Genomic DNA, 246,825 nt, shown 5'->3' with positions numbered 1-246,825 from the left:
CCCCCAGGTAACCAGGCCCCCAGGTAACCAGGCCCCCAGGTAACCAAGCCCCCAGGTAACCAGGCCCCCAGGTAACCAGGCCCCCCAGTAACCAGACCCCAGGTAACCAGGCCCCCAGGTAACCAGGCCCCCCAGGTAACAAGGCCTCGGGGTAACTGGGCCCTGGGCCCCAGCACCTGCTCCTCCTCGAGTCACTCATGGGAGCTGCTGCCCCGAAGCTTCTCCACACGACTTCCACCCGGAGGGCAGAGAACGGAGCAGGAAGTAACGTTTGTTTAGATCCTCACCCAGGAGCGGTTTTCACTGGTGTTTTGAGGGAGGGAGGGAGGGAGGGAGGGAGGGAGGGAGGGAGTGGGGGGGGCATCAGTCGGTGCCCCCCATATGCACCCTGACCAGGGCTGAAACCGCACCCTAGCTATGTGCCCTGACCGTCGGAAATCGAACCCGCAACCTTTTGGTTGTACTGGACGACGCTCCTCCCGAGCCCCGGGCCAGAGCAAACTGATTCTCACGGCGTCGGCGTGCCCCCAGGGAGGGCGCTGTGCACTCGGGCCGCTCACCCCGCCCCCGCCCAGGCACCTTGGGAGCCAGGACGCCCTGCCAGGAGGTTCTCACCGCTCCCGGCGCTCAGACCCAGGCGGTTCACAACCTGGCAGGACGAGAAGCCGACGGGCACCATGACCGCCCTCCCATTGCCCCGGGGGGGGGGGGGTGCCCACCTCCTGCAGCGTCCGCTTCACGCAGAGCCTGGCAGATGGAGCCCAGACCCGTTCCCTGAAGATCCCTCTGCGTCACCTTGTTCCTCGATGACTGACCGCGGCTCAGAGAGGCCCGCGAGGCCGGGAGGGAGGGCAGAGGCCTGCCGCTCCCCACACCCCTCCCCACCCCACTCCCCACCCTCGCTGCCCCAGCCCTCGGGTGCAGGGCCCCCACCTCTCTGGTTCCGGAGCGTGACCAGGAGCCGGGCTCCGGGCACCGAGCTGACCTCTGCGGGTGACCCCGCAGCAGAGCCGGCAGCCAGCGGTCGCTCCGGGGCGTGGACACACCAGCGGCGGCGGCTCTCCTGCTCTGCGTCCCCTGGCTGCCGTCTGGGCGGGCAGACACCCAGCTCCGTGTTCTCTTAGCCCCGTGGTCAGCAAACTCATCAGTCCACAGAGCCAAACATCAACAGGACAGCGATTGGAATTTCTTTGGAGAGCCACATTTTTTAAACTTAAACTTCTTCTAACGCCACTTCTTCAAAATAGACTCGCCCAGGCTGTGGTATTTTGTGGAAGAGCCACACTCAAGGGCCAAAGAGCCACCTGTGGCTCGCGAGCTGCGGTTTGCCGACCACGGTCTTAGGAAAACATCCGACTTCACTCCCCCTTTTCCCGCCTGCACCCTCGTCACAGGCCCTTTCCTTCCGAGACCACAGTTTCCAACCTCAGTGCACGGACTGGGGGCCTGAGGGAGGGGCTCCAGATCGGGGTTCCGTGGGGTGCAGGGGAGGGATTCGGGGACACTAACAGCAGACACAACCAGACGGGAAAAACGGACGATGTTAAAATCTGACCAAGAAACTCGGACCTCGGGTCTGGGCAGGTTAACTGGGCTCCACCCCGAACCGGGTCCCGGGGAAGCTGGGGGGACCCAGCCTGTGCACGAGGCCCCGTCCCCCAGAAAGGAGAGTCCAGGAGAGGAAAGAAGGAAGCTCACCGAGAGGGAAGGACGGTGCAAAGGGGAAGCGGTGCTGCCCGGCTCAGGACGGCAGGGCCCGGCTCAGGACGGCAGGGCCCGGCTCAGGACGGCAGGGCCCGGCTCAGGACGGCAGGGCCCGGCTCAGGACGGCAGGGCCCGGCTCAGGACGGCAGGGCCCGGCTCAGGACGGCAGTGCCCGGCTCAGGACGGCAGGGCCCGGCTCAGGACGGCAGGGCCCGGCTCAGGACGGCAGAGCCCGGCTCAGGACGGCAGGGCCCGGCTCAGGACGGCAGGGCCCGGCTCAGGACGGCAGTGACCGGCTCAGGACGGCAGGGCCCGGCTCAGGACGGCAGTGCCCGGCTCAGGACGGCAGGGCCCGGCTCAGGACGGCAGGGCCCGGCTCAGGACACAGTGCCCAGCTTAGGATGCAGTGCCCAGCGCTCTGGGCAGAGCCTGTCCCGCCCCATTTATGGCCAAGGACCTGCCATATATAGACACATGGCTTCTCGCCCAAACTGACAGGGACGTAAATCACAGCCGGTCCTGGGAGGAGCCGGCCCGTTCTGGAGGGAAACCCACGGAAAGGGCCTCAGGGGGCTCCTCTCTCCCCGGGAACGGGCGGCTCTGCTGGCGGCCCACGGGGCGGGCGGGCTTCCACTCGTTTCCCACGTCAACGCGCAGCCTCGCGCCCATCCTGTCGAGGGGCGGCTCCCCAGGCACACAGAGGGACAGGCCCGAGGCGTCTCGGCCACCGGCCTCTGGGGCAGAGGCTCACGCGGTCACCATGGCGACCAGGGCGGGCCGGGACTCCAAGGGCTGGGAGGGGGCCCCCGTGGCTAATTTTTGTCTGTCTTCATTTCACCAGCCGCCCGGTTTCCCCCGGGTGGACTTAGCAAGGCCTGCCTGCGGGGGAGCCACGCCCGGGGCAGCTCCGTCTTATTTATAGTTATTGCCACAGATGGACGCTGCGCACCCCCTCACCCCCCCCCCCCCGTGGCGGGGCGTCCGTCCTGCCCAGCACATGTGCAAATATAAATAACAGCACTGGCACGGCACGGCTGGCACCGGGCGTGTGGCCGAGAGCAGGGCAGCTGGCCGCCCTCTGGGCCCCGTGATCCCACCTGTAAAGCCTCTGCAATAACCGCGACCTTGCACGTGTGTGGCAGAAACTGGAAGGAATAACGTGTGGAAAGTCCTGGGAGCCCTGGACCCCTCCGTGTGCCCGTAGAGCGAGCATCCGAAACACGGCCAGAGCCGGCAAGACGGGCCGACGAATGAATCGCTTAAACGTTACCAAGTCCAGGGTCAGAGGCGTGGGCTGGCCTCTGAGAGTCCCCTGCACGCGGACCCGGACTCCACGCCTTCACCGTGTGAGCCATTGCCCCGCACGCCCGAGGGCCCCGCATTGCATTCCAGATGCTGAGGGGGCAGCAAGCACACACCGCTGCTGACGGGGGAGTTGTCACCCCTGTCCCTTCGCTCGGGAAACCGGTCCTGCCTCTCCCGGGAGGTCACTCACCCGGGGACGGTCACCGCGCCCGCCGCCGCCCATCAGCCTCCGTCCTCGCGCCGGGTCCCAGCTCCCGAGCACACAGCCTCCCTCCCGGGAGGGACGTCTCCCAAGCCCCGGGGGTCCTGGGCGGCTCGGCACTGAGTCAGGACAGAGCTGCCGGCTGCCGGAACCTGTAAACCCGCAGGCACTCGGGGCTCAGCACCGCCCAGCCGAGCACGGTGAACTGGAACCGCACCGAGTCACGTCCTGATGGAATGGCCAGCAGCTAGGGATTCGGAGGAAAGAAGAGAAGAAAGTCACACTCTGCACAAACGACGTGGACTTTTTCATCAGAAACGATGCAAACCAGCGAACAACATCCCCAAACCATCCTATGGCCACAAAAATACCCTTTCAGAGATGAAGAGGACTCCCCAGCCAGGTGGTGCGTGGGGATGCGGGGGAGCCCAGCCCCCATGTCCCGGGGCAGTAGGAACGCAGGTCACAGCGGGCGGACACGGCCAGCCATGGGGTGCAGTGCCCACAGGGCCAGGTGGCGAGCCCATCGCTCCCTCCCGGCTGATGGGTTTTCTGCACATTCACTGCCATCCACCCCTTGGCCCATCACACTGATAGGGAGCACCTGAATTAATCTAAAAGTAATCATATTATTTTAGATCTTAGAACACATGTACTTAAGTGAACAGGGGGTTAAGTTTCTTAAATGTGAATAGGAGGTTACGTTTTTCTTAAGTTTCCTTTGCAAGGCTTGTAGAAAGCGTTTGAGGAGGTGACTCAGCTGTGAATCCAGCAAGCAGAACCCATAAGCAGGGTCAGACTGACCCACCAGGAGTCAAAACATCATCTCATCCACATCATCTCATCCACATCATCTCATCCACATCATCTCCTCACCATCATCTCATCCACATCATCTCCTCACCATCATCTCATCCACATCATCTCCTCACCATCATCTCATCCACATCATCTCATCCACATCATCTCCTCACCATCATCTCATCCACATCATCTCATCCACATCATCTCCTCACCATCATCTCCACACCATCATCTCATCCACATCATCTCCTCACCATCATCTCCTCACCATCATCTCATCCACATCATCTCCTCACCATCATCTCATCCACATCATCTCCTCACCATCATCTCATCCACATCATCTCCTCACCATCATCTCATCCACATCATATCCTCACCATCATCTCATCCACATCATCTCCTCACCATCATCTCCTCACCATCATCTCATCCACATCATCTCCTCACCATCATCCCATCCACATCATCTCCTCACCATCATCACCTCCACATCATCTCCTCACCATCATCACATCCACATCATTTCCTCACCATCATCTCCTCACCATCATCTCATCCACATCATCTCCTCACCATCATCACATCCACATCATCTCCTCACCATCATCACATCCACATAATCTCCTCACCATCATCACATCCACATCATCTCCTCACCATCATCACATCCACATCATCTCCTCACCATCATCACATCCACATCATCTCCTCACCATCATCTCATCCACATCATCTCCTCACCATCATCTCATCCACATCATCTCCTCACCATCATCTCATCCACATCATCTCCTCACCATCATCTCATCCACATCATCTCATCCACATCATCTCCTCACCATCATCTCATCCACATCATCTCCTCACCATCATCTCATCCACATCATCTCCTCACCATCATCTCATCCACATCATCTCCTCACCATCATCTCATCCACATCATCTCCTCACCATCATCTCATCCACATCATCTCATCCACATCATCTCCTCACCATCATCTCATCCACATCATCTCCTCACCATCATCGCATTGCCTGATGCCTGAGGACAGTAGCTGACGTCTGCAGACCCCGGGGCTGCCTCTCCTTCTCCCTTATAGTCCCATCCCCTGCCCCTGCTGGGAGACAGGATTTGAATGCTTGTCAGCGCCCAGCCTTCTTGTTTGGCTCAGTAAACGCCCATATGATTCAATCCTGCCTTCGTTATTGGACGCAGTGACAGGCAGCCTGAGCCCCCAACCCGAGAACAACACCCCACCTGCCAGGCCCTTCACGTCACCCTCCAAAGCATCCCTAAGGCCCCTGCTTACTGCTGAAGCTCCCGCCAGGCGCTCTTCTCATCTACACCCTGACTCCATCTCCCTCTCCCCCATGACATCACACCTGGGTAGGCCCAGTGCCGGGCAGACTCACAGCTAAGCTGGACTTCTGTGTCACGCTGCCTCGCCCCCTCTGCTGACCTTACACACTCAGCTAGCTCAGTGGTTGAGCATCAACCTATGAACCAGGAGGTCACAGTTCAATTTCCTGTCAGGGCACATGCCCGGGTTATGGGTTCGATCCCCAGTGTGGGGCATGGAGGAGGCAGCCGGTCAATGATTCTCTCTCATCATGGATGTGCCTCTCTCTCTCTCTCTCTCTCCCCTCTCTCTCTCTCTCTCTCTCTCTCTCTCTCTCCCCTTCCTCTCTGAAATCAATAAAAACACAATTTTAAAAAGAACTTTAAACTCAGCTGGTCAGACACAAGTTCAGTCTCTCCCACTGCTCCCCATCTGGTCTCTGCCCAGCGTCCCCACCCCATGAGCAGCACGAGCGAGCTGAGTCTTGGGCCCCAGGGATTCTGCCCTTCTTCTTCCCAGACACCCCGCCCCCCCCTGCTGCCTCCTCTCAGTCCCCTCGGCCCGAGCGGGGTGACCTCTGGCCAGGGCCGCACCTCTGCCCTCTGCGCTGCCTGGGACTCTCCAAGTCAACGTCTCCGAACCCCAATCTGCTCAGTCACCTCCACCCCTCACAGCTGCCTATGTCTTAAAACAAAGACATGCCTACTGTGTGCGCCTTTACCTCCACCAGGAGCCACCCCTCCAGTGAGCGTCGGGCCCGTCCATCCCACCAGCCAGACCGTGGGCCCTGGTGTCTGCCGGCCAGGAGGTCCCAGGACAACCTGCACACAAGCCCTGGCCGGGGGCTCAGCTGCTTGGAGCATCGTCCGAGCACCAAAAGGTGGCAGGTTCAATTCCCGGTGGGGGTGTGTATGGGAGGCAACCAATCGGTGTTTCTCTCTCCCATCAGTGCTACCCTCAGACCCTGACCGGTCTGCTCAGTGGTTAGAGCATCAGCCCATGGACCAAAGGGTTGCGGGTTTGATTCCCAGTCAAGGGCACGTACCTTGGTTGCAAACTCAACCCCTGGCCCCGGTCGGGTCATGTGCGGGAAGCAGCCAGTCGATGTTGTCTCTCACATCGATGTTTCTCTTTCTCCTCCCTCCTCCCTCCCTTCCACTCTCTAAAAATAAAAATAAAATCAATGGAAAAACATCCTCAGGAGAGGATTAAAATACCCCCAGGGGCTCACACCGCCCCCCAGCAGACATCTCTCCGAACCAATAAAGCAAAATCCTGAGCCGCACGCCTCCTTGAACGCCAGCGAGAACCCGGGTGGTGACGCTGTTATCCCCCAAACACCCGGGTAACCGGGTTACCCGGCGTGTCTGGAACGGAGCCCGGAGTTCTTCCAGGATCTGTGACTCCAAACACGTCCGGAGCCGGGCAGCCACAGCAGCCCTGCGCCGGGCAGGCTCCCGTGTGCCTGTGGACACGGCCACCGGGGACTCGTCAGCGAGGGGGTGTTGGGAGCTACGTGCCCGGGCCACGGGGCACGCAGAGGGGAGAGGGTCCTCTGGACCCGCAGGCTCATCGGGCCCGTGAGCGGCGCAGAGGTTCTGGGCCGAGAGGAAGCCCACGGAGCCGCGTGGGAGGAGGACGCCCGGGACGAGTCCTGCGGTGGAGAGGCCGAGGGGTTCCTCCACCTGATGACAAGGGGGGGCGATGTGCCCCCCGGTGCGCATCGTGTGTGTGGAACCTGAGACCTGCCCCCGGGCCGCGACCTGCTCTGCCCACGCCCTGCGGTGACCGTGATGCGCTCGGCATGGTGCTCGGTGCAGCCGGTGCCTCCGCCCGGTGCCTCCACCCTGCTGTCACCGAGCTCAGCAAAGGCCGTTTGTATCCAACGTGCCGGCGGCTTTGCCCTTGGCGCTATTTACAGCGCTGTGTTGACAGATCCGGCCCTCAGTCCGCGGGCAGTTTATCTCCGCGGTGTCCTCAAGCACTGGCCAGGCCTGGCTCCCGTCTGCTAATCTGGGGCGGAAGCTGCGTGACCCGGCACCGTTCCCCCCCCCCCCAGGCCCGGCCTCCCGGGCTGTAAAGTGAGGCTGGATTAGAGGATCCTCGCTTAAGCCCTGCTGCGCGGCGATCTCCCTCCCGGGTGGCCATGCCCGGGGAGGGATGAACGGCAGGTGGGTCTGCTGGCTGGGAACAGGCCCGACGCGCGTCCGGGCGCAGGCCGCCGTGCCGACAGGACTCCATCCGAAGTGCTTAAGGGCTTAGGATCCCGGAGGGGCCGTCGTCTGTGCTGACAAGAACATTACTGGTGCTCCAGCCTGTTTGGCTCAGTGGGTAGAGCTCCAGCCCTCGGACCGCAGGGTCACAGGTTCGATCCTGGTCAAGGGCACGTCCTCGGTGCCCGGCCCTGGTCGGGGGGCAGGCAGGAGGCAGCCCATCGATGGGCCTCTCTCACGTGGGTGCTTCTCTCTGCCTCTCTCTCCCCCACTCCCCTCAAAGCCAATGGGGAAATGTCCGCGGCGAGGGAGGATTAACAACCACAAACCCTCCGACCTGCCCCGCCCCGGGGGGCCTCACCCAGGCGGGACCCGTCACATCCGCCCTCCATCTGCAAAGTAACGTCGCTGAGGTACACAGAGCCCTCCGTGCCCTCAGACGACGGCGCACCTCGCGGTGTTAGCATGGCCACCGAGGCCGGACAGGTGCGGAGACCAGGTGGACCCCTAGACTCCCTGGGAGACGGGATGGTGGGACTCTGGACCACACGCTTCAGAAAGCCGGTCCCCAAAGGGAGCGTCCAGCTTATGCCCACTAGATGGCGCCCTGGCCCGCCGGCCCGTTGGAGGAAATCGGTGGGTGGCAGCAAGAAAGGCAAAAGCATGTTACGGGAGAGGGGAAACATTTAATGACGGTGCGGCCGATAACCGTTTCCATTTTGGGGAAAAAATTATATGGATCCGAACTTGGCTCTAGCTCATCACAGTAACAGTAATTTTATCTCCCCACAAACATCGTCGGAAAAACTCCAAGTTGAGTGATGGCGGTCTAGTTATTTGTAACAACTCTTACATCCAAAATAGACCCAGAGACAAAGAAGCATCCCACAGACCGTCACAGCTCAGAGGGGAGGCAGGGGAGGAGGGGTGAGGGGGTGAGAGATCAACCAAAGAACTCGTACGCGTACAGCATAACCAGCGGACACAGACCATGGGGGGCGGGGCTGGGGGGGGGCAGGGGCAGGCTGGGAGAGGTCAATGGGGGACAGGGGGGCATAGGTAACACTTCCAATAATAAGAATTATTTAAGTTCAGATTAGCAGGCACAGAATAGCTCTGGGATGTCGCGTACAGCATAGGAAACAGCCGATGATATTATGCTAACGAGGCCTGGGGTCAGATGGCACGAGACGTATCGGATGACCCTTTGTGTTACATCAACGTCCACTCACTGGGTTGTGCACCTGAAACTATACTGAACCTCAATTCTAATTGGAAAAATTTTTAAATATTTTTAATATGTTCAAAAATCAGGTGTGTGCATGCACATGCATGTGTGTGGTTAATTGTATGTGTCCCCGGCTGGGCGTGATGCCCAGGTGAGGAAGGCGTGTGGCTGGGGAGGCCTGCACCCACTCTTCAGGCCGCGCGTCTCCACTCAGTTACGCGGCCCCGGTCCTCCTGCTGAGAACACAGGGAGCAGGGAGGGGACCTTCCACTGCTCCCCGACATGGGAGGAAGGGGCCCGCGCCTCTGTCCGCTGCAGTGCCCTCGCTGGGCAGCAGAGGGCGCCGGAGGCTCCCGCTCCCTCCTGGACCCCCGCCAGCCGCCGGACCGCAGGGAACTGGCCGGGGCCAGGGCGAGGTCAGCGGGAGAAAGGGCCTTTGTCCGCCCGGCGCTCCCACTGCCCCGCGCGGCAGGGAGACAGCAGGCCCTGTCCCTCTGCCCGGTGACCAGCGGGACGGGACATCTGCGCACAGGCTCCGGGGAGGGGGTCACTGCCGGCGTCCTTCCCGGGACAGGAAGCAGGAACCGGGGACAAACAGCCGGAGGAAGCACGCACCCCCCGCCGGGCACGCCGCCAGCCGGCCAGGGCCCAGCCTCGGCCTCCGGGTGTTCAGGCGTGTCCGGGTCCGGGCCCTGGGGGAGCCGCTTCCCTGCCGGCTGCCCGAGGACCAGGATGCACTGGCCCGTGAGCCCGCCACTGCTCCCGGGTCCACCAGGCCTTCTTCCCTCCCCCCACACCCCTCCACTCCCCCACCCACCCCACTCCCCCGTGAGCCCGCCCACTGCTCCCTCGACCTGCAGGCCCTCGCTGTGCAGGCGGGGACCTGGCACACAGGACCCACTGACCTGTCCTGCAGGCCCTCTCCCCTCCCCCCCCACCCCCCCCCCCCCGTTATCAGGCCCTCACGTCCCACCCCCGAGCTCAGAGCACAGCGGTGGCCTCCCCATCGGTGGGGGGACCCCGGGACCACATCAACACAGGCCCCGTTTTCAGAGCAAACACTTGTAAATGCAGCAGCTGCTGGGCCGCCCGTCGCTGGAAGAGGAACCTGACCCCTGACCTCACTGTTCCCAGGAAAACCCGTGTCCAGCTCATCAGATGGGTGTCAGGCGCTGTCTCACCCACGGGGAGCGGGGCCCTGCATGGCTCACCCTGCGCTGAGGGTGGGCGGGGGACGGAGAAACTGTTTCCTAGGTTGTACTGAGCCCCAGGATGCCGTCCCTGCTCGGGTTTGGGGCGTCCCGCTGGGCCGGGCAGCGTTTTCCGGGTGCACTGGAGTCGCCCCGTGTGCACAGAGAAGCGGGCCGGGTTGCAGCTCACCAGCAGGTCCAGCGCAGCGCCGAGGCCTTTGTGGGGGCGGTGGGGGGGGGGGGCGGCAGGGGCCCCGGGCCGGGCTGGCCCGCAGCTGCAAGGCCCGGCGGGCAGGGAGAGGCCTCCGTGTCCAGCCGAGGGGTGGGGGGGGGGGGGTGCCCGGGGGCATGGCTGGCCCTGGGAGAGGGGGTGCGGGCGAGGGAAGGGAGCGAGATGGCGTCGTCCTGGGGGGAGGACGGGCCCGCCCGGCTCGGGGGAAGGCGGGACGGCCCCTGCCCGCGTCCTGCCCACGGGCACCGGGTGGCGGCACGTGGCTCCGTGTGAACAGAGGGCTGGCGCTGAGAAGACAGCGGTGGTTGTTGAGTGACTGAGTGACCACAGCAGCCTGACCCCGCCCGGCCGCACAGACAGGGACAGACGGGCACGCTCCCCGGCCCCCGGTCCCCCCAACGGCGAGGACCCCTCGTGAACTGCTTCTCAAGGGTCACCCCTCAGTCTCGCAGCCCGAGTCACGGGGAGACCCAGATCTCGCGAGTGTGGCCTTCCTTCACGGCCAGTGAGCGGCCCCGCCCGTGACAGCCCGCAGCACAGCGGGGCCCCCGCCATCCGCAGGAGGGGAACCGAGGCACCGGCTGCCTGGTCCGCAGGCCTGTGCTCACCGGGCCCCACGAGGGACCGGCCTCCGATTCTGGCTGATGCCTCTGTGTGTGAAGATCTCCTGCCACGAGTGGACGGGGACCCCAACCTCAGGGGTGGACGGGGGACCCCGACTTCAGGGATGGACAGGGGGCCCCGACTTCAGGGGGGACGATCAGCCCTGACCTCAGGGGGAGATGGGGGACCCCCTCGGGGGACAGGGGCCCCGACCTCAGGGGGAGATGGGGGGCCCCCTCAGGGGGGACAGGGGCCCCGACCTCAGGGGGAGATGGGGGGCCCCCTCAGGGAGGACGGGGGACCCGACCTCAGGGGGGACGGGCCCTGGGCCACATCGGGAAGGAGAGCAGTCACCGTTGGTGGTGACGGTGGGGTTTCCTCTCCATCGGGCAGGGGCTGCCCGAGGAGGACGGGGGTCAGCGCCCCCCCCCCGCCCCTGGGAGAGAACCTGGCACCCAGCAGGCACTCGGGTGCTCTGTGGAGTGGGTGCACCAGGGTCACCACGGAGAGGTTTCGGGGCCCTCGGGGGGGGTTGTCTCGCCCCCTCCCGGGTCCCGATGAAACCAGGTCCCCATGGGGGACGCACAGGGCTCGGGGCCACTCACCCCGGGAGGGACTCCGGGAGCCGCCGGGCGCGGGCAGGCTGTGCTGGGCAGGGCGCCTGGGGGGCCTGTGGAGAGAGCTGCTCCCCCTGCGCCCCGCAGCGCCCCCCTCCACTGACCTCAGCGCCCCAGGGGGACACGGGCTCAAAGGGTGGTCCCCAACCCGCCTCGCCCATGGGCTCTGCGGACTCTCACAGTGAGCTCCTCCTTATAAAATAAACTGTCCTCCCAGCCAGCCGGGGAGCCAGGAGGTCAGGGCACAGGCCCGGCTGCAGCTCCGTCCCCAGCGTGGGGCGGGCAGGAGGCAGCCGATCAAGGTTTCTCTCATCACTGAGGTTTCTCTCTCTCTCTCCCTCTTTCTCTAAAAATCAATGCAAACCCGTATTTAAAAAAGAATATTCTCTCAGCAACATCGCCCCAGGAATAAAGATTTCAGAGGAAAAAGATAAAGAGCCCTCACAACGCGAAAGGAACGCTGGGATCCGTGCTCATGTTGCGAGCCAACTGGGGAAGGAAATGTTTGGGTCTACAATGGTGACTCAGCCTTTCACTGGGAGGAGGCTGCGTGGGGACATGCGGGTGTGCTGGGTAGCGTGCTAGGATGGGCACCACCCACAGGCCAAGGGGACGGGGCAGGAGGGAGGGAGGGGGCAGGGGCAGGAGGGAGGGGGCAGGAGGGAGGGGGCAGGAGGGAGGGGGCAGGGGCAGGAGGGAGGGGGCAGGGGCAGGAGGGAGGGGGCAGGGGTAGGAGGCAGTGGGCAGGGGCAGGAGAGAGCTGCAGGGGCAGGAAGGAAAGGGCAGGGGTAGGAGGCAGTGGGCAGGAGGGAGCGGCAGGGGCAGGAGGGAGGAGGCAGGGGCAGGAGGGAGCTGCAGGGGCAGGAGGGAGGGGGCAGGGGCAGGAGGCAGTGGGCAGGGGCAGGAGGGAGCGGCCAGGGGCAGGAGGGAGGGGGCAGGGGTAGGAGGCAGTGGGCAGGGGCAGGAGGGAGCTGCAGGGGCAGGAGGCAGTGGGCAGGGGCAGGAGGGAGGGGGCAGGGGCAGGAGGGAGCTGCAGGGGCAGGAGGGAGGGGGCAGGGCAGGAGGGAGCTGGCAGGGGCAGGAGGCAGCGGGCAGGGGCAGGAGGGAGCTGCAGGGGCCTGGCTCACACCTCTTCGGCCTGCAGAGGCCCCTGACTTAGCAGTTGTCGCTGGAAGGACCCTCAGGGGTCAGCAAAGTCCTCCCTCGCCGACGGGGCCCCAGCCCTGCAGGGGGGCTGCCCAGGTGCCACGTCCCCAGGAGACGCCTCACCCAGGCCTGCGCCGCCCGCACAGACCCAGGAGCCCTGGCATCTTCCAACCATTTATTTCATCTCGCAGACACGGACACACGGGCGTCCCCGCGTGGGCCCGGGGGAACGACGAAGCGATGATAAACACTCGCTGCAGGCTCAGCGTCAGCCGCCCGACGGCGCCCTCACCGTGGGCTCGTCCAAGGAGCGGCGACCCTGCAGGCCGTGTGGTGCAGGCCGTGTGGGGCCCGGACCGCGTGGGAGACTTCAGCCCACGTGAGCGCACCGAGCCTTCCGTGTCCGGTCCCTGGTCCCTTCACAGCGAGTCCCGAAGCCCGGGGGAGGCGCCGGGGCCGGCTGGGCGCTGGGGCTGGCGGGGCCCAGCACGGCCTGGTTGGGTGGAGGGGACGCGGCCCCCCACAGTCAGAGGCAGCCACACACGGGCACTCCCCTGGCTCGGCTCCCACCAGCTCCTCTGAAGAACAGCAGCGAGGAGGAGGGGAGAAGTAGAGCATCCGCTCTTTAACCCCAAACACAGCGTCCTGAGCGCTGGGAAGGGTCTGAGACAAGACAGGACACGACGTAACACTTTCCCTTACATTCAGCCGCTCGGGGTTACCACAGGTCAGGTCCCGAAACCCACCCGCCAGGCAGAAGCCACAGGAGCGCCCGCAGGTCTCTCCCAGGAGGTCGGTGACCCCGCCAGCAGGTTAGCCCCTGCCCGGCTTTCCTGAGTGACGGCGGGTGCAGACACGGAGCAGACGGTGCGCGTTCTCACGTGTTCGTAGCAAAGCGAGTGCAGGTAACACAGGTGTTCACTCAGCCGCAAAGGGTTCCGACAGCGTCCACTCTCCTCACGGCCAAGAAGCGCGAGTGAAGCCGACAAGTTCCAAGCCCAGGGCTGGGCCCGGCCCACGTCCAGGGGCAAAACCAGGAAGAAAACGAAGACGCTTCCGGCCGGTCCCTCGGGTTCCACGTGAACCGTGGCTGACAACACGGTCACTGCTGGTCCACACGCGGCACCATCACGCCCGGTCCCCGGTCGCCCCGGTCGGGGGCGGGGGGGGGGGGCCGGGGTCATGCACGCATGAGCCTCATTGGACGACTGGTCCAGGATGGGGAATGGTTTTACACCAACTGCTGTTCAGAGTAGGGCTGGGTCTGGGCCGAGAACGTCACGGTGCTGGGACACGTCCTTCCTGGGCCATCCGTGCTCCGTGCCCAGCACCCCCCCACCCCCAGCATCTCCAATCCACACGCCAGGCCGGCGCTTTCCTGTCTCGTTGGCGCAAACCTGCGGCCTCACCCCCGGAACTGCCCCCAAAGCAAAATAAACTGGTCCCCGCGGCCTGTGACAGTCACCTTCCTCGGAACGACTCCCCGAGGAACCCTGTGTGGCCGCTATAGGATGCGAACAGCGGCCTGGTCCCCGTCACAGAAAGACGCTCGCACCGTCAGGAGATTCGAGACGGGTGCTGCGCTAGGAAAGGGGGTGTGTGAACAAACGCGATGTGTCCTCTCGCTGGGAGCTCCCGCCGGGGGTTCCCGTCGCCGTGATGAAGGCCAGGCAGCCAGGCCACACGACGCCGTGTCCCTCCTTCCGAAGACGAGAAACCGACTCGCCAGCATCGCCGCCTCGGGTCTGACTGAACTGTCAATCACGCCCTCCCTCTGGCACAAGCTTCCGATGCGATCAAGCCGATCATGTCCAAACACGTTAACTGCTCACTCTCCTAACCACAGACCTTCCAGAGCCCAGCCGTTCCCGCTGCCCACGGACTGACACAGTCGGCCACTGACCCCTCCACGGGGCGAACAGGTGAGCAATGCTGAGCTGGGCAGGAGGGCATCGTCGGAGCAAGTATTTCAACTCCAACTGCAACCGCCAGGCAGCCCTGTCTGTCCGTCTGAGACGTCAGGCGTTGTGTGACCGGGGAGGGAGAGCCGACGGCTCCCAGGCCCCGTGCTCTGCGAAGCCGTGGGGGCCGCGTGAACCATTAGGAAAAACGGGCGTGCACCGGCAGACCTGCCGTGCACAGGCATGTGACGGCCCCTCGTGGCCACGGGCTGGCTGTCACTCTGCCACGTGTTCTGAGGAGGATGTTTCTAAAAACCCACCCGCACCCCAGGATCACACCATCCGCCCCGAGCATCCCGGCCGGGTCCCCAGGGGCCGCGCTCGGCCTCAGCACGGCCAGCGGCCGTGGGTTTCAGCTTCTTCGGGGGGAACAATCCTTCCTTCGAGTCCATCACAAAACAGACGTGGCCCGGCCGGGGTGGCTCAGGGGTTGAGCGTCCACCTAGGAACCAGGAGGGCAGAGTTCGATTCCCCAGGTCAGGGCACAGGCCTGGATTGTGGGCTCGATCCCCGGGGGGGGGGGGGGGGGGTATGTGCAGGAGGCAGCCCATCAATGATTCTCTCTCATCACTGATGCTTCTATCTCGCTCTCTCTCCCCCTTCCTCTGAAACCTATAAAAAATATTTTAAAGAGAGAGAGAGAGAGCTCATAGCCCTCACCGAAGGCTCTTGCCGTAGGGGGAGCCCACCAAAACGCGAGCAGCGGTGGCAGGAACCTGACTTAGTGGGTGAGAAAGGGCTCAAGAGCTTCACTTAGCAGCGGCCACCCTAACCCTCCAGCCCAAACAGGTGTGGCTGCTCTGCGGCTGCGCGGAGAGTTCACCTGGGCCTACCTGACCTTCCAACTCCCCCACGCTGCTCACCAGGAAGCCAAGGAGCCCGTGGGCCCGTCCGTGTCCTGTGCACCGGGTGCCGGGTGCCCGCCCTGAGGCATCCCCTTTTGATCAAACCGCCCCCCCCCCACACCCTGTCTCTCCGGGAGGTGACCTGTCTGCACAGCCTACACCTGGCGCCAAGGGCAAAGCGAAGCGAAGCGAAGGGAAAGGCGATGCGCCATGGGGAGGCGGGCCTTAGCGCAGCAGCGCAGAGTCCTGGAGGCCGAGCTGCCAGCTCGCAACTCCAAAGCCTTAAAGGATGGTGGCAGCGCCCTACCCGCACTCTCTCCCTCCTCCACTCCTGGCGGGCACCTGGGCCCCGGAGGCCCTCCCCGCCCAGGGCTGCCCGGGGGGTGAGGGAGGAGACGCCCAGGGGACCCGGCCCGTCCTACGCAGCGCCCTCCTCGCCTCTGTCCAGCTTCTCCGGCAGGTTGAGCACGAAGGGGAAGAGCGCGCCCCGCACGTCCAGGGGGCCGCTCAGCGCCTCGGCCTCCACGCTGTCCTCCGCGCCCTCGTCCCCGCCGGGCTCGCCGTCCGGCGGGGGCACGAAGCGCCAGGTGCCGGCGCGGCTCACGCAGTAGATGCTGCCGCCCAGCGCGGCGCAGCGGAAGGGCTGCTGGCCCCACCCCGACGGCGCGCCCGGGAGCCGCAGGTGCGCGGCGCGGCAGCTCCACCGCTTGGCCAGGCAGTGGTAGCGCAGCACGCGCGCCCCGCCGGCCTGCGGCTGCCCCTGCCCGGCCGCCGGCGCCTCCCCGCGGGCCCCGCGCAGGTCGAAGCGGTAGATGCAGCCGCCCAGCGCGACCATGTCGGCCGAGCGCTCGCGGCCGCTGCTGCCCGGGCACTCCTGCCACTCGTCGCGCCGCGGGTCGTACTTGAGCAGCCGGTAGAAGAGCGAGCCCCCGGACACGTAGATCTCGCCGTTGCAGATGGCGGCCTCGTGCGCCACGGCGAAGGCGCCGCGGGGCAGCGGGGCCGCGGCGGCCCAGCGGTCGGCGCGCGGGTCGTAGCGCTCCACGCTCAGCAGGCACTCGCCGCCCACGGCGTACAGGTGGCCGTCCAGGGCCAGCAGCTGCAGCTGCGAGCGCGCCTGGCGCAGCGGCCGCACGGCGCTCCAGCGGTCGGTGGCCGGGTTGTAGCAGAAGACCCGGTCCGAGGGCCGCGCGCGGCCGTCGGGGCCCGCGGGCGCCACGCCGCCGGCCACGAAGAGGTAGTTGTAGAGCACGCACAGGCCGCAGCCCCGCGCCGGCGCGCCCTCGGGCAGCCGCGTCAGCTCCCGCCACTCGCGGGCCGCCTCGTGCCAGCAGTAGACGGCGGCGTCCCCGCGGCCCTCCGCGTCCCCCGACGGGCTCTGCGGCCGGCTGCCCGCGCGCTCCCCGGCCGGCCCCAGCGCGGCGGCCAGCAGGCGGGCCCGGCCGGCGCCCAGGCGGCGGCGCAGCAGCAGGTCCCGCTCGGCGCCCGACAGGCGCCCGAACACGGCGGGCTCGCGCAGCACCTCCAGGTAGTGGTCGCTCATGAAGCGGTAGGCGGCGTCGCGCAGCTCCGTCAGCCGCTGCCGCTTGGCCGCGCCCAGCACCTCCAGGCAGTTGGCGAGGCTCAGCTGCGGCGCCACGGCCTCGGTGGCGCGCTGCGCGGCGCAGGGCAGCTGCAGGCGGCGCGCGCCCGCCACCACCTCGGCCACGTTGTCGGGCCGCACGCCCGCCATGCGCCCGCTGTACGCGTAGGCCAGCAGCAGCCGCAGCGCCGCCCAGCCCACGCCGCTCACCCGCAGCACGTCGCGGGACGCGCGCGCGCGGAAGTAGTCGCTGCGCGCCGCCAGCACCGCCTTGTGCGCCCGCAGCCGGCGGCCGGACACCTCGATGACCAGGTCCGGCTCCCCGTGCGCGGTCCCGACGCCGGGGGGCACGGGCGCGGGGTCCCCGGCCTCCTCCGGGGATGCGGGCTCTGCCCAGGAAGCGGGCTCCTCCGGGGACGCGGCCTCCTCCGGGGACCAGGGCTCCTCCTGGGACGAGGGCTCCTCCGGCGACGCTGCGCCGCCGCCGACCTCCCACTGCCGCTCCACCACCCGCTGGCCGCTGCGGCACGGGGGCGGGGAGGCCGCTGCGCCCTCGGCGGCGGAAGCGCGGGACTGCAGCGGGGACTCGTCCCCGGAGCTGAAGCACAGGGAGGCGCCCAGGCTGCAGGGGGACTGCGCCGGGGACGGGGACGGGGACGCGGCGCCCTCCCCCCAGGCCGCGTCCGGCGGCTGCAGGCTGCCCTCTCCCGGAGCCTCGGGCGCGCTGCCGCCTCCCCCAGTCTGGCCGCGCGCTCCCTGCGTCCCGGGGCCCCTGGGATCCGGCCCTTGGCCCGGGTCATCCCCAGGGTAGAGGACACGGGGGGCCACCGGGTTCTCCATGGCAGCGCCCCTCCCCTCAGGAGCCCACCATGACCTTGGGCGGCTCAAGGTCGAGGGTTCCCCTGGGGCTCCCGGCCTCTCCTGGCGCGCGCTCAGGTCCCACGCCCGCGCCCACACTCTGGTGGTTGCTCCCGGAGGTTCTCCGGCCCCCGCCCCACCCTCCCCTCCTTCAAAGAGGGCGTGTCAGCCCCGTGCACCCGCTAAGCGGAGGTCTCTGCGGCTCAGCCCGGGCCGGTGGTGATGCCTCGGTGAGAGCCCAGGACGGTCCGGGCCGGCACCCCTGGGGCCCCCTCTGCAGAGCTGGGCTGTCAGGGGCACGTGACGAACCCGGGCGGGCCCCCGCCTCCGGTGTCCGGCGTCATTGCTTTACACTCCATCACCCCGAGGCCCCGGGGGTCGGAGACGGGGTGTCCTCTCAGAACGCGGCCTCTAACTCCGTCTTGTGTAAACAGGCCCCCGGGAGCTTCCTCTTCCTGGGGCTGCCATTTGTCATTGGGGGTCACGAAACATCAGCCCGGGAGCGTCGGCCTTGCGTCCGGCCCAGCAGCTCCGGTGACCGGCCTGTTCCGCCGCCCGGAGGCCAGCCCGCCCCTCACTGGCCAGGTGCGCGCTGGAGAAGCAGAAAGGGCTGCAGCTCACTCATCGGGCGGCGGGGCCTGCGCTTCCCTCGGACCCTCCGCATCCTGTCCGGCTCCTGTGGGGGGAGAGGAGGTGTTTGTGTCAGAGGGGTCGCCACACTCCCCGCATCACAGCTCAGGTGGCAGCTGTGCATTCCGGGGAGGGGAGGGACCCTGCCTTCCTCCTGCGGTCAGTGCTGACCGCGCAGAGTAACAGGGGTTTTAAAAATGCCCTCGCCCCCCCCCCCCCCCCATGTGGGGCCGTGAAGGGGAACTCGGTGCAGGAAGTGGGACCTGCAGCATGTGGGGGGCAGAGCGCTGAGCTGTCCGTCCCTTCTGTCCCCCTGACTGGGCTCCAGGGAAAGCGCCCACCTCGGGGGAGCTCGGCTGACCTTCCTCAGTTGTTCTGCTTTTCTGTTTCTCCTCACCTGGGCTGTTTCCCCGTTGATTTTTAGAGAAAAGTGGGAGAGAGGGGAAGACAGGAACATCGATGTCAGAGAAACGCATTAATGGGTTGCCTCCTGCACGCGCCCCAACCAGGGCCCGGGCGGGCAAGGAGCCTGCAACCCAGGTATGTGCCCTTGACCAGAATCGAACCCAGGACCCTTCTGAGTGTGTGCGGGGGGAGGGGGGTCTCTAACCACTGACCAACACTGGCCAGGGCACCTTATTCCATTTGTTGCGGGTGGCACTTCCTGCAGTCTCCCCAGGCCCTTACCTCACACGCAGCCCCAGCAGATGGGGCGCGGGGCGGGCACCTCCCTGCAGAGCCTCAGGCCCCTCCGAGCCTGCTGCGTGGCTCCCTCTCGGAATTGTGTGTCTGGGAACCTCAGGGAAGCTTCTCTCCCCAAAGCCCCGCAGCGAGAGGGAAGCAAAGGAAACCAGCCCGCTTCAAACCAATAACCCCCACGCCCTGAAGGCCCGCGGCAGAGGCCAGACGCTGCGGGCGAGTTACAAACACGCCAAGAAAAGGCCTTTCCCCAGCGGCACAGCCTTCCTGGGGCTCCGGAGCCGGGAGGGGGCGCAGCGGCCTGGGACGCAGGGTGCTCTGGCTTCCCAAGGAGGAGAGGGGCAAGAGGCAGCCCCACCCGGCTGGGGGGGGGGGGAGTCTCCCTGGATGCCTGTGCCTCAGGGGAGACAGCAGGACACTAGCCACCTTCCCCAGCATCTCCTGGTTCTCTGCTCAGCGTTCTGGGCCCTGGTGCTGAATGCCCAGGGCTGAGCGTGTGTGTGTGTGTGTGTGTGTGTGTGTGTGTGTGTCTGTCCTGCTCTTCCTGCTCCTGTTACTCACACACTCTCCGATTATTCTTAGAAATAAGTGTCTCCGAGCTGGGAAGGCGACATTCAATGCTCGCTCTCTCTCTCTCTCTCTCTCTCTCTCTCTCTCTCTCTCTCTCTCCCCCTCTCTCTCTCGCCCAGACTTCTTCAACAATAACCCGCTGGCGTAGCTGCGAGGTGGGAGGCACCGTCTGAGGTCACGGGAGCCGTGAGAAATGCTGAGCGTAACCGGAGCCCTGCCGCCCAGGTCGTGGGACGCTGAGCTCAGGGGACAGGCTGCTGTTTGCTCAGCTGTGCGGCCGCCAGGATGCTATCGCTCCCCCTTCTCGGGGGCCGTGGGCACCTGCCGGGGGAGAACACCGGCCCGCAGGGACCGAGGGATGACACACGGAACCGGCCAAGGTCGGAGCGGAGTTCCTGGCCTGGCCCCAGGCCTCGGCTGTCGTCAGGGGACCGGGCAGGGAAACGGAGTAAACTGGCTGTCTCCCCAAACGCACGCGAACCGGGATGAAGGCGGAGGCCAGCTCTCACTCCGCTCACCCTTTGCACATTTCTGTGCAAAACAGAGGGCCGTGGCCTCAGCCGACGGTGCTCCTTTCTTTACACTCTGGCCTGGAAGAGGGTCCCAGGCCGTCCCGGGGGGTCTTCCCGTCTTCCCAGCGCAAACTCAAGGCAGGGAGCGGGCACCCGTCAAGCGGGGAGCCTGTTTCCGGCCAGGGGCCCTGTGGACACGTCTCTCTCTCGGCCGGACTACACGACCCACTTAAAACCAGCTGCTCCACCCGGTCAGACACTCCATCAGCTCACCCCGAAGCCTCGGCGGGGCCCGGACAAATGATTGCCAGGGCCTGTGCGGCCCGGGGGCCGGATGTTCCCCACACCTGCGTACAGGCCTGTTCGGAGCTGTTTAAAGGCCCCGCCACGTGTGTAAGGCCTGAGAGGAGCGGGCGAGGACACACGGGGCGGGGGGAGGGGCAAGAGCAGGCTTACAGTTGTGCGCGTGGAAATAATACAAGAACACGGCAAGGACACATGCTTCACGTGCTCACTATGCACCCACTGTGCCTGCCCTCAGGCAGGGGCTCTGGCTCGTGATGAACGGACCTGAGGCCGCCCGTCACCCCGCCCGTCTCCCCTCTGTCCCGCCCCCATGCAGGTCCCTGCGTGGTCCCAACCGGGAGCCCCCTCCCACCCGCCCACGACACTCTCCCGCTGGTACCCTGGGCCTGCAGGCAGCCGGCGGGTGCCGGGCACACGGACGACGTCAGGGATGCTGTGACGGCCGGTGGCAGCCATGCCCAGGCCGCCACCCTCCGCCCCCGGGCAGCCGCCTGGAAGGGGGTCCCCCACCCCCTCAGAGCAGGCGGTCCCATTCCCAGGACACGTGGCCCCACGCGGCAGAGCCGGGTCCTGTCCAAATGGTGCTGGAGAAACTCCACGGTGGCCGCTCCGTCTCCCAGCCCCCACTCCTGCCCCGGAGGACCCACTACCCCATGTCCCCCGACAGCTGTCGGGAGGAGCCAGCCCACGGGCACCCCCTGTCCGCTGAGCCATGCGCCCCTCGGCCGAGGCGGGGTTCCAAAGGGACTCCTCAATCCTGGTCTGGCTCTGGGCCCCATGGGCGGGAGCCGTCCCAGTGACAGGAAGTGACCTCCGTCAGGGCCAGGTGGTATGGCTTAAGCATCGGCCCACGAACCAGGGGGTCCTGGTTCAATTCCCGGTCAGGGCACAGGCCCGGGTTGTGGGCTCGATCCCCAGTGGGGGGCGTGCAGAGGCAGCCGATCCATGATTCTCTCTCATCACTGATGTCTCTCTCTCCCTCTCTTCCTTCCTCTCCCTGAAATCAATAAAAACATATTTAAAAACATAACCCCCACTGGCTGAGGGGTCCTGCCGGGAGGGATGGGGCCCCCGGAGCAGCCCCCCAGGTCTGTCACCACCGCTGATGACAGAAGGAGCCGCCGGGGGAAGGGCTGTGTTGGGGGGAGGGGGGGCATTAGCAGGGTCCTTCTCCCTTGTCCTCAGGACGCATTTTAGGGGGAACAGGTTTGAGTTCAATCTAATGCAGGGAGCGTCTCCCCCTGACGAATATCCGTTTCTTCTCGGCCTTATAAATACCGAGACAGAACGCTTTTTACCGTTTCCCCTTGTTTCACTGTTCATGTGAAGCTTAAAAGGTAAGACTGTGGATCGTCCTAACGTGGACATTATTTATGTGTTTAATGAGGACATTCCTTCACTGAGAAGTAACCACGCTCCCCTGTACTGTCACACGTTGCTACAAGTATCCCCCACGCCAGTCACTCGCTGCCTTTAAAAGGTGCTTGTCCGAGGGCGCAGGAAGCTCACGCAAACCTCGCCGCGGGCGTCGCTTCCCAGGAATTCCTTCTCAGTGGTGCCCAGTCACACCCTCGTGGTTTTGTTTTGTTTTAATATGTTTTTATGTTTTTAGAGAGGAAGGGAGGGGGGAGAGAGAGACAGACATGGATGTGAAAGGGAAACATCCCTGTGAGAATCATCGATCGGCTGCCTCCTGCACCCCCTCCCCCTGCCCCACTGGGGATCAAGCCCACAACCCGGCATGTGCCCTGACCTGGAATCACACCAGTGTACGTTCTTTTTTCTAAATCCTCGCCCAAGGATATTTTCCCATCGGTTTTCGGAGAGTGGGAGAGGGAAAGACAGAGAAATACCGACGTGAGAGAAACACACCGATTGGTTGCCTCCTGCACGAGCCCGCCCCAACCAGAGCCCGGGCCAGGGAGGAGCCCGTCACCCAGGCACGTGCCCTCAACCAGAACAGAACCCAGGACCCTCCGGTCCGCAGGCCGGCACTCCATCCGCTGGGCCACACCGGCAGGGCCGGGCCAGGATACTTCTGGTGCCCGGAACCCTGCTCATCCCACAGGCAACCCCAGCCGGGACCCTCATGTTCTCACGTGCGTCTCCGGCCGCACCTGCGGGGCCGCACCTGTGCCCTCCCCTGCCCGCCGCCCAGGGCACCAGAAAAGGCGGGTCACCAGGCAGGGCCTCTGAGGGTGAGGTTAGTAAGGCCTTAAACCCCCGGAGGAGCAGCGTCCTAGAACCTGTGGGACCGGGATTTCTGGCTGATCACAGGACCTGCTGGGGCTGCCCGCACAGCCGTGGTGTCATTGTCTTCGGGCCCATTTAAAACGAGCAGGCAGTCGTGGGCCGGGGGGGGGGGGGGTGTAAGGGAGGGGGGAGCAGCGGGCAGCTGACTGAGCACCCCCAGGACACCCGGGGCCCCCCCTCCGGATTCACATTCCTCAGGGACAAGAGTTTCAGGCGCAGCAGCCCGAGGGGAGTGGACAGCACAGGCCAAAGCCGCCCCCAAAGCGTCCGCACCCAAGTCTTCCTCAGACCGCGTCCCGCTGACTCTGCGCCCGGCTCGGCTCAGCAGCGGGTGCCGTGTGGGGCTCGGGGTGCAAAGCCGGGGTCTGCAGGGCGCCCCCGTGCTTCCAGCGGGACGGAGCTGAGGGAAGAGGAGCTCACGGAGGCGCCCGGCCTGGGCTGAGCGTGAGCCGCGGACGCAGTTCCCGGTCGGGCAGCTCGATCCCCGCCCCATCGGTCCGTGCGGGAGGCAACCCATCCGTGTCTCTCACATCGATGCTTCCCTCTCTCTCTCTCCTCCCCTTTCCCCCTCTTCCTCTCTCAGAAAATCGATGGAAAATATCCTGGGCTGAGGATTAAAAATGAACCATCAGAAAGGGGGGGGGGGGCTCGGAGTGGGAGGGGGCAGGCGCCTGGTGGGAGCAGGTTGCTGGGTGTAAGAGACTGGGGGTGTCCGGGACAGGTCGGGGGGCCCTGGCGAGCCGTCCGGCAGCCCCCAGCCTGTGGTTTGTAGCTCTTTCTAGGGAGAAGGTTCCAGAAAGGCTAGCGTGGCCGCCCCTGACCCCCCGGGGAAGGAGCACCATGCTCCAGTCCCACCACGCTGACCCAGCCTCCGAGGCGCCGTGTGTATCAGCACCAACAGGCGTGACGTGGGCCTGACCGGGGGTCGCTCATCACGCCAGCCGCCCGCCGAGAACCCAGCCGGGACTGTTGTGTCGGACCAGAGCTGACCGGGGCCCCGAGTCCACACGTGGGGGTGACTCCCAGCAGGGGGCGCGCACAGGCTGTGTGGGCAGGCCCCCCCCCCAGCCGCCCCGCCAGCCGCCACTCGAAAACGGGCGCAACACCTCCACCCTCACTCTCGGACCCACGACCGACCGACCACGGGGGCACAGGGCTGGGCGGGCGGCAGACAGGGAGCCCTGGCAGCTGCCGGAGATGCGGCCTCAGGACCCAGGTCAGTGAGGCGGGAGGATGGGGGGGTCAGAGGGGGGCCCTCTGTGGAAACAGCCGGACAGCGGAGAAAACGAGGGCCGGGGAGGGGGGGGTCTGCCGGACCCGTGTGGCCCGGCTCGTTCTGGAAACGCCCGTGTCCTTCTGCGCGGAGAGCTGGCTCGGCTACACGCAGGCGGCTTCCGTCTCGGCGCCAAAGTGACCGCCAGGCTAACAGGGAGCAGACCCGCTCCAGGCTGGAGGTTGAGGGGGATGCTGACCGCCAGCCGCTGCATCCCAGGCCCACGGTCTCGGGCTGAGCAGGCCAGGCCGCCCCCTCCTCGTGCGTTCGTGCTGAGAGGCTGTGGGAGCCCAGCTCAACCCGCCCCCTCCCCACACGGGGAGCTGGGACCCGCGAGGTGAGCGGCGGCCCAGGGTCCCCGGCCACTGAGACCAGCCCTGCCCGCCGCCCCAGCGCCATTCCCAAGAGGAGTCTGAGCCCCACCGCTTCCAACGCCTTCTTCAGCCCGTGAGCGGGAGACGCCGCGCGGCCCACGTGGCGGCGGCCGGGGCTCCGTGGGCGGCCGAGAGACTGCCCGCAGCCTGGCACCCGCTCTGGCCGGGCCCTCGGGGACGGGGCGGAAGGGCAGCCCAGGACAGGCAGGGGCTGCCGCGTCCCTGCACCTCCCAACCCCAGTGCACTGGGGTCCGGCTTCCACACAGGGTTTGGGGGACGCAGGCCTGCAGGCTGGGCGGGTGCACTGCTGAACAACTGCCCACCAGACAGAGGCTCTGGCCACCACCTCAGGGCTGTGCGCCGTCTCCCATGACAACGGGGAGCCGCGGCGGCCGCCATGACGGGACTGGTGTCTGTGAAGGCCCCTCTGACGACGTACGAGGACCTGATCGAGGGACCGGACTGATGGCAGAGCCCCCACGGAGACTTGGGCAGCGGCAAAAGCAGCGATGACGTGGCGTGGACAAAGGTGGCAGGTCCGGGACCACACACTCAGCAGTCCCCCACGACTCTAAGACCTTCTGATGAAATAGTAACAGCAGCGTCGAAACACTGCATCTACCCCAGCCTGGGAGATGCTGTCCCTTTAAGACTCGGGCGATCTCCGTTCTGTAAAATTAATCCATGTCCCGCATCCTCCATCAAGCCCTACAGCACAGCGCTCCACTGACCTCCATACGAGAAACACCGGTCCATCAGGAGGAAGAGTTAGGGCGAGGGGTGCTGCCTGGCCGCCCCTCAGGGCTCCTGTGCGCCCGGTCCTCACCACAGGGCCTTTGCACTGCTCTCCCTTCTCATCCTCACCCTCAGACCTCAGCTCCAGGTGCCCCTGCCCGGGGCTCTCAGCCCTTGTCTCGGCTCATTGCACGTGAATTAGCTTGACTCTGTGTTAATGCCCCTCGCCTTAATTAGAATCCCAGCTGCAAGGGGTGGGCACCGGGTCTGCTCACTGGCCACTGGACCCCAGCACGCGGGCCTGCGCCTGCCCATGGTGGGCACTCAATAAATACTTGTGACAGGAGGTTAATGTTTCACCCGCACACGGAGCGGGGCTTCGGGTCCCAGGCCCCCCCACTAGCAGGAGCTGGGGCGTTGTAAATGGTTAAGCTCCTCAAAGTTTCGATTTTATTCCAGACGCGACTGCTCGTTGCTAATGATTTCGCAAACAGGGGCTGGGCACCAAGACTATGACTTCAGCACAATCACAGTCATTTCACTAGAAAAGCCCGAATCACGGCCGCGGTGGAGACAGGGGTCCCTGAACTCCAGAGCGGCAGCTGCCAGCCACCCCGAGTCACTGGGGGCGGGGGGGGGGGGGGGGGACTGGGCCGGCTCCTGATCCGAAGCCCACCCCGGCCACAGCCAGGAGCCTCAGGGGCCGTGGGCTCCGCAGCCTCCCAGCTGCCTGTGCCGCCAGCTTCCCACACAGCGATTATCACCCAGCAACGGATGCCAGATGCCGCTGGCATTCAGCACACAGCGGGCCCCGCCAGCCGGAGGCGGTCGCCGCGGGCAGCCTCTCGGGTGGGCGGAGGGACAGAGGCGCCAATCACAGCAGGCCCGCTTTCCTGTGGACGAGGCTGCTTCTCACACCCAAAGGAGGGGACCAGGCCAGCGGCCCTGGGGACGGGTTACAACGGGAGCGATGGCCTTGCCCCTCACCCCGGCCCTCACCTGCTCCCCACACAGGCAGAGTGCTGTGCGTGGGGGCAGGACTCCCACCGTGTGACCGGAACCAGAGCCACCACAGTCCCCCCAGGACCGCCTCCAGCTCAACTCTCCCGGCAGACAGCCGCTCGCTCTGTCCCCTGCAGCCACGCCTGCCCTCTGTGTCTCTGCACCAGCGTTCCTCCCGGGCCTCCCAGCAACGGCCTGCGCTGCCCAGTGGGAGCTCAAAGCCTCTCTGTCCCATTCAGGTCTCTGCTTGGTTACGAGCTGAATGCCAAGGGCCATGCCGGGCAGACCTGGGCCGGCCCTGGCGCGAATCCGAGGGCGTCCGGGGCTCCGTCGTGGAGACGGGGGTTCTAGTCAGGAAACCACCACTTGGGAGACCAGGCCCAGGGCGCCTGGCCCCCATCCGGCTTCCTAAACGCCCCAATCTCCAGCGAGTGGCTGCTGCTGGGGGGGGGGGGGAATGGAGGAGCTGAGGGTCACCCGCCTGCAGTGGCTGCTGCTGGGGGGGGGGGGAGTGGAGGAGCTGAGGGTCACCCGCCTGCAGTGGGTGCTGCTGCGGGGGGGAGGAGTGGAGGAGCTGAGGGTCACCCGCCTGCAGTGGGTGCTGCTGGGGGGGGGAGAGGAGTGGAGGAGCTGAGGGTCACCCGCCTGCAGTGGGTGAGAGACGCAGGCCCCTCATGGCCTCGGCTTGTCCTTTCCCTCAGAGCGGACCCGGGGGGAGGCGCTCACGGGGAGGAGGCTGTGTGGGACCTGAGAGGTGGTGAACTTTTAAAATTGGTTTTAGAGGGGGAGGGGGGGAGGGAGGAGGGAAGAGGGGAGAGGGGGGAGGGGGAGGGGAGGGATGTGTGGTTCCACTTGGTCATGCATTCATTCATTGGTTGACTCTGTACAAGTGCCCGGACCGGGGATCAAACCCACAGCCTTGGCCCCGGCTGGACTCTGCTCTAACCACTGAGCCTCCGGCTGGGGCCAGTTTCAAACCCTCCCCGTTTACCGTCCCAGGGGCTGGGGGCGGTGAGGGGGGGTGGGGGGTGAGCCCCGCCCACACCTGCTCAGGAGGCCGGCGCCCAGCACTGGGGGCGGGGCGGGGAGCGGGGGGCGGGGGTAAACTCACTGCAGAGCCCGCGGGGTGCAGCTGGGACCACGGGGAGGGGTGAGAGGCACCTCCGGCCTGGGCCCCACGCGGGCTCCCTTCCCCACCCCGTCCCCTCCGCACGGGCCGCGCGGTCAGGGGGGCAAAGGGTCCGCGAAAACAAAGCGTCCAGTTTTCGGGGGGCCCAGAACCCGGGGGGCGGGGGACGCAGGAGGAGCGGGGACCGGAGGTTCCGGGGCGAGAGCCACCCCGGGGCCCGCGGGCGCGGAGCCTGGCTCCCTCCAGCTCCAGCTCGCTCCTCCCGCCCCCGGGTCCCAGCCGGGGGACCTCTCACCCCGCTCCCCGGGTCCCAACCGGGGGACCTCTCCCCCCGCTCCCCGGGTCCCAGCCGGGGGACCTCTCACCCCCGCCCCCGGGTCCCAGCCGGGGGACCTCTCCCCCCGCTCCCCGGGTCCCAGCCGGGGGACCTCTCACCCCGCTCCCCGGGTCCCAGCCGGGGGACCTCTCACCCCGGGTCCCAGCCGGGGGACCTCTCACCCCGCTCCCCGGGTCCCAGCCGGGGGACCTCTCACCCCCGCCCCCGGGGTCCCAGCCGGGGGACCTCTCACCCCCGCTCCCCGGGCCCCCCAGGAACGCCGCCCGGCAGCGGGGAGCGAGCGGCTCAGCCCGACCCGCCAGCCAAGAGCGAGGCTGGGCGCCCGGCCGCCTCCCCGGGGCGCGCGGCGGGGGCGGCTCCGAGCGGGGGCCGCGCAATCGGTGGCGGGACCCGCTGTGTCCTCCGAGCCTGAGCCTTCCCGCTTCCAACGCCCGGGGGCCGGCGGACCCTTCCTGCAGGAGCGCACTGGGGTGGGGTCCCCGCGGGGGGCCCTCTCCACGCAGACGTCCGGGACGGAGCCGCCCACCCCTCACCGCCCCCCACGCGAGGCTGCCACCCCGCCGCCCCCGCACCTCCTCCCGCCCCTGCTCCCCGCCTTGCGCGTCCGGGGCGTCCGGCCGAGGCCTTGTCCCCGTCCCCACCCGCCACCCCTACCTCGCCGCTCGGCGCCGCGCCCTCTGCCCGGCGCTCACCGAGCCGGGACGGCCCCGCGGGGTCTCCGACGCGCGGTGCGCGGTGCGCGTGCGCAGGGCCTCCTCCCGGCACCTGTGCGAGTGCCCGCCGCCCGCACCCGGGAGCGCCCCGCGCCCAGCACCGCCCGCGCCCCACCGCCCACCTCCCGCCCTGGAGGCGACCGCCCGGCCCCGCACTCACCCGCGACCGAGGAGGCCCAGCCGCTGGGAGGAGCGCGGGGCTGCGCGGGAGTGGGGGCGGGGGCGGCTCCGTGTGGAGCGCGCCGGCGCGGGCGGGGGGCGGGCCGGGGGCGGGGGGCGGGCCGGGGAGGGGTGGCCGCGCTCTGAGCCTCCTGGGCGCCGGCTCCCGCGGGAAGGGGGCTCCAGGCAGGAGCGCGCGCACGGGAGGCGCGTCCCCTGCGCCCAGGACCCTCTCCCCTGGGGAATGGCGCGTATGAACCCCCACGCGGAGGAGCGGAAGGCCTTGCCCACGGCCTCTCTCTTCCAAGTCCACCCACCTCCCCTAGGAACCCCGAAACTGTGGGATTCCGTGTTCCTACCATTTCGTCTAACTGGCAGGGAAGAGGCGTTGTGGACAAATTCGTGGTTCAGAGCCTCTTCCCAGGGCCCCTCTGGGTTGCGGGTTGGATCTCTGGCCCGCAGGGCGCATGCCAGGGTCGCAGCCTCCCTCCCCAGGAGGGGCCTGCAGGAGGCAGCTGATCACCGTTCTCTCTCATCATTGATGCTTCTCTCCCTCCTCCTCCCTTCCTCTCTGAAATCAATAAAAATGTATTCAAAAGTAAATAAAGTCATTTCCACAGCCAGGCTTCTCCCCTCCCTCCCCCCATGTTTTTGAAGAGCAACCTTGGGGGGACCCACAGCCTCAGGCTCCCTCCCGCCCCCTCACCTGCCTCTGCAGGGAAGCCCCAGGCCACGGGGCTGTCCCCCTCCTGGTGCTGGCCGGCCTGGCCTGACCTCTGTACCTCTCTGCGTGCCTCCGGCGATCGGGGGATCGGGCACATTTAACTCTTCCTCCCCCTGGGTTACCATGCTTGGCACACACTAGGCTCTCAGTAACTGCTATGGTCAGAAAGAACACACTAAGCGGGTTAACTTAAACCCCTGCACCAACCGAGCCGTCAGTCCGGCATGTGGGGACCCCGCCTGCCGTTAGACTGCGGGCGTTTCCCTGTTGAAGTGCGCTGTGCCCGGCACCGTCAGCGGAAACGCAGAGGGGCGTTCCATGGCTTCATTAGCCCCGGGGCCTACAGCGGCCTCTGGAGCCCCCCAAACAGAACGGGGGATCACGTGAAGGAGGAGGAGGGCCCACCCTAAAGGTCAGATAACCCGCTTCACGAGCATTTCAGCAGAAACGACACGTCACTATGTCGAGTCTCCGCCTGCAGACGGCAGACTTGAAGACGTGCACAAATGTATCGCCGAGCAACCTGTTCCGGCCACGAAACCGCTCCCGGGCTGTCCTGGGTGGGATGTGTGCGCCCCAAACACCACAGTCCAGTGCCGGGTTCTGGGCCCGCGAACCCGGGCTGCGGGGAGGAGTGGGGAGAGCCGCGTTGGGACTCCACAGGGCGGGTGTCAAACCCCAGGATCACCATGTGCAAGTCTGTGACTTGAGGACAGTTATCCTCTCTGTGCCCCACCATTCTCTTCTGAAAATGGGGGGGGGGGGGGGAACCTCCCGTGGGGACCGAGGTGGTGCGTGCACTGCACGTACAGCGTGGGGGCCCCACCCGAGAGCAGGACTCCCCGACTCAGGTCTGACCCCGTCACTGCCCCTCGGGGGACGTACCTCCGCAGGCAGATTCCACGGCCCGCCCAGCGCCCAGGCGCCCCAGGGGAGGCGGCTGTCGGCCCCAGGCCGGTTTTGGGCCTGCAGGGACAGACACGAAGCAGTGTGTCCTGATGCCAAAGCCCAGATGCCTCCCCGAAGCCTTCAATGGCCCACGGAGTTCCCGGCCCCTCCCCCCCCTCCCCCACCCCACGCCACCCGCCTTCCAAAAAGCAGCGGGTGAATCCCAGTAGCTGTCGGGAGTGGACGCTGAGCCTCCCGGCATGAAACATGCATGACAACGTCTGTGCGCTGCGTGGACACGAGAGCCGCCGTTGCCTTTAAAGCTGTCCCTGTCTGAGGAAGGAGAGCTGCCTTCCCCCGGCTCACTCCTGCGTGGAGGAACGGGGGTGCACTTGCCTCTTCTGCGAGCTGCTCCCAATACCCTGAGGGTCTCCCCTCACCCGGAGCTGTCCCAAATGCCCTGCAGGCCGGGGGCTGCGAGCCTCATGCAGGGACAGCCTGCGCCCCCCGCCGCGCTCCGGGACGTGGCTGGCCCTGTGTGCCCGTGGGTCCCTGCCAAGTCCCCGGGGCCGCCCTGGGCGCGGACCAGGCCCCGGGGTCCTATCTGAAGATGCGAAAGGGACCTCCTGCAGCCGGAGCCCCGCCCCGCGCTGCGATGCGGCACGGGTGCTCAGTGGTTTCGGACTCGGTGGACCGCGTGGCGCCTCCCGTGGTCCCTTCTCGCATCCCCCGTGGGCGCCTGGTGCTGAGCACTGGCCTTCGTGGCCCGAAGCTACCGGGAGCCAACACCTGCTTGTCAATGGGGCAAACTCACAACCACCACGTGGCCGTTAGGGTTATGAGTGTTGGTTCTAACAAACCTTCTTTGAAAAGGAATAAAAACGAGCACGTGATGGTTTTTAAACTATTTCCATCGCCGGTTCTCAATAGCAAACCCTCAGCCGTGTGAACACAGAAGGGCCTTTTTCACAGAGCCGCTCCAGTTCCAGGTCCTGTGAGTGTGGACGTGTACCCCGACCACAGGGTGAGCCCTGGTGGAGACGGGTCTGCATCACGCGGAGTCGGCAGGGGCCCTGGTTCTGTGGGGCCGTGTCCTCCTAAGAGGAGGAGAGTCAGGCACAGACACGCACAGGATGAGCCACGTGATGACGGAGCCGGGCCACGGACGGGGCCACAAGCCAAGGATAGCGAGGAGCCAGCCAACAGCAGAGCCGGAGTCTCTGCCCACACCCTGACCTCTGACCCACGGCCTCCAACTGTGAGAGGGGATGTCCTGCTGTCTGAATCGCCCCGTGGCCTCAGTCATGGCCGCCCCTCCCCCATGGCCTCGGTCACGGCCGCTCCAGCAAATCCCTGTGAATCTTTTCCGCGTGAGTGGTCCTTCCCAAACCACCTGCCGTGATCAGTGAACTGTTTTCTTATTTTCAGTCCATGAAAGCGACTTGCTGGCCAAATGAAAAGCTTAAACAAACAGAAGACACAGCCCTGGCCGTGGCGTTACGTTTCACAGCCTTACACTCCCTCCGTGGTCTCAGGGCAGGCCTGGCCAGGTGGCAGGGCCTCAGGGAGCTGGCTCCACGGACGCCCGTCCCACCAGGACACACAGCAGCTGCTCATCCTTGAGAAATCCCTGTGGCATGGCCACGCAGGGACACGGCCATGCAGGGACATGGCCACACAGGGACATGGCCACACAGGGACATGGCCACACAGGGACACGGCCACGCAGGGACACGGCACACGGTGGTGCTGTTGGAACACCCACCCTCGGTCTTTCCAGTGTGTCACTGTGGAGTTAGGGATGCACTTCAGAAAAATTAGGGGTTTTGTGGGGGGAAATGTTTGTGAACGGGCTGAGCTGCGTCTGGCCTGCTGGCTGCCTCCACGTTCTCCCCGACAAGGTGGCTCGCTCTCTGGCTCGACGCCGACATCACCCCTGGGTGGACGCTCCGTCGGGGTGGCCCAGCCTCGGGGACCCTGCTCCTGACCCTGTACCCCTGTTCTCCGGGGCAGACATCCCCCTCGGCTCAGGACCCAGGGGCCCCCGGCCGCCCCGATAGTCCAGGACCCTCGTCTCAGCTCAAGCCCCTTAGTTTGGGGCCACGTGCAGACCACTTCCGGTCCGCGGGCCGCCGCTGTCCCGGAGCCCCAGCCAGGCCGCCGTTTCCACAGTCAGTCCGCCTGTTGGTCCCTGGAATCCGAGAACCACGCGCGCAGGTGTTCTGGGGCCTCGCACTTTGCATGACCCCAGGACGCCCGGGAGGAACAGGGACCCCTGGCTCCACCCGGCAGGGCCAGCAGCTGGATCTCCCGGGGTGGAGGGGAGGAGGGGGCCCCGATGACAAGGAGCGGGGTTCCTGCCTCGGCTGACACCTGGGGCTGCCCTGTGCGCTCCGGGCACCTGCCAGCATCCCCGGCCACCCTCCATGCTCCTGGACTCACCGGCAGCGACACCGGCCATGTCCCCGGCATCGGAAGTGTCCCCTCCATCCCCGGCCACCCTCCATGCTCCTGGACTCACCGGCAGCGACACCGGCCATGTCCCCGGCATCAGAAGTGTCCCCTCCATCCCCGGCCACCCTCCAGGCTCCTGGACTCACCGGCAGCGACACCGGCCATGTCCCCGGCATCGGAAGTGTTCCCTCCCGGAGTGACAACTGCCCGGGTGACAACCACCGCTAGACAGAGCAGGATCCCATACGTCAGCACCAAAACCCCAAACAAGAAATGAAAGAGCAGTGACTGGGGTGCGTCCTCATTGCTTACCTGACCGCCCCGCGCAGTGTGTCCGCGGCCTCACTCCTCGCCCAGGTCCCCTCACGGCTGTCCGGGAACAGGGACAGCAGGAGGCGGGACGGAGCGGGCACATGGCCCTCCATCTCCGCTCACCACCCCGCCTCCCACACACGCCGCACACTGTGGGGGGGGGCCCTCCGGCCTTCAGCCACCACATGGCCTCCTGGGCAGGAGGTGGATCTCCGGTGCCCTCAGGAGGCGGCAGCCAGGCTCGGGTGCAGGCCATCTGGTGCGGCTTTTCCTGCCAGCACCCCGCCCCCCCCCCCGCCCGCGTTGTCCCTGCTGCTTAAACGGAGCCGCAGGAGCAGCGTGAGGGGCCGTGAGGTCCCCATGTCTGTGTGTTCGCTTTGGCCCCGGCCAAGCCCCCAGCTGCCGGCAAAGGGTCCCCGTCTCAGCCCTCCTCCCCGGGGATCCCAGCCTGTCCCCCTGATTCTGGCAGGTTCTGCCGATGGACGCGGGCTGCCCCAGGTCCCCGCCGGCTCGGTCACAGACGGTCCGCACCCCTGACCAGAGGCTCAGCCGCGGCACCTGCCTCAGTGCCTCCCAGGGACACCCCAACTCTCAGCGTCTGCCACTCCCTGGCGCTCACCGTGGGCAAGACCCCCCGACTCGGAGCCTCATCTGTGACTTGGGGAGCTGCTGCCCTGAGAAGCCTGCGGAGGCGCCTTCCCGTCCTTCCCAGGCGGCTGTGGGGCCGCTCCGACCACTGTCCCCCGCCCGCGCTCAGTCCCCTTCGGTCACAGGGACAAGGACCGGGAGCCGTGTCCTGCCCACTGCACACCCTCATTAGGGGCAGGCGGAAGGGCCCGGGTCCAGGCCTGGGCAGCGGGGAGGCCTGTGACCCCACCTCAGGGTCCGGGTGGCATTCTCAGCCCCATCAGGAGGCTGCAGAGATACGCCGGGGCCTTCACCCAACAAAGCCGTCAGGTACCAGGAGCTCGGACCTGCATCTCCAGGGTTAATTCTGCCCGCGCTCACTGGAGAGAGTCCCGGGAGCAGCCAGCCAGCCCGGGCCCTGCCAGCTGTCTCCTGCCTTTCCACCCAGTAAACAGCGTCCCAACAGGCCTGCAGGGAGGGCAGGGAGCCTGGGGGCATGTGCGTGTGTGTGGGACACGTGCATGTGTGTACGTATGTGAGTGTGTGTGTGTGCTGCTCATGTGTGTAGTTGTGTGTGCATATGTGTACGTACCATGTGTGGGCGTGCGTGTGCATGTGTGGGGCGTGGAACACCTCTCCTCATGCTATCTGGTTAACTCCTTACATTGCAAGCCTCAGCTCAGACATGACCTGCCCCCCTCAAGGCCAGGGGGACCCTCCTGCCTGGGCCCAGGTGCCCTAGACCAGAGGTCACCAACCTTTCAGACCTCATGGACCCTGTTGGCAACCGCTGCTAGACAGGGGCCTGGGCAGAGCCTCAGGTGCTCCCTTTCTGCAGAAGTGCAGACCCGGTGGCCAGGGAGGGAGGGAGGGGGAAGGGAGGAGGGAGGGAGTGGAGAGGGAGGGGGAGGGGGAGGGAGGGGGGAGGGAGAGAGAAAGACAGTTCAGAGCAGGGAAGCACCCATCCGGCGGGGAGCTGGGGACAGTCGGTGGCAGCCTCCCTTCGCCCTTGGAGGCCGGAAGCCTGGACCCCGGCAGCAGACGGGGGGGGGGGGGGGGGGGGTGGTGGTGAGGGTGACCTGTGACCTCACCTGGCAGAGGTGGAGCTCCGGGTTTGTAAGGACACTGATGGGATTCATGCTCCTCACGCCCACAGGCCCCGCCTCCTGACACCGTGCCCTTGGGGTTAAGATTGAACACCTGAGTCTGGGGGCACATTCAGTCCGCGCTCTGCTCACACTCACCGCGCCTGTGGCTTTGCCGTCACCTGTGCAGGCTGCTGCCCGGGCGCCGGGCCGGCCCACGGAACGCCCTCCGGAGCCTGAAGGGGAGGAAAGCAGGGCCCGCGCGGACCCGCTGCTCGGACCTGGGTGCGCGGTGTGAGGGCAGAGCGGGCCTGGCCTTGCCCAGCACAGACCGGAGCCCGCGACCAGGTCACGGCGACGGGCCTCCTCGGTGGACGGTCAGGTCTGGGAGCCGCCGGGCAGAGGCGTGAACGAGGCCCCGGCCGGCCCCTGTGGCTCTCACTGCCCCGGGGGAGCCCGGCTCTGCGAGGCGGCGGGTGATGGTGGGACTGCTGGTGGCGCGGAGCGGGCGGGACTCCCGGCCCCTGTGCGCGGGGACCATCGGCGGCTCCTGAATGCAGGCCGCTGCGCCTGGCAGGGAGGTTCCTGGTTCTCACCCACTTAGCGTGAGAAACCTGGTGCTTGAAACAAAACGAACTGAGGAGCAGAGTGGATCCAAGGAAGCAAGGAAGAGAGCTCAGAACCTCGAGGGAGGCTGGGAGGGAGGCCGGGAGGGAGGCTGGGAGGGAGGCCGGGAGGGAGGCCTGGAGGCAGGTGATCAGCCGAGGACCTTGGAGCAGAGATGCAGGCCAGGGACACACACAGGGGCTGGTGAGGGCCTGGGGCGGGGGAGCGGGCTGGAGGGGGTCAATGGGGGAAAAGGGACATGTGTAATACTTTCAACAACGAAGATTTATTTACAAAGAAAATAAGGAATTTGTTACTGAGGCATCGATGCCGCCAGCACGCCTTCCGAGCCCCGCACTGACTGAAGGCGTCTGTGAGGCTGCAGGCCCACCCGGGGCCCCCGGAAACGCCCCATCTCATCGGGGCTCAGGCCTCCGGAGACCTCGCCCTGTTTGACACGCAGCCCGCGCTTCTCGAGGCGGCTCGGAACAAAGCTGCCGCGGACACGGCCTCCCCACGGCCCGGCTCCTGCTTCCGATTCCGAGCACGTGTGCCCGCGACCGCCTGCATTTCCCCGACTCCCGGCCGGCGAGGGAGGCTGACTGAAAGGACCCGACCCCCTCCGCTCCAGTGGAATCGGCCCTCTGTGTGTGACGGGGGAAAGGCAACGCACAACGTTGTGTTTTTAAATAAAAAAACTTTATTTATGAAATGAGCTAGCAGCCAACCGGGTAAGACAGCCCGCGGCGAGTTACCGTCCGGGGCGAGGCAAGCCCCTTGGGAACACGTGGCTGAGTCACAACATTGGCGTTCGGTCCCTGTAGGTGCTGAGGGAGCTGTTTGGGGGGGCAGGGGGGGCCTCCGTGTTTTCACCATCCGGTGCGTGGAGCGCGTGCTGATGCGCGAGTTCACCCCGAGCACAGCGGCTGCACCTGCTCCTCACACCGCTCCCCGCTGGCTGCAGGCGGCCGGGCGAACCTGAGGAGGGGAACCTGAGGGACGCCAGGCCCTGGGATCGGGGTGGGGGTCCCCCTCAGGGCCCGTCCGCCCCGGCAATGGCGCAGCCGCATCGCCAGCACCAGGAGTGGCTCAGAGCGCGCCCCCAGAGCAACAGCGTGTCGGGCCGACGGGCGCGGACACAGCTTCAAGGAGCCCAGGAGCTTTGTTTGCGCGTCTCCTGCGGGACGGAGGGCGCCCTCCAGCGTGGGGGGAGGGGGGGGGTCCCCACTCCTGCCTGTGAGACGGGCCGCGGGCGCTGGACTCTGAATGGGGACAGGCATCGCGCATTCTGGTCCAAAGCAAACATTATCTATGCAGCGTTTCAGGTAATACATTCACTAAGACTTAGCTGTTAATTTTAATGGAAAAAATGCAATATAAAAATACGACTTTGTTAAAACATACAACGGGCACGTGATGCCCCTTCGGGAAACCCAGCTCACGTCGGAAAGCCAGTGACACCCCCCCCGCCCCCCGGCTTTCGTCACCGTCACAGGTCCCGCCCGGGCACGGACACACGATATAAATAAACAGCGGCTCTGGCCGGAAGGCGTGGTGAGGCTGTGCGTCAGTCCCCGCTCCGCGGACCCGCGCATTCCCGGCGCTCAGCTCGCACGGCCCCTGAGCCACGGGATGGGAAGGGGTGGAGGGTGGCGCTGGCGGGCGGGTGGTGGCGGTGGAGCGCGGGGAGCCCCCAGAGTCTCCTCCTTCCCGCGTTGGTCTGGTTCTCCGCAGGAAGGAGGCCGGGGACGCCGCCCCCCACGATATTGCACATTTCTCCCCGAAGCTGTTGTGCGTGGTCCCGGGGTGCAGATGCGGCCGTCCCGTGTCACACGTGCAGCAGGGGGATCTGCCAGACCATGACGGAGGAGGCCAGCTCCTCGGGCCGCTGCTGCCGGGGCCGCCTGCCCACCCGCCGGTGGCCCTGGCCCCCGCACGCCACCAGCACCGAGCTGACCCTGGCCCTCCGGGCGCGGCGCCCTCCGCCCGGCAGGGTGCTGGGGTGCCGCAGGAGGTCCTGGAGGGTGCTGTCCTCGGGCCGGGGCTCCAGGGACCCCGACGACCCCGACAGCTCGCTCCTGTGCGTCCCGGAGCCCAGCGAACCCCCCAGCCACACGGCGGCGTCCGGGCCGCCCGGGCTGGGGCTGGGGCAGGGCCCGGCGCGCTCGCTGGGGGCGGCGTCCTTCCGGTCTTCCTCCTGCGGCTCCGGGCCGGGCGGCGGGCTGTCCCCGGGCTTGTCCCTGTCGGCGCTGGGCGCGGCGGCCATGACCAGGAACTTGACGGGCCCGTGGTGTGCGTGGTAGGAGACCATGCCCCGCCCTGCGGGGAGAGGGCTCAGCTGTGGCCGGGGCGGAAGCCGGGGCCCACCCCACCGTCTCGGGGGCCCACCCCACCGTCTCCGCGTCCCCCTGACAACGTCCTGCACAGACGCCTGCGGCCTGAGCGACAGTTAAAGTTAAAATGGCTCCGAGGTGATGTCCTCGAGGGCTTTTAGTCAATACCAAGAAAGCCTTCAAAATGGTGGCCGGGGACACGGCGTTGGGTTTTGTCAACAGTATTCAGTTCTAGTATCTCGTGCTTTTACTTTTTTATTTCAGAGAGAGAGAGCAAGGGAGAGGGAGAAAGAGAGAAACATCGATGATGAGAGAGAATCGTCAATCAGCTGCCTCCTGCACACCCCCTATGGGGATCGAGCCCACAACCCGGGCATGTGCCCTGGCCGGGAATCAAACCTCTGACCTGTTGGTTCATGGGTCGGTGCTCAACCACTGAGCCACACTGGCCGGGCCGGGCCGAGATGGCGCTTTTAAAGCAATAAAATAGTCATTTCCCCGTGCTCTAAGGAAACATAACTTCCCTAAGTCCTGATGGGAAAATTATGCATCTGAACTGTGTCAGCGTTAGGAACTAGACGCCCAAACTGCCTGCCGGTTTTCATTACAGAAAGGCTTTGAGGTGGAGGGCAGGCTAACTCTATGGCTTTAATTCTGGGAGGACTTTTCACTTAACACGTGATGAGATTCACGTTTCAGGCCTTTCCCTGAAACCCGGGGCCTGCACGCCGACTCCCCCAGGCCAGTCCGGGAGGGCCTCCCGGGGGAGGAGGCCTGGCCCAGGACGCGCGTCCCTGCCCACCACGTGCCTCTGGCTGAGACGGGTCTGCAGCCCCCCCCCCCCCCCCCCCCCCCCCCCCGGCCCCCGTGTCCCACGTTGGCCAAGCTGACGACTAATTACAGGTCCTTGGCCGTGGTCAGCTGCCTCTCCTGGAGGACCAGCTGGGAAATTCAGAGCCCGCAGCCGCAGGGCCGTGGAGGGGGGCCGGGGAGGGACCTGACCACCGGGAGGCACCTGAGCCTCACCTGGTGACGGAGCGAGCGTCTTGTTCCCTCCTCACCGCGACGCCACGCCCGACACCCCCTCCCCCCCGGGGAGCTGTGCCCACGCCGCAGAGGCACCGCACCTGACCCAGGACCCGGGGACGACCGAGCAGCCACCATGAGGCGTGGAGCCCAGGCCACTGCCCAGCACTGGGCGTGGACCAGTCACACGCGGGACAAGGACGCAGCTCAGAAACCAGGCCGCCAGGGAAACATGTAACGTGGGAACACAGGCACACTGTGTAACAACCCTGCATGTTCTAAACACGGCACATTACAGCACGTGCTCCTTAGCACGGCAGGACGGAGAGACAAAAGGTTTTGGAATGCACGCACAGCCTCCACGCACACTAAACCCCGCACGTGACGTGGTGCAGCAGCGGCCGGACGAGGAGGCGGCCGGCCAGCGCGGTGAGCCTGCAGGAGGAGGAGGCGTGTCTGCTCACCTGTCACTTTGGGGATGCCCTGCAGACGAGGGACGGGCAGGGCCACCACGAGCCCCAGGCTGGTGCCCACCATCAGCAAGCCGTGGCCGACGAGCAGGCTGGTCACGGACAGCCGCTGGTGCCCTGCGGGGACGGAGAGGGGCGGCCGGGCGGCCGGGCGTGCTGTCTGAGCTGGGACGACCTGGCCGCAGAGCCACGTCCACAGCAAGCCTCCAGGGAGCGCCGTGAGGGAGCTCTCACCACCCTGCACCCCGTCCCCGGGACGAGAAAGACAGGCCCGACCCTGGGAGCGTGTCCGGGCAGCCCCTCCGCAGAGCCCGCTGGGACCCCGTCTGCTCCGCCTCGCTCGGGCGGGCACCCTCCGAGGCGAAGCAAATGCCACAGGTCATCTCTGCACCCATTGACTGTTAGTAAAGCAAGGAGTCCTGAGGCGTGCACACACACGCACACATGTATGTGCACTTGTACAAGGCACACATGCATACCCCTGTGTACACACATATGCATGTAGATGTGCACACACACACACACATGCACTCAGACACATATGAACGCATACCCGCATGTGGGCTCACACGCATGCACGTTCACGCATGCCCAGGGAGGGAGGTGCTGCCTGTGACCCCGAGGACCCGCCCAGGGAGTCTCCCTCCCTGGCTCCAGCTGCAGGCCCTGCCCGGGGCCCAGCCCGTGGAGCTAATGCTGAGAGTCGGCCCTCTGGATCGGTGGCTACGCAGTCCGCGCTGGAATCGGGTTCTCACCGATCCAGAGAGCCGCTGGCAAACGCAGGGTCCTTGCCCTGACAGAGCGGGCACACGCGAAACCGAGACAGGCTGAGCCCAGCTCCGCACCCCCCCTCCTCTCCACACCGCTCCCATCTCCACGCACGCCCCGGCCCCGGCCCCCGACCGCCCCACCCCGTCTCCATCACCCCTCCGCCTGCGGGACCCGCCTCCCCCGCACCTGGTAACAGGTGGTGGACCGGGGTGGCGATGTTGATGTCCTGGAGGTGTCTGAGGGTCTCCGTGTGGAACAGGCGCAGCGTGGACCCGGCGGTGAAGGCGATCCAAATGCCCACGCCGGCGACGGCCATGTGCGAGACCACCATGCCCTCCTCCTGGTGCGCCTCCAGCCGGCTCTGCGGGGCAGGGAGAGGGTGGGCGGGCATCGCGGGCGGGGCCAGGCGGAAACCCGCCTCCGCCCCCCGTGGAGCTCCGGGTCCTGCAGCCGACCTGCCTGCGGCGTGTCCACACGTGTCGGAGGGGCTGCGGCTGCGTCTTCAGGTTTGTAAAACCTGCTGAGCGCGGGGCTTGGGAGTTTCCCACCCACCCCTTGGGCTCGGATAACCCGAGGGCCCAGCACCTGGGGTGGCGCGCTCAGTGCTGCCGTGATGGGGACTGAGCCGGCCGCACCTGCACCCCCACCTGTGATCACCAACCCCTTCGGCGCAGGCAAGTCACGTGAAGACCTTTAAGCCTCCGGCTCCTTCCAACAGCACCTGGCCCCTCGCACCCGCTCAGCCCACGCCCACTCTGCTCCCACCCCACAGAGCACATTCCGGAACGTTCCTCTAGCGCCCCCGCCCCCCCCCTCCCCGCCATCCCAGGTGGAGACGCATCTGGAGGGGAGGTCTGCGGAGCTGTGCCAACCTCTCACTGCTTTTCCTGCACAGAAGGGACTCAACCCCTCCCTCCCTTCCTTCCCCCCTCCCCCCGCTTCCTCCCTCCCTTCCTTCCCTTCTTTTGTAAGAAAGCAGATTTCTACTTCTCTCTCTCTAAACGCACTTACTCATTTTGGAGCTAAAAATGCACAGAAAGGGGACTTTTATTTACATCAAATATATTACTTCTGAGTCTCCCGGATGCACGGCCAGGTCGCCTTTGGAACACTGGAAATGATGTCTGACTATAACGAGGCCACACTAACGTTACGTCGGCCCGGGAACGCGTGCTGGGCGCTATGGAAACCCTCGTTCGGCGGTTTGGTATAAATTGTGGAAAAAAATCAACACTCTGTTTCTGCAGAAATGTTTTAAAGGAAGATTGTTGTGTTGTTATTCCTTCTCTGTGAGATGAAACCCACGTTCAGACTGAAAATGTTCTCTCTGGCTCTTGTAAATTATATTTCTTCAAATAATAACTTACTGCACTAATAAATGACGGCCACACCAGGGGGCTGCCTGAAAATCTCCCTTAACCCACAAAACAGCCTGGGAAGGCAGGCTTATCCCCATTGGACAGACCTGATCACTGAGGCCCAGCTGAACGCCTCAGCCAAGGTCACTGGGCCTCGGTGATCAGGTCTGTTAACGTGTTTCTCTCTCTACCGCTCAGTAAGACGTCTGTACTGCGAACACTCGCTCCCAGCCCCAGAGGCAGCACACGGGCATGTATTTCCCCGATCTTTAAATTATAAAAATGCTGATGCACACACACAGCAGATGTGGAAAAGCTTCCAAAACTACCCGGCGAATTGCTCCCTTTCTTCTGGCAGCTCCTCGGCACGGGCTGTCCCTGGGACGCCTCCCCGATTCCCGGGGGTAACACCCTTCTCCCACTCTGACACTGGAATGCTCCGTTTCTGTCTCAACACCACGTCCACCGGGCGTGTTTAGGAGAACGGGGCTGGGGCCCGGCACGACGCCCTTCCCACACGGCGACCGTGTCCCCGTCCTTGGCTGAAGAACCCATTCACCCCACAGCTCGGAACGCCACTTCCGCCCTGGCCAGTTTGCTCAGTGGTTAGAGCGTCGGCCCATGGAGCATGGGGTCTCCGGTTATGCCCAGTCAAGGGCATGTACCTCCGTTGTGGGCCGGATCCCCGGTCCCCGGTTGGGGAATGGGCAGGAAGCAACCAGTTGATGTGTCTCTCTCAAATCGATGTGTTTCACTGTCTCTCCCTCTCCTCTCTCCAAAAATCACTGGGAAAATATCCTTAGCTGAGGGTTTAAAAAGCACCACCACCACTTCCATCGAAAGCTAACCTCCCACAGGACCCTGAAGACTATTATGTTCACACTGAACGCAGTCTTCACAGGAAACGGCGAGCGACTGCTCAGGGTGAGCGGCCGGACCAGGGCTGTGGAACTTCCTGGGCAATCCTCCTCCTGAGGAATCGGGAGGAGTTTTCTCCGAGCTTCCGGCAGGGCGAGGGCGCTGCTGCGGGAGGGAGGCCCGACCTCCAGCCCTGGGAGGTGATGGGGACCCGGACCCTGGGGGCACCGCCCCCCCTCGGCACCGCCACGCCCAACCACTCACCTCCACGGCGTGCGTCTCCGCGCTGATGACGGAGACCTGGCCTCCCGAGGCGGCCCACAGCGTGTCCTCCGCCATCAGCAGACTCCGGACCGGCAGCACGCCCAGTTTTATCACCTTCCGGGGCTCCGCGTCCCAGGATCCGTCTGCAAAGGAAGCACTTCTGTTAACTTCACTCGTGGGCAGCGAGCCGTGCGCAGGGCTGGGGGAAGGGGCCGGACGGTCCCAAAGAGCAGACAGCCTACGTGCCCGCTGCGGCCCGCGGCTCAGGTGGGCTCTGGGGGTCTCGAGTTCCCCGGTGGGCACCGTTGTCACGGCAACCTGGGCAGCAGGCCGTGCCCACCCCCGCACAGCCGCTTGGTGTGTGCCGGACACGTTATTCACCCTAAGCCTCAGTTTCCTCCTCAGCAAAAGGGGGACGTTAGTGCCACGTGCCTGACAGGCTGTGGTGAGAATCGGCAATGATGCGATGAAAAGCCCAGCACGGCGCCTGGCAGACAGGCGTTCCATAAAGACCATCATCCGTGTATATAAAAGCCTAACACACAAAGTGTCCCCTTGGGAGTTTGACCGCGAGAACGGGAGTTCGATCACTCGCTATGACCTGCGCAGAACATGGTGGGTGACCAGCGATGGCGAGGGGAGGAGGAGGCAGGGAGGTGGGAACCTGATCGACCCTGATCGGCCCTGATCGCCGGCCAGGCCGAGGGACCCCACCCGTGCATGAATGTTGTGCACCGGGCCTCTAGTTTACAATAATCACATATATATGACGTGACTCAGTCACCATAAAGGGAATTGCACCCAAAATAATTCAGCAAATGTTTAAACACCCCCATTCCTGCTCTTATTTAAAAACATGCCTTGATGTGGACTGTATTATGGGGAGAAAACACATCTCCACGGAAAATGAAGAATTGCTTCAGTGCTGAAACCCAGGAAAGAGTAAGTGTTCTGGCTTCTAAATACTGCCAGACACCCACCCGGCGTGCGTGGTGAGAGCCAACAGACAACGTGAGGAACAATAAAAAGTCCCTTCGGCCTGGCTGGTGTGGCTCTAGGGTTCAGGGTCGACCTAAGAACCAGGAGGTCAGGGTTCGATTCCCCGTCAGGGCACATGCCCAGGTTGTGGGCTCGATCCCCAGTCGGGGGCGTGCAGGAGGCAGCCCATCAAGTCTCACTCATCATTGATGCTTCTCTCTCTCGCTCCCTCTCCCATCCTCAATAAAATATATTTTATTGATTTCAGAGAGGAACGGAGAGGGAGCAAGGGACAGAAACAGCAATGATGAAAGAGTATCATGGATTGGCTGCCTCCTGCTGGGGATGGAGCCCAAAACTGGGGCATGACCGACCTGGAATCGAACTGTGACCTCCTGGTTCCTAGGTCGACACTCAACCACTGAGCCACACTGGCCGGGCGGGGGGGAACCTTTGTTCTGCCAAGGGCCATGTGGATATTTATAACATCATTCACAGGCCGTACAAAGTGACCCACTTAAAAATGAGGTGCTCTGTGTGGTCAAACCTTTAATTAACTCACCCCAATGCCTCAGGAGGGCCAGACCAAGGGATTTCACGGGCCTTACGTGGCCCGCAGGCCAGACGTTCCCCCGCTGCCTTACAGGAACAGGAGACCGGAGCCCCGGCGGCCGTGAGTCACGGCGAGAGGGCGCCCTCTGCAGGCAGCAGCAGCCCGACCTCGGACTCCCAGCCCCCGAACCCTGTGCGCGTCTGCGGCATTGGCCGTGGCAGCCACCTGCCCGCGTGACCCCGTCACCTTGCGCCTTCGCGTAGACGGCCACGGCCCCATCGACCAGGCCCGCGTACAGGCTGCGCGGCGTGCAGGCCAGGCTCAGGACCGCGGCCTTGTCGGGGGTGAAGAACTGCTGCAGCCGCACCTTCTTGGCGCCTGGGCTGCTTTTGTAGACGGAGATGCTGGAAGAGAAGGGCGAGCCGTGAGCCCGCCCGCCCGCCGCGCGGACAGGGCCCATGCCGGGGCCGCTGCCCGGGCCCAGCTTTCCACGGAACGCCCACCCTCCCTCCTTCCAGAAACGCGAGCTGTGTCTTAGACTCTACCACTTTGGCCTCTTTCTGGCACTTTAAAGGAGAAATTTAGCCCGGCCGGTGTGGCTCAGTGGTTGAGAGTAAACCTATGAACCAGGAGGTCACAGGTTCGATTCCCGGTCAGGGCACAGGCCCGGGTGGTGGGCTCCATCCCCAGTGTGGGGCGTGCAGGAGGCAGCTGATCAGTTATTCTCTCTCTTCATTAATGTTTCTGTCTCTCTATCTCTCTCTTCCTCTCTGAAATCAATAAAAATATCTTTCAAAAAATTAGGTAGAGGAGAAATATTGGGCTACAAAGAAACGAGTCCCCCCGATGTCGGTTGGGAATTCGCATCAGGAGCCACGTTAGCTTTCCCCGAGGCGTGTCCGTGGGCGTCCATGACAACGCAGACTGGGGCTGTTTGTCCCCAACACACGCGGGGCCTGCACCACCTCCGCTTCCCCGCACACGCCTCCCAGACGGGCGTGACCGCTGCCTCACACTGGCCCGGCGATGGGACTATGGCCAGCAGTGAAACTGTGATCGGGGCCGGGACTGGGACCGGGGGGGACCCACCTTCCTTCCTCGGTCCCCAGGCAGACGGTGGGGACGCCCGGCGCGCTCCCGGCCGCGGCCCCGGGCTCCGGGGCGGGGCTGGGCTGGGGGCCCCGCTCCGCGGGCGTGTGCACCATGCAGAGAATGCGTGACTCCACGTTGAAGCACTCGATGACTTTGGGGTTGGAGTTGTGGAAGGAGACGATGGCGATCTGGCCCATCTGGCCCGTACAGCTTCCGATCTGAGCGGGGGAGGGGGGAACAGGAGGGGAGAAACGGGCCTGAAGCACCCGCAGCCCACGGAGACCGGCCCTGAGCCACAGGGACCAGGGCCAGTGTCCCGGGAGCCGCCACGCTTGTATTGAAAGGGCCTGCTAACAGAGCCCCCTTTTCCACGTGTTAATTCGGTGGCTTTTCAACAAGCGGCTGGGAAGGCCTGGGCTGGGGCGGGCTGGAGGGGCTCAGTGGGGAAAGGGGGACATACCTAATACTTTCAACAATAGAGATTTATTTTTTAAAAAGGATATTTTTCTTTTAATTTGGATAACAAGAAAAGAGTTTGATTTTTTAAATCATATTTCATATGCTTTGAGAACCATACACCTCACTCTACACAAGGACGTTCACACACCATGTAAAGTCTCAGGAAGCAGATTGATATCAACGTTAGGAAATCTCAGTGGAGTTTACCCGCTGTTTACCAGGAAAACTGCTCAAAAGAGAGGGAAACACCCGGCCGGCGTGGCTCGGGGGCTGAGCATCGACCTATGAACCAGGAGGTCACGGTTCGATTCTGGGTCAGGGCACAGGCCCGGGTTGTGGGCTCCATCCCCAGTGGGGGGCGTGCAGGAGGCAGCCGATCCATGATTCTCTCTCCTCATGGATGTTTCTCTCTCTCTCTCTCTCTCTCCCCCCCACTCCCTCTCTGACATCAATAAAAGGACTTTTTAAGAGAGAGAGGGAAGCGGTAAGCAGACCCCAGGTGGCCCGCAGCGTCTACCTGGCAGGTGCCGCGGCCTTGCCCACGCCGGCCTGATGCCCTGTCCCCGTGGCCCCTCCTCCCGCCCGCTAGAGCCCTCGGGGACACCCGCAAGGCCCTCCCCGACGTAAACCTAAGTGCCACTGCTTTTCAGTGGGCAGAGTCAGGCCTCGCGAGGACGAGAGCGGACGGAAAGGGAGCCGGCCTCCTGAGGGCTGCGGGGGGGGGGGGGGGGGGACTGTGCTGCACGGACGGCTGTCTCTGTCTGAGAGTCTGTGTCAGTGAAGCCGGCTGTCTCTGTCTGAGAGAGTCTGTGACCGTGAAGCCGGCTGTCTCTGTCTGAGAGAGTCTGTGTCAGTGAAGCCGGCTGTCTCTGTCTGAGTGAGTCTGTGAGTGAAGCCGGCTGTCTCTGTCTGAGAGAGTCTGTGTGAGTGAAGCCGGCTGTCTCTGTCTGAGAGAGTCTGTGAGTGAAGCCGGCTGTCTCTGTCTGAGAGAGTCTGTCAGTGAAGCCGGCTGTCTCTGTCTGAGAGTCTGTGTCAGTGAAGCCGGCTGTCTCTGTCTGAGAGAGTCTGTGTGAGTGAAGCCGGCTGTCTCTGTCTGAGAGTCTGTGTGAGTGAAGCCGGCTGTCTCTGTCTGAGAGAGTCTGTGTGTGTGAAGCCGGCTGTCTCTGTCTGAGAGTCTGTGAGTGGAGCCGGCTGTCTCTGTCTGAGAGAGTCTGTGAGTGAAGCCGGCTGTCTCTGTCTGAGAGAGTCTGTGAGTGAAGCCGGCTGTCTCTGTCTGAGAGAGTCTGTGTCAGTGAAGCCGGCTGTCTCTGTCTGAGAGAGTCTCTGAGTGAAGCCGGCTGTCTCTGTCTGAGAGTCTGTGTGAGTGAAGCCGGCTGTCTCTGTCTGAGAGTCTGTGTGAGTGAAGCCGGCTGTCTCTGTCTGAGAGAGTCTGTGTCAGTGAAGCCGGCTGTCTCTGTCTGAGAGAGTCTGTGTGAGTGAAGCCGGCTGTATCTGTCTGAGAGAGTCTGTGTGAGTGAAGCCGGCTGTCTCTGTCTGAGAGAGTCTGTGAGTGAAGGCGGCTGTCTCTGTCTGAGAGTCTGTGAGTGAAGCCGGCTGTCTCTGTCTGAGAGAGTCTGTGTGAGTGAAGCCGGCTGTCTCTGTCTGAGAGTCTGTGAGTGAAGCCGGCTGTCTCTGTCTGAGAGAGTCTGTGAGTGAAGCCGGCTGTCTCTGTCTGAGAGAGTCTGTGAGTGAAGCCGGCTGTCTCTGTCTGAGAGAGTCTGTGAGTGAAGCCGGCTGTCTCTGTCTGAGAGAGTCTGTGTCAGTGAAGCCGGCTGTCTCTGTCTGAGAGAGTCTCTGAGTGAAGCCGGCTGTCTCTGTCTGAGAGTCTGTGTCAGTGAAGCCGGCTGTCTCTGTCTGAGAGTCTGTGTGAGTGAAGCCGGCTGTCTCTGTCTGAGAGAGTCTGTGTGAGTGAAGCCGGCTGTCTCTGTCTGAGAGAGTCTGTGTCAGTGAAGCCGGCTGTCTCTGTCTGAGAGAGTCTGTGAGTGAAGCCGGCTGTCTCTGTCTGAGAGTCTGTGAGTGAAGCCGGCTGTCTCTGTCTGAGAGAGTCTGTGTCAGTGAAGCCGGCTGTCTCTGTCTGAGAGAGTCTGTGTCAGTGAAGCCGGCTGTCTCTGTCTGAGAGAGTCTGTGTGAGTGAAGCCGGCTGTCTCTGTCTGAGAGTCTGTGAGTGAAGCCGGCTGTCTCTGTCTGAGAGAGTCTGTGTCAGTGAAGCCGGCTGTCTCTGTCTGAGAGAGTCTGTGTCAGTGAAGCCGGCTGTCTCTGTCTGAGAGAGTCTGTGTCAGTGAAGCCGGCTGTCTCTGTCTGAGAGAGTCTGTGAGTGAAGCCGGCTGTCTCTGTCTGAGAGAGTCTGTGTGAGTGAAGCCGGCTGTCTCTGTCTGAGAGTCTGTGTCAGTGAAGCCGGCTGTCTCTGTCTGAGAGAGTCTGTGAGTGAAGCCGGCTGTCTCTGTCTGAGAGAGTCTGTGTCAGTGAAGCCGGCTGTCTCTGTCTGAGAGAGTCTGTGTGAGTGAAGCCGGCTGTCTCTGTCTGAGAGAGTCTGTCAGTGAAGCCGGCTGTCTCTGTCTGAGAGAGTCTGTGTGAGTGAAGCCGGCTGTCTCTGTCTGAGAGAGTCTGTGAGTGAAGCCGGCTGTCTCTGTCTGAGAGAGTCTGTGTGAGTGAAGCCGGCTGTCTCTGTCTGAGAGAGTCTGTGAGTGAAGCCGGCTGTCTCTGTCTGAGAGTCTGTGTGAGTGAAGCCGGCTGTCTCTGTCTGAGAGAGTCTGTGTGAGTGAAGCCGGCTGTCTCTGTCTGAGAGTCTGTGAGTGAAGCCGGCTGTCTCTGTCTGAGAGAGTCTGTGAGTGAAGCCGGCTGTCTCTGTCTGAGAGAGTCTGTGTGAGTGAAGCCGGCTGTCTCTGTCTGAGAGAGTCTGTGAGTGAAGCCGGCTGTCTCTGTCTGAGAGAGTCTGTGAGTGAAGCCGGCTGTCTCTGTCTGAGAGAGTCTGTGTGAGTGAAGCCGGCTGTCTCTGTCTGAGAGTCTGTGTGTGAAGCCGGCTGTCTCTGTCTGAGAGAGTCTGTGAGTGAAGCCGGCTGTCTCTGTCTGAGAGAGTCTGTGAGTGAAGCCGGCTGTCTCTGTCTGAGAGTCTGTGTGAGTGAAGCCGGCTGTCTCTGTCTGAGAGAGTCTGTGTGAGTGAAGCCGGCTGTCTCTGTCTGAGAGAGTCTGTGTGAGTGAAGCCGGCTGTCTCTGTCTGAGAGAGTCTGTGTCAGTGAAGCCGGCTGTCTCTGTCTGAGAGAGTCTGTGAGTGAAGCCGGCTGTCTCTGTCTGAGAGTCTGTGAGTGAAGCCGGCTGTCTCTGTCTGAGAGAGTCTGTGTCAGTGAAGCCGGCTGTCTCTGTCTGAGAGAGTCTGTGTCAGTGAAGCCGGCTGTCTCTGTCTGAGAGAGTCTGTGTGAGTGAAGCCGGCTGTCTCTGTCTGAGAGAGTCTGTGTCAGTGAAGCCGGCTGTCTCTGTCTGAGAGAGTCTGTGTGAGTGAAGCCGGCTGTCTCTGTCTGAGAGAGTCTGTGTGAGTGAAGCCGGCTGTCTCTGTCTGAGAGAGTCTGTGAGTGAAGCCGGCAGTCTCTGTCTGAGAGAGTCTGTGTCAGTGAAGCCGGCTGTCTCTGTCTGAGAGAGTCTGTGTGAGTGAAGCCGGCTGTCTCTGTCTGAGAGAGTCTGTGTCAGTGAAGCCGGCTGTCTCTGTCTGAGAGAGTCTGTGAGTGAAGCCGGCTGTCTCTGTCTGAGAGAGTCTGTGTGAGTGAAGCCGGCTGTCTCTGTCTGAGAGTCTGTGAGTGAAGCCGGCTGTCTCTGTCTGAGAGAGTCTGTGAGTGAAGCCGGCTGTCTCTGTCTGAGAGAGTCTGTGAGTGAAGCCGGCTGTCTCTGTCTGAGAGTCTGTGTCAGTGAAGCCGGCTGTCTCTGTCTGAGAGTCTGTGTGAGTGAAGCCGGCTGTCTCTGTCTGAGAGTCTGTGTGAGTGAAGCCGGCTGTCTCTGTCTGAGAGAGTCTGTGAGTGAAGCCGGCTGTCTCTGTCTGAGAGAGTCTGTGTGAGTGAAGCCGGCTGTCTCTGTCTGAGAGAGTCTGTGAGTGAAGGCGGCTGTCTCTGTCTGAGAGAGTCTGTGTGAGTGAAGCCGGCTGTCTCTGTCTGAGAGAGTCTGTGTGAGTGAAGCCGGCTGTCTCTGTCTGAGAGAGTCTGTGTCAGTGAAGCCGGCTGTCTCTGTCTGAGAGAGTCTGTGAGTGAAGCCGGCTGTCTCTGTCTGAGAGTCTGTGAGTGAAGCCGGCTGTCTCTGTCTGAGAGAGTCTGTGTCAGTGAAGCCGGCTGTCTCTGTCTGAGAGAGTCTGTGTCAGTGAAGCCGGCTGTCTCTGTCTGAGAGAGTCTGTGTGAGTGAAGCCGGCTGTCTCTGTCTGAGAGTCTGTGAGTGAAGCCGGCTGTCTCTGTCTGAGAGAGTCTGTGTCAGTGAAGCCGGCTGTCTCTGTCTGAGAGAGTCTGTGTGAGTGAAGCCGGCTGTCTCTGTCTGAGAGAGTCTGTGTGTGAAGCCGGCTGTCTCTGTCTGAGAGTCTGTGTCAGTGAAGCCGGCTGTCTCTGTCTGAGAGAGTCTGTGAGTGAAGCCGGCTGTCTCTGTCTGAGAGAGTCTGTGTGAGTGAAGCCGGCTGTCTCTGTCTGAGAGAGTCTGTGTCAGTGAAGCCGGCTGTCTCTGTCTGAGAGAGTCTGTGAGTGAAGCCGGCTGTCTCTGTCTGAGAGAGTCTGTGTGAGTGAAGCCGGCTGTCTCTGTCTGAGAGTCTGTGAGTGAAGCCGGCTGTCTCTGTCTGAGAGAGTCTGTGAGTGAAGCCGGCTGTCTCTGTCTGAGAGAGTCTGTGTGAGTGAAGCCGGCTGTCTCTGTCTGAGAGTCTGTGTGTGAAGCCGGCTGTCTCTGTCTGAGAGTCTGTGAGTGAAGCCGGCTGTCTCTGTCTGAGAGAGTCTGTGTGAGTGAAGCCGGCTGTCTCTGTCTGAGAGTCTGTGTGAGTGAAGCCGGCTGTCTCTGTCTGAGAGAGTCTGTGTGAGTGAAGCCGGCTGTCTCTGTCTGAGAGAGTCTGTGAGTGAAGCCGGCTGTCTCTGTCTGAGAGAGTCTGTGTGTGAAGCCGGCTGTCTCTGTCTGAGAGTCTGTGTGTGAAGCCGGCTGTCTCTGTCTGAGAGAGTCTGTGAGTGAAGCCGGCTGTCTCTGTCTGAGAGAGTCTGTGAGTGAAGCCGGCTGTCTCTGTCTGAGAGAGTCTGTGAGTGAAGCCGGCTGTCTCTGTCTGAGAGAGTCTGTGTGAGTGAAGCCGGCTGTCTCTGTCTGAGAGTCTGTGTGTGAAGCCGGCTGTCTCTGTCTGAGAGTCTGTGTGAGTGAAGCCGGCTGTCTCTGTCTGAGAGAGTCTGTGTGAGTGAAGCCGGCTGTCTCTGTCTGAGAGTCTGTGTGAGTGAAGCCGGCTGTCTCTGTCTGAGAGAGTCTGTGTGAGTGAAGCCGGCTGTCTCTGTCTGAGAGAGTCTGTGAGTGAAGCCGGCTGTCTCTGTCTGAGAGAGTCTGTGTGTGAAGCCGGCTGTCTCTGTCTGAGAGTCTGTGTGTGAAGCCGGCTGTCTCTGTCTGAGAGAGTCTGTGTGAGTGAAGCCGGCTGTCTCTGTCTGAGAGAGTCTGTGTGTGAAGCCGGCTGTCTCTGTCTGAGAGTCTGTGTGTGAAGCCGGCTGTCTCTGTCTGAGAGAGTCTGTGAGTGAAGCCGGCTGTCTCTGTCTGAGAGAGTCTGTGAGTGAAGCCGGCTGTCTCTGTCTGAGAGTCTGTGAGTGAAGCCGGCTGTCTCTGTCTGAGAGTCTGTGAGTGAAGCCGGCTGTCTCTGTCTGAGAGAGTCTGTGTGAGTGAAGCCGGCTGTCTCTGTCTGAGAGAGTCTGTGTGAGTGAAGCCGGCTGTCTCTGTCTGAGAGTCTGTGTGTGAAGCCGGCTGTCTCTGTCTGAGAGTCTGTCAGTGAAGCCGGCTGTCTCTGTCTGAGAGAGTCTGTCAGTGAAGCCGGCTGTCTCTGTCTGAGAGTCTGTGTGAGTGAAGCCGGCTGTCTCTGTCTGAGAGAGTCTGTGAGTGAAGCCGGCTGTCTCTGTCTGAGAGAGTCTGTGTGAGTGAAGCCGGCTGTCTCTGTCTGAGAGTCTGTGTGTGAAGCCGGCTGTCTCTGTCTGAGAGTCTGTGAGTGAAGCCGGCTGTCTCTGTCTGAGAGAGTCTGTGTCAGTGAAGCCGGCTGTCTCTGTCTGAGAGAGTCTGTGAGTGAAGCCGGCTGTCTCTGTCTGAGAGAGTCTCTGAGTGAAGCCGGCTGTCTCTGGCGGAGTGTAACCGGCAGCTTTAGGGAAGGACAAGAGGAAGCATCTTACTCCTGAGAACCCACAGCGTCCCCGAAGCCAGGAGAGCCCCCGCCAGGTCCCGCGATGACGCCCACGTTTAGACACGGGCCCGGGACAGTGGCAGCCATCGCTCCAGGTTGCATGTCCAGGTCTGCGGTTTCATGTCCCTCCCACCGCACACCTGCCCGCCTAGTGCGTGGACGCGGGCGGCATCTTACCCACAGGAAGCCCTGGGCTGCGCCTGTGGGGTCCGGCCGGCCGGCGCGGCCCGGGTGGGGCTCGGGGTTGTAGACAGCGCACTCGATCTGCGGGGAGAGGCGGCGGTGAAGCGGGGCGGAGGCAGCGCGGTGCGTCTTCAGCGAAGGCAGGCTCCACGCTGAGCCAGAGACCCAGGCCGCGCGATCCCACGTGGCGGCGGGAGGGGGAGCGCAGGCCGGGAGCGGACACCGACGTGCGCGCTCCGGTCTTGCGTGTCTCATCGTGGACCCAGGGCCGCTGGGATGGGCCGCGGCCTGGCGCCAGGGGGGCTCAGCTCCTGCGTGGAGGCCGGAGGCCCTGCCCCCTCCCCGCCCGCCCGCCTCTCCCTGGGGAAGGGACCCCTCCGCCTCGGGTGTGGGTGTCCCAGAGACCAGCGTGAGAAATCAGGTCTCCCGTTTCCCGCAGACATCCGCACGCCTGAGCCCACGCGGGGGACGTGAACAGAACGGCACCGGCAGCGCGGCCCACGTGGACTCTGGATGCTGCCGTGCGTGGCACAGCGTCCACGGGTGGGGTGCACCCTTGGACACCCCATGCCACGACACGGCGGGCACAGCTTCAGACCAGGGGATCCCCGTGGGCCCTAATGCTGACCCCAGAGCAGGAGTGGCCGCGCTGACCAGGGACCCAGCACTCAGCGCTGGACTCTGCCCCCCGCTCGTCCCTCACCCCCCGAGCGGGGCGGGGACCCAAGCGGCTCGCAGACCCTCCGGCACCTTGAACTCCTGCTGCTTGGCCACGGTCACCGGCATGTGTCCCACGAGGAGCGGGTGTCTGTCCTTTGTGACCTGGTTCCCGTCGTCCTCCACGCAGAACCAGCCCATGTGGTTGTCCTCCTCTGTGGCGTTGGGGAGGGGCGAGGACGGCGTGAGGGGGCTCCCCGCGTGGGGGACGGGGAGCCCCCTGCCTCATTCCCGGAGCGGGACCCCCCTCTCCTCCAGGGGCGCCCCCGCCCCCCCACTTCACACAGGGTGGCAGGTGAGTGATGGGTGGGGGCGCGCGCCCAGGGGGAGGGGCGTGACCTCGCCGCGGGAGCACGCGGGGCTGCGTTTTCTGATCTTTGCTCATTTTTTTTTTAAGCAGCTGAGCCGTTTCAGTTCGGAGACAGAGCGAGAAGTGAGATTTCCCCACCAAAGCCTTCCCTGCGGGTGAGCGCGGGATCCGTGCAGAGGACAAAGCGGCTCAGCTTCCTGTTTGCGAGTCACCCTGCGCCGGGCTGGGGACCGCCCCCCCCATGTGCAGGGGAAGGAGCCGCGTTGCCGTCCGTGCCCACGCACGCCCGACACAGGCCGTCCACGGCCACGGCTCCCGGCAGCCGAGCGCCGCCCCACGGCTCCACGGCCACGGCTCTGCTGTCCTGTATTTTCCGTTCATTGTTCACTATCGGGGTGTGGCTGCATCTGACAGAATTCCACACCTGCACCCCCGCCTCCCCAGTGCTCTGAGCAGCAGACGCCTGCCCTGCGTGTGAATTACATGAGAATACACGTCGACACATCTCGGCCGCCCGTTTCATACGCAGGGCGGGCAGAGGCCGGCTGGCTGCTGTTCGCGTGGGAAGATGCAGTAACGCTTCAACAACAGCACCGAGCCCTGTATCCACGCTCACGGCAGTGACTGCTGTGCCCGCCCCGTGCGGGTCCAAAACGGGCCAGGCTGGCGGCCGCGGCCAGAGGAGCACCCTGCGAGGCCAGTCCCACCCGCGTCCCAGCTCACAGGGGAGGGCGACAGAGCAGTGGCGAGCCACACCCTGGGTCCTGCCACGGGACCCAGACTCGGCGGGACCCAGACCCAACGGGACCCAGGGCCGGGCTCCGGGCTCGGGGCTGGAACACGTGTGAACAGTCTCAGCTGACATGACCATGACCGCTGCGTTAGAGCAGGAGGGCTTTCTCCCTACGCTCCCTCCATCACAGGCCCCATCAGTGCCCCCTGCGGGGTGACCCTCCTGCTGGGTGTCCCTCCTGCTGGGTGACCCTCCTGCTGGATGTCCCTCCTGCTGGGTGTCCCTCCTGCTGGGTGACCCTCCTGCTGGATGTCCCTCCTGCTGGGTGTCCCTCCTGCTGGGTGACCCTCCTGCTGGATGTCCCTCCTGCTGGGTGTCCCTCCTGCTGGATGTCCCTCCTGCTGGATGTCCCTCCTGCTGGGTGACCCTCCTGCTGGGTGACCCTCCTGCTGGGTGTCCCTCCTGCTGGGTGACCCTCCTGCTGGGTGTCCCTCCTGCTGGGTGTCCCTCCTGCTGGATGTCCCTCCTGCAGGGTGACCCTCCTGCTGGGTGACCCTCCTGCTGGATGTCCCTCCTGCTGGATGAACCTCCTGCTGGGTGACCCTCCTGCTGGGTGACACTCCTGCTGGGTGACCCTCCTGCTGGATGTCCCTCCTGCTGGGTGTCCCTCCTGCTGGGTGACCCTCCTGCTGGGTGTCCCTCCTGCTGGGTGACCCTCCTGCTGGGTGTCCCTCCTGCTGGGTGACCCTCCTGCTGGGTGTCCCTCCTGCTGGGTGTCCCTCCTGCTGGGTGACCCTCCTGCTGGGTGTCCCTCCTGCTGGGTGACCCTCCTGCTGGGTGTCCCTCCTGCTGGGTGTCCCTCCTGCTGGGTGAACCTCCGCTTAAACACATGCTTAGGGGACCCGGCCAGCATGGCTCAGGGGTTGAGCGTTGACCTATGAACCAAGAGGTCAGGGTTCGATTCCTGGTCAAGGGCATATGCCCAGGTTGTGGGCTCCATCTCCAGTGGGGGGCGAGCAGGAGGCAGCTGATGCATGCTTCTCTCATCATTGATGTTTCTCTCTCTCTCTCTCTCTCTCTCTCTCTCTCTCTCTCTCTCTCCCTTCCTCTCTGAAATCAGTAAGAACATATCTTTAAAAAACAAAACAAAAGCCATTCTTAGGGGGATGTATGGCCACAGTCAGGGCCTCCTCCCCCACCCGACTGTCTCTCAGGCACCTACTTCATCTGAAGCAGGGAGCTTGGATCCGCTTTGTCTAGGGGACACGCCTCGCCTAGGGGACACGCCTGGTCTAGGGACACGCCTCGTAGAGGACATGCCTTGTCTAGGGACATGCCTCGTCTGGGGACACGCCTGGTCTAGGGGGACACGCCTCATCTGGGGACATGCCTTGTCTAGGGGACACGCCTAGTCTAGAGACACGCCTTGTCTAGGGGACACGCCTTGTCTAGGGGACACGCCTGGTCTAGGGGACACGCCTAGTCTAGAGACACGCCTTGTCTAGGGGACACGCCTCGTCTGGGGAGCCCGCCCTTACCCAGCGCGAGCTTGGCCATCTGCAGGCTGCTGAGCCAGGACTCCTTGCAGGCGGGCGTGAAGGTGCTGAACACGGCCGTGAAGAAGGTGGGCCGCCCGGACCTGCGGGGATGGAGGGCTCAGGTCTCGGGGGCCTCGGCGCCGCGGGTCCCGTGTGCCCGCCGTCCCCGTGACCGGGCGGCGACGGGGACACTCACTTGTCCTGCTTGCCCGGGAGCTGCAGCTGGAGCCGGCAGCAGTCGGCGGCGCGGATCTCCTCCTCCTTCCGCAGGACCAGCCGCTGCAGCCCGGACGCCCAGTCGTGGGCCACGGCCTGGTTCAGGTTCTACGGCGGACACGTGGGCATTTCCCTTTCCATTTTCCTTTACTTATCTCTGCCCCCCACTGGCCCGCTCCAGCCCCCGCCCCCCCGCAGGCCCTCACCCCGTCCCTGAGCCTGTGGGCTGTGCACATGTGCACACGAGGTCTTCGATGCTCTCTCCCACCCCCCACCCTCCCTGCCTTTCCTCGGAGATTCGCAGCCTGTTCCATGCATCTCTGAATATTTTTTAAAAATATGTTTTTATTGAATTCAGAGAGGAAGGGAGTGGGGGAGAGAGAGAAAAATATCAGCGATGAGAGAGAATCATGGATCTGCTGCCTCCTGCACGCCCCACACTGGGGATGGAGCCCACAACCCAAGCATGTGCCCTTGACGGAATCGAACCTGGGACCCTTCAGTCCGCAGGCTGACGCTCTATCCACTGAGCCACACCAGCCAGGGCGTGGATATTTTCTGTTCACCAGTTTATTTGGTTCATTAGACTCCGCGTACGAGTGAGATCATGTGACACTGTCTTTCTCTGACCGGCTTATTTCCCTTAGCTGAGGAGCGGCCGGGGTGGGGAGCGTTGGGGGAGACGCAACGCATTTTAGAGTGAGATGGGACCAGGCGGGGGCGGCGGGGGGAGCAGGACTGTCACACAAGAAAGAGAGCCTGGGAGGTGCCTGCGCCGCGGTGCTGAGGTTTCCATGACAACTCACCCCTGGGGTCTGCGAAGGGACGTAGTCTCCCCACCCCCCCGCCCACCCCGTCCAAACCAGGGCAGACACGACCGCTCGGGTCTCACCGCAACCTCGTCTGGTACCACCCGCGACCCCAGGCCGACTCCGGCCGGAGGCAGACGGAGCGCCACGGCGGGCGGCCGGGCCCTCACCTGGTAGTGCCCCCGCAGGTCCCCGATGAGCTGCGCGATCTGCCCCACCACGTTGAGGTCGTGCAGCAGGTTCTGCAGGTCCTGGTACAGCTGCCCGGGCCCCACGTGGACTCTGTCTGAAAACACGCACAGAGGCGGGGCTGGGCCACGCCGCCGCTGCCCGGGAGGAAGACTGCGGATGAACGCCGCTCGCTTCCGGTTTAAACAGTGAGCACTTCCAGGCATTTGGAAATGCTGACTTTTCTTTTTATTTTGAAACTAGAGGCCCGGTGCATGACATTCATGCACTGAGGGGGGGTCCCTCAGCCGGGCCAGTGCCCTCTCGCAGTCCGGGACCCCTCAGCGGACATCCCCCGAGGGGTCCTTAGCGCTGCCTCGGAGGCGGGAGAGGCTCCCGCCACCACCGCTGCGCTCGCCAGCCGTGAGCCCGGCTTCTGGCTGAGCGGCGCTCCCCCTGTGGGAGCGCACTGACCACCAGGGGGCAGCTCCTGCATTAGCGTCTGCCCCTGGTGGTCAGTGCGCATCATAGCAACCAGTCGTTCCCCCGTTTGGTTGATTTGCATATTCGCCTTTTATTATATAGGCTAATTTCAGATTTACAGAGGACTTGCACTCCTGAGGTTAAAACCTCTCAGAACCTCAGCACCTCCATCACCACGGAAACCACCCCATGGGACCGGACGGGGGCACCTGAGCTCAGAGCCGCTGTGCACACAGACGGCCTCCTCCTGTCCACTTTCCGTGGAAATGCACAGCCCGGGCACATGCCAGGATTGCAGGCTCGATCCCCAGTGTGGCACATGCAGGAGGCAGCTGATCAATGATTCTCTCTCATCATTGATGTTTGTCTCTCTCTCCCCTCTCTCTCTCTAAAATCAATAAAAATATATATTAAAAAATAAATTTAAAAAATCTACAGTCTGAAGACTATCCTATATAATAAAGAGGTAATATGCAAATTGACCCTCATGCCCTTGCACAAGATGGCCGCCCCCATGTGGTCAAAGATGGCCACCACAAGATGGTCGGCACAGAAGGGTAGTTGTGGGCGATCAGGCCAGCAGAGGAGAGCAGTTGGGGTGACCAGGCCTGCAGGGGAGGGCAGTTAGGGGTGACCAGGCCTGCAGGGGAGGGCAGTTAGGGGTGACCAGGCCAGCAGGGGAGGGCAGTTAGGGGTGACCAGGCCTGCAGGGGAGGGCAGTTAGGGGTAACCAGGCCTGCAGAGGAGGGCAGTTAGGGGTGACCGGGCCTGCAGGGGAGGGCAGTGAGGGGCAACCAGACCTGCAGGGGAGGGCAGTTGGGGGCGACCAGGCCAGCAAGGGAGGGCAGTTGGGGGTGACCAGGCTGGCAGGCAGGTGAGCAGTTGGGAACCAGCAGTCCCGGATTGTGAGAGGGATGTCCGACTGCTGATTTAGGTCCGATCCCACCCCCAAGGGGTCCCAGTTTGGAGAGGGTGCAGGCTGGGCTGAAGGACGCCCCCACCCCCCGTGCACAAATTTCGTGCATCGGGCCTCTAGTTCTATATAATAAAAACCTAATATGCAAATCAACCAAACGGTGGAACGCCCGGTCGCTATGACACACACTGACCACCAGGGGGCAGACACTCAGCGCAGGAGCTGCCCCCAGCCCACAAGCCCCAGGCCAGCCAAGGCGGGTGCCAGCGGGGGCCCCCCTGATCACCCCACCGGTTGCTCCACAGAACGGCCCTGATCGCCAGCCTGGTCTAGGGACCCTACCCATGCATGAATTTCATGCACCGGGCCTCTAGTCCTACCTAATAATAGACAAATATGCAAATAGACCATACCTCTGACATGCCCACAAGCCACACCCACAAGCCACGCCCACCATCCAATCAGAGCGAGCATGCAAATTAACCCAAACCAAGATGGCTACAGCCACAGAGAGCAAGGTTTCCTAGGAAACAGAGGAAGCCAAGCTTTCCACCTGCCCTTGCCAGGCCTAAGCCTCCACTCAAGCTACAAAGTTTCAATTATAAAAGGTAAACAAATTCAAACAAATGGTGGCAGAATGGAGCTTGAGAGAGCAGGCCAGGGTTGCCGCCGGCAACAGGGGAAGCAAAGCTTTCCGCACACCCTGGCCGGGCCCACCCGCTTAAGGCAACAAAGTTTCAATTATAACCCCAACACAAATGGCTGCCGGCCTCGGAGGGAGCCCCAGGCTTGGCTCCGCTCCAGGCTACAAAGTTTCAATTGCAGAAGGAAAATAAATTCCAGATACCAGGGCCTCTGCTTCGGTTGCCAGGGAGCGTGGCCAGCCTGCAAACCACCACAGGCCCCTCGCTTAGGCCGCCCCACACCCCAAGGGAACCTCCACCTGATCCGAGACACCCTTCAGGGCAAACCAGCTGGCCCCCACCCCTGTACCAGGCCTCTATCCTATCTAATAAAAGAATAATATACAGATTGATCATCACTGCAACACACAATATAGCTGCCCCCATGTGGACACAAGATGGCCACCACAAGATGGCCAGCAGGAGAGGGCAGTTGGGAGGCACCTGGCCTGCAAGGGAGGGCAGTTGAGAGGGACCAAGCCTGTAAGGGAGGGCAGTTGGAGGTGATCAACCCTGCAGGAGAGGGCAGTTAGGGGTGACCAGGCCGGCAGAGGAGGGAAGTTGGGGGCAAACAGGCTGGCAGCAGAGTGTTTAGGGGGTGATCAGGCTGGCAGGCAGAAGCGGATAGGGGCAATCAGGAAGGCAGGCAGGCAAGCAGTTGGGAGCCAGCAGTCCTGGATTGTGAGAGGGATGTCCGACTGCCCCCGGGCAGTCGGACATCCCTTGAGGGGTCCCATATTGGAGAGGGTACAGGCTGGGCTGAGGGACAACCCCCCTCCGTGCACGAATTTCGTGCACCGGGCCTCTAGTTCACAAATAATAACTGTAAATATGATGCAACAGCTGAAGCGTTTCCAAAGTATGTGATGCCTTCCTCTCACTTTCCCTGTGAAGTTCACAGCCCAGGGCCCCTCCGTGGCCGGGGAGGCGCCGGGCGCTGGCCCGCAGCAGAGCCAGCCCCAGACCAGGGCTCGCTGTCCATCGAGTCGGTGCACACGAGGGCGGGAGCCTGCGTCCTAACTGCCACGGGACACGCAGCACAGAACCGGGCCTGGGGGAGGAGCTTCGCCAGGAACCCGGAGTGCCCACTGCCCGCCCCAGAGACAAGCCCAAGGTCAGCACCCAATCCGGCAGGTCAGCCTGTCCACCCGCCAACGCTGACGACAGTGTCACCCACACAGTTCCCACATCTCTGCCCACGCCGCCCACGCCAACAGCAAGCGGGTCACTTACGTGGCTTGGCGTTGGCCACCACGGCCAGGCTCTCGGGGGGGTGTTCGGCGGCGCCCTCAGGGTGACCATACTCGACGACCGCCACGTGGCCCAGCGGCACGCTCCACTTCAGCAGGTGCCTCTGGCCGGCCGGCAGCAGCGCGTGGCTGTCCTGGCCCGTCCTGCAACGACAACCGCGAGCCACGGCGTGACGTCGCGACACTTCCCACCCGCAGCTTCCCCAGCGGGAGGCCCGGAGCTGTGCCCCCCGAGCCTCTGGTGCTCTCGGGAGCCGGCACCACCTGCTGCACGACAAGGCTTCCCATCAGGTGAGCGGGAGGGCTTCGTCCACGGTCTGCCCCGCAGAGCCCGGGGGAGGGACGGACGACCTCCCGCAGAGCCCGGGGGAGGGACGGACGACCTCCCGCAGAGCCCGGGGGAGGGACGGGACGACCTCGCACAGAGCCCGGCGCCGAGGGCTCCCCGAACACTGCCAACGGGACACTCCTGTGGGGGAGCCCTCCTCTCATCGCCGCCCCGGGGCTAACGCTCACATTCCTTCTTTCCTCTTGGGCACAGCACAACCATGTTAGTGACATCAAATCACCCCATAGTCTCCGTGACCAAAAGACGCCTCGAGGCCCTGGCTGTGTGCTCAGCGGTCAGAGCGTTGGCCCCGCACCGAAGGGTCGCAGGTTCCATGCCTGGGCCCCGTTGGGGCACGTGTGAGAGGCAACCAATGGATGTGTCTCCCTCACATCGATGTTTCTCTCTCTCCTCCTGTCACTCTCTCTAAAAAACCAAGGAAAAAATATCCTCAGGCGACGATTAACAGCAACAAGAGAACCTTATCGCACACGCAGCAACTAACCGTTTAAAACATCTCACGAACCACACAGATCACTTTCTTCTTCGTCACACAAGGAGCAAACATGCAGAAATGCACAGAACACATGTGTGGCCGGGAGGACACCGGAGAAAGCATGTATGAAAATGTGTGTGTGTGTTTGCGTGTGTGTGCATGTGTGCGTGTGTGCGTGTGTGTGCGTGTAAGGAGAAGTGACCCCGTCCGCCCTAATTTCCACCAGCGCGGCCTTGGCGGCTCCCACGGGACCGCCCGGAAGTAAGCGGTTCGTGGTTGGTTCGAAGCGTGTCCCCCGCCTCACGGGGGGCGGTCCCTGCGCGTGGCACCCCGGTGGCCGGGACGGAGGGGCACCAGCAGGCGCCCGCTCCGGGGACGGCCGGTCCTTACCGGGCGCTGACGGTGACGCACATGAGCACGTCGGTCAGCATGAGCAGCCGCCGCTCCTTGGTCTTGAGGACCTCCCCGCGGTCGCTGTACACGGTCTCGATCACGTCGTCGGACCGGATGAGGTGCCGGCTCCCGCTGCTGAGAAGCTGGACATTCACGTCACGCTCGACACGGTCGCCACGCTCGCGGTGATCAGAGAAGGGAGAGGCGCGCCGCGGAGCACGGACAGCGCGGGGTCTCGGCCGCGTCTTCAGGGAGGACCCGCCGGCGCACGCAGCCAGCGCGGGGAGCTCAGAGCGCGGCTGTTCCCCCAGAGCTCCACAGACGGGTTTCAGGTCCTCTCCACGCGAGAGGCCCGCACCCCTGTGACACGCCTCTGAGGCTGAGACACTGACACGCCCGGCCATGGCTCAGGGGCTGAGCGTTGACCCGTGAACCAGGAGGTCACGGTTCGATTCCCGCTCAGGGCACATGCCTGGGTTCCGGGCTCGTCCCCAGCAGGGGGCGTGCAGGAGGCAGCTGACCAGTGATTCTCTCTCCTCATGGATGTTTCTCTCTCTCTCCCTCTCCCTTTCTCTCTCTCTGAAATCAACACATATATCTTTAAAATACGTAAAATATAAATAAACTGCACACACAGGGCTTTAACTCAGCATCTAAAATAACACCCCGCGTCTGAAAGCAGAATTCGGCGGGAAGAGCGGCTCTTCACCTTTCCGGGGTCCTGGGTCCCCTTGAGGGCGCGATGAACCCGTGCACCCCTTTCCTGAGGACGCCCAGACTCTGAAGCGTAGGCAGCCTCCGGTGTCGGCGGCTGGCCGGGAGCTGCCGGAGGCCCCGGGGGTTAGTGGCAGGGCGGCGACAGCGGCGGGTTAGTGAGAGCAGAGGGCACCCCGGGAGGCGGGGCGTCTCCGTCCACCTTGTTCAGGTATCGCTCGTTCACGGCTTTCGCGATCTGCTTCATTTCGCAGCGCTGATCCGCGTCTCGCTTTCTCTCGTTCAGTTTCTCTGCCAGCGTCTCCAGCTCCGTCAGCGCCATCTGGAGGGGCAGCCGGTCGGGGTGTCCGCGGGGCGTGTTCCTCAGCATGTCCTTTTGGGGAAACGAGTAAACGTGTGTGTGTGTGTGTGTGTGTGTGTGTGTGTGTGTGACTGCCCGTGTGGGGGCCGAGGGCCGTGGTCACCCGCAGACGCCCCGCCCAGGGCCCCATCGCCCACGCGGCCGCAGAGGGAAGAATAAAAACCCGCCGGGAAGGACGCAAACCAGGTGAGTCACAGCCTGACGGACGCTTCGACAGGGCCTTTCCCAAAAACAAGGTTAGCTCACTCCACGGCCTTGCTCACGGAAAGGCCCTGGCCCGGCCGCGTGGCTCAGGGGTTGAGCATCGACCTATGAACCAGGAGGTCACGGCTCACTCCCTGTCAGGGCACTTGCCCGGTTTGGGGGCTCGATCCCCAGTGTGGGGCGTGCAGGAGGCAGCCGGTCCATGATTCTCTCTCATCATGGATGTTTCTCTCTCTCCCTCTCCCTTCCTCTCTGGAATCAATAAAGATAAATTTTAACACCCAGACACACCAACACCACACTCGGTCCTGCCCCAGGCCAGGCTGCAGGCACGGAGCCCGACACTCGGGGTTCTGAGTGACGGGGAGGAGCCTGTCCAGCGCGGCTGAGCCGAGGCCAGTGGTGGCTCCCGTGGCCGTGGCTCCAGGTGGATTGGAGGCTGGCCCTCCAGGGAGGGGCCTGAGGGATGAGGGGGTCCCCACTGGCCAGTGAGGCCATCCGTCTGCCTCCACAGGGAACCGCCCCGGAAACCCACCGGCAGGGCTGGAGAGGTTCGGGGTCGGGGACGTGGTGCAGGAGGGTGGTGAGCGCCTGGCAGCCCCAGGCCCCCCCGCCTGCCCCTCCCCCCGGGCGTCCATCTGGCGGCCGAGTTATAAACCGAGAACGCCAGTGCCTTCCTGAGGTCCGGGAGCCCCGCCAGCCCGTTCCTGAACCTGCGGGCGTGGGGACCCCAGCTGGGGAGCCGAGTGCGACACAACCGGGTGGCTGTGGCCGGCTACTGCACTTGGCGTCTGAAGTGGACGGGCCCTGGGCCTGAGGCTGACGCTCGGGGGTCAGTGTCAGCTGAGCCGCACGCAGGACGCAGGCTGGTGGGGGCCCCCTCGGAGGAGAGGAGGGGCTGAGGCTCCAGGGAGGACTGGTCCCAGGGGTCCCTGGGGTCAGCAGGGGTCAGCAGGGGTCATGGGGTCGCGGTACCTGGAGCAGCAGGATGAACTGCGGGAACCTCTGGATGGGCCTGGTCATCAGGCTGTAGAGCGTGACGCGGTCTGGACTGGACTCCTGGCTCTGCTGCGAGGAGAGGGGTCTCACTCACCTCGGGCAGCGGGACGCCAAGGCCGTCCACGCCCAGCACGCGGCCTCGGGGCGGAGTCAAGGCCACTCAGGGCCTGCGTCCGCGTCTGCAGACACTTCCCCCACTGCCTGCCCCCCCACCCCTCCTGTCCCTCAGGTCCACCTCTCGGCCCCTGGCCTGCCCCTCCCTCCTGTCCCTCACGTCCGCCTCTCGGCCCCTGGCCTGCAGCGCGCGGGGCTGGCTTCTGAGTCAAGCCTTCGAGCCCTGGCTGGTGGCTCAGTGGTTAGAGCACCGGCCTGCACACCAAAGGGTCCCAGGTTCAGTTCCTGGTCAAGGGCACGGACCTGCTTTGCAGGTTTGATCCCCAGCCCTGGTTGGGGCGCGAGGGGGAGGCCACCAATGGATGTGTCTGTCTCACATCGATGTTCCTCTCTCTCTCTCCCCCTGTCCCTTCCACTCTCTCTAAAAATCAATGGAGCCCTGACCGGTTTGGCTCAATGGATAGAGCGTCGACCTGCGGACTGAAGGGTCCCAGGTTCGATTCCGGTCAAGGGCATGTACCTTGGTTGCGGGCACATCCCCCAGTAGGAGGTGTGCAGGAGGCAGCTGATCGATGTTTCTCTCTCACCAATGTTTCTAACTCTCTATCCCTCTCCCTTCCTCTCTGTAAAAAATCAATAAAGTATATTTTTAAATAAAAAAAATATATATATCTTCAGGTGAGGATTAACAAAATACCGTATTTTCCGGTGTATAAGACGACTGGGCATATAGAAGATTTTCCTGGGTTAAAAAGTCGTCTTATACGCTGGAAAATACGGTAATAATAATAAAATAAATTATAAAAAATAAAAGCTATGTTACCCCTGAAAATGCATCTTTCTTTCTTGCATTGATCCAACACCCAGGGCGCTATTGGTTCTAAAGCCGTTACAGTGAGCGGCACGGCACACTGAGCGGCACGGCACACTGAGCGGCACGGCACACTGAGCGGCATGGCACACTGAGCGGCACGGCACACGGAGCGGCACGGCACACTGAGCGGCACAGTACACGGAGCGGCACGGCACACTGAGCGGCACGGCACACTGAGCGGCACGGCACACTGAGCGGCACGGCACACTGAGCGGCACGGCACACTGAGCGGCATGGCACACTGAGCAGGGTACACTGGGAGGCGAGGGTGTGTCGTTTCATTATCAGGTATCCCACGTGGAGCCTGTTATCAGAGGCGTTAAAACCCAAAATGGGCCCTGACCGGTTTGGCTCAGTGGATAGAGCCTCGGCCTGCAGACTGAAGGGTCCCAGGTTCGATTCCGGTCAAGGGCATGTACCTTGGTTGCGGGCACATCCCCGGTAGGAGGTGTGCAGGAGGCAGCTGATCGATGTTTCTCTCTCATCGATGTTTCTAACTCTTTATCCCTCTCTCTTCCTCTCTGTAAAAAATCAATAAAATAAAAAAACCCGGAATGGGGAAAGGCTGCCTACCTTCAAAAACTCCAGGAAGGCGGGCTTCGTGGAGCAGGCCTTCCTGAGGACGGCCACGGCCGCGCTGAAGTTGTTCACGTACTCGCTGTAGGCGTCCAGCACCATGGACTTGGAGAACTGAAATCGGACGCGAGACACGTGAGGAACGTGGCACCCAGGGGCCTCCCAACCTCAAGTGACCCTCGTCACGGCCACGCCACATGAAACAAACTCCATTTCCACAACGTGTGACTTTCTGGGTCCATTTCTGGGGACTCTGTTCCGTTCCATTGGTCTACGTGCCTGCTCTTGTGCCGGGACCGGGCTGTTCTGAGCGCAGTGGCTTTGTAGTATAACTTAGTACCTGGTATTGTGATCCCTCCCATTTTTTGCTCGACTTTCCCAAGATGCTGCGGCTATTCGGGGTCTTTTTTGGTTCCATATGCATTTTTGGAGAGTTTGTTCTAGATCTGTGAAATACGCCGTTGGTATTTTAATAGGGGTTGCGTTGAATCTGGAGCTTGCTTTGGGTAATATGGACATTTTAATGATGTTGATGCTACCAATCCATGAACATGGTATACTCTTCCACTAGTTTATGTCTTCCTCTATCTCTTTTTTCAACATCCTGTGGTTTTCTGAGTACAGGTCTTTTACCTCCTTGGTTAAGTGTATTCCTAAGTATCTTAATTATTTTGGGTGCAATGGTAAATGGGATTATTTAGTTTCTCTTTCTGAGAATTCATTATCGGTGTATAAAAATGCCATCGATTTCTGAGTATTCATTTTGTATCCTGTTACATCGCCGAATTCATTTATTAAATCTAGTTGTTTTTTTTGGTGGAGTCTTTAGGGTTTTCTATGTACGATATCATGTCATCTGCGAATAATGAGAGTTTTATTTCCTCCTTTCCAATTTGGATGCCTTTTATTTCTTCTTCTTGTCTGATCGCTGTGGCTAGGACTTCCGGTACGATGTTGAACAGGAGTGGTGAAAGCGGGCATCCCTGTCTTGTTCCTGTTCTGGGGGAAACGGTTTTAGCTTTTGCCCACTGAGCAGGATGTTTTTAAGCCAACGCGTCGGCGTTGTTTGAACGGCGGGGTCCTTGCTCAGGGCCGTGGCAGCCTGGGTTTCCGCACACGTCCCTGGCCGTCCACGTGCAGAGATGACACTACAGCCGCCCTTCCTTACGCTCCGGCCGGCCCGCCCTCACGCCTGGTTCCACCTCCAGGACAGGGCGGCACGCGGGGCAGCGCGAGGTCCCGGCTCCTGCAATGCCCTGCGCCGAGGGCCGTGCACGTAGGTCCTCGGTCCTATTTTCCGAGAAGCACAGAGGCTCCGGGAGGCAGAGACGTTGCCTCGCTCTGTGTTTCTCTCGAGTCCGCACGTCCGTCCGCCAGGATGGAAGCCACGGCCTCGGGCGACACCTGGTGGGGCCTCGCTCACCTGCGTCACGCTTAAAACAGAGAGGACTGTTTCCGCCCGTGGGCGTGGCTCAGTGACGACCTATGACCCAGGAGGTCAGGGTTCAGTGCCCAGTCAGGGCGCAGGAGCAGGCGGGATGCTCCCACACCAGCATTCTCGGGCGGAGCCTCCAGCAGGGGGCGTGCAGGAGGCCGCCCAGCAATGACGCGCTCCTCACTGACGCTTCCCTCGCTCTGTCCCTTCTCCTCTGAGATCAGTAAGAACATGTGTTTCCTGAAAGGGCTGCTCCCATTCAAAAGCTGGTCCCAGGAAAATACTGTGAGAAGGGGATGGAGGGAAAGCGGAGGTGACGACAGAGGAAATGACCCAGATTTCCGTTTCCCTGACAACGGCCGCAGGGGTGTGCGCAGACCCCACGGCGAGCTCGGTTCCTCCTGCTGCCCCAGAGGAAGGAGGCGTCACACGGCGGTCACGGCGCCCACGCAGGTCCACGGGCACGGGACCCGCAGCTGCGCCTTCGCCGGCGCCCTCGGTCAGCGCCATCCACCCATCGCGTGCTGCTCTGTTCCCACGGGCTCCTGCGTCCTGAAGCGAAGCTCGTGGGTCACAAGGCGCCTGAGCCGTGGACGGACCGAGGGCGGACGGACGGCCCAAAGGGCCCGACGCTTCCTCCAGGAGCCCGTGCCCAGGAGCGGCCGCAGCCCCTCCCCCGCCCCCCGCCGGCCTGGGAGCCAGCGTCTGGCCAGCGTCTGCACAGGAGCTCCGGCGCGGAGCACGGGCTGAGGGGCCGGGCATGTGCTCGGCCAGCTCCCCACGGGCCCAGGAGGGGACGGGCTACAGAGGGACGGCCTCACGCAGGCTCCCCGCCCCCGCCCGCACGGTGACGGGCACAGCCGGGCTCGGCCACGCGGCCTGTCAGACTCTCAGACCCCCGTCCCCGGGCCTCCGCGGACTGTCTCCCGGCGACGCACCAAGCCCGCCTGGAGGTGCGGGCGTGGCCCGTCCTGCCGGGCCCGCCCTGGGCAGCGGGCGGCTGACCGTGGGGACAGCGCCGTCCCCGCTGGAACGGCAGGGAGGGCCGGGCGGCCGGCACTCACCGAAGCCACGAAGACGTCGCCGATCATCTCCACGGCGTCCCACTCGGCCACGCGGCTGGCCAGCGCCATCTGGAACAGGCGGTGGCACTGCAGCACCTCCCGGAGGCGGTGGAACACCACCCGCAGCTTCCGCTCGCTCAGCACCCGCGGCTCCATCTCCGCCAGCGGCCGCTCGTACTGCTGGGGACAGAGGGGAGGACGGGGCGGGCCAAGTGTGGAGGGACGTGTCGTGTCCGTACAGGGACTCCACAACACAGCACTCCGCGCATTTTTATTTGTTTATTACTTATTTATGTTTAATCCTCACCCAAGGATATTTCCACTGATGTTTAGAGAGAGTGGAAGAGAGAGGGAAAGACAGAGAGAAACATCGATGCGAGAGAAACACATCAATTGGTTGCCTCCTGCACGGGCCCCGACCAGGGCCCAGCCGGGGAGGAGCCTGCAACCCAGGTACGTGCCCTTGACCAGAATCGAACCCGGGACCCTTTGGACCACAGGCCGGTGCTCTACCCACTGGGCCACACTGGCCAGGGCTCAGCTTGTTTCTATCTTAGAAGACGTCTGTTAACCGTCCCTGCAGGGGAGCCACCGCCGCAGCGGCCAGCGTTCCCTTTCCCAGGGCGTTCGGCGGCGGCTGCGGCGGAGCGAAAGGCAGACGTGAAGGGCCCTGTAGCCAGGTGGACGGTGAGGGACACGCACCTCCAGGATCCGCGTGAGGGCGTCCACGTAGTTCTTCTCGCTGTCGACAATCGAGCCCAGAATATACCTCCTGACCACCTGGAGGGGGCGGGACATACAGCGGAGACGTTACCTCCCGCAGAGCCACGTCACTTCCGCGGGCGCTGCTGACAGAGGCGCTGGGGGTCCGGTTTCCACAGCCGTCGGTAAGGAAACCCCGGGGCCTCACCGCATTGTAAACAGCGGCTCGCGAGCTGGCGTCCGGACAAGCGCGCTGCCCCCGAGCCTCAGCGTGTCCGTCTCTAACCCTCACGGATTCGCTGTAACCGCAGGCGGACACGCGGAGCCACAGCACCAACGCATGCCACCATGACGCACGGCGGTGACTGTCAGGCATGCACGAGCCCGACTCTGAGTGACACGTTCCATGTAACGTGCCCGACTCTGAGTGACACGTTCCATGTAACGTGCCCGACTCTGAGTGACACGTTCCATGTAACGTGCCCGACTCCGAGTGACACGTTCCATGTAACGTGCCCGACTCTGAGTGACACGTTCCATGTAACGTGCCCGACTCTGAGTGACACGTTCCATGTAACGTGCCCGACTCTGAGTGACACGTTCCATGTAACGTGCCCGACTCTGAGTGACACGTTTCACGTGGAAACGACTGTGAGGAGCAGCTCATCCTGACGCGGAGGAGCTACTGGCCACCTGCCCAATACCCTGCTCCGGACGACAGAGGCCCGGAGCCCGGGAAGGCGGCGGACGCTTGTCTGCGAAGATCTGAGCGCCAGCAGGCCCCGCGGGCGGGAACACGGCAGCATCGCCCGCCTGCTCCAGGCGCGGAGCTCGCTGCGGCCTGAGCCGCCTGCCTTCGGAACGCTGACACCATCGTTGGGTCCAGGTTCACACGGCGGTGCGTCTGAGCACACGGCAGGCTCTGCGACGCCTGTGACGGCCCGTGACCGCCTCGGCGCTGCAGCAGCCTCAACACTTTTCGGCAAGTTATTTTTGCCAATAAATGGAAACCAGCGTAAGTCACAATCAGGCTGGTTTTAAACCACACGCACATGCACATGCACACACATGCACACGCGTACAGGCACACACATGCACACGCACACAGGCACACATGGGCACAGGCACACACACATGCACACACAATCACATGCCCACCCCCAGCCAACCCAGGGAGTGCACGCCCCTCGCACCTGGCGGCCGGGACAGCGTCTCCCACAGGAAGTAGCTCAGCTAACAGACGGGGCCGCTAGGACAACAGACCTTTATTGACAAGGGAGTGGATTGTCCTTCACAGAAAAGACTGTTCGATTCACAAAATTAAGACCAAAATCAACCCCTCGGGATAGTTAAGGAAGAAAGTGACGCAGTGAAGACAGGACGGCTGTGCCCGGGATTAAACCCAAGCACACAAGCCGGCCAGCCCCGGCCCTCCCCGGGGGCCCATCAGCCGGCTGGGCCACAGCCGACCCTCAGAATGGGAGTTAGGGCCCAGGTCCGAGTCCCCCCTCCCCCTCCATCAGCCTGGCTGGGTCACGGGCTGACCCTCAGAATGGGAGTTAGGGCCCAGGTCCGAGTCCCCCCTCCTCCCCGATCAGCCTGGCTGGGCCACAGCCGACCCTCAGAATGGGAGTTAGGCCCAGGTCCGAGTCCCCCCTCCCCCGCCATCAGCCTGGCTGGGTCACAGCCGACCCTCAGAATGGGAGTTAGGGCCCAGGTCCGAGTCCCCCCTCCCCGCCATCAGCCTGGCTGGGTCACGGGCTGACCCTCAGAATGGGAGTTAGGGCCCAGGTCCGAGTCACCCCCCACCTCAAACGGGCAGAGGGTCAAACCGAGGCCAGCTTCCCCACCATTCACATCACAGACGCGGCCTCCCCTCGGAGGGAGGCTCCTCGGGGTCTGACCTAGGAACTCTATTTCTTTTTCTAAAGTCCTGAGACAATCCTCACGTATCGGACAAAGGACCTGGCATTGGTCCAAGACAAGTTAATAAAAACAAGAATAAAACCACAGAAACCTCCGCAGACGTGACAGCCACACGCTGCCTCCCGGTGAACCCGCCGTCCTCCCGCACCAGAAGTAACTCCCCGTGTGCACTCTGCACCTGCAGGCCCTCAGAGTCACCCGGGGAGACTCAAAATACTCAGGAACCGGCATGTCCGAGCCCGGGTCCCGGCCGCCCGGGTCCCGGCCGCCCTGCTGGGGAACCCTCCGCCTGCCCAGCGTCCTACCTGCTGCTGGGTCAGCCCCTCAGGCATCGGGGTGAGCACGGCGTCGGGGTGCTGGCAGTCCACGTCGATGAACACGCTCTGCTCCTCCTCGAGGCCCGGCCTGGGATCTAAGGAGTCGGGACGCGCGGGTGTGACACGGAGACCACGTCCCCCCACGTCGCGGAGCAGCCAGTCGCTGTCGACCGAGACCGAGCATGGTCTCCCGTTCCCGCCCCCCCCGCCCCCCCCCCCCCCCGCGATGACCCAGGCGACCCGCCCACACCGCGGACACACCCCGCCCACGGGGAGCTGCTGGAGCGCGGAATGGTCAGTGTCTGGAGTTCACCTTCCAGGGCAGAGGGGGCGTTTGAGTGCCTGACGGTGAACTGGAAATGGCTATGCTATATAATCCTATCTAATAAAAGGCTAATATGCAGATCGAGCACCCGGCAGAACGACCGGTCGCTATGACACACACTAAGGCACACACATGCACCAGGGGGCAGACACGCAACGCAGGAGCTGCCCCCTGGTGGTCAGTGCGCTCCCACAGGGGGAACTCTGCTCAGCCAGAAGCCGGGCTCTCGGCTGGCGAGGGCAGTGGTGGTGGCGGGAGCCTCTCCCACCTCCGCAGCAGCGCTAAGGGTGTCCGTGGGACGGAGAGGGCGCCGCAGGCCTGAGGACCCCCCCTCCCCCCGAGTGCACGAATATCATGCACCAGGCCTCTAGTTTAATCTATAAAATATCACTGCCATCCCTGGCACATGCCCAACCTGTCGATGTTTCTCTCTCTCTCCCTTTCCCTTCCCCTCTCTCTAAAATAAAATAAATAAAAGCAGATCCTTGGATGAGGATTTAAAAAGTAATAAAAATGAAGTCTCACACCCAGAAACAGAGAACGGCTGCGGAGACGCCCGAGAGCCAGCACTGCTGGCCAGGACGCTCGGGGGACGCCCTGGGCTTCCTGACCGCCTGCCTGTCCCACCACACGTCTGAAAAAGCACAGGCTCCCAAGTCAGAAAGTTTACACCAAAACTACATTCTCCTTCACAAACGCAGTAAAGCTAAACACACGAAGATTCCCCCAAAGGGCTGGAAACCAGAAAAGCACGGGACGTGGCCCACGTCCCAGACTGAGCTCTGGGCCTCCACGGGGCACCCTCCCTGGGCCCGGGGCCCAGCCTGAGCTCTGGGCCTCCACGGGGCACCCTCCCTGGGCCCGGGGCCCAGCCTGAGCTCTGGGCCTCCACGGGGGAGCAGGCCCTGGGGTGGGGGGAGCAGGCCCCAGGGTGGGGGGAGCAGGCCCCGAGCACAGCCAGGGGGAACTGCCCACCAGCTTCCCGGCCCGGGGACCGCGGCGCCGACCTTGGGCAATGAAGGACTTGGTCCTGATGAAGGAGCGGCCCCGCTTCACGGCGGCCTTGGTCTTCTCCAGCCCGTCCCGCGTGCCCTCCTTGGCAGCCTTCATCAGCTTCTGCACCTGCGGGCGAGGCGGGGCCGTGAGGGCGGGCGGCCCGTACAAACCCACCTGCAATTTCCACCTCTTGTCAAAGAGCACAGTCGGAGTCTGATCTGGAAACGTCCCGGGAACGGCTGTGGGACCGGGGAGCGCGCTCCTGTGGCCTGAGTGCGTGTGTGGTGCGGGGCCGTCTGTCTTTTTAAAAAACAGGGAAAAACAGCCCAGCTGGCGTGGCTCCGTGGCTGAGCGTCGACCTATGAACCAGGAGGTCACGGCTCGATTCCCGGTCAGGGCACAGGCCCGGGTTGCAGGCTCGATCCCCAGTGTGGGGCGTGCAGGAGGCAGCCAATCAAAGATTCTCATCACTGATGTTTCTCTCTCTCCCTCTCCTTTCCTCTCTGAAAGCAATAAAAAAAAAACATTTTTTTTTAAAGGGAGGAACAAACTTTAACTACAAAGCCCTCCTTTGATTGACATGGTTACAGAGTGCCCTGATGTTTAAATCTTTATTGGAATCACTGGCCACACAAGCAGCTTTGCAGACCGGGCAGGCGGGACGAGCCCGCAGGCGGTGAAGGCCTCAGCCCCGGAGAGGGCACACCTGCCCGCACACCTGCCCGCCCGCCAGCCCGGGCCTCCGCAGCCCGCCCAGCCTCGGGCAGCCACGTCCACGGCCCACGGCCCCGCCCACTGCACAGAGCGCTGCACCCACGCGATGGTAAGACGCAGCAAAGTGACTGCAGACAGACAGAGGGACAGACAGAGGGGAGGGGGCAGGACCAGGCCGACCTCCACGCCTCTGCGGACACCTGAGGCCACAGGCACGCCCCGGCCGTGGGCCTCACTGACCGCGTTCCCCGCGAGCGTCTCAGAGCGGCCGGCAGAGCGTGTCTGGTTCCTTAGAGGGCTCACGTCTGAGGGCTGGCCTTGGGGACCCGGGCTTCTTCCGGAGAAACTCGACGGCCTCTGACGGGAGACCCAGCGCCTTCCCGAGCGGCCCTCCGACCCGCCTCCCTGGTCCCGGTGGAGAGGCTCAGGTACCGCCCAGGGCTCCCGCCCGCCTGCCTCCCGCCAGCACCCCGCAGGCCTCAGGCCCCGCTGTGCACCGAGCGAAGAGGCGCTGGCCCGGGCCCCGCTGCCAGCTCAGGTGCGAGCGGCTGGCGTTCCAGACCGGCCGGGGCTGCCCCCGTGTCTGCGGATTGGGGCTCCGGTGTGAGCAGGCTGCCCCCCGCCGCCCCCCGGGGAGCGGCTTCCGGGTGAGGTCACCCATTGCACCTCCAGCCCCACCGTCCCCGCAGCCCTTCCCCCCACACACACCCCCGCCCCCCGAGCCTCAGGCGCCTTCCCAAAACTGTCCAGCAAGACCACGCTCACCCCCGAAACTGAACCACGTCAGCGCCCAACAGGGCCCCACTTCCGGCAGCCGGAGGACCCCTCTGCCACCGCGTCCACCCTGCGAGCAGCTGGGCGTCCCTAACCACGGCGTCCACAGTGCGCCCGACACCCCCAAGGCTTCCCTTCGCCATGGCCCCGAACCCCACTCTCTTCCCCCAACCCGGCCGCTATGCCTCGTCTCAGCCCATTCCTGTCTTGGCTCCGTCCGTCCGAGGCTGACCCGCTCCCTTAGCCCCCCCTCCCCACCCCATCCCCCTGCCACCACCCTGCATGTGCAGGGACAAGGAGGCCTGGCCCGGAGCTGGGGAGGCACCGCAGGTGAGGAGAGCCTCCGTGTCCGGCCAGAGGGAGGAGCCAGCCGGCCCTCAGGTACCCACACACCCACCGCCAAGGCTGCCCATGTGCCCGGCTCCCCTAGGCCCTGCCGCTCCCGACCGACCGTCCACCGTTCCGTGGACCCGGCCACCTTCACACGCTCCCGCTGGCTAAGTGGGCGGCCCGGAAACCCGCCGGACCCTGGATTCGCCCAGGACGGCCCTGCCCAGACCGGCCACCCGCGGGACCTGCCTGACCCTAAGCGAGCCTCCTGACTCCGGGCCCTGGTCCTGCTCCCGGCCCCCGGCACAGACACACTGGGCACAGAGCGCGGGGGAGGAGGGGGCGATGCTAAGCAGACGTCTACTTCCAGGTAAGCGCACTCAGCACACGGCCACGGCCACAGGACAGGGGAGGAGGCCGGACTGAAGGAAGCTGCATGAGACAAGGGCCTTTAAAACAGCGCAAGGGCCCGGCGGCGTGGCGCAGGGGGTGAGCGATGATCCATGACCCAGGAGGTCACGGTTCGATTTCCGGTCAGGGCACAGGCCCGGGTTGTGGGCTCCATCCCCCGTGGGGGGCGTGCAGGAGGCAGCTGATCCATGAATCTCTCTCATCATTGATGCTTCTCTCTCTCTCCCGCTCCCTTCCTCTCTGACATCAATTTAAAAATATATTTTTAAAAATAAATAAACAAATAAAAAAATAAATAAGACACATCTCAAGGAACTGGTGGCCGTCACACGTCCAAACCCAGCCCCTCACACCCGGGTCTCCGGACGCCGCTCCGCTCGGGACAAGGATGGAGCCGCGGGCCGCCGTCCACCGGGGCTGTGTACCTGTATTCACTGCAGGACTCGGGGACGCTGAGGGGACTGAACGTTTTCCATTAATAGTCACTGAAAAGTAATCATAACCCCACTCCTGTGTCTTCGCCGACAGGTTTATGGAAAAGCCACTGTCTTTCCCCACTGCCGGGGGCACCTGCAGGGGGCTGGGCCCTGCCTTCCGGGGCTGGGATGGCCCACCTGCGGGGCCTCTAGGAACCCCTCCGCCCGCGGTGAGGGGGAGAGGGAGAGAGAGGGAGGCAAATGGCCCCCCAGCTGGACCGGAAGCTGCTGAGCGTCTGGGCGGCCCGGGGGACCCCAGCGGGTGGGGAGGGGCCCACGCTACCTTCAGCTCCTGCTTCTGCTTTAGCTGCTGAATCTCCCCCGCGCCCACTGTGCTGGCCACCAACTCTCTCATCTTTCTCTCATAGCGCGCCTTCACCCGGGCCAGGTCGTGGGACAGCTGAGCACAGAGAGACACATCCTTTCACAAGGCGCTCCTCTGGGAACGGCGACACTCTGACCCCGAGGGGCTCCCGGAACCCACACCACGCCGCCAGCCCCGAGGGCCCACAACGCTCAGAAATAAACACCAGTGAGTGCAGCCCTGCCGGCGTGGCTCCGTGGCTGAGTGCTGACCTAGGACCCAGGAGGTCAGGGTTGGATTCCCGGTCAGGGCACAGGCCCGGGTTGCGGGCTCCATCCCCAGTGGGGGGCGTGCAGGAGGCAGCCGATCCGTGATTCTCTCCCATCACTGGTGTTTCCATCCCCCCTCCCTGCCCCTTCCTCCCTGAAATCAATAAAAATACATTTTAAAAAAATAAAAATAAGCTGCGTCTGTCCCACCCACCAGGTCACACCCGGGCTGTGTCTGTCCCACCCACCAGGTCACACCCGGACTGCGTCTGTCCCACCCACCAGGTCACACACAGGCTGCGTCTGTCCCACCCACCAGGTCACACCCGGGCTGTGTCTGTCCCACCCACCAGGTCACACACGGGCTGCGTCTGTCCCACCCACCAGCTCACACCCAGACTGCGTCTGTCCCACCCACCAGGTCACACCCGGGCTGTGTCTGTCCCACCCACCAGGTCACACCCGGGCTGTGTCTGTCCCACCCACCAGGTCACACCCGGACTGCGTCTGTCCCACCCACCAGCTCACACCCAGACTGCGTCTGTCCCACCCACCAGGTCACACCCAGGCTGCGTCTGTCCCACCCACCAGGTCACACACGGGCTGCGTCTGTCCCACCCACCAGGTCACACACGGGCTGCGTCTGTCCCACCCACCAGGTCACACATGGGCTGCGTCCCAACCTCCACAGAAAGTACACGAGGACACTAACATCACTGCAGACGTCAGAACAAAGCACCCCTTTTGAAAACAGCCCAAACCCCAACAACCAGAGTGGACGTGGCACAGCCAGTCACCACGGCAACCCGGGACCTCACACACCAGACCTGCCTCCGCCCCGTCCCAGACTCCACGCCTCAATCCCTGCATCCCCTGTTGGACCCTGAGGTCAGAGTCACACACACACTCCCCTCCAGCGTGGTCGTGGGCAGCTCGGGGCCTGTCCTGTCACGTGGTCTGTGTTACGTCTTCCTGCTCGTGGTGGGCTCCGGACTCACACCGCCCCTGAGGGACAGCGGGTCGCACTGTCTGGCAGGCCCGGCTCCATCTCAGCGTGCAGGGCAGGTCACTGTGCACACCCGATCGTCCAGAGGACGGCGATGTGCTTTCTGAAACACGCAGGAGAGCAGCTCTCCCAGGCCTCTGAGGGGCTGCGTTCCACATGTGCGTTCCCCGCTGCCGTGATGTCGGCCCCTTCTCCTCTGCCAATACCTGTGCTCGCCTCGAGCCGCCTACCGGCACCCTAAAACACTCGTTTACTCGTCCCGTGAGCTGGCACCGCACGGGCTGGCCCGGGTACGTGTCGTAAACCGACGGCCGCACACACACCTGCTTCCTGTGGCTGCTGCGCAGGAAGGAGCGGGGGACCCCGTTCCTGCCCTCGGAGTCGCTCTGCTCCCCGTAACTTTCAAACTCACTGGAACTCCATCCGTACTCCAGGGAGCTGTTTCCGCCCTCGTCTCCGTTCTCGACGTCGTCGTAGATCATCTCATCTGAGGCGCAAGCACAGGATGAAGTTAGGAGCGCACACCTCACCCACTACCGATTCCTGCAGGTGCCTCACTTCACCACGTGGCAGGGGGAGCGCTTCAGAAAGGCAGCGGGCGGGGCAGGCTCGGGGCTGCCCCTCCGGGAGGCATCAGGTGGGACCTGGGGGGCTGGAGATGCCTGGGCTTCCCAAAGCTCTGACACCTCAGCCCCGTCTGTATCCTGAGGCCCCTGGTGCTGCACAGAATCCACAACGACCCCAACACGAAATCCACAGTCACACCAACACGGAATCCAGTCACACCGACACGAAATCCACAGTCACACCAACACGAAATCCACAGTCACACCAACACAGAATCCACAGTCACACCAACACGGAATCCACAGTCACACCAACACGAAATCCACAGTCACACCAACACGGAATCCACAGTCACACCAACACAGAATCCACAGTCACACCAACACGAAATCCAGTCACACCAACACGAAATCCACAGTCACACCAACACGAAATCCACAGTCACACCAACACAGAATCCACAGTCACACCAACACGAAATCCAGTCACACCGACACGGAATCCACAGTCACACCAACACAGAATCCACAGTCACACCAACACGAAATCCAGTCACACCGACACGGAATCCACAGTCACACCAACACAGAATCCACAGTCACACCGACACGAAATCCAGTCACACCGACATGGAATCCACAGTCACACCAACATGAAATCCAGTCACACCGACACGGAATCCACAGTCACACCAACACGGAATCCACAGTCACACCAACACGAAATCCAGTCACACCGACACGGAATCCACAGTCACACCAACACGGAATCCACAGTCACACCAACACAGAATCCACAGTCACACCAACACGAAATCCAGTCACACCGACACGGAATCCACAGTCACACCAACACAGAATCCACAGTCACACCAACACGAAATCCAGTCACACCGACACGGAATCCACAGTCACACCAACACAGAATCCACAGTCACACCGACACGAAATCCAGTCACACCGACATGGAATCCACAGTCACACCAACATGAAATCCAGTCACACCGACACGGAATCCAGTCACACCGACACGGAATCCACAGTCACACCAACACGAAATCCAGTCACACCAACATGAAATCGACAGTCACACCAACACACGAAATCCAGTCACACCAACACGAAATCCAGTCACACCAACATGGAATCCACAGTCACACCAACACACGAAATCCACAGTCACACCAACACGAAATCCAGTCACACCAACACGGAATCCACAGTCACACCAACACGAAATCCACAGTCACACCAACACAGAATCCACAGTCACACCAACACGAAATCCAGTCACACCAACACACGAAATCCAGTCACACCAACACACGAAATCCAGTCACACCAACACGAAATCCACAGTCACACCAACACGAAATCCACAGTCACACCAACACGAAATCCAGTCACACCAACACGAAATCCACAGTCACACCAACACGAAATCCATAGTCACACCAATGACTGTTGGTCAGAGACCTTCCCATGAGGAAATTTTTTGTTTAGATAAATGTAAGGGATAGAAATGTTTTGGGTGGATGGATGGATAGTAGATGGGTAGATGGATGGATGGGTGGGTGGGTGGGTGGATGGATGGGTGGGTGGGTGGATGGGTGGGTGGGTGGATGGATAGTGAATGGTGGATGGGTGGTTAGATGGATGGATGGATGGGTGGATGGATGGATGGATGGACGGTTAGATGGATGGATGGTTAGATGGGTGAATGGATAGGCAGATGGATGGAAGGGTGGATGGATGGATGGATGGATGGATGGATGGATGGATGGATGGATGGATGGATATGGATGGGTGGATGGATGAATGGATGGATGGATGGGATGGATGGATGGTTAGATGAGTGGATGGATGGATGGATGGATGGATGGATGGATGGATGGGTGGATGGATGGATAAATGGATAGATAGTGGATGGGTGGTTAGATGGATTAATGTGTGGATGGATGGATGGATGGATGGATGGTTAGATGAGTGGATGGATGGATGGATGGATGGATGGATGGATGGATGGTTGGATGGATAGATGGTTGGATGGATGGATGGATGGATGGATAGATGGATGGAAGGGTGGGTGGATGGATGGATGGATGAATGAATGGATGGACAGTGGATGGGTGGAGAGTTAGATGGATGGATATGTGGATGGATGGACGTTTAGATGGATGGATGTTTAGATGAGTGGGTGGGTGGATGGATGGATGGATGGGTAGATGGATGGAAGGGTGGGTGGGTGGATGGATGGATGGATGGATGGATAGTGGATGGGTGGAGAGTTAGATGGATGGATGTGTGGATGGATGGACGTTTAGATGGATGGATGTTTAGATGAGTGGGTGGGTGGATGGATGGATGGATGGATGGATGGATGGATGGATGGATGGAAGGGTGGGTGGATGGAAGGGTAGATGAATAGTTAGATGGGTGGGTGGATGGATGGATGGATGGATGGATGGATGGTTGGATGGTTGGATGGATGGATGGATGGATGAGTGTTTGGATGAGTGGATGGATGGATGGATGGATGGATGGATGGAAGGGTGGGTGGATGGAAGGGTAGATGAATAGTTAGATGGGTGGGTGGGTGGGTGGATGGATGGATGGATGGTTAGATGGGTGGATGGATGGAAGGGTGGGTAGATGGATGAAAGGGTAGATGGATAGAAGGGTAGGTAGATAGATGGATGGGTCAATGGCTTAATAAGACTATAAATAATCTGCTCCCGGATTGAAAGGACTCTATCACCTCGGCCCCTCTGACTTGGGAAGGACACGCCACGGCAATGACACACGTGTCCTCACAGGGGACTCCTGCTCTGCATTCTCAGAGAATCACGCTTGTGTTTGGTGGGTCCTCTCTTCTGTTTTCTGTCTCCTGGTTCCAGTGTGTGTGTCATTTTTACTTCTTCCCTCCCCTCCTCTGACTCTGCCGAGTCGGATGCTGAGCTCATTATTTTTCATTCTTTTTGTTTTTTTAGCAGATGCCATAATCTCTTTAATTTCTAACTATTCTAAATCCACTCTATAAATTCTTATATAATATTTTCATTATTATTCAAGTTAAAACATCTCCTAACTTCCACTCTAACTTCATCTTTGGCCATGGGGTGTGTGTGGTCATGTGACTTTTTAAAAATTTATTTCAGAGAGGGAGAGAGAGAGAGAAAAAACATCAATGATGAAAGAGAATCATTGGCTGCCTCCTGCACACCTCCTAATGGGGATGGAGCCCACAGCCCGGCCATATGCCCTTGACTGGAACGAACTGGGGACCATTCAGTCCGCAGACCGATGCGCTATCCCAGTGGTCAGCAAACTGCGGCTCGCGAGCCACATGCGGCTCTTTGGCCCCTTGAGTTTTTAGCAAAGGCCAGCTTAGGAGGAACCTAATTAAGTTAATAACAATGTACCTACCTATATAGTTTAAGTTTAAAAAATTTGGCTCTCCAAAGAAATTTCAATCCTTGTACTGTTGATATTTGGCTCTATTGACTAATGAGTTTGCCTATCTACTGCTCTATCTACTGAGCCAAACTGGCCAGGTCATGTGACTTTTGATGTTCAAATGTGCGTGCTTATTTTTTCCTTGCTCTATCAGGCTTTCAGCGAGCAATGAGGCCTGAACACCAATTCTCTGGCGTTTGTTAACATCTGCTTTGGGGCATACGACTACGCAGTCAGTTTTCAGAAGCGCCCAGGTGTTTGAAAAGCTGTGCGTTCTGAACCTATTCGCTTCAGGATTCCATGTGTGTCTTTCGAGTCATCGGTACACAATTATGTACTGATCTGTCACATTTTGCTTTACATATATTTTTGGTTTTTTAAAATATGTTTTTATTGATTTCAGAGAGGAAGGGAGAGGGAGAGAGATAGAAACATCAATGATGAGAGAGAATTGATTGGCTGCCTCCTGCACGACCCCCACTGGGAATCGAGCCCACAACCCTGGGCATGTGCCCTGACCGGAAATTGACCTCCTGGTTCATAAGTCGACACTCAACCACTGAGCCACACCGGCCAGGCTGTTTTACATGCTTTAGGCCATGTTGCTGGATGCACACACATTCAGAACTGTGACATCGTTCTCTTGTAGAGGAATCTCTATCTAGTCGTGTTGTATAGCTAACACACCATATATTATCCAGTTGTACTGGCTATGTAGTGGTTAGCATTGTCTTACATTCCTTTTTACGTACAAATGCTTACATACCAATGTCCTGTGTCCTTACATAGTTCTCATAATACATGTCTGGCTTTGCTATGTTATTCAACCTGGGAACCTCTGTTCCTGGTGACTGGAGCCCAATCATCTATAATAATAAAAGTGTAATATGCTAATTAGATCAGACGTCCTTCTGGATGACCTTCCAGACACGCCGGGGCGGAGGGAAGCCCAGGTCCTGGGTCCCGGAGGGAAGCTGGTACTGGCAGCTGGGGGAAGGAAGGCGTACTCTTGCACAAATTTTGTGCACCGGGCCTCTAGTATCTGCTGTGAGTAGCAATACACCAGGCTCACTCTGCCATCTTCCTGCCACGCCGTTCGCCGTGCTCTCACTTTACTCTGTCTTGCTGGCTGCCAGTGTGGGCGTCGCTCCACTAATCCTGAAGTTAACTCCTCTCTTTCTGGCCTTTCAGCGGGAACCCATGAACTGCAGGCCTGGCCTGTCACAGAAAAGCCAGCGTCTACACGCTTCTCCTGAACACCGCACGGACGGTCGGCCTCGCTGCCGGCTCCGCTCGCTGCCGACTCGTGCCGTTCCGACGACGCACTGACCTGTCGGTTTATTTGCTCACTGTTCTCTCCGCTCCCCATTATGTTCCGCATCCTTCTCCTTGAAACAGGAACGACACTGTTTCTTCAGAGTCTGTGCGTGGGAGAGCTCCGTCTCCATCTCTTCTTTAAGAGGTTGCTTTGGCCGGCGGTGGAAAGCCGGGTAGAGACGGCGGGTTTTCCTCGGCGCTCTGCGCGTACCACCCTGCCGCCCCCCAGCCAGAGACGTCGCCCCTCCTCCCGAATCACGGCTCCTCGTGGGCACCGGGCCGGCCTGCGGCCTGTCGGGGGCTCTCCGGGACGCGGTGCCGCAGCGTCACCTGCACGGGCCCAGGGTGGCCTGGGCGATGCGTGGCCCACTCCGAAGCCGCACTTCTGCCATCTGGGAACTTGTGTCTTCCTTTAATTCTAGAACATTCTTAGTCCTTTCTTCTATTTTCTCATTTATTAGATGTGCGCTGGAGCATCTCACCTACATGTTCCCGACCTTTTCATTCATACTTTTCATATTTCAACTCTTTCTGCTTCTTTAGGGAAATTAAGGTAACAACCCTCTGGTCCTAGCCGGTGTGGCTCAGTGGATAGAGCGTCGGCCTGTGGGCTGAAGGGTCCCAGGTTCGATTCCAGTCAAGGGCACATGCCCGGGTTGCAGGCTTGATCCCCAGTGCAGGGCGTGCAGGAGGCACCTGATCAATGATTCTCGATTCTCTCATCATTGATGTTTCTCACTCTCTCCCTCTCCCTTCCTCTCAGAAATCAATAAAAATATATTAAAAAAAAAAAAAGATACCGACCCTCTATGAAGTGCTGTGATGTAAACGCACACAGGTGCGCCCACCACATGGATCCAGCGAGACACTGTGAGACACAGAGAACATGGACGTGACACACCCAGCACACGCAGAGGAGTGTGTACAGGCGGCATCTGCACGCCCGGGAGAGACGGCCCACCGTCTCCCGACACGCAGCGCCGGACGGAGTCCCACCTGGCTCGGAGTCCGACTCCTCTCTCGGGACGTCGTCATAAATGGCTTCCTCGGGGTCTGCAAAGAGAGGGGGACCGGTGAGGACAGCCAGACCCGCCGAGCGCACTTCCCGGGGCAGGGCCCGGTCCCCAGGGAGCCGGCCATCCCGCGGCCGTCGGCGCGGGCACACGGCACCTGCCAAGCGTGAGCACTATGGTGAGGGCCGGGCGTGTTCCTGGGGGTGAAGGAAATCCCTCTAAAGCAAGCGTGTCAAACCCCAAGGCTAACACGGGCCGGATAAGCGAGGCATGTGGCCCGTGGGCCGCGAGTTTGACACGCTTCCTCCAAACGGACCGGCTGGCGGCATCCCCACAGGAGCTTTGTGGGGAGCTCCGTGGGGAAGTCCCGAGGGTGCGCTGTGGAGGGTCGTGGAGGACACGCGACGTGGGAGAGTCATCGGCTGTCGGAAAGGGCGGTGTGACGTGGACTTCGCCACACGTCACTGCTCCCACGTGGAAACCAACCACCAGGCCACAGGCCACAAAGCAACACCGGGAAGAAAAGGAGGGGGGTCCCGGGTCAGTCCCTGACCTGGAGCCACGTGGCGGATGCCATCACCTTTAGCCCCGACGCAGGGCACGAGGCTAACGGGCTGAGCCGGCACCAGCGCGGGCGCGGCGAGGACCCGGGCGGGGCAGCCCTGGCGGGCGGGCGGCGGCTTACTGTCCATCCAGGCGGTGTTGGCGGGATCGGCCACCCAGCGGGCGAGGGCGCTGTCCCCGGCCTGGGCCCGGTCCTCACTGCGGAGAGCAAACGGCACGTCACCCACAGACCGTCCTGCCCGCCCTCGCTGCCGCGGTCCCCGAAGCACACGGGCCCCCACGCGTGCCCGCGGCGCGTTCCCCCCACGGGCCCGGGTTCTCCCAGGCTCCGCGTGCTCTGCCTACCGCTGAACGCCCAGCTCGAGGGGCGAGGGGAGACTGCCCAGGAGGGGTTCCCCTGGGCACCCCGAGCAGAGGAAAGGCCAGTCAGTAGACCAGCTGGGAGGACTCCGGTGAAATCGGGCTTAAACAAAGTTCAATCTTTTCCTTCCCACCCAAGGGTCCTAAGAGCCTTTGTCACACCACCGCACACGGCGCGCCTCCCCGAGGGAGGCTGGGCCGGCCCGGCTCCTTCCGTTCGGCTGCGGCCTCATCGCTCGTCTCCCACACGGAACAGCACGAGCGTCTTGCCGTCCTGTGTTCAGGGGACCCGCGTGGGGGCCCTGACGAGAGGGCAGAGGCTGACGGACAGCGGTGAGCAGCCGCGGGGGCCCGGCAGCCGGCACCTCCGCGCACCGGCCCCCCGGCCCTCGGCGCCAGGGGCCAGTCGTGGCTCAGGACGCCCTGGAAAAGCCACTCGGTACCTGTTTGCTGGGTCCTCGGAACTCAGACAGTTGCACTGGCCGTCTTCCCCCACCTCGGGCGTCTCTGCCAAGAGAGAAAAGAACGCGTGTTGCTCGAGGCCGATAAACATGCAGGTTGATCTTCACCCCTAAAATGATTTCCTCCTTTCCTTGTTTCTGACCAACGATCGCGTATCTTAGCAGGAAGGTGGGTGAGTGATGGATTCGAGGTGTTTTAGGGTTCAGATAGAATATCTTCCACGTGGGGTCACACTACAGAGCGATGTCCCAGGGCCGTCGGAAACAGCCAGAAATAAAAGGGCACCCCAACAAGTCCCGATCCTGGGACACAAGGACCCTCGGTCCCAGCGGCTCTCCCGGGAGGGAGTTCACAGGGAACGTGAGGCCCCGCCGCTCCGTACGTCTCCCCGGAAATGGGATGGGATGCGTTTGGAAGTGTCTGCAGGGCGTCCTCGGGGAGTTGCAGGCGAAATGCTAACACGCTGCGGACGGGTCACGAGCGTTCTCGTGTTTTCACATCACACAGTGCTTACGAAGTCTCGTACTTCAGAGATATGAGCTTGTAAGAACACGTAATAAATAACTTCAAATGCAACGGGTATTTAATTTAAAGCGTGCCTTTAACATGCATGTAAAACGTTTTCTGTACTCGTTCGAGAGAAACTTACCTGGCCGCTGGGTAAAGCGAGCGATAAAACCACTGGTCCGCGGGGTGTTAGGTTGGTGATAGTGGACAACCAAACCTGCCCTGCTCTCACACATGCACACACTCACACATACACACACACTCACACATACACTCATGCACACGTGCACACACTCATGCACACACATTCCCACACATCATATGTAGTCATGCACACACATATACACATTCATGCATACATACACTTATGAGCACACACATTCCCATGCACACACTCATCTACACACGCATTCCTACACACACACACTCGTGCACACACTCATTTCCACATGTATACACTCATGCACACACTCACACATACACAGCCACACGCACATATACACTCTCATGCACACGTGTACACACTCATGCACACATATTCCCACACACCATATGTAGTCATGCACACACATATACACATTCATGCACACATACACTCATGAGCACACACATTCCCATGCACACACTCATCTACACACGCATTCCTACACACACACACTCCACACTCGTGCACACACATTCCCACACACCATATGTAGTCATGCACACACATATACACATTCATGCACACATACACTTATGAGCACACACATTCCCATGCACACACTCACCTACACACGCATTCTTACACACACACACTCGTGTACACACACATTTCCACACATGTATACACTCATGTGCACACTCACACAGACAGCCACACCTCCGTGCTTGCACACACACATACACACACACACACGCACACTCACGCGCGTGCGCACACGAAGTCCGTCTCGCACGGGGCGGCGGTGCAGGGAGAGGGCCCACCTTCCTCGTCCAGGGACACGGCGCGCACGATGACGGGGCTGGCGTAGGCGGGCAGGAGCGCGGGCAGGCTGGAGGGCACGGCGTAGCCGCAGGGCACGGGCACCGAGTACCCGCTGGGCACGTGCAGGCTCACGCCCTCCTCCTCGGCCTCGGGGTCTGGGGGCGCGGGCTGCTCTTCCTGGAAGGGCGTGATGTCGATGACGGAGTAGGGGTTCACTCTCGCTGGGGCCCCAAGCTTGGTCGGTTCCACCGGCGCGCCCAGGTCGGTCCCCGTCCCGTCTTCCCCTCCTGGAGGCAAACCCAGCGTCAGGCCCACGCGCTCAGGCAGCAGTGCGCCCCCCCCCCCCCCCCCCCTGCCCCGCCCCCCCCCGCCCCTGCCCCGCCCCCCCAGCGCCAGGGCTCCTGGAGGGCCCCTCTCTGGGCAGACAGACGGCGTGCAGGGTGCACCCCCCGACCTCGGGGAGGGTGAACTTTGGGGCAGGAGGGCCCGTGGCCTGGTGAGAGGCTCTGTTACAGGAAAAGCAAGGCTGGCCGACCCGTGCACGGGCAGCGGTAAGCAGCCGGCCCCGCCTGGCGCCGACAGGTCAAGTCCTGCGTCGGGTTCCCGAGCAGCAGCCTGACCGCTCCCCGCCGGCAGCGGCACCTGACGAGGCCGTGCCCATCGGACACCAGGAGCACCTGTCCCGCCCCGTGACGAGGTGAAGAGCGGGCATCGGGTGAGACTGACAGTCTGGAAGCGGCGTGGGTTCCAATGCACGCGGCCCGGGTTCCATGCCGTCGTTCCACCTCCCGCCACATCACAGAGGCACACCTCCCTCAGGGCCCCGGCCCAGCGGGCCCTTCCTGCCGTGGGGGGGGGGGGGGGGGGGGGGCGGGGGTGGTGGCCTGGGTCCGAGGGGCCACCGGGCACTCACCGGAGCTGGTGGGGGCGGCGGCTCCCACGTGCCCGGCCTCGGGGGCGCCCGGGGCTCCTCTGTCGGCTTCTGGAACCTCATCTCCGCTGTCAAACTCGAACTGCTCTCCCTCCTCCTCCTCCTCCTCATTATTGTTCGTATCGTATTTCACTTCATTTCCTGCAGTTTAACAGAGATGACGTGGTCACAGGCATGACCAGAGAGATGACGTGGTCACAGGCATGACCAGCAAAGCCACTTCCACGTTCCGGACAGAGACGGCTGGGTTCGAGGTGCCGGCCGCCCCTGTGCTGGGGGAGACCTTCGGGGCTGGGCTTGGGGGTCGGCGGCTCTGACTTCCTCTCATGGGACCCACAGCTCCCCCTGGGAAAGGAAGACGAAGGACGGGCACTTTCCTCACCGGAGTCCTTCCCCCGCGGACCCTGAGAGCCAGTGGGCACTCTCTCCACCCCCCCCCCACCCCCCCACCCCCGGACCCTGAGAGCCAGGGGAGCTCCCATCCCAGCGGGCGCTGGACCACAGGGGGCGGGGCATTTAAGTCCCTGGTTCCTGTCCCTGGGACACAAGGACCCTCGGGTGGAACCTGGGCCTCAAGATTCACCACCCCCTGCAGCTCTGTCCAGGCTGCTCTTCCGGGAAGCCTGGAGGCCGGGAGGCTGGGGGGCTGGGAGGCCGGGAGGCTGGGAGGCTGGGGGGCTGGGAGGCCGGGAGGCTGGGAGGCTGGGAGGCTGGGAGGCAGGGAGGGCAAAGTCCTGCGGACGTGCCGGCTTTTACAGCACAAACCACAGGTCCCGCGGACTATGTGGCCGCAATCCCAAATCACAGAGCGGGCTCTCTTTAAAAGTTTGTAGGGAAAATACATTCCTGGAATTGAAAGGGTGCACAATGGCACTGCAAGCCTCCATGCTGGCCTGTGTCCTGTGTGTGTTACATATAAAAACACTTAAAGATTAAATGTATAAATATTTTCTTTAAAAAGAAATGGGTGAAGGGATCAAAAGGTACGAACTTCCAGCCCGGCTGGTGTGGCTCAGTGGTTGAGCATCGACCTAGGAACCAGGAGGTGACGGTTCGATTCCCGGTCAGGGCACAGGCCCAGGTTGTGGGCTCGATCCCCAGTGTGGGGCGTGCAGGAGGCAGCTGACCAGTGATTCTCTCTCATCATGGACGTTTCTCTCTCCCTCCCTCTCCCTCCCTCTCCCTGACGTCAATAAAAATAAACAAAACACAAACAGTGACAACCAGAGCAGCCCCTCCGGAGGCCGCTTCCTGCTCCGCCAGCCCTGGGGGGAGGGCGCATCCCAGCGCGTCTCCTCTCCAGGAGGAAGCAGACGCTTCCTTTCCCCAGGGCGTGAGGAGGGAGGTCCAGGCCGGGAAAGGGGGGCAGAGTCCCGCCCTCCCCTGCCTTCGGCAGTCGGTGGCGGGGACCCAGGGCAGCCTCACCCCACTGTCCGTGGCACACGGGACCCGCGGGACATTCGAGAACACGTCCCCCAGCTTCCCGTGCTTTAAAACGGTGACAAACACTGAACGGGGATCCAGAAAGGCTCCCGGAGGGTACCCTGAGCACGTTACTCTGAGCAGCGTGTGCGTGCGGCCGTTCCCGCGGCAGCTGCCACCCGAGAGCCCTGCGCCCGGCGTCCTCCGGATCCCTCGCTGAGCATTGTCTTCAGGAAACAACTGGAAGGCGTTACGAGACTCGAGTGTCAGGACAGTTTTAAGAAACAACCGGAGGTTCTCATGACGAAAGATCGTCTTTCAGATTAGGACCGTGGTCGGCAAACTGCGGCTCGGAGCCACATGCGGCTCTTTGGTCCCCTGAGTGTGGCTCTTCCACAAAATACCACGGCCTGGGCGAGTCTGTTTTGAAGAAGGGGCATTAGAAGAAGTTTAAGTTTAAAAAATGTGGCTCTCAAAAGAAATTTCAGTCGTTGTGCTGTTGGTATTTGGCTCTGTGGACTGATGAGTTTGCCGACCACGGGGCTAGGACACCCTGCAATGAGCCGCTACGGGCGATGAAGCTGCGGCTGAAGGTTCTCGACACCATGGAGGGCGCTCCTGACCAGTTACATGAACGCAGTTTTTAATGTGTCTCTTCGCGCTCATGTACTAGAAGATAAGGGGTACGGGGACGGAGTGGGGGCTGGGCCCGGGGTGCCGCCATGGAAACCAGTCTGGTGATGACACGCGATCACCCTTGGACCCGCAGTCCCACTGCCGAAAGCCAGCACTCAGACGGCCTGCGTGCCCCGCGCTCACAGGACGCCGAGGGGGGGCGCACCCGCGGGTCCGGGCCGGCCAACGGGTAAACAGAAGGTGCCCGTCGCCCACGGGGGGAGGGGCCTCAGTCCTGCAGCGGAAGGTGGCGCTGCCGCGGGCGGCCACACGATGGGCCCGGGGACACTGCCCAGCGCGAGGGCAGCGCAGAGACCGACACGGAGCCCACTCGGGGCCCTGGAGCCGGGATTCGGAGACAGAGGGGATGGCGGTGCTGGGGCGGGGCGGGGGGGGGGCCGTGTTTAATGGGACGGAGTTTCAGGGCGGGAAGACGAGCGTATGGAGGTGGGGGTGACGTGGCCCCTGACCCACCGGGCGACCCACCGGGCGGCGCCGCGCACTGTACCACCAGAGGAGGACCGAACCTCCCTCCTCGCCCCCTGAAGTGACTGCCACAGCGGCCGCCTCTGCCGAGCTGCAGACACAGCGGGACCTCGGTTCTCGGACTTAATTCGTCCCGGAAGGCTGTTCGAAATGAAATCATTTTCCCCATCAGAGATCACGGGAATGGAATTAGTCCATTCCGGACCCCCACCTGACCCCGTGTTAACCTTCCTTATTGTCAGCACACGTCTCCTGCACTGATTCATCTATAGATAAACACTTCAAAACAAAAAGGGCAGGAGAGCCCTAGTCGGTGTGGTTCAGTGGCTAGAGCGTCGGCCTGCGGACCAAAGGGCCCTGGGTTCGATTCTGGTCCAGGGCACGTACCTTGGATGCAGGCTCCTCCCTGGCCCGGGCCCAGGTCAGGGCGTGTGCAGGAGGCAACCAATCGATGTGTTTCTCTCACATCCATGTTTCTCTCTGTCTCTCCCTCTCTCTCCCAGTCTCCCTAAGAATCATGGGAAAATATCCTCAGGTGAGGATTAAGCCAAAAAACAAACAAAAGGGACATGAGCTATAAATGAAAACTTAATCAAAGGAGCGGAAATGTACGGTAAAAAATGAAAAATCCTACCTAATAAAAGGGTAATATGCTAATTGACCGTACCTTCGCTATGCCCACAGCCAATCAGGGTGCTATGCAAACTAACCCATTAAAGATGGCAGCCCCCACGCACTGCCCCACCCCCCTTCGCTGAGCGGCTGACAGACCCTGGCCGGCGGGAGGGGCGGGGCCTCCCACCGCTCCAATCGCTGAGCGGCTGACCCCAGCCAGCAGTGGGAGCCCAGATCGCTGCTGGCGGCACCGCCCTGGGCCAAGCCCTGACCCTGAAAGAAGGCGGAAGGTGGTGGCCAGAGTCAAGGCCTGGGTCCCTGGTGCTGGCGGAAAACTGGTGCAGGCAGCCAGGTGAATGAAGGTCTATTGCACGAATCTTCGTGCAAACGGGCTTCTAGTTAATAATAAGAAGCAACAAGAGTCAAAACCCACGCAAACATTCACAGCTCACACTCCTGGGATATCAACCACGCGAGGCAGGCCGTAAGCTGGCTCCACTCCCGCGTCCCTCCTTTGTCGCCCGAGGGACGCGTGACCGATCACACGGGTGCGGCAGGAAAGGGCGTCGGGCTGAGAGGCGAACTGGCCGAGATGGGAGACGTTCGAGACCCGAGGGCTGACTGTCACGGGCATTTTCTCTGTGTTTTCCTGCGTTTTCCCAAGTTCCCGCCACAAGCCCGCGCTCGCCCCTGGTGCTCCTGCGTCGCTAAAACACAAGGCCGCCGCCCCCAGAGGTGGCCAGAGCGTGTCAGTCCCGTGACTCAGCCGGGCGAGGGGCCCTGCCCCGCGTGGTCGCCCCTCGCGCCCTTTCCCACCAGCCCGCGTCCCGCCGCCGGAGAGCAGCGTGCAGCGGGGAAGGCTTTGGGCTCCGAGACGAAGGAGTCGCCTTATTCACCAAAGAAGCTGCGAAGGCGTGTCAGCGCCATCCGTCTCCTTCTCGGAACACAGACGTGTCCAGGCCACTCCCCAGATCCCTCGCCATCTCCTAAGCTCTCGGTGCCCACAGGGAAACGATGCCGCCCAGCACCCTGGCGCAGGCCTGTCTGAGGGACGGCGGGCACGGGCCCAGACCGCGGGCCTGCCCCCGAGCCACACGCGGCTCCTTCTGCCGGCACCTGCCTCCCCACGTCACAGCTCACGCTCTGAGCTTTAACGATTAGGTCACCCCCCCAAGTGATGTCTAGGAAACTGTTTCTTAGACAAATAGAGCTTCGAAAGGTGTGGCCCAAAACCAGCTCCTAAATACTTGTGACGGGACGAAGCCAAGAGTGAGCTTTGGGCCCTAAAACGCACGCCCCCCCGCCCCATGAAGGGGACAGCGGGGTGCCCAGTGTCCTCAGGTCTACGTGGGCACTCTCACCCCCACCCCCCAAACAGGAGGCAGCGCCTCTGTAGGTCACACCTGGGAAGGCACGAGCTGCTGAGGACAGCTGCCCTGTTCACCACGTGCCTCGCATCTCCTGGGTGAGGCTGGCCTGCCAACTGCTCACTCCCCAGGCACTTGTGCAAAGAATGAATGAGTGAGTGAGTGAATGAGTGAATGAATGAGTGAATGAATGAGTGAGTGAATGAGTGAGTGAATGAGTGAGTGAGTGAATGAATGAGTGAATGAGTGAGTGAGTGAATGAGTGAGTGAATGAGTGAATGAATGAGTGAGTGAGTGAATGAGTGAGTGAGTGAATGAGTGAATGAATGAGTGAATGAGTGAATGAGTGAATGAGTGGAATGAGTGAGTGAGTGAATGAGTGAATGAGTGAATGAGTGAATGAGTGAATGAGTGAATGAGTGAATGAGTGAATGAGTGAGTGAGTGAATGAGTGAATGAGTGAATGAGTGAATGAGTGAATGAGTGAGTGAATGAGTGAATGAGTGAGTGAATGAATGAGTGAGTGAATGAGTGAGTGAGTGAATGAGTGAATGAATGAGTGAGTGAATGAGTGAATGAGTGGAATGAGTGAGTGAGTGAATGAGTGAGTGAATGAGTGAATGAGTGAATGAGTGGAATGAGTGAGTGAGTGAATGAGTGAATGAGTGAGTGAGTGAATGAATGAGTGAGTGAATGAGTGAATGAGTGAATGAGTGAGTGAGTGAATGAGTGAATGAGTGAATGAGTGGAATGAGTGAGTGAATGAGTGAGTGAATGAATGAGTGAGTGAGTGAGTGAGTGAATGAGTGAGTGAATGAGTGAATGTGTGAATGAGTGAATGAGTGCATGAGTGAGTGAGCGAGAGAGTGAACAAGTGAACAAGTGCGTGAATGAGTGAGTAAATGAGTGAGTGAATAAATGATGAGCAGATGAGTGGTTTCAAATATTTTCCCGCCACGAACATTAATTTCCCCCCCAATAGAACTGCAAGTAGAACCCCAGTCAGCAGAATGGAATAAAAGTAATACAGAAATCCCTCCGAAGGTTTAAGTCTTCCGTTAAACCACGGTGCCTCACGCAGCGCCTCTGAGGGGCCAGGGGCCTGGACGCCCGGATGCTGTCCCTGCACACGGACGCCGGCCCCGGAGCTGTGGGAGCGGCCGCTGCACCCTCCCAGCTGGGTCCGTCCCCCGGAGCACGGAGCGCACCACGGCTGCCTCAGAGAGCACGCTGCCGTCCGCATCCCTGTCCCGAGGGCAGGACCCCAGGCGCCAGGCTGGGCCTCGCTCGCGGTGACCTCATGTGCCCTGACCGGCAATTGAACGGTGACCTCTTGGTGAGGGGGCGACGCTCAATCCACTGAGCCACACCGGCCGGCCCCCGTGGCACATTTCAGTGGCAAAGAGGTTTCTGCTTCCCACGGTGAGTCACACACGTGAAAATGCTACGGTTCCGATCCCACGGATGCTAGTCCGTTAGGGTTCTGGGCGGCCCACACAGGGGAGGGGGCCCAGCTGCCCGTGCCTGAGCCAGCCAGACCTGCAGCCACCGTTCCAGCGTCCCCTCTGGCCCTGGTGACACAGGCCTGGCCCCCAGCGAGCGCCCGCTGCAGGGCTCGGGGCAGGGACCGGCCACCCCGCTGCGCCCACAGCCCTCCCGGCGGCTCCGCCCACTCACAGCCTTAGCGCCCACCCAGGCCAGCACCCAGGCCAGCACCCAGGCCAGCACGCGAGGACCAGTGAGAGAACACGGCTTTTCAGCCCAGAGAGAAACGTCATCCACTTTGTTCCGAGGCCCAAAGAGCAGAGTTAATTACAATATGAAAGTTTTATCTAAGATGCAATGTTTCTCTTATGTCTGATGAAGGCTGTTCTGTTTTTAAATCTTTTATTGTTTAAAACAAAGGAGTGTTGTAAGGGGCAGCTGCCCTGGGCCTCCAACAAGGGGCTGCTCACAGGCCGCCGCCTCCTCCTGGCCCTGGGTGGCCCTGGGTGGCACAGCCTGTGCTGAAGGGGAGGTCCCCCAGATCCAGGCCAGCCCCCCCCCCCCCAGGTGTTCTCCTCCCAGGTCTGAGCTCCCTGCCCAGGCACCCACATCCCGTGCAGTGCAGCACCCTCACCAGCACAGACACACAGACCCCCTGACAGAAGTGGGAGCCAGAAATGAACCCCTCAGTATGACACCTCCCGGGTACCCCCCCCCAGGGCAGGAACAGCTGGGGCAGGTGTGAATGCGGTTCACCGCCCGCCCCACCCACCCCCGGGCTCCCCGCAGGGCTGGGAGCTCAGCATCCTCGGGTCGCACCCGGAGCTGCGGTTTGGGGAAGGGCCCCGCCTGGTGAGGCCGCAGGAGGGCACACTCGGGGTGGTGGCCGTCCTGTTTGTGAGGGCGGTGGAGCAGCGCTGGTCTCCCGCATTCTCCGTTAAACCAGCCACAGTCAGACCCGGCCCAGAAGCCCGAACAGCAGGACGCCCACAAGGAGGAGCCCCGCAGCGATGAACCCGCAGCGAGAGCGCACCGTCTGGAAGCCTCCAGCGAGGCGCAGCCTTACCTTCCGCAGCGGCAGTGGGGGCAGGCGGCTCCGGCTCCGGCTCCGGCTCCGGGGGGTCCATGCTGTGCAGCTCCGGGAGCCTGGCCCTGGCCCTGGGCAGCCCTGTGGGAGGAGAGAGGCCGTCAGGGCAGGTGCGAGCTGCCCTCAGCCCACAGGCGCCCCAGCGCCAGCGCCAGGGGGGACGCTGGGTCTCAGTCACAGCCACACGAGAGAGCTCACCCCTGCCAGTCAGTCACAGGGCCACAGGACGGAACCTCCGGAAATAACCAAAGGAACCCAGGGTCCCATTCCTGCCTCGCCCAGCGGCAGCCAGGGCTCCCCACCGGCACGGGGTCACCCCCAGAGCCCCTCTTCCTCCGGACTCAGGCCAAGGGGAGACGGGACACACGGGTACATGTGTGGCTTCCTCTTCCTCCAACCAGCACTGAAATATATTTTTACTAGAGGCCCGGTGCACGAATTCATGCATCAGTGGGGTCCCTCGGCCTGGCCTGTGGGATGGGGCTGAAACCGGCTCTCCGACATCCCCTGAGGGATCCCAGATTGCGAGAGGGTGCAGGCCAGATTAAGGAACCCGACCAGTGCATGATCGGGGCTTAGGCGGGACGTGGGAGGTTGGCCAGCTGGGAGGGACCGCGGGAGGGCTCCAGGGCGTGTCTGGCCTGTCTCACTCAGTCCCTATCGGCCGGACCCCAGCAGCAAGCTAACCTACCAGTTGGAGCGTCTGCCCCCTGGTGGTCAGTGCACATCATAGCGAGTGGTTGAGCGGCCTTAGCATATCATTAGCATATGTCATTTTGGTTGGTTGAATGGATGACCAGACAACCAGACACTTAGCATATTAGGCTTTTATTATATAGGATTGATTTCAGTGAGGAAGGAAGCGGGGGAGAGAGAGAGAGAGAGAGAGAGAGAAGCATCAATGATGAGAGAGAACCATGGATCGGCTGACTCTTGCATGCCCCCTACTGGGAATCGAGCCTGCAAGCCGGGCATGTGCCCTTGACCGGAATCAAACCCGGGACCCTTCAGTCTGCAGGCGGACGCTCTATCCACTGAGCCACACCAGCCAGGGCCACTGCGGGTTCTGAGTGAAGAACCGTTGCCCTGGACTGAGACCGAGGCTGCCGCTCTCCTAACGCGGTCTCTGCAGGCGGCTTCAGTTTCTCTTTCTGCGTCTCTCGCTGCCCCACGGGCCGCGGAGAAGGAGTCTGAGCAGGCATGTGGCAGCGGCTCCATCAGAAGGCGGGTCCCTCGCGGCCCCATGGAGACAGCGGTTCCCTGTGGCTGGCGGCACCTGCCCGGCTCCCAGCACAGTCTGCTCCGGAGGCCGCTCCCTGCAGGGCGACCTGCATGGGTCCCAGGAGCCGGGCGGGGGGATGAGGGAGGGGGGAAGCACAGAGGGCGTGGGGACGGCACTGACTCCCCAGCCTCACCTCTGGTCCCTCCGCGCGGCAGGGCGGGCTCTCAGTCCCGCAGCCCCTGGTGCCAGCCCGGAGCTGGGGAGGCCCCTTAGGAATCGCCCATCGAGGGCAGAGCAGTTCCCGTAAGGCCGCCCGCCTCTCTCTGGCCCCTCCCCCAGCCGCTGCCTGACCGCCGGGGCCAGGCTCAGACCCGCAGGACGAGTAGGAGGACAGGGCACCGGTTCCTCTGCGGAGCTTGCCCCGGACGCCAAGGCCCTGCGGCCTCCAGAACATGATCAGCGCCTTCCCCACCCTGGCCGCGTCCTCACTGACCCCGGGACTCGGGTCCTGACAGCTCACAGGTCCTCACTGACCCCGGGACTCCCATCCTGACAGCTCACAGGCCCTCACTGACCCCGGGCTCCCATCCTGACAGCTCACAGGTCCTCACTGACCCCGGGACTCGGGTCCTGACAGCTCACAGGGCCTCCCTGACCCCGGGACTCGGGTCCTGACAGCTCACAGGTCCTCACTGACCCCGGGACTCGGGTCCTGACAGCTCACAGGTCCTCACTGACCCCGGGACTCGGGTCCTGACAGCTCACAGGTCCTCACTGACCCCGGGACTCGGGTCCTGACAGCTCACAGGTCCTCACTGACCCCGGGACTCGGGTCCTGACAGCTCACAGGTCCTCACTGACCCCGGGACTCGGGTCCTGACAGCTCACAGGCCCTCACTGACCCCGGGACACGGGTCCTGACAGCTCACAGGCCCTCACTGACCCCGGGACTCGGGTCCTGACAGCTCACAGGCCCTCACTGACCCCGGGACACGGGTCCTGACAGCTCACAGGGCCTCACTGACCCCCGGGACTCGGGTCCTGACAGCTCACAGGTCCTCACTGATCCCCTGGCCTCGGAACCTGACAGCCCGGCAGGTGCCCTACGCGCTCAGGCCACTGGGACACCAGGCGTAAGGAAGGCAGAGGATGGCGGACTGGGGTCCCACCAAGCGCCCCCAGAGACAGAGCCGCCCAACCAGCCGGGAGGCTCCTCTCCAATGGGCTTGAGTCCCGCGTGAGCGTAGACACCCCTTTCCAGCCACTGCCTCGGGTCCTGACCCGGAACCCGGCTGAAGCCACCCCGCTTCCCCATCCGAGACGGAAGGCAGTGACAGGCTGAAACAGCAGCGGCACTGGCGCTTCCCTCCGGACGCCCTTCCGGCCGCTCCTGTCTGGCCGGCTCCTGTCCAGCCCAGCGAGGGATTAGAGCGCAAAACTCACGCATACATCTGACTTTGGGGTCTGACCGTCCACGCTGCTTTCTTTAAAATAACAATGACGTCCACCTGTGAAGGTCCGGTCCCCACGGCCAGACAGCAAGCCTCCCGCCCGTCAGAAGCACAGCCTGCCGGGCCGGCCAGCGTGGCTCCGTGGTTGAGCATCGACCTATGAACCAGGAGGTCACGGTTTAATTCCAGGTCAGGGCACAGGCCCGGGTTGTGGGCTCCATCCCCAGTAGGGGGTGTGCAGGAGGCAGCCGATCCATGATTCTCATCACGGATGTTGCCGTCTCTCTCCCGCTCCCTTCCTCTCTGAAATCAATAAAAATGTATTTAAATAAACTTTTTAAAAGCACAGCCTGTGCCTGGGAGCCCGGAGGCCTCGCTGCATGGGGATGGGGGGCAGCGTGGTCAGTCCTTCTGTTTTCTGCACGAATTCCCAGGCGACTCACTGAGCGGAGGGGCTGAGGCTGAGGCTGTGCCGCCAGGGGGCAGCCCCTGGGAGGGAGCCGCGGGCTCGGCTCCCAGCGGCGTCGCTCTGAGCGGGACTGAATGTGCGGCCTTCCCACGCCCCCTTCACCACGGCCACGGCACAGCGTGACAGCGGGGACACTGTATTTTACTTTAAAAAGCCACGTCTAGTCCTGACCGGTGTGGCTCAGTTGATAGAGCGTCGGCCTGTGGACTGAAGGGTCCCGGGTTCGATTCCGGTCAAGGGCATGTACCTTGGTTGCAGGCACATCCCCAGTAGGGGGTGTGCAGGAGGCAGCTGATCGATGTTTCTCTCTCATTGATGTTTCTAACTCTCTATCCCTCTCTCTTCCTCTCTGTAAAAAATCAATAAAATATATTTTAAAAAATAAAAAGCCATGTCTAGTATCAGAAGTGGTTCATGGAATAGGAATGCTTCAAACCTAAAAGAAGCATTTTGAATATTTTAAAAAGTCCTTTCACTATTGTTTACTAAAAGTGTAAAACATGGGCGGCCGCCGGAAGATGAAAGAGGAGCGGGCAGGGGAGCTATGGGGGGGGGGGGGGGGGGGGGAGGAACAATTGTAATAATCTGAACAATAAATATTTATTAAATTAAAAAAGAGAGAGAGAGGGAAAAAAAAAAGAGGAGCGGGCAGTAGGAGAACCACATGCCTGGGCGTTTTTATGAAGCGACTGGTCATCTGAAAGCCCTCACACAAAAGCAAATAAAGAAGCGAACACAGACTTCGAGGCTCCGCCAGGCTGGGGAGGCTGACCCGGGGTCAGGAAGAGGCGGCAGTGCGGGGTGGGGGGCAGGTGAGAGGGTCCCCCGGCTCTGCACCCGCCTCCCCTGCTCGCAGGCAGGGCCCCTGCGACCATGACCTAGGACAGGACCTGGCCCTGCCCCTCACCCTGCAGGACGCAGCCCTGGCCTCCTCCGGGACCTCGCCACGCTTCCTTAGACCCGTGGTCGGCAAACCGCGGCTCGCGAGCCACATGCGGCTCTTTGGCCCCCTGAGTGTGGCTCTTCCACAAAATACCACGGCCTGGGCGAGTCTATGTTGAAGAAGTGGCGTTAGAAGAAGTTTAAGTTTAAAAAATTTGGCTCTCAAAGAAATTTCAATCGTTGTCCTGTTGATATTTGGCTCTGCTGACTAATGAGTTTGCCGACCCCTGCCCTAGACCCAGATTTCCCTCCACGGCCGGCCGAGCTCCCAGGACGCCCCTCATTCCGCCACCACCCGCTTCCAGGAGGCTTCGCTGAGCGCTCTCCCCGTCCCCAACGCTTCACAGCCACGCCCCCCTGTGTCCTAGTCCACTCCACGCCCCTCTCTCGTGGGAACTGTGACGTCTGAACCCAGCAGCCACGTGCTGGACGTGGCGCGACCGAGCACTCCATGGCGGCAGCCCCACGCCGCCTTGTGCAATAACGAACCGCGTCGCACACAGCAGGCCTCAGTGCCGGTGAGCACGTGTTCAGACCATCACTGACAGAGGAGTAAGCCGAAATCACGGCATTCCCCCTCCCCTCTAGCTGATGCGCAACCCGCTCCGTGCAAAGAGCATTTCACACACCGGCCTTCCCGCACTGTGGTGAGTAAGCGAAGTCTGTGAGACGGCCGGGCGCGAGGGGAGCAGTCCACCGCCCCACCAGGGCGCCTCTACCCACAATTCCCACAGCGTGTCCCTCTAACCTCACCACAAAAATAACTCCGGAGGAAATGTGCCTCTCAAAATAGCAACGCGGTGAAGTTGGGCAAACTAGAAAGTCAGCCTTCACTTTGACAGATAAAAAGCCGTCCTGACATAACGGAGTTTTACCTCTTCCCCCGCTGTCTACCCGCCCTGGACGGGGCACTGATCGATTATGCACAGCACCTGCCACGACCACCTTCCAACTGACAAGCGATCGGGACGTCTGTACTGACCAGAGGCGGCCACTCGGCCACGTCCCAGGGCCCAGCCAGCCACGGTCAGAGCTCAGCGGCCATCACATTGCATAGTACACACCGGTTCCTCTCACCGGTCTTTCCCAATAAGAGTTCTCTCCCAGCCCTGGCCAGTGTGGCTCAGTGGATAGAGCGTCGGCCTGTGGACAGAAGGGTCCCGGGTTCGATTCCGGTCAAGGGCATGTGCCTTGGTTGTGGGCACATCCCCAGTGGGGGGCGTGCAGGAGGCATCTGATGGATGTTTCTCTCTCATTGATGTTTCTCTCTCATTGATGTTTCTAGCTCTCTCTCCCTCTCCCTTCCTCTGTAAAAAATCAATAAAATATATTTTTTAGAAAACAGAGTTATCTCCCATGAAAGAGACGCCCGCGCATTTAAGCATTTTTTTTAATATTTTATTGATTTTTTTACAGAGAGGAAGTGAGAGGGATAGAAAGCTAGAAACATCGATGCGGAGAAACCGACCAGCTGCCTCCTGCACACCCCCTACTGGATGTGCCCGCAACCAATGTACATGCTCCTGACCAGAATTGAACCTGGGACCTTTCAGTCCGCGGGCTGACGCTCTATCCACTGAGCCAAACCGGTTTCGGCCGCATTTAAGCATTTAAGCGCTGTGTGGACAGTGGCCGGGGCGCCCGCGGGCCTTCCTGGAGGGACCTGAGTGGCTCCTGCAGGAAACGCAGGCTGCGGGCTGGGGCAGCCGCCAACCGGGTGGCCCCAGCGCAGGGAAGCAGGAAGCCCTTTGCACGACCTGGGAGAGCCTTCTGCTCCAGCAGGAGCCCTGCACCCCGCCTGCAGCTTTCCCGGGCACCGACCTCCTGTAAGAAGCCAGGACTCCGCTCAGCCGCCCCGCCCAGCGCTCAGGCCCCGCGGAGGGAGGGGCGGCAGGTGGGCAGGGCACCTAAGGACGGGGCGCCGCTGCAGCTTCAGCCGGGCCGCAGGGCCGTTACCGGCGGGGAGCCCGCACCGGGGCTGTTTATAGTGACGTCGCCATCCTACGGCCAAGGATCAGCCTCCACGGAAACACAGAGGATGCTCCCCAAACGCCTCCACTCACCCCCTCGCAGCTTCACCGCGGGCGGGCTTTCTCCCCGCACCCCACACCCCACCCCGCCCCGCCCAGGGGTCCCTCCAGCAGGTTCCTGGCTGTCCCTGAGTCTCGGCCCCATCACCACCCGGGGAGATGGGCACCCCGCCGAAAACGGGGTCCGCTCCCAGGGCCTGACCCGTCCCCTGCACTGCGCCCACCAGTCAGGGGCCACCAGCTGAAGTTGGGGGGCTGCTCGCGGCCCCGTTAACCGCACTGTCTGTGGTGGGAACAGAGGGCACCACGCCAAAGTTGGGGGGATGCCCCAGGCCCGCGATCACCAAGCACAGACCCCCGCCCCCGGGGGCCCGCAACTCACCCCGCCGGGACCCCCGCTGCCGTCCCTCCGAGCGCCCCTCTCCCTGCCCCGCGTCCGCCGCCGGGATGCGCTTCGGCCCCGCCCACGGGAAGACAGCTCCACCCCCACATCGTGATTGGCTGGTCCGGACGGTGCCGGGAGCCTATTGGCTGAAGTGCCTGCCCATTCTTCAGCCGCGCCCCGCCCTCGCGCCAGCGCATTCCTGAGAGGCCACGTGGCCGCCCGCACCCCGGCCCGCGGCCCAAAGCCCCGATGCCCCGCCCGGCTGCGCCCGCGTGGGCGGGGGGCGCGGGACGGACCCCGGAGCACCCGCCCCTCCCTCCGAGCCCCGCCCTGCCCCGACGGCCCTGGCCCCTGAGCAGGTCCGCTGCCCTCAGGCCCGCCCGTCCTGGCTGGGAAATGCAGGTTTCACACGTCTCCCGGGGATTGCTCAGGCTCGCCCAGCCAGAAGCTGTTTGCCGGGACCTTCCAGTGAGCATGGTGGCCGCATTCCGTGGCTGGGAGAGCCTGCTGGTGACGTGTAGGAGGCATGCACCTTCCAGCTGCCTCCCCCTCTTGCCCTCCCCCATTGCGCATGGCCACCTGGGGCCTGAAAACCTTGTGCCGCCCCAGGTGTGGGACCCTGAACAGGTGCAGGCACGGAGCAGCGGTCCAGGAGGAAGCTCCAGGAGGCCGCTCGGCTGAGCCCAGAGCCTTTATTCGTTTACAATTAAAAAGGAAACAAAACCCGGCCAGTGTGGCTCAGTGCTTGAGCACCCACCTATGAGCCAGGAGGTCACAGTTCTATTCCCCGTCAGGGCACGTGCCCAGGTTGTGGGCTGGATCCCCAGTGTGGTGCGTGCAGGAGGCAGCTGGTCAATGATTCTCTCTCATCATGGACGAGAGGCCCAGTGCATGAAATTCATAAACGGGTAGGGTCCCTAGGCCTGGTGGGTGATCAGAGCTGATCAGGGCCTTCCAGCTGCTGGCTGGGACCTTCCTTCATTCCGTGCCGCCCCCTGGTGGTCAGCACACATCATAGCAAGCAATGGAACTCCCAGTCTCCAGGTGGAACTCCCACGGGGACATTTTGCATATTAGCCTTTTATATATATAGAAGATGTTTCTATCTCTCCCTTTCCCTTCCTCTCTGAAATCAATACAAAAAATATATATATTAAAATAAATAAATAGAAAAAGGAAACAAAATATCATTATAATTATTACTAAAGCATCTTTAACAAGAATACAAAGAGACCAAAATGACGACTAAAGGACGTGGCCATTGCCCGTTCCCTGGTCAGCACAGCAGATGCTACCCCTCCTCCTGCCCACATCCCTGCATCTACAAGGAACGTGAAGTCAGAGCCGCCTGACCTTCACTCGGTTTATGGGATAAATACAAAATAGCTAAGTGTCCCAAAGCCAACGCCCGCCCACGTTCAGCGCTCCGAAAGCTCATGCTCAGAAGTTCTTCCCTGCACGTTGTGGTTACTGTAGCTCACAGCTGACACATAAAGACTACGGAGTACAAGGAAGGCAACAATTTGGCAACTATTAACCGTTCACTGTTAGCATGGGCTCCGTGTCTTTTAAGTGGGCTGAGCCACTGCTAAGCACTATTTTAGGCCTATCCTAGAGCTCGAATGGGTTAGGAAAGATCTTCCCTCTCCGCGACTTCGATATCAGAAAAGCAGTCTGAGTCTCTATTCCACGGGTTCTGTGAGCGTCTCGTTCGGTCTGCCCGGTTATCTGAATGGCCCGGGCAGAGAGGGGAAGAAGCAGGCGGCCCTCGGCCTGCACGCCTCATAGGAACAGCCTGGCATTTGCTGGTTTCCGGCCGGGGCAGCAGAAACGAGAAGGGAACATGTAGCACCATGTATGGGTGAAGCAGTGGGTCCGGGCCCAATCTGGGGATCCTTTTTTGGTGTCGGGGACTGATAAACACTGTGTAACTTACAGGAGCCTCTGAGCTTCCGTCTAACCATGTAGATCACGTGACTACGCACATGTAGGTCATAGGTGAGTCTGAAAGGGAGACCCACAACCCCCCCTCACTGCGGTGTCTGAAAGCATGGGTGACCCTGGGCCCCATAATAATGTGGGCCCATCTGTTTATCTTCTCAGAACAAAGAAAACATATTGAGTCAACTTTCCTCCGAGCTGGCTCCCAAGTTTGTTTTCAGAAACTTAAAATCGAGAAGCTGCTATTGGGTCATTATTGTGTAAAAGAAGCCGTGTTGTTCTTGGCCCGAGGGGACAGGCAGTGGCCCCGTCATAACCAGAAGTACAGGCGGCAGCGTCCACTTGTCCACGGGGCCTATGACCCCGAAGCTCGGGGCCACCAGCAGGGACAGTGGGTGGCACCGCACGGCAATGCCGCCAGGTGGGGCTGGGCACGAAGAACTCTCACCCAGGACTCGGACCACCATGACCTCCCCACCATGACCTCCCCTCATTGCCCTCCCCTCCATGGCCTCCCCTCCTGACAGCCCTCCTCCTGCCTGCCTCCTGGTGAGCCCTGACACCCCACAGCCAATCCGTTGCAATGAGTCTCGAGGTCTCCTAGGGGTTGCATTTCTCTGTGCCCCTGGCTGGTGGCCACACCACAGCCTTGTCACTAGAACCAGGTAACAGCAGGAGAGAGTGCTCAGAGTGCAGACTCAGTCACCGAGGGGAGTACCTGCAGGAAGGGAATGCGGAAGACAGGGAACAGGCAGGCAGGTAAACACCCGTCACCCAGTCAGCTCGCCCCCTTCACTCCCCGGGCCGTGGTCCCCGCCAGGACAAGGGCTCCTGGGAAACCCCAGCACCCCATCTCTCCCCAGTGCTGGTGACCCGCGTGTCTGTGCAGGCACCCCCAGCCCAGGTCCCGGGCTGAACCAGAGGCCCGGTGGGAGAGGGTCACCGGGGAGCAGGGACAGGGGCGGGCGGGGCTCACCCAGGTCCTCGCACAGAGGCGCTCTGCTCACTGAGCATTCCTGTTCCCGGCAACAAAGGGGAGAGAGCAGGCCAACAGGGGAGGGGAGGAACAGCGAGAGCGATAGGGGGAGGAGGGCCTGGCCCTGGGCAGCCGCCCAGTGTCCAGTGGGGGCAGGGTTGTCCCCGCCCCACACAGCGTCCCTTTTGTTCCGGGCACTGGGACAACAATGGACCTGTTTTCTCCTTTCCTCCTTCTCTGTGGGCGGAGAGGGGGGGGGAGGGCTCTCAGAGGGGAGGCAGCCCCCTCCAGGAGACCAGGCCCAGCAGGGAGCGGCGGGAGGAACGAAAGGCCTTGAGCTAAATGATGGGCGTGTGGGCTCCTCTGGGGCCCGGCGGGCTGAGCGCGGGGGACGGAGGGCGACCGGAAGGGCTGTCTGTCTTCACACAGACTGGACCACGGGGACCCCTCCCTCCCTCCCTCCCTCCCTCCCTCCCTGTCCCTCCCTCCCTCCCTCCCTCCCTCCCTGTCCTTCCCTCCCTCCCTGTCCCTTCTTCCCTCCCTCCCTCCCTGTCCCTCCTTCCCTCCCTCCCTCCCTGTCCCTTCTTCCCAGACCCTCCCTTCCTCCCTCCTTCCCTGTCCCTCCCTCCCTCCCTCCCTCCCTCCCACCTCCTCCCCTGGTACCAAGCCTCTGGCAGAACAAAGTCTTGCCATTTGAAGAAATGTCAAAGGGACAGAGAACCAGGACTCGTGGGTGACCTAGAAGGTCCTTTCCTGCTTGGGCCACAAGCTCTAATTTCCGTGCCTTCTGGTGCGGAGCCTCCTGCCACTGACCGCAGGGGGTGCTGTGACTCCAGGGCCCAGCCCGTGGGGTGCGCCCGCGGCGCCCCTGAGTGAGCAGCATGGGGAGCCCTGCGTGAGGAGCTCAGCGTGGCCTGTGGCCTGTGGTCTGTGGCCCGTGTCCAGCCACGGCCTCCTCTAAGGACACTCAGGAGGGCGCGGGAGCCGGGGCAGGGGAGCGCGGTGTGGGCACGGGGCAGGTGCTGAGCAGCAGGGATAGAGTCTGAGACCGAGGGGGCTGCAGCACCTGGCCTCGAGCCGCTAACCCCCATGGCAGTGTGTTCTCTGTGGTCCAGTCCTGGCCCCTCGGTAGTTATTCCCACCTTGGCCCACCCCCTCCTCCCCCCGGCTGACCATCCCCTTCCTTCTCTCAGCGGGCGCGGACTCCCTCCCGCTTCACCTGTGAGCACCCAGGCCCGGTGACCCCGGCCACGCCACCTGTCTACCCCACGGAGCACGCAGGCCGGGCCCTTATCTCAGGGACACCGTGCCGTCCTGGCTGCTGCGTGGCAGACATTTCACCCTCTGTCACTTAAACCCCAACGCCGCACGCCTCCCCCGCCCAGGAATGCACTTCATCTTCACTAAGGAGATGGGAACGGCTGTGACTTAGTCTGCCCTCTGTGGTCCGCGTGTTTGAACGAGTTGAGGCAAACAGCAAAGATGTGGAGGTCCCACCGCAAACCAGCGGCTCTGAGATCCTGAAGCCCTGATTCCCCATCAGCCGTTCATGTGCGCTGCGGAAAGTACTCCAATTGGGCCTGACTCTGAATGTGCTGGGCCCCTGGGTGCCCATGGCCTTGGGGTTGCTGTTGTCTTCCCTAGAGAGCTGCCCAGCCCAGCATCAGCCCCGCAGTCAGCCCCACAGTTAGTCCCACAGTCAGCCCTATAGTCAGCCCGATAGTCAGCCCCATAGTCAGCCCTACAGTCAGCCCCATAGTCAGCCCTATAGTCAGCCCTACAGTCAGCCCTATAGTCAGCCCTGCAGTCAGCCCTATAGTCAGCCCTGCAGTCAGCCCTGCAGTCAGCCCTACAGTCAGCCCTATAGTCAGCCCTACAGTCAGCCCCATAGTCAGCCCTGCAGTCAGCCCCACAGTCAGCCCTGCAGTCAGCCTTATAGTCAGCCCTGCAGTCAGCCCTGCAGTCAGCCCTGCAGTCAGCCCTACAGTCAGCCCTATAGTCAGCCCTGCAGTCAGCCCTGCAGTCAGCCCTACAGTCAGCCCTACAGTCAGCCCTATAGTCAGCCCTGCAGTCAGCCCTGTAGTCAGACCTACAGTCAGCCCTGCAGTCAGCCCTGTAGTCAGACCTACAGTCAGCCCTGCAGTCAGCCCTGTAGTCAGCTCCATAGTCAGCCCCATAGTCAGCCCTGCAGTCAGCCCCATAGTCAGCCCTATAGTCAGCCCTACAGTCAGCCCTATGGTCAGCCCTGCAGTCAGCCCCATAGTCAGCCCTATAGTCAGCCCTATAGCCCTACAGTCAGCCCTACAGTCAGCCCTGCAGTCAGCCCCATAGTCAGCCCTGCAGTCAGCCCTGCAGTCAGCCCCATAGTCAGCCCTACAGTCAGCCCTGCAGTCAGCCCTGCAGTCAGCCCTATAGCCCTGCAGTCAGCCCTACAGTCAGCCCCATAGTCAGCCCTATAGTCAGCTCCATAGTCAGCCCTGCAGTCAGCCCTGTAGTCAGCCCTACAGTCAGCCCTGCAGTCACCCCTGTGGTCAGCCCTGCGGTCGCCCCGCGGTCAGTCCGCTGGCAGCGCTCCGGGGAGCCGGGCGGTCCCCAGCTCGGGCAGGCCAGCACCGTCTCCACCCCAGGGCGGCCGCATGGCTGCCGGAAGCTCACTGCCAACTAGCGCTCTGCCCGCCTCTCCACGGAGCCCGCAGGCATCTGCTGGGTGTGCAGGGGGAGGCGCCAGAACTGACCTGGGGGACGGTGTGGGAACCGAGCCAAGTGGGGCGCCCAGCGGCTGGGACCCCGCTGCGGAGGTGGCGTGGGCGCGGCGGGTCCAGCCTGGAGCTTAGGGGATGGGGTAGGTCAGGACAGATCCGTGCCCGCCTCCCCTCCCGCCGGGCCGCCGCGGGGTACACCCCGCCCGGCAGAGTCGGGACCCGGGCCGGCAGCCGAGCCCGGCCTGCAGCGGGGACGCCGTCCAAGACAGACCGGCCTCCGCGCGGGGCTGCGGGGACTGAGCGGGTCTGGGCGCTGAGCTCAGACTGGGTGGGCCGGGGTCCTCGCGGCTGTCCTGGTCCCTAAGGTCTTCCCTGGGGTTGCCGGGGGGCGCGGTGGCGGCTCCGGGGCTGCAGGGGACCGGCCTGGCCCCGCCCGCCCCGCCCTCCTCCAGCTCCGCCTCTGCTCTCTTAGAAAGGGCGGGGCTTAGGCCCTCGGCTCTTTCCGTACACGCTCGGCCCCCCTCCAGCCCCGCCCTCCACCGGCCCCGCCTCTGCCCTCCCAGGCCTTCGGCTCTTTCCTAAACCTTCGGCTCTTTCCGTACGCACTCGGCCGCCCCTTCCGCCCCGCCCGCCTCTGCCCCTCTCGGGCCCTCGGCTCTTTCCGTACACGCTCGGCTCCCCTCCAGCCCCGCCCTCTCCTCCCGCCCCGCCCGCCCCGCCCGCCCCGCCCGCCCCGCCCTCCACCGGCCCCGCCTCCGCCCTCCCAGGCCCTCGGCCCTTTCCTAAACCTTCGGCCATTTCCGTACACGCTCGGCCCGCCCCGCCCCGCCCCACGGGGCTCTCCGGCAGCCTCCGCGCCCCGCTGCGGTGGTGACTCGGGGGCCGTCCCGTCTGCTGGGCACGACTGACTCCCGTGGAGGGACCGGGTGGAGCAGCGCACGCGGAGTGCTAACCGCAGGGCCACAAGCAGGCGGAGAGGCTGAGGACTCACGAGCCTTTAAGGGCGAAGTCACCGTGTGTTAGCCTGGGATCTGGGCAGACGTGCGGTTCAGACGTGTGGACGGTCGTGACTCTGTGGGCACGTGGCCGTGAGGCCTGCCAGGCTGCTCCCCGGGGAGAGGAACGGAGAGCCCTTGGCTCACTGCGTGACCCGCGCGATATTAAGAAACAGGAATAATAAAAAATACTTTTCAAAAGATAATAACTTTCTGCTGGCCAACATAAAAGAATTATGAAAATCGCCCTGCACTGCTCTGACCTTGGCTTTGGCTTTTTATCGAGAGGTAAGATCCGTGCACAGAAACATTAACGCACAAATCAGCGGCCGGAGCAGAAGCCAGAGCACTGGGCCCCACCACAGCCACCGCACTGGGCCCGTCCCCACCCAGACCCCCTCTCCCCGCGGGGAAATGAGGCCCCAGACTTACCTCTTGTTCCCAGAACGTCCCAGAGTGGGAAGAGGCTGATCGAGAGCTATTTTTACAGGAAATTCTTTACAGGCCGAGCCCAGAAAACTTCCCGCGTCTGGGGCCTGCTTCTAGGCCTGTCTGGACGGCACACCCAGCAGCTCCCTCCGGAGCCCGCCATCCAGCTGCCAGGAACCTGTGTTTCACTGACGGGCCGGCTCACACGGAAGACCGAGTGCTGAGCTGGGCCCAGCGCGGGGCTCAGGGGTTGAGCATCCACCCATGAACCAGGAGGTTAGGGTTTGGTTCCGGTGCTGTGGGCTCCATCCCCAGTAGGGGGCGTGCAGGAGGCAGCCGATCAATGATTCTCTCTCATCATGGATGCTTCTCTCTCTCTCCCTCTCCCTTCTCTCTGAAATCAATGAAAATAAATTTTGTGAAAAACTCTGGAGTGGAGATGCAGTTTGGTCGATGACATCAAGTACAGCAGCACCACCAGCAGGGCCCGGGGCCCTGGGTAAAGGCGGGCTGAGCAGTGACTTCCACTCCCTGAGACCTGGCTGAAAGGGTTTGTGAGAACTGGGGGAGAGGATGGACCCCCAGAACCAAGAGCCCGAAGGGACGGATGGAGGCGACAGCCCGGCCTGGGAGCTGGACGAGCGTGGTGGGCAGGCGGCGAGGCGACCCGAGGAAGGTGATGGGCAGACACGTGGGAAAGTGACAGAAAGTGGGGGCAGGACCCGGGGAGCTCAGGGCACGGGACACCCCCAGGGTCCGGGACCAGAGGCCCCCGGTCGCTGGGAGGGGCTGGCGAGGCGGAGACAGGTGGGCTGTGGACAGCACATCCAGTCCTGGGCCAGCCCGGGCCCCTCTGCACCCAGGAGAGAGGCCACGCCCACCCTGGGGCGGGGGGGGGGGGGGGGGGGGTGGGGGCTGGAGGGTTGGGGGGGCGGAGCAGGTGAAAGATGGAGACGGGCCTCCTGGGGACCAGGGCCCAGGCCTCAGGGAGAACGTCCTTCAGGCGCAGCAGGGCCACCGGCCGGGAGACAGCAGATGAGCCGAGTGGCCATTCCAGGGAGCGGCGGGGGGCGGGGGCGGCAGGGTCCCCGCTTTCTGGTTGAGCCCACAGAATGACTTGACTTGGAAAGGTCATTGAGGGGGGCCTTGGAAAGAAATGCACATTTAAGGAACCAGAAAGCCATAGGATAGGCCCAACCCTCAAACCGCGGCGACGGTGACTGCGGGTGCAGGGCCTTCAGGCCTTCCCCGAATTCCGTCACCTGCGGACTCGGAGCTGGGGCCATCCCTGCCAGACGCCGCCCAGGGCGTTTGTAACGCTGTAGTTAGTGACATCATGGCATCTCGTTAACGAGTGCGTCTCCTCTTTCTGCTCTGGCGACCCTCCGCGGAGGTGACGGGTGCGAGTGGCACCCTTGGGGAAGAAGGCACCATTACCACCGGTCACAGCGAAGTCTCAGTTGGAAAGGTGAGCGGACGCGGGAGAGTCGGAGCTGGGCTGGGGGTGAGGGTCGTCTCAGGGAAAACATCCCCCACGGCTCTGAGCCACACTGACCGGAAACAGCGGGACCTGAGCTGGGGCATTCGGCGTCCACCCTGAGGCCGACGGAGCCCCGTTGTCACTGTAGAGTGTGCACCAGACCCAGGGGGGGCACCGGTTCTTACACGACGCCACCCCGTTTCCCTGGCCCCAAGCTGCTGTGGGGACCAGGAAGTGGGCGTGAGAATGGCTCTCACAGCGGCTCCTGGGCAGTTAGCACCAGGTGTCCCCAGGGACAGGGCACACTGGTGGTCGCCTGGCTTCCTGCCCTGGTCAGTCTCACCTTTGTGTGTGTGTGTGTGTGTGTGTGTGTGTGTATATATATATATATATATATATATATATATATATATTAGAGGCCCGGTGCACGAAATTCGTGCACAGGGGCGGGGGTGTGTCCCTCAGCCCAGCCTGCACCCTCTCCAATCTGGGACCCCTCTCACCATCCAGGACTGCTGGCTCCCAACAGCTTGCCTGATTGCCCCTAACCACTTCTGCCTGCCAGCCTAATCACCCCCTAACCACTCCCCTGCCAGCCCGATTGCCCCTAACTGCCCTCCCCTGCAGGCCTGGTCACTCCCAACTGCTCTCCCCTGCAGGACTGGGTCCCCCCCCAACTGCCTTTCCCTGCAGGCCCAGTCGCCCCCAAGTTCCCTCCTTTGCTGGACTGGTCACCCCTAACTGTCCTCCCCTCCAGGCTTGATCGCCCCCAACTGCCCTCCCTTGCAGGCCTGGTCCCTCCTAACTGCCCTCTCCTGCTGGCCATCTTGTGGTGGCCATCTTGTGTCCACATGGGGGCAGCCATCTTTGACCACATGGGGGCAGCCATCTTGTGTGTTGGAGTGATGGTCAATTTGCATATTACTCTTTTATTAGATAGGATGTATTTTTAATAATATATTTTATTGATTCTTTACAGAGAGGAAGGGAGAGGGAGAGAGAGTCAGAAACATTGATGAGAGAGAAGCATCCATCAGCTGCCTCCTGCACTCTTCCTACTGGGGATGTGCCCGCAACCAAATCGAACCCGGGACCCTTCAGTCCACAGGCCGACGCTCTATCCACTGAGCCAAACCGGTTAGGACTGTTTTATATTTTTATTGATGTCAGAGAGGAAGGGAGAGGGAGAGAGACATCAGGGATGAGAGAGAATCATGGATGGCTGCCTCCTGCACGCCCCACACTGGGGATGGAGCCCGCAACCCAGACATGTGCCCTGACCGAGCATTGGACCCTGACCCCCTGGTTCACAGGTTGATGCTCAACCACTGAGCCACGCCAGCCGGACAAGGTCAGTCTCATCTGAAACCTTCTCTGGGTGACAGGCAGCAGGCTCCCCCTCTGGGAGGGGCACCCCAGCACTCCCCGTGAGAAAACCTCTGAGAAAACTCGGTCTCGGGGCTGGACATGCTGGCGTCCAGTCAGGCCTGAGGTAGGACACAGGTGACCCCTTACCCCAAATGACTGTTTCCCAGCTGTCTAGTTTTCCAAACTCCCCCCTCCCCCTCCCTCCTTCACCGACACTTCCCAGGAGACACGCCTGTGGCCAGAGTCCGAGCAGGCAGAATCTGGTGGGTGCCTGGCCTCCCGTCCCCTCCCTCCTTCCCTCCCTCCTGTCGGCAGCACCTCCTGAGTGGAGGGGACGGGAGGCCAGGCACCCACCAGATTCTGCCTGCTCGGACTCTGGCCACAGGCGTGTCTCCTGGGAGTGTCGGTGCCCACGGCAGGGCCGACACGGGAGCCCAGTGACCCGCCAGGCCTCGCATGTCACAGGGAGGAACGGAAAGCCTGAGCGATGAGGTGACTGAAAACTTAACCAACTGGGGGGCAGAGATGGGACCAGTGCAGACGTCGGGTGTTGGGGCAGCAGGACCAGGACGGCACCGCTATGGGGCCAGTGGGTCAGACCCGACCTGGGTTCAGCCACCTCAGTACTCGCGTTCCGGCAAGGAAAGAACTCAGAGCCAAGACCCAAACTATAAGAGAGCATCCTATAGAATAAAAGGCTAATATGCACATTGTCCCCTCCGCCAGGAGTTCAACCAGGGGGTGGGGCCGGCAGCCAACCTCCCACGTCCCCTCCCCCTGGCTGGCCCTGCCTGAGTGGGCAGGCCAGACCCCACCGGTGCACAAGTTCGTGCACTGGGCCTCTAGTTTATAAAATCACAGAGGTGGGAGAGGAAATGGGCTTAGGAGACAAGTGAGAGACCAAGGCAGGGCCCTTGGAGCTGAGAAGTGAGTGAGGTGAAGGAGATGTGCCTGGGGGTGGGGGTGGGGGTGGGGGTGGGAGTGTGAGGGAGCTGGCCCTCGGTCCTGAGGGCGTTCCGGGTGGAGGGCTTAGGGGGGTCCCAGGGGAGGGTCTCAGGAGAACAGTCGGCAGCTGCCAGGTGTGTCCTGCCAGGGCGGGGTCTCCATGGACGGGCTGGCCGATGCCCGGGCAGGGGTCACTGGCCCATGCAGCTGGTCCTGAGGCCGCCATGGGGTCCCTGTCTGGTTTTGCTGCTTTTCTGGGCCTGGAGCTGGGACAACTGAGGCCTGGATGCTGTCTCAGGGAGGAAAGGCAGGGGGTGCAAACCACATGACAGGGATGTGCTGGGGAGGAGAGGTCACCCTGGGGGCGAGCCCCCCAAAGTCCTTTGCTAGACGCCTGGGCTTTCCGTCCTGCTGACCCCGGCCCCTGTCTACCTGCCCACCACAGTCACTGCGAACTTGCCGGTGGGGGAAGCCGAGGCGCAGACGAGGAGGGGGGCAGGGACCGCAGTGTCGGCGGGAATGGGAGGGCCCTGGGCTGGGCCTGGGGGCTGCGGTGGGCAGAGGGCAGCGCCTCACTGACGGGGGTGCTGTCGGGGGCGGGGCGCTGTGAGGAGGTGTGTGACTGTCACACAATCAGCCCTGGAAGCAAACACGCCTCTCCGAGGGGCGGTGTGTGCAGGAGGCGGGCTTCCTGAGCCTGCCCGACCCAGTGGGACCAGGAGCTTGGATCCAGGGAGCAGGACTGGGGGTTGGGGACCCGCCCCCCTTCGGTCAGGAGAAGGGCAGTCTCCCCCGGACCAGGCTCCCCAATACTCCACCCACGGGGCCCTCCCACTGGAGCCACACCCCCCACCACCACCCGAGGCTGAGCCTGCTCCTCCCTCTGCCCCAGGTGAGGCCTGACCCCGCTGCCCAGCCAGAACCCTGTTGGGTCTGTCCCCCCACATTCATACCTTGACTCCTAACCCAAGGTGAGGGGCCGGCCCCACCCCTGCACCCGTCCTGGGAGCAGCCCGGCCTTGCTGCTGATCAGTGGGGTGGGGGAGGGGCTCGTGTGCACCTGGGAGCATCTCTAACCCCACAACCGTCCTGGGCAGGAGGCTGCAGCTGACCCGACCACGTGACAGGCGGGGGAGGCGTCGGGCCTCAGGGTGCACCCCTCGAATGAGAGGAACAGGAACGCTCAGAATCCGCAGCAGGAAGGGGGACACGGCCCGATCCCCCGATCTTCAGGAGACCCAGCGCTTCTGATCGTTAGCGGAACCCTCCGTGTAGCCTCTGCTCTCCACGTGAGTCACACAAGCAGTGTCCGCGGGCAGGCGCCATGGGGATGGCGGGTGCCTCCCAGCCCAGCTCTGCCCAGCGGCGGCTCCGGCACCTGGACTTGTGTCTCCTGTCACCTGCAGCCCCCGCCAGGCGGAACCTGGGCCGGGGTAGGGGCCCAGATACTGGGGTACCACCTGGGAGCCTGCAAGTCCTGGCAACGCAGACCAGGAGGGAGGGGGTCCTCACGACAGAAGTGGGGTCAGGACGGAGCCCCACGAGTGGAGGGCGCCACCCCTCACCTGCTCTGGGCCCTGCCCTCCTGCGCCCCAACACCTTCACTGAGACAGGGAGTCCTGGCGAAGGTCAGATAAACACGGAGCCGTGAACACGAAGGTCCCCATCACGCGTGTCTGACAGAGCACTCAGGGCGAGAGCGGCGCTGAGGAAGGACCCACACCGCGGGCTCGGCAAACACCGGCTGCTTTATTTACCGTTAGACGTGAGGCTGCCGGACCCTGTGCTTCCGCAGGCACGGGAGCGCAGGCCACGGCGCAGGCCACGGTTAGCTGTGGGCATGATTCGTGGGTAGTTAAGATTTAACTCACTTCTTAAGGGGCGATAAATAGGGGTGACATGATCAATAAAATCAGAGCGCCGTAATCAAACGCTCCCTCTGAGGTCCCGCACGGAACGGCCCGGTCCCACGTGATCTCACCAGTAAACGTGCTTCCATACAATCCCTTTGGTGGAACCGCACACTCGTGACAAGAACAGATGCCGGGGCCTCTCTGGGGAGCCGCAGGGCCTGGCAGCCCAGCACCCCGGGCCGAGGCCGGTCTGCCCACAGCTTGCAGGGAGCCGTCACCACCTCTTCGTGAAATCCAGAGAAAACCACCAAGGAACCGGGGTCTCACTCGGGCACCTGCTGGCAACGCAGTCAATGGGAATGTCTCTGAAATCTAGGCAGTTCTGGTTATTAAATACCCTCCTTATTTCATCAACTGAGCGATTCCACGTGAACACATAATGCTGGTTTCGTGTGGCTTCCTTGATAAAAAGTCTGCGAGACTCCTGCACGTGCCGCTGCAGCGTGGCCCCCAGAGGGCACTGTTGCTCCCGGAACTTGTAACAAGGCTTCCACCTCAGGGCGGTTCCTCCCAGGGAACAGGCAGGGCTGGAACAGCAGGTGCAGGCTGCGCAGACCCAGTGCGTGCATTTCCCGTACGACTGTCAGCCAGGCAGCCTCACAGACGGGCTGGGCTCGACCACAGCAACCGGTGAGCAGGAAGCACCGTGGCTCCCACCTTCCTGCCGGTGGAGACCGGTGGAGACCGGCCCTCGGTTGTAGAAAACGCCACGTCTGTGCGGCCCAGCAAGGCGAGGGCAAGAAAGCCGCCGGCCTGCACTGGAACCCAGCCCCGCCTCCCCGGAACCTTCCATGGCCAGCGCCCCCCAGGCTGGGCCCCCAGGAAGGAACCAGGACAGACAGCGGGACAGGAGGCGGAGTTCGGCCACCACCAAGCAGTCTCAGGAGCGGCGCCGGGGCGTCGGGAGGCGGGGCTCCCAGCGGCTACAGCCCCTTCTTCAGGGGCACCTGGCCGTTGGCCCTGGGCGGGGCGGGGCCCCGGGGCGGCGGCGGGGGCGATGCGAAGTTCCAGTCCACGGGGCTGAGGAGCTGCTGGGTCTTCTTGTGGGTCCAGTAGGGGTTGAGCACCAGCGTCAGGAGGCTCAGGCCCAGGAGGAAGAGCGCCAGGTGCGGCGGGTGCAGGGTGTCCCGCAGGCCCGCCCAGTGCTGCGCGCACACCCACCACATGTGGTAGGTGAGCACCATGCGGCAGTGGAACATGTGGACCATCAGCCACTGGTTCGCCTTCCAGAGCAGGGAGTCGGCCCAGCCAGCCTGCGGGGACACAACACGTCAGCACGGCAGCCTCCTCCCACCGGCGCCGGCACGGCCGCCCCTGTGCCCAGCACAGAGCGACAGCGGCGCTGGCCGGGCCTGGCCGGGCGCCGGGCCTGCTGACCAGCCCTCCTCTGCGGGCAGCCCAGGAGTCGCTCAGGGCAAGGCCAGTCCCCGGTCCACGGGCTTTTGTGTGTTTTATCCCGGGACCCTGGGGCGCGGCCCCCGTGACCCTGCCTGAGGTCATTCTAACTCACAGGACACCTCGCTCCCAGGGTGCAGCTAAACCACAGAGCCAGCCCGCCAGGGTCCCGTCTCGGCTGGTCTCAGCGAGGACTTCAGGCCTGACCCCAGACTGTGGGCAACGGCAGCAGAAGTCAAAGGGGGGCTTGTGCCTCGTGGCTACAGAGAAAGCAGATGGGTCCCCACAACTCTGCGGGAGCCCCCGAGGACACTCAGCCAGGGCGCTCCTGGCGCGGCTGCTCAGCCCACCGCGGTCTGACCGGGAAGCGCGGCCCCCACATGTGCGCCAGCGTTCCCGTCAGCACGAGGACATGGGCTTCGCCAAGTCACACTCAGTGAGCTTCCAAGGAGGGGCATTCGAGACCCCCATCTACCTTCTGACAGAGGCTGGCTCTGTACATAAAACTAAGAACGTCAGATATAAAAGTCACAGGCAGGCTGCGTGCGGCTGAGCCCCGCACAGAGACAGACGCCCGGACAGGAGGCCGGAGGTGGCGGCACCCGTCTGTCGGCCATGGACCTGGTGAGAGCCATCTCCGGTGACGTAAGAGCCACCCAGCCAACAGGCTAAAAGCAAGGAGTCCGGGTAAAGAGCGGGCTCCGGGCAGAACAGTTTTCCACAGACAGACAGCGACAGCGCTCTGAGCGCGCTGACGCCGCTGGCCGTCAGGAAAGTCCTCAGACAGCGAGACCGGCCGCCCGCCCGCCAGAGGCACCAGGGAGAGGACGGGCAGCGCTGGGGGGCGTGGGAAAGAGCATCGTGCCGCCGCAGCGGGAACGTGTGGGGTTTCATCTTCTAAAAGCAGAACTAGGGTCCGACCCGGCACCCCATCTGTGGCCTCCAGGGGAAGCGGGCTCCACGGCTCCTGCTCAGGCCTCACCCGCCGCCACCTGGGCTGCGCCGACGCGTGTGCACAGGGAGGCTGTGCACAGGGAGGGAGGCGTGTGCACAGGGAGGCTGTGCACAGGGAGGGAGGGGTGTGCACAGGGAGGCGTGTGCACAGGGAGGATGTGCACAGGGAGGATGTGCACAGGGAGGGAGGCGTGTGTACAGGGAGGCGTGTGCACAGGGAGGCGGTGTACAGGGAGGCTGCACAGGGAGGATGTGCACAGGGAGGATGTGCACAGGGAGGCATGTGCACAGGGAGGCGTGTGCACAGGGAGGGAGGGGTATGCACAGGGAGGCGTGTGCACAGGGAGGCATGTGCACAGGGAGGCTGTGTACAGGGAGGCGTGTGAACAGGGAGGCGGTGTACAGGGAGGCTGCACAGGGAGGATGTGCACAGGGAGGCATGTGCACAGGGAGGCATGTGCACAGGGAGGGAGGGGTGTGCACAGGGAGGCGTGTGTACAGGGAGGGAGGCGTGTGCACAGGGAGGCATGTGCACAGGGAGGCGTGTGCACAGGGAGGGAGGCGTGTGCACAGGGAGGGAGGCGTGTACACAGGGAGGATGTGCACAGGGAGGCGGCACTCCCAGGCCCCGCAGGTGGGACTGTCACATGATGGTCAGCCCGTGTCCGTCACACAGCGTCGGACATCTCCGTGTCCAGGTACCTGTGCACCAGCAGGATGCAGTGAAGCCCGCCCTGCACCTGAGGGTCCGACTCGGTCAAGGGCTGCACCTCAGCTGCAGGTTCCCCAGCCCCGTTTAAACCATTTCTTTAACGTGGATAACGTCAGCCCTGGCTGGTGTGGCTCAGTGGACAGAACGTCGGCCTGCAGACTGAAAAGTCCCGGGTTCGATCCTGCTCAGGGCACATGCCCGGTTGTGGGCCCGATCCCCAGTAGGAGGCGTGCAGGAGGCAGCCGACCCATGATTCTCTCTCATCATTGATGTTTCTCTCTCTCTCCCTTCCTCTCTGAAATCAATAAACATATCCTACCTAATAATAGACAAATATGCAAATTGACCATACCTTCGCTATGCCCGCGATTGGCCAGGAGGCGCGGGGGGCGGGACTCGGGGTGGCTGGGGTGGCCGATTGGACCAGCGGGACGCTGAGCTCGCGTCGCCAGCGGCGGCTCGAGCTCAGCGTCTGCGCCATGGCTGTGCTGCGGCACAGAAGGGGCCTCTGGGGCAGCGAGCTCACGTCCCACCGCGGACCATCAAAAGCGGGGGAGCTGGGTGCCTGTCCACTCAGGCACCAGGCCTTTCAGAAGCCTCCGCCGCGCCGGAGGCTTCTGAAAGGCCTGGTGCACCAGTGGACAGGCACCCAGCTCCCCCGTGATCGAAAGCGAAAGTGTGTAGGGGACCCTACACGTGCATGAGTCAATCATGCACTGGGCCTCTAGTTTAAAAATAAAATAAAATAATAAAATTAAATTCAACCAGAAAGAGCTTGCTGCTGATGCCGTCTGCAGTCGCTCAGTCTGCTGACGACCCCACGGCCCCCGCGAGCCAGACACGGCGCTCGGCTTCGGGGCGGGGAGGGCTCACCTTTAGCAGCATCCAGGACACGCAGGTGAAGGGCGTGCTGGCCTCCAGCAGCAGCGTGGCCATGGCCAGGTAGTGGCCGGCCCGCAGGTTCGCCACGAGCCCCAGGAAGCCCAGGAAGGCGAAGAGGTGGTGCAGCACCAGGAAGGGGTCGAAGGTGCGGAAGCGGGCGTTGGACAGGTGCAGGGCCGCGTTCTCGAAGCAGAAGAAGCCGGTGGCCGTGGCCACGTGGAACCAGGACCAGCTCTGCTGGGCGTGCGCCTTGTCGGCCGTCAGCACCGGGTCCACCAGCAGCGTCCACAGGCCCGCGGCCGTGCTCTGCACGCCGAACACGGCCCGCGTGGCGGCCAGGTTCCAGAAGACCTTCTCCTTGGCCACCAGGGAGCGGTACGTGGCGTTCAGGGAGGAGGACAGCTGGTGGCACACGACGAAGACGCCCAGGTAGAAGGCAAAGCCGGCGGCCACCAGCGTGGCGCGGATCCGCCAGGAGGCGTAGTCCAGGTCAAAGATGCTCTCCGATGCGCCTTGGTCGCCCGTGAGACTCATCGTCCCGAGTCCTAGGTCACGGCGCGCCGCGCTCAGCACAGGGCCGCGGGGCCCCACGCGGAGTCTCGTCCGAGACAAAGGGCCGCGGTCGCTGGGGCCTTCATGCGTCCGCCCTCAGCCTGAGGAAGAAAAGACAACTGCCTGACATGGGCTGAGCTGAAGCGGGACAGCACGGCGCCAGGTCCACAGTACCGCCCGCTCTGCCTGTCTGCGGCACCGGCACAGCAAGGAGACGCTCCCTGGTCACGTATGAGAAAGAAAGGCACGTGAAGGACGGGAGGCCCAGCGGGAACAGGAGGTGCAACCGCTGACAGGCCCCCCCCCCCCCCCCTCGGAGGTCATCCCAGGTCAGATGCCAGTAATTACACTGGACGCAGCCCTTCGCCTCCAGACCCCAGGCGAGGCCTCCGCAGGCGCCCGTCTGCGGCCCCCATTCCCAGCACAGGCCGCGGGCGGACAGCGCCGGCTCGCCTGGGGTCAGCCCCAGCCGCCCAGGTCCTGGCGCCGCCGCCTCAGCGGGCAGCTCTGCGGTGAGCACACGGAGGCGCTGTGCGTCCAGGGACCCACCAGGTCTGGCGCACAGTAGGTGTGGGTGCCCCCGTGTCCCCAGGGACGGAGGAAAAGCAGGCCCTCCTTCTAACCGGGAGACACCCCTAAACCAAGCACATCAAAGTGGCTTCACCGAAGGCCGAGGGGAGAGTTCAGGACCCACTTCCTCCTGCGGCCGCGGCCGTGCGGCGGGGAGTGCTGTGCGCAGGCCTCCCTCTCACCAGCTGCTCCCTCCACAGCACAAACAGGAGGCCGCCCTGCACGGCCCGCGGTGCTGCTGCTCACACCATCGCTTCTCAGTGGACGTGGGTTTGACAGATCACGTGAGCCGGGCTCCACGTTTTACTCCGAGGCACCGAGGTCCCTGCCGCCTGAGGCCGCCTGGCCTGTGTCACGACAGGTGAGTCCCCCCGGGACAGAAGGTCAGAGCCTGACCGCGTGACCTCGGAGCCCCCAGGACCCCGGCCTCCTGCACCTCCCCCGCTACCGCCCAGTGAACCTCTAGTTTCTGAAAACACCGGCTCTCCTGGCCCCCCGCCTGGACCTAGCGGGCCCCCCTCCCCGCTCCCCTCAGGCCCAGCTCCCACCTCCCTCCCCCCAGGCCCTCCCAGGCCAGGGCTGCCTCGGGCGGGGAAGGGCCTTCCTACAAGCTCCCACTCGCCACCCTCCCCCGCGGAGGCTCCGCGTGCTCGCGCTGCCCTGTGCTGACCCCGCGGGCCGGCCAGCGCTGGAGGCCCCGGCACGGCTGGAGGGCGGACAGGCTCCAGCTCTGCGTGTGTCCGCGGCTACCGACGCGCGACCGTCTGTGACACTGAAGGGGCCTGCTCAGGGGGACCCGGCCCGCAGGACCCCCCAGGAGGCAGGCGGTCCTGGCGAAGCAGCCGGGGAGCAGTTGGGTAGAGTGGACACATGTCCGAGGACGTGACCTCCGTGTAATAAAACGTGTTTGACGTAAAAAAAAGTTGTTCTGTACACGGACCAGGTCCAACACCGGGTTAAGAGGCGGCAAGAGCACTTGGCTCTGGGTGTGGGCGGGGGGGGGGGGTTCCCCGCTGGTTCTGATGTTTGCACACTCCTCCTCCCCCCCCCCTCCCCGTCCCCCAGTGCAGCCGGGAGCACGCCTGGGCAGCCTGGGACCCCACCAGACATCCAGGGCCTGAGACCAGGGCCCACGCGGACAGCCCCAGGCCCCCGTTGTTCAATCCCGCCACCCGGTCCCCTGCCCGCCTGCCCCTCCCGGGGAAAGCCCGAAAGGGCCTGGCCTCGACCTTCCCCTCTCCTGCCACCTCCCCCCCGCCCCCCGCCCCCCGAGTCTCCACATGTGGTGCTTGTCTGGGACCCGCGTGTAATGACCGGCTCTCCGTGGCTGCCCTGGCGGACCTCAGAGCACAGCTGCTTGTGCAACACGCCACCGCCCCCCCTCCCTCTCCCCGCCCCAGGCAGGGCTCTGAGTGCTGGGTGGGGAGGAGCCCCCTCCCAGAGGACCCCTCGTAGCCGAGGGGCTGCCTGCTCGCACCCAGAGCTCCACCACAGCTTCTTCTCGGGCTTTCTGTGGTCAGAGGGGCTGGTTCCCGTTTTGCGCGATCGCGTGAACATGCCCTTGGCCGAGCCCTGGCTCCCAGGAGCCTCTGCATTCTGCACGGGAGAGGCCGGCCCTGGAGGCTGACCGCGACCCCGTCCCCTCGGAAGTGCCCAGAGCAGGGCTGTTGGCGGGGGGGGGGGGGAAGGGGGGGCGCCAGGGCACTGGGACCAAGGAACCAAGAGCAGCCGGCTGGTGGGCTCGGATCTTGGTTCTGCTCTCCAGGAGCTAAGAAAACCACCTCCTCCCACCCTGGACCCCAGGCCCGCCCACGGAAACGAGGAACAGGTAAATGCAGGCCGGCGGGGTCCGTTACTGATATGCAGCACCTGCTGTGCGCCAGGCGTGTCCAACTGGCACCTTCTCAACACGGATCTCAACACGGATCTCAACACGGATCTCAACACGGGGCACCAGGTTCCCAACTCTGACGCGCAGGCTGGTTCCGGCCCGAGTCACAGCTCCGCAGGGGCCGGGCCAGGGATGAGGCCGACTGCCTGGTGCCGCTGAGGCCGGGCGCGGCTGCGGGCTTTCCGGTGCCCCGTGCCTGTGGAACGTGCCCGAGCCTGCCCCCCCCCCCCCCCCCCACAGGCTCTGCCTTCGTTCCTGCAGTGCCCCAGGCTCGGGCAATTTGGGGTGCCCGGGTGCCCACAGGCAGGTGTAAGACCACGGAGCTGGCACGATCTCCAGCGTCGCCTGGGGTGAAACCCTACGACTGCGAGGGGGACAGTTCAGTGTCTCCCTTCCTCCGGGCGAGACAACCGAACGACAGCGTGCGGCAGTGATGGCGAACCTCGGACACGCGTGTCAGTGCCATTTCTGATGACACATGCCGAGGATGAAACATTTATGTTATTTAAACTATAAATATCGCGAAATAATGTTTTTTCCTCAAAGGGACACACTACCCGAGTTATGCTCAGTGTTTTGGCGAAGTCTGACACACCGAGCTCAAAGGTTGCCCATCCCTGGCGTACGGTCTCCTGCTGGGGCGGCTCTCGCTGTGAGCTCGGCACCAAGCCTGGCCGTGCTGGAGCTCTGGACAGACCTCCACGAGTCCCTCTCCCGCCTCCCTCCTGCCCCTCCTCCGACCCCCAGCCCCATCCACTCCCCAGGGCAGTGGGGCCCTGAGACCAGAGCAGAGGGCCAGGGGAGGTGCCCAAGTGGACGGCCGGGCGAGAGGCTGCAAGACAAGGGACCACTGACCAGCCGCCCCGAACCCCCGGGACGCGGGAGGGGCCAGCACACGGGCCCTCGTGTTTCTGAACCACAAGCTCAACTGTCTGACGGTGCGATGCCTGCGACAGGATGGGGGGGCCGGGTGCAGTGCGAGGCCCACACCGAGGGCAGGGAGGGCAGGCGGCGGTGCCAGCACCCCAGCGGGGAGCGGAGCTGGCTCCAAGGACTGGGCACCCAGGAAAACACCGTCCTTCCAGGTTACACCCCGAGAAACCCAGACTGGCGTCTAGCCTGTAGGGTGCCCCTTTGAAGATGGTGCTCATTACCTACACACAGCTCCCCCCACACACAGCTCCCCCCACACACAGCTCCCCCCACACACAGCTCCCCCCCCCACAGCTCCCCCCACACACAGCTCCCCCCTACACAGCTCATTACCTACACACAGCTCCCCCCACACACAGCTCCCCACACACAGCTCCCCCACACACAGCTCCCCCCCACACAGCTCCCCCCCACACACAGCTCCCCCCACACACAGCTCATTACCTACACACAGCTCCCCACACACACAGCTCCCCCTACACACATAGCTCCCCCCCACACACATAGCTCATTACCTACACACAGCTCCCCCCCCACACAGCTCCCTCCCCACACACATAGCTCCCCCCGACACACACACACAGCTCCCCCCCACACAGCTCCCCACACACACAGCTCCCTCCCCACACACAGCTCCCTCCCCACACACATAGCTCCCCCCACACACACAGCTCCCTCCACACACACAGCTCCCTCCCCACACACAGCTCATTACCTACACACAGCTCCCCCCACACACAGCTCCCCCCACACACAGCTCCCCCTCCCAACACACAACCAGTACAACTTGCTACAGACACAACTCGTTACACAACTCGCTACAGACACACTCGCTACAAACCCCGTTGCCCTTCCAGCCCTAACCGCTCCTCGCTAACCCTGGCTCAGGACCTCCCCGGTCTCTGCACAGCTGCGCGCACTGGTTTCTGGGCAGTGGGTGCTGTGCTGTGTCTCAGGGCTGTGAGCACCCGCGGGGTGCCCAGCCCAGGGAAGCACGGAGCCACGGGACGAGGCCAGGCTGTGGGGATCTGCAGGGACCCAGCCGGCCTCCGAGCCTGCGGAGCCGCCGCTGCCCCGCTGGACCCGCCCGGCCATCCTGGAGCCGCAGAGCTCCCGAGCGTCCTCTCAGGCTGCTCCCCCGACCACAGCCCTCTCACCTTAGGTGGCGCAGGGGACAGGGCCCCGCATGCCCACCTCACCCCAGGACCCGGATGTAGGGGTTCTCCATGTCCCCCAAAGCCTAAGGGTAACGTGCGGCTGGGAGTCACTATTCCCCTCCCAGGGGACACTGGGGACTCACCCCTCTTTGGATCCCAGGACTTCAAAGCCCAGCCCCTCCATAGCAGCAGCTTTGGGACTGACCGACCAACTGACCGACCGACCGTAGAGGAACCGCAGCCCAGAGGGAAGTGAAGACGCGAAAGCCCGGGACTCTGCAGCTTCACCTCTGTGGGAAAGTGTCTGCAGCCATCGCCTCCTTTCTGCTGCAGGACCTGCGGCCGGGCTGCCGGGCTGCACTGGCGGGCATTTTAATCAATAAGATGGGACAGGCCCCGTGGGTCCGGGACAGCACGCGCCAGGGGACCCTTCAGCTCGGACACACCTGTGGGTGCACAGGGCGCCCGATCGCTATGGAGACCGACCGGCATTGTGTATGGTGAGCACAAGGGACCCCAAACTCGGAAATGGAGTAAAAAACAGGACAAGGTCCGTGTTACGTCCTGCTGGACTATTGAGTAACAAGCCCCGAGGGTCACTGGACTGGCCAGGCCCTCCAGACCTCGGCCTGCGAGTCAGAGGTTGACCTGCAGGACACGACCAGGGGCGAGGCGTTCCTGCCCCGGAGACAACCCGGTGGCTCCCCCTGAGGCGAGGCTGCTCCCCCAGGTGCCCTCCCCCAGCACGTCACTGCCCGGCCTCCCAGCGCCCGGGGAAGGCGGGCTCGGTCCTCCCGCCAGGAGCTCCCTGTGGCCACAGGAATTGTTTGCAACATCCCGAGCCTTAAACGTTAACAGATGCAACAGCACTTCCTCCCTGGCCGAGACCCCTGCTCCAGGAACGAAACTCCGACAACCAGACCAGGCGTGACCCCGGTGCCCCCCAGCTCCAAGCTGCCCCCGGGCTGGGTGCCTGCCGGGCCACTGCGGGCTAAAGGTCAGCTCTGACTTGTTTCCTGAAAGGGCCCCGGGAGGGGGGCTGCCTTGATCCGGGGGCCAGCTCCCGGGAGCCCCCTGGGAAGTGACCCTCGCGGGCCCGCGGCGCCCCTGGCCCGGCCGGACCCCGCGCCCCGCCACCCCGACCCCAGGCCCGCATTGTACCCCCAACTGTCCGGACGCGGTGCTCAGCGAGGACCCCCGCCAGCACCGGGGCCTTTCCGGGCCGCCGCCCCCCGGCACCCCGACCCCGGAACCACCGGACTCGCCGCCCGAGATCCCGGGGCCCGGACCCCAGCAGAACCCGGACCCAGACCCAGTGCCACTGGACCTCCCGCCCACGGCCCTGATGCCCGCGGCCCGGACCCCGCGCCCACCCCGCCGGCCTCGCCTGCCCCGCGCCCTCACCTGCGCGCGCCTCCCCGCGCGGACCCCGCGCGCACAGCTGCGCTCCCGGCGCCTGTCACCCGCGCGCGCCGCCGCCCCGCCCGCACCGACGGCCGCCATCGCGACCCCGCGGCGGACGCGGACGCGCATGCGCACGGCCGGTAGGCGGGGCCTGAGCGGCGGCCGGGCGGAACCACAGGCCGGGCGGCGGGGGGGCCCTGCGGGGCGGAGCGGGGCGGCTCGCGGCGGTGCCGGCCTGCCCTGTGCGCTGACCCGGGGCGCACAGCCACGCCGCGGGCTGGCCAGCGCGAGCACCGGGCTCTGCGCGGAGGCTCCTCCGGGCGGCCCCCGCCAACACCCAGTCACACCCCCCAGAGCCCCCCTGAGCTCCCGGGGAGCCCCCAGTGACCCCCTGAGCTCCCGGGGCGCCCCCAGTGACCCCCCTGAGCTCCCGGGGAGCCCCCAGTGACCCCCTGAGCTCCCGGGGAGCCCCCAGTGACCCCCCTGAGCTCCCGGGGAGCCCCCAGTGACCCCCTGAGCTCCCGGGCGCCCCACACGGGCACACCCACTGAAGCCACCCCCGCTGCCCCCGCTGCCCCCGCTGCCCGCCCCGGACCCAGTCCCCCAGGGCCAGCCCGCCGCAGGTCCTGGAAGGGCCTGACCACTGCAGTTTCACTTCCCCCCGGACCCGTGACCTCGCAAAGGCCCGGTCCTCCCTCCGGTTCTGCTCCGCGGGGAGGAAACCCGCCCAGCCCAGCACGGCGGCTCCCCGAAGAGTCCCAGGACCCACAACCCACGGGTCCCTGCTGTGTCCCTCCCAGGCAGGGCCCTGGGGAACGCGGTTAACCCGTGTATGCCTGCCTGTGGTCTCTGGGCCTGTGCATCACCTCATCCCGCACACAGGTGTCTGCAGCAGCGCCCCCCTGTCAGCCCTGCCCCCCCCCCCCCCCCCCACCTCTCAGAGTGCAGGTCCCGCGCAGAGCACTGCCCTGGGGGGACAGCAGCCGCCCTCCTGTTGGAATTCAGCGCCTATCACTTAATTTAAAGAGTAATTAATTGTGAGATACGGTGGTGAGCCAGGTTCTCCCACCCCCCCATGAGCTGAGCTCTGTGCACGGAGCAGAGTTTTACTGGCCTGCACCCCCTTCCAGCGCCAAGGCAGCCCCCCAGCCCCCTGGCAGCCCCCCGGCCCCCTGGCAGCCCCCCAGCCCCCTGGCAGCCCTCCAGCCCCCTGGCAGCCCCCCAGCCCCCTGGCAGCGGGCCACAGCGGGGGACGGCCTGGCGGCCTGGTGGCCTGGAGCCGGGCTGATGGCAGCGTGCATGGCAGGCCTTGGGGAGCCGGGAGCCTCACCTTCTTGCAGAGAAAACGTGGCTCTGGAGTCAGACCTGGCTCAGCCCTGAGGCGGGAGCTGCGCTGGGACCGTGGCCCCGCACTGGATCCGTGCTGACCCGGGGCCTCCCGGGGGCTGGGGCACGGACGGCCCGCTGGCCGGAGGGACCAGGGACTCTCGGTGTCCTGAGCAGAGCCCTGGCGGGAATGTCACCCCCAAGCCTCTCGTCTTTAAGGCCGTCACCACCCAGTGAAGGTGGGCCAGACCCCGAGGCCAGGGCCGCGCTCCCTCCCTGGGGCTGGTGATAGCCTGGCTCTCAGGCCCCTGAGGGGACAGATAAGAGGCTCACACGACGACCCCGCCCTTCCGGAGTGGCATCGGGGAACAGTGTCCCTGCAGCCCCCGGGGAGGCCCATTCTCACGGGAGCCGCTGCTCTCTGGCCACTGGGTCCGGCTGGCACCCCGACCCTAGGGGTGTGGAGACATAAGCTGGGAAAATCCTCGGGCAAGTGGAATGGGGAACTGGGATGGACGGGGCCCCAGGGGGCCTGTCCTCCCCTGCATGTCACCGGTCATGTGGTTTGACCTTCTCCTGACCTTTCCTCCCTGGGGGTAACTGTTAGGCCTGTAGGGCAATTCAACCCTCCAGGGCCACGTGCAAGCTCCCCCCACAGGAGGACAAGGACCGGAAAAGCTCGCTGGACACCAGGCCTCAGACCACACGAGGAACTGAACCGCCCTGAAGGCACCTGAGCGCACCCCCGTTCCCGTTCCCCCCGCAGCCCAGCTCGGCCCCAGGCCCACCCTGGTGAGCTTCCGCCCGGGACTGCACAGGAGGATGGAGCCCCAGCTCCCGGGGCTGCCCCATCGCTCCCCCTCTTCCCCCCTCTCCCCCGCACCCCGTCCCCATGGCTGGTGCTGGACAGCCCTTCCTTTGCATATCCCACCCCCCACCCCTTCCCTTAAATAAGTTTCGTTTTTCTTAAGCCACCATCTGAGAGGGCTGCTGAGCCTGCCTGCCCACCCCGCGCTGACCTTCCACTAACAACACCCCAATAACAACACCGAGCCTGCCCTGCATTTCTGCTCCAGGCCCAGAAGAGCCACAAGACGGGGGAGGGGGTGCGGGGGGGGTGACCCCTGCCCCAGCTGCAATGACTGGCGCTGGCCAATCCGTGGAGACAGGGCCCTCCTGGGCCTCCTCCCCGAAGAGCGCCCCCTAATGGCCCTGAGAAGGCTAACCCCTGTTTTGTAAAACCACTGTTTGAAATTCTCTATTTTTTTTAGACAGCCTCTTATTCTAAAAAAAAATAAACAAACAAACAAATAACTTTGCTTCCCAGCCGGCTTTAGCCTGAACCACGAGGAAGATAAACGGAGCCGTCTGACCTTGTAGGCCAGAGACCAGACACGCCCATACTCTCAGGCCACGCCAGGTGCGTTGTTTAGTTGGATGGGACTGTGTGGTTTTCAGGGCCAGCAGCGGGATGACCAGTAAGCGCACACGGGCTGGCTCTTCAATAAAGAGGGGAGTTCTGCTTGTAGCTCGGCTTGGAATTTGAATTCATTTTCTCTGAGCCCACCGGTGAGTGAAGTGTGACTCCACGCTCCCCGAGCATGGCTTGATTTATTCCGGTTTCCTGTAACAGCCCCAGCCTTCCCGCTTTCTCCCTCCTGGGGGCGCCCCATGCCTCCCCGCTTCTGGCATCTCCTGAACACTGAGGGACCCCAGGAGCCAGCCACCGGGGGAGCAACAGGCAGGGCAGTGGCAGCTCCTCCAGGCTCTCCCCCTGAGCCCATCCCCCAGCCCCCCTTTCTCTGACGCTCCAGTGAGCGGACAGCAGCCGCCTGGCTCTGCTGCTGCTTCTGTCCTAGGCCTTCCTGTCGCGCTGACCCAGCTGTCACACACGTACCCTCACGTCACCTGGACTCGAACCGCGGGGATCGCTCCTGCACAAAGTCAGGAGCCCACACGGGACCGGCCGCCGCGGCAGACCCGCTCTGGCGCGCGCGCACACACACACACACACACACACACACGCACGCAGGATGCCACGGTGCCCGCTCCGTGCGGGCCGCGGGCAGGTTCCCGCTGCCTCTCCCCTCTGTGCGGGGTGCGGGAGGTCGGCCCAGACAGGAGCTGAGCGGAGAGCCAGGAGCCGGCTCAGTCGGACACGGGGTGGCTCCCTCGCCCGGAGTAACCGCGCAGGCTGTCTTTGCACGCTGCCGTGCTTACAGCACAGCAATGGAAACCGTCACTGCCTAAACACACAGCTGTCACCGGTGACGAAGGCCCAGGTGCAGCGAGAGGCCTGGCTCCTGCCCACACCTCACCTTCCCTCCCGTGAGCACCAGGTGTGTGACCGGCCGGCCTCCTCCATCCTCCATCCTCCATCCTCCATCCTCCATCATGCCTCAGTGCTTGAGCGTCAACCTCTGAACCAGGAGGCCACAGTTCGATTCCCGGTCAGGGCACAGGCCCTGGTTGCAGGCTCGATCCCCAGTGGGGGGTGTGCAGGAGGCAGCCGATCCACGACTCTCTCAGCATTGATGTTTCTCTCTCTCTCTCCCTCTCCCTTCCTCTCTGAAATCAATAAAAATATTTTTTTAAAGAAAAAAGAAAAAGACACATTTTTAAAAGACACAGAGGGGTGGTGAGATTTCTGCTCTTCTGCTGGTTCTTTCTAAGAACAAGGCAGAGGACGGGTCGCAGAGGCGGAGGGAGGGAGGAAGAGGGAGGAGGGAGGGAGGGGAGAGCCTCAGTGGGCAGCACCCTTCCCTGGAGAGTGCTCCTCACACTGGGCTTCCAGAAAACGGGGGCAGGGCACCCCGTCCACTCAGCGGACAGGGCAGCAGGAACGGGGATTCTCGGGACCAAGGCAGGTCCTGTGGTCCGGCTCCCGCCAGCCCGGCCGAAGAGCCTCCCAGCCGCCCCTCGGCCGCCAGGCCCACCTGGCCCAGTGCTGACGGATCAGTCCCCTGGGCTGGACTCTGGTCCGATCCCGAACCCCTCACCAGTGCCATTCCCCTTGATGGCCGCCCAGGAATGCTGCCCGGTTGGCCTGCAGCTTCCTGGTGCCTGGTAATTAGCCTCCCACCCCGCCACCAGCCAGCTGCCTGGCTGTGGGTCCCGACTGCTCACCACGGTGTGTGTGTGGGGTGTGTGTGTGGGAGCTGAGGGGGGTGAGGGGGGTGAGGGTGTGTGTGTGGGTGTGGGGGGGTGAGGGGGGTAGGGGGTGAGGGTGTGTGTGGGGGGGTGAGGGGGGTAGGGGGTGAGGGTGTGTGTGTGGGGGTGAGGGAGGTAGGGGGTGAGGGGGGTGAAGGGGGTGAGGGTGTGTGTGGGGGGGTGAGGGGGGTAGGTGGTGAGGGTGTGTGTGTGGGGGTGAGGGAGGTAGGGGGTGAGGGGGGTGAAGGGGGTGAGGGTGTGTGTGTGTGGGGGGGCGTGCCTTGAATCCAGTCCGGCTGTAGCTCGTTGACATGTGTCGGGAATAACCTTTGCTTCAGCCGCTGGCGAGGAGGGTGCTCAGGAAGAAACACGCTGAGGAGAATGCATCTCCTTGAGCCGCTCCTGCTCCGGGGGCTCGGGGTCCAGGCTGACTGACAGCCCCTTTGGGGCGCGGGGAGGGCTCCGGGCTGGGGTCGGCACTGGCCTGTGGGTCTTACAGTTCCTGCTCGGTGACCTCACAAGGCTAATGAACTCTGAGCACACACCTGAAATGGAGAATTGGTCTCTAACGCCTCTTCCCGCATCAACGCTCTGGTCAGAGGTCAGCTGCACCCTGAGGGCAGGGCCCCCGTGACCCTGGGAACTCAGGGCTGCAATGATCTGGGAGCAAAGGGTCCCTCCAGGGCGTCCCGACCAGCCCCCCCTGGTGCCCAGTCCGGCCCCCACAGCCCTGGGGTGGGGGTGGGGCCGGAGACGCCGCCGCTCTGACGCCAGGCTGTGCCCACAACAAAGGAGGTCAGCCCACTGGTGGCGGCGTGGCTCCGTGGGTGAGCGTCGGCCTGTGAACAGGAGGGCACAGTCCCCTTCCCGGTCAGGGCGTCCTGCCCCAGAGGGGGCGTGCAGGAGGCAGCCGACCTGTGATTCTCTCTCATCACGATGTTTTCATCTCTCTCCCTCTCCCTTCCTCTCTGACATCAATTAAAAAGTAACTCTATAAAAGAAAGGCCAGCCCGGGGGGCGGAGAACCCTCTGGAGGAAAAGGACTCCCCGCCCCCCACCCCCCCCAGTACAGCCTGAATCTCTGGGAGAGGCTGAGCCGCGAGAGGGCTTCCCGCCCCAACAGGCCCGTCCGGCTCCGGCTCCGGCTCCGGCCTGGGCCAGCTTTCGGGTGACCTGCGGGGCAACTTTGAGAACCGCCTGACTGGCTTGCTCAGAAGCAGCGCCTTGGTCTGTGCCTCAGCCCAGCGCCCATTTCGGGAGACAGCCCTCCGCCCAGCACAGGCAGGTGGGACCCCCACACCACACCCACGCGTGGCAGTGCCGGGGCGCAGGGGCAGGCCCGGGGACACCCCGGGGCAGACTTGGGACAATGCCCAGGAAGCTCACCTGAGTCCCCCTCCGGCTCCCGGGCAGCCAGCGCCGAGCAGACGAGGATGTGAAACTCCAGATCAGGCCCCACAGCGGCAGCCAGGACCCGGCCGCCCTTCAGTGTCACCCCTTCCAACAGCCCGAGGGCAGCTCAGCTCCGAGGTGGGCTGGATCGGGCGCCAGCGCCCCCTCCTCCCGCTGACCTGACGGCTCCGGAAGGGCCGGCGCTCACTGACTGTAGCCATCGCCCGTGGGCGTCCGGGGCGGCGCGAGGCTGACTCACTCAGCACGAGGAGGGTGTCGCCACGTCCCGGAGACGCCCACGGTCTGCTGTGAGGCGGGACAGGCCCCCAGCGAGCACCCGGCACGCCTGAGACTGTGAGCCGTCCAGGCAGAGAGACCACGCGAGACAGGACTGTGGGGACCCGGGGAGCAGGCAGGTCACGTGGGGTCACGGGCACGCTGCTCTCCAGGGGAAGGGCCCATTTCCAGAACAAATGTGCCAACGGTCGCTTTATCTCTATGCACAGGCCATGGGCTGTGCCTTCATGTCACCAGTAACACCGGCCACAGGCCAATTCCCTCTGATCCTGCCTGTAGGCACCGGACCCTCCTCCCCCTCCCCCACCCTCCCCTCCCCCTCCTGCTCCTCTTCCTTCTCTTCCTCCTCCCCCTCCTCTTCCTTCTCTTCCTCATCCTTCTTCTTCTGCAAATATATATATATATATATATATATATATATATATATATATATATATTAATATATTTTATTGATTTTTTACAGAGAGGAAGAGAGAGGGATAGAGAGCTAGAAACATCGATGAGAGAGAAACATCGATCAGCTGCCTCCTGCACACCCCCCACTGGGGATGTGCCCGAAACCAAGGTACATGCCCTTGACCGGACTCGAACCCGGGACCTTTGAGTCCGCAGGCCAACGCTCTATCCACTGAGCCAAACCAGTCTCGGCTGCAAATATATTTTTATTGATTTCAGAGAGGAAGGAAAGGGAGAGAGACAGAAACTTCAATGATGAGAATCGTGCATCGGCTGCCTCCCGCACGCCCCCTCCTGGGGATCGAGCCACAACCAGGACGGTGCCTTGGCCGGGAATCGAACCCTGACCTCCTGGCTTGTAGGTCAGAGCTCCACCCGAGCGACGCCCGGGGCTGGGAGCAGAACTCCTGAGAGGACACAGTGTACTGAAGACAATGAGCCGCCTGCGGTGTCCGAACCCCGAACCCCGGCCTCGGAGACAGCGGGTCTCAGCTGAGACTGTGTCTTGGAGACCTGACGCCGGGCGGGACGGTCCGCTCACCTGGTGTTGCCTAGACACCGAGGCGCTGCCGCTGTGCCAGCTGGGCCCCGAGCGCAGCCCGTGTTCTCGGGCCTCGTTTTCTGAAACAGAATGAAGTCCGCAGGCCCGCCGCCCAGGGACTTACTGCGAGACTGGACGGCCACCGAGGGGACGGCCGCCTGCCCGCGGCCCCGCCCGGTGCCGGGAGGCTGGGCCTGGCCCTCCTCAGCCCTCCGAGGCCCTCCGAGGCCTGGTGGTTTCGGGGCCTGGTGGGCGCAGCCTGGCCCCGAGTCCCTTCCCGGAGCCGACCGGCCTCCCAGGTCCGGGGCAGGGGCTCCTCTCCAGCGGGAGGCGGGGGCCTCTGCTCTCCCTGGGCCTGAGGCAGCCGCCTGCGACTCTGGGCGGGAGCCTGGGTGGGTGGGGGAGGTGGGGGCGGGCGGAGAATGGGCTGGCGGGGGCCTCAGGAGCGCACTGCACACTGTGTGTGTGTGGGGGGTCCCCCAGGTTCAGGCAGAAAGCACTTTGCGGCGCGTCACAGAAATCAGGTCTCCCCGTGACGGCGGCCCGGTCCGCCTTTCCTCCAGATTTGCCCCGGTGCCTCCTGTTCCTGAGATTTCTCCTCAGGCGGGGACGCTCCTGTGGGGAGGAAGTGGGACTGAGAAGAGAAAGGACATGGGTAGGACTTTGAGGAGAGCAGTGGTGTTTTTTGTGTGTGTAAGTATGTTTTTATTGATGTCAGAGAGGAGGGGAGAGGGAGAGAAACATCAGTGATGAGAGAGAATAATAGACCAGCTGCCTCCTGCACGCCCCCCACTGGGGATGGAGCCGCAACCCGGGCCTGTGCCCTGACTGGGAATCAAACCGAGACCTCCTGGTTCACAGGTCGATGCTCAGCCCCTGAGCCACACGGGCCAGGGCGAGAGCGGTGTTTTCAGGAACTCGGCCCCAGGACACGGAGTTCAGTCATGGCTGGGACTGAGGTTGGAGGGTGTCCGGGCCGGGGTGGGTCAGGCCTACATTCCAGGGCGGAGGAATCTGGGTCGGTGTAGGCACGCCCCACCCCATCACGGGATCTCCGGGCGCTGTACCCACAGCCAGACTGGAAATTCCCTGGGATCCCAGCTGTGCCGGCCAGCTGTGCACGGGCAGGGCGGGAGGGGAACAGGGAGGGAGGAGGGAGGGGGGAGGAGGGGAGGGAGTCGGGGCCCAGGTGGGAGGCCCCGCACTCTGTGACGGCAGCTGAGGCCACAACCCGGACGCCGTCACCGGGGAAAAATGTTTGGAGCCGCCGAGGTCAGGCGTGCGGCCTGGCCTTTGTCTGGCAGGGAGCGTTGGGCGGGGCGGCCCCTGTCACGTTACGTGACTAACAGGAGTGAAAAGACCCCAGTCTTAGCCACTCCAGGGACACGCGGTCGGTCGCTAGCAACACCGTATGGAGGTCGGACAGCTGCTCGGAGAGCAGACCTTAAAGTCTCGCCGTCACTGTGGGGACCCACGTGCACCCGGCTGGTTGTGGGAGCATTTCCCAACGGACACAGCCTCTGACTACGCCCGAGCCTGATGCAATGTCCACTGCACCTCAGCAAAGACAAACAAATAAATGAAGAGAATCCAGGCCATGGGCCTGCCGCCCACCCCTCGCCAGGGCGTGTGTGCGGCTCTGCCTGAGGGTTGGCTTCCTGGCCGCACTGACGGAAGGCTGGAATCTGACCCGCGCTCCACGGCCTGCTCACGGCTACATGGGAAACACTTCTCACCCGGAGAGAGGAGCACAGGGCCCGCCGGTGTGGCTCAGTGCTTACAGCGCCGGCCTGTGGACTGAAGGGTCCCGGGTTCCATCCCAGTCAGGGCACAGGCCCGGGTTGTGGGCTCCATCCCCAGGGGGAGGGCGCAGGAGGCAAGGGATCAATCATTCTCTCTCATCGTTGATGTTTCTCTCCCTCTCCCTTCCTCTCTGAAATCAATAAAAACACATTTAAAAAGGAAAGACTCGTCACTTCCTTCTCGTGCGTCCTGTTTGTTTGTTTTTGTGCCGCGGAGCCGTCTTCCTGAGTCAGCCTGTGAGCTCAGAGGGGAGTGTGTCCTCACAGCCTCACGGTCCATGGCTGGCCGGGCCGCGGGCTGGGACGGCTCGTCTCTTTAAACCACTATCGCTTTCCCCGTCCCCTCCCAACCTCCCGGAGCGGAGCGGGTGTAGAATCACACTGAGGCTGTGTCCCAGGCTCACACAGGAGGGTAAGGCCTGTGGGCGGTGTGCGTGCTGCCCCCTGGGGGCCGGTCTTCGCGCTGCAACGCTCAATGCTCTCGTCCTGCCTCTGCTTGGTGAACCCCATGTCCTTTGCGGGAAGGAAGCCACCCGTATCCCTGGGCAACTCGGATCCGTTTCCCTCTACAGACAGGCTGTTTCTGAAGCCCCTCGGCCCCTCGCAGCCCCTTTTAACCATAAACCCCCAAACGGACCTGCTGGGCGCCCTCTGCTTAATTCAAAGGCGGGCTCCCTCTCCGACGTCGCGGTGGCGGACGGCAGGTGGCCCTCGGAGCGTGTGTGCGGGGGCTGCGGCTCCGGCTCCAGCCCGCTCAGCAGAGCCGCCATCGCCCCTTCGAGATGCGGTGCGCCAGCCTCCGCCTGGCCCATTTGGGTCCTCTGATAAAACCCCTTCCCCGCCACAGCTGGGCAGTCCTCATTGGAGCGACTCATTTGAAACAGCTCATGGGCCTTTACAAAACCGCAGGCCAAACATCCTTATCGAGCACAGACCCCCCCCCCCCCCCCCCCCCAAGGCTGGGCCTGGAGAATGCGGGGAGCCCCGGCGAAGGTCACAGGTTCGTCAGCATCAGCCGCGCCCCACCCCTCCCCCAGTTAAGGAGAGCGTCGCCTGCCGATGGCGCAGCTCCGAGCGGGGAGCCCCTCTGGTCCTGTGGTGATGGTGGCCCTGGGCCAGCCACCCGCGGGCCTGCTGGGTACGGCCTCCCTCCGCGAGGCTCAGGCCCCGTGGCCCCGACTGGACGCACCTTGACGGCCAGGGGACGCTGGCTCGGGAGTCCCGGGGGACGCGGCTTGGAACAGGAAAGCAGCTCCGAGAGGAGCCTGATAACCCCCAGTGGGCCCTCAGTGGGGCCCCCGTCGCTCCAGTTTCTGCACAGAAACCCCCGCTGGGGGAGACGTGCTCAGGCTCAGCAGCCCCCCCATACCTGCCTTTCTAAAAACAGGTTTTCACGGATTTGTTTAGAGAGAGAGGAAGGGAGAGGGAGAGAGAGAGAAGCACCAATTATGAGAATCATGGACTGGCTGCACTGGGGCTCGAGCCTGCACCCCAGGCCTGTGCCCTGACCCGGAATCGGACCCGGGACCTTCTGGTTCCTGTCGATGCTCAGCCACTGAGCCGCCGGCCGGGCTGTCCTGCCTGTGGCTCTGCTGACCCACGGCGGGCGGTGCCCTGACCCTGCTGCCCGCCGGTCCCAGGGCCGCGCCCACTGTCAGAGCCCTGAGGGCCGGCGACGTCTGCCCGGGGCCGAGAGCTCCCTCCCCACTGTCTCCGGTGGCAGCGGGTGCCAGGGGGGCTGCGCCTCACAGAGCGGAACCTGGGCGCCCGCATCCGCCCGCTCCCACGGCCCTGGGGTCAGGGCTCCACGTGGGGGCGTCCACGCAACCCCACGGGCAGCTTGTGGTTGTCTGGAAAGTGACCGCAGACACACCTCCCTGGCCCTTCCCGGGCCTGACCCGACGTGGGGGGTGACCTTCTGTGGGGGCTGAACCCAGTGTGGGGCGCCTGCCCCTCCTGTCCGGCCCGGGGGACCCCAGCACGCAATGCTGCCCAGTGACCGGCTGGTGACCAGGGGAGACGCCCAGGGCTCGGATCCATCCCTCCCCCAGCGGGTCCCCCAGGCCTGGGAGGATGTGGGGTCCATGCTCACGGGGAGCCGGGGTAGGAGGAGGGATGCACGTGATTTCCCCGCTCAGGAAGCTCACAGCCGACCCACCCAGTGGACACATACGTGCTGCTCCGTGTGACGGGGGGCGGGGACAGGCTGAGCGTCGTCTGGGGAGGAGAAAGGAGACACGGACCAGCTCTCTCGGGAAGGACAGGGAGACCCCGGGATGGAGACTCGGAGGGTCGGCGGGACTTGGAGAGTCCACGGAGGCGAGGCCCGGGGCGGGATTCACCGGAGGGAAGGCCCGGGGCCCGGAGCTGAGTGGCGCCTGTGGGTGGGGCTGCGTCTCCCCCTCCAGCGGGAGGACGGCGGCTGGAGGGGCCACGGGCTCAGAGGACACGGAGCCTTGTGAGGCGGTGAGCAGCCGAGTGGGATCTGCCTGGAGGGCCGGCGCCCCGCGGCCACGGGAGCAGCCGGGCGGGGGAGGGGCTGGGGGCGGTGGTCTGTGGGCACAAGGGCAGAGGCTCCTGTGGGTGTGACCAACGAGGGAGGTGAACGGAGAGAGAGGCTTGGACACCGGCCGCCCACGAGGAGACGGGTGGGGAGAGGGTGGGGGCCTGGGAAAGGGCAGGAAGGACGGAGGGGCTCAGAGAGAGAAGGCTCTCCCAGCCCCGGCCCCGGCCCCGGGGCTTCCGGGAAGGGGTGCCCGGCGCAGGGGGAGGGCCGGCTCCCGCCGGGACAGGGTGTGTGCGGGGGCACCTGGTCTGACCTCCGCCGCCGGGATGCTGGTGAGATGAGGTTCTCACTCAGGCGCGTGGCCGGCCGTTTGGAAGTGGGTGTGGTCTCCGGGGAAACCCTCCTGTGCGTGGAAACCGCGGCGACCGTGGGCGGGGCACCCACGCATGGGGTCTGCGCCCGGATGGACCCCGAGCTCGCGGCCGGCCTCCCTCCGCGCTCTCCTTGCTCTCTGCTCTGCCTGCCCTTGGCGGTTTCACTCCCACGCCACAGCAGAAGCGCCCCAGGCCGCGCTCCCACGGAGCCCATTTAAGGCGGCGAACAGCGAGAAGCGAGCTGTGAGCGCCCGTTGCTGCTCCGGCCGCTTCCGGGGGAAGTGGTCGTTGTTTGTAATTCACAGCCGACCCGGGAGCGTTTGGGTTCACGGACAAGTGGGGAGGCCGGGCCAGAGCCCTCGCCTCCCTCTCCCCCTCCCCCTCCCCCTCCCCCGATGGCGGCCATGTCCTCGTGACCACGATGCACACGAACGCCCCGGACGGTCGGGGCTCTCACTGACCTGACCACAGTGTCCCGTGACGAGGCCACGCCAGGCCGGTGCAGTCTCACTGAGGGAGCAGGACCCCTCGGGCTGGGTGTCCGCGCTCCGGAGGAACCGCGTCCGTGGACGCCTGGGAGCTGGCCACGCCTCCTCCTCGCTGAGCCCTGCGCCTCCTGGCTGGAAAGCCAGCCACGGGGAGGGATCCTGCGTGGACTCGGCCCCGAGCGGCCCTGACGCCGTGTCTGTGAGCCGCGGCGGGAACTCCCAGCACCCGTGTGTGACGCCCTGGGGAGGGTCAGACACAGACACTTCCGGAGACTTTTCTTCTGCTCCTTGTCCACTCCCCTCCCGCCTCCCAGGCCGGAGCCGGTGGAGGGAAGTGCAGGGAGCTCACCTTGATGGCCACGGGCTGTGATGGCCACGGGCAGTGATGGCCACGGGCAGGGATGGCCACGGGCAGGGATGGCCACGGGCTGTGATGGCCACGGGCAGGGATGGCCACGGGCAGGGATGGCCACGGGCTGTGATGGCCACGGGCAGGGATGGCCACAAACAGTGATGGCCACGGGCAGGGATGGCCACGGGCTATGATGGCCACGGGCAGGGATGGCCACGGGCTGTGATGGCCACGGGCAGTGATGGCCACGGGCAGGAGAAGGCGGCGCGGGCTCAGGGAGCACGTTGACGGGAGGGACAGCTGCCCGAGGGCGGTGAGCAGCGGGGCCACCCGGAGATGGCGGGCCCCCGGCGCTCGAGGCCGCCCCTGAGCTGGGTGTGCGGACGCACCCACGGACCGCCCGACACGTCTCTTCTCGTTGCTGCTCAGAGCCTAGGACAGCCCGTGGCTGAAGACCAGGTTACTGAGCCCCCGTGGCCGGTGCCGTCTGCACACACGGGAGATGGCAGCGAGGTGAAGGGCCGTGGCTTCTGAGTGCAGACGCGGGGGCTGTTCGACGATGAACAGGCGATGAGGGCGGTGCCCTGTTCCCCGGTAAAGCTCTTTGGTCTGCACGGGGGTGTTTTCCGAGTTTAAAGCGACACGAGAGTTCACGCCAATAAAGAGTGAACATTGCTTCCCGACATTTAATGGCAGAACCACTTACAGGAGTGGAACGTGAGTGCGAGGTACCGAGGCCCGGGGGGCAGGGGGGGAGAATTGGGGGGGGGGACGACGGGGGAGGGGAACGCCTGAGCCGCTGTCCCTGTGACCGGACTGCAGGGAGAGCCGGCCAGGAGGGACAGGAGCCCCAAGAACGCAGCCCTTCACGGCCCTAATGGAACGACCGCGCCCGATGAGAGCGGAGCCAGGGTGGCGGGGGTGGGGGCGGGGCACTCACCCTGAGGGGGACCCGCAGGCGGAACTCACCCACAGAACCGAGAACGCGTGAGCAGAAGGACAGGGCGCCGCTCCACGCGCCCAGGGGACTCCGGCACGCGTCGCCCTCCTTGCTGAGAGGGTCTCATAGGTCTATATATTTATATATTTACATATTTATATTTATATTTACATATTTATATATTTATATATTTATATTTATATATCTACTTACTCATAGACTTTTGTAAAAACTCTGACTACGCAGCTAGTGTCCGGTCTCACTCGCCTTCAGATCCTCACGGAGGCTTCTCGGGGCGCCCTCAGGCGGCACCTGGGCGCCTGGCACGGGCCATGGGGGGCGGGCTGAGCTGGTCCCCGCGTGGCCGTGGGAAGTGAGAGGTCGAAGGTGGCGCGGGACCCGCCACTCGAGTGCGGGGCGACGTTTCTGAATGGAGCCAGCGAGCCGAGCCGCGGAGGGAGAGCCGGCTGAGCCCTTTAGAGTGGAATGAGCACGGTGTGGGGGGCCGGGGTGGGGGGGCCCGGTGGCGAGTCCGGGGTGATGCGTGGGCGGCGGGCGGCCCTGGGGCTCTCCTGGGCGTGCCTTCCTCTGCGTGGGGACCGCGCTCTGCTCCTCGAAAGCGGGGCCTTTGTGCCGACGTTTGCACCGAAGCCTGGCACGGTCTCTCCTCCGTCGGACGCCCCTCCGTGGGGCCGGGCGAGCCGGGCGGAGACGCTGGGGTCGGAGGCAGCACCCATGAGGAAGTCGCATGGCGCCTAAGGAAGGAGGGAGGGGCCCCGGGCCCCCGTCCGAGTCCCTACAAAACCTCGTGCCAGCAGCTCCGTGTGGGTGCCTGACGCTCCTCTGCAGCCACCTGTCCGGGGTTTGGACGGAGCCTGGACATCACTGCGTTGAGCGCTGGGTGCCAACCCCAGGGTCAGGGCCGCCGGGCAGACGGTCCAGGTGTTTGTCGGCGGCAGTGGGAAGGGTCGGTGGCTTCCTGGCGCGTCCCCAGGACCCTCCGCGGTCTCCCCGGGGGCAATGGGCCGGGCTTAGCATCCTGCTTCCACATGAACCCCCCTTCATCACTTTAAATTAAAAAACGTGTATCTATTTACTGATGTCAGAGAGGAAGGGAGAGGGAGAGAGAGAAGCATCCATGACGAGAATCACGGATCGGCTGCCTCCTGCACGCCCCCTGCTGGTCACGGAGCCCGCAACCCGGGCCTGTGCCCTGACCGGGAATCGAACGTGCCTCCTGCACGCCCCCTGCTGGTCACGGAGCCCGCAACCCGGGCCTGTGCCCTGACCGGGAATTGAACGGTGACCTCCTGGTTCGCAGGTCGAGGCTCCACCACGGAGCCACGCCGCCGGGCCCTTCGTCACGCTAACGTGCGGGGCACTAGCTCTTCATTTCGTCTCCGACGCAGCTGAGCTCGAGCCACGGCGGGCACATCGCTTCATCGCCGGTGGCGCCTGCTTCTTGCTCATGGAAACATCTGGAACGTTGAGATCTGAGCCAGGAGAAGCGGAAAATGCCCCGAGGTTGTTTCTCCACCTCCACACGGTCAGGACCCTCGTCTGCGGTCGGCGGGGGCCGGGACCCGGCTGGTCCTGCCCTGGAGAGGCCGTGTCCTGCCCTGCCCCCGCCCCCGCCCCGCACGCCCGTGGAGGATGCATTGAGAATGGGACCACGTCACCTTCAGCCACCGCCTGCCCCTGGGTGCTCACGGGCCTGGAGAGCCGGGGGCCACTGACCTTCACGCCACGTGACAGAGTCGAGGGCGGGACACCCCACGACGTGGGGTCCCCTGGCCGCTGTAGGACCAGAAGCAGGCGGTCCGACGGCTGTCTGGGGGTTCTGGGCGTCGCGTGCGATCCCAAGTCCTCTGTGGCCGCAGTGCCGACGGGCGTTCCGCCTGAACTGAGAAGGCCGGCCCCGTCTGTCCCCGCCATCCCGACCGCGGCGGTCAGCGCCCTCACAGGCCGGGCCGAGCCCCGCTGGGAAGGCTCACGTCTGGTCCGACCTCGGGCGCCGGGTCAGGACAGGGCGCCCAGGGGGCACACAGCTCAGGCCGCCCACGCTGTGGTTTTCTGCCTCGAAGTCTGGAACCCTGTGCTCCACCCAAACTCTCAGACAGCAGCGCAGACAGACAGGCAGACACGACAGCAAAGCCCTCGGCCAGGCCCCGGGCGGGCGGGCTCACGCCTCGGGGAGGAAGGACGCGCTGGGACAGCCGCGTGGCCAATGGAGGACGGCGCCATGCAGGCCGTGTCTGGGGGCCGACTCTACGCTCCCGGGCTGGGCTGGCCCGCTTTTCGGGGGGCGGGGGGGGGGGTGCAGAGCAGGACCCGGCACACGTCCACGTCCGCGGGGACCGGTCAGCGCATGCTCGTGGGGGTCCTGCTGCCCCACCGAGACCACGGACCTGGCACCACAGGTGGCTGGGCGCACGCAGACGTGGCGGGCGGGACCTCTGACCTTTCGCGTTCTGGGAGCCGGTCCGCCCTGAGCGCACTGCCGCCCCCTGCCGTGCGCATCCCAGCCCGCGCCTCCCTGACGGTGGGCGCCGCCCTCCTGCCCCCGCCACCGGCCTCTGACTAGACCCTCTCCCTGTCCCTCCCGACGCTCCACCGAGTGGTGGCCCGGCCCTGGCCCGTGTGGCTCGGTGGAGAGAGCGCCGGCCTGCGGACTGAAGGGTCCCGGGTTCAACTCCGGCCTAGGGCACGTACCTCGGTGCAGGCTCCTCCCCGGCGGGGCGCAGGCGGGAGGCAACGGTCAATGTGTCTACGTCCCATGGGTGTTTCTCTCTCCGCCTCTCCCCCTCCCTCCCACGCTCCAAAAGTCAGCTAACCCTCGGCTGAGGGTTAACGGAACCGTGTAAAGGGTGACGTGACCCCGGGGCTCCGTCTCGGTGGGGATAAACGAGCGGGACTGACCAGCAAGTATTCTAAACGGTTTTATTTCTCTTTACATGTAAGTACGTAAACATGGCTTCTCTCTGCATTCATGAGGGGCTGTCACGGGGGAGAACGGGGTCTGTGGCACTTGGTCGGGCCACGGGAGCGGTGGGCGTTCCGTGGGGCCCGGCGTCCGCTCCGCTGCCCCACAGCCGTCTTTGGGACTCGGGGGGCCAAGCAGGTCCCTCCAGGTTCCCCGCTGCGAGGCAGTGGCCTCCCACATTCGGGGGTCGGTTAGGGTGTTCACCTCGGAGCGGTTTAGGCCAACACTGTGTGTGTGTGTGGTGTGGGGGGGGTGGTTTCCGGATAAAAATGAGTCTACAAAACATAAAAAAAATGAAACTAAATCCAGTGAATACGTTCCTTCGAGTCAGGATCAGAGTCTGGGATCCAAAATAAATACGTATTCTCTAATTTCAGAATCTGTCGTTGTATGCTTTGCACAAGGTCAAGGACGGGAGAGAAGGCCCCGGGGCTGCCGGCGGGCACGCGTGTGCGGCTGGCGGGCCCGGAGTCCCGGCTCCCCGAGAGCAGCCCCCGCCAGCCCCTGCGGGTGCTCCTGCTGTGACTCCCACGGGGCACAGACCAGGCCTCGCGACGGCACACGCTCGGTGTAGGTGTTTATTTAGGTAGAAAAACGCTTTGAACACTCTGGGGAAACAGGGCTCATGATAGAAGAATATTCCAGGGAAATATTATTATTATTTTTTTGCATTTTCAAGGATATACATTCGTACTGATTTTTGCTTCCAAATATATTTTAAGGCTGTTTGGTAAACTATATACCGGATATGAGGTTCAATTTACAGGGTGCTGTTCTTACAGGGAGTTCTTAACGACTCAGCTTTAGAAAAGGAAAACGGAAGCGAGACAGACATGCGTGAGTGTCCACTGCGCTCCGAGGCGCCCATGCTCGGTGCGGTGGGGGGGGGGGGCCTGCAGGCTGCGGGGGCGGGGGGGGGGCGCCCCTCACTGCGCCCGGGCAGGCGCCAGGGGCAGAGAGCTGAGCGCGGCCTAAAGTGCGAGTCACAGGGCGGGACAAAGTGCTACGTGGGGACCGGACGCGGCTCTGCGAGGGGAGCCCTGCCCGGAGCGGCCGGCGGAAGACGCGGTGTGGGGCGCGGACACCTGTCCTCGGGGAGCCGAGTGGGGTGGGGGGTTCCATTTCTCCTCTGCGCAGCGGCCCGCCGTCCTTCCGGCATGACGGTCCCCGTGGAGAAGGTGACGCAGAGCGGAGCCTTCGAGTCCCTCCTGCTGCGCGGAGCGCCCGTCGGAGCCGCGGAGCCCTCAGCGTCCCGGCTGAGGGGGCCACGCGGGACCTTCCCCAGCGCGACGACGGCAGGCGGCCCGGGCCGGGTCTGCACCTCTCCTCGCCGCGCACGCGAGCCGGGCCGTTCCTAGTCCTTAACCTTTCCCCCCACCACGGTCCTTCACTCTCTGTTGGTTTGTTTTCCTTGGGGCGCCCTGCGGGGTCCCCCGACAGCCGGGGCCACGCACACATCTATGTCTGAACCCCACGCTGCGTGAGGGGGAAGCTGGCCGACGGGCCGTGTCTGGACGGCGTCGGCTCCCCGCCCGCCCGCCACGGGAGCGCCCGCCGCCGGGACACCCACCTTGACCGATGCCTCACACCGCCCCCCCCCCCCCGCCCCCGTGGAGGGAACTCCTCACGTGTCGATGGTGCTGGGCCTTCCCGGGTCAGACCGGGCCTCCGGGGCGTGGAGACACACGTGGGGAGGGCGGTGGCTGTGGGGTGCCTTCTCGCTCGTCACCACACACTTGGCACACGGAACATGGGGCTGGTGGGCGGGGACAGGAGCGGCGCCCGGGGGCTCCCTGCACGCCAGGGGGGAGTGCCTGCATGGGGGGGGGGGGCAGTGCCTCCAGGGAGTGGGGAGATGCACCCGTTTGAACGTGTTTGTTGTTCTTGCCTCTGATTATCTCACGATTTATAAAAATAGAAATAACAAAATGTGAGCGGGTCCCTCTCCAGAGGCGTGTCCTGCTCTCCCGAGAGGCCCCGCGCCTGCCCGTCACGGCCACCTGGGAGCCAGGCCGTCCCGTCCGACCGGGAGATAGAAAAGCCGCGTCTGCGGGCGGGCGGGGCCCTGTGCGGTCCGTGGCGGGAGCCCGGCAGAGACGGTGGCCTGTCGCCGTCCTAGAGCCGCGTCTGGGCCTCGGGGATGTAGATCTCGATGCTGTCGGCGCGCTCGCCGGCCGAGTTCTGGCGGAAGGACGCCGCCCGCTTGGCGGCCAGCAGGCGCCTCCGGGCCTCTTGCCGCTGTCTGTCCGGCAGGTCCAGGGACTTCTCCCTCGTGATGGGGAGCTTCCCTTTGGGGGGCTTCTTTGGTATCGGAGGGGGGACCTTCCGCTCTTCCTGAAAAGCACCACACAGTCGAGGGCGTCAGGGATCCCCTGGCCGCACGGACAGCACCGCCCCGCCCGCCTCCCCGCGCCTCCCCGCACCGTGCACGCCGTGCCCCCTCACATGCTCGGGCCGGCGGGGGCCGGGGGGGTGCTGGCAGAGAGCTTTCAGATGAAGAAACCAGTTCTGCACACCAGCAGCGGCGTCTCCTGGTCCCCCGTCTATTTCATTCCTGCCTGAGCTCGGGCCACGGCCGCCGCCCCCCCTCCTTCTGCGGTTGGCTCTGGGACACGGGACCGCGGGAAACACACGGACCGGTCCCGTGAGGGTGTCCCTCGCACAGGGTCTCCTGGGCCTCGGGGCAGAGACCTGCCCCTCTCTGGGTGCTGTGTCCTGGGCCGGAAGCCGCCCTCAGGCGGGGTTCCCTCCCGTCAGGTCAGTCCCCGAGGAAGGAAAGCCAGGCAGGCTCCGCCGTCTTCAGACCGGCCGAGCAGGTCCCGCACTCAGCGCCTCATTGTAACCCTTCCTCAGCCTTCACACCACCCGGCGCGGCGGGACCAGCCCCCGGCGCTGGACGCCGAGGTCCACTGTGGCTTCTGTCCAACCTGCGCGTCTGCACCCCGTCCCCTGGGAGAGGAGCCTGGGGTCTCTGGGGGGGCCTGTGTCCAGCCTGGAGGCCACGAGGCAGCAGGGCCCTGGGGCAGCGGGCGGCGATGACTGTGCCTTTCACTCTAATTACCTGGCTGTGCACCCCAGCTCTGCACCCAGCTGTGCACCCCCAGCTCTACACCCCCCAGCTGTGCACCCCAGCTGTGCACCCAGCTGTGCACCCCCAGCTCTACACCCCCCAGCTGTGCACCCCAGCTCTGCACCCCAGCTCTGCACCCCCAGCTCTACACCCCCCAGCTCTGCACCCCAGCTCTGCACCCAGCTCTGTACCCCAGCTCTGCCCCCCAGCTCTGCACCCAGCTCTGCACCCCCAGCTCTGCACCCCAGCTCTGCACCCAGCTCTGCACCCCCAGCTGTGCACCCCAGCTCTGCACCCAGCTGTGTACCCCAGCTCTGCACCCCCAGCTCTGCACCCCAGCTCTGCACCCCCCAGCTCTGCACCCCAGCTCTGCCCCCAGCTCTGCACCCCAGCTCTGCACCCAGCTGTGTCCCCCAGCTCTGCACTCAGCTGTGCACCCCAGCTCTGCACCCAGCTGTGTACCCCAGCTCTGCACTCACCTGTGTACCCCAGCTCTACACCACTCAGCTCTGCACCCCAGCTCTGCCCCCAGCTCTGCACCCCAGCTCTACACCCCAGCTCTACACCCCAGCTCTGCCCCCCAGCTCTACCCCCCAGCTCTGCACCCAGCTCTGCACCCCAGCTCTGCACCCCAGCTCTGCCCCCAGCTCTGTACCCCAGCTCTGCATTCCAGCTCTGCCCCAGCTCTGCCCCCAGCTCTGCACCCCCAGCTGTGCACCCCAGCTCTGCACCCCAGCTCTGCCCCCAGCTCTGTACCCCAGCTCTGCCCCCAGCTGTGCACCCCAGCTCTTCACCCCAGCTCTGCCCCCAGCTCTGTACCCCAGCTCTGCCACCCAGCTCTGCCCCCCAGCTCTGCACCCCAGCTCTGCCCCCAGCTCTGTACCCCAGCTCTGCATTCCAGTTCTGCCCCAGCTCTGCCCCCAGCTCTGCACCCCCAGCTGTGCACCCCAGCTCTGCCCCCAGCTCTGCCCCCCAGCTCTGCCCCCAGCTGTGCACCCCAGCTGTGCACCCCAGCTCTGCATTAATCACCACTGCCCCGTGTCTGCTGCACTGATTCTCCGTCATCGCGTTTGAATAACGTTGGTCTAGAAAATCCGGTTATGATTAGAACTCCTCTGACATGTGCTGGGGACCCTGCGCTTGTTGCTAAGTCACGCCCACTCGGGAGCCCTACGACAGACAGACGGCTCTCAGGGAAGAAATCGCTGCCAGGCTCAGGTGTAACGGGAACGCCGGCCTCTCTCAGGGCCACGCTGCCAGCTGCCAGGACGGTCCTGTCGCCCAGCTGTCAGTCAGGTTCACAGGTCTTGTCCTGAAGTGCAGACGTGCCACCAGGAGGCTCATCTGGGAGGAGACGGCCTGGCAGCCCGTGGGAGCCTCTCAGCGTGACCCCCGGGGAGTTGGATGAAATAACTCCGAGGACAGACCGTGTAGGGAGCGGGCGAGACGGACGTGGGAGCTTTGGTTAGCGACTTCTCTGAATTGTTCCTGACCGGGAGATTCCTGCCACTACATACGGTCAGTGATTTGAACTGCATCCCAGCGTATATGTGCACATGCACATGTGAACACGTGTGCACCTGCACACACACATATGTACACACACACACACGTGTGCACACACTTGGTCCTGCATGACCAACCAAACACCCGGTGCAATGCCGTGCGTGGGCAGCCGCTTCTGCGCGGGCTCGGGGGGCCTGCGGGCGGCGTGGGCCCCGCTCACTCACCTTCCTCTCCGGAGACGCCGTCAGCTTCCAGTCGCCGAGCTTCAGCTGCTGCAGCTCATCGAACTTCATGCTCACGTCCTCCACCGAGAGCTGCAGCATGTCCCAGTAGCCCGCCAGGTCCTGCGAGGTGGGCCTGGGCATGGCGCTGGGGTCCTGGAACACACAGCGGGGTTAGGGCCGGGACGGCGGGAGCCGGCAGAGGGCGGGGGCCTTCCCGGGGGCGGATTAGGGAGCAGCCAAATCCCAGTTCGGATGCAAACATTCACCAGGGCCCGGTTTGCACGCCGTTGAAAACAGGAAAAGGCTCTCGAAGGGGGCACCCGGATTCGAACCGGGGACCTCTTGATCTGCAGTCAAATGCTCTACCCCTGAGCTATACCCCCTCCTGCCGACCATGGCGTGTGGTTAATAAAGCCCTTTACGCGTCCACTCACACGCGGGCTGTCGGTTCTGACTCAGCAGAGCCGCTCGGCCTGCTCAGCTGCACTTGCAACTCTGACGCCGTGACCGCTCTCCCTTCCCCAAACGGCAGCGCGCCCGGTCGCACCGGCTCGGCAGGCCCTGCCGGTCCCACCTGCGCACGGAGGCCGCACATGGGGCGGGAGGAAGGCGAGGGCCGGCCGGCGCTTCGGAGCGGGACCGGCCGCTCTTCCCTGCTCCCGGGTGCGATTGCTCAGCCCCGCAGTGTGGGCCCGAGAGGGCCCCCCCCTCCCCCCGTGTCCGCATCTCTTCAAGGCCTGTGACCTCGGCGTTCATCTCGTGTGTCCGCTCTCACAGCTCACCACTGCGTCCGTCTTTCCTTTCGCCATCCCTCCCGTCCGTGATAACGTACATTTTCTAAACTTTCTGTTTCTGTGCATTTCTCAAAAAAATTATGAAAAGGCTACACATGGTGTGACTCTAGCTCTGTGACCTCCTGGAAGAGGCGGAACTACGGGGCAGGGACAGGTCAGGGGTGCCGTGGGGAGGGGGGAGGGGAAGGGGGAGCCCCGAGGGTGTGGGGCAGGGGAGCTGCTCTGTGTGACGCTGAGGTGATGGACACACGTCATCACACGTCTGCCCCAGCCCCCGGGGTGCACAGCACAGAGCGACCCCGACGCCCACGGCGGACTCCGTGACGATGGCGTGTCCGTGCGGGCTGCTCCGCGGTGACAGGTGTCCCCCTGGAGGGGTGGGTGGTGGGGCCGTGCGGTGGGGCGGGGCAGAGGGGGAATCTCTGGCCTTTACCTCGGTTTAGCTGCGAACCTAAAACGGCTCTAAAAATGAAGCCTATTGAAAATGTGCAGATACTGCGTCGGTCACCATCTCACCCCGAACCCGTCATAGGACCCGAGGACGGTGGCGAATGGACAAGTGTTCCCGGGCTCCACACGTCCTGGGAGCTGCAGGGCCGGCTGGGTCGGGGGCCGGTGCCTGCCCAGGACCGCGGTCTGCGCTGAGGTGGGGACGGGGCCAGCCCGGCCTCTCCGCTCTGCCTCCCACGGCAGCGACCTGACAATGTGCCATTCGCTCCTCTGCAGGGAGGGCCGGGGCTAGATCCCCGAGGGAACAAGCCGGCTCTGGCTGGGCCCTCGCTCAGGAGGGCCGGTGGGGTGGGCCCCGGTGCTGCTTCCTCTCCCAGGCCTGCTGGACGGGTGGGCGGGCGGGGAGCTGTGCTCTGCATTAACGCTGGCCCTTCCCTTCCCAGAGGGCTGGCCGCCGGGCCACTCCGCCCGCACAGGCCTGGCCCCTAGCCCGCAGCTTCCTCCCGCACTCGGCCTGCGGAGGCGCCTGAGTCTGCAGCCCCCGGCGAAGGGTTCGGGGCGATTCGCACACGGTTCCGATTCGGCGAGGGCCCCTCTCGGTACACAGCAGGACTTTCTGTGGGTCAACATGCGTCTGAGCTGGCTTAACCGGTGCGGTCTTCGGCCTCCTCTCCATCGCCGACGGAAGCATGAAGAGCCTTCGGTCTGGTTTGGTTTGAGCTGCCTCTAACAGCTCTGGGCCCGTGTGGGCTCTGGGTCCGTGGGGGCGGCTGGGCCAGAAGCAGCAGGGCCAGGCCCACGGGCCACAGACGGATTCTCCCTGGAGGCCGAGCCCGAGGGCAAGGTGCCGGCGGCGTCCCGTCCGTGAGCTCTCTCTTCCCGTTCACACACGGCGCTCCCCCTTCCTGCCGGCCTCACGTGGGGGAGGGGAGGGAGCTCTGGGTCCATTTAATGAAGACACTGACCCTGTCCCTGGGCTCCCCCCTCACGACCTGATGACCCCCAAAGCCCCGCCTCATGACCCCATCCCACTGGGGTCGGGATTCCCACGCGTGAGTTTGGGGACATTCGGTCTATATCCATGTCAAAGTGATCACTTTTTTGTTTGTTTGTTTTTACAGAGAGAAAGGGAGAGAGATAGAAGCATCAATGACGAGAGAATCACTGATCAGCTGCCTCCTGCACGCCCCCTACAAGGGATCGAGCCCACAATCCAGGCATGTGCCCTGACCGGGAATTGAACCCTGACCTCCTGGTTCATAGGTCGGTGCCCAACCACTCAGCAACACTAGCCAGGCATAAAAAAGGTCATTATTTAAAAAATATATATTTTTATTGATTTCAGAGAGGAAGGGAGAGGGAGAGAGATAGACACATCGAAGAGAGCGAATCATTGACCAGCTGCCTCCTGCACGCCCCCCACTGGGGATCGAACCCGCAACCCGGGCCTGTGCTCTGACCGGAATCGAACCTGGGACCCTTCAGTCCACAGGCCGGCGCTCTATCCACTGAGCCACACCAGCCAGGGCTGCTCACCTTTTTTTGTTGTTAATCCTCACCTGAGGACACGTTTCTATTGCTTTTCAGGGAGAGTAAGGGAGGGAGGGAGGGAGGTAAGAAGAGAGGGAGGGAGGGAGGGAGGGAGAGAAACACTGATGTGAGAGACATCGACTGGTTGCCTCTTGCATGTGCCCCGACTGAGGGTGGGGAGTGAACCCACAACTCAAGTACGTGCCCGTGACTGGGAATCGAACCCGTGACCCTTGGGTGCGTGAGCCGACGCTTTAACTACTGAGCAACACTGGCCACGGTCCAAAATGATCACGTGGGACCCCAGCCCCTTTCGGTGGGAAGCAGCCAGGTGGCAGCTGCGGAGGGACCTGCCCGCCGCCCTCCCCTTCTCTTGTCTTGTTTTCCGTGTGAGGCGGTTCTTGTCCTGCGCCACCAGGGGGCGCCCGCGCCCTTCGAAGCCCTGACCACAGGCTGCAGCAGCAGCAGCTGGCACCGGGCCCTCACTCCTGTGTGTCCGCTCAGCCAGCCCTGGCCGTCTCCGCGGTGGCCGTGCGGCCACCTGGTCCCAGGGAGGCTCAGGCTGGGACACGCTCGGGCCTCATCGGAGTCCCCGGGAGCTTGCTGTGCGCCCCCCTCTGACTTCAGGGCGCGGGCACGTCCCGGCATCCACGGCCGGCATCCCGGTGCCCGCGGTCCAGGTGCCCATCCGCCGAGGGCAGACACCGACCTCACCGTCGCTGCTCTGGGCCCCGGGAGCAGAGGCGGTGCTGCGTGGTCACCGGCACAGCCAGGCCCGGGCCACGGGGGGGGGGCGGTGCACATTCGGGTCCCCGTGTGCTTACGGATTTTTATAAACGTCACGGGGCCAGGCCAGGCCCTGCCCGGCACAGCCCACCCCGCCGAGCGTCCCCGTGGCACTGCAGCCACGGTGGAGGTCCCCACGACGGGGACGCCGCTGCCCGGCTCCCCATCTCCCTGTGCCGGCGTGCGGAGGGGCTGCCGGCTCCCCATCTCCCTGTGCCGGCGTGCGGAGGGGCTGCCGGCTCCCCATCTCTCTGTGCCGGCGTGCGGAGGGGCTGCCGGCTCCCCATCTCTGTGCCGGCGTGCGGAGGGGCTGCCGGCTCCCCATCTCTGTGCCGGCGTGCGGAGGGGCTGGCCGCCGGGCACACACCGGCCTGCGGCAGCTCCGGACGCAGCGTCAGATCCTTGGGGCTGAGGCACTTCCCGTCTCTACCAGGCGAGCCGGGCCCGGCGCCGCGGGTCCGAGCACACGGCGGCCCGCGGGTCGCCCGCAGGGTGAGCCGCACTGGCGGGCGCAAGCATGACCGTTCTCTAAGCGAGAGCAGTTTACCCTGAGACGGGGAGGGCCCAGGCCCCGGCTCTCTCACCGACGCCACTCCTTTACGAAGGGTCACTGAGGAGCTCTGGCAGGGAGGCGAGAACACGCCTGTAGACACGGTGAGTACACGCTCCCACCGCGTCACGTGTCTTCCCATCGCCACCCCGTGTCACAGCAAGGCGGTGGCGTTTCACGGTGAACTCTCACGGGGTTAATTGGAAAATATTAGAGAAAACATACTTTCAACGATCCCAATTAGAAGGGCTGGATCGCCGACGCGGGCGCTCTGCCGCTGTGATGTCTCGGAACGCCCTGTAAATTCACCGTCTCCGTGCAAATTAAAGCGAAACCCATCACACCACCCCCGCCCCCCGCGGCAGGAGGCCTCCGAGAGCGATTTGCATGTTAATGGGAATGTCTGGTCTGAGAAATCAATGTCTGGATCCTGAGATGGCCACACGCTAACGTGAATGCCGTCAGCTATTCCTCCAGCTGCACTCAGCGAGCGCGTCTTCGGTCGGATAAGAAATGTGCGCAGGTGCCCAGACACACTCGCATGCACTCACACATGGATGTGTAACATTTATGTGTGTATGTGTAACACGTTTAGACATAGAAATATTTACATGAAAGTAAGCATATGTAAATATGTATATAACTAAGTATACACAAACATAGCCTATATAATAAAAGCGTAATATGCAAATCGACCGAAGGGCAGACTAGTCGCTATGATGCGCACTGACCACCAGGGGGCAGACGCTCAGCGCAGGAGCTGCTCCCTGGTGGTCCGTGCGCTCCCACAGGGGGAGCGCCGCTCAGCCAGACGGCTGGCTAGCCCAGCGACGGTGGTGGGACCCTCTCCTGTCTCCGCTGCAGGCGGGCAGTAAGGAGCGAGGGGTCCCGGACTGCGAGAGGGATGTCTGCCTGCCAGCTTAGGGGGCTTAGGGATCGGGCCCAAGCTGGCAGGCAGACATCCCCTGAGGGGTCCCAGACTGCGAGAAGGTGCAGGCCGGGCTGAGGGCCCCCCCGCCCCCCAGTGCACGAATCTCATGCACCGGGCCTCTAGTATATTAATATGCATATACAGGGTGTCCCACAAAATGTATACACACTTTAACAGCTGATAGCTGAATTTTGAAAATGAAACATATATTATTTTATTTTTTTAAAATACATTATTGATTTCAGAGAGGAAGGGAGAGGTAGAGAGAGATAGAAACATCAGCGATGAGAATCTTTGATCAGCTGCCTCCTGCACGCCCCCTACTGGGGATCAAGCCCGAAACCTGGGCATGTGCCCTGACTGGGAATCAAACCATGACCTCCTGGCTCGTAGGTCGATACCCAACCACTGTGCCACACTGGCCACGCTGAAATGTATTTCAATGAACACTGCCTACAATTATTCATAGTGTGTGTATACGGTTTGGAGGACACTACACATAAATATATGGCTTTTCTTTCCTTCTGACTTTCAGGAAGATCAGAACCAAGTTTAGTGCCAACCGTATTAATTATCAAGTTCAATGCTATATTCATTTCACTCCTGACTATCTATAATAATAAAAGCATAATATGCTAATTAGACCAGGCATCCTTCCGGACAACCTTCCGGACGAAGCCGGGGCTGCGAGGGAAGCCCGGGTCACGGGTGCCAGAGGGAAGCCGGTGCCAGCAGCCGGGGGAAGGAAGGCCTGCTCTTGCATGAATTTCGTGCATCGGGCCTCTAGTGAAATATAAAGCCCAAGTTATTTCTAAAACCTCTTCTTAGTCTCTTTAAAGGAGGTTGTTTGTGTGTTTCATTGAAGCCACCTCCTGTCCTTGTCTGTGCCTGTGACAGGCCCTTCTCCTCCCCCAGGGCCCGGGGGACAGCCCGGGGCAAAGGCCCCACCTCACACCCTCCAGGCGCACCCATCTCCTGCAGGCCCCGCCCCTCCCACCCACGCCCAGTCTCCCAGCCTCTGGGCCTGGGGTGCCCATCGGAACCCTCCAAAGCTGGGCAGTGCCCTCCCTTCACTCAGTCTGCGGAGTGACGGCGTCTCTGACGAACCAGACCCAGGGAGCGCGGGAAGGGGCACGCAGCCCGGTGTCCGCGGGGCGGGCGGCTACTCACCAGGTTCTGTTGGCAGAGCCAGTAAAACTGCTGGAACTTCTGGGACATCAGGAGCTGGGCGCTGCCGACGGCACTCCGGATCTTGCCGAGGACTGCGGGGCACAAACACAGACAGCGCTGAGAAGCCGCGACCGGGACCCGAAGCGAGCGCGGCACCCAGGGAGCAGCGCCCCTCCGCCACGGGGTGAAAACGCCGCGTTTACCGCCCGGAGGCCGTCCGCCCGCTCCATGCTTTTCATTCCCAAAGCGCACGGAGGGAGACTCACAGGCGACCACGTGTCAGCCGTCCCGATACCGTTCGTCGGGGTCGGGAGGAGCTGGGTTTACGAAGGTGGTGCAGCCTGGCTGGTGTGGCTCAGTGGATAGAGCGTCGGACCGGGGACTGAAGGGTCCCGGGTTCGATTCCCGGTCAGGGCACAGGCCCGGGTTGCAGCTCCATCCCCAGTGCGGGGCGTGCAGGAGGCAGCCGATCCCTGATTCTGTCTCGTCAGGGGTGTTTCTCTCTCCCTCTCCCTTCCTCTCTGGAATCAGTAACTACAGGCTGTGACACCAACACGTGTGTAAAAGGGCAGGAATCCTTCCTTATCCCGGGCCCGGAGGCGTTGAGCTGTCGGGGGGTGCAGTGGTTGTGGGGAGCAGTCGGCAGAGTGGGAGCTGCATCAGGGGGGGCAGTGGTCGTGGGGAGCAGTCGGCAGAGTGGGAGCTGCATCAGGGGGTGCAGAGGTCGTGGGGAGCAGCCGAGGCTGCTGGGGACGTGGTGGCCTCCAGGAGGGTGGCCAGGCCGGGCAGCGCACGGCGGGAACGACGCTCTGAACCTATGTCCCGGCTCTAATCGCCGAGAACTTGCAGTGAGAATCCTATTGATTCTCCCCACGATGCTCCCCATGTTGTCGGCAAAGCGGAGACGTTCCCTTTGGAGCCCGGACGAGCCCGGACGCCCGTTAGACGCGAACGTGCGGGACCCGGTCCAGCCTGGCCTGGGACGTGTCGGAAGTGCTGGCTCCTTCAGGTGACTTCTCACGCGACCCCCCACCCCCGTTCTGTCTAAATGCGCCCTGACGCCATGGCCGGCGTGGCGCAGTGGGTAGAGCGCCGGCCTGCGGACTCAAGGGTCCCGGGTTCGATTCCGGCCAAGGGCACGAACCTCAGTTGCAGGCTCCTCCCTGGCCCGGGCCCTGGTCGGGCGTGTGCAGGAGGCAGCCCATCGGTGTGTTTCTCTCACGTCGATGCTTCTCTCTGTCTTCCCTCTCCCTTCCTCTCTCCCTGAAAACCAGGGGACACACAGCCTCCGGAGAGGAGGAAAAATGAAAGTGAATAAACAAACGCCCCTGAGGTTCAGGACAGCGTCACACGCCTTTCCCCTCCGATTCGGAGTGGGCTCTGCAGACTCTGCAGATGGTGTGACGGGAGCGTTGGAATGTTTATGGCCCGTCTGCTCGGGGGTCCTGGGTGTGGACATCACAGAGCAGGTGTGGGGCCCTGCCTCCCCGAATCTCCTCTGAGACTCGAGCTGACGCGCACCCCGGTGCTCATGCTCGGCCTCCCCACGGCGCTGGGAAGCGGTGCGTCCCCGTCAGGAGCCGGAGGCGGTGGCTGAGCCCCCGGCTGCAGTGGCCACTGTGTACACGGCCCTGACCAGCTCCATCCGCCGTCACTGTTACCTTGTCTGCTGCTCTGGGACGTCGGGCCAACTTCCTGTCCACGTGCCAACCTACGGTCCCCGACGGGGCCAGCCCTGCTCACACCCACACTTAGCACGCGGCCCACGCATTTAGCTGCGTGTCCTCTGCTCTCCCGATGGCCAAGGCACAGCCTGCGAGCGGGCCCCGCCTCCCACAGAGATGGCTATGCCCCACGCAGAGCTGCCCCGCCTCCACAGAGCTGGCCCCACACCCATGCAGAGATGCCCTGCCCCCCACAAAGATGGCCCTGCCCACAAAGAACTGGCCACGCCCCCACAGAGCTGCCCTGCCCACACAGAGCTGGCCACGCCCCTGTACAGAGATGACCACGCCCCACACAGAGCTGTCCACGCCCCCATTCAGAGCTGGCCCCACACCCATGCAGAGATGCCCTGCCCCCCACAAAGATGGCCCTGCCCACAAAGAGCTGGCCACGCCCCCACAGAGATGGCCACGCCCCCACAGAGATGGCCACGCCCCCACAGAGATGGCCCTGCCCCACACAGAGGTCATGCTACTCCACAAGGGGGTAGAGATCCCAGCCCCTGTGAGTGTGACCAGGGAGCCCCGTGGCGACATCACTGCAGCCCTCAGCTCTGGAGTCCGAGGTCACTGAGGTCATTGACTCTTTGGGGCAAGAGAACTTCCAACGCCTTTGGCGAGACCCACCGTGGAGCTCCTTGGGGGAGCTCTCTCTTCATGGACCTCAAGTAAGATCTATGGCTCTGCCCTGGACGGCGTGGCTCAGGGGTTACAGCGTCGGCCCGAGCACTCAAGGGTCATGGGTTCGATTCCTGGTCAAGGGCACATACCTGGGTTGTGGGTTTGCTCCCCGCCTTTGGTCAGGGTGAGTGCGGGAGGCAACCAGTCTTGCTCGCTTCGATGCCTCTCTCTCTCTCTCTCTCTCTCTCTCTCTCTCTCTCCCTCCCTCCCTCCCTGAAAAGCAATGGGGGAAAAAATCCTCATATGGGGATTAACAACAAAAAGATCACTGTCGCTTTGGAACAAATTCTTTTATCCCAGGAAACATTCTATTGGGGGCGGTCACTTTACGTCCTCACCCACTGGGTTTACCATAATTAACACGAAAGGCCCCACGCACTGTGCAGTGACGTTTGCTCGGTAGTGTGCCCGCCTTTGCACGCACACGGGAGCCTGCGGCACCACGCCGCCCCTCGCACCAGCATTCGTCCGGGCACCGCCGTCCGTTAACCACCGAGGACGAGTGGGTCTGAATGCACTCATCAGTCCAGGGAGCCCTGATTATAAAACTGCGTTTGGGGAAAACTGTCCCGTGGAATGCAGATTTCAACAGCCAGGCCTGGAGTTCGGTTTCACAAGGCATTTCGTTTCATCTCCACTTTCTAAACGTTCCATGACCAATAACCGTGTATCTGTTCTTAAAATTAAGACGAGAATCCAAGGTTATCTCACCTCTTAAAGATCCCTAGGGAAATATCTGAGCCTGACGACTAAGCATGCGGAAGAGGTGCTTAATACGAGGAGATCCAGAGAGCGGGCAACTTCAGAAATTCAGGAAACCCTGCCCGGCGGGCGTGGCTCGGGCTGAGCATCGACCTATGAACCAGGAGGTCACGGCTGGATTCCCGGTCAGGGCACATGCGTGGGTTGCAGGCTCGATCCCCAGTGTGGGGCGTGCAGGAGGCAGCCGGTCAAGGATTCTCTCTCATCATGGATGTTTCTATATCTCTCTCTCCCTTCCTTTCTGAAATGAGTAAAAACATATTTTTTAAAAAATCATTCTTAAAAAAAAATAAGAAATTATGGAAATCCCCAAAGCTAGCAAAGCTGGCAAGCAGTCTCTCCTCTGTCCCGTGTGTCCAGGGTAAGAGCCACACCCCCCCCCACACTTAGTTACTGACTGTGTACACGGCCCTGACCCATCAACATGGAAATTGTCCAGCAGGTGTCTGCGTTCCAGGACACAGGCCACGCCAGCCCCAGCGGCGGGCAGGAGGGCGCGGGGCGCAGGGGCGACGCTTCAGGAGGCGTGAGTAGCCGGGGATGCCCTTCCCCCCTCACTGCTCGTAGGATCCCCCACTCGCTGTGAACAACTGTGCCCTGGCCGACGCCGTCCAGGTTATTGCGGCCACTTCCTGTCCACGTGCCGACCTACGGCCACCCCCGCCCCCGTGACTGCCTCGTGCCACGCACTCCGCGCGTCTCTGTGGGAGGTTTACGTGAACACAGGGTCCGGGAGATCCCGGAGGCTCAGGGACGGCGTTACACGTCTCGTCCAGGGGCTACAGCCGCGGGGCCGCGGGAACTCACTTCCCGCCTCTTCCCGAAGGAGAACAAGTCCTCCCACACCCGTACCCAGGCCGTGCGGCTCCCTCCCTCACTGATCTTGTCAGTCCTCACCCAGGGCATTCCCGGGTGTTTGTAGGGCGAGGGGAAGGGAAGGGAACAGACAGAGAGAAACATCCATGTGAGAGAGACACATCGACTGGTTGCCTCCCGCGTGCGCCCTCACTGGGGCGGGGATCCAGCCTGCAGCCGAGGTGCGTGCCCTTGACCAGAATCGAACCCGCGCTGCGACACTTTGGGGCCTGGGCGGATGCAGTGGCCGATAAGCTCATTCGTCAACAGAGCCAAATATCAACAGGACAACGACTGAAATTTCTTTTGAGAGCCAAATTTTTTAAACTTAAACTTCTTCTAACGCCACTTCTTCAAAATAGACTCGCCCAGGCCGTGGTATTTTGTGGAAGAGCCACACTCAGGGGCCAAAGAGCCGCATGTGGCTTGAGAGCTGCAGTTTGCCGACCATTGCTCTAACCCGAGCCAACCCGGCCAGGCTCGGCTCTGACTTGGCTTGGCATGAAGCCAAAGCTATTTCTTATCAACCCAGGACAGCAACGAACTAGCGAACGGCGGGGAGCCCCCTGCTGCCCGGACTCGGGGGCCGGCCCGTGGCTGTGGGACCGAGGACGCCCCACCGGCCGTGGCACCTGACCACGCAGGACTCGGGCCTTCGACGTTTCAGCCACACGTCCCTGTCCACTGACCAGCCGCGTCCCGGGGACTGGCGGGCGATGCAGGGAGCCCGGTTCCCCCTGGTTACACACGTCAGGGCACGCGCCTCCCGCCCTGGCCCGGCTCCCCTCGGAGCCCGCCCGCAGGGGCCCGCCCGCCGCCCGAGCGCTTACTTTCCTCGGCCAGGTCGTTGTCCTCGGCCTCCCGCTCCATCTCCTTGCACCAGCCCTCCATCCGCTGCGTCTCCGTGTGCAGCAGCTTCAGGAACCAGGAGCCGTCCCGGCGGCAGGGCGACACGCGCCCGCTCTCGGCCGCGTCCAGGGCCGGCTCCAGCCAGGGCTCGGGCGGGGGCAGGGGCGCGGTGTCCGCGGGCGCCCGGTAGTCCTCCCGGTAGCTGAAGAGGCCCTGCGTGCGCACGGTCCGCAGGGCGCCGTACTGCGTGGGCGTGCTGGGCTCCGAGTGCCGCTGGAACGAGTTGCCGAACTGCAGGCCCTTGTCCTCCGTGGCCACCTGCCCCGGAAAGCCCTCCAGCTCCAGGTCCGCCTGCACGGCCGCCGTCACGCTGTTGGACCGCTTGAAGCGCCCGTGCCTGCGCGGGAGCGGGGAGGGGAGGGGGGAGAGGGGAGGCCTCTGAGACCGGCCCGAGCACACCCCGGCCCTCGGCGCCGGGGCCTCGGGGGACCCTGAGCTCCCCGCCGTCTGCTCCTCCACCCACGACCCTGGACTCTGCTGACTGGCCTCCGACACCTCCCTGCGTCCCAGTGTCCGCTCCACAGGTGGGGACGCCCGGCCCGCGGGCCGTGGAAGGCCCACAGATCCTTCGGTCTGGCCCAGCCGAGGCAGCAGCCGTGAGCCGGTTCAATGTTCGCCCGGACGGAGCAGGCCCGTCTTTAAGTGGCTAATTGTGTGTGGCCTGCGAGTGACGTTATAAACACCCACGCGGCCCTCGCAGAACAAGGTTCCCGCCCCCGGTCTAGACAATGCCCCAGGGATGTGAGTACCTCCGGCACCAGGAGGGCCCTGCACGGGGAGCCGCCCCTGGGCCCGGTGTGCACCAGCCCGCACAGCCCCCAGCGGCGTGTCTCGCGTGGGGAAACCTGTGGCCACGCCCGGTCTCGCCCTGTCACGCGTCAGGGCACAGGCGTCTTCTCCCGCCCGACAGCCAAGCGCCCTGCCCTCCGAGTCCGTCACACACAGTCCCGCAGGAGGGCTCGGGCCTCAGCTGGGGCGTCACCATCTCCACAAACTCGGGTTGTGGGCTCGATCCCCAGTGGGGGGCGTGCAGGAGGCAGCCGATCCATGATTCTCTCTCATCATGGATATTTCTACCTCCCTCCCTTTCTCTCTCTCTCTCTCTCTGTTTCCCTTCCTCTCTCTCTGAAATCAATGAAAACAGACTTTAAAAAATTGGGTTGACGGCAGGACCAGGCTCCGAGTCGGAGCCCGGATGTGGTGGGTGAGAGCTGGGTGCGTCTCCTGCAAATGGCACCCCAGCCACACAGCTGGCTCCCCACCACCGGGACCGCAGCGGCACAGCTGGGACCGCCGCCGGGCGTGACCGTGCCGCTTACCGCGCTCGCGGCAAGGACATGAGGACCAGCAGCTGCTGCTGGGGACGGAGGCCGCGGGCGGGGCCCCTGGGGCAGACGACGCCCAGGTGCCAGAGGCCTCCTGGGAGCCGGGGAGGCCGTTACTTTGTGGCCTGAACGTCTTTTCCATCACCCTACTGTGTGTGACGGGCCGGCAGGGATTCACCAACGAGATGCAGACTGACGATTAAAATGGTTTCATAAGATTGACAAGATGTACTATTCTAAATATAAAACAAAACAACCCTGGTCTTGTTTCAAAAATAACACCAGAGCCCTAGCCAGTGTGGCTCAGTGGATAGAGCGTCGGCCTGTGGACCAAAGGGTCCCGGGTTCGATTCCGGTCAAGGGCATGCACCTTGGTTGTAGGCTCCTCCCTGGCCGGGACCCTGGTTGGGGCTCATTCGGGAGGCAACCAACCGATGTGTTTCTCTCACATCGGTGTTTCTCTCTGCCTTTTCCTCTCTCTTCCACTCTCCCTGAAAATCAATAAAAAAAATATCCTCGGGTAGGGATTACCAATGACAACAAAAAAACAACAACAAAACACACACCAGAGGTCCTGGCCAGTGTGGCTCCGTGGCTGAGCATCGACCTGTGAACCAGGAGGTCACCGTCGTATTTCCCGGTCAGGGCACATCATGTGCTCGGGTTGCGGGCTCCATCCCCAGTGGGGGGCGTGCAGGAGACAGCTGATCCATGATTCTCTCTCATCATGGATGTTTCTCCCTCCCTCTCTCTCTCTCTGTCCCTTCCTCTCTCTCTGAAATCAATGAAAACAGACCTTAGAAAACTGAATTAAAAGGTAGTAGCAGCCGCGTGAGGGACGCTCTGTCCTCTGCCGTGGAGGCAGCTCCTCGGAGAGGACGCGTCCCGCGTGTCGGCCCGTCTGCGCGCACAGCTGCCGATGGCTCCGGGGAGCCATTCCCTGCCTCCTGCACAAACAAGACCCGGGCGGACGCTGGCGCACACTCGGGCGGCGGGAACGGACAGGTACGGATGGGTGACCCGGTTTCCACCAACGGCACGAAGGACCGGCCGTCGGCCTGACCGAGACGCCGGCCACCAGGCTCCTGACCCGCAGCTCGGGTTCGGCCACGCCGCGGCTCGCGAGGGGCTGTTACCTCTTCTCGTCCTCCACCTGCACGCCGACCGAGTGGTACTCCCGCAGGCCGCGGCTCTCCGTGTCCGAGTCCGTGGCGGTCTCCACCTAATTCAACACAGAACGTGGCGCTTCAGAACAGGGGCGCGGGACCCGGGCCGGGACTGTCGCTGTGCGTGCTCACGGGCTGCGATTAACTCGCGTTTGTTCAGTGAACGCAGAGCTGCACGCGGCCGGGAGAGCCACAGAGAGGGCCACGCGCTCCTCGGCGACCGTGCCGCCGCCGAGTGTCACCGGATGCCACACCCCCGCTCACACCTGGGCTCTGCTGGGCTGCGCCGCTGCCGCCACCACCGCCACCACCGCCACCACCACCACCACCGCCACCACCACCACCACCGGGCCACGCGGCGGCTGCACCGCCACCACCACCACCAGCACCAGCACCTCCAGGCCTCGCGGCTCGCCCACACCCTCCGGGAGGAAGCAGCACAGCGCGGACCAGAGAGGGAACGACAGGAAGCGGTTCCCTGGAGCCGGACGGGCGTCGCATCCACACCGCACACACGGAGGGGTCGGGCCGGTGCAGGGGGCGGGCAGGCACCGCCTAGACACGCAGCCGCCACGGGCGCCAGGAGGGCCGCGCCCGCAGGGTGACGCCAGCACAGGACGAGACCTGACCCACGCGGGCTCCTCCTGGCGGCCGCCTTGGCGGGAAGTCTCCCCCGACCCACACGGCGCCGTCAGCGGGTGACACCGCACGGGGACTCCCGTGAAAACGAACAGCCGCCGCACGCGGCCGGACGGGCTGCGGAACCAAAGCTCGTTTATCTGAACATCAGCCCCTTCGCACGAGGAATGGGACCCGGCGGACCGAGGGCACTTTGACCCCCACCCAACACGTGGGCACGAAGCTGTCAACGCGTCTTTTCTTAAACACACCGGCCACGCTGCCCTGCGCACAGAGCGGCGACACGCTCCCACGCTCCTGTGAGCCACGAGGGCAACCAGCGTGAGCGTGACCTGTGGCTGTTCGCAGGTGGGGCCGCGGCCTCAGCCGGGGTCGGGGGCCGCTCAGCGGGCGGCTCACAGAGGTGGCAGCACTAGCAGCGGGCACTGACTTCACGCTCGCCACGTGCCAGGCACTGGGCTGAGCGTGTATTGAACACGCGGTCCACACGGCACCTGCCTTCGTGTCTCGCCGCACTGACGGCTGGGGCATCAGGGACGGTGAGTAACCTGCCCACGGGTGCCCAGCTCGCGGGGGCGGCGGGAGGGCTCACACCGGACCTCTCCGATCGCAGAGCCGCTCTGCACGCACCTGCTCCTGCCAGACTCAACGCCGGGCACTCGCCGGCGCCTGGGCCCCGGGGGACGGCCGGGCACGCCCCGTGTTGGTTGGTGTGATTCTGAAGAGGCCTGGGAGTCACGCCTGGCCGGCGGCGTGCCCCGAGGGCTGGGAGGAAGCGGCTGGGAGGAGGGGGATCCCGGGGGAACCCCACCTGCTGTTGGTACCCTCGCTCCCCCGTGTCAGGCGGGCCGTGGCTTTGAGGATTTCTGTCCTCACTCTGCTGGCTGTGGAGATTGTGTCTGATGTGGCTCCACACGAGGGGATCGCGGGGAAAGCCGGGGCACGTGGGATGCGGCCCCGGCCCCGTGGGAACATCCCGTGGGAACGTGGCTGCGTGGGACGGCGTTTCGTGACCAGAGCCCATTGGCCCACTCCTCTTCGCGCAGGGATGACGGTGACCTCTGGTGACACCGATGCCGCTGTGAGCACGCGCCTCCGCGTGGCGTGCACGCAACTCCCATGAGTACATTCCTGGCCTGCGGGGGCCGGTCAGAGGCCTAACACGGCGCAATGTTGGTGGCCGTTGTCCAGCTGGGTCGCTGCAAGGGGACTCGGTCCACGGGGGTGCGCGCGGAGGTTTCTGTCCGGGGGGCGAGGGGGGGCGCTCTGACTGCCCTCCGACCAGTAAGTGCCGGCAGCGCGCCTCCCCACGTCCACGTGTAGGGCTCTGTCTAAGGAATGGCGTGCGTCCTGCATGTGGGAGGCCGTCACCGCGGCACATTTACACGGGGTGGGACGGGGACGACCGGGGGCAGCAAGGGGCACGCGGGGTGACATGTGGGACGTGACGGTGACTCACGGCGCAGCATGTGCCTCCGAAGTGGCCGTGGCCACGGCTGGACCACCCGTGGTGCTCAGGACACGACGTGGATGGACACTGAGCCGCAGACGCACACTCAGAGGCTCACACACGCCGTAACTGCAGCCACACCCCACAGGGCTTTCTTCTCCTCCGGTCGGCTCGGCTCTCCCTGCGGATCCACCGTTTTTACAGAGAAAACGGTCGGGGGACGGTCGGGGGACCCAGGCTCGGGCTCAGTGCCGTCGGGCCGTTCCCTCTGATCTCAGACACGAGGGCCTGGACCGGCTCGCTGGAGGGGCGTGAGGCCTGCCCGCGGAGCCAGCCCGCGTGTGTCCGCAGAGACGGTCCCCTGGCCTCGGGGGCGCCGACGGCCGGCGGCAATGCCGTGGCGCTGGGTCAGGGAGGACAGCTCGGAAGAGGAAGGAAGGGGGGTGAGGGTGTGTGATGGCCCCGCACGGCCCCGGGGAGCTCACTGTCTCCCGTTTCAGAGCCCCGGAGCCGCAGCTTCCCGCAGACGGAAACACAGGCGCGGGGAGAGGAGCTGCCTTCACGCGGGAAGGAAACCGGGATCTTTTCCGGGAGGAAACGCCGGGGGCGATGCTCACGCATTTCAGTTTTGAGAAACACACGCGTGTCTTCCCTTCTACCGGACCCACGTGTCCGGGACCCAGAGGGGGGAGGGGAGTCAGTGAACCCCGCGTGCTGAGCGAGCGCCACGTGGCTGAGCGCGCGGCTCCCTGATGCGTGGCGCCGACCCCAGGGGAGCGGCGGGCGCCTTCGCAGAGGCTGTGCAGGCCCTCGGACCCCGAGCATCATCCTCCGCCCCCGGCCATGGTCAGAGCGGCTCCTGAGTGAATCCCGGTGGCAGGTGGGAGGGAGGACATTCCCGAACCTGACCTGTTTAAGAAACAGGAGTTTGGGGGGGCCAGAGTGTGTGCATGTGCATGTGCGTGTGTGTACATGTGCATGCATACAAGTGTGTGCATGCATATACACAAGTGCATATGTGTGGGCATGGTTGTGCATGTATGTGTGCACGAGTGTGCACTCATGTGTATATGTGTGTGCATATTAGGGCAGGCCCGTGTGCCTGGGCCCCGTCTTGTGTGTAGCCTGGATCTGCAGGACATCAGGGCTGATGAGCTGCCCTCTGAGCCCCCCGTCTCGAGGGACCCGGGACGGGTGCTGGGGGCGGGCCCAGCAGCTCCCCGAGCTCGGCCGCCGCTCCGTGCTCTCAGCCCTGCTCAGTCTCGCTCCCGTCCCCAGCCTGCACGCAGACAGGCAGGCGTGGCTGACACAGTTCCCGCCCGTTCCTCAGGGGCCCATCCCACGTCCCCGTGGCCACGAGGTTCTCCCCACTCCGCACTGCACTGCGGGGGGCTCAGCTCTGGTTGACGGGCCAACTGGGACCCTGGGGGAACCGGGTCTTGGGGGGTCTCCAACGTGAAGTGTGCACAGGCTTCCGGGGACTCCCACCTGCGGAGAGCACAGGGAGTCGGTCCCACCTTAGACATGGGCCTGAGGCAGGTGCCTGGAGGTCCCTGAATGTAGCCCCATTGTGGGACCTGGGCACCGTCAACCCTTGTCACACACACACACACACACACACACACACACACACACACACACGCGCGCGCACACACACAAAGTAAAACCTCTTCAACAACAAAGTTGCACATAAAAACAAACACAAAGAAAATAGTTGATGTCCCGACTGTCATGAGGGGAGTGAGGGGGGCGGGCAGGGGCTCAGGACGCCGGCAGACACTGGCCCGGCTGCACCTGGGAAAGGGCCGGCAGCCACGGCCCATCTTCCACGGCCCGGCAGCCACATGCCAGCGCTATGGCCCGGCAGCCACAGCCCATCTGCCATGGCTCGGCAGCCACGGCCCATCTTCCACGGCCTGGCAGCCACATGCCAGCTGCTATGGCCCCGCAGCCACAGCCCATCCGCCATGGCTCGGCAGTCATGGCCCGGCAGCCACACGCCAGCCTCTATGGCCCGGCAGCCACGGCCCAGACGCCACGCCCGGCCCTGCAGACCGGAGCAGGAGGGTCCCGCGATGAGTGGCACGGAGGCTGCCAGGGCCACCCGCAGCCTCGCTCGGGGCCTGGGCTCCTGCAGGGTGTGGCCCTGCTCAGGGGAGGGACACTGACCGCCCCCTGAGCCTCCGCTGTGTGTGTGTGTGGGGACCACGCTCCCCGAGCTCCTGGCCGCCGTGCTCCAGGGGTGAGGCTGTGGTCGGGGGCACCGCCCGCCCAGTGAGGCCAAGCTCATCGCATGCCCGCCCTCTATCAGCTGCGGGATAGAGCGCCCCCTCCCGGAGCGTGGTCCCGGGGACACGGCCATCGCCTCCTCCCGGGGACGCAGAGGGGCCCATGGGTGACGAGACCCGACCCTCCTGGCTTTGGCGAGGCCTGGACTCCGCTGGCCACGAGCCCTGAGGCGAGTCACTCACTGAGCCTCGGTTTCCCCACGATAGCGCCTGCGCACGGGGTTATGGGAGGGGGCATGTGGTGGGCGGGCACGTGGAGTGGCGGCCTGGTCATTGCTGTGCCTCGGGCCTGAGGACAGGACGCCGCGGCCGTGCCAGCGCCTCCGAAGCCCCACGGAGCCCGTCACGGCGGCCGCCTGTGTTCTCTGCTCCCCGATGGCCCCCCACCCGTCTCATCTCGGGAACGCCCAGGGCTGTGGCAGTGTGTTTCCGTGGCTGGGAATGCCCCGCAGCCTGCCCGTCGCTGCTCCGCCAGCTCACACGGACCGTGCACTTTCCGTAGAGTCCCTGACACACGTGCATCCTGTGTTCACACTCATCGTCACCGGCCACGCCCCGGCCACTCACTCACCGACACTGACCGGGCACGCGCTACGTGCCACGCACTGTGCTAGGCGCCGGGTGGCCAAGAGGCGGGAGGGACCAGCCGGCCATCATGGCACACACAGTCTGGGGGGACGGCGTCAGAAAGGCGTCTGGGGAGCGGGCCGTGTGCCTGCGTGTTCGCGGGCGGGGCCGGAGGCGGTGGGACGGGGCGAGAGGAGGCGCCAGAGGCTCCTGGGGTGATACGGGGGCGGGGAGTGAGTGGGGCCGGATAATCTGATGTTACGGGGACCTCGCAAGTCTTCTCTTGGGACGTGACCCACGACCCCAAGGGCCCCGTGGGCTGTGCTGTGGCCGCAGGAAGTTACCGGATCACACACGGGGCGGGGGCGGGGGTGGGGGAGTGGGTGGGGAGGGGTCCCCGCAGGGCTGGGCCCTCAGCGTCAGGACTGGGTGACGGAGCAGTCGGTGGCGTCTGGGCAGGAGGTGAGTGAGGTCATGCGGACGGGGCTGTGAGCGCTGGTACTTACATCTGACCTTGGGTATGGCTGACGCTCTGGGAACTCAGAGTCCTAAACAAAACAACGAACCACAGTGTGGGACCGGCCGCGGGCTCCCCGCCGCTCCCGTCCCGGACGCCCGCGCCCCGCTCTCTGGGCCACGGCTCCGTGCCCTCGGCCCGCAGGGGAGCCCCGACTTTTAAACCATCTGCTGGGCTCGGGCCGAGCAGGGGGAGGCGAGGTCCGCGAGCCTGTCTGCACCGGAGCTGCTCCTCCCACGTCCGGTGAGCGAGGGGCGGTCACGGGGACAAACCAGGGGAGGCTCCTGGGCAGCCACGACCCGCAGCCCCCGGGCTGGGACCCGGGCTGAGGTGTGTGCCCCGCGCCCACCCCTCCCACGCCCGGGAAGGGCCGCCCCGGACAGAGTCGGGCAGATGGACCGCCTGCTCCGAGGGCTGCGTCCTGGGCGGGCGCCGGGCCCTCCGTGGTCTGACACCACGGGACGTGGTACCTGTCGTGGCCACACAAAAGCCGGGCGCATCCTGTCTGGCACAGGAGCCTGGGCGGCCCACGTGGGAGTGGCCGTGGGCGCCAGCCCGGGTCAGCCAAGGCCTCCTCTCTCTGTCTGGGGCTCCCAACGCGCCCCCCCCACCCCGCCCCACGCGCTGGCTGCAAAGCTAGCAAGCTTAGCAAAAACAGGACAAGAAATTCCTCTTCAGCAAGAAGTAACCCAATTCCTCGCTCTCTCAGCAGCTGGTGGCCCCGACCATGCCCTGGGTAGGGAAGGGGAGGGGCAGGGAGGGACGGGGAGGGGAGGGGTGAGGTGGGGAGAGGTGGGGAGGGGAGGGGAGGGGGCTTTCGGGCAGCAGGGTGGGCTGGGTCAGGGATGGAGCCTGGGGGTGGGCGAGGGGGGCATATCCATGCATCTGGGGCTGCCAATGGGGACGAGACCCGCCAGGCGTCCCAGCCCCGAGGCCGCGGCCCCACCAGTCCGGCCCAGCTGTGTCCGCCTCTACGCGACCCGCGTTCCCGTGGCGGCGGCGCGCGGCTACCTGGACCCCGATGGAGGAGAGCCGGCCCCGGAGGAACTCCTCGGCCTTGGACGCCAGCATGGCCTTGTCCCCGCGGCCCGGGCCGTCGGCGGCGTGGCGCTGGGCGGCCGTCTCCAGGGCCAGGCTCAGGGCCTTGGTGCTGTCCAGGCTGTCGGTGGAGTTGTAGAGGCCGCGGCCGTCCTGGGCCCACGGGGAGCCCCGCTGGGCGCGGCCGTCCTGGTAGGCGTCCTGCGTGGACTCCGTGCTGCTCTGGGCCGTCACCGAGATCAGGGGCTTGGAGGTGGTGCGGGGGGGCACGGGCGGCGGCGTCTTCTTGTAGTTGGCGTAGGAGATGGCGGCTGCAAGACACGAGAGGCCACGTCAGCGAAGGCGCGCCCGCCTCCCCCCGCGGGGGTCAGTCCACAGCGGCCGCGTGGTCCCTGCCCGCGACCCGGCGAGCGAGTCCCTCCCAGCGTCCGGCCCGCGGACTTGACGTCATTGCAGGAAACGCCCCTCAGAGACGGTACGCGAGTACTTTCCACAGCGAGTCACACGCACGCCGAGGACCCACCACGGCCCACGCTCAGTGGCGCGGGCAGCGGGACAAAGGCCGTCACGCCCCCATTTCCACGCAGGTCACAGCGTCACGGGGAAATGCTCACTTTCTGAGGCCCCTGGAAAGCAGGAAAATTCTGCCCGAGCCGGTGTGGCTCAGTGGGTAGAGCGTTGGCCCGTGGACGGAAGGGTCCCGGGTTCGATTCCGGTCAAGGGCACATGCCTTGGTTACAGGCTCCTCCCCAGCCCGGGCCCTGGTTGGGGCTCATGCAGGAGGCAACCCATCGACGTGTTTCTCTCACATCGATGTTTCTGTCTCTCCCCTCTCTCTTCCACTCTCTCCCTAAAAGTCAATGGGAAACATATCTATATACAAACTTTTAGAGAAAAGCAGGAAACACTAAGTTACATAGAGACCAAGACAGAATAGATTTGTGAGAAAGGCGAGTTATCTGCACCCGCCAGGCTGGTCCAGGGTGACTGTTTTCCAGTTCCCGTGTCGCCTGGAAATGCTTACGATGGGTGAGCATTTGAATAATGGAGAGCCCGGCCGGTGCGGCTCAGTGGTTGAGCATCGACCTATGAACCAGGAGGTCAGGGTTCAATTCCTGGTCAGGGCCCGGGCCCGGGTGCAGGCTCAGTCCCCAGTAGGGGGTGTGTGTGTGCAGGAGGCAGCCGATCCATGATTCTCTCTCCTCATTGATGTTTCTCTCTCTCTCTCTCTCTCCTTCTCCCTTCTTCTCTGAATGAAAAAATACGTATTAAAACAACAACAACACTTCCCCCCGTGACGTGGATCTGCCGCCACAGGAGAACGGCTGGACGCGGGCCGTAGTCAAGGCGTTGTTCTCAGGGTTCGAGAAGCAAGGGCTGTTTCTGTGCCGCGGCCGCCGCGTCACTGCCCTCCCCGGCACTCTGGCCGCCTGTGGGCAGAGGGGAGGCGGAGAGGGCCACTCGGCTGTGAGCGCGGTGCCGGCTGGGAGGGGCCGGGCCCGGAGCCAGCTGGTCGGGCTCCCCGTGCTGGACGGTGAGGGGGAAATCCTCGATGGACCTGAAAAGTGTTTCTATTTACCTCAGGGCGCCTTGGGGACCGCCAGCGCTGAGGAGCCTCTCAGCGCCCATCGCTGCGTTCCGGCCCCCACAGTCCCCCGCGAGGGACCAGGCGAGGAGGCGGTTTGTCTGTCCCGTGACAGTGACCGGCGGCCCGGCCCAAGTGCGCACGACGGGTGTGGTTCCGCTGAGGCCTGTGGCCTGTGAGGAAACCGAGTCGCCACGTCTCGGTGCAGGAAATGGGTGCCTGGAGGGACGGGCCTGTTAAATCCCTACACACGTGTCTCCCGTCCGTGTGACTCTCTGAGGGCCCACGGATACACCGACACACGGATTTAGCAGAAATAAATAACCGATCCCTGAAGCTTGAGAAGGAGAAGTCTGATGCAAATTAAAGGAAGAAACGGATTTAGAAACACACGTGACGTCCGGGCGCCAGCCCCCAGCCCCCCTCTTCCCTGTGAGGCGGAAGCTGAGAGGGGTTTGTGTGACGGTGTCAGATGGGCATGTAACACGCACCCTGCATGTTCCCATGTCACTCACAGGGGCCCGTGCGCATGTGACACGGTCCCTCCCGTGCCCTGGACCAGGCCTGTTGACAGCACAGCCATAAGTCACTTTTCCATTTCGGGTTAACGGACTGTTTTTGAATTTCCTTAATGTAAAGACGAAGTTGCAGGTGTCAGTCCGAGTAAATAATCGCAGTACGTAAACTATTTCAGGGACAGGAAACCAGCGGGGACGGGATCGTTAAAAGCGAACAGGAACCCGTGGCCTCCTACGTTCACTCACTACTCAGCCATCCCCTCTTCTGACAAACGCGTGGGGGGCTTCGACCCCGGGGGACTGCTCTTCCTAAAAGGCTCATTAGGGAGAGGCCTGGAGGCGGGGAAGACGGCAGAGAAAGGATAAAAAATGATCGTCTGATCGCGTTAATTTGCCGCCGTGGACTCAAATGAACAATTTAAAAAATCATTTCACACATTCAAGAAAAACATTCAATTATTCAGTTGAGCAGTTTGGGCAAAAGTAATTGTCTCCGTTCTGTGCTTGTGAGCACAGAGCGAGAATACATCATCAAAGCCAGAAGCATCCGTCACCGCTGGGCCACCACCATTTTCTCCACGTACGCCAGGCAGACATTAGACGCAACGGAGATTCAAATTAATTCAGCAGCAGAACTCTACTGGGGTTCGAGCGTCTCCAGGGAGCAGACGAATCAACAGAGACAGGGATTCCTAAACATCACATCAGGTTAATTTAACTACGAGTGATCAAATGATTTTGAAATAAAAAATTAAATGATTACTTAAGATCTTAAAGTAGCTGGAGACCTGACTACTCCGTTTTTTTTTTTTTTAACATTTTACTTTTTTAATATATAGACTAGAGGCCTGGTGCACAAAATTCGTGCACGGGGGGGGGGGGGGGGAGGGTCCCTCAGCCAGGCCTGCACCCTCTCCAATCCAGGACCCCTCGGGTTTAAACCGGCAGTCGGACATCCCTTTCACAACCCGGGACCATTGGCTCCTAACCGCTCACCTGCCTGCCTGCCTGCCTGATCACCCCTAACTGCCTCTGCCTGCCAGCCTGATCACCCCCTAACTGTTCCCCTGCCAGCCTGATCTCCCTAACTGCCCTTCCCTGCCAGCCTGATCGCCCCCTAAGTCCCCTCTCCTGCTGGCCTGATCACCCCCTAACTGCTCCCCGGCCTGCCGGCCTGATCGCCCCTAACCGCCTCTGCCTCGGCCCCTGCCACCGTGGCTTTGCCCTGGAAGATGTCCAGAATATGTCCTAATTAGCATATTACCCTTTTATTAGTATAGATTTTATTGATTTCAGAGAAGAAGGGAGAGGGAGAGGTAGAAACATTAATGATGAGAGAGAATCATTGAGGGGCTGCCTCCTGCAAGTCCCACACTGGGGATTGAGCCCACAACCCAGGCATGTGCCCTGACTGGGCATGGAACCCTGACCTCCTGGGTCATAGGTCAACGCCCAACCGCTGAGCACACTAGCTGGGTTTTTGTTGTTGCTGTTAACCTCACTGGAGGATATGTTTTCCATTGATTTTTAGAGAGAGTAGAAGGGAGGGGGGAGAGAGGAAGAGAGAGACACATCGATGGGTTGCCTCCCACAAGCATGGGTTTGAACCTGCAACCCAGGTATGTGCCCTTGATGGGGAATCGAACCCTCAACCCTTAGGTCCGCAGGCAGATGCTCTAACCACTGAGAAAACTGGCCAGGGCTCCCGGCATAAACGAACGTGCTCCCGGCTTCAATGCCCGTCCTGACTTCCTCCATGCGCCCCCGGGGGTTTTCCCAGCGGCTGCCGCCTTGCGGGGAGCAGGGAGAGTGCACGCTGCCACGCCCACGGCCGGGCCAGCCTGGACTTGGCTTAGGTCTCGGAGACCAGGTCAGTTGGAGAGAGTCGCCCTGGAGTGAGGGGTGCGGGGGCGCAGCTCATTCGGGGCCTCCTCTGAGCGATCGGCCGGTGAGCCTGTCCCCCAGGAAAGGTCAGCTCCCTGCTCACCACGAAGGAGCGTGTCGTCCCCCTCAGGCCGCTTCCGGGAAGCGGGGTGAAGGGAAGGGGGGATGCTGAAGGGACACGGTGCTCAGCGGCTAGTCCTGCCGTCAGCAGACGGAGGCCTGGACCAGGCACAGCGCCCCTCCCGGCGTCTGTGGGGTGAAGGGGTGCCAGGGGACCCCTCTGAGGGACCTCTCCAAGCCCCGCCCAGGGAACTGCCAGGCGGGAAGGCTGAGGCTGCAGCTGCAACACTGTCGGGGGACGCTGTGGGGGGGACGCTGTGGGGGGGATGCTGTTGGGGGGACGCTGTGGGGGGACGCTGTCGGGGACACTGTTGGGGGGACGCTGTGGGGGGGATGCTGTTGGGGGGACGCTGTGGGGGGGATGCTGTTGGGGGGACGCTGTCGGGGGACACTGTCAGGGGGACACTGTCGGGGATGCTGTCGGGGACACTGTCAGGGGGACACTGTCGGGGGGACGCTGTGGGGGGACACTGTCGGGGGGACGCTGCGCCCAAACTCGCAGATTTATCTCCATCGCGTGCACAAGGCCGCACCCTACGCTGCCCCAACAGCACAGCCACAGCCACAGCCACATGACCGTCACACCAGCTGCTGTGCTGACAGACCCGCAGCTCCCGGGCCCGGGCCGCAGCCCAGCCTTCCAGACGCCCAGAGGGACCGGAGCTGCAAAGCGGATGCCAGCGCCTCCTCCCGTCCGCCCACCCAGACCTGGAGCCAGTGGCCTGGGCCCTCAGGGCGCCCCTTTAGGGCTGCGGGGGGCTGGCCCGGCCCGGCTACTGCAGGACCTGGGCCCCGTGGAGACCAGCTAACTGTCCAGACGCAGCCGAGGCTGCCGGCCTGCCTTCCCCGCGACTGGGCGACCTCGTGGTGAACACATCGTCACGCCAACCACACGCCTCATTCCCGCCGGCACCCGGGAGGCGGAAAGCGCCGGGCTCAGTCCTCGGCAGCCATGTGCTCGCAGAGAAGGAAACCAGAGATTAGCCTCGGACACAGGAGGCAGATCCGCAATCAAGACAAAGCGCCGCTGGAACGGCAAGCGTGGAGCTCCGCGTGAGTGCAGCGCCCGCGCCCCGCGGCGCCTCCCCGTTAGGACTTGGAAGACGGCGGCGTGAGCGGAGCTACAGCCACCGGCCCCACGCCTGGCCAGAGCCCGCGGCCGGGACCCCGCGTGGAGGGCACAGCTCCCCAAGAGGATGGCTGTGCTGACTTGTTAATGAGTGTCGGCTCCAGAGAGTGTGAAGGGACGGGACGCAGACCCCCAGCCCACGGGCCGCGCCGCCCTTTCCCGGAAGTTACGGGAATCCCGCGGGCCGCCCGGCAGAGAGCACTCGGACGTGGTGCCAATGTGTTAACGAGCCCCCGGCTGTTCACGCCTCGCAGACGGAGCACAGTGACCACAGCTGTTCACGGCGCAGGACACTTCCTGTCCTCACCGTCAACATTAAACAGATCACGGGACACGACGAGCACTTGGACTTTCCCGGGCCCCGTCCTGAGGAACCCGAGGTGCATCCCCGCTGAGTGCTGCGCAGCCGTGAGGCCGCCTCGGTGCAGGGCGTCCGGGCCGGGCGGGAGCCGGGGGACAGCAGCGGAGGGCGCCGGCCGCCACGCCCGCTCTGGAGGGCCTGATGGCGAGATGCCTAGATGAGACAGGAATGTGGGGTGTGGCTCCCCCCGCCTGCCGGGCAGTAATTCTCAGTGGGACACACCTGGACTGTCCAGTCTCTGGGAACGGGACGCTTTAAACTTAGCTGAGCCCGGCCCGCGTGGCTCAGTGGCTGAGCATCGACCTATGAACCTGGAGGTCACGGCTCCACTCCCGGTCAGGGCAGTAGGGGTCCTGCAGGAGGCAGCCAATCAGTGATTCCCTCTCATCATTGATGTTTCTATATCTCTCTCCCCTCCCCCTTCTGTTCTCTCTAAAATCAATAAAAACGTAAAAAAACCCCAATATTCAGGGTTACTACTGCCTCTTTATTCAAGGAAAAGAAAGCGACCTTACACGGCAACAATCATTGAAACAGCAAAGCAAGGCTGTGACAGGTCCCAGCACAGGAGGGAGGGACGCTGAGGCGGGAAAGAAAGGCCGTCCAGTGTGAGCAGAGTGCAGCCAGCCTGAGGCCCACAAGCCATTGTCTCCCCAGCCCAGCAGAGGGCACAGGGTTAAGCCTCCTGAGGAGGGAATGCGGGGGTGAGGGGGGGGGGGAGGGGGAAGGGCCGCTTCCTCCCTGAGCAGAGAAGCCAGCGGGCTCGGGCTTGGCAAGATAAGGCTGCCGGTGCCTCTCAGGAATTCTGGGAAGGCCGCCACCAAGTCAACAGGAACCCGGGAATTAACCTGCACCAAAACAGTCATCAGGGGATTCTGGACCCTGTAGACAGGAGGGTGTGTAACACGCGGACCCCCACAAACTCGCTCTTCAGAATAGCTGAGCCCCCAACACTAACACTAACCTTAACCCTATCCCTAACCCTAACCCTACCCTAACCCTAACCCTAACCCTACCCTAACCCTAACCCTAACCCTAACCCTAACCCTAACCCTAACCCTAACCCTAACCCTACCCTAACCCTAACCCTAACCCTAACCCTAAACCTAACCCTAACCCTAACCCTAACCCTAACCCTAACCCTAACCCTACCCTAACCCTAACCCTAACCCTAACCCTAACCCTACCCTAACCCTAACCCTAACCCTAACCCTAACCCTAGTCTGGGCTTCATAAGCCAGACGTGTGGGTGTATTTGCCTTCCTTCTTGAATAAAGGCGCCTGCGTGAATGGCTTTAATAAACCGGCTTTCACCACACAGTCAAGGTCCGTCGTATAAACGCATCTATGAGACGACGAGGACCGAGGCTGGGACAGCCCCCCCTCTGACTCGGGCTGTCCTGTCCGCAGCACCTCGCTGGGGTCGGTGGGGGTGCCTCTCACAGGCCACTTGCCAGGTAGAGACGACCCCTAACGTCTGACTTGCTCCCTCTCAGGCACGCTCGATGAGCGCAGCCTGTCTGTCCGCTTCTCCCATGGAGTCCGGTGAGCACGGGGGATGGCCCCGAACCTGCAGGAGGGACGACGTCGCCACAGGCAGGGCCCCGACCCGGCCACAGGCGGGGGGCCCTGACCCGGCCACAGGCGGCAGGGGGTGGGCCAGGGGGGGGTCTCCCCATGAAACTCTCGCCTGGCAGCCGCGCCTGAATTCGGTGTCAAGTCGTGAACGTGAATTCGTGACGAGGCTTAGCTTCCAGGGCCTCGGAGCAGTGGGTCGGGCCCTGGCTCTGTCTGTCTGAGTGCATCCGCGCTTCATGGGCGGGTTCCAGAGACCCCATCCCCTCGTCCCTCCGTTTGCCGTGCCCTCAAACGGCGTTCACTGTAATCCCGTTAGAATGCAATGCCTCCCCCCCCCCCCAAGTTCACGTCCTAATCCCTGTCCCCGAGACTCTCACCCACGAGGCAAAGGCCTCTGAAGGTGATGAACATTCAGGACTCGGGGGGGGGGGGGATGCTCTGAATCCCATGCATGGCCCCGTGCACCCCCCGGCCCTGCACGCGGCAGGTGGAGGGTCGGTGGGGGCCCGGGGAGGGGACCCGGGGAGGGGCCGGAGAGGGGGCCCGGGGAGGGGGCTGGGGGAGGGGTCCTGGAGAGGGGCCGGAGAGGGGGCCCCGGGGGAGGGGGCTGGGGAGAGGACCCGGGGAGGGGCCGGAGAGGGGGCCTGGGTGAGGGGACCCGGGGGAGGGGCCCGGGGAGAGGCCTGCACCCGGAGCTGAGGAGGGCGGCCTCCCGGGCCCAGGGTACCCCGGAGACTGGGGTTGTCCTGTCCCTGGAGAGAGAGGCTGCTCCCCACACGGAACAGCCCTGGGAGGGGCTCTGGGTGCTTGCGCGCCGCCCGTGCGCAGGGTCCCCTTTCCCCTTGTGTCAATGACTCCACGGTGACAGATGCTGAGACAATGTCTGACCCGGAGCAAAGCCATTCTAACCCAGCTCCCTGGCATTTCCCCCACACGCTCCCCCCTGAACCATCGGGTCAGGTGCCCATTTCAACAAGTCCATCTGCCCGGTAAACCCCCGTGGGTGAGGGAGCCGCCACGGGGGGAATGAGGGTTAGGTGTGTTCAGAACCCCTCCGTCTAGGAGAGGGCACGCGTCGATGTGTCGGGGTGTCCGTGGTGCAAGGAGAGGGGGGCGTGCTGCTGAGCAGCTCCTGCTCGCCCCACACTGGGGATGGAGCCTGCAACCCGGGCATGTGCCCTGACAGGGAATGGGACCCGGGTTCATAGGTCAATGCTCAACCACTGAGCCACACAGGCCGGGCAGAAAAGGAAATGTATTTCAGTAAACGCTGCCTTTATAATTATTCAAATTATATTCAAATGTGTACACATTTTTGGGGGGACATCCTAGAGATGTTTATCACATATTCCTGAATCCTTAACTAAAAACCTCCCATGCATATATTTTACCATTTAACTAGTAACACCCACTTATTTTTCAGGCATGCATGAGGAATCATTTCGATAAATCCTATTTTTCAAAGTCACCCCTGTGAATGTTTCTGAAAACAACTCTTGTTAGGGAGTTATTTTCAAGAGACAGTTTTAGAGCCAGAAGGAACGTCCATTTGTCAGAAAAACCTTCCTCTCTCCACACACGCACACCGACCAAGGATGGCCCTGACCTGTCAGGCTAGAATCCCGTCTCCCAGGGATGTTAACAAAACTCCGGACGCCCCGCCTCGCCCGAGACAGGGCGCTGAATCCCATCGGGAGCGCAGCGCTCGCGCCCTGCGGAGTGCGATGCCGTCCCCTACTGGGTCTTTCTGCCTTTTTCAGATAGCGACCTGTCATTTCTTTGGTATTTTCCACACTCCTATTAAACAGACTACGGTTGCACGCCGTCTCGATTCCACTCAGGAAAGCGGTGTTGTAAACATTTAACAGCCCGGCCAGCGAGACTCAGCGGCTGAGCACCCACCTAGGACCCGGGAGGTCACGGTTCCGTTCCCGGTCGGGGCACAGGCCCGGGTTGTGGGCTCCATCCCCAGTGGGGGGCGTGCGGGGGGCCGCGGATCCGTGATTCTCTCTCAACATTCATGTTTCTTTCTCTCTCTCCCTTCCTCTCTGAAATCAATAAAAACATATTTAAAAATGTTTAACAGACGGCGCTCAGAGTGAAACGGGGGCAGGGAGGGTCATGGTTCGCCTGCTCTTACGTTTCCCCCAACTGGCGGCTTGTCCGCCGGCGCCGCCGACGCCCATTTCCTCTCGTGTTCGACGCTCAGACCCTCCCCGACCTCGGGAACCCCCGGCTCGGTAAGGAGCCCAGGACCCCGTGGAAGCTTCGAGGAGAAGCGTCCTTTTTAATTTATTCGGGCGCACGCGTTGGGGGTGCAAACAGGCGCGTGGTGAGTACATCCGAGTTCCGGTCTCAGCGCAGCACGGCTGTGGTGCCGCCTCGTCCCCGCTTCCTGTTTCTGCTCCGGTGACGGCGGCTCTCCCGCCACCGCCCTGCTCCGCCAGGCAGGGGCCGCCTCGGCACGTCCGGGAGGACTCGGGGCGTGGCTGTCGCTCGCTCAGGAGAGACGCTCAGCTGTACGGGTGCCTGTACAGTGACCATCTCCTAACGCGCTCTTCTCAGCCCAGTGGCTGGACAGCGCGTCCCTCCCGAGTCCCTAACCTGCTCACTCTCCGCGTCCTTTTCCGCGGGGCAGAGGCGGCCCGTGCCTTCGCGAGGAGCCGGGAAACAGGCCAGGTCAGAGGACCCAGCGGCCCGGCCACCAGCACCCCCACGACAGGATCTGCAGCGCTGAGGACACCTCGCCGCCCCCCCAGTCCCAGCCCTGCCCTCTTCGCCCCACCAGCCACACTTCCGGCAGAGACGCTGCTTCCAGGCCCAGGCCGGGCCGCCGCCATCACAGAACCTCCCCTCGGGTGCCAGCAGGGGCTTGAAAAGACCCCCGAGGCCCGGCCGGCTGGCTCCGTGGCTGAGCGTCGACCTCTGAACCAGGAGGTCACGGTTCGATTCCCGGTCGGGGCACAGGCCCGGGTTTCGGGCTCCATCCCCAGTGTGGGGCGGGCAGGAGGCAGCCGGTCCATGAAGATCCTCCCTAATCAGTGATTCTCTCTCTCTGCCTCTCCCTCCCTCTCCCTAAAAACCAATGAAAACATTTTAAAGAGGGGGCCCGTTAGTGCAGGCTTCCCTGTGGCACACGTTCTGCAATTTTAACTCCACGTGACCTCCCACGTCCTGCTGAAGCCTTTTCCGTGCAAACAAGAGGCTGTTTCTGGGCCGTTGAGACCCCTTCCTGGGCCTTGCCCTGTCCCCCGGCCTGCCCTGCCCCTGTCCCCGCTCTGTCCTCCCGTCCCTGTCCCCGCTCTGCCCCTGTCCCCGCTCTGTCCTTCCCTGTCCCCCGGCCCACTCTGCCCCTGTCCCCGCTCTGTCCCTGTCCCTGTCCCCCGGCCCGCCCTGTCCCTGTCCCCGCCCTGTCCCCCGGCCCGCCCTGTCCCTGTCCCCGCCCTGTCCCTGTCCCCGCTCTGCCCCTGTCCCCGCCCTGCCCCTGTCCCCGCTCTGCCCCTGTCCCCGCTCTGCCCCTGTCCCCGCTCTGGCTCCCAGCGCTGAGATCTCGAGCGCCTGGCGTCCCAGGCTTCTGAGAACGCCCTTGGTCTGTCCGACCGGTCGCCGTGTCCCAAGCCTCACGTATTCCAGTCACCTCGCTCCTCAGCGCGGCAGCTCCTGAGCGGGCGGCTCGTGGGATTTTATCGCCTGCTCGGGGCATGGCTATTCATCTGCTACAGAAATATGACGGCGCGGGGAAATATTAGCCGCGCGGTGCGGCTCAGGCGGTAAATTTCCCGGGGGTGGACGTGGCTGCCACAGAACGGAAGGAAACGGTGACATTGGCTCCGCGGAGCCTGACGGCGGCCGGAGGATTTACGCCGAGGCCCGGTCTGCTGGCAGCAATGAATCACGTTTATGGCAGCCTCACTGAGCGCCGGGACGCGGGCTGGCCGCCGCCGCCCCCCGGGCGCCCCATCCCTGTGCCTCCGCGGGCGTGGCTGCCGTCAAGCGAACGCTGACATTTAAAGAGCAATCACCTTCTAATTAGCAGTGCTTACACTTTTCCCTTTTTTTAAAATACGTTTTTATGGATTTCAGAGAGGGGACGGGAGAGGGAGAGAGAGAGAAGCATCCATGATGAGCGAGAACCATGGACCGGCTGCCTCCTGCACGCCCCCCACTGGGGATCGAGCCCGCACCCCGGGCCTGTGCCCCTGACCGGGAATGGAACCGTGACCTCCTGTGTGCGCACACATGTATTCCAACGGAGCCCCACGGGCCGGGCAGACTTGATTATTTTTAAAAACCTTGAAACTGTGGATTTCATTCTCAGAAGAAGGAAGTTACCTATGAAAGAAACGTTTCAACACGCCATCACAGTCATGACAACGTCACGCGTGCAGTTCCCGGCCTGAGTCAGCCGTCCCTGCCGCGAGGCGCCCCTTTCCGGGGAGAAGACGCCCCCCCCCCCCCGAGCGTCCCACCCGGGGCGCCGAGCGCGTCCTTACCTGCGGTGGAGCGGACGGTGGAGGAGACGTGGGAGGGCGTCAGCGCGGGGAGGCACTCGTCGTCCTGGGCGTAGCCGGCCTGGATGGCGCGCAGGTAGCTGTGGCTGCGCGTCCGGAAGCAGCCGGGCAGGTCCAGGGCGTCCATGGCCTGCGACTCCACCTCGCCGAAGACGGACTCGCACACCGACTCGAACTGCCCGTTGACCTCCGCCTCGCTCATCTGCAACGGGCAAGGGCGCGGTCGGTGGCGAGCCACGCACACCCGGACCCGCGGGCACGAAACCCACCGGCTTCCGGAGCGTCTCCCATGCCCAGCACAGTGAGTGTGACGTCAGCACGGTGAGTGTGACGTCAGCACCGGATCGCTCAGCTCAGGAGAGAGCTTGTTGGGTTATCTCAGTGGTCGCCAAACCGCGGCTCGCGAGTCACATGCGGCTCTTTGGCCCCTTGAGTGTGGCTCTTCCACACAATACCATGGCCTGGGCGAGTCTATGTTGAAGAAGTGGCATTAGAGGAAGTTTAAGTTTAAAAAATGTGGCTCTCCAAAGGAATTTCAATGGTTGTGCTGTTGATATTTGGCTCTGTGGACGGATGAGTGTGCCGACCTCGGGGCTATCTCTTTATTGTTGTTGTCAGTCCTCACCTGAGGGTATTTCTCCATTGACTTTTAGAGAGAGCGGAAGGGAGGGGGAGACACAGAGCACCATCGAGGTGGGAGAGACATGCTGATTGGCGGCTTCCCACACGAGGCCCGACCAGGGCCGGGAGTGGAGCCTGCAACCCGGGCACGTGCCCTTGACCAGAATCAAACCCGGAGTCCTTCGGTCCACAGGCCGGCGTTCTAGCCCCTGAGCCCAACCCGCGAGGGCAGGTGACTTCTCTAAACCCAAAGGCAAACGGCCATTCCGAGCTGGCCGCGGCGCCAAGGCTTCAAGGGCGGCCGGCAGGTCTGCCTGCGCTCGAGAGGCTGCGTGGAAGAGCGAGCACAGAACCTGGTGCAAAGGACGTGTCCCACCTACAAGCGTCTCCCCCTGCCTCTCCTCGTCGTCATGGAGACCAAGCCCAGTTCGTCAGGAAGCTGGTCCTGTCCCCGGGCAGCAGCAGAAACCCGGTGGCTGGGCGGGTCTCCGTCTGCCCTCCACCAGGGCCACCACCTCATTCTGCCCACCCCCCCCTTTCTTCCTCGGCCTGTGCCATGAGCACCCTCACTTCTTTGGAGTTTAGCAGGTGATGATTTTCAAGTCTGTGATTTAACCTGGGATTCTAAAAGTCCCAACTGCATTTCATTATTTTAAATATATTCTTACTGACTTCAGAGAGGAAGGGGGAGGGAAAGAGAGATGGGAACATCCATGATGAGAGAGAATTGTGGATCGGCTGCCTCCTGCACGCCCCCCACCGGGGTTCAAGCCCGCAGCCCGGGCCTGTGCCCTGATAGGGAATCGAACTGTGACCTCCTGGTTCATAGGTTGACGCTCAGCCACTGAGGCAGCCTGGCTGAGCCCAGTTGCATTTTAAGAAACAATTGGGGCTGGGAAGTGGGGGTGCTGGGGCAGAGACAGGCTGGGCCAGGGACCTTGTGGAGGGTCGTGACTTGGGCAGGTGACACGGTCCCAGGTCTCTAGGGCAGTGGTGGGCAACCTTTTGAGCTTGGTGTGTCAGACTTCGCCAAAAAACTGAGCATAACTCGGCTAGTGTGTCACTTTGAGGAAAAAACATTATTTCGCAAATGTTTCATCCTCAGGAGCAGCAAATGTTTCATCCTCAGCATGCGGCCGCCTCAGCGGCTGTGTGTCATCAGAAATGGCTACACATGTCAGTGCTGACATGCGTGTCATAGGTTCGCCATCACTGCTCTAGGGGGTGACACGCTCATATTCCCCATGAGCCCCATCGGGAGGCTGTCCCTGGAAATCTAACCGAGGGAACCGCGGGGCCGAGACCCGGTGGACGAGGCAGGGGTGGGAGGAAGGCCGGAACTTAGGAGTGAAGCATGGGACCCCCGCCCGCCCAGCGGGTCTGGCGCTCTCCTTTGCGAGGGGGTTAGACGTGCACATGCGTCCTACAAGCAAAGGGCGCGGTTCCCGAGAGGGCCGTCTGGCGGGTGTCCCGGCCACAGCGTCTCAGCGAGCTTCTCGCGTGAACGTGACTTCCCCAGGCAAAGGAGAGGTGGGGAGAAGGGTCTCGAACTGGCCGGGAAAGCATAGAAACGGCCTGACCTCTGCGGGCCGACTGTCCCCGAGCTCGAGGGAGCGTCGGAACGTGGAAAGGGCTCCCCGCGGGCAGTCAGACCGCGGCTCGGTCCCGGGGGCGTCCCTGGAGGGCGTCGGGCGGGGGAGAGGTCCGTGTGGTCTGCAGGGTCCCACCCCTGCTCTGTGACCCGCCAGCTCGGGAACGCCACTCCAAGCGCTTCCGGGGAAGGAGCCGAGGCCAGGAGACGGGGAGATGGGAGGGTGCAGGTGAGGAAGGGGCGGGCTTGTTTGGGGAGCCAAGGGTGGGCTCCCCGGAGGTCACCACACGTGACCTTTACAGAGAGGCGTGCCGTGGGGAGGGTGTGGCGCCATCAGGCTGCCCCCGGCCCGTTTTACTGGGAACAGGAAGACAGTCTGAGCTACCTCAGCAGCAAGGGGCTGAGATGGCCCGCTGGCCCGTCCTTCCTTCCTCGGAAGAGATCAATGTAAGCATCACAGTCATACATGTCGGGACAACTGCACCTCAGGAAGGCCCCAGATGGGTAATCTGTGAGCGTCAAGGTAACAGCACATCTTCTCCGGGCCTCCCCCTAGACCTGGGGCGGGGGTGGGGGGGGGCGTCACCTGGCAGGAAGACTCCTGGGGACGACACAGCTTTAGAGATGGGGCCTGGGGGACGAGGGGTGGCACGGGGTCCCCACCTGGCTCACACAGCTGGCCTGGCTCAGCATGCTGACCGCCCGCATGTAGCTCTGGTTCCTGGAGCGAAACTTCGGGGAGTTGTAGTTGGCAGAGGGGTCCAGGCTGTGGCCGGCCGGCCCATCGCTGGCGGCTTGCAGGTAGCTCTGGCTACAAGGGAAGGAGCGAGAGAAAAGGGATTGCGTGAACAGCAGGGGAGGGGCAGGGGGCGCGATGGAACCAGGGCCGAGCACAACCCACACCTCCGTGTTCGCGGGTGCCTCTGCCGCATGCACACCCTCGCACGGTTCACGTTTGCAAATGTGAATTGCACCCAGCGTGAGAGCGAGGCTATTTGCAAAACTGCTCTGCCTCCTGACACTTTATGGCCGGGCAGGAAATGAGCATCAGCCCACGTGTTTCAGGACGTGCTGAACGAAACGGAGCTGAGCCGGAGCCAAACAGCGGAGAAGCTCGTAAACACCGCGCTGGCTCTCGGCGTCGTTACCGACCGAGGACGGAAGGACAAGAAAGGCTCGCCTTCGGTCTTCACTTACCCACAGTTGCCCAGACTCCGCGGCACGGGCGGAGAGGAGGAGCAGACGGAGAAATTAATCCACTCCATCGTCATTATGACCCGTCTCCCCGGACCCCCCGGGAAACCGATTCTCCCCGGCCTCCCTTTCTGCTCTTTGCTAAACGTCGGAAGTGTGTGGCAAGGGGAGGGCGCCTGAGCGTCAGCCGAGCTTAACCCGCCAGCACGCGGAACTCCCCTCAGGTCCTGCGGACGCTCTCTCCACCGCGGGAGCGCTAAGGAAGGCCCGGCACAGCCGGTGTAGGGAACTGGCTGGTTCTGGCTCCGCCGTCGGCCGGTTAGCAGGTGCCTTGCTGTTCAAGGCGAACTCTTTTTGTTGTTGCTGATCCTCCCCCAAGAACGGATTTCCACGGACTTTTGAAGCGAGTGGAAGGGAGCGGGAGAGACAGAGAGCGCCGTGGACCTGAGAGACACACCCACTGGCTGCCTCCTGCTCACGCCCAACCAGGGATGGGATCGAGCCCGCAACCAAGGTGCATGCCCTTGACCGGAATCGAGCCTGCGACCCCTCAGTCCGAGGGCGGACGCTCTAACCACTGGGCAGCACTGGGCTGAGGGCAGGAAGTCACCCCCCACACACGTGGCCAGCTGGCTGTCCCCACACTGAACCGGCCAGAGCCCGGGGAGGCAGCAAAATGCCCTCCACTCCCCGGGACGCGGCCACGTGTGGGGGCTCCTGTGGACCGTGTGGATCACAGCTCGCCTTGTGTGTGTGTGTGTCGCTCTGTGTGTGCATGCGTGTGCATGTGTGCATGCGTCTCTCTGTGTGTGCATATGTCTGCGTGTGTGCATGTGTGTGTCTCTCTGTGTGTGCATGTCTGTCTGTGTGTGTGCGCCTGTGTCTGTGTGCATGCATGCATCTCTCTCTGTGTGTGCATGTGTGTGTGCGTGTGCGCATGTGTGCGTGTGTGCATGTGTGTCTGTCTGTGTGTCTCTCTGTGTGTGCATGTCTGTCTGTGTGCGTGCATGTTTGTGTGCATGCGTCTCTGTGTGCATGTGTGTGTGTGTGTGTGCGCGTGTGTGTGCGTGTGTGTGTGTGTGTGTGTTGGTGCAGGGGCTCAGAGGGCTGCGCTGGCGCGTAGGCTCTTGGCTCACCTCTGCTTTCGGAAGACGCAAACTTCCCTGCCTCTCGCGTCGCCGCCTGCGTGTCCTTGAAGTCGCTGCTCCCAGACCTTGCGTTTCTACGGGCTAGCACCGAGCCCCTATTTCCTTCCACTGGAATAGCGGGCACGTCTGGTAATGGCGCCGCCCATCATGTTAACAGCCTCGGTGACGGGTGCTTCCCAGCCCGAGAGCCCCCGGCGCGCCTCCTGGGTGGGGCCGCGGCGTGCAGCCCGTGCCGGGCGCCGTGGCTGGGGGACGGCACTCACGTGCGACTCAGCAGGATTGGGGGCCTATGTTTAGGGTATCTGCTCTCACCCCCAATGACTCCCTTTATCCCCACATGGGGCAATGCCACCTCCAGGAAATAGCCGCTGCAGAGAGCGAGTCACTTTTCCTCTTACACGCAGACGGCAGCTGCGCTCGGCACACGCCGTGCCCTGGCCGCCTGGTGGGCATTTCACATGGTCCTGACCGTTCTGTCTCCACAGGAACCCCGTCGGGGAGGGCCGTTCATATTTTATTTATTTATTTACCATACTTTCCGGCGTATAAGATGACTGGGCGTATAGAAGATTTTCCTGTTTTAAAAAGTCGTCTTATACGCCGGAAAATACAGTATTTATCTAAAATATATTTTTATTGATTTTAGAGAGGAAGGGAGAGAGAGAAACATCCATGATGAGAGAGAATCATGGGTCAGCTGCCTCCTGCACGCCCCACACTGGGGATCGAGCCCACAACCTGGGCGTGTGCCCTGACTGGGAACTGAACCGTGACCTCCTGGGTCATAGGTTGATGCTCAACCACTGAGCCACGCTGGTTGGGCAGGGTAGGGCCATTCATACCTATCACGGTGCCAACGGGGACACTGAGGCACGGCAGCCGTGAGCGCCCGCCCTGGCGCACCCAGAGCCAAGGCAGAGCTGGACGCGGCGTCCGCTCCGGACTCACGCCTTCGACCCCGAGATCAAAGTGCTGGCGGCTGAGCCCAGGGGCCTGGCCCTCGAGCCTCAGGGTGACTACGTTTAATCGATTATTTGAACACAGCGATTTAGGGCTTTCTCCTACAGCGACCGAGGCCGGGCATCCTGAAACCATCGCAGACCGGAGGCCGGAAGTCTGACACCGCGCCCGGTCAGGGCCGCCCTCCGCAGCGCCCCACCGGCGGGCCCCGCGCCTCCCTCCAGGGCCCGCCTCGCCGCTCCCTGGAGTTCCGCCTGTCGGAGCCCCACACTGTTTCTAAATTCCCTTTAAGCCCCTCAGTTACGCCCCCAAATGGTCATTCCTGCGGGAGCAGCCCAGCTGCCAGGAGGAAACGTCAGTGCACGTGTGGTCCTGGTGGGAGCTCAGCAAACGTTCTAAGGAGCCATGGAAAGGTTTCTAGAATCACACAGAAACATCTTTTCTGCAACTACTCCCCCCCATGACGCCCATCTTAGAGTCGCTGCGTGGAGAGGCCCTGCCCCGGAAGCCACAGGAGAGACGTGGCTGTGGGAGAGCCACGATCCCCGGAGGCCTCCACCCCCTTCCTGCCTGCGCCGGCCCAGCCCGCTGCCGAGCGGCTCAGCCTCCCGGTGACTCAGCTCCTGGAAAAACAACCTTACGTAACAGCACGTGCCCGGCCTCTGCCACAGCTGCTTCCCCACGGCCATGGTGGGGCCCCAGACAAAACGGCCCTCCCTGCCCCCGCCCTTGGAAGGGGGTGGAGGTTTATGGGGTCGGACGAAGGAGAGACATACGGCACCTGCTTTTACACCGAACATGTGACCCCAAACACAGGCATCCCTCTATTTTAAAGATTTCTTTTTTCTTTTTTTTTTAGAGAGAGAGAGGAAGGGAGAGGAGAGAGAGAGATAGAAACGTCAATGATGAGAGGGAATCATGGACCGGCTGCCTCCTGCACGCCCCACACTGGGGATGGAGCCCGCAACCTGGGCATGTGCCCTGACCGGGAATCGAACCGTGACCTCCTGGTTCATAGGTCGATGCTCAGCCCCTGAGCCACGCTGGCCGGGCCTGGGCCCTGCCCGGGAATGAAACCGGGACGTGCCCAGACCACCGCACCGCGCCGTACGAAGCTGTTTGGAGTTTAGGAGGGCTGAGCGGCTGGCACAGGGCCCCACGGGCACTCGGGTGGAAGAACCGTCCCTGCCCGCCAGGCGCTCCTGGTGGCGGCGGAGGCCGCAGCGCGGATTCCCAGCCCACGGGTCCTCTTGCACCCCGGCTCCGGCACCGCTGCCCGCGGTCCCCCTGACGGCAAGCACTGCCGCCCGAGACCTGGAAGCGCGCGTCACAGCACTGGCCTCCCTGCCGCCGCCGCCCCGGGAGCCGGCGAGTGTGGCCGGAGAGAAGGCCCGGTTTAGAGCTCTGACTCAGCACTTCCGAGGCTCATTTCTGCCTCAGTTTGCGAACATCTTCCCTCCGGACGTGTTTCCCAGAAGAACCACCGGCCAGGGGCCGGGCTGAATGGGCGGTTTCCAGAGGGATCAGAGCGGGGAGCCCAGCGTCGCGGGGGCCGCAGCCCCCACGTCCCCTGGAAACGCTGGCCCAGGGGGAGGAGGTTCCGTCGGCCGAGGCGCCCTGTGCACCCCCGGGTGGCGGGTTCGAGCCCCGGTCCAGACCGTGTGGGAACCACCGACCGATGTTCTGGCTCTCTGTCTCTCTCAACACGTCTTGGGGGGAGGATTAAAAAAAAACCAAAACCCTGTTTGTGTGTCAGATGCTCCTGCACACACGTTCATCCAGCAACGCGAGTCGCCATCTCGCAGGGCCCGAGCCGGCCGCGTCCTCGCCCAGCGCTGCGCCGTGCGGAGGGGGAGGTGCGACTAAGGACCCCCGTTCCCGAACCCCCGTTCCTGCCCTCAAGCTGCTTCAGGCTCAGCTTCTGACACGCAGTCGAGGGAGAGGCGGCCCGAGGGAGAGGCGGTGGGTCAGACTCCGCTGCAGGGAGAGCGGCTGCGAAGCCAGAGGGCGGGGGTGCGAGGGACCGCGCCCGGTTCACCTTCGTGGGAGGGACGCCGACACGTCAGTGTCAGACGGACACGCAGACACCCAGACGGACACGCAGACACCCAGACGGACACGAAGGCACCCAGACGGACACGCAGACACCCAGACGGACACGCAGGCACCCAGACGGACACGCGGGCACCCAGACGGACACGCAGACACCCAGACGGACATGCAGACACCCAGACAGACATGAAGGCACCCAGACGGACACGCAGACACCCAGACGGACACGAAGGCACCCAGACGGACACGCGGGCACCCAGACGGACACGAAGGCACCCAGACGGACACGCAGACACCCAGACGGACACGAAGGCACCCAGACGGACACGCGGGCACCCAGACGGACACACGGGCACCCAGACGGACACGCAGACACCCAGACGGACACGCAGACACCCAGACGGACACGCAGGCACCCAGACGGACACGCGGGCACCCAGACGGACATGCAGACACCCAGACGGACACGCAGACACCCAGACGGACACGCAGACACCCAGACGGACACGAAGACACCAGACGGACACGCAGACACCCAGACGGACACGCAGACACCCAGACGGACACGCAGACACCCAGACGGACACGAAGACATCAGACGGGGGAACTAAATTTGCACCTGCAGGCCAATGGGGACCAAGGCAGTGAATAGAAAGGAGGGAAATGAAACCCAGGCGTGGGCTGCCTGGAAATGCACACTAACGTGTATTTATGGTGCAGTGTAGAACGGGACGCGTGGGAAACTCATATATGTAACAGTGGGGGGTCAGCCTCTTTCACCACAGGCCGGGGTTCCTCTGGGGAGCTCAGAGGTAGCACCATCAACGGCCCGCCACGTCCTCCCGGGGTACAGGTGAGAGACGTGGAAATGGCCCCCACACATGCTTGCACACGCGTGTTCACTGCAGAATCATTCACAACAGCCCCAAAGAAGAACCCACACAACGTCCGTGTGACGGAGGAAGGAATAAACGGCGGTGTGTCTGCACCCCATGGAGGAAACTCACACACGTGGTGCTGAGGAAGAAGGCAGACACGGAGGTCACATGGGACTGCGTGCGTGTGACAGTGCAGAATGGGCAGACAGGGGGACAGACGCAGAGCGGCAGCTGCCAGGGCTGCGGGAGCTGGGGGGGCAGGCGGGGGAGCCGGGGGGTGGGGGGAGCCGAGGGTGTGGGGGGAGGTGGGGGAGCTGGGGGGATTGCCAGTGTGTCTGGGGTGTGGGTGTGGGGTGTGGGTGTGGGGTGTGGGGTGTGGGGTGTGGGTGTGGGGTGTGGGTGTGGGGTGTGGGGTGTGGGTATGGGGTGTGGGGTGTGGGGTATGGGGTGTGGGTGTGGGGTGTGGGGTGTGGGGTGTGGGGTGTGGGTGTGGGTGTGGGGTGTGGGTGTGGGGTGTGGGCGGCGGGGGCCTGGGGGGTGGGAAGTAGAGGTGGGGGGTGAGGGGCATAGTGCCCACTGGTGTCTGAGACCCACAAATAGAAGGGAGGAGGCTGTGTCTGGTCCTGCCCGACTGCAGGGCGTCTGGGTCCCCCGCACCCCACACCCCCACACCCCCACAGCCCCACAGCCCCCTGCCACTGCTCCCAGTGGTTTCCTTGCTCACACCCCTCATGTCCCCAAGTGTGTGAGCGCCCCCTGACCGCCCCCTCCGGGCAGCACACCCCCTCCGGGCAGCACACCCCCTCCGGGCAGGGGGGAGCCTGGCCCCCTGCCCCCCCCGCCCCCCCGGCAGCGCAGCACGGCTGCTGGGCACGTCACTGAGTCGGCGATAGGCACGGTCCATGTTCCTCACGTTAACCCTCGGTCTGGCTGCGATCTGAGATCTGTCTTTTCCCTTGGAGCTGGCGGAGAGGACGCCGGGAGACGTCACCGCGTGTGGGGCGCCGAGGGGACGCCCAGAGACCCCCAGCCGCGTGCCACCGCCCGCTCCTGTGCCGCGTCCCCGAAGCACCGGGCGGCCGACCTGCCGCTGGACAGCGGGGCCTCACACCGGACCGCAGTCCCACGCGCGCACCCCGAGCCCAGCGCCGCGGCCAGGCCAGGGGGCGCCGCCAGGAGTCAGGTTCTCGCAGCCACCGGAGCGCCCCCTCACCAAACCGCCGTCTCTCTCTACACGCTGAAGTGAATGTCTCCGTGACGTGTCTTTGGACAAACATATAAGCTTATGCTATTATATTCGTGAAATCAGTCCATTTCCTCCCCTCTCCCGGCAAAACGTGTTGCCTAAGCGTGCACTTATGAAATCATAGTAAAAATGTCATGATTCTCACATACACTCACACTCACACACACCTCTCTCTCACACACACACAATCACACACACTCTCATGCACACTCATACACTCATGCACACTCACACATCCACACACATTCATACAACTCTCTCATACATGTCACATGCTCACACACACACTCACACAGCTCTCACACACTCACACACTCACACACTCATACACTCATACACTCTCACACACTCACATACCCATCTGCGCACACTCACACACTAATACAACTCTCACACACACCTCACATGATCACACACTCACACTCACATATACATACTCACACATGCAGTCATGACACACATACACTCACACACTCACACCCACACCCACACATTCACACACACTCATACAACTCTCTCGTAAATGTCACATGCTTACACACACACTCACACAACTCTCATACACATAGTCATGGCACACTCATACACTCACGCACACTCACACACACTCATATTCCTATTCGTGCATACTCTCTCACACACTCATACAACTCCCACACACCTGTCACATGCATGTACCCTCTCTTACACAATCACACATACTCAGGCGCACTCATACAACTCTCTCACATGCCTCTCACATGCTCACACACCCTCACACAGCTCTCACACACTCACACTCACACACACGGTCACGGCACACTCATACACTCATGCACACTCACACACTCACATACCATCCGCGCATACTCTCTCACACACTCATACAACTCGCACACACCTCTCACACGCACGCTCACGCACACTCACGCACACTCACACACACCTCTCACATGCTCACGCACACTCACGCACGCTCACACACATGCTTCTGATGACCACAGCTGAGTGATCGGAGACGACATCGATGGGCACGCCGCCGTGACCCCGGCTTTAAGTGAACACGGGACTGAGAAGCCGCCGGCTGGTCCCTCAGTTACTGCGCCCTCGGGAAGGCTCCTCTCTCCAGAAGGACGTGCCAGCTGATGGCCACCAGCCTGAGGTTTTCACCCCGGAAATGATTTTGGGGGGCCGCGGGGAGCGGGCTGAGACGCGGGGAGGCGCGGGGGGGTCTTACGTTGGCAGCGCTCCCAGCGGCCGCGGTCCCAGGGACTTGAGCAAGGGCTCCGGCCGCATGGCCGCCGTGGGCGACGTTTTGGGGCTGGAGTCGGACTCGCCGCTGTCCTCGTCGCCCATGGCCTTGATGTAGCTGCCGCTCCGCATCCTCCGGCAGGGGATCTCCTCGTCCTTGCCGCCCGGCGGGTACCCGGCCCACTCGTCCTGAGGCACCTGGGGGAGGGCAGACAGCGTCCGGTCACACCGAGGCGCGCAGACACGGGGCGCCTCCTTATTTTCATTATGTCACTGACCTCAGAGAGAAGAGGGAGAGACAGGGACACCGATGAGAGCCACGGGCCGGCTGCCTCCTGCACGCCCCCTCCTGGGGACTGAGCCCGCCCCCCGGGCATGGGCCCTGAGCGGGAATTGAACCCTGACCTCCTGGGTCATGGGCCGGCACTCGACCTCTGGGCCTCCCCGGCCAGGCAGAAGGCTCTTTAGGGTCATTCGTGGCTGAACGTGAGGCACACAGACCGGGCGGTGCCCCGGGGCTGTCCCTGAACCCCAAAAGGGCATCCACAGGAAGTTACCGCTTTCCCCATTACAAAGCGCCCGGGGAGCAGGCGGAGAGTGAGGACATGTTAGAAAGCAGCTGAGAACCCCCGTGACCTGGAAGAACCGCAGGAGGTTAGAGCGTGTCCTTCCGGGCCGGGCCCGGCGCCTGAGCGCTGGCGGAGGAGTCACCGCGCGGGGGAGGAGGGCGAGGCAGACACAGAGAGGAGGGGGTGTCGCATGGCAGCTGGTGGTCCCCACGCGGGGTCCCCCTTCCTGTCCCAGAAGCCCCTGCAGCGGGCGCCGGGCGCCGGGAGTCAGCTGCCACTCGCCCACCCACTCGGGTGACGTTCGCTGAAGGCGACCTCTGACGCTTCGCCCGCCGCTAACGGGAAACGGGAAAACAAGAGCCTTTTCCGAGGGCAAAGGGGTCCCATTTCCTCCGGACTGCCCGTCGTCTGCTCGGACCTCAGGCGCGGACAGTCTTCCTCCGGGGTCAGCGACCTCTGCACCAGGGACCCCGAAAAGCACCCCTGTCTGATGCGTGGCGGGGCCTGGAGCGCGTCACGCTGAGCAAGCCGGCCGGACAAAGACAAGCATCGCATGGCCGCGCTCCTGTGTGGACCTCATGAACAACGTAACCTGATGACCAAAAGCAGATCCAGAGCCCTGGCCGGTCTGGCTCAGTGGTTAGAGCGCCGGCCTGCGGACTGAGGGTCCCGGGTTTGATTCCGGCCACGGGCACTTGCCCAGGTTGTGAGCTCGATCCCCAGTGTGGGGCCTGCAGGAGGCAGCCGATCAATGGTCCTCTCTCATCACTGATGTTTGTCTCTCTCTCTCCCTCTCCCTTCCTCTCTGGAATCAATAAAAATATATAAAAAAGAAAAAGAAAAAATAGATCCAGAAACAAAGAAGCATTGAACAGACAAACCTCAGAGGGAGGCCTGGGAGGGGGGGCGGGGCGGGAGGGGTAAGAGATCAGCCGAAGACCTTGAATGAACATAAGCATCGCCCACGGACACAGACCACAGAGGGGTGAAGGCCTGGGCTGGGGCGGAGTCGGGCTGGGAGAGGTGAATGGGGAAAGGGGACATATGTAATACTTCCCTCCATCAATAAAGAATTAAAAAATAAATAAAAACACAAAAGGACGCGTTGCTCAGCTCAGGTCTCGCTAGTTTGGGGGAAGGCACGGGCTGTGTGAGCATCTGCTGCTCCCTCCCGCTCGGTGACGCCTCCCGCCGGCCGCGCAGAGTCCTCGGCGCCCGCCTCCTGGCAGCGGGACGGGTCGGCGTGCGAGCACCCGGCTTCACGGCCCACGGGCGTCTCGGGCAGGCCGCCTGCGGGGCCGTCTGTGCCGTGCCTCTCGGCAGTGCTGGGCTCAGCTCCCGTGAGTCCCCAACAGGACAGGCCGCCGGGGAGACGCACGTGTGACGGGGAGCCTCAAGGTCAGGAGCCCCCCCACCTCCTCCCCGCACACCGCACGCCAGCAGGGACCCCGGAGGACAGAGGGGAGGAGGAGGCCACCCAGCTGTGTCCCAGGACGAGGCAGCTTCAAGCAGACACAGAGCACGCATCCCGGCAGGTCACAGGGCTCAGGAGAGCCAGGCCCTCCCCCCAGGGCCCCCGCAGCGCCCCGACCCCGCAGCTCCCCCTGACCCCGCAGCGCCCCCTGACCCCGCAGCTCCCCCTGACCCCGCAGCGCCCCCTGACCTCGCAGCTCCCCCTGACCCCGCAGCGCCCCCTGACCTCGCAGCGCCCCCTGACCCCGAAGCGCCCACTGACCCCGCAGCGCCCCCTGACCCCGCAGCGCCCCCTGACCCCGCAGCGCCCCCTGACCCCGCAGCGCCTTCCGATCTGCAGTGACGTTGCAAGAGGAAGAGCCCTCACCCCGCGCTCCGTGCAGACAAGCACAGAGCACTGACTGGCCTGTCTCGTGGCACCTGAGTGGGGAGGGGGCGGGGTGAGGTCCTGGCCGCGCCCTGCTTCGTTCTGATGCTGCGTGATGCGTGCACGGGGCTGATACGTGACACCCGCCCCTTTTATAGGACCCGTGCTGGCCATCAGGAAAGCGTGAGGAGGGGCTGGTGAGGGCAGGGGAGGGGGTGCTCAGGAAGGAGGGGGGACAGACGAGCTCCAGCGGGAGGGAGCCTGGGGGGTCTGAGGCGGGGCAGCACCCCCTCAGGTGTCGGGGACACGGCCTGGGAGACTCCCATGACGGACAGAACGGGAGCTCCCCTCTCTGACGAACCGCGAGCATCGACGCCTGCCTGTCACCAGGGTTCGCCAACACACGCAGAACGTACGTGTCCCACATCGCTAACCAGGGATGTGCTAGCCACCGCCCCCCCTCCCGGGATACCCCGTCCTGAAACGTCCCGTGGTCGGCCTCTCCTTTGAAACAGAGCCACCGGGTGTGGACCGTGGACCGTGGACCAGGACGGCGGGCGGAGCTGCTGGAACGACCGCGGCTCCTGACTCCCGAGGCGGCTCAGCGATGCTCTGCCCCATGACTGACCCCGGACTCAGGGCCCTGGTGCTGGGCCTCCCGGTTCTGGGCGGGTCCTTCTCACCCGACACACAGCCTGCAGCCCCTGTGGTCTGGCAGTGTGCACACGTGTGAGTGCGTGTGTGTGTGTGCACGTGCACGTGTGTGTGAGTGCGCGTGTATGTGTGTGTGTGAGTATGTGTGAACGTGCATGTGTGTGTGCACGCGCGTGTGTGCACGTGTGTGTGTACATGTGTGTGTGTGCACGTGTGTGCGTGTGTGCGCGTGCGCACGATAGTGAGCAGACACACCTGCGTCAAAGAACATCCCCAGACCCCAGTTCTGCGAGGGGCGCTGCCGGCGATGGACGCGCTCACCTGGCATGCTGGCTGCCTCCCGGGCGGACCACCAGCCTGGCCCGGGGCCGGCGTGCTGCGGAGCCCCCTTACCTGGAGGTAGTGGCAGGGCCGCAGGGCCGGCCTGACCTCGGGGTGCGCCAGCGGCTTGTCCAGGTTCAGCGAGCTCTTGCGGTAGGCCTCCTGGGCCTGGCTCACGGTGAGCGTGGACCAGGAGCTGCGCTTCAGGTACTTGGCGTCGGGCGTCAGGGCCACGCCCTCGCAGGCCGCGCACTTGACGTCGTTGTTGCTCTTGGAGGTCTTGAGGGAGAGGTCGCCGAAGGGGCCGGGCAGCGGCTCGGGGTAGCAGCGGGCCACGTGGTCGGCCAGGTGCCGGTGGGCCGCGCCGGGGCCGCGGTAGGTGCTGTCGCTGTCCAGGTTGTCGTCCGAGCTCCACCAGCTGCTCAGGCCGGAGCGGTGCTTGCCCTCGGGCCTGCGCTCCTTGCTCTTGCTCCGCTTGCCGTGCTTGGCGTGGTGGCCGTGGGCGTGGTCCTCCGCCCGGCCGTCCGCCTTGGCCCCGTTGGCGGCGCCCTTGGACGAGCCCTCCAGGGAGTGGGACTTGGTGAAGAGCTTCTGCACCGAGTGGACCAGGTGCCGGATGCGGCCCGGGCTCTCGCCGCGCGGCTCGGCGCCGGCGGCCGACGCCCGCTGGTACTGCAGCGTGCGGAAGCCGTCCCGGTGCAGCGGCAGCTGCTTCTCGAACTGGTCCAGGAGGTTGGCGGGGAGGCGGTGGGCCTTGGCGCCGGCGTGGGGCCCGGCGCCGTCCTCCCGGGCGTCGTAGTGCGAGCTGTAGTGCATGCGGGGGAAGGTGCTGCTGGACACGTGGTCGCCCAGCACCACGGGCACCATCACGCACTCCGAGTGCACGGAGCTGCGCGGCGAGCAGCGGCGGGGGTCCAGCGGGCAGCCGGCCGGCGGGCTGAGCAGGTAGGGCTGGCGCGGGTCCGCCCCCAGGCGCAGGTGCTCGCAGTCCTCGGGGGGCGCCAGGCCGCAGGTGTGGGCGGAGCACAGCGGCGGGGGGGCCCGGCCCCCCGACAGCCCCTTCATGGTCCTGGGGGCGGGCGAGTACCTCTCCTCATCGAAGGGCTGCGCGGGCGACCACGGGTACGCCTGGTCTGCGGAGAGAACACAGGGACGCCGTGAGACGCGGGCGCCGCGGCGACGAACACCCGTGGACACGCGTGGGAAACGCGGACCATCGGGCGCCCCTCACGGAGCCACCTGGGAGTGGCCCGGGGTCCCTGGCGCCCGGGCGCCAACCGCTCCAGAGTACGAGGATCTCAAGAGCAGACGGCCATTCCTGGACGGACGGGGTGTCCCAGGGACAGACAGCCGGGCCCCCCGGTGCCCCTGGGCCCTGGGAAGTGAGACCGTGTGTATTAAGCAAGTCAACCGCCTGAGGGGACACGGGTAACAGCCCACTGATCTGAGCATCATGCGCACACGCAGCAGCTGGCACGCACATAGCATACGACATAGGAAGTGATACGCTATCTTACATCCATGCCATGCACATGTAGCGTGTCTCTACGATGCACATGCCCGTATGTAACACGCCCCTGCAGCCTGTGTACATGCCTGTGTGCCTCCGTAACGTGCACACGTTACATAACATGCACACGACGGGACGCCCGCAGGGAGCACGGGCCTGAGACGCCGACGCCGACAGGAAAAGGGGTGGAAAGACCCGCGCACGGGTGCCCAGGAGTGATCCCCGGGCGGAGCGGCCTCCTCGGGGACGTGGAGGCCAGCGGGCGCCCCTGACCAGGGCCCGGCTCCCTCCGCAGCCCACACGCCATCTCCCATGGGACACAGGCCGGGGGCTGCGCCCTCCTCTCCTGTCCCCACCGCCCGAGCCCAGCCGTCAGCCCAGGGACAGGCGTGCTCGGAATTGCGGGCTCCGAGGCTGCGGTCACGACCAGCAGAGCCTGTCCCCTCGCACCGGACACGGGTGGCCAGTGCCTCCTTCTCCTGTCTGCCCCTGGGAAGGCCGCCCGGCCCAGCCCCACGGGAGGAGGGGCCCAGTCACACGGGGAGGAGGGGCCCAGCCCCACGGGGAGGAGGGGCCCAGTCCCACGGGGGGAGGGGCCCAGCCACACGGGGGGAGGAGCCCAGTCACATGGGAGGAGGGGCCCAGCCCCACGGGAGGAGGGGCCCAGTCCCACGGGGAGGAGGGGCCCAGTCACATGGGGGGGAGGGGCCCAGTCACATGGGAGGAGGGGCCCAGTCACATGGGGAGGAGGGACCCAGCCCCACGGGAGGAGGGGCCCAGCCCCACGGGGGGGAGGGGCCCAGTCACATGGGGGGGAGGGGCCCAGTCACATGGGGGGAGGGGCCCAGTCACACGGGAGGAGGGGCCCAGCCCCACGGGGAGGAGGGGCCCAGTCACATGGGGGGGAGGGGCCCAGTCACATGGGGGGAGGGGCCCAGTCCCACGGGAGGAGGGGCCCAGTCACATGGGGGGAGGAGCCCAGTCACATGGGGGGAGGGGCCCAGTCCCACGGGAGGAGGGGCCCAGTCACACGGGGGGGAGGGGCCCAGCCCCACGGGAGGAGGGGCCCAGTCACATGGGAGGAGGGGCCCAGTCACATGGGGGGGAGGGGCCCAGCCACACGGGGGGAGGGGCCCAGTCACATGGGAGGAGGGGCCCAGTCACATGGGGAGGAGGGGCCCAGCCACACGGGGAGGAGGGGCCCAGCCACATGGGAGGAGGGGCCCAGCCACACGGGGGGAGGGGCCCAGCCACACGGGGGGAGGGGCCCAGTCACATGGGAGGAGGGGCCCAGTCACACGGGAGGAGGGGCCCAGCCCCACGGGAGGAGGGGCCCAGTCACATGGGAGGAGGGGCCCAGTCACATGGGGGGAGGGGCCCAGCCCCACGGGGAGGAGGGGCCCAGTCACATGGGAGGAGGAGCCCAGCCACACGGGAGGAGGGGCCCAGTCACATGGGAGGAGGGGCCCAGTCACATGGGAGGAGGGGCCCAGCCCCACGGGGGGAGGGGCCCAGTCACATGGGAGGAGGAGCCCAGTCACACGGGAGGAGGGGCCCAGTCACATGGGGGGAGGGGCCCAGTCACATGGGAGGAGGGGCCCAGTCCCACGGGGGGAGGGGCCCAGTCACATGGGAGGAGGGGCCCAGTCACATGGGAGGAGGGGCCCAGCCCCACGGGAGGAGGGGCCCAGCCACACGGGGAGGAGGGGCCCAGTCCCACGGGGAGGAGGGGCCCAGTCACATGGGGGGAGGAGCCCAGTCACATGGGGGGAGGAGCCCAGTCACATGGGAGGAGGGGCCCAGTCACACGGGGAGGAGGGGCCCAGTCACACGGGGGGAGGAGCCCAGTCACATGGGGGGAGGGGCCCAGTCACACGGGGGGAGGGGCCCAGTCACACGGGGGGAGGGGCCCAGTCACATGGGGGGAGGGGCCCAGTCCCACGGGGGGAGGGGCCCAGTCACAGGGGAGGAGGGCGGTTGGCTCCCTCTCTGCTCCTCCTCTGCCCCCCTCGGTGTGTTGTACTGTTTCTGGGGTTCACTGTGTGACACTGTCAGAGTGCTGGCCGTCAGCTTGCCCCCGCTCCCTGCACCCACCTCCTCACTCCAAGGCCCTGCCTGGCCGACGCCCTCGCTCCCTGCCGGCAGCGCCACAGCAGCCCGACCACCCTCCTCTGGGCCTCTGTCCTCGGGCTTCCCTAGACACCTCCCCGCGTCCCCGCGTCCCCGCAGTCCCAGCCCCTGCCCCCCCCCCCCAGGCCGCTCCGGGGAGCAGTTTCCCAGGGAGTGAGGCCCCGTTCGGCTGACCCGCGGCCAGGCCGTGTGCGGATCCTCGGTCCCGCAGCCACACGGCGGGGTCACCCCGTCGTCTTCGGCTTTCCTCCCCACTAACCGTCCCGTCACACCTCCGGCCTCCCTCCGCGCTACCACGGGAGCCGATTCCGTTCCGCCCACGGCGGCCCGGCCTGCCCCAGGTGGCCCCGGCGCTGGGACAGGAAGGCGGCCGCAGAAAAGGTGACGTTTTAAGGGAAATGGGTGGAATCTGTTTATGCGACGGAGGAAGGGGCTACACCGCTGGGCAGTGAGACGCAGGTCCGCCCGTGGGCGCCGTCTGGTGGGCGCCGTGGAGACACTGGCTCGGGGGAGGCAGCCACGGAGGAGCACGGTTCCTGGTCCCGTTTCCGGGAGGGTCTGACCGGCAACCCCGCAGGGGATCGCTGGCCGCCGCCGGGCTGGGGGGGAGGGCCTGCTCCGAGCCGGGGATAGACGTCCTGAAGCGGACCGTGGGGACGGGGCGGCCGCGGGCTGCACGCTCGAAGGGGACTGCGGTGCGGTCCGATCCCACACCTCTGGCCGGGAGGGCTGCACCGCGGGGAGAGGCCGGAACAAGGCGCCGGGGAACGCTGTCCCGTGTCTCAGGGCCGGGCAGTAAGGCCGCCGCGTTCCCCGCCGCGGTTCCCGTCTCCACGCATGACACGCGTGGCGGGGCGCCTGGGCTTCGCTCCGACAGCCGAGGCTCAGAGGCAGACCTGGGCCCGTGACCGCACAGGGGGCTCCGGGTCCCTGGTCTTCCATGCCGGCTCACGCGTCCTGGACCCGGGTTCGGAGCCACAGGTTCGTCACCGGTGTGTTCCACACTTTTCTGTCACTCACCGTGTCACGTTGTTACAAAACGAGACGGCGCATAAATTAGCAAATGGATTCGTTTTCATCATCCAGGTTCTGCAGGGAGGGGTTGGATGGCTGATGTCCTGCGCGGACGGCGCTGAGGAGAGCGACAGGCGACAGTGTGCGCCCGGCCCAGGGCGGACCCCGCAGCACGCATCAGCGTCACCGACATTCCCGAGCCTGGCCCGTGACGGCTCCCCGATAGCCCGCGTTTCCTTATCTGCCCGGGGTCGGCCCCACTCCCGGGGCACACGCAGACGCGGCCGGAAGCATTCCCGGCCAGGCCCGGCGTCTCCGGGCAGCGAGCCCGGCCCGGCCCTGGGGACGCCAGGGGCTGCCCTCGGGCCACGTTCTGCGAGCGGCCCCTGCTGACATCACAGGCGGCACCGCGTCCCCGACGCGCTCTCTGACCTCTGCGGTCACTCTCGGCTCCCAGCCGACTCCTGGACCTGCTTCTCTCGTCAACACACATGGATTCGGCTCATTAACGTAAGAAGACAGTCAGCCCTAGCCGGTGTGGCTCAGCGGGTAGAGCGCTGGCCTGCAAACTGAAGGGTCCTGGGTTCGATCCCAGCGAAGGGCACATGCCCAGGTTGTGGGCTCCATCCCCAACAGGGGGCGTGCAGGGGGCAGCTGATGCACCATTCTCCATCACTGATGTTTCTCTCTCTCTCTCCCTCTCCCTTCCTCTCTGAAATAAAAAAAAAAAACCCTATTAAAAACAAACAAACAAACAAACATTCGAACCTGTAAAGCATTGTTGTGAGTTTATTTGAGCCAAATTGTCGCCAATTGCTGGGAAGCAGAATCTCAACGTATTGGGATTACGCTCTGGAGAACGGCGGGTTTTCACCCACTTTTACAAATCACCATCAGAGGAAGAGAGACCTTGCTGGGTTACAGAACTCCATTGGTGATGGGTTGGGGAGGCGGGAGGAAGCAGGGGGGAAACCTCTGGGATTGGATAAAAGTGAGATGACGGACACATGCTTCTCTCCCTAGGTGTGCGGGACGGTAGCAGTCAGCACTCAATGACAGTGAGGGGGTTTGTGGTCATGGGCTGTGCCCTGAGGGGTCGGGAAAAGGGAAGTTACAGTGACCCACATCCCACAGGTGCGTTACCTCAGATGCAGAAAGACAGCAGCTCCGTACAGATGGAAGCTGACCTTTGTCAGGGCAGATGCTGGCTAGGACGTGACCCCCCGATAAATTGCTGTGAGTTAAGGCTTCATTGCAGACCGTCCTGTGTGGTCACTTTAGGTCTCTGCGTTTGCACGGCCGCCACGCAGCCTCCCCGGGCCGGTCGGTGAGCACTCAGCACTAGGCCAGGGCCGGGCTGGCGGGGGCCGGGCTGGCGGGGGCCGGGCTGGCGGGGGGGGGGAGGGCCCGGCTGGGAGCCCCAGGGTCACCCACACCCGTACCCCCTGCCAGGCGCTGAGGCGGGAGCTGCTGCGACAAGGGCAGGAACGCTGGAGCCCTGGCCTTTGAAGCGCAGGTTCTGTGCGCACTCCTCGCCGCTTCCCGTCGCGAGGGAGTCGGCTCCCAGGGCCCCGCTGCGCTTTGGTCTCCTCCGCGGTTCCCTTCAAAGCCCCGCCGCCTCACCGCCCTGGCGATGGCGCCGCACAGTCCGTGGGGCTTCCCTGGTGTCAGAGGCGGTGCTGCGGCCACGGAGGCGCTCACCGCCCTGACCCCCCTCCCCGGGGAGCCTGCGGGGGCCGGGGCTCCTGCCCACTGGGCACTGCCCGCCCTGCACTGGGGACACCGCCACGGCTGCTCTTCGACGCCAGGGCGCGGCCGGAGGGACTCTGTGGGTGAGGGGGCAGGTGCCCTTTCTCCGCCTCGGGGTCACGGACTCACAGCCGTGCACTGGGCACAGGCCCCGCCACAGCCCCTGCCCTCCTCCCTGCAGGCCCCTCGCTCTGCCCTCTGTCCTCCTCCCTGCAGGCCCCTCGCTCTGCCCTCTGTTCTCCCTGCAGGCCCCTCGCTCTGCCCTCCTCCCTGCAGGCCCCTCGCTCTGCCCTCTGTCCTCCCTGCAGGCCCCTCGCTCTGCCCTCCTCCCTGCAGGCCCCTCGCTCTGCCCTCCTCCCTGCAGGCCCCTCGCTCTGCCCTCTGTCCTCCTCCCTGCAGGCCCCTCGCTCTGCCCTCTGTCCTCCTCCCTGCAGGCCCCTCGCTCTGCCCTCTGTCCTCCCTGCAAGCCCCTCGCTCTGCCCTCTGTCCTCCTCCCTGCAGGCCCCTCGCTCTGCCCTCTGTCCTCCCTGCAGGCCCCTCGCTCTGCCCTCTGTCCTCCTCCCTGCAGGCCCCTCGCTCTGCCCTCTGTTCTCCCTGCAGGCCCCTCGCTCTGCCCTCTGCCCTCCTCCCTGCAGGCCCCCTCGCTCTGCCCTCTGCCCTCCTCCCTGCAGGCCCCTCGCTCTGCCCTCTCTCCTCCCTGCAGGCCCCTCGCTCTGCCCTCTGCCCTCCTCCCTGCAGGCCCCCTCGCTCTGCCCTCTGCCCTCCCTGCAGGCCCCTCGCTCTGCCCTCTGCCCTCCTCCCTGCAGGCCCCTCGCTCTGCCCTCTGCCCTCCCTGCAGGCCCCTCGCTCTGCCCTCTGCCCTCCTCCCTGCAGGCCCCTCTCTCTGCCCTCTGTTCTCCCTGCAGGCCCCTCTCTCTGCCCTCTGTCCTCCCTGCAGGCCCCTCACTCTGCCCTCTGCCCTCCTCCCTGCAGGCCCCTCGCACCCACTACTTCCTAGCAGCTCTTTTGCTTCCTGCCATGGACCCCACACGCATGCCCGCTCCGATGGGAAGCTGAGCCGCGGAGCTGAGGAGAGGGCCGTGAGCAGGAGGAGCCGGGCCAGCCCAGTGCTCAGCTCCTCAGCATCTCAGTCCGCTTCCCAGGGGCACGAGCGGGAGCACATTTGCAGCTTCTTACTTAGGGGCTAAATAAACAGGTTCAAGAACAACGGCTTCCCGGCACCAGGAAGACGCTGTGGGTCCTCACCCGACCCCAGTCCCCAAGGGGCCAGAGGAGCCCCCCAACGTTTCCTGCAAGAAACACCGGCGGCTCCGGACGCGACCACAGCGTCTTCCCCTCGCCCCGTCCTGATGCCGCGGACGCACCCCGAGAGGCTCCGCAGTGCGTGCACACACACACACACACACACACACACAGACACACACACACACACACACACACACACACACACATACACACACACACACACACACACCTTTCCCACGACTGCTCTCTGATGTGTGTGCTGCCAGAGCAAGCACCACAATCTTATTGTTTACATTTTAAATATACTTTTATCGATGTCAGAGAGGAGGGCAGAGGGAGAGAGAGACATCCGTGATGAGAGAGAACCTTGATTGGCTGCCTCCTGCACGCCCCACACTGGGGATCGAGCCCGCAACCCGGGCCTGTGCCCTGGCCGGGAATCAAACCCAGGACCCTTCAGTCCACAGGCCCACGCTCCATCCGCTGAGCCAAACCAGCTAGGGCAGTTTTTTAAAGGTTTTTTTCATTGATTTTTAGAGAGAGGAAGGGAAAGAGAGAGGGAGGGAGAGAGGGAGGGTGGAGAGAGAGAGAGAGAGAGAGAGAGAGAGAGAGAGAGAGAGAGACAGCGATTGGCTGCCTCCTGCACGTCCCCTACCTGGGATCAAGCCTCAAACCTGGGCGTGTGCCCTGACCGGGGAATGAACCGGCAACCTTTGGGCGCACGGAACGGGGCCCAGCCAGCGGGGCCACACCGGCCGGGGCACCTTTCCATTGTTCCTGATGGTCACCTTACGTGTTTGCTGTGACAAAGCGTGTAACCGTCAGAAACGTCTGCTGCTGACTCGGGTGCAGCCATCACCGTCCAGGCCCACGGATACTGTTCGCCGCTGTCCATCCTAGCAGCATGTCCCCCCCCCCAGCACAGACCCCTCACCTCCACGGGACCCCATCACACTGGCCACAGGGGAGCTGTGGGCAGGGGCAGCGCGGCCGGGCCCCCCCGGAACCTGCCCCCAGGACCGCTTTGCTCTGCCTTCCCCGGGAGCCGGGGCAGCCGGGCCGCCCCCCGTGGCGTCCTCTAGGCCCTGCCGTGCTCCCTGCGCTAAGTGTGTGCCTGCTGCAGTCAGCACGTTCTCGGTTGCTTTTCTATAAAAAAAGAGAATGCTTGTTTTAACACTTTGAACTTTGGGGTTCGTTTCACAAGCAAACCTCACTCTGAAACAGGAATTCACCGTGACATTTGGGGTCGTGTGGGGCCGTTCTCATTCCGTGAACCTGACCGCTAACAGAAACGGAGCAGTGTTACCCGGTGACCAAGGCCAGACACGGCCGCGGCCGGGAAGGGGGACTGCGGACCAGACGGCTCTCTCGTGAACACCCGTCCCCGGAACGCGAGCCGAGGGAGCCCGGGGACGTGGTGCGGATCGCGGGGGCGCGGGCCGATTCCACAGCGAAAACAGCAACGCCATCCCCGCGGCGACGGGCCCAGGAAGAGTCCCAGATGCCGATGCAGAGACAGCACCTGGCAAGACCCGCTCAGGACGAAAGCTCCGAGCAGACGGTGGTGCGGCTCAGTAGGTGAGCGTCGCCCGATGAACCAGGAGGTCAGGGTGTGATTCCTGGTCAGGGCTGTGCGCTCCGTCCCCAGGAGGGGGCGTCAGGAGGCGGCCGATCCATGATCCTCTCTCATCATGGATGTTTCTTCTCTCTCTCCCTCTCCCTTCTCCTCTGAAATCAGTAAAAACATATTTAAACACACACACACACACACACACACACACACACACACACAACAACAACTCTGAGCAGAAAGGAACAGGGGGACCCTCCGCAGCAGGGACCACACACCTGCGGCTGCTCAAAGGGGAGGATGGATGCTCCCGCTGAGCTTGGAAGTGAGGCGAGGACGGCCCCCCCCCCCCCCCCACCCCCACACACACGAGACCCGCTGGGAGCGCTCGCTAATATCGACACGAGAAGGAAGCTAACAGATTGGGAGCGAAAAAACAAAACTCAATGTTCACAGGTGGCAGGATTTTCTATGTAGAAACCCCCCCCCCCCAAACCGATCAAATACTTCCTGGAAACCAGGCGCACGAGACGGGGGTACAAACGCTAACTTGCCGTCTCATCCACCCGCGGCGGGCGGCCGGCCTCTGCACCGAGAACCACGAAACCTCCTCCGTGGGCACCAGGCAAGGTGAGCTCGTCAGGTGTGCATCCGACCCACCGTGTCGGCGACCCACGAGAGAGCTATAAAAGCCTCACGAAAAGCAGGGGTGCGAAACACACAGAGAGGCTCCACGGCCAGGGGCAGGACGCCTCGCCATCGCCCGTGCCGGAGCTGCCCAACCCCACGTGCAGGTTCAATGCAATTCTAACCCGAACCACAGCCGGTGATGCTGGGGGCACGGACAGAGTCTGCCGCTCGCGTGGAGAGGAAAGGACTGGGGGGCCAGCTCCATACTGAGGGGCGGCAGTGTTGGGGGCCGACCCTCCCGACCTCAAGCCTCCGGGACAGCGGCGGCGCGGACACAGCGTGGTTCTGGAGAAGCACAGACAGCGGGTCCACGCGTCGGAGCCGAGCCCACGAGGGGACCTACACAAACAGCCCACCGACCCTCCGCGGAGAAGGGCGGGCAGCTCCCTCGAGAAAGGACAGCGTTCTCGTTCTGTTTGTCTGTTTTTGGTCAGTGGTGCTGGAGTAACCGGACACCACATGTGAAAACACACACACACACACACACGCACACACACACACACACGCACACACAAACCCCAGACCACAAAAACCTGGGTACAGACTTGCGCCTTCCATTAAACATTACCCCAATGGAAAGTGGAAAACTACTGTGGAGGAAACGGGGCTCGTGCTGACCTGACCCGCTCAGGGGGGCGGCGTGGCGGCCGTGCAAACTCAGAGGCCCCAAGTGACCACGCAGGACGGTCGGCAATGAACCCCTTCCATCCGAAAGCAGTTTATGGGGGGGTCAGTCCGAGGAGCCTGTCGTCCTTCTGGTCTAAGATAACACGCCTGTGGGATGTGGGGTCACGGTAACTGCCCCTCCCGGACCCCTCAGGGTGCACGCGGAGTGCCTGGGCGCCCGGAAGGAGACCGTGCACCCTCCATCGTTGTCACGTGAACTGCTGGCCGATAAGGTCCCGCATCCACCTGAGCATGTGTCCGTCCTTTTACTTTCTATCCAATCCCAGGGGTTCCCCCATTGCTTCCTCCCGCCTCCCTCACCCGTCACCAATGGGGCTCCTGTCACCCGCCTACGGCCCCTCCTCTGACTGTCATGTGTGAAACACGGTGAAAAACCGCCCTTCTCCGGAGCATCGTCCCAACCTGTTGAGACTCTGCTTCCCGGCAATTGTCCACAGTTTGGCTCAAATACACTCACAAAAATGCTTTACAGGTTTAAATGGTGTTGTTTTTGTTTGTTTTTTTACGTTAACGCTACACAGTTCTCAGGAGGAAACATGGGCGATGTCCACGTATCCTTGTATCTGACAGTGAGTCTTTAGATCAATACAAAAGCATGCTCCATGCAGTGATCGGAAAGGCACGCTTATTGGAATTAAAAACTTATTCATAATTGCCCCGAACGTGGAGGCAGCGAGACGTCCTGCAGAAGGCGGTGGGTGATGGAATATTGTTGAGCTCAAAGGAAATGAGCGGGGGGCCATGGGAGATGAAGGCGTGTGCCCGGGGACAGCGGCCAGGCTTAGGGCCACGCAGGGACCACCCCTGTCTTTCTAGCGTCTTCCGTGTCCGGTCCTTCCTCCCCCGCGCTTTGCCCGGATCCCGTCGCATCCTAGACCTCGTTGGAGTTTTCCGTCGCCGTCCCTACGTGATCGGGGACCCGTGTGCCCTGGCGGTGGTCGGTCCGCACTCTTCTCGGCCATCACCCGGCTCCTTCGTGTCGGATGGTCCCCAGCTGCGTCCCCAGCGCCCTGGTCTCTGTCCGCGGCACTCGGACCTGGAGGAGGACCAGCTAAACGCCAGCTAAACACCAGATCCCCGTTCCGTGGCCACCGGCCACGGCCCCAGAGTCGGTGCCTCACCTTCCCCGCTTTAACACGGGAGGACAGAAGGCGTGACTCTGGGTGGTGAACACACGATGCGACATACAGGTGACGTTTCATAGGATGGTGCCCTCGACACCTCTACGATTTTGTGAACCTGCCCGTCCAGGGCGGACGGACTGGCACGCTCGCCCCGCTGGGCCCACACCCTAACGCAACGCACCGAGAGCGTGTCCTGGGACGCTCTCCTCCTCGGCGTGAGCCACGCTCACACCGTTCCCTCCACACAGTGCAGCCACGAACGGGTACAAAACGTCACCGAGGCTTTACAATCCTGGAGCAGGTTCTGTGCTGTAAGGGGCCGCGGAAGTCACGTCTGTGACATCTGAGAGCGCCGGGCGCTGAGACTCAGCCTCACGTAGTAGGACTCGGGGCCCTCTGGGAGGATGGGCGTCAGGAGGAGGACAAGGCCGTAGAGCCAGGCTGGGAGAGGGCCTTTGCCCGTGGAGAAGCCCATCTCTGACCAACTGCAGCCCTTGTCACCTGCAGATCCACCACCTCCTTCCGCGCTGCCCGACCGGGACCGCCTCCCGCTCCTCCACGCACAGCGCCCTCTGCGGGCGGTGCCGCCACGCGTCTTTGTCAACGCGAGTCTGAGTGACCGCGTGGCCTAAAGGACCGCGGGTTTGAGAGAAAGTGCAGAGTTACCTGCATCTTCAGTGCAATACTAGGCAGTGTTTCACAGGGAGCACGGCTTCCGTGAGCACTGGAGGGAGGGACAGGAGGACGGGTGAGGGAGGAGGGACACCCCACACTGACAGCAGCCAAGGCTCAATAAACAAGGAACGAGAGGCTCGTGGGAACTGGGCGAACTGCCATTCCCACGCGGGCCCACCTGCAGAGCCGGCCGGGGTCCGCCGCACACGCCGCCTCGTCCCGACAGGAGCCCTGAGCTCGCGCCCGCCCCCCGCCCCGTCCCCCCGTCACTCCTCCCCCTCCGCCTCCACCCCCGCTCTCTGCAAGGCACGGCTGCCTGCCTGCGGCTCCAAAGGCTGTCGGTACACAAAGTGCACTTACACGGGAACCGCACACGCGCACACGCACTCCCTCCCGTGGTGCTGCGCCCTGATGTTGTCATTCTGTACGTTCTACACGTTCTTGCCCTTCCTTTCTTTTTTCATTTAAACCATTGCCAGCCGTGACTCAGTACCTCGAATTCACGGCCCACGGAGCTGCCACCGCAGTTTAAAAATCAGAACCGTGTCAACATAAACTGTTCGACAGCGAAGCGAAATAGAGTCCCTCCACAGGAGCAGGTGGATGACGCGGACGCGTCTTCTACCACCAACCACGCCTGTGCCCATCCCTGTCCCCCCGAGGCCACGTGAGTGTAAAACCGTCACCTGCTCATTTCAGGAGCCACCAGCCTCCCTCGCTGTTGCAGGAAAAGTGTCATTTCACGAGAACAGCTTAGGAAGGAGAAACGAAGACCTCCGTGCTGTTGTTCAGTCTGCGTGTGTGTGCATGTGTGTGCACATGTGTGTGCGTGCGTCCCTCTGTGTGTGTCTGTGTGTGCACACGTGTCTCTCTGTATGTGCATGTGTGTCTCTCTGTGTCTGTGTGTACACATGTGTGTGCATGCGTGTCTCTCTCTGTGTGTGTGTGTGTGTGTATAATAGACCTGGAAATACCAGCTTCCTCATCCCAGAGGCCGCAAGGCCCCTCGCCCTCCGCCCCGTGAGGACGGCGAGAAGCCGCCTCCAGGGACCCGGGAGGGGCCTCCGCAGAACTTGACCTCGGAGCGCCCGGCCTCCAGACCGTCACAACGAATCGCTACTGTTTACTCGCCGGCCATCCTGTCGCTGCAGCCCGAGTAGACGGGACAGGCGTGTGCGTGCGGGGAGGCACGGAGGAGGCGGTACCGCGTCCCATCGGGTGGCCGGCAGCTCGGCCGTCGTGCACCGGAAACCAATGTCCCGAGGAAAAGGGAGGGGACGCACCCCAGAAACATACATGGAAAACCCCAAGACCCCAACCGAGCGGCTGGGACACCCATTTTAATGTGTTCGTGTAGAAACCAAGTTTTAACCTGACACCGTCGAAATCAAGTACAGCCCTGGCCGGTGTGGCTCAGTGGATGGAGCATCGGCTTGCGGACCAAAGGGTCTCGGGTGCGATTATTCCAGACGATGGCAGGGAGCTCAGCTGCAGGCTCGATCCCCAGCCCCGGTTGGGGCGCATGGGGGAGGCAACTGATGGATGTCTCTCTCTCACGTCCTCGTCTCGCTCTCTCTCTGTCTCCCCCCTCCCTTCCACTCGCTCTAAAAATCAGTGGGAAAAACATCCTTGGGTGAGGATTAACGAAAAGAAGTGAAATGTATCTTCTGGATGTTCCCTCGAGTACCTGGCACGTGACTCCCCAGAGGCCGCCCCCTTCTGCGCAGCAGCGGCCGCCTCCGCTGGACGTCACCGGCTGGGAGGGGCGTGTCCCACCCACGGGGTCTGCATGCGCACGGGCCGTGGGGACCCGGCAGGTCCTGCAGGCTCTGGGGTGAGGGAGGACCGGGCGGGGGGAGAGGGGGCTGGAGAGAGGGAGGGAGAGGAGGGCGGGGGCGGCTCCTGCTGGGGGTGTAGGAGACCATGACTGTCTAAAACAGCTCAGCTCCAGACCCACTGTTTCTGGAAACTTCAAGTCACAAAGTTACGTGACTACAGGATGGCCAGGGGTGCTTACAAAAGGAGAGAACTAAGTAAAATTCTAAGAGGGCGGTCTGCCCAGCTGGTGTGGCTCAGTGGATAGAGCGTCGGCCTGCGGACGGAAGGGTCCCGGATTTGATTCCGGTCAAGGGCACAGGCCCGGGTTGCAGGCTCGATCCCCAGTAGGGGGCGTGCAGGAGGCAGCCGATCAATGATTCTCTCTCATCACTGATGTCTCTCTCTCTCTCTCCCTCTCCCTTCCTCTCTGAAATCAATAAAAATATTTAAGTAAATAAATAATAAAAAGAGCTATTTCCTTTCCCTTAAAAATAAAATGAAATAAAAGGGAGCTCTTTTACAATAAGTCGGTGTCGTAGTCGCTACGAGACGCGCACGCAGCCGGGCGTGGGCAGCCCTGACACGGTGCCGGGACGTCCTGCCGCTGAGGCCCTCTCCCCGCCGCCGCGCCCGCCCCCCCCCCCCCCCGGAGGCTCCCAGGGCCAGCGGGCGGCACGGCGACAGGAACGCGTTCTTCACGGCACACACCGCCCCGCCCCGCCCCTCCTGCCGCGGGCCGGAGAGCAGGTGCCGCCCAGCCTCTGACTGATCATTTAATTTGCCTTTTTCTCATCTCGATGTGCAATTGGCTTCCCGCTGCACATCTGGGCCGGGTGCCGTCCTCACGGATGCTTGGAGAAGGCCAGCTCGTTACGGCGATTTAAATGCAGCAGCCAGAGCCGAAGCGTCTTCCTCAGAAATAACAGCTGTGACGGCCCGTGCCACCCAAATTACCGGCAGCGCCGTTTAACTCCAGGGCGTCTGAACGCTCCGCGTAACGTTCCCTCTTCAAAAGCCAGGCCCCCCTCTCCCATCGCGTCTTTTCAACGGCCGCGTTAGCCCGCGCTTCTCACGGACGGCGGGTTAATCGAACAGAAACCCCCTTTATCTTCCTAGACCCCACGGCCGCCGCCTCATAAAATTACTTTCCGACGTTTCGTTATCTGAGCCGCAGAGAATGCACGGGCCCTTCAATGGAGCGGGTGCAGTGTGGGCATGGCTGGGATACGCTTATTTTTCTTTGAAAGATTAACCCGTTTTTAATATATTTTTATTGATGTCAGAGAGGGAGGAAGGGAGAGAAACATCCATGGTGAGAGAGAATCACGGATCGGCTGCCTCCGGCACGCCCCGCACTGGGGATGGAGCCCGCCACCCAGGCCTGGGCCCTGACCGGGGATCCGACCGTGACCTCCCGGGTCCTAGGTGGCCGCTCAGCCACGGGGCCACGCGGGCCGGGCGGCTGGGACCCTCCTTTTTCCCAAAAGGAAGCCACTTTCGACCCGCTCCCGGGGGAGGCCTCGAGGGACACGGCCTCGCAGAGCGGACCCGTGGGCGGCTCGCTCCCACGCCACAGCGCCGGGACTTGCTAATGGAAGCAGCGAGCCGACCGGCCCGTCTCCCGGCGCGGAGCTCGCGGAGCCGGCACGGGCGGCAGGACTCCTCCCCCGCCGCGTGGCTGACAACCGCTCCCGTGTCCTCGTCGCAAAAGAAAAGCAAACCCTTTTGGCTTCTGATTCTCTTTCAGAGAAACCACCGCTTTACACACGCGGACGCCTTCCGTGTTCAATATTATCCTTAAGCCACTCAATGGGCAACGGAGTCAGGCTGCCAGCCTGGGGTAAGGTAAGAAAATTCAAATTTCCATACAAACTGACGTGGGAGGCACAGTGCAGGGTGAGGTGCCACCGGGGGCCGGGCAGGGGCGCTGGGACCCGCTCAGGGGAGCAAGCCACCACCCTGGGGTCTCGTCTCACTTTCCCCGGAGGCCAAGGTTACCCAACACTTCACTTGTCTGAAGGGCGGCCCCTGCCCGGCTTGCGCGACGCGGTGGTGGAGCATCGACCTAGGACCCAGGAGGTCAGGGTTCGATTCCCGGTCAGGGGCACAGGCCCGGGTTGCGGGCTCCACCCCCAGTAGGGGGCGTGCAGGAGGCGGCCGATCAGTGATTCTCTCTCACCATGGATGTTTCTGTCTCCCTCTCTGAAATCAATAAAAACATATCTTTTAGAAAAAGAGCTGTCCCTTTTCACGTACACACGAGTCCGTGTCGGTGACGACGGCCTAGCACGCCGGGCCCTCCTGGTCAGGGCGGCACAGAACTAGGAGGCCCCGCGTGGCTTCCACCAGCCCCGGGAGACCCCACAGGCCGGGACCAGGGCTCCGGGAGCGCCTGCCCGCTCAGCCTCCACGCACAGCGGCGCGGGGCAGCGAGAGGAGTCGGCACGGAGGTCAAGTTGAGGGGCCTCTTGGAAAAACGCCGAGGAGAGGACTTGTGCTTTGATTTCCCGAGGGGAGGGTGAGTCTCGGAGGAGACAGGGGAGCGGCGTCGCCGCAGGCAGCCTCAGTGGTGCTGATAATCGGCCTTAGTAGCTAATCATCGCCATCATCTGCCTTAATAATTAGCCCGCTGTGAGCCGGGGGAGCTGTGAGCCGGGGGAGCTGTGAGCCGGGGGCGCTGTGAGCCGGGGGAGCTGCGAGCCGGGGGCGCCGGGACCTGGGGGAGCTGTGACGGGTGGGGGGGGGGGACCGTGACCCGGGGATCATGGTCCCACTTAACATTGCCGTAATGTCGAGAAACGACCGTCCTTTCATTTCACGTTCACTTATTCCTCGTTAGGACGCTCCCAAGTCACACACATGCGTGAACGTGTTAGTGGGAAGGTTCGTGGGACCGGCGTGCGGACGTCCCAGCGGGGGCGGTGGTGACCGCGTGCGTGGCCAGGCCGGCGCCCTACCTAGATCGTCCTCCTCCGGCCCCGGGAAGCTGATGCCCGGCTGGACCAGGTCCCCGGCCTCCTCCTCTGCAAAGAGAGAAACACAGTCAGGGGGAGCGTGCGTCCTGGCGGCCTGAGTCCCACACAGCACCCCGCCAGCACCCCGCACGCCGCCCAGAGCCGCCAGCCAGAGCCGCCACCCCGCACCACACCCAGACCCGCCACCCAGACCCACCACCCAGACCCGCCACCCGCACCCTGCCCAGACCCGCCACCCCGCACCCTGCCCAGACCCGCCACCCCGCACCCTGCCCAGACCCGCCACCCCGCACCCTGCCCAGACCCGCCACCCAGACCCGCCACCCCGCACCCTGCCCAGACCCGCCACCCAGACCCGCCACCCCGCACCCTGCCCAGACCCGCCACCCAGACCCGCACCCCGCACCCTGCCCAGACCCGCCACCCAGACCCGCCACCCCGCACCCTGCCCAGACCCGCCACCCAGACCCGCCACCCCGCACCCTGCCCAGACCCGCCACCCAGACCCGCACCCCGCACCCTGCCCAGACCCGCCACCCAGACCCGCACCCCGCACCACGCCCAGACCCGCCACCCCGCACCCTGCCCAGACCCGCCACCCAGACCCGCACCCCGCACCCTGCCCAGACCCACCACCCAGACCCGCCACCCCGCACCCTGCCCAGACCCACCACCCAGACCCGCCTCCCAGACCCACCTCCCAGACCCACCACCCAGCACCACGCCCAGACCCGCCACCCCGCACCCTGCCCAGACCCGCCACCCCGCACGCCGCCCAGACCCGCCACCCAGACCCGCCACCCCGCACCACGCCCAGACCCGCCACCCCGCACGCCGCCCAGGCCCGCCACCCAGACCCACCACCCCGCACGCCGCCCAGACCTGCCACCCAGACCCGCACCCCGCACCCTGCCCAGACCCGCCACCCAGACCCGCACCCCGCACCCTGCCCAGACCCGCCACCCAGACCCGCCACCCCGCACGCCGCCCAGACCCGCCACCCAGACCCGCCACCCAGACCCGCCACCCAGACCCACCACCCAGACCCGCCACCCCGCACCCTGCCCAGACCCGCCACCCCGCACCCTGCCCAGACCCGCCACCCAGACCCGCCACCCAGACCCGCCACCCAGACCCACCTCCCGCACGCCGCCCAGACCCGCCACCCAGACCCGCACCCCGCACCCTGCCCAGACCCGCCACCCAGACCCGCACCCCGCACCCTGCCCAGACCCCCCACCCAGACCCGCCAGCCCGCACCCTGCCCAGACCCACCACCCAGACCCGCCACCCAGACCCGCCACCCAGACCCGCCACCCAGACCCGCCACCCAGACCCGCCAGCCCGCACCCTGCCCAGACCCGCCAGCCCGCACCCTGCCCAGACCCACCACCCCGCACGCCGCCCAGACCCACCACCCAGACCCGCCACCCAGACCTGCCACCCCGCACCACGTCCAGACCGGGAGGCGCAAGTGTGTTTGTTCTCGCGTCGTGGCTGGGAGCGGCCTTCCCGTTCCTGGGAGCAGCCCATGTTCGCCCCCCGCCTCCCGCTCCCCCCCCTCCCGCTCCCCGCCCCCCCCACTCCCCGCCCCTCACCCCCGCTCCCCGCCCACCACCTCCCGCCCCCCCCCTCCCGCTCCCCGCCCCCACCTCCTGCTCCCCACCCACCACCTCCCGCTTCCTGCCACCGGTGGGTCCCGGGAGCCTGCAGACCACGGCCGGGCCCTGTGCTGTTTGGGAAACTCACACCATCGGGGCCTCATCCCCAATTCAAAGCTGCCGCCTGGTTTAAGGCTCCATCGTCGCTCATGTCAGGGCAGTTTGGTCCAAAACACAGACCCTCCTGCTGGGAGGACCCGGGGCACCGCCACGTCCGGCGGCCTCTGCCCTGACTCTGGCCCCACGCGGGCTGGGCACCGCCACCCCAGGACCCCACGTGAGACAAGCAGGCCTCGGTCTCTACACGGAGACGGGGTTTCACCATATGTATAACACACGTGTCATGTTTTTGGCACATGTTCCATAAACAGGCTTCCACGTTCCAACTGTACGCGTGTATTCACGCAGACTTCCCACCTCCAGGCGTGGGTTGAGGCTGACGTTCTACGCGAACATCCGCCGGAGACATCAAAAGCCGCGAGGATGCTGGCCGCAGGCGGGCCGTCCCAGCACGTGGCACCAGACCGGCTCGCACCCCCACCGCCGGGTCGGGGAGGTGACAGAAAGGCGCCGAGGCCGGACGGCAGAGGACTCAGGGGGCCCTGGTCACGCCCCACGCAGACCGTGGTCAAACCCCCGCACGGGCCTCCTGTCACTCACGGCTTTAAAAATACACACACCTTCTCTTTTTCCTTTTTAATCCACCAGAGGATGTTTTTCCTATTACTTCTCAGAGAGTGGGCGGGAGGGAGGACGGACGGGGAGGGGAGAGAGAGAGAGACATTGGCATGAGAGACACATCGATCGGTTGCCTCCTGCACACGCCCTGACTGTGGCCAGGGATCGAACCTGCAACCCAGGTACACGCTCTTGACCGGGAATTGAACCCCTGACCCTTCGGTGTGCTGGTCGATGCTCTAACCATTGAGCAACACTGCCCAGGGCAAAATCAATGCACGTATTCTCTATATTTTAATACCTACCCACTCCGCATTTGTATACGCAGAACAAGTGTCTGAACGGGGTCAAGCACTTTACAGAAAGGCCTGTTCAAACCGCTGTGCCTGCCGGCAGCACCGCGCCCACCTCCTGGCGGGAGCCCTGGGCCGGGGGCCCGCGTGGGACCCGGGTGGCGGTGCTGCTGTTGGTTGGAAACAAGGAGAAGTGACAGGCAGGTCTAATGAATGCGGTTGCCATGGAGACTGCAGGCACGTGGTTGGCATCTCACCTTGACAACCGTCTATGGCGGGCGGTTGGGTTCGAATGGAATTAGGAGACTAAACCACAGAGTCCTCACTCCCGGCCTCAACTTGTCCTCCTTGTGGTCACGACACACGGACACGCAGGACAGAGCACGCGTGGGTGACGGTGCGCGTGGGTGAGGGGCACGTACGGGCCACGGTGGGCGTGGATGATGCATGCACGTGACACTGAACACAAGCATGAGTGCAGCCGGGCCAGGACCGCAGACGGGGGGCGGGGGGCGGGGGCGCACGGAACGCGCAGAGCTGTGCCCTCCGGCGCCCTCACCGCGGCCACGCAGGGGTGCGTCTGCGCAGGTCAGCCTGTCTCGGGGCAAGAATGCCCGCCTGCAGGTCTCTCAGCGCAGGTGAGGACGGGGGGCAGGTGGGCGCCGCAGGTGGACTCCCTTCCGAGGGGAAACCCCAGGGTCACGGCCGTGGGGGGCAGGTGCCCGATCCCCAGGCTCGTGCTGCAGGGACAGCTGAGGGGGACTTGGGGGGTGGGGGTCGCCCCTGGAACGGTCTTGGGGTGCAGACACGTGGCCCTCCAGTTGGGTTGCCCCCGGGCCCGGGTCCCACGGGAGCTCAGAGACCGCAGGGGCGCCTGCACTGTCTGGTCCCCCATCAACACGCTGTCCTTCCGCCCCGGGGCCTGGGCTCCGGGCGGCAGCCTGCTCAGCGACCGGGAGGAGCGGCCACGTGCCGGGCCGGAGCCGCGTGTCCTCCGCCGAGTGCCTCGACGCCCAGGCCCAGGCCTTGGCCGCCTTCGGACCACCACGTCTGTCATCGTGTCCATCCCACGATGGGTCACCGGTAATTTTCAGGAAATTTCGCCCTGGCTGGGTGTTCAGTGGTTAGAGCGCCAGCCCACTGACCGCTGGGTCTCAGGTTTGATTCCGGTCGAGAGCACGTACCTGGGTGGGAGGCTCGATCCCCAGCCCGGGTCAGGGCACGTGGAGGAAGCAACCAATCGGTGTGTCTCTCTCACCGATGTCTCTCTCTCCCCCTCCTCCTCCGTCAGTCTCTCTAAAATTCAATGGAAAATTACCCTCGGGTGAGGATTTTAAAAAAAGGCATTTTGATGTCCAGCGGCCACTACAAGCTGCCCAAAGCCTGAGGCGGGCACCCCGGTCCCAGCTGTTTGTACACACGTGTCCGCAGTTACAGGCAGTAAAGGACGAAAGTAAATAAATGCAAGATGGACTGCCCCACCAGCTCACACAGCGGATGCGCTGCCCCCTCCTGGGGGAGTTTCCAGGCCGCCCCAGAAGGGCCGTGGTGACTGCCATCGCGTTACAGGCAGCGAGGGGCTAGGAAAGGCCCAGGCCAGGAGGGAGGGACGCTGAGGCAGGAAAGAAAGTGAAGCGAGGCCGTCCAGTGTGGGCAGTGAGCAGCCAGCCTGAGGCCCACAGCCCAGCACAGGGCACAGGGTTAAAGCCTCTGAGGAAGGAACCGGGAGGGGGGGGGCAGTGGAGGGGAGAGAAAAAGGGCTGCTTCCTCCATGAGCAGAGAAGCCAGCGGGCTCGGGCTTGGCAAGACAAGGCTGCCGGTGCCTCTCAGGAATTCTGGGAAGGCCGCCACCAAGTCAACAGGGACCCGGGAATTAACCTGCACCAAACAGTCATCAGGGGATTCTGGACCCTGTAGACAGGAGGGTGTGTAACACACGGACACCCACAAACTCGCTCTTCAGATTAGCTGAGCGCCTAACCCTAACCCTAACCCTAACCCTAACCCTAATCCTAACCCTAACCCTAACCCTAAACCTAACCCTAACCCTAACCCTAACCCTAACCCTAACCCTAACCCTAACCCTAACCCTAACCCTAACCCTAACCCTAACCCTAACCCTTCCCTAACCCTAACCCTAACCCTAACCCTTCCCTAACCCTAACCCTACCCTAACCCTTCCCTAACCCTAACCCTAACCCTAACCCTAACCCTAACCCTAACCCTAACCCTTCCCTAACCCTAACCCTTCCCTAACCCTAACCCTAACCCTAACCCTTCCCTAACCCTAACCCTAACCCTAACCCTAACCCTAACCCTAGTCTGGGCTTCATAAGCCAGACGTGTGGGTGTATTTGCCTTCCTTCTTGAATAAAGGTGCCTGCGTGAATGGCTTTAATAAACCGGCTTTCACAACACAGTCAAGGTCTGTCATATAAATGCATCTGTATGAGACGACAAGGACCGAGGCTGGGACAGCCCCCCCTCTGACTCGGGCTGTCCTGTCCGCAGCACCTCGCTGGGGTCGGTGGGGGTGCCTCTCACAGGGTCATGGGTCATTTTCAACGACCAGCTGGCCCTGTGGCTCCAGGTGATGGAGAGTTTTCACACACGGGACCGAGGCCACCCAGAGGAAAAGGCAGGGCTGGTCGGACCCATCGGCCACCCTCACAGATGCTGACCTCCTCCTGCTCCGTTCCTCCTGCAGGAGGCGGAGGTGCGTTCCCTGCTGGGCCGGCAGCACCGCCGTCCTCCGTCCTCCTCCTCCCAGAGGAAACGCGCAGGACCAGCTGGCGGGGAAGCTGCCTCCCTCGCCGACCCCGGAACACCAGGGCTGGCTGCAAGGCCACCTGCCCGACCCACTTCCCGTGTGGCTCCAGGCGGCGCTGGTCTGGAGAAGCACGGGGAAACGTGACACGCATGCCAATCTGGGTCACCTCTGCCACCGTCCACCCCCCCACGCCTCACCTATGGCCCCAGCCCTCCGCGGCTCCGGCAGGAGGGGACCAGCGGGAGCAGGATGGAGGCAGCGGGGAGACCCGGAGGGCAGGTGACGTCCCCGAGGCCGCTGAGGGCCCGCCGCTGACTCTGAAGGTCGGGCTCCCTCCTCTCCACGTCTGTGTGGAGGCGTCAGCAATGAGGGACCTCCCTTCCCCGGAGACCTGACCCCCCGGACACTCCTGCGAGGCTCAGCGAAGCCGCAGAGGAAACGCACACGGTCCAGCTTTGGGGGTTTAAACCCTCTGGCACCCAAGCGCCAAGCACCCGTCCTGGTAACGTGCCGACAGGAAGCAGCGAAGAGAAAGAGCTGGGCTTCCAGAAGCAGGCACAACGTTTCCACAGGAGCAGGAGCTGCTCAGAAGTGTGGATTCCCGGGGAAAAGACACAATGTTGCCAGGAGCTCCGAGTTAAAGATACAATGTTGCCAGGAGGTCCGAGTAAAGGATACAATGTTGCCAGGAGCTCCGAGTTAAAGATACAATGTTGAGCTCCGAGTAAAGGATACAATGTTGCCAGCTCATAAACAGCAGGAAAACAAGGCAGGCTCTCCTGCCTGTGAGACCGCAGCCTTCCCGCTCGGCAGGCGTCCTTACTAATGTGGTTAATGGGGTTTCCCCCTGACAGAGAGGGCGAGGGCCCACGGCGGCTAAGTGACCCAGAACCCTCTTTGCACGCTGTGTTTTCAGTGGCACCATCCCTTTTCTCCAAGTGAAATCTACACAGAACTGCAGGCTACTAAAAAGCGGGCTGCGCGCACCGCCCTGCAAGCATTGGGGTGGGGGGCTGTGCGTGAGGTGGGGTCCCCTCCACCCCCCCCCCCCAGGCCCCCGGAGCTTCTTTGCAGAACCCGGAGCTCGAGGGGCGCTGACCGTGGGGACAGCGGAAGGAGGGACCGGAGGCTCCCCCTCGGAGTCTGAACAGGACGCCCTCCCGCCCGCTGCTGGAACGATGGGCCTTCATCTCATGGGGGCGGAGTCTGAAGCTCCTGCTGCTGAGTCAAGGGTTCGAGCTCCGGATGACACCGGAGACCAGTCCTCACCGGAGGCTGTGCCCGCTGCGCCCTGGGCGCCCCGGGGCCTGTCCCACAGCCGCGTCCCATTCCTTCCCACTCAGGCCCAGGACCCGCCCCGGCGCCAGGGTGGGCCTCAGCCACCTGGGCATCTGCACTTCGCCTCGTCCCCCGGGGCCTGCTGCACCCCACCCCCTGCCACCTGGCGTCCGCGCCCACCTCCGCTGGGCCCAGACCCGCCTCCCCTGCCCTCCCTCCCGGCCGAGGTCGCCCTGGTATGGCCTCCTGTCCCGGCAACAACTTCCGTCTGTCTCAGCTTCCCGTGAGAAGGATGGAGGTGGCGGGAAGGCGAGCACGTACCCACCGCGCGGCTGCGGCAGCAGACGGCTCCTGGGGGCAGAAGGGGCCCGGCCGGGGCTCAGGGAGCCACTGCTGCCGGGGGTGCGGGTGCGGGTGTGGGTGCGGGCGGCGTGGGGGCGCCGGGCGCGTGGCAGGCGGCAGCACCTCAGGGCACAGGGACGTCCAGCGAGTCGGCCTCTGAGACTCACGCCCAGTGGGCCCAGCTTCTAGATCCTTCCACTCTTTCCAAGTTTACTTCCCGGGAAAGCGCGCGAGTCCACGCTCCAGCCGCTCGCTAATGACGGCGCGGGAGGCTCAATTACGGCTCATTTCTGCTCCAGGGGACAAAGGCTCTGATTGCTCGCCGCTCGCTTCCGCCTCCGTGTCCCGCAGCTGCGCCCCCAACCGCGGCGCCGGCGGGAATGCTTCCTCACGGCTTTCTTCGGGCGCAGAGACGCGCCTCGTCTTATTTTGGACCCGGGACTGAGTCTCCCGGATGCTGCCCCTCCAGCTGCAGAGCGCTCAGGAATACGTGTCACTTCAACCCCGGGGGCGGGGGGAGCGCAAAGTCACGGACAGCGCCCTCGGCGAGGGGGGCCGTGGTCTGAGACACGGCGGGGCTCCCGCTGGCATCCCGGCCCCCGGGACCCGGTGGCCCCGCTCCTCCGGTTTCCAAGCTCTGAGGACCCTGTCACGCCAGCCACCACCTGCATTCCGGTAAATCACAAAACCGCCCCGGGGGCCTCAGCCCCGGGCAACACCGGACCGGGCTCCTCTCTGGGCGCAGGAGGAGCCGGGTGCCCGGAGGCGCGGCCGTCTCTCCTGGAAGCTCAGGGAGCGGCGGGATGAAGCTGTGCCCGCTGCGGGGTCTCCGTGTTCCCGTCAGAAGGGCCGCCGGTGACATTTCCATACAATGTTCCCATCTAATTCCGAAGGGGGGCACGCTCCCTCCGCCCGGCGCCCGCCCGCCCGCGCCGTCTGTATCCGAAAGGGTTTATGCCAACCTCCTCGCCGCTGCTGGCTTCGGGGCGGCGGGAAGGGCATTTGCACGTCTTGGGAAACGCGCCCTTCGTGCCCCACGCGGTGGCGGCTCACGCTGCGTGAGGGTCCCAGGGGTCGGGGGTCGGGGGAGCGCTGGGGGACACCGAATGCGCTCTCAAGCACGCACGGCTGCCATCCTGTTCACACCAGTCGCTGTTTAAGGACGACTGAGCCTGAACATAAGGAGGAAAGACTGAATCGGCCTGAAGCGCCCTCCGTCCCCCGCTCTTGTTGTCTTTAAGAAGACACGGTGGACAGAGCGTCGGCCTGCGGACGGAAGGGTCCCTGGTTTGATTTCGGTCAAGGGCACATGCCCTGTTGTGGGCTCCGTCCCCAGTAGGGGGCGTGCAGGAGGCAGCCGATCAAGACTCTCATCATTAATGTCTCTCTCTCTCTCTCTCTCTCTCTCTTCCTTTCTCTCTGAAATCAATAAAAATAGTTTTAACCCGGCAGTGTGGCTCGGTGGTTGAGCATCGACCCATGAACCAGGAGGTCACGGTTCGATTCCCTGTCAGGGCACATGCCCCGGTTGCAGGCTCCGTCCCCAGTGGGAAGGGGGAGGGCGTGCAGGAGGCAGCCGATCAGTGATTCTCTCTCATCACTGATGTTTCCCTCTCTCTCTCTCTCTCTCTCTCTCTCCCCCTTTCTCTCTCTGAAATCAATAAAAAATATTAAAAAGTATAAATGTTTAAGAAAAGAAAATGCAGGGGATGCGCATTTACCTCCTGCGGCTCAGTGGGTGCCGCACAGTGTGATGGGATGGCTCTTCAATCCCCGTGGCGCTGAGGTGGCCACAGGGCCTCAGGCAGCTGGGACAGGGAAGAGGCCACACGCGAGTCCCCGTCCTGAGACCTGCGTGCGACCCTGGAGGTCGCGTCACTTTGTCAGTGAAGCCGCATCGTCCTGATCCTCAAGGGGCGGTGGTGTGTGGCTGGGAAAGCAGACACCTGCCAGACACCTGGGCTCAGATCGGAACAAAGTAAGCCAGAGTCCAGCGGCCAGGTCTGCACGGCCCCCCACGCAGGCTGCACGTCCGTCCGTCCGTCCGTCCGGGGGCCTGCGCCGACCTGCCGCCTGCCAGCCCCGAGGAAGGAGATCCTGGGTCCCACTTCAGCCAATAGGACCGAGGCTTTCCCCGTCCAATCAGAGCAGCCAGCTCTATCCCCGCCCCGCCCCCATCAACATCGTCACTGACACATCAGAGAGGTTCCCTCTGATCGATCAGGACCCATCGAACCGCCAGGATTGGAGTCCTCGTTTGCATGAGGATGAGCCAATCAGGGGCCGGGGGCGGGGACGTCTGTCTATACAAGTCAGCTCCCCTCAGTGCCTTCCTCACTGCCCCCTAAACCGGGGGTTCCCTTCGGTGCCGCATAATCGCCAATGGCCACCCGCTGACGTGGAGTAATGTGAAAACGTCCTAGCACACGTCTGGATGCGTATCTGTTCAAACAACGTGTTTTAATGGCGACACTTAAAACCCCACTAACGTTTGTTTAAGGGCCAGAGTGAAGGGTTTGGTCTGTGCAGAGAAACAACACGGTGAGCGACAGGGCCGAGGTCGGCCGCAGCCGCTCGGGGGAGGTGACAGTGCAGTGTCTGGTGGAACGGTTTAAACACCAAGTAACTTAAAGCGGCCCTCGGCGCTTACGCCCCCGTAGCTGCCGGTTTCAGAGGGACAGCCACCCGGGCTCAGGCGTGTCCTCGGCGCGGCGCTGTAATTGCTCCGCGTGGGCCGCTGTCTAGTTTCCATCGGAGGTGGCCCGTCCGCGCTGGAGACCGAGTGCTCGTCAGCGGAGAGAACAGCGGGATGGAGACCGCCACGCGAGCCGCTCGGCGGGAGGGACAGGCGCTCGTGTGTCACGTGTCCCCACAGTTAACCAGCTTCACAAACGGCCGTGCCCGGTGCCGCGCTAATTGGAGGAAGCGGCGAGGCCGAGCTCATCTGAAGTTCCCTGACAGCGACGAACACGCGTGCCGAGCGCAGCGCCCCTCCAGGACCCCCCGCCGCGATGCCAATTACACATAACGAACCCCCAACTTCCTCAGGACAGACACGTGTGACCAGCGACAGCCCCTCTCCACGGGCTTAACGTGTCAGACGCTGGGAGCACGCCGCGCGCACTCCCGGGTGCTGGGACACTCCGGCCCTCCCCTGCCCTGTGACCTCCGGGTGCTGGGACACTCTGGCCCTCCCCTGCCCTGTGACCTCCGGGTGCTGGGACACTCCGGCCCTCCCCTGCCCTGGGACCTCCGGGTGCTGGGACACTCCGGCCCTCCCCTGTCCTGTGACCTCCGGGTGCTGGGACACTCCGGCCCTCCCCTGCCCTGTGACCTCCGGGTGCTGGGACACTCCGGCCCTCCCCTGCCCTGGGACCTCCGGGTGCTGGGACACTCCGGCCCTCCCCTGCCCTGGGACCTCCGGGTGCTGGGACACTCCGGCCCTCCCCTGCCCTGGGACCTCCGGGTGCTGGGACACTCCGGCCCTCCCCTGCCCTGGGACCTCCGGGTGCTGGGACACTCCGGCCCTCCCCTGCCCTGGGACCTCCGGGTGCTGGGACACTCCGGCCCTCCCCTGCCCTGGGACCTCCGGGTGCTGGGACACTCCGGCCCTCGTCTCCACACATCCCCTGGAGCCACAGGACACTGACCTTTCTGAGGGTCAGAAACAGTGACACAGCAGCCATCGCGTCCGATTCCACGTCACGGAAAGATATGTGTCCCGTGTCAAGAGTCACGTGGAAAAGTCATAAACGTCGAGTACAAGCTTTTATCCGACGGTGGGGAAACGCTCGGTTAGTCGGAACAGCAACCGACCAACCTGGCCTGGATAACCAGGGGACTGGACACGCACACACGCGTGTTTCCAGACTCACTGCAGAGAACACGGCGCGTGGGGCAAGGGAACAGGCTCGGTCACGCAGCCCGCCGCGAGCGCGCCCGCCCCGCAGCTTGAGCCGTTCTGTGAGCTGTCGCCCCCGAACAGATCCCGTCGGCTGAGCCCACTGCCGAGTGTGGCAGCGGAGGCTCCGGCGCAGACAGACCCGGGCAGGAAGCCGGCCGCCGGCCTCGGAGCGGAGCCAGCACGGGGCTCCCGGTGCCGGGGCCCGGGCGCCGGACGCATCCACCACCTGCTGTGTCACCGGCTTCTTGGGCCGGACCCGGAACTCGGGGCTCAGCAGCTCTCACGGAGACCCCTGGAGGAGGACGCCCTGGGGCGCAGGCCACGTTCCACGAAGAGACACTCAGCCTCCGGCGGCGTTGACCACCAGGCTTCCCAGACCCGTGTCAACAACCTTCTCACTTCACTCTTTAAGGAACAGCTTTGTGTTTCTTTGACGGTACTTTTAAAATATATATATTTTTAATTGATTTCCGCGAGGGAGAGAGGAAGGGAGAGAGAGAGAGAGAGAGAGAGGCATCAATGATGAGAGAGAATCCTTGATCGGCTGCCTCCTGCACGCCCCCTACTGGGGATCGAGCCGCAACCTGGGCCTGTGCCCTGACTGGGAATTGAACCCTGACCTCCTGGTTCATAGGTCAATGCTCAACCCCTGAGCCACAGCAGCCAGCTGACAGTACTTTAAAAAAAATTTAAAAGCTTAGTCTACGGCAAAAAGGGGACGCTTCTGGCAGGTACTTTCTAAGTTTAATAAATCTTTATTGTCCAGTTTGTTACAGTTGTTCCTCTGTGGTGGGCACTTTCTAAGTTTAATAAATCTTTATTGTCCAGTTGGTTACAGGTGTTCCTCTCTGTGGGTACATTTTAAGTTTAATAAATCTTTATTGTCCAGTTGGTTACAGGTGTTCCTCTCTGTGGGTACTTTCTAAGTTTAATAAATCTTTATTGTCCAGTTGGTTACAGTTGTTCCTCTGTGGTGGGCACTTTCTAAGTTTAATAAATCTTTATTGTCCAGTTTGTTACAGTTGTTCCTCTCTGGCGGGTACTTTAAAAGCCGTGGTGATGGTCACACCGGCCGCTCCCAGAACAACAGACGCGAGGGCGGCTGAACAGCGAGCGGCCGCCGGGAGAAGGCTGGGGGCCAGGCCCCGGGGTCCTCGCCGGGACGGCCAGCACTCGCCCATCCGAGGAAAGCGAGCATCGGCGGCGGCACTGGGAGACGCCGCCCCCTGTCCGCGATTAGAGGGCCCCTCCTCCGCGCTCAGGGGCGCCTCGCACCGGCACCGGCGTTCCTACTGGATACGGGAGCCGCCTGCGTGCAGTGCGGCCGCGTCGCCGGCCTCCGCGGGGAGAGGCCGTCCAGAGCCCCGAGCCGTCCGGGTGTGGCCGCGGCACGCTCTCCATCGAGGACGCGGGAACCGCACCGCGGACAGCAGCTCCTCCGAGAGAAGCCGCGAGTGGCTGTGGGCGAGGCCTCCGGGTCACCTCCCAGCGGCCTGCGGAGGAGGACGTGGCCTGGGAGGGAGCCGCCGTCCCGGCCTCCGGGCTGAGGGGCCTGCTCCGCGGGCAGGAGGGGGCCCCACAGTCTGAGCCCCTCATTCCACAGGAAGCAGCACCCCGCTCGGCCCACCGGCCGCAGACAACGCTGTGGGAGGTGAGCCGCCGGCCGCGACGTCCCTTCTCGGGCAGGGTGCTGTTGCCAGAACCCGGACACACGTGCTGATGGGCGCACCTTTGTTCACACAGCCACCCACAGCCACACACACAGCCACCCACCCACACACACACACAGAGCCACACACACACACACACACACAGCCACACACACACACACACAGAGCACACACACACACACAGCCACACACACACACCCACAGCCACACAGCCACCCACACCCACACACACAGCACACACAGCCACACACACACACACAGCCACAGCACACACACACACACACACACACACACACACACACACACAGCCACACACACACACACACACACACACTCACAAACACACACACAGCCACACACAAACATACCTAGCCCCACACAAACACACCCAGCCACACACAAATACAGCCACACACAGCCACACACAAACACACACACTCACAAATCACACTCACACACACACACACTCACACACAAACACACGCACACACACACTCACACACACACTCGCACACACACACACTCGCACACACACACACTCACACACACACCCCCGCCACCCCGCCTCGGCCCAGGAAGGTGAGGCGTCTATTTCTATGACGCCTCCATGGCTTTGCCATCCTCAGTTTCCACTGTGGGAGCCGCCGGCCCACAGCGGCCTCGGAGGTGCGGACGTGGGTGACCTGCCCTAGTTGCAGGCTCCTCCCCGGCCATGGCCACGGCCACGGACTGCTCCTGGGCTCACTTGCTGTCTGCACACGTGTCCACATTCCAAGTCATGCCAAAGCTCCAAAGACAAAAATATCTTAATGCATCCGAGTACCCCGTTTCCATGGAGACCGGAATCAGAGGGGAGTGTCTAATGAGAGAGCTGTTTTGTGTAATAATCCAGCCGACGCCGTGCCGCTTGGGGTGCGCGAGCTCCCGGGAGCGTCTTTATTCCGAGCGAGTCCTGTTGACACCAGGCGTGGCTGACGGCCGTTTCCACGTGCCCTCCTGACCCCACACGCCCCGCGGCCCCGAGACACGCTCCCGCCCCTCCCGGGCCGGACGCAGGGTGACCGCTGACGGGCCGCGGCGCAGGGCAGTCTCTCAGAGACCCCGGGGCGTTCTGTAAGATGCCACCAGGTCCAAGTTCACGGCAAACGACTGTTTTCCAGAACCGTCCACTAGTGTCCGGGTCTCGCCTCAGAGCCAACCCTCCCGCCACACACACACACACACACACACACGCGCACACACACACACACATGCATGCACACACACACGCACACACGCGTGCACACACACGCACCCGGGCACCTGCCCAGTCCGGCCACCACGCAGCGGAGCAGTGACACTGCCCGGCCCGCCCGGCGAGGAAAGCCGGTCTCGTGAGGGCCCACAGGGACCGAGAAGACGTCTTCCCCCACCCAGGCTCGGAGGAGGGGGCGCCGCCCTGCGCCGCGGCCCGTCAGCGGGTCACCCTGCATCCGGCCTGGGAGGGGCGGAGCGTGTCTCAGGGCCGCGGGGCGGCCTCCCCTCTCCGTCTGCCCGGCCAGGGGCCTGCTCTGGCCCAGCTCCGGCCCCAGCGACAGACGACCCTCAGGTCCCTGAGGTCCGCAGACTCCCCGCCTCCACGCCCCGTTCAAACCTGCAGCCACGGTGAGAAAGAACAAGAACAGACAAAACACTGGCCCCGACTTCCTGGAAAAAGAGAAAGAGTTCCATCAAGTCAACGCCCTTGTCCCCTCGGCAGCTCCCCACAGGCGGCCATCTGCCGGCGATTTCAAGAGAAAGTGACCCGTGACTCCTCAGGGGCCAATCACACGCGAACGCTGAGACCCCCCCGGTTCCCCGATCCGCTCGCCTGGACGCTCCCTCCTGCCCATCACGGCGCCGCGTCCTCGCCCCGCTCTGCCTGGAGGCAGCTGCTTCTGTGGAGAGCAAAGCCGGTCGAAGGAGAAGGCCAGGGAGCTGGGAGCTGCTCTCGGCGGCGGCCCTGGCAGACGTCCACGCCGTGGACTACGCGGGAACGAGGCAGAACGGGAAACACCTGCTCCATAACGCGGGGAGGGGGGACAGCACCCCCCGGGGAGAATGGGGGTGTCGCGGCCACGGTGACCGTCGAGGAGCCGGGCCGCTGTCCCTCTGTCTCGGGCGTCATGATGCATCAGAGTCAGGAAGGGTGTGCGTTTCAGAGATGAGAACGCCAGGAAGAGAGGTCCAGCGAGCTGCCCCGCACCCGACCCCGAGAGCAGGCCGGGAGTCAGCTCACCAGGCCCCCAGGCCACAGAGGAGTCTACACCCCGCGTTCTCAGCCCCACGCCTGCCCGCACGGCGTGACCGGGGTCCCTGTGCTCTGAGTTCGGGGCTGCCCGGTGAGCACAGGGGCCGAGGGCAGCCACGTGCGGACACCGGGCGGGTCCGCCTCTCGCCGAATCGACGGATGAATGCACAGAACTCCTGCTGCGCTAATTGCTGACAAGTTAACGCCAGTGATTGCAGCCTTGGAAAAACCCGAGAGGATGGAAAGAGGGCTTACACACCGATTCTAATCTCGGGTCAGACGACACGAGACGTAATGTTTGTGATCGGTCCGGAACACGTCCAAGCACGTTGTGTTTTAGCGGTGCGCCGAACAGCAGGCGTTCGCCCGGCCCTGTGCCCCGGGGCCGCGGGCCAGCGCGATGCCAGGCCCTGACTCGGAGGAGCTACGTCTGTGAGCTCAGCACGGCGCCCGGGCCACTGAGATCCGCTGAGTCAGCTCTGCCGCGGGTCAGACCGCTCGGGGCTGGCACTCAGGGCCGGCGGGGCCAGGGCTTGGACACGGTAAGGTGTGGGGGCGGAGGAGCTGGTGGGGGACCCGCATGTGGTCCCTCTCTGGGGGGGCGCGTGGCCTCCAGTCCCAGTGAGTGCAGGGGACATAGATTCACCCGAGTCAGCTCCTCTGGGGTGGTCCCCAGGTGCCCCCAGGCACCCAGGTGCTCTGCAGGTACCCCCTAGATGGCCCCCAGGTGTCCCCCATGTGACCCCCAGCTACTCCCCATGTGACCCCCAGCTACTCCCCATGTGACCCCCAGGTACTCCCCATGTGACTCCCCAGCTACTCACCAGGTGTCCCCAGGTACCCCCAGGTGCTCTGCAGGTACCCCCTAGATGGCCCCCAGCTACTCCCCATGTGACCCCCAGCTACTCCCCATATGACCCCCAGGTACCCCCAGGTGCTCTGCAGGTACCCCCTAGATGGCCCCCAGGTGTCCCCCATGTTTCCCATCAGGTACTCCCCAGCTACTCACCAGGTGTCCCCAGGTACCCCCAGGTGCTCTGCAGGTACCCCCCATGTGACCCCCAGGTGCCCCCAGGTTCCCCCCAGGTGCCCCCCCGCTTCCACACCCACATTAGCTCCCCGCACCGCTCCCATCAGGAGACCTGACCCTGAGCCGCGGGGAAGGGAGGGACAGACCAGGCCCACAGGAGCTGACAGTCTGCACGCGCCTGGTCAGAGGTTAACTCCGCTGAGCAGAGGTGAAAGCACTCGTCACGCCCCCACCTGCCACCCCTTCCTCACTTCATGACGGGTTCCCCGAAGGCCACACCGCGTGGTCCGTGTGCTGGGCAGTCGGAACAGTGCGCCTGCGTCTGACGTCCAGGCCGCTGCCCGAGCATCGCTGGCGTGGGGGGCGGGGGGGGGGGGCGGCCATGCAGCTAACGCAGTGCGTGTGCGGCGGCCCCGAGCCGGTCCCGGTGCGCTGGAGCGGGGAGGGCGGACCTGCTCAGGGCCTGGGCCCGGTCCCCCTGTGCCCACGATGGCAGAGCGGCCTTGGCGGACCTCGGTGCCCGCGAGATGCTCCGCTGGGACTCCCAGGAGCCTTGTGGTTGGCGTGACTAACCCACCAGCGGCGATGTGACGTCAGGGAACCCCCAAACGCCATCAGCCCCGCACCCATCGGCTCAGCTTCGCCGCCTGCAAACTGGGCAGCGTCCCGGGCACCGCTGGGGTGCTCTGAGGATTAAATGGAATAATGAACCCCCGACCCTTGAGGCCCGGCGAGGGTCCGATGTGGTGTGATCACCAGCCATGACGGTGCCTGATGCTTACACATGCTGCTCGTTACATACACTAACATACATGCTTGGTTATTTTTAAAAATCCTACCTAATAAAAGGGCAACATGCTAATTGACCGTACCTTCGCTATGCCCACAGCCAATCAGGGCGCTATGCAAATTAACCAAGATGGAGCCCCCCACGCGCTGCCCCACCCCTATCGCTGAGCGGCTGATGGAACCTGGCCGGCGGGAGGCGCCCAGATTGCTGCTGGCGGCGCGGGGTGGGCAGCGCCTGCCCCGCGCCGCCGCCGCCCGGGGCCAAGCCCCAACCCTGAAAGAAAGCGGAAGACGGTGGCCAGAGCTAAGGCCTGAGTCCCCTCCCCCCCCTCCCCCGCCCCCGTGCCAGTGGAAAACTGGTGCAGGCAGCCAGGTGAATGAATGTCTTGCACGAATCTTCGTGCAAACGGGCTTCTAGTATATATATATATTTATTGATTTCAGAGAGGAAGGGAGAGGGAGAAACATCAACGATGAGAGAGAATCATCATCGATCGGCTGCCTCCTGCACGCCCCCTACGGGGGATGGAGCCTGCAACCTGGGCACGTGCCCTGAGTGGGAATCGAACCGTGACCTCCTGGTTCATAGGTCGGTGCTCAACCACTGAGCCACGCTGGCCAGGCATGTGCTTGATGCCGATCATCAGAAATGCCTGCTGTGGGTTTTTGCAGCCCTTTTATTGAGGCCTGGAAGACTGTACACATTCTGTTTCATTTAGCATAACACCCGCTAGGTCCGTCATGTTGCTGCAAATGCCCGGGGCTGCTCGCTGCCACGCAGCCTGGCGATCCGGGCGTCTGGGGGGGGCCTCAGGGAGCGCGCCAGCCATGCCCAGCCGGGGAGCAGAGTCAGACTCCCTGCCAATGAAGGCCCTGCCGGGCGGGCACCGGGGTCTGCTCCCGGCCGAGGCTGCCGCTGGGGGAGGCCGGGGCGTCAGCCAGCCCCGGGGTCAGGCCCCTCCTTCCTTCCTCGGTGGGTGGGGGTGCAGCTGCTTTGAAAGGGTCTTGTTTCAGGGCCGCCCAGCACTTCCAATTCCGAACGCCCGGAGCCGGGAAGACGGGGGCGCGGGATTCCTCACACGGTGCTGCATCCGTGTGCACACGCGTCGGCGTCTCCCAAGTCGTCCCGGCCCCTCGGCGGGCCGTCCGTTCGGACCCGCGGCCTCCCGCACAGACCCCGCGCGGCCAGGCTGACCCGCGGGTGAGACCCTGAGCCCTCGGCGCACAAGGACAAAGGACGTGGAGTCAAGAGAAATGGTTGGTTGGCTGCGCGATCTGGGCCCGTTTCCTGCTCGGCCCAAAGGCAGCGACGGCGAGAGGCCGTCCTGCACTTGGCGCTTGGAGCGTGCTGGTGCTGGGTATTGGTTCTGGGGGCTGGTGCTGGGTGCTGGTGGGGGGGTGCTGGGTGCTGGTGCTGGGTGCTGGTGGGGGGGTGCTGGGTGCTGGTGCTGGTTGGGGGGGTGCTGGGTGCTGGTGCTGGTGCTGGTGCTGGGTGCTGGGTGCTGGTGCTGGTGCTGGTGCTGGGTGCTGGTGCTGGGTGCTGGTACTGGGTGCTGGGTGCTGTTACTGGGTGTTGGGTGCTGTTACTGGGTGCTGGGTGCTGATGATGGGTGCTGTGTGCTGGTGCTGGGTGCTGGGTGCTGGTGCTGGGTGCTAGTGCTGTTACTGGGTGCTGGGTGCTGGGTGCTGGGTGCTTGGTGCTGGTGCTGGGTGCTGGGTGCTGTGTGCTGGTGCTGGGTGCTGGTGCTGGTGCTGGGTGCTGGTGCTGGGTGCTGGTGCTGGGTGCTGGGTGCTGGCTGCAGGCCCAGCTCCCGGCTCCTCCGCTTTTCTCTGCAGAGCACGCTCTCCTGCTGCATAAGCGGCTGATCACCCCCCGCCAGGCGCTCAGGTCCTGCAGCCCCTGGAGCCGTGCCACGTCGTCGACTTCCCAGCCACCCGAACCCACTGCCGGGACGAAAGCCCATTCTTCACCCGCCCACGGGCGCCCGAACAGGCCTCCCTGGGATCAGGCTTCTGTCCTCACCCGAACAGATGCCCGAGGAGGGACGCGCGAGACGAGCTGGTGCCGAGGGTCACGGACAGCTCGCCGCCCGGCAGGCCCCGAGCTCACTTCCTTCCACCGTGCACTCCTGTCAGGGCTCCCAGTCCCGCCTCGGCCATGACCTTCATGACCTTGGGGGGTCTCTCGGTGTTGTTGCTTTTCGTGTCCGTGGGGCTTCATGGCAGGGCCCTATAGTCACACACGTGTGGCTCGTTCCACTTTTCCGTGTCTGTCCTCGTGTGAGGGATGGGACGGTGGCTCCGCAGCTGGAGGGGCAGCTGAGGACAGGGTCTAGCCGCAGCGGAGGGTGGGGGGGTGGGCTGTAGGTTTCGGGAGCACAGGCTGAAAGCAGGTAACACAATGTGGCCGCACACAGGCCGCACATGGCAGGGACACACAGGGACACGTGACACGGTAGAGAAGCGTGTCTGGTGAGTAAAAATTACTTTTGTAAGTAAGTCCTCTGTCTGTACTTGGCACACAGTATCTCCGTATACTAGTGATTTAGATAGATAGGTGATCGGTAGATGATGGATCGATGACGTAGATAGTTGATTGATGGATGAATAGATAGTTGATAGGTGATAGATGATAGATGATAAGTAGTTGTTACATAGATAGATGATGGATAGATGAGAGATGATATGTAGATGATTGATGGATAGATAGGTGATAGATGATGGAGATGATAGATAGATAGATAGGTGATAGATAGATAGATAGATAGATGATTGATGAATGGACAGATGTTAGGTGACAGGTGACAGATGATACATGATTGGTAGGTAGTCTGCTGACAGATGGATGCACACACACATGATAGACAGACAGACATGGAGATACAGACACATGCATGCCGCTCTCCACGGCTCCTGGGATCCGGGCAGGAAGGGGAGAAGCGGGAGGGGGAGGGGTGGGGGTGGGGGGGATAGAAGAAGATTGCACGAAATGTCAAACTTAATCGAGAGATTTTCCTACTTAGCGGCTTTTATTTATTCATGATCTGTTCTGAACAAACATCAGTGAAAATGCCGCCTGCCTGAATACTCAGACCAACAGCAAACGGGCCCCACGAGAGGGCAGGCTCGAGGGGTCGCGGGCCCGGCCCGCTTACACCCCATCCGGGAGCCCAGCTTCCTCGTGGCGCCAACGTGCCGTCCGTGCGTGAGACACGCCTCCCTCCCCCTGCGCCCGTGCCGTGTCAGAGCGAGTGGACGCTGAGGAGAGCGCCCGGGCTCCGTGTCCCGTGGAGAGCGGCGGGCCACGGGCGGCCCATCCCACAGGGTTCACGTGACAGTAACATGGTCCGAAACAAAGCACCGGGAATGTAACAAACACGGACCCTCCCGTCTCCTCCCCACGCCGGCCGGACACGTACGCGGACACGCCAGCCACAGCTCTGTTCTCCCCGCCGGGCCCCGAGGCGCCTGCGAGCCATGCCTTCCTCTCCTCGAACCCCAGCACCGCTTTCACTCCCATCACGTTTAAGAAAACACAAAAAGCCAAAACCGGTTTGGCTCAGTGGATAGAGCGTTGGCCTGCGGACTGAAGGGTCCCGGGTTCGATTCCGGTCAAGGGCGTGTACCTTGGTTGCGGGCACATCCCCAGTGGGGGGTGTGCAGGAGGCAGCTGGTCGATGTTTCTCTCTCATCAATGTTTCTAACTCTCTGTCCCTCTCCCTTCCTCTCTGTAAAAAATCAATAAAATATATTAAAAAAAAGAAAAAGAAAACACAAAGATCGTTAACTCCCCCGTTTCCACTCGAGCCCCCGAAGGCGGGAGAATGAGAGTTCAGCCGAAGGGACTTTCAACGACGAAGCCACACCACGGTGAGTGCGAGTCCCGCACGGCCCGGCCCGGACGTTCCCGGCGCCGCCGCGGCTCTTGCCCAAGTCCAGGAACCGCAGGACTACGGTGAGGCTGACGCATGACCACACTGAGGCGCAAACTGGGCAGCCGGGCCCCATCAGCACGCAGGGCCACGCCTGGGAGCCGACAGTGACCACAACACCGGCCATGGCACAGGCCTAGCGCCCACGAGGGTGTCACGTGACTCCACCCGGTGCCCGGCGGGAGGTGGCCGGCAGGTCCAGGGCCGACAGCCAAGAAGGCATCTCTCTCCCGCCCGGAGCTCCCACGCGCGGCAGGGAGACGAGAAGTGTGAATGAGCTGGCCCGTGTGGCTCCGTGGTGGAGGGTCGGTCTATGAACCAGGAGGTCGCTGGTTCGATTCCCGGTCAGGACACGTGCCCAGGTTGCGTGCGCGGTCCCCAGCGGGGGGCGTGCAGGAGGCAGCCGATCCATAATTCTCTCTGATCATTGATGTGTCTCTCTCTCTCCCCCTCTCCCTTCCTCTCTGAAATCAATAAATATATGTGTTGTTGTTTCTTAAAAGAAAACAAGACCAGGAGACCCACTTCAGATCGAAAGACACACAGAGACTGAAAATGAAGAGAGGAAAAGATACTTCATGGAAACGGCGATGAAAAAAGAAGCTGGGGTAGCAATACTTGTATCAGACACAGCAGACCCTAAAACAAAGGCTATAACAAGAGGCAAAGAAGGGCATTTCGGTATAATCGCCACGTACAGAAGCAGCCCCCGTCCATCCACAGACGAGGGAGGAAGATGTGGAAAATGTACACCAGGGAGTGTTCGTCGGCCGTAAAGAGTGAAACCTCACCGTGTCCACGGCAGCATGGATGGACCCAGAGGGCGTTACACCCAGTGAGACGAGTGAGTCAGGGACAGACAGACACCACGTGATTTCACCGACATGTGGACTCTAGGGATCAACATCAACAAACAGGCAAAACAGAAAGACTCGCAGACACAGGAAACCGGCCGATGGCTGCCGGAGGGGAGGGGCTGAGGGGCTCGGTGACCGAGGTGAGGGGTTCGAAGCAGGATGGCAGCCACAGAACAGTCACGGGTGTGCAGTACAGCACAGGGAAGAGTCAACAATCCTATAGAATAAAGAGCTAATATGCTAATTAGACCCCACGGCAGATCGGCCAGTGGGCGGGGCTGCAGGGCTGTGGGGCCGTGGGGCCACAGGGCTGTGGGGTCATTGGGCAGTGGGGCTGGGAGGCAGCCGGGGCTGCGAGGGCCGAGCCCCGTGCGTGGATTTCGTGCACCGGGCCTCCAGTATTGTAATAAGTACAGATGGTGCCAGGTGAGCGATGGAGAGAGTGGGGGGAACTTTGTAAAGTACACGATTGTCTAGCCCAGTGGTCGGCAAACTCATCAGCCAACAGAGCCAAATAGCAACAGGACAACGATTGAAATTTCTTTTGAGAGCTAAATTTTCTAAACTTAAACTTCTTCTAACGCCACTTCTTCAAAATAGACTCGCCCAGGCCATGGTATTTTGTGGAAGAGCCACACTCAAGGGGCCAAGAGCCGCATGTGGCTCGCGAGCCGCGGTTTGCCGACCACGGGTCTAACCTCCATGCTGAACCCCTGAAACCAAAACAAACTACTATGGACTGAAAACTGTGGTTGAAAAGCATCCCGAAGGCAGCTAGTTCCCTGGGGCACACACGAGATCCAGACCTGACAGCGTCGTGCCCACGCGCAGCCGCCAACACTGCCTTCCAAGGCGGTTCTTTCTGTCTCCATCCTCGCCGGAGGATATGCTTACTGATTTGAGAGCGGGAGGAAGGGAGGGAGGGCGAGAGAAACATCGATGTGAGAGAGAAACAGAGATGGGCCACCTCCGCACTTGCTCCGCCCCCCCCGGGGGTGAAGCCTGCAGCCTAGGGATGCGCCCCGACCAGAATCGAACCCCAGCCTTCCTGGCGTACCGGACGCGGCTCCACCCAGCGGAGCCACCGCCAGGCCCGCGGTGGTCTGAGGTCTGATCAGCTGTGAGCTCCGCCCTCCTGACTGAGAGGAGCCAGGGCGCCCCGGGGCGGGGAAGGGGGGAGCCGAGACGACGCCCCGGCCGCAGGCGCCCGCCCGCAGGACTCGGTCTCTCAGGCGGGGCTCCGGGCTCAGGACCCAGCCGTGTGCGCTCATGTGTGCGTGCTGGTTGCTGGTCGGCCTGGGAGTTCTTCCGGGGACCCTCCCACGCAGGCCCGAGGCGCAGAGCGGGCTGGGGCCGAAGAGGAGCCCTCGGATTCCTGTCCCTGCAGGGGTGTGGGTTCGGGTCCACTTGTGAGTCTCACAGGCGGGAAGCACGGGGCGGGGAAACGCTCACATGTTGGATGCAGTTCCTAGTGCATCGGCCGCCAGCTCCCACGGCTCCGCGTGGGGCTCCGCCTGGGCTCCGGGCAAACATTCATCCTGGGCTCTGACCACAGCTCCACGCGGGATGGACAGGGCTGACCTCCCAGACGTGGGCGAGACCAGATGGGACGGAGCACGTGGCCTTCGTGTCTCCCCCACCCGCGTGGCTCCCTCCGCTCCCTCCACCCCTGCTCCGCCCCCTGGAGAGCATGTGACTGTTTCAAAGCCTCCTGCGAGCTCTGCCCCAGGACTGTCCTTCTCGGAGGGCAGGGCGGGGGCTGGCCCTCGGACGTGGCATCGGGGAGGACGGGGCCCACGCTCGGGTTCTGTGGGGGGCGAATGTCAGGGACACCTGGTCCAAGACCACCCGTCCTGACGAGAGAGGAGACTTCGCGGGGCAAGGCCAGGCGGCAGGCACCAACCGTGGCCCCACACCGTCCCGGCAGAGCCGGTCGGTGCCCCCCCAACCCCCCACGGCTGCTGGGGAGGCGTAAGTACAGATCCCACAGGGAACGCTGACAGCGGACACAGCGGGCGCTAACGGATTCCGGTTCTGCTCACACTGCGCAGAGTCCAGAACATCAAAGCAAACCACTAGCACCTAATCCCACTGACGGGACGCAGTGGTCGGCAAACCGCGGCTCGCGAGCCACATGCGGCTCTTTGGCTCCTTGAGTGTGGCTCTTCCACAAAATACCACGGCCTGGGCGAGTCTATGTTGAAGAAGTGGCGTGAGAAGAAGTTTAAGTTTAAAAAATGTGGCTCTCAAAAGAAATTTCAGTCGTTGTCCTGTTGGTATGTGGCTCTGTTGACTGATGAGTTTGCCGACCCCTGGCCTAACGCAATGCTGGCGGGAACAGGAAAAGACCTCCCCCGCCCCCCCGCGGCACACCGCACACACAGCGCTACGGCCAGGCGGCCAGGTGGCCCTGAGGCGGGAGCGCGGGAAGGTCGCGGGCGATGACATGGCTCAGGCCGCAGCAGACCGCCTCCTGTCTCGCGTCCGTAAGCGCCTGAGAAAGGGGAGCCGTGTCCGCCGGCGTCTCTGCAGTGGAAACTATGAGTCAAGGTCGCGTCCCAGCCGCAGCCCGGGGGGGAGTCTGATGCGTGACGGGCTGAAAGAACGGGGCCGCACGGTCCTTCAGAAGTCACCGCGCCCGGGACGGTCACCGGCGGCGGCGGCAGCGGCAGCGGCAGGAACACGGTCATAAATCTTGCTCACGAGGCCCCGGGGAGGCACCTGCCACGGTCACGTGACCTTTCCGTCCCGTGGACAGTGTTCCCCGGGCGCCTGCCCCGAGTGCGGCGGCCACGGGGCCGACAGGGAAAGGGCCAGCAGAGCTGGCTTCCGTCCTCTGGGAGTTCCAGCTTAGGGGCGTTTAGACACAGGGACATTTAAGATGGATGTCAGAGAGGAAGGGAGAGGGAGAGAGAAACGTCCACGGTGAGAGAGAACCATGGACCGCCTGCCTCCTGCACGCCCCCCGACTGGGGATCGAGCCTGCAACCCGGGCCTGTGCCCCGACCGGGAATCGAACCCTGACCTCCTGGCTCACAGGTGGACGCTCAGCCACGGAGCCACGTGGCCGGCGACTTGCAGGTCTTTTCTGCCTTTGCTGCTGGTGGCCACTCGCCCTCTGACGGAGACTGTGAGCAGGAGACGGAGACGGAGACGCCACGCTCTGGGCGGCGGGCCACAGCCCCGCGGAGGAGCATCCAGCACACGGGAGGGGCCTGAAGGGGGGCTGGAGGGGGAGGGTGCGGGAGGGGCGAGGACAGGTGCTCACAACGCCCTCTACACACCAGGGAGGCACCTGAGAGCCCCAGGTGAGGACGTGGGGGGCAGGGCTGCCAGGCGGCCGGGGCTGGGGCGTGCAGAGGCCCCGCTGGGGTGCAGCCCGACATCGCCCCCGCCCCCCGTGAGTCGGGTTTCAGCCACCAGCTGACTTGACGCGGCGAGAAAGGACCTGCCGATGAAGGAGCCTGTTCCTCCCTTTATACTGGATGTAAAGGTGCATTTGTCTCGGTTGCTGGGGAGAAATACGACGTCTGTACACAGAGCACACGCGTGCGCCTTCGCCCGGCGGCATAAGCAAATGGGCTTTGGTGACTGTTGAACAAACGTGTGCAGAACATCCCGTTTAGCCGGCCTGCGGAGCGCACGGCAGGGCCACGGGGACTCCGAGGTGCCTGCCCCCGGCCCCTCCCAGGTGCCTGCGCTCCGTGCGAGCCGCTCCTCCTCTGGGGCCTGGACGGCAGGCGGCGGCTCGGGCGTCAGGCGGCCGCTCTCGGCACCTGCTTTCCATCCCTCCACCATCTTAACATCAAAGCTTCGTGTCTAACGTGACGGCCCGGCCCGCTGCGCGCACAGTGCACAGGGCCATGTCCGCGAGCTGACGGCGGGGAGGGGCCGCCTCTGGGCTCCCTCCGGGGGTGCGTCCCGGGAGGACCCGCAGGGAAAGGGCCCAACACCCCCTCCGGCCACGCGGTCCCCATCGGTTCCACCGGAGATGGAGCCGCCAGCACTCCACGCTGAGTGACACCGCTCAGCCGGGCCACGGACCACACTTCCCACTAAAGCACAGGTCCGCCCCCCGGGGTGAGCCGGGCCCCCACCGCACACGGAGGACCGAGACGGGGAGGCAGCCCCGTGGCACCGAGTCCAGCCGGCGCTCCTGCCACATGGAGGGCCCGGCCCGCCCCCCACGCCCCCATCACCGTGACCGCAGGGCTGACCGCTCAGGCTGGTCCCTCCCACACGTGGACACCAGGGGGCGCTGGCTGGACGCCGTGCCCTGCGGCAGATGCACCCGCATAGGCCGGGACCCCGCTCCTTCCTGCCTGCCCGAGCCCTTGGGCCGCTCCACGGAGCGTCCTTCCCGGTGCGCTACCGTGACCAGGCGCCCGAGGCAGGCGCGCTCTCCCGTGTTTTCTAGGTCTTCATTGTAGAACGTGTGCCCTGGGTCCCCGTTCCCTCCCAGCATGCTCCTGTGCTTCCCAGCCCCAGGGAGCATCCCTCAGGCGTCCCTCACCCCGGGAATCGTCTGCATTCAAAGTGTCTGTGATTCAAAGTCCTGCAGACCCCGCACGGGGGGCTCTCTGTGAGATGGGGACCCCCCTCCGAACCCCAGGGCTCCTGTGCGCTGACCCAGTGAATCGCCCCAAGACCAGAAGACGGCCGAGTTAAGGAGAGGCCCGTGTGACGTTTCATCTCCAATCCCACCGCTAAGGGAAAGCAGGCATTGCTAACCCAGTGGCTGTGCAGTGTGGGACCTGAGTATTTTCCTACCGGAACCCAGAAGCTTGTCACTGTACACGGTGTAAAACAGGGGAGCTCGTGGAAAAGGGGAGCAATGTCAGGAATGCTTTTTCCAGAAAGGGAGACGCTTTTGTCTGGGATCCGGGACGACATGGTTTTCGTGATTGGGAATGGGCTCTCGGGACACGCCGAGATGGGTCACCATCGCATCGCAGGCTCCGACCTGTGTTCCCAGGCCCAGACGGCGGTCCGTCCCGACGTGGAGGAGGTTCCACGATGCCCAAACAGCAGGGCTCGGTGCCCACGGAAACAGACGCAGAGGGGCGAGCGGGGCTCTGACGCTCCACGGACACCCCGACCCGGCGGGGCCCCAGGGCCAAGGCCAGACACCCGGTCGCTCCTCTCAGCTCTGATGACCGATGACGGCAAACAATATCAAAAGCATCCCACGTCAAGGCACAGCAAGTTCTTTCTTCACGCTACCGACCCCGCCCACCTGTTAACCCTACGGAGAGACCGGGAGGCTGTGTGGGAAGAGGCTGGGCGTGATAATCTATAAATATAACAGCCTAAGCGACTGGCTGACCGGTTGACCAGCCAACCGGCCAAGTGGCCAACCAGCCGACCGTCCGGGAGCTATGATGCACACTGACCACCAGGGGCAGACGCTCAACGCAGGAGTGGAAACCACAGGCATGGAAACATGGGACAGACTGATGAATCTCAGAGGGAAGGGGGAGGAGGGAGGGAGAGAAGAGATTAACCAAAGATCTGATATGCACACTAGAGGCCTGGTGCACGGATTCATGCAGCGGGGGTTCCCTCGGCCTGGCCTGCGCCCTCTCGCAATCCGGGACCCCTCAGGGGATGTCGGGGAGCCGGTTTCGGCCCGATCCCCGCAGTAAAGAAATAACTGAGGAGCGTGACCAGGAGGAGCGCAGGGTCGCCTGGTGGGGGGACGAACACCCACCTGTTTGCCACAAGCCGCCCTCGGCCTCCCAGGCCGGGACCGGGCTGTCCCGTGGAGGCAGCGCTGCGTTCCCGGGCGCGTCGATGGACGAGGTCTCAGTTGCGGCCGCTGAATGAGCGGTGACCCCAGGTCAATGCGAGCACCGGCCTCGCTATCTCCCCCTCAGAGTGAAGCGTGAGTCCCAGCCGTGTAAAGTGTATACAAGGCTGCTGGCCAGCATGGCTCCGTGGTCGAGCGTCGACCTATGACCCAGGAGGTCACGGTTCGATTCCAGGTCAGGGCACAGGCCCAGGTTGTGGGCTCCATCCCCAGGGTGGGGGCAGGAGGCAGCCGATCCATGGTTCTCTCTCATTGTGGATGTTTCTCTCTCTCCCTCCCCCTTCCTCTCTGAAACAAATTTTTAAAAAGTATAAAAAGGTGTTTCATTTAATTAACACAATGAATATTTATCAACCACCTTCTTTCTGGCATCAAGAAGACATTATTATTATTTTTTTTTTAAAAGCCCTGACTTCAAGATTTAAGTGTAGAAACGGAGGCTGACACATAAATACTAATCACACAGGGTGATCAGCGAAACCACCCAGAAACCTGTGACTGGACGAACGTCAGTGGAGGGGTGAGCACTCAGCTCATCAGAGGAGACCCTGACGGACAGGTGACCCCCGACCTGTGTGGTCAGAGGAGGTGTTTCCAGGCAGAAAGTGTGGGGGACCAGCCCCGATGGGGGGCAGGGGCAGGGGCAGCTGAGCGCGTGCGGTGGGCACTTCGCTGCTTCCCGTGGCCTCACTGGGCTCGTCGAGGTGGGGGCGAGCATTTGAGGTTTGGGATTTCAGGGTTTTCCATCAGGCCTGTCTCCTCATGCAGTGACAGCTCAGAAAGCACGACGCACCCCAACGCCGACGGAGCGGGCACAGCTGAGTGCCTGGCGGGAAGAGGCCACCGAGCCCTCACACCCCCCCTCCCCCCAGAGCTCACACTCACTACAGCATCCAGAGGCCTCGGAGCTCACACTCACTACAGCATCCAGAGGCCTCGGAGCTCACACTCACTACAGCATCCAGAGGCCTCGGAGCTCACACTCGCTACAGCATCCAGAGGCCTCGGAGCTCACACTCACTACAGCATCCAGAGGCCTCGGAGCTCACACTCGCTACAGCATCCAGAGGCCTCGGAGCTCACACTCACTACAGCATCCAGAGGCCTCGGAGCTCACACTCACTACAGCATCCAGAGGCCTCGGAGCTCATGCACGTGTGGAGAACCGTCCACTAGGTGGGTCCTTCCTGGTCTCCTCTGCACCCTCCGGACCTCATGGCTTCCCAGGCTCCACCTTCCTCCACCCGCGCCTGCCCATCTGGCTGGGTCGCCGTTTAGCGTGCCCTCCCCACTCAGCGGCCACCCCCCTCTTCTGTGGTTTCCTGTTAGCCACTTCATAACGGCTCACCTCAGCAACATTGTAACCACCCGGCCCGATGCTGGGAGCACCTGCAGAGCCCCCCGGATCCCTGAGCTGTGGAGGGATGCGCTCCCCTGCAGAAGCCAGGACCCCGTCCCTGCCTCCTCTGTGCCGGTGAACGGGCCGCGGGGAGTGGAGGCCCACCCACTCGGACCCGAATCCGTCAGACACCGGCAGACACAGCTAGCTGGGGGCGGGGGGGGGGGGGGGCAGAAATCACGTCTGATGTAGGCACCGGGAAGTGCCTTCTCCCCCTCAGCGATCGCTGTCCCTGTCCCCGTCTGTCTGTGGCTGCCACCTGCGCCTCCGCTATCAGTGCATCTATCCACCGCCATCGCCTGGCGGCACCCAGCCCGCTCCGCACAGGACAGGATGGGGCAGCAGGGCCGGTGCAGAGCCAGCAGACTGTCCGTTCATTGCCGGCGGCGGCAGCGGCAAGAGGCCAAGCGCCAGTTCCGTGGGCTTGCGTCCCGCTGGGCAGGGGGGTTAGTCAGTGAGCGTGTCAGCGACGGTGCGTGAGGAGGTCAGCCGAGTGGCTGGGGAGCAGCCGGTGTAGGACGGCGGACTCTGTGGACTGTGGGGAGCAAACGGGGAAGGGAGGCAAGAGGCAGGACTCCGGTGCTTGGAGGGAGGAAGGAGGTCCCGGGCAGGGAATTACCGAGTGTCGGGGAGGCGCGGGGGGCAGGGGGGGGGCGCACGGGAGGAGCAGCCAAGAGCTGGGTGTCCCTGGGGCGTGGTCACGGCGGGCAGGTCAGAGGCAGGTGTGTGGGGCCTGAGGGATGCCCTGGAGACAGCTCCCCCCAGGGCTCAGGGGTGACGCTGCTGGGGCGCTGCCGGGAGTACCCCGGGGGTAACCGGAAGTAAGGGGGGAGGGGCTCTAGGGTGTGAGTGCTGAGTGGCACCTCGCTGCCTGCAGCCCGGCGTCCTCACTGCCGCAGCCCGGTGTCTGCTGACCAGGCGGGCGGGGGGTGGGGGCTGACTCACCCAGGAACCCGGGGGGGGGGGCGGAGCGGGTGCAGATTCCCACTCAGAGTCAGAAGCTGGCGCGGCCTCACCACGGAGGCTGCACCAGGAGGCACGGCCTCACCACGGAGGCTGTACCAGGAGGCACAGTTAGAGGCTTGCACTGGGCGCGCCCGTTGGCTTAGTGACTCTGGACGCTAAAGAACGAGTCCAAGAAGACGGATTCCACAGCGTAAACATGAGGCGCTCCCGTGCACCCAGAGCCCAGGTCACCGCCAAACACCAGTGGCCGCTGCTTCTGTCCCCCCTGGAACTCTACAGAGTCACTGAGCCGCAGGTTTGCAGGCAGGGAAGCGGAGTCCCGGAGAAACCCCGTCGGCGTACGGCGACTTCGGAGATGTTCCAAGGGAGCCTGCGAGTCCCTCTAACGCGAGAGGCGGACGTGCGGACCAGAGACCTCTGCTGACTCGCGAGGCCGGGCGGGCGGCTTCAGCCCACGTGGGAAAGTCACTCGGGACAGGACAGGGGAGCCGGAAGCCCCTCCCCATGGAAGACCACCTGCAGGTGCAGGGACTCCGGCTGCGGGACCCTAGCTCTGCTCGGGAAAGACCCCAAAACAGTCCCGCGGCTGCACTGGGCGCCAGGAGCGGGTCCAAGGGGAGGAAGGCGAGAGGCGCCCAGAGGAAGCGGTGGTTAGCCCTGCGCAGCCAGAACTCGGGCCGGGGCGGGTGTGCGGCCAAGGAGACGTGTCTGTGCAGGTGCGTGTCTCGCGCTGAGCCGTGGAGCGTGGGTTTTGAGGAAAATCGCCTTTCCCCACGCCCGGGTTTGGGGCACCCCCGGACGGCTCCCGGCTGCTCCCCTTGGGGCGGGGCGGTCGCTGTCTGTGCCACTAATGCCTTCCCTCGCCCGACGGCTCACACGGAAGCCAAGCTAACCGCCCCGGCTTCCGTTTAATTGAACCAAACCATCAGGAAAATCGTGCCGTGGGCCAAGGCCAGGAAGGAAATCTTCCCGTTAAAACAGTGACACTGATGGCCGATGTGCGGAGCTCAAAGTCGCTGTCCGGAACGATTTGTGCAAGTGCTTGTGAGAGTTGCTAGAAGCCGCGGTGATGCGGTATCACCAACGGGGGGGGGAGCTTTGCCGAGGGAAGCGTGCTCTCTGCTCCCCGAGTCCGGAGGCCAGGCTCAGAGCGGGGCCGGGGGAGCGCCTTCCAGGGCGGACGCACGCGGTGTGAGGCGGGGGAGCCGGCCGGCCGGCGGGGGGATGGCCCGCAGCGTCCTTGCCATCTTAATTGCCCTTTTCTCGACTCAGCGTTTGCGTGTCTGCGGCCGCTGTGAGCTTCCCGGGGCCGACCGCGTGTCTGACGGCTCCTGCTGGTGCTTTTGTGTCTGTGGGCGGACAGGCCCTCGGAGCTACGCACTCCCCCTTTCTCTGTCCCTCCTGCGCCTCTTTTTCTAAATGTACGTTTTGATTGATCTCAGAGAGAAAGGGAGAAAAAGAGAGAGAGAAACATCCAGGATGAGAGAGAATCGTGGATCGGCCGCCTCCTGCACGCCCCACACTGGGGATGGAGCCCATAACCCGGGCCTGTGCCCCGACCGGGGATCGAACCGTGACCTCCTGGGTCCTAGGTCGATGCTCAGCCACGGAGCCGCGCCGGCCCAGCGCTCTCCGGTGCATCTCACGTTTCCCTTCAGAGAAGCTGGACCGCCAGGGGAGGGGCGCGGGGCCGGCGCCTCGGGGCACTGGCAGATGTTTGGATCGCTGCCAGTGGATGAGAACCCCCAGCACTCCACAGAAGTGTTTCTTTCATCACCGACACGGCTGAGCACTGTGCGTGCGCTTAGCAATCGTTACTGCTACGTGTACAGCGAACTCCGCACCGTCAGCAAGCCGCCGAACGCAGGGACTGCAGAGCAACCAAGGTGCCCGCTGCCTCCCGACGCAAGACGCGTCCCTCCCGGCGCTAACTGACCCGGGGCCGCCTGCAGGAGGGCACGTGCGGGGGACACGCGGGGGAGGAGGGGACACGCGGGGGAGGAGGGGACACGCGGGGGGAGGAGAGGATACACAGGGGGGAGGAGGGGACACTGGGGGGCGACACACGGGGGGAGGAGGGGACTTGGGGGGGGAGGAGAGACCACACGGGGGGAGGAGGGGGCACTGGGGGGGACACGTGGGGGGAGGAGGGGACTCACGGGGTGAGGAGGGGACACACAGGGGGAGGAGGGGACTTGTGGGGGGAGGAGAGACCACACGGGGGGAGGAGGGGGCACTGGGGGGGACACGCGGGGGGAGGAGGGGACTCACAGCGCAGAAGCCCAGCGGAGAGCAGGCGGATTCACCAGGGCCGGCCTAGCGTGGGGGGGCGGGGCCCGACGGTTTGCGTGTGCGGTGGACTCGCTGCTCCCCCTTCCCGCTTGTCCCCTCGCCCCGACCGACGCCCTCGGGGATGTTAGAAGAGGCAGTGGAACCTCGCTGCTCGGGCTCCGGGAGGCTGTTCGAGAAGCGATTTGTTCAAAACCCGAACCTTTCCCATCAGAAACCACGGAACAGAAGGGAACTAACCCGCTCCAGGCCCCGTGGCCCCGCTGCTCCCCTCCCCCCGCAGCCCGTCTCTGCACTAACCATCACACACACGTCTTTCCGCCACTGCACCGCACCCGCCCGCGAGCCTCGAACCCGGGCGTCCTGGCTCGCTGCCGCGGAAACGCCCGGCTCCCTGCGCCCCTTCGCGGCTCCCAGCGGCTCCCCTGCCCCCCCCCGCCGGCGTGGCTGCGCTGCGAGCGCTTCACACGGGAGCGTCAGCCTGGACGCCTCTGGACCGAGCGGGCCCCGCATTCCACACACACACACACACACACACACACACACACACACACACACACACGCACTCTCTCCCTTGTTGCCGGGGAAACGCTTTTGTCACCCGGAGGCATCGGCACGAGTGGGTTGTCAGTCGAACACCGAGGTTTCCGTCAACATCCGAGACGTCATTTCTGGGAACCGCGTGGCCGAGCGCTGACTGTGTGACAGGCGGGGCAGCCACCCTCAGCGGGCTCGAGTCACGGCGAGGAGAGCCAGGCTTCGAGGCTGCCCCGTCCCCGTCCCCGTCCCCGAGACGGCAGGCCCCACGCAGCTCGGACTGTCGTGTCCCGGGACGTCCAGGCTCCGACGATCCGGGCCCCTGGCTTCCCGAGCCGCTGGCCGGTGCTCGCACGCGGCTCCTCGTGGCGAAGGCGCAGGCGGGGGTGGTCAGCCGGTGGCCACAATCATGCTTACAACGTGCAACACCGGCCACTGAGTCGGGGCTCGGACCCCTTCCCCTTAGACTGTCCCACCAAACACAGCCACAGCCGTCGGGCGTGAAGGACTCGGAACCACCCCGCACTTTCCTGTCAGACGGGCAGGAATCGTGCTGGGGTGCCGCCGCGTGTCGGGGATCGTCTGTGCGCCGGGAGCTGAGAACGCTGCTCCGAGCCCGGAGCCTGCTGGGAGCTGCAGCGACCCCGGCACACGCAGCCTCACGCGAAGCGGCCGGACGTCCCGGTCTCATCCTGTCCCCAGAGAGGCGGCCGAACGGCTCCTCCCAGCAAACAAACCCGGGACGGCCTGGGGGCAGGAGAGAGACTCCATCGGGGGTGCGCGGGCCTGAGAGAGACTCCATCGGGGGGGCGCGGGCCTGAGAGAGACTCCATCGGGGGTGCGCGGGCCTGAGAGAGACTCCATGGGGGGGGGGGGGGGTGCGCGGGCCTGCGCATGCACACCAGGGCACTGACTTCAGACCGAAAACAGGAGCGGTCTGAGACACAGAAACAGCCGCTGCGTACTGCTTCGTCGGAATCTGTGAACACGGAAGAGAGAGAACACGCTTTCTGCGGGGAGGGGGCGGGAACGCCCGGCCGGGGGGCCGCATGAGGCCCGTGAAATCATGTGGTCTGGCCCGCCAAGGCCTAGGGGTGAGTGAGGTACAGGGCTGACCGCACAGAGCAGGCCAGTGTTTAAGGCGGTAATTCTGTGTGGCCCCGAACGACGTTATAAATGTCCAATGGCCCTGGCAGGAAAAGGTCCCCGCCCTGCTTGAAAGGAGCACACATACCATTACACACACACACACACACGTGCACACACACACGCACACACACGCACACACATGCACACACACACACGCACACACACACGCACATGTGCACAGAAAGCCACCTGTGGTCACAATGGCGTCTGCTGCCAGCGACGATGGTTGTGTCACATACCAAACACTGCACGGCACTCCTTTACGTAAATTTCGTGCGGCCGCCCATTTTCTGAAGGGGAAACTGAGGCCCGGACCCCCTGACCTTGTCAAGGGCAGGGCCCGAGTCCTCACCAGGACTTCGGAAGGCGGTAACATGTTCTGAAGAGGGGGACACACGAGGTAACAGTCACACCTCATGAAGACTGGCCTGCAGGTCAGAGGCCAGCAGCAGACTGTTTGCTTACGGAAGACGAGGGGCCCGGTGCACGAAATTCGTGCAGGAGTGGGCCTTCCTGCCCCCGGCTGCCGGCACCGGCTTCCCTCTGGGACCCGGGACCCGGCTTCCCTCGCAGCCCCAGCTTCGTCCAGAAGGTCGTCTGGAAGGACGTCCGGTCTAATTAGCATGTTACGCTTTTATTATCATAAATGGCGCCTGACCTCCGACTCTGTTGGCTGCGTGCTGACAGGGGCCAGGCGGTGCTGCCGTCGGCCTGTCAGGGCCAGGCACAGCAGAGACACGGCCCCCGTGTCGCCGAGGCCAGAGGAGGTGACGTCCTGCGCGAGCCGTGTCCTAGCAAAGGCCGTGGGGGCAGAGGACGCCGCGTGGCCACGGCGGCCCCACCTTCGCTCTCACCACCTCCCGGGCAGGTGTGGCCCAGGTGGCCGGGCCGCACCGCTGGGGGAGGGGTCTGAGCTTCGGAGCCGGGCTCGCACACCTGCAGGACAGTGTCTGTCATAGCACGCTGTCCTCATGTCTCCTAAAGCACGGGGCTGACACAGCCGCTGCCTCTGTCCGTCCGTCCGTCCGTCCGGTCCTCTCTGAACCACGGCGGAGCTCGCTGAACAACGAAGCCTAGACGGTTAGAAAGGAAATGCTGGCGTTCCGAGACAAGCCGTTCCCAGAGCCGAGACCCAGGTGTTCCCGTAAAAAACAGCTTTCCCACCGCGTCCATTCCAGTCCCCGCGGGGACTCCAACAAGGGGTCGTGACCTCTCCAGGGACATGCAGGAGAGGCGGCGAGCAGCTCCCTGAGCCGGGGATTCGGGTGGCGATTCGGCCAGGAAAAGAGATGGACAGAGACGTGGAAGGTCAAGCCCCAGAGGGCGGGGAGGAGCTTTTGGACGAACGGAAGAACAGAGAGACACGGACAGACGGACGGACGGACGGTGAGGTACGATGCTGGGTGTGGACCGGCTGTCCCTGTCTTGGAGAACCGATCCCTCCGCGTTAACGTTGGAGCCGCAGACGCGGACGGGCCTGCCTTCCCCCACGTCTGGCCCCTGACCCCGAGAGGGTCACTTCAGCGGGCCTTTGACGCACTTTACAAAGCCGGACCGTGGACGGACAGCGGACGTGGCTGCAGCACCGGGAACCCGCGCCCTGGGAACGGCCGCTCGGCCACGGGAAAGAACGGGCCACGTGACCCCGAGCGCAGTCCCGGCGCCTTCCTGCTGGTGCGAGGACCGACAGCAGCGATTTTTAAACACGTTTTCCCCGTTACCAAACAGTCACGAATGTGTGTGAGAACGAAGGGGAAGGAAACATGAGGATTTAGACACAATCGCTTCTCAAGGCATCGCCAGGAACTCCGCGGCCACGTGGGAGCGAGCCCGGGACAGCGCGCCCTCGCCCACGGCGCCGGGCGCCTCGCCTCCTCGCCGGGAGACGCTCAGCATGCAGCCCCTGCCGCCCCACCTGAGGGGCTTCCAATTATCGGCTTTTATAAACGACATCGCAGAACTCAGGGCGTCGCAGGTTTTCTGGATGTTGGCTCATCCCCAGGGCAGACTCCCAGGACTGCGGCCACGAGGCCACGTGCGGACGTTGGGAAGATGCTGGTTGGGTGGCAAAGAGAATTTCCACTAAAATGAAAGTCAGAGAGTCCACTAAGGCCTCCTCAGCACATCACCGTCCCTGTCGGGAGTTAACGCCAAACGGAAAACCAGAAACGAGGGCAAAGCGGGAGGAGCGTCCGGCTGACCGACTGCCCTGCGCAGCCGCGGAGGCCAGGGCAGCTTCACGCCGCAGGGAAGTCACGGTTTTATTTTATTTTATTTATTTTATTTTATTTTATTTTATTTTATTTTATTTATTATTTTATTTTATTATTTTATTTTATTTTATTATTTTATCTTAAAACACCCCACATTCAGTACATCAGGACCCAAGCATCAGGCTTTTCCTTGTAAACGGAGGAAACGGGGACGGAGACAAGCCCGGGGTGGCCGGCTGATCCCGGCGGCACCTGCCCAGCAGCCACAGCCTCCAGACACCGCTTCTCCCGAGAATCAAGGAAACGTGTGAGCCAACACGCAGTCCCCCTGTGACCCCCTGTGACTCGCCGGGGAGGGCGCTCGATGGCCCCGCCAGCGCCCCTCGGATCCCGCCTGTCGGGCTGCTGCTCCTCATGACAGCCCGGGGCTGCGGCTGGTGCGGGCTGCGGTCACGCTCCCTGAGGAAGACGAAGCCGCCGGCCCGCCGGCCTCCCCTTGGCTGCTGGTCCGTGACCCGGCTCAGCGGCGGCCTGGGGCCGTGTGTGCAGCCGGCGCCCAGGGCAGGGCGGGAGGCACCGTCCCCGGAGACACGCACTGAGCCGCAGCGGTTCGCTGCCTGAAGGACGGGGAGCCGGCCAAGGTCACGGTGCAGGGAGCCGGCCTGCAGGCGGCTCCGCAGGGACCGGCCGAGGCCCTCGGCTCAGACGCAGACTGAGCACTTGGCAGGAGGCCTCGGGGCGCCGAGTCAGCACGGCCGCGTTTGCAGGACGCGGACCCATTTAAAGCCCACGAGGCCGGTGTATTTTAGGCGAACCGTTCCACGCGCCAGACGCCACGGTAAGAACTCTCCACGCGTAGCCGCATTCGGACTGACAGCGCCCTCTGCCGGCACGTGTTCCCATCCCCCCCACCCCCCGGGAGGCGGGAGGCCGTTCCCACCGAGGGCACAGCCGCCTCTGAGATCCAGCCTCGTCCTGCCGGCTCCAGACCCAAGTCCCCGACGGCTGCAGCCAGCAAAGCGGGGAACCTGCACCCCGGGAAACGCACGCGGTTTTGAGTGTCGTTTCGGGGCGACGTGAACACCCCTCAGCCCTGGGGGTGCCCTCGCGGGGCCCACGTGCGGGTCTCTGTAGGCAGGGGACATCCGCCCACAAGAAGGTGGCCCGGAAAGCCGGCCGAGCCCCTCGGCAGCCGGGCCCCACGCGCCCCACGTCCCGCTGAAGTCCCGCCAGCGCCGTGCCCCGTGCCCTCCTGCCCGCCACGCGTGACTACCTCGCCTGTCCCGTGCCCTCCTGCCTACCACGCGTGACTGCCTCGCCTGTCCCGTGCCCTCCTGCCCGCCACGCGTGACTGCCTCGCCTGTCCGGTGCCCTCTCTGCCAGACAGCCCGCTCCTCCCCGCACACGCCCCTCCCCGGCGTTATTTCCGTTCCTGCCGCGATGCGTCATCTCTCCCAGGCGGCAGCGGCTGATGCGGAGGCCATAGCCGTCACCGTCAGGGAGGGGGTGAGCGAAGAGGGGCGGGTCTCGTGCCGCCCCCGGTGGGTGTGCCGGGTCGGCGCTGGCCACATAGCACGCGGGCGGGAAGGGTGGAGGGTCAGCGGGTCCCGGCCCAGCTCACAGCCGTTCCAACCTCAGCCAGGTGCCCAGCCCGGAGACGGCCGCTCCGGTCCCACGGCCCGTGTTCTGCCTCAGATCAGGGCTTCCCCGTGCTCCTTCCTCCCCAGGGGCTCACGGTCTTGCTGCGCTTCACAAACCCAGGGAATTATTTCAGAATTCGAGACAACGGGGATGTGACACCATTCCCTTCCTCACCACCCGGTGAGCAGGTGGGCGGGGCCCTCCCGGCTCCGACGTCCCCACAGCACACAGCACGGCTCCCGGGGCGTCCCGTCCTTCGCGGCCGAGGCCGGTTTTCAGAGCCTGATTAGAGCCACGCCCGCCTCGCTGTACCTATTGGTCCGTGGACGTGGCCCAGGCCTACGGTCAGGAAATGGGGACAAGCCCACCGTCCAGCACCGCGGCGCCACCCTCTCGGACCGCACGGGCCACCAGTCGTCCGCCACCACCGCTCGGCGACCGCTGGTCTATCGTGTGTTCGCGGAACAGCACAGGCTGTGAGATGTCTGAAATGCCCGGCCGGCGTGGCTCAGGGGCTGAGCGTCGACCTATGAGCCAGGAGGTCACAGTTCCATTCCAGGTCAGGGCACACGCCCGGGTTGCGGGTTCAATCCACAATGTGGGGCGTGCGGGAGGCAGCCGGTCCGTGATTCTCTCTCATCATTGATGTTTCTCTCTCTCTCTCCCTCTCCCATCCTCTCTCTAAAAATCAATAATAATAAAAAGACACACCTTACCTCATGGGAGCCTTGTCCCCCAAAGAGAAAACGGTCAGTCCAGTTTTGTTTTTTAAATCCTCACCGGAGGGTACTGTTCCATTGCTTTTTAGAGAGAGTGGAACAGAGGGGAAGACAGAGAGACAGCGATGTGGGAGAGACGCACCGATGGGTTGCCTCCTGCACGCGCCCTGACGATCGAACCCGGGACCCTTTGGTCTGTGGGCTGACACTCTAACCACGGAGCCAGACCGGCAGGGGTCTAGCAAGTTATTTCAGCAAATGAGACTGTTCTTAGTAAACTGTAAACTCCTCCTCTGCTGGCGCCGGGCCCTCGCCCCTGAGACGGTACCGCCAGCCCGCGGCCTCGGGGCGAGGACCCGAGGAAGCCACTTCCCTCGCTCTCTCTCTCAGAACTCGCAGCCCAACTGTCTGAACAGGGAGAAAGACGGGGCACATGGGACAACATGTTCTACTAAGACCGTGGTCGGCAAACTGCGGCTCGCGAGCCACATGCGGCTCTTTGGCCCCTTGAGTGTGGCTCTTCCACAAAATACCACGGCCTGGGCGAGTCTATGTTGAAGAAGTGGCGTTAGAAGAAGTTTAAGTTTAAAAAATGTGGCTCTCCAAAGAAATGTCAATCGCTGTACTGTTGATATTTGGCTCTGTGGACTGATGAGTTTGCCGACCACGGCCCTAAGACAATGCCCCACAGCCGTCCGTCCAACCAGCAGCAGCCTCGCCGCGGACCCGGCAGGCGGCTGCGCACTGACGTGTGACCACGTTTTACACACAACTGAGACCTGAGTTCGCGGCGGAGCAGGCCGCACCGTTGTCGGGACTCACAGGGGCGGGCTCGGGGTGGCCAGCATCCCATACACGCTGCTCCGGTCTCCCCGCCTGACGGGGGATCATCCGAGAAGGCGAGGCGCTAATGACCCCACCCGCGGCCGTCCACAGAACCGCTCTCCCCAGAACTAATCCTCAAGTGCAGTCGGCCTCCCCCATCCCCTGGTCCCCACGGAGAGGCCGGGGAGCCGGCCCTGACCTGGGCGG

The 246,825-nt window shown here is 63.5% G+C and overlaps 5 protein-coding genes and 1 non-coding gene across 10 annotated transcripts; 1 reads left to right on the top strand and 5 right to left on the bottom strand.

The window, feature by feature from the left end:
• Positions 1-15,082: 15,082 nt before the first annotated feature.
• On the bottom strand, positions 15,083-17,815 carry KBTBD11 (kelch repeat and BTB domain containing 11). Of its 2 annotated transcripts, XM_054720197.1 has the most exons (2): positions 17,766-17,815; positions 15,083-17,654 (listed from the first exon to the last, which is right to left on the bottom strand). In XM_054720197.1, the coding sequence occupies exons 1-2, from the start codon at positions 17,813-17,815 to the stop codon at positions 15,812-15,814; spliced, it is 1,893 nt and encodes a 630-aa protein (XP_054576172.1). In that variant the 3' UTR covers positions 15,083-15,811. The 2 variants fall into 2 exon arrangements, with proteins under 2 accessions (XP_054576172.1, XP_054576171.1); XM_054720196.1 differs by having other exon boundaries at positions 15,083-17,815.
• A 19,161-nt stretch (positions 17,816-36,976) lies between these two features.
• ARHGEF10 (Rho guanine nucleotide exchange factor 10) lies at positions 36,977-99,745 on the bottom strand. Of its 2 annotated transcripts, XM_054720194.1 has the most exons (29): positions 99,681-99,745; positions 93,164-93,265; positions 86,030-86,188; positions 85,116-85,403; positions 83,624-83,687; positions 82,942-83,018; positions 82,240-82,296; positions 76,228-76,391; positions 74,609-74,725; positions 71,632-71,746; positions 70,288-70,394; positions 68,057-68,134; positions 67,355-67,534; positions 64,853-64,969; positions 63,268-63,360; positions 61,930-62,100; positions 61,011-61,156; positions 59,780-59,940; positions 56,467-56,582; positions 55,468-55,595; positions 55,272-55,372; positions 52,724-52,845; positions 51,968-52,054; positions 44,923-45,143; positions 44,080-44,237; positions 42,303-42,445; positions 40,009-40,183; positions 39,046-39,168; positions 36,977-37,541 (listed from the first exon to the last, which is right to left on the bottom strand). In XM_054720194.1, the coding sequence occupies exons 2-29, from the start codon at positions 93,222-93,224 to the stop codon at positions 37,051-37,053; spliced, it is 4,020 nt and encodes a 1,339-aa protein (XP_054576169.1). In that variant the 5' UTR covers positions 93,225-93,265; positions 99,681-99,745; the 3' UTR covers positions 36,977-37,050. The 2 variants fall into 2 exon arrangements, with proteins under 2 accessions (XP_054576169.1, XP_054576170.1); XM_054720195.1 differs by lacking the exon at positions 74,609-74,725.
• Positions 99,746-112,249: 12,504 nt separating this feature from the next.
• On the bottom strand, positions 112,250-128,982 carry CLN8 (CLN8 transmembrane ER and ERGIC protein). 3 transcript variants are annotated; one of them, XM_054720190.1, is made up of 3 exons: positions 128,745-128,982; positions 116,367-117,028; positions 112,250-113,685 (listed from the first exon to the last, which is right to left on the bottom strand). In XM_054720190.1, exons 2-3 carry the CDS (start codon positions 116,907-116,909, stop codon positions 113,356-113,358), a joined length of 873 nt encoding a protein of 290 aa, XP_054576165.1. In that variant the 5' UTR covers positions 116,910-117,028; positions 128,745-128,982; the 3' UTR covers positions 112,250-113,355. The 3 variants fall into 3 exon arrangements, with proteins under 3 accessions (XP_054576165.1, XP_054576167.1, XP_054576166.1); XM_054720192.1 differs by lacking the exon at positions 128,745-128,982 and adding an exon at positions 124,213-124,235; XM_054720191.1 differs by lacking the exon at positions 128,745-128,982 and adding an exon at positions 122,883-123,009.
• LOC129149988 (uncharacterized) lies at positions 121,953-123,391 on the top strand. The gene is made up of 4 exons (XM_054719946.1): positions 121,953-121,978; positions 122,426-122,475; positions 122,627-123,022; positions 123,297-123,391. Exons 1-4 carry the CDS (start codon positions 121,953-121,955, stop codon positions 123,389-123,391), a joined length of 567 nt encoding a protein of 188 aa, XP_054575921.1.
• Positions 128,983-141,604: 12,622 nt separating the features above from the next.
• Positions 141,605-191,491, bottom strand: DLGAP2 (DLG associated protein 2). Its single transcript, XM_054720340.1, has 11 exons — positions 190,484-191,491; positions 187,014-187,225; positions 178,983-179,130; positions 176,090-176,309; positions 164,395-164,732; positions 163,373-163,414; positions 157,893-157,978; positions 155,353-155,768; positions 150,501-150,592; positions 144,290-144,442; positions 141,605-141,823 (listed from the first exon to the last, which is right to left on the bottom strand). Exons 1-11 carry the CDS (start codon positions 191,474-191,476, stop codon positions 141,605-141,607), a joined length of 2,919 nt encoding a protein of 972 aa, XP_054576315.1. The 5' UTR covers positions 191,477-191,491.
• On the bottom strand, positions 144,601-144,672 carry TRNAC-GCA (transfer RNA cysteine (anticodon GCA)). The gene has a single exon. It is a non-coding gene; the product is annotated as a tRNA-Cys (tRNA).
• Positions 191,492-246,825: the final 55,334 nt, after the last annotated feature.

This window comes from Eptesicus fuscus, chromosome 8 (genome assembly GCF_027574615.1).
Source record: "Eptesicus fuscus isolate TK198812 chromosome 8, DD_ASM_mEF_20220401, whole genome shotgun sequence".
Taxonomy (NCBI): Eukaryota; Metazoa; Chordata; class Mammalia; order Chiroptera; family Vespertilionidae; genus Eptesicus; species Eptesicus fuscus.
The sequence above is the reverse complement of the archived record's forward strand: the minus strand, read 5'-3'. Positions and strand labels throughout refer to the sequence as shown.

Coding starts and splice junctions, on each gene's coding strand:
- KBTBD11 (XM_054720196.1), bottom strand. CDS start 17,815: ATGGAGAACCCGGTGGCCCCCCGTGTCCTCTACCCTGGGGATGACCCG.
- ARHGEF10 (XM_054720194.1), bottom strand. CDS start 93,224: ATGGACCCCCCGGAGCCGGAGCCGGAGCCGGAGCCGCCTGCCCCCACT. Junction 64,970..67,354: donor GCGACGTCTTCGTGGCTTCG/GTGAGTGCCGGC, acceptor GTCCGATTTCAG/TTCTCCAAGTCCATGGTGCT. Junction 63,361..64,852: donor CCTTCCTGGAGTTTTTGAAG/GTAGGCAGCCTT, acceptor CTCTCCTCGCAG/CAGAGCCAGGAGTCCAGTCC.
- DLGAP2 (XM_054720340.1), bottom strand. CDS start 191,476: ATGAAGGGGCTGTCGGGGGGCCGGGCCCCCCCGCCGCTGTGCTCCGCC. Junction 164,733..176,089: donor CACCGTCCGCTCCACCGCAG/GTAAGGACGCGC, acceptor CGTGTCTTGCAG/CCGCCATCTCCTACGCCAAC. Junction 157,979..163,372: donor AGCCATACCCAAGGTCAGAT/GTAAGTACCAGC, acceptor GTGTTGAATTAG/GTGGAGACCGCCACGGACTC.
- LOC129149988 (XM_054719946.1), top strand. CDS start 121,953: ATGGAGACCGACCGGCATTGTGTATG. Junction 121,979..122,425: donor ACCGACCGGCATTGTGTATG/GTGAGCACAAGG, acceptor GGTGCCCCCCAG/CTCCAAGCTGCCCCCGGGCT. Junction 123,023..123,296: donor GACGCGCATGCGCACGGCCG/GTAGGCGGGGCC, acceptor GGGCGCCCCCAG/TGACCCCCCTGAGCTCCCGG.
- CLN8 (XM_054720190.1), bottom strand. CDS start 116,909: ATGAGTCTCACGGGCGACCAAGGCGCATCGGAGAGCATCTTTGACCTG. Junction 113,686..116,366: donor TGTCCTGGATGCTGCTAAAG/GTGAGCCCTCCC, acceptor GTGTCCCCGCAG/GCTGGCTGGGCCGACTCCCT.